This window comes from Panthera onca, chromosome C2 (assembly GCF_046562875.1).
Source record: "Panthera onca isolate mPanOnc1 chromosome C2, mPanOnc1 haplotype 2, whole genome shotgun sequence".
In the NCBI taxonomy this organism is placed as follows: domain Eukaryota; kingdom Metazoa; phylum Chordata; class Mammalia; order Carnivora; family Felidae; genus Panthera; species Panthera onca.
This window is the reverse complement of record NC_138347.1, coordinates 6,327,513-6,615,870: the sequence shown is the minus strand read 5'-3', so window position 1 is coordinate 6,615,870 and position 288,358 is coordinate 6,327,513. Positions and strand designations below refer to the sequence as shown.

The 288,358-nt window shown below is 43.9% G+C and overlaps 3 protein-coding genes and 1 long non-coding RNA gene across 6 annotated transcripts; 1 reads left to right on the top strand and 3 right to left on the bottom strand.

Moving 5' to 3' along the window:
* Nucleotides 1-79,177: 79,177 nt before the first annotated feature.
* Nucleotides 79,178-89,802, bottom strand: PSMG1 (proteasome assembly chaperone 1). 3 transcript variants are annotated; one of them, XM_060640889.2, is made up of 7 exons: nt 89,615-89,801; nt 88,308-88,414; nt 86,922-87,073; nt 85,094-85,156; nt 81,923-82,121; nt 80,915-81,051; nt 79,178-79,391 (listed from the first exon to the last, which is right to left on the bottom strand). In XM_060640889.2, the coding sequence occupies exons 1-7, from the start codon at nt 89,797-89,799 to the stop codon at nt 79,317-79,319; spliced, it is 918 nt and encodes a 305-aa protein (XP_060496872.2). In that variant the 5' UTR covers nt 89,800-89,801; the 3' UTR covers nt 79,178-79,316. The 3 variants fall into 3 exon arrangements, with proteins under 3 accessions (XP_060496872.2, XP_060496873.2, XP_060496874.2); XM_060640890.2 differs by lacking the exon at nt 85,094-85,156 and having other exon boundaries at nt 89,615-89,802; XM_060640891.2 differs by lacking the exon at nt 88,308-88,414 and having other exon boundaries at nt 89,615-89,728.
* Nucleotides 89,803-97,443: 7,641 nt separating this feature from the next.
* BRWD1 (bromodomain and WD repeat domain containing 1) lies at nt 97,444-222,197 on the bottom strand. Its single transcript, XM_060640877.3, has 41 exons — nt 221,834-222,197; nt 221,665-221,723; nt 221,488-221,517; nt 221,244-221,303; nt 198,307-198,457; nt 196,152-196,250; nt 195,632-195,792; nt 194,306-194,527; nt 182,496-182,596; nt 181,078-181,148; nt 179,196-179,296; nt 178,165-178,205; nt 177,225-177,323; nt 173,735-173,885; nt 173,345-173,479; nt 168,259-168,387; nt 167,592-167,817; nt 161,777-161,962; nt 159,398-159,581; nt 155,339-155,432; nt 150,987-151,118; nt 140,864-140,958; nt 138,447-138,636; nt 136,920-137,045; nt 136,717-136,824; nt 134,391-134,515; nt 133,682-133,764; nt 129,962-130,073; nt 129,303-129,364; nt 128,418-128,573; nt 127,854-127,974; nt 126,517-126,642; nt 125,272-125,344; nt 123,684-123,725; nt 121,151-121,297; nt 120,373-120,525; nt 117,142-117,308; nt 111,268-111,494; nt 108,866-109,030; nt 106,168-107,079; nt 97,444-105,189 (listed from the first exon to the last, which is right to left on the bottom strand). Exons 1-41 carry the CDS (start codon nt 221,880-221,882, stop codon nt 104,045-104,047), a joined length of 6,816 nt encoding a protein of 2,271 aa, XP_060496860.3. The 5' UTR covers nt 221,883-222,197; the 3' UTR covers nt 97,444-104,044.
* Nucleotides 222,198-260,393: 38,196 nt separating this feature from the next.
* Nucleotides 260,394-267,316, bottom strand: HMGN1 (high mobility group nucleosome binding domain 1). Its single transcript, XM_060640484.3, has 6 exons — nt 267,186-267,316; nt 266,802-266,834; nt 266,686-266,715; nt 266,552-266,602; nt 263,062-263,190; nt 260,394-261,246 (listed from the first exon to the last, which is right to left on the bottom strand). The coding sequence occupies exons 1-6, from the start codon at nt 267,198-267,200 to the stop codon at nt 261,199-261,201; spliced, it is 306 nt and encodes a 101-aa protein (XP_060496467.1). The 5' UTR covers nt 267,201-267,316; the 3' UTR covers nt 260,394-261,198.
* Nucleotides 267,317-268,496: 1,180 nt separating this feature from the next.
* Nucleotides 268,497-278,708, top strand: LOC132683994 (uncharacterized). The gene is made up of 2 exons (XR_009612507.3): nt 268,497-269,956; nt 278,248-278,708. It is a non-coding gene; the product is annotated as an uncharacterized LOC132683994 (long non-coding RNA).
* Nucleotides 278,709-288,358: the final 9,650 nt, after the last annotated feature.

The window sequence follows — 288,358 nt, the reverse complement described above, 5'->3', positions numbered from 1 at the left end:
TTGAACGGTGTCCCCCCCACCAGAAAATAGGTCCACCTGAATGGGGCCTGAGTGGGAATAAAGGTCTTTGCGGATGTAATTAAGGGAAGGTTCTCCAGATTGAGATCATCCCAGTTAGGGTGGCCTTGAAGCCAGTGGCTAGGGCCGCCTGGGTGGCTCAGTGGGTTGAGCGTCCGACTTCGGCTCAGGTCATGACCTCACAGTTCATGGGTTCGAGCCCCGTGTCAGGCTCTGTGCTGACAGCTCGGAGCCTGGAGTCTGCTTCGGTTTCTGAGTCTCCCTCTCTCTCTAGCCCTCCCCACTTATGCTGTCTCTCAAAATAAATAAACATAAAAAAAAAAAAAAAAGTCCAGTGACTACCGTCCTTATGAGAGACAGACAAGGAGGCACACAGAGACCCGGGGAGAAGGGCATGTGAGGGAGAAGGCGGGAGCCAGGCCTGGAAAAACGTTCTCCCTCAGAGTCCCCACAAGGAACCAGCCCTGCTGACCCCACGGTGTCGGCCCCCGAAATGTGAGAGAATCACTCTCTGTGCTCATTTGTGCTGTTCTGTTACAGCAACCCCAGGGGACGAACCCACCAGGTAACTGTGAGGTGCAGCAAGGACAAGCCGGGGCGGGGAGGGGATCTAGGACACCGGCAGGATCTAGAACACTAGACACACCTCCTGAACCACTGTCCCCCGAGCCTGCTACGCGCTTGAATCCACTTTGTGAAACACTGACATCTGGCCCCTCCCCTGGAGTTTCTGATTCATTGGTCTGTGCAGGGCTCTGTCGTGGGCACTTTTTTAAATGCTCCCAAGGTGATTCTAATGTGCAACCACGACTGCCAAAATCTCAAGGCCTTTTGAAAGCAAAGCTTGGCTGTGTCCATACGGCAGACACCAGAGATCTGGCCCTTAATCAGCCCAACAAACACAGATCACCGCTCCAGGGCCTTTCTTTGCTGAACTTCCTGCAGCTTTGGCTGAGCTGAGCGGCCTCACCAACTGGACAGAGAGCCCCTCTACCGGCCACTTCCCCTGCCGGAACCCGGATCCAGAAGGAGTCGAGCTGTTATTTCTTTGTTTGTTGCTGCTGCTCTGTGGTCGGTCGGTTTCTGTGGGGTTCTCTCTTTGGTTTTTGAGATGCTCCCAGACAAATGATGCCTGGAAGCAAACAGACACGCCGAGAAAGCAGCTCCAATCGGGTTTCCTGGGAGGCCACCCCAGGCAGGTGCCCACAGACTGAGAAGTGTACAGAGAAACTGACTATCTTGGGCTCTGGAGGCCAGAAGCCTGAGCTCAAGATATGGGCAGGGCTGGTTGCTCCCGAAGTCAGGGAAGGAGGCCCCACTACGTCCTCTCCCCCGGCTTCTCGGGGTTGCTGGTGATCTTTGGGGTTCCTCAGCATGGAGAAGCATCACCCCATCTCTGCCTGAATCTCCCCACGTGTCTGTGTCCACATGTCTCCTATTTATAAGGACATAGTCCTACCGGATAAGGGTCACCCTAATGAGCCCATTTGAACTTGATTAGCTCTGTAAAGACCGTATTCCAAATCAAGTCCCCTTTGAGGTCCTGGGGTTGAGATTCCAACAATGCCCCCTGACGGGCCCCGAGCTCATACTCCTGTGCGGACCCCAGAGGCTGGCACTGGTCCTTTGAAGGTGGAGGGGACAGGGCACCCAGACGTCTTCCTGAGATGAACGAAGCCCTCCAGCCTGCAGCCTGCTCCTGAGATCTGCTGGGTCAGCAACATTGTTCACCATGGCAGGTCCCAGTGCCTCGACCTGAGACCCTGGTCCCTGGCTTTGTCTTGGGATCTTTGGCCCAAGGGTAAGGGTGGGTGGAAGAGGAGGGTCCCTGGGGGTCAAAGTGGGTGTGTCACATGTCCTCAGCAGGCATCCAGGGGCAAGGAAACCTCCAGAAGGGGCCTCTTCCAGTGGCAACTCAGGAGGGCAACGTTGTTTGTATTAAGCAACTATGTAGTCACTTACAACAGGGACTAGATTTTAGCTCCCATTAATAACAATAGCACTGCCCTCATTTTATACTGAAATAAGCTGTTCTTAGCATTTTTACCAAAAGTAGCTATTTTGATCCATAAAACGAACCAGACTCAGAGAAAGTAGGTGCTCAGTTATAGGCCATGAGTGGTCACGTTAGACCTAAGGTCTTAGCTCTAACTCGAGACAAAGCCTTGGGTTCTAGAAGTTTCTGCACTCAGCACAACACCCACCGCGCCCCACCTTTTCAGGAAGTTGACTCATGGGTCCATACACAGCCTGGCTCAGACAGATCCACTCTCCCTTCCTCTCCTCCCTCACAGCGCGGCCCGTGGACACTGACCTCCTCCCACTCTGCCCTCCTCCTCTCCCACTCAGTCGGGGGAGGGACCAGGGAAGGCAGTTCCCCTGGCATCCGCTGGTTCCTGGGCCACAGAGGGAGTTGTCAGTGGTGACCGAATTCATTCATGAGTAGGCAACTACCCCAGCTGGTTATTTGAAAGTTTCCATTTTTATTTTAATTTTTATGTCTCATAGTTAGTATTGCCAGTAAAAAACAAAAAGCCTCCTGGCAATGATACTTCAGTAAAAGCAAGAAAAAGAGAGAGGGGAAGGAGAGGAGAGGGGAGGGGGGGAGGGAAGGAGGGAGGAAGGAGACTCCTTTATAGATTAAGTGACAAATCTTCTGAGCTAAATAAAAATTGATTCATGAACATGAGATGGGCATCATTTATAACAGCAGAAGAATCAGTGTAGGAACCCCAGCATGTTGAAGAACTGCATTAGGGATACAAATTAATTCCACACACTGAGAAAGTAGGTCGTATTGAAGAAATAGTGGACCAACACATGTTCTCATGGGAAGTTGCTCATAATAAACTGCTAAGCAAGAGAAGCTGGTTACAAGCAGTCCGTAGACTGAGGTCTTTTCGAGTATCCAAAGATCGACCCCAAATCTTTAGCAGCATATTCCAGCAGCAGAAAGTGGTGTTGAAGTTTTGCCTCTTAATAGATCCATTTTCTACAATCAAAAACGTTAATACTTTCATAACATAATAGCTTTCTTCCAATAAAGTTAAAAAGAAAGAAAACTTCCATGCATCATGGACTCCAGGGTCTCCAGGAACGTCCCCGTGGAGGAGACTTAGGAACCCAACAATCATCAAAAAAATCAGCCCTGTTGGAGTGGTCTGAGCTAAAAGCACAGTGCTTGAGCAGAAACCGAAGAAAAACCAGATCTGGGCTAGACTTTCACCCAGTCCCGGGGCGCCTGGTCCCCATGCTGACCGAGCCTCAGACCCGCTAGGCCACAGGGGTGTTGCCAGCCTGGCCTGGGGGGGCGATGCCCCGACTTAATGCTGATTCCTCAGCATCCCCAGAGTTTCTGTGACAAGAGCAACATGGGTGTTGAGGCCAAAGGAAAGGGGAAGACTGTCTGTGTCCAAGCTCCTGATCTTGTGCAGCCACGTGGGGAAGCTTACGGTTCCCTTCCCAGAACAGTGCTTTCAAATACATGAAATAAAACACATAGGATTGTGGGGCGCCTGGGTGGCTCAGTCGGTTAAGCGTCCAACTTCGGCTCAGGTCATGATCTTGAGGTTAATGGGTTCAACCCCACATGGGGCTCTGTGCTGACAGCTCAGAGCCTGGAGCCTGCTTCCAATTCTGTGTCTCCCTCTCTCTCTGCCCCTCCCCCACTCACTTGCGTACTCTCTCTTTCTCAAAAATAAACATTAAAAAAATTTTTTTAATTAAAAAAGATCACATAGGGTTGCAAAGAAAACCAATGATAGTGGAACATCCTGGGCCATCAAAACAGTTCTTGGTATCAAAGCAGATATGCTCCTTTAACACATTGCATAACAAAGGCCAGCAGGGCGTCCAAGAACGCCGACATTCTGAAGGAGTGAGGAGCCTCAGCTGTGTTTTCTAGAAGTCTGGAACTACTGTAACACAATTCGCAGTTACGTGGGGTCTCTGTGAAGACAATGTGACGGGAAGGACACACTGCTGTGTGTTACTTACCCTGCCCTGGAAGGGGATACTCAATTTGTCTACAGGTAGAGGTCAGCACAAATGAAGATGTGGTTTGTTCCCAGGTAAGTCTTCAAACGTTTCGACTCCGGCGGTGGTCACGAACGGCATATCCCCAGGCACAGAGGAAGGCCCGTGAGTACTTCCTCATGGCCCCCTCCTGCCTCGTTGCCTCACAGTGCCCCTTCGGCACCCACACACAGGCCCAGGCCAAGACTTGCCTGTAGCCGTGACACCATGGTGACAGCAATAGCCCCATGTGAATAGTGTCTTTCACAAAGATTGCCACCGGCCACGTCTCCCACAGTCAATGCCAAATGAGGCGGGACAAGGAGACGGGGCCGCCAGACAAGCGTACCCCACCTGCCAGTGCATTGGCAAATGATTTCACCCACCTTCCTGGTCGCCCTGAGAAAACCCTCAGGAGCTATCAAAGGACAAAGATAGGGCCGAGATCCCTGTCCTCATCTCCCTTTCTCTTCCCCCATGTGTGTGGAAATTGACCAACATGCATTTAGGAAGTGCTGTTTCTGCAGGTAAACAGGGGCCCTGTCCAGGCGAGGAGACCAGTGGGAAGGGCGGGCCCGTTTTGGAAGGAGAAGAGAGCGATAGAAACAGCAGGCTGCCTGTCTTGAACCAAACTGAATAAGCAAAGCCACGACCTCATTTGAAGGCATGTACAAGGCAGACCAGCTCATGAATAAACTTACCTCCACTTCTTCTTAAAGTCAGTTGGCAAAGGGGAAAAAAGAGAGAGAGAAACCCAAAAACAGACTCTTAACTCTAGAGAACACACTGCTGGTCACCAGAGGGGAGGTGGGAGGGGAGCTGGGGGATTAGGGGGTGGGGATTGAGGGGTGCACCTGCCCTGATGAGCACCGGGTGATGTGTGGACGTGTTGAATCACCATATTGTACACCTGAAATGAATATCACACTGTGGGTTAACTAACTGGAATTTTGGTAAAAACTTAAAAATAGAACAAAATAAAACCAAGTCAGTGGGCCAGTGGGCAGCTTTCCAACCATGAGCCACAGGCCTTCTGTGGAGAATCCGTTCAGCAGGGGGTCATCGCCAACACAAAGAGCAAGGCCAACCCTCCACCCAAGGAACCCAGGATGACTCCTCATTTCCTCATCTCATTCTTAAAAAGCCTTCCCAGAGTCCAAACTGCTGAGCACTGTCCTTAATTCAGGGGCCTATTTGCTGGAGGTGCAAGTCATATTTTCTCTAAGTATTTCTGGGGTTTTCTTCTTGAATGGAATTGTTTTGCTCATTTGTTTCACTTCCTCTTTGGGGCTACCAAGGAACATGAGTTCCCCTTTTCCTGGTATTAGAAGTACGTCAGTTCGAGCATGAGTAAATGAATGGGAAGCTGGCTCTATTGTCTGACAAACAGTACTCACAGGGAGATGCAGAAAGCTATGGCTTGTCACTGCTTTCTTTTCCGAAGTGCTCACAGCGTGTGCGCGCGTCTCTAAAAGGATGTCCGCACCAGGTGACGCACGGTGTCGATGGCAGGATGGGGGTCCCGGGGCATGCCTGCCCACGAAGGCCCAGGGCCTCCCACCAAGTTCTACTGAGCAGCAGGGAGCAAGAGAGAGACAAACTCACCAGTTACGGCTCTGTGCCTTCTCTGCCCCCAAGGGATTTTGCACTTCTGAAAGCCTTGGACGTGAACAATAAATCACACATATGAAGATGGCCACTTCTGGCCTGTTCGATTAGAATCTCAACATGATTCAACACTAGAGGAGCAAAATCATATTTACCAAAAAAAAAAAAAAAAAAAAAAGGCAATGTCATCCGATGCAAAGGGCAGCGTGGATTTCTTCCCTTGCCCAAGAGAGGTGGACAGAAGCACTGTAAGGGCAGTACACACAGCCCCAGTGTGACAGCAGGTAAGAACATTACGTCACAGGCGGCCTTAACCAATGTGAGCCATAAACGCCATCAGCACAAGGCCCACGAGGGAACGGACACACGATGCCACACGGAACCACAAAATGGCCCTCCTGATGGCACCTCCAGGTGTCAGCCACCTCCTTCATCAAGTCCTCATGAGCGTAAAGTAATTACATTCTTTAAATCTATCCCCTTTTGAAGGTGTCCTAAGCGCCCCCTCTCTGCCGGGAGACGTTCGTGTGTTATTCCCATGTCCTGGTTAACCTTCTCAATCTGAATTTTTTTAATGTGTATTTATTTTTGAGAGAGAGAGAGAGAGAGAGAGAGAGAGAGAGCGAGCAGGGGAGGGACAGAGAGAGAGAGGGAGACACAGAATCCGAAGCAGGCTCCAGGCTACGAGCCGTCAGCACAGAGCCCGATGCGGGGCTCGAACTCACAAACCGTGAGATCACGACCTGAGCCAGAGTCAGACACCCAGGCGCCCCGTATCCTTTTCAATCTAAAAGCTGAGAGCCTTTTTCGTCAACCAGCAGAGCTTCTCTGGCAGGTGATTTTCCACTGCTTATCTTCGTCCTTGGCATTTATCTCTAAATAAAGCCAGCGGTATATTAACCGAGGGCGCCAGAGTCCTTTGCACCACGGGCACGGCCCCAGCAGGCCCAGCTGTACACCTTCCTGTGTGACCCCATGAAGTTACTCTGCTTTCTCAGATTAAAGGAGATCATTCATATAAAACAATGATGGCTCTTTGCAGCCTGAGTTTGGACTCGGCAAGTGAGCTGTGCCCTGTGCTGAGTATTAACACCAGCCCAGGGAAAGGTTGAAGGTGAGATACCTCCCCAGGCCGGCCCATAGCGTGAGACCCAAGATCACTCCCCACCTGGGTGGGTTTGCAGTTGGAGGGGGTCCCAGAAGTGCGCCTTCAGAGCTCTTACTGGCCAGATCGGAAGGTACTGAGGGTTGAGCCAGCTGCAAAAAAATGACCTCAGACCTCGGTGTCCAGAGAAGTCACTGTCTTTTCCAAGCGGTGGAACCACTTACAAATGCCCTTGGAGCATGTGGAGATCCTTCAAAATCTCACTCTGTGCGAGGCCGCCAACAAAAACGCATCACATCCATTGCAGTATAAACTCCAGGAGTGAAAGGGGAGAGGTAATTTAAAGCACAGGACCACCAGTCGGGGAATGACGGCAGATTAAATGAGAATTCAAGAGACACACGGTGAGAAATGCCCGTGGGGAGACTGTCACATGCAATATTAAATTGCAAAGGATTCGAAGCCCAGATAAACACCGGGAGCTAATATCAGCCAAGGAAAGCTCGATTCGCCCGGTAGAAATAGGCGTGCTCACATTAATGCTTATAAACAGGCCTTTTAATAATTTCTCCCAAAGGAAGAAACTGGAGGGCTGATCCTTCAGTGTGGCCACCGAGGGAGGAGACGCACTTTCCAGTGATCGACTTCAAGCGTTTGGGCTCCAGTCCAGGCTCCCAACAGGGGGCTGCAGAGACCCAGCAATAGAGCCCACCCAGGTTTAATCTGGTTGGAAACAAGACAGAAACATCTGGGAAAAAATTAAAAGACTATGTATATACATGTTTATATGTACATGTGTGCGTATGTACATGTGGGTTTATATGTGTATGTGGGTGTTTAAAATATGTTATTTTACGTATTTGTTTTCTACACACACACACACACGTAATCTTTTTTCCATCACAGAGCGACAGCATAGCTTTCCTGTTATATGAAGCACCCTCTACTGCTATAGATTCAAGTGGTCCAAGAGAGTGTGGACAATGTGGCAGGAAGTCTGTGCAAGCATCCTACTCATTGAGAAGGAACAGTGCAGAGAGAACGGGCTGAGTCCGGAAACCTTGGGTGACATACGGCAGCAGAAAGTGTCACCCATATTCTCCCTGCTAGAGCCACTGTTCACATTGTCTCTATTTCCTTCCAGACTTTTATTCCTCGAATACATTTATTTCAAATGCCATATACACATTTTCACTTCATATTACATCATACTCTCATTTATATTGTGGCCTACCCATAGCAGTCATCATTTTTATGGCAGTATAACATTCCATCCAGGGATACCCTGATTCGCAGGTAGCCATTCTTTACTTTCCAAATTTTGCTTAGAATCGCTTGCTTAATAATCATTCACATGGCCATGATTATCTCTGAAGGAAAAAAAAAAGCTGCTTCTCAAGTCTGGAATTTTGTTTTATTTGTCTTCATATCCCCATCAGTACTTGGGGAAAATAAAGGAAAGCAGCTACATGAGTGGATGGTGGATAGATGGGTGGGTGGAAGGGTAGATGGGTGGATGGATGGTGGATAGATGGGTGGATGGAAGGGTGGATGGGTGGGTAGGATGAGTGGATGGGTGGGTGGGTGGATGGGTGGGTGAGTGGATGGATGGTGGATAGATGGGTGGGTGGAAGGGTGGATGGGTGGGTGGATGGGTGTGTGGGTGGATGGATGGTGGATAGATGGGTGGATGGAAGGGTGGATGGGTGGGTAGATGGGTGGATGGGTGGGTGGGTGGATGGGTGGGTGAGTGGATGGATGGGCGGGTGAGTGAATGGATGGTGGATAGATGGGTGGGTGGAAGGGTGGATGGGTGGGTAGATGAGTGGATGGGTGGGTGGGTGGATGGGTGGGTGAGTGGATGGATGGTGGATAGATGGGTGGATGGAAGGGTGGATGGGTGGGTAGATGAGTGGATGGGTGGGTGGGTGGATGGGTGTGTGGGTGGATGGATGGTGGATAGATGGGTGGATGGAAGGGTGGATGGAAGGGTGGATGGGTGGGTAGATGAGTGGATGGGTGGGTGGATGGGCGGGTGAGTGGATGGATGGGCGGGTGAGTGGATGGATGGTGGATAGATGGGTGGGTGGAAGGGTGGATGGGTGGGTAGATGAGTGGATGGGTGGGTGGGTGGATGGGTGGGTGAGTGGATGGATGGTGGATAGATGGGTGGGTGGAAGGGTGGATGGGTGGGTGGATGGGTGTGTGGGTGGATGGATGGTGGATAGATGGGTGGATGGAAGGGTGGATGGGTGGGTAGATGAGTGGATGGGTGGGTGGATGGGTGGGTGAGTGGATGGATGGGCGGGTGAGTGGATGGATGGGCGGGTGAGTGGATGGATGGTGGATAGATGGGTGGATGGAAGGGTGGATGGGTGGGTAGATGAGTGGATGGGTGGGTGGGTGGATGGGTGGGTGAGTGGATGGATGGTGGATAGATGGGTGGGTGGAAGGGTGGATGGGTGGGTGGATGGGTGTGTGGGTGGATGGATGGTGGATAGATGGGTGGATGGAAGGGTGGATGGGTGGGTAGATGGGTGGATGGGTGGGTGGGTGGATGGGTGGGTGAGTGGATGGATGGGCGGGTGAGTGAATGGATGGTGGATAGATGGGTGGGTGGAAGGGTGGATGGGTGGGTAGATGAGTGGATGGGTGGGTGGGTGGATGGGTGGGTGAGTGGATGGATGGTGGATAGATGGGTGGATGGAAGGGTGGATGGGTGGGTAGATGAGTGGATGGGTGGGTGGGTGGATGGGTGGGTGAGTGGATGGATGGTGGATAGATGGGTGGGTGGAAGGGTGGATGGGTGGGTGGATGGGTGTGTGGGTGGATGGATGGTGGATAGATGGGTGGATGGAAGGGTGGATGGAAGGGTGGATGGGTGGGTAGATGAGTGGATGGGTGGGTGGATGGGCGGGTGAGTGGATGGATGGGCGGGTGAGTGGATGGATGGTGGATAGATGGGTGGGTGGAAGGGTAGATGGGTGGATGGATGGTGGATAGATGGGTGGATGGAAGGGTGGATGGGTGGGTAGATGAGTGGATGGGTGGGTGGGTGGATGGGTGGGTGAGTGGATGGATGGTGGATAGATGGGTGGGTGGAAGGGTGGATGGGTGGGTGGATGGGTGTGTGGGTGGATGGATGGTGGATAGATGGGTGGATGGAAGGGTGGATGGGTGGGTAGATGGGTGGATGGGTGGGTGGGTGGATGGGTGGGTGAGTGGATGGATGGGCGGGTGAGTGAATGGATGGTGGATAGATGGGTGGGTGGAAGGGTGGATGGGTGGGTAGATGAGTGGATGGGTGGGTGGGTGGATGGGTGGGTGAGTGGATGGATGGTGGATAGATGGGTGGGTGGAAGGGTGGATGGGTGGGTAGATGAGTGGATGGGTGGGTGGGTGGATGGGTGGGTGAGTGGATGGATGGTGGATAGATGGGTGGGTGGAAGGGTGGATGGGTGGGTGGATGGGTGTGTGGGTGGATGGATGGTGGATAGATGGGTGGATGGAAGGGTGGATGGAAGGGTGGATGGGTGGGTAGATGAGTGGATGGGTGGGTGGATGGGCGGGTGAGTGGATGGATGGGCGGGTGAGTGGATGGATGGTGGATAGATGGGTGGGTGGAAGGGTGGATGGGTGGGTAGATGAGTGGATGGGTGGGTGGGTGGATGGGTGGGTGAGTGGATGGATGGTGGATAGATGGGTGGGTGGAAGGGTGGATGGGTGGGTGGATGGGTGTGTGGGTGGATGGATGGTGGATAGATGGGTGGATGGAAGGGTGGATGGGTGGGTAGATGAGTGGATGGGTGGGTGGATGGGTGGGTGAGTGGATGGATGGGCGGGTGAGTGGATGGATGGGCGGGTGAGTGGATGGATGGTGGATAGATGGGTGGGTGGAAGGGTGGATGGGTGGGTAGATGAGTGGATGGGTGGGTGGAGAAATGAATAGGTGGATGGATAGATAGATGGATGCATGGTGATGGGTGAATTGAAGGCTTTGATTGTAGGCTTCTTTGGACTCAGAATCCTCAAAACCTCACCTCTTCAGCCAGAATATGGGTCACCTGCTGTTTCTGGTATTACAACTGAACCTCCTAGATATTTCTTTTTTGTCAGTCTTCAGCTACTCTTTTTTGAAGATGAACTCTTGGTTTCTTGAAAATCTGAAAGAGGATCCCACCACAAAACCCATTCATTCTTCCAACTGGCATGTATTAAACACCTGTTGTTTCCACTTGTTTGGAGGGAAGCGAAGAAGGCCCTGCTGATCTCTGGGTGGCTGGGCGTCACCTGAATGCCAGGTAGATGCAAAGATCAAGGCTGGCTCTTAAGTGCTCTCCTGGCAGAAGGGAAGACCATGCTCACTCTGGTGACTGGAGAACTGAGCTATGGCTCCCCCAGCGGGGGATAGGACACTGGTCTTTGGACTGTGCCCAATGAATGTGGTTGGCACTGCAGCGTGAGGAGGGAAGTGAGGGCATTCCCGACAAGGAAGAGGTGGCTACAGGGACAAGACTTATCCGGTACACACCAGGAACCTTATCAGCTGGAGCATGGGAGCCATGGAGGGAGGAGGGAGGAAAGGGGAGGCTGGTAAATCAGGGCAACCGGTGCCTGTGAAGCCGCAGAGACATTTACAAGCTGTGGGGCTGCCCCCATTCTCCCCAGAGAGGCCCTGGCCTGTCCAAGGGAGTTCCTTTAAAAATCAGGTCAAGACATGGTCCCCAAGAGGACCGTGCTCCAAAAAGCAAGAGAAACCCTTGTTATGGGTCAGTTGGCCCACTCACTAGAGCCGTCGGAAGAGACGGGACCCACCACCTTAACCTGATGCCATCATGGTAAACATCGAGACCATCGAAATCTTTCCTGATTTCAGCATCTTCCCTCCCTGGCCCCCCTGCCCCTGCGCCTGTCTCAGACTCTCGGTCGGCTCCGTCTTCCTCTCGGAGAACTCGGGCCCCCTCTGCCTTGTTTACACTCAGGCCTGTCCCTACTCCCAAGCCTGCCTAGTATCTGCTTTCTTCGCCTGAATCGTCCAACTCAAAAGTTCCCTTGGTCCACGCGTTTGTCCGTGGAGCCCGGGAATCCTGGTGCTTTTGAAAGCCAAATGCGCTTTCTCAAAAGATGACCTTTGGCAAGAAACAATTTGTTCCTGTTCCTACGGCCTTGACAAGATATTAGGGAAGTGAGAAAAACAGTCGGGCGAGGAAGTGAACTTTGAGGGGACCCAAAGCAGCCCCGTGAGGCCCAAATTTTAAGCAATAAACATGAATGTGCTGTTTTCCTTTCTTGCAACAGGGTCCTGGGCACGCCCGTGGGCCGGATGCCTTCCAGTACTGTAGATGTGTCCCCCTGCTGGTGTCCGAGGTCCACACGGGGACCCGTGTCCCCATGGGCTTGATAAGGCCCATCATGCCAAGAGCAAAGGCAGGAACCAGCTCTGAGGCGTCCGCTTACTGTGTCGTCCCCTCACTTCCTGAGTGAGGAAGTGTCAAACATGCAAAAGTGGCGGGCGGGATTTCTTGAACAAAAAACTCGAGGCCTTTGTCAGCATCTCAAAGTGCTGATGAGAGTCGTCCCCATTTAAGGACCAAACCCAGATCAAGCCTGCCTTTCCCCCAAGTGCCCTCCTGGGCAGGAGCCCCGTCCTGGGCACGAGATTGCCTGCCGTTACGCGGCCACACTTGCATCTGGTTTTCATCAGAAGCCCAAGAGTCGGCCTGTTTTGCACTGGGGCCAGCTGGTCATTACGCCGGGGAGGAGAGCCGTCAGTGACAGCCCACAATCTCTCCCCTAATTACGGTGTCCGCGCTAACTGCCCGGCCCCCCGTAACTGGGGTGAAAATCTAACACAGCACTGTCTGGAGATTTTCCACATTCACCTAAGCCAGGGCTCAGGAATTAAAGTGTTTCTGACATTACACTGCCAGCGGATCTCCTGCACACCTATTTGCAGAGTGAAAATGATCCGCAGTACAAACCCTGTCTCCGTCTGAAACCTGCAAGGGAGATCAAAGGGGACAGCGTGACAGACGAGGGTTTCGGTTCAACCGTCCGGAGGGAAGAAAGGCCTCTCAGGGAGAGCGCACGGGAGGCCGGCACCGTGCATCGCATGACGCACAGGTTTTAAATCCCACTTTGGCATGCAGGCTCTAGAAAGCTCAGTGGGAGACCCGTGGGGATCATACCCCCACGTTACAGTCCCCAACTTAAGTCTCAGAAATCTGCAAAGTCCTCGTGCCTGGTGGACACCAGAGTCGTTGATTAGAGGCCAACACGGCACACGTCAGCCCAAAAGTGGCCTTGGGTTTTCCAGCAGCAGGGCCCCGCTTCATCATTCTTGGTGGAAACTGACCCAGCAACCACAGAGGAAGGCCCTGTGCATCTGTTGCCCCTAGGAAAGAACGGGGTCAAAAGTCACCCCAAGAGGAAATTTGGCCTCACCACCATCTCTGTCTGCAGGAAACTCGCATCTAACAAATCAGATATTCGCACCATGAACCCTGAGTGCTTCTGCTCACCCCAGGACCTTATCCAGTGACACCAGCACACACGTGGGCTCACTTAGTCCTTGGTTACCCAAGGGTAGCCAAAAAAGCAAGAGAGTGACAGAAGGAATGGCTATGCAGGATCTTGGTGGCCATTTTACAAGGATATATCCTGGTTGGCACCTTCACAGCTTTCCCCCCAAGACAATCATTATGGGAACAGATGGCTTTGCCTTTAGCTGGTCAATAAATAAAAAGGCTTTAAAAAAAATTTTTTTTTAATCTCTTTCAAGCTTCATCTCAATTATCTCAGGAAAAAAGTCTCAATTCCATTGACCGGGTCTTTTAAAATAGATTAATTGGCTGTCATAAAGTTTCCTAAGTTAGACTACAAAAATCATGAAACACATACTCCTAGCCAGAGCAAACGTCGGCTTTCTGAAAAGGAGCCTGACTTTTCCAGAAGGCATTTTACTGGTTTGCCTTTGGAGAGATGGGAACGGCAGTCTCCTACTGCCCATGAGAAATGATTTTCCTTGGTAACCTGGGGACGGACGCCACCTGATGAGGAGGTGGCCCACCCCTGAAGAAGTGCCCCGATTCATCAGAACAAAGTGCCCGTCTTCCTGTGTAGAAGATGACTTAGAATCTTTCCTATGCCTACAGCGCCTAGCAAGTACCAAGCCTTCAATCATTCATTCTTTCATTCATTAATGCCTCGGACAATATTTATCGAGGCTTACTCCAGGCCAGGCACTGTGCTAAGCGCTAAGTCTGTTCAATACAGGGGCAAACAAGACAAGGTCCTGCTCTCTTGGGCCTCCCGTTCTATTGACAGGGACCAAATAACACAGAAGCACACGTCCGATAGTGAAGAAAAAGAACACCATGGAAGCAGAGAGAGGACCATGGGCAGGCGGGCAAGGGATTCTTACAGAAGTCGGAGAAAGCCTCTCTTAAGAGGTGATGCTTGAGCAGAGACTTGGGTGATGTGAGACAAGAAGCCAGACAAATACCTGGGAAGAACTTTCTGGGCAGAGGGAACAGAAGTCCATACTTGGGAAAAACTTGTTGTGTTCAAGGAACATCTACCCGAGAAGGCTAGCATCTCCCACCTGTCAGGATGGCTAGCACCAAAAAGGCAAAAGAAAGCTAGTGTCGGTCAGGATATGGAGAAAAGGGACCTCTCCAAACCACAAGAGACTCTTAAACACTGAGAACAAACTGAGGGTTGAAGGGGGGTGGGGGAGAGGGGAAAGTGGGGGATGGGCATGGAGGAGGGCACCTGTCGGGATGAGCACTGGGAGTTGTATGGAAGCCAATTTGACAATAAATTATATTAAAAAAAAGAAAAAAGAAAAGGGACCCTTCTATATGGTCTAGAAATTCTACTTTTGGTTATGTTTCCAAGTCACCACCTCAAAAAGATATGTGCAGTGTCCAGTGCGGTGTTATTGGGGGTATAGCTCAGCGGTAGAGCATTCGACCCCAGTGAGGTATTATTTACAACGGCCAAGACATGGGAACAGCCTGAGTGTCCACCAATAGGTGAATGGATAAAGAAAATGTGGTGCGTGTGTGTGTGTATAATGGAATTATTATATTATATAATCTATTTATTATATAATAATATATATAATTATATATGTAATTAATCTATAGTATGTATAACATATAATATATATAATGTATTATAATATAATGTATGCAATATAATATATATTAGCTGTTATATAATATCATATAATACATTATGTATAATAATATATTATATATTTAATGATTATTATATAATCATTATATTATATAATAATTATATTATATATTTAATGATTATTATATAATAATTATTATATTATATACATAATGGAATATTCAGCCATAAGAAAGAAGGAAATCTTACCATTTGTGACAACATTAATGAGCATTGAGGGCACATACGACGTGAAATAAGTCAGACAAAGACAAATACTCTAGGTACTCATTTATAATGGAAACTAAATAATCGAAACTCACAGATACAGAGAATGGAATGGTGGCTGTAGTTAATTATACTGTATTATATATTTAAAGTCGCCAACAGAGTAGACCTTAAAAGTTTTCGTACAAGAAAAAGAATTGTGACTATGGGAGGCGATGGGTATTAACTCGACGGATTGCGTTTTGCAATATATGCAAATGTCAGATCTTTATGTTGTGCACCTCGGACTATCACGATGCTGTAGGTCAATTGTATCTCACTGAAAGCGGAGGACAGAATACTAGAATAAACGAGGTGCCGGGTGGTGCAGGATAAGGGGGACCCACCCGTGCAGTCTTGGTTGACTGTTGTAGGGAACTTGGATTTGGTTCTTCTGAGGTTTCCCTTTGTCTCTGGGGGTCAGCAGTTCTCACCATGATGCGCTTAGATGCGGTTTTCTTCCATATTTATCTGGCTTGGCGTTCAGTGTCCCTACGGGACATGTGCTTTCCTACCTGGTTTGGAATTTGTTTTAGTTACTATCTCTTCAACTCTTACTTCTGCTTCATTTTCTTGCTTGTCTCCTTCTGGAACTTCCAGTATTTGAGTGTCAGACGTTTTCTCTACATGCTTCTGTCGCTGCCTCTCTCCTGCTTTCCTCTGTCTGCATTTCCTTCCAGATATTTTCCTTGTCCTACGTCACTAACCTTCTCCTCAGCTGCATCTAATCTGTGGATAAAGCCTTCGGGTCTTAATTTGCTATAGTATTTTTCATTTCCAAGATTCTCTTTTGTTTCTCTTTATAGCTTCTAATTCTCTGCCAAAAGTTTCCACTCATATATATTTCCTTGACTATGTTAAGCATAGTTATTATCTTAAGTCTCTTTTTTTGGATTCCCTGCTGCTATGTTTCTTTCACCTCTTCTCTCTCTCTCTCTCTCTCTCTCCTCTCTGTCTCCTCTCTCTCCTCTCTCCTCTCTTCTCTCTCCTGTCTCCTCTCTCTCCTCTCTCTTCTCTCTCCTGTCTCCTCTCTCTCTTCTCTCCTCTCTTCTCTCTTCTCGCTCCTGTCTCCTCTCTCTCCTCTCTCTCCTCTCTCTGTCTCCTGTCTCTCCTGTCTGTCTCCTCTCTCTCCCCTGTGTCTCTCTGTCTCCTCTGTCTCCTCTCTCCTCTCTTCTTTCTCATCTCTCTCTTCTGTCTCTCTCTCTCTCTCTCTCTAGGTATTGCTGTCTTGCCTCCGCATGTACCAGGAGATTTTGACTGAATGTCACACGTTGGCTATGAAAAACACAGAGATCTAGGGAAGTGTCCTTGTTGCAGAGAGAAAGTGCATTTACTTACGGCAGTCCGCTACGGATGCCGACAATCCCTAATCTCCTTAATCTGATGTGGGATTGAAACGATCCAAAGCTGGGCTTCATTTCTCGGAAGAGCCAGTCTATGCATTGGCACCCCTTCCTCTTAGAGCACAGCCCCGTGTGGTTCTCCCGCACCAAGTACTCTGGGCTTGTGGGCACATCCAGGACATCCAGCTCCAGACGGGCCCTGAAGTCCAATGCTCGTCCACCCCCATCCCATTATCTACCAAGAGCTCTGTCAGCTTCTTTCTGCTTCTGCGAAAAAGACACCTAGTGGTCCCACAAGCCGGCTTGCCTTTCTGTGTTCATCCGTCTCCCACATCTTGGCCCTAGAAGTCTTCAAGCCGTGTTAACTCTCCAGTGCCTTCAAATGCTATTCCTATTTTCTTCATTTCTGGCTGTTCTTTGGGGGAAGGAGTTGGACTTCATTCTACGTGTATGTGATAGACTGCATGCAAAAATAACCCAAATTCTCCAGCTCTCCCTCCATAGATACGTGCACGCACGCAAGCACACAGACACACATTGTTTCTAAACACATTCTGTTTCAGTCGTATATTATGTACATTAGAACATGTACAATACATACTATTGAATAGAACGAAGGATAGGAAACCAGCAAATATAAATAAAAGGTGTAATCGTTTCCTCTCCCCCTCCCCTCCCCTCCCCCCCCCCCCCGGCACTGGAGACCAAGGTCCAGGAGTAGCTGGGGGGGGTGGCGGTTAGCTATGGGGAGCCTCGAGGACTGGTGTGGGGGGTGAGAAGCGGCTGTTGGAAGTTTTGAAGGTAGAGTTGACACTTGCTGATGAATTGGGTGTGGAGTGCAAAGAAGGGTCAAGGACAAATCCTATGTCCTGTCCAAGCAGCTGCTGACTGACACAGGGAGGACCAGGCTGGGGGAGGGGTGGAAAAGTCTGTTGTGCAGAGTGGCACGTTAGAGGTTCTTTTTTTTTTTTTTTTTTTAATTTTTTTTTAATTTTTTTTTTTAACGTTTATTTATTTTTGAGACAGAGAGAGACAGAGCATGAATGGGGGAGGGTCAGAGAGAGGGAGACACAGAATCTGAAACAGGCTCCAGGCTCTGAGCCGTCAGCACAGAGCCCGATGCGGGGCTCGAACCCACGGACCGTGAGATCATGACCTGAGCCGAAGTCGGCCGCTCAACCGACTGAGCCACCCAGGCGCCCCCACGTTAGAGGTTCTAAAGCCTGGTCGGCAACAGCTTTTCCCCCAGAGGATCCTTCCCTCTGAAGTCGAACTCAAGAAAGTGGGGCAGGGGCACCTGGGTGGCTCAGTCAGTTGAGCGTCCAATTCTTGGTTTCTGCTCAGGCCATGATGTCATGATTCGTGAGTTTGGGCCCACGTCAGGCTCCACACTGGACATGGAGATTGCTTGGGATTTTCTCTCTCTCTCTCCCTTTGCTCCTCTCCTGTCACTCACACTCGAAGGAAGGAAGGAAGGAAGGAAGGAAGGAAGGAAGGAAGGAAAGAAAGAAGGAAAGAAAGAAAGAGAGGGAAGGAGGGAGAAAGGAAAGGAAAGGAAAGGAAAGGAAAGGAAAGGAAAGGAAAGAAAGAAAGAGAAAGAAAGAGGGGAGGGAGGGAGGGAGGAAGGAAAGAAAGAAAGAAAGAAAGAAAGAAAGAAAGAAGAGAAAGAGGGGAAGGAGGGAGGGAGGGAGGGAGGGAGGAAGGAAAGAAAGAAAGAAAGAAAGAAAGAAAGAAAGAAAGAAAGAAAGAAAGAGAAAGAAAGAGGGGAAGGAGGGAGGGAGGGAGGGAGGGAGGGAGGGAGGAAGGAAGGAAGGAAGGAAGGAAGGAAGGAAGGAAGGAATTTGGGCAGACTGAAATCCCAGATCTTCCAAAACCTTCCTTAGACTCCTTGCATTGCTTCCAAACTGTGTTCTCAAGAGCTTTTGGACCTCTGGGCCAGCATTTCCCAACTTGGGATCTTCAGAATACCAGTTCTACCAGGAGTGAACACATCTTCTGTGGCAAAGAAGGAGGTCGAGGAAGAGGAGGAGGAGAAAGTTTCCCATGACCAGTTTGGGAAGCACAGCACTAAACAGCATGAACTTGTTGCACACTTTATTTACTGCAGGACTTCTCAGAGCCTTTAACATGCTAATGCGCACTGATCCTCTAAGAAGGATACCAGGTCTGTAGTGGTTCCCAGATGGATTTTCCTGCATGCCCACTAAGAGCCCATGAAGTAACTCTGTTCTACTAAACAGTTCAGGAGACTGCTCCAGACCAGGGGTCGGCGACTATAGCTCACTGTCAAATCCAGCTCGCTGCCTGTTCTTGTGTGGCCAATAAGCTTGTAAGCTTGGTTGCTCCTTTTTTTTTTTAATTGTCCTGTCTCAGCTCAGTGCCTCCTCCTCCAGGAAGACCTCCCTGACACCCTAAACTGGGTCAACTGCTTCTCCCTTCACTCTCAGCACTTCCTGGAGTTGTCACATTTTTAAACAGTTGGGGAAAAAAATTTTAAAAAAACAATGTTGCTATAGTTTTCAGCATACAGATCTTTCGCCTCTTCAGTGACCTTTATTCCTACCCAGGTATTTTATGGGTTTTGATGCAATTGTAAATAATCCAGCGATGAATCCAACTGTAAATAATCCAGCGATGAAATGGGCAGAAAACGTGAATAGACTCTTTTCCAAAGAAGACATCCAGAAGGCTAACAGACACATGAAAAGATGCTCAACATCACCAACCATCAGGGAAATACAAATCAAAAACCACACTGAGATACCACCTCACACCTGCCAGAATGGCTAAAATTAACAACACAGAAAACAAAAGGTGTTGGCAAGGATGCAGAGAAACGGGAACCCTCTTGCGCTGCTGGTGGGAATGCAAACTGGTGCAGCCACTCTGGAGAAGAGTATGGAGGTTCCTCAAAAAGTTAAAAATACAACTATCCTATGACTCAGTAATTGCACTACTAGGTATTTATCCAAAGATACAAAAATGCAGATTCGAAGGGGCACATACACCCCCATGTTTATAGCAGCGCTATCGACAACAGCCAAAGTATGGAGAGAGCCCAATGTCCATCAGCTGATGAATGGATAAAGGAGATGTGGTTTATACATACAGTGGAGTACTACTCAGTGATCAAAAAGAATGAAATCTTGCCATTTGCAACAATGTGGATGGAACTGGAGGGTATTACACTCAGCATAAGTCCATCAGAGAAAGATAAATATCAGGTGATTTCACTATATGTAGAGTTTAAGAAACTCAACAGATGACCATAGGGGAAGGGAAAGAAAAATAAGATGAAAACAGAGAGGGAAGCGAACCATAAGAGACCCTTAAAATACAGAGAAGAAAGTGAGGGTCGCTGGAGGGGAGGTGGGTGGGGGGATGGGCTAGATGGGGGATGCGCATTAAGGAGGGCGCCTGTCGGGATGGGCACTGGGTGTCGTATGTAAGAGATGATTCACCGGGTTCTACTCCTGAAACCACGACTACACTGTATGTGAACTAACTTGAATTGAAATTAGAAAACAAAACAAAACAAACAAACAAAAAGAAAACCAATATTTATGACAGGCTAAAATTTCATCAAATTTGAATTTCAGTGTTCGTAATAAAGTTTTGTTAGAACACACCCGTGCTCATTCGCTTACGCATCGCCTATGGCCGCTTTCTTTCTACAGCTGCAGGGCCAAGCCGCTCTGGCAGAACCCACATGCCCACAAAGCCCAAGCTATTTACCCTCTGGCTTTTTTAGAGTGTGCCAACCCCTGCTGTCAACTTCCCACACAATGTGGCATCAAAATACATGCCCTTTAGAGGAATTTTGGGACAGTGAAACTGTTCTGCAGGTTACTATGCCATGATGGGTTCCTCATTACACGTTTGTCCAAACCCCTAGCACGCACACCCCCAAGAGGGAGCTCACGTAAACTAGGAACTCTGGGCGAGGATGGTGAGCCAGTGGAAGCTCATCGATTGTAACAGACGTACCACAATGGGAGGGGGGATGCCGAGGGTGGGGGGAGGCTGGGAGTGAAGGGGGCAGGGGCCATACGAGAAACCACTAAACCTTCGGCTCCATTTTTGTGTGAACCTGAAACCACTCCAAAAAATAGTCCAGGATTCTTAAAAAGGACTTATTGTGGGGCGCCTGGGTGTCAGTCGGTTGAGCGTCCAACTCTTAATTTCAGTTCAGGTCATGGTCTCATGGTCGTGGGCTGGAACCCCGCGTCGGGCTCTGTACTGACACCTTGGAGCCTGCTTGGGATTCTCTCTCTCTCTGTCTCTCTGCCCCTCCCCCCGGTCTGTCTGTCTCTCCCTCTCTCTCAAAATAAATAAACAAAGTCAAAAAAAAAAAAAAGAAGAAGAAGAAGTGGCCTCGGTGGCTCAGTCAGTTAAGCCTCTGACTCCAGCTCAGGTCATGATCTCACCATCTGTGAGTTCAAGCCCCGCATCAGGCTCTGTGCTGATGGCTCAGAGCCTGGAGCCTGCTTCGGATTCTGTGTCTCCCTCTCGCTCTCTCTGCCCCTCCCCCGCTCACACTCTATCTCAAAAATAAATAAACATTAAAAATTTTTTTAAAAAAGAAAGAGGCTTGGAGGCTAAAAAATAAGAGAGGACATATTGTATTACCACGTATATAAAAGGGAGAGGAAGAAGTGTGTGTGTGTACAATGCACATGTATCCGTATTGAGTTATATTTGCATTAAATATCTCTGGAAGGAGTGAGTGAGACTGATTGCCTCCAGAGCAGGGAGCGGGATGGTTGGAATACGGTAAAACCCTGGAGTAACTTGTTCTGCCAGTCCGCAAGACGAGCAAACATTTCTAATAAATGGTGGCTTGATAAACGAGCGATGTCTCGCAATACGAGTAACACGTGACACCAAAGGTCACATGATCACAACTGAGCCAATGGTTCTCCTTTCTCTCTCTCTCTCTCTCTCTCTCTCTCTCTCTCTCTCTCTCGCTGCAAGATTGCGGGTGACTGTCTCCCAAGCTCAGGTGCTCAATCTCAGGCCTCGGTGTTTGGTAGAAATCGGTGATTTTTCAGAACATTGGAAGGCGCCCCCAACAGGCACTGGTGTATTTTTTTGTCACTTCAAAGCCCCTACGGACAGTCCTTTGCTTTTCCATACAAGAGTGGGCTTAGGAATGCTTTGCTCCATTCTAGCTCATTGGATAATTTCCTTGTTAAAGTTGCACAAAAAGAAAAAGACTCCATTGAGGCAACAGACAGCAGTGATTCCGTTACCGAAAGTGAAAGTCGTCCTACACAATAACCCTCCTCTCTCTTGTCTCCCTCACACCAGCCACAAAGGTTTTCAAATTGCAGATTAATTTATTTTTCTTTATATTTTGTACTTTATCATTTTGCATTATATTACACTATTGTAATCATTTTTATTTTTTTAACATTTATTCATTTTTGAGAGAGAGAGAGACAGAGAGAGAGACAGAGAGCAAGCAGGGGAGGTGCTGAGAGACGGGGAGACACAGAATCTGAAGCAGGTTCCAGGCTCTGAGCGGTCAGCACAGAGCCCGACGTGGGGCTCAAACTCAAGAACCATGAAATCATGACCTGAGCCAAAGTCAGACGCTCAACGGATGGAGCCACCCAGGCGCCCCAGTATTGTAATTATTTTTATACGAATCATTTTATATGAATATTTCCATTATTTCTTATGGGGAAATTCACTTCGATATACAAGTGCTTTGAATAACAAGCATGTGTCCAGAATGAGTTATGCTCGCAAACCAAGGTTTTACTGTACTTGAGTTGAGGGGAAGACATTTGTGGTTTATTGATTTTGAACCAGGTGAATGTATTACCTACCCCATATTTTAATTAAAATTGATGAGAAATACGTTTTGTTTTTTGTGGGGCCTGGAGGAGGTATTTTGGGTTTTGTTTAGAAAGAGGGAGAATACCACCCAGGCGCCCCGAGAAATAACTTTTTTTCAGGCAAGTGCTCTCCCACTGGGTGTTATATGCAAGCCAACTTGACAATAAATTATATTTAAAAAAATTTTTTTTAACGTTTATTTATTTTCGAGACAGAGAGAGACAGAGCATGAACGGGGGAGGGTCAGAGAGAGGGAGATACAGAATCCGAAACAGGCTCCAGGCTCTGAGCTGTCAGCACAGAGCCCCACGCGGGGCTCGAACTCACGGACCGCGAGATCATGACCTGAGCTGAAGTCGGACGCTCAACCGACTGAGCCACCCAGGCACCCTGACAATAAATTATATTTTAAAAATAAATAACGTGAGTGCTCTCCCATTCAGTATTTTTTTTTAATATTTACTGTTGAGAGAGAGAGAGAGAGCAAGCACGAGCGAGGGAGGGGCACAGAAAAGAAGGAGGCACAGAATCCGAAACAGCCTCCAGGCTCTGAGCTGTCAGTGCAGAGCCCGACACGGGGCTCAAACTCGGGAACGGTGAGATCATGACCTGAGCTGAAGTTGGACGCTTAACCGGCTGAGCCACCCAGGCGCCCTTCAATGTTTTTCTTCCTCAGTTCTCCTCACTGCCCTGAGAGCAGGAACCATGCCCTACACTTTTCTGTCGGTGGCAGGACCTGGCACGGCTCCGAGCACAGATATCCCCGTAGCAATTTTCTCCCTGACTGTCCGATATTTGTTAGGAGGGGCGTGTGTCCCAGACCTTTTGGAAACACACGGAGAATGGCAAGTGCAAGAACATATCGGGGGGGGGGGGGGGGGAACAAAGCCACCGTGCTACTTAGGACAGGCAGAGACCGGCGTCCTGCACGGGGGACATGTCAGCGTGGGATGTATCCTGGCCCCGTGTGCACGGTGCCTTGGTCATTTCTCTTCCAGGAGAGAAATTTAAACTGCACGATTGAACTGCATGATGTATTGGCTTTAACACTTGTCAAGTGGGGATCGCAGGAATACCTGGCCTTCGGCTGCTTTGAAAGGCAAACAGGAGTAGTTGAACCGTAAGAATTAAAACCGCTCTGTCGATGGTTAAGGCACCATACCGCCAGCCTAGGAACGCCCTCCCCACCAGGCCTATCCCTAGAGTTGGTGGCACCAAGGGGGGCCTACAAACCACATGTTGCAATATTTTTTAATGTGTTTTTTAAGTTTATTTATTTTGAGAGAGAGAAAGAGAGAGGCAAAGAGGGGCAGAGAGAGAGAGAATCCCAAGCAGGCTCCACACTGTCAGCCCAGAGCCTGACTCAGGGCTCGAACCCACGACCGTGAGATCATGAGCTGAACAGAAACCAAGCGTCGGACCATTAAACGACTGAGCCCCCCAGGCGCCCCACACTTGGAAATACTTTAACGTAATGAACCAAGGTGACAGACCGCTAAGTAGTGTCCCGCCCCTTGCAAGTTGGTAAATAGACCTTATCACAACCCGGAAAACCGGGTTGAATTTGGAAATCTTGGACTCCGGGGAGTTCTGGAATCTGCTGGCCCTTGCCTCCAGCCTGCTGCCCCACCAGAGGCTCTCCACCCTCCCTTTCCCCCCACTCAGCTGTGTCCCGCCCCCTAAGAAGCTCACAGGCACCTGGGATGTCCCTCCACCGCCTCCCCCCCACCCCCCCCCCGGGCTACAGTCACAAACAACCTATCCACAGCCACCCCCTGGGCCTCAGGAGCCACAACTACCACAGCTCAGCCCTCGGGAGGGCAGACCCTGAGAACAGTCTTGGGACGACTGGGGAGGGAATTACAGAGTCCCCAGCATGGGAGGCTGGTCTGGAGGGTCACAGGCTCCAGCCTCAGCCCCCAGACTCCTGGCCCCATGGGAAAGCCGGGGGGAGGGGCTCCGGCAGGACTGATGTGACAGGAGGCTGATATCGGCTACTTCTCCCCGAGGACTCCCTACGTGCCAGGCACCCTTCATGTGCTTTACACACATTATTTCACTTAATAACAAAGTCTTCCCTCAACGCTGACTGCTGAGTGGCATTTTTGTTCGCAGCTCAGCAAGACTGTCCCTTGAAAGCCTAGAAGAAGGACTTTCGAAGTTCTAGGCGGAGAGGAGTCAGATCCTCAAGATGCTTCCCGGGGATGGGAAGACCCCCCTTCCTATCACCTGTGGTGACCACGCCATAGGTAGAAGAACGTGAGGTCAAAAATCACCTGTACCATGTGAGCCGTGTCTCCATGGACAGGGCAAGGGAGAGAACTGACTCTTGTCCAGGACAATAGCTGGAGCCCTAGAACATCCCAGGCACAAAGGAGGGAGGCTGCAAGCCCTTAGCTCAGAAAAGGAGGGGCCATGGAGATGGGAACCCGGACAAGCCTCAGGAATGGCCCCCTGGCCTGTGGATAGCATGCAGGGGACCAAGTACCCCGGTAAGGGGGTATGGACTGGCTGAGTGTGCCCATGGGCTGGAGGAAACCTGGAGTATCTAGAAAACCTTTCCTCTTTGATAAAGTCAACTAAGGAGGAATCAGTCTGCCTCCAAACAGCAGTGTGTTGAGGTGATGGCTGGTACAGCAGCAACCATTTTGTGACCAGGGGAGGACAAGCCTAAGGCGTTCACCCCCAAAGAGGAAAGGGACCCCAGTCCCTGATGACATCCCTGAGCCACTGAACTCCAGAAGTGCTACCTGTGGGCCTGACAATGTGGATTGGAGGGTTTAAGCCCTTTTTACTGAGATTCTTCATGGCCCACCACTCAAAACTTCCTAATGACAGAGAATCCTTTCCTGCTCAGACACAGTTTATTTCCTACCAAGAGACTTAACATGGTTGCTTTTCCTGGAGAAAGTAAAGGGAAGGCAGGCAGGTCACCAATACCACATGCCTTGAGAAGTAATTGTCTGAGCAGGGACGGTTATTTATTTATTTATTAAGTTTACTTATTTATTTTGAGAGAGTGTGCACTTAAGTTGGGGAGGGGCAGAGAACCCCAAGCAGGCTCCACGCTGTCAGCGCAGAGCCCGACAAGGGGCTCGAACTCGCGAACCACCAGATCATGACCCGAAGCAAAGTCAGACGCTTTCACCAACTGAGTCAGCCGGGCGCCCCCAGGGACAGTTCTTGTGAGAGAGAAAACCACTTGGAAGTATTTAATGAGACTAAGGGCGTCTGGTTCAACTGCCCTTTGATGGAGGCAGCGAGGGACATCAAGGAGAGGGGGCTGTCCCGAGTGATCTAGCTCCTGAGCCGAGGCTGGTGAAGACGTCGGTTTTCTTCTGGAATCCTGGCCCCAAGATGCCAAGGGAGGCCGAGAAGATCCAGGGAGCTCTCTGAGCCTCAAGGTTTTCATCTCCGTATCGGGAATAAGGACGGAACCTTATGCGGAAGGCAGGACGTGGTCAAAGCCAAGTGTCCTCAAGGCCCAGGCTCACGGAACCCCATCTGTCATCCCCAAGAGCAATCCCCACCTAGTGAGCCACTGGCCGTGCAGCACTCATGTACCAAACTGCTTTGAGGGGAACAATGAGCTGGATGAGAAAGTTGCTGAAAAACTCTTCCCCGGACACCAGCTTGAGCCACACACGGTCTCAGAGCCCATCCTCCCCAGCTAACCAGAACCCACCCCTGCCTCTGCCCCCCACCCCCCCAGCTCGGGGGCCCCCGGGGGCGCCTCACCCATCATGTGAGCCACCCCCAGTTGCATCCTTACTTTCCTTCCTCAGCTCCTCCTCTGGGCCCAGCTCCAGAACCCACCGTGCCCACCAGGCACCACCCTCCCGACCGGTCTTTCCTTCCAGCGCCGGTCGCGTGCAGCTGCCCGGGGACCCTGGACACGCAGCCCTGAGAAGGCTGAGGAGGGTTGGGTCTGGTCTAAGCTAAGAACTCATCAGTACGCACAGTGATGCACACCAGGGGGAGCGGTTAAACTAAATCCACTTAAAGTACAAACAGGAGTTGGCTGTTCACGCGGCAGTATGTTTACGAATGTTTATATACACAGTTGAGAAAAAAAGTAATCAGACTTCCCAGCCCTTGGCGGTTGAGGTAAACAAGGACACTCTCCGCTGGGTTTTGTTTTTGACTTTGTCATTAGGATGATAGCAATCGGAGGCACGATGGCTAAGCGCGGCTCGTATGCGGAACACTGGTTTATTATATTCCCCAAACTATGACTTCTGTGTCGAATCAGAAATCATCCACTCGGAAAATACCTCTTATTGATACAGAGGAAGAAACGGCATTGCCCACGAGATCAGCCTGGGCAGTGCCGGCCATAAGGATGTCACCCCAGGAAGATGCGGTAACCGGCCGATTGGCCCTTAACCCAAGGGCCGACGGACCATGCGAGCTCCCTGGGGGCACGCAGCGCCTGCAAAAGTTAAAAATAAGTAAGTAAATAACTCAGGCTGGGGACCCTGGGTGGCTCAGTAGGTTCAGCATCCGACTCTTGATTTCGGCTCAGGTCATGATCTCACAGTTCGAGGGTTCAAGCTGTGCATCAGGCTCTGGGCTGATAACACAGAGCTTGTTTGGGATTCTCTCTCTCTCCCTTGCTCTCTCTCTCTCTGCCCCTCCCCCGTTTGTGTTCTCTCCCTCTGTCTCTCAAAATAAATAAATAAACTTTAGGGGCGCCTGGGTGGCGCAGTCGGTTAAGCGTCCGACTTCAGCCAGGTCACGATCTCGCGGTCCGTGAGTTCGAGCCCCGCGTCAGGCTCTGGGCTGATGGCTCGGAGCCTGGAGCCTGTTTCCGATTCTGTGTCTCCCTCTCTCTCTGCCCCTCCCCTGTTCATGCTCTGTCTCTCTCTGTCCCAAAAATAAATAAAAAACGTTGAAAAAAAAAAAATTAAAAAAAAAAAAAATAAATAAATAAATAAATAAACTTTAAAAAATAAAATAAAATAAATCAAGCGAATACATGAGTACAGTCAGCCGATCTTGCCATCCTCTAGCAGACGTTGCAGGAAGACAGATGGGTGGGGGAAGGAACAGTGGAGCTGATTCATTTCATCCTGGGCCTCTCTCGATTTGCCATCCAAAGAACACATTCTGGACTTGCAAGCTGTACAAGCAAGCCTGAAAAGGGAAGGGGAAAAAAAGGAACACCCTTGGACAAAACTTGAACAGCCGAGTTGAGAGGCATGTCTCTGTGTGGGTTGAAATCTATTTTCTCTGGGTTCGATGGGTTATTCTAGCACCCAAAGTTTTCCAAAAAAACGTCAGACGAGTTTACCACAGCAATTAAGCTGTCTGCCATCTGCGAGAGGCTTGGCTTAAGGTTTGCTGAAGTTAAATATATTTTGAAAGAAAAAATTAAGACTTTCATGTTTTGCATATCAGTCGGGCGCAGCAGCGTGAGACATCGGAGGCTCTTCAGGGAGAAAAGTTCTCCCTAAGGAATAGTTTAGCGTTGGCATGCTGTTATTTCAGAACCCAGGAACACACTGAAAATGAGTTATTCCTTAAGAAACACTGGGCCTAATCTTGGGATTGGCAAACTTAAAACTTCATGGGGAAGTTCAGCCAAGCAGCTGAGATTAAGACTTTATACCATCTTCCCAAATGGCAAGTTATTATCAGAAAACCAGACTCAGATATTAACTGAATGTCACATTCCCACCCCACAGTTTCTGGAGAGTAAATAAATGTCTAAAATGATGTTTAAACCTGTGGTTTAACATTCTGAGTGTCTGCAAAGCCTTATACTCTCCCAACAAAAGGTTCTCGATGAACTTCTTTCCCAAGAAAAGGATGTGCTGTCTACAACAAGTTCACATGTGCCTGGGAATGTTACGATTCTTTTCACTCGCCCATCTTTGGCCCAGAGGTATGTTTTATTCTTTCTTGAGAGAAAAAAAAAAAAAAAAACATTCCAGAAAGCAAAAAGGCATAGTTGAATTTTATCCTCTGCATATGGGGGGGAAAAATCAATGTGTCTTCCTCATTTTTTTCCAAGAATGAATGACTGGAACTTTCTCCCATTTTCAAGCAGTGGTGTGCTGGCAAAGCAGCTCTCCAAGAGGAAACTCAAAATCTTTATTGGTAGCACTTGCCGATCTCCATGATGTAAATATCATTTGATATTGATTTAATATTATTATTGTCCACAACATGTATTATTCATCCAAAAATGTAAATAACCTTACCAGCATTGATAAAATTCCAACTAAAAATACAGACAATAGAGCACCTGGGAGGCTCAGTCGGTTGAGCATCTGACTTCAGCTCAGGTCATGATCTCACAGCTCGTGAGTTCAAGCCCGATGTCAGGCTCCTCGCTGACAGCTCAGAACCTGCCTGGGATTCTCTCTCTCCCTTTCTCTCTGTCCCTTCCCCCGCATACTCTCTCTCTCAAAATAAATAAATAAACTGTTAAAAATAATTAGTAACAATAATAATAATAATAAAATACGTTTTAAAAATACAGACAATAGTAAAGACCTCTGCCATTAAGAACCTTACTTAGCATTTGGGGAGCCTGGGTGGTTCAGTCGGTTAAGCGTCTGACTTCAGCTCAGGTCATGATCTCACGGTTCATGAGTTGGAGCGCCACATCAGGCTCTGTGTTGACAGCTCAGAGCCTGGAGCCTGCTTCAGATTCTGTGTCTCCCTTTCTCTCTGCCCCTCCCCTGCTCATGCTCTGTCTCTCTCTCCCTCAAAAATAAATAAACATTTTTTAAAATTTTTTAAAAAGCCTTACTTAGCATTTAACAATAGGAAAAGTATGCAAAGATAAAGATCTCTAAAGACACATCAGTTTGGAATATTCTTTCCCATTCTAGGCACAACTTTTTTCAGGTAGTCATAGCATACAAGACCGTCCAGGCAGTGCAACCAGGATGGTGTGAGGCATTGGAACCACGTGGTTTGGGGATGGTGGAGAGGAACTAAGGAAAAGAGGACATGTGGCTAAACATGAATTGCTTTATAAATCAAGCTCTTCCAAGAGGACTGTCACTTGGAAGAGGAGCTGGGAGTGACGTCCTTCTTTCTAAAGATGCAAACCAGGTCTTTCCCAGGCATTGGATTAGGAATTTGAACTGGAGACAAGAATCCATCCGGAGCTACTTTAAGTTTCTAAGTAAGGGCAAAGTGTGAGCAAAAGAGCGTTGTCCTGGAGATGGTCATAATTTACCCACTTAGACACCTGAGGCAGGGGGAGCTAAGAATCAAAGTCAATGATAAGAGATGGTCCCGGAGCTTCACAGACCACCTTGGACGTGCTACTCCAGGCACCAGAACCAGTGGAGTCTACCAGAGAGGGCTCGGAACAAATTTATCCCACTCCTGGGGAAATGTCCTGGTAAACATTCTATCTGCTGAGCCACCATCCACCAAAATTGAATATGTGCAAAGATTATATTACCATCATCCTAAGGAGAACGATGATTTCTCCTCCGGGCGTTAAGGGTCATCGCAGATGTAAGAAGTTTCCAGAACACGGCAGACATTCCTCTATCTACACTGGTCCATCTACTGCCCACCCAACCATGTGCCTCCCAAGGCTTGCACTCAACCAGGGACACAGACGGTGAGGCCACACACAGACTCTTGAACTTGGATCCGCTGACATTGGATTTTCTGTCACAAACAGCTATCATCTTGCAATCCACAGATTGATCGATCGGTACGACACAGCATAGACCTTGGAATAAAACCTGAAGACCTTTCAGGCAAGGGTTTTTAAGCTCTCAAAGGCACTCTGAGTTGGAATCGTGGCAAGGACACCCAACACTCCTGTGAATTGACCCTGAATTTGAGACACGCCAGGCTGGCTTAGCCATGCAGTTGTTTCCACAGCCCCCCTCGCTCCCCGCACTCTACTCCCCTGTGGGCTGGGAGGTACAGCTCCCCCACGGAGGGCTGACATTCCTGACCAGTGAGGGCTGACAGTCAAGCTTGCCTACAGCGACATAGACCCCAGCAAGGGAACTGACATTCCCAAGGCCAAGCTTTGGGCCCTCTGGTGGCACTTCCCCTGCTGACCCTTCTGCTGTGAGTAGTGTCTCTACTCGGGGGTCAAGTGTTCCGTGAGCATCTTATCTTCTCCAAGACGACAGACGTGCTACCCTAAAGCTGGGGGAGCTCTGGGCCCTTTAGGAAAACAAGGGGGGGGGGAGTGAAAAATGAAACCTCACTATGAAAGTATTGAACGGCCTCCAAGGAACACAGCGGGAACCAACACAGAAAACCAGAATATTTTCTGTGCACACATGGGGGGACCCACAACCAGCCCCTGGGGGAAGATAAACCAGCACCACACTTGGCCCCTGGACAACGTCCCCCATCTCCGGATTTGGGCATCTGTAGATGGTCCCTGATGGTTGCTCAGGAGGACAGTGGTGCAGGAATGAGCCCCCTGCCCAGACAAATGGGCTATCGCTCAAGCAAATATCATTCCTAGCCCGACACCCCACCAGGAATAACGCATGCCAGCCTGAGAGGAAGGAAGAGAACTGTGCAATGCTCACCAGGCTCCGGGGGAGAGCGGGCGGCTTTCCAGCCGCCCTACCCTGGCTTTGTTTCCAGCTGGGGTGTGCTGTATATGTCCCTGAGCATTCTAGAACCTCCGCCCTCAAGTCTCGAGAGCCCAGAGCTGGGGCCGCTACAGATTCTGTGTGCACAGCCCCACTGCACACGAACCCGTGAGCCCTCACTCACAACAGCAAGCCCTGGGGTCTTTCCCACCCGCAACTCCTCGGTGGCCCACGCAGGAGGCACAGGTCGGAAGACAAGACGGAGGCCAGGAGCCTCCTGCAAACCTCATCTGCTCTTCCAGGCATTGCTCCCAGTCCTTGGAGAAACTGAGCCCCTGGGCCCCCGTATACGAGCAGCCCAATCATGCCTTTGTTATATTCGATTTTTTTAAATGGGGTCTGGTTAATTTCATGCGTCAACTTGGCTGGGCCACGGTGCCCAACTGTGTGGTCAAACACCCATCTGGATGTGGCTGTGAAGGTATTTTTTAGTTGTGATTAACGGTTAAATCAGTAGACTTTGAGTAAAGCACATTTCCCGCTGCGATGTGGGTGGGCCTCACCCAATCAGTTGAAGGCCTTAAGCTGAAAAAAGACTGAGGTCCCTGGAGGAAGAGGGAACTGTGCCTCCAGGTTGCCTTTGGACTCTGGCTACAGCATCATTTCGTCCCTGGGTCTCCAGCCTGCCTTCCCAGCAGATTTCAGATGTGCAGATTTTAGATAGAGACAGATGGTAAAAACACATCCTCTGTGTTCTGTCTCGAGAGGACCCTGACACATGTCAGTGGACATATGGGTTTCCCAAGATGCCATCTGGAGAGCAAGTCACAAAGAGGCAGAAGCTGAGTTTCCTCAACCCCTGTGACCCCCAGCAGCATCCAAGCCATGGCCCTGCCACACACAGACCCTCCACAAACACACGTTGGATCGACAGAGCCCACGGCCCGGGCTGGGACATGGGGACGGGCAGGTTGCCAGCCCTGAGAGGGCCCTCCCCGAGCGTTACACCACAGGTGCCTGGCCGGCTTCACAGGGGCTGCAGGGAGAAGTCACCAGGTCCCCATGGACGTGGTGGCCCCACTCACCTCTGGCATCTGCACCCCACAGGGCCAGGGGGTCTGGTTGGCACCATCTGAAAATCTTGAGGCGCTCACTTGGCACAAACGAAGTCTGGGAACCATCTGCAAATTTCAGTTGACCACGCTGTCCCACAAAAACTGGGCTGGGCACCCATCTGCCCGGTGGCCGGTACTCCTTTCCAACAGCCAAGGGCAGCCCCGAGCGGGATGCAGCGGACCAGAGCATCAGGTGCGGGCCACAGCTCAGCCGTCCCAACTTGAGACGCTTCTCCTGGACCAGTAAGGCCTTCCTGCCCTGGGTCCCCCGTATCCCTGGCAGCACTCAACCATTTCTGGCCGATCGGAGAGAGGAAATAGCCGCTCTTGGATTACTGGGCCATAAAGCTTCAAACGTGTAAAGACTCGGGTGTTGATATGAAACCCAGCACCGCCAGGGTGCAACCCAGCGCAGGGCTCGCACCCGGCCCTTGAGGCGCCTCCCTCCTCCGCTCCCTGGCTGCTCTTGGCTTCCGTCTGAAATCCCAGCAGTGGCCCCAGCTCCTTCCTGGGGCCTTGAATGTGGCAACACCCACCCTCCCTGCTGGCAGGACCCAACAGATACAAAAGGAGGTCCCTGGCTGCATCCCCACCCCCGTCAATGCCCCCTCCTCACTGGCGGGGGTCCTGCCTCCTCTCCCCTCCCTCCATCACTGCCACAAAATAGACAAGAGAGGCACAGAAGCCTTCTGCATTGTGGTGTCACACAGGCGGTAGCCAACGATCTAAGTATCTCTCAGGACACAAGAAGCCATGAATGAGAGTCTCGATGTGTTCAAAAGGCTTTGAGCCGTCCACACTAAGTGGAGAACCACAGGGGCCACTGGGCTCCTCCCGGGAACCCGCCCACTGAGATAAATCAGGTGACAGAGAAGCCGGGGGGTCGCAGAATCTCTTTGAGGTTGACAGAGCAGCTGTGGGTGAGCCCCCCGGGGAGGTGGGCCTGGTATGTGCAGCGAGGGGCAAGTAGGAAAACCAGCCAGGTGTCTCAAAGGGGCTGGAAGGTGCTTTGGGCTCATGGCCTGTTCTCTCCCCCAGGAGCCTCAGGGCAGACCCCTCCCGGGGCCCCCAGTGCACCTGGCAACAGCTCAGCTGAGGACCACAGCCTGTGCAGGGAATTCAGGGGACTCAGAATGTTGGAAATAGAGGGAAACAGCCACCGTGCACCCCCATGACCTTGGAGCTCAGAGCCCCAGTATCCCCACCATCCCCGACTCAGGGAGAGGCCTCAGTGCCCGGGGGGAGCCCCTGCGAAGGATCTCCTCCCCAGTTCTCCCCAGGGCCCTTCGTGGGAGGCTGGCTTCCTTAAAAAGGGACGTGCCTGGAAGGAAGTGAGAAGGGGTGGGGAGGAGGGGGTGGGAGGGAGAAGAGGCTGATGAGCCCTGTGCACTAGAAGTTTCTGTGTTCCCAAAACTCACCCCCAAGGACCACAATCAGCGTGGCCTTGCATCCAACCCCAGCCTGATGAGAGTAGTAAGAAGGTAAGAATTAAGAAGAAGATGACCTTTCAAGTCTCCCGAAAGAAAAAGTATTCGTTCACTTGAGATGCCTTACCACAGATTGGATGGCTTAAAACAACAGACATTTCTTCTCTCGTTCTAGAAGCCCAAGACCAGAGGGCAAGCAGGGCCATGGTCCCTCTGGAGGCTCTAGGGGAGAACGTTTCTGACCCTCCCGCGCCCCCAGCTTCGGGTGGCTTGCCAGAATCTTTGGCATTGCTTGGCTTAAGGACACATTGCTCACTCTAGCTGTGCCTCTGTCTTCCCGTGGCATCTCCTCTCTGTGTCTGTGCCTCATCTCCTTTGTTTTTTCTTTTTTTTTTTTTTAACGTTTATTTATTTTTGAGACACAGAGACAGAGCGTGAGCAGGGGAGGGGCAGAGAGAGAGGGACACATAGAATCCAAAGCAGGCTCCAGGCTCCGAGCCATCAGCACAGAGCCCAAAGCAGGGCTCGAACTCACAAACTGAGACATCCTGACCTGAGCCGAAGTTGGACATAACCGACTGAGCCACCCAGGTGCCCCTCGTCTCCTTTTCTGATAAGGACCCCCATCACGTGGGGTTAAAAACCCCTTTTACCCCAGTCTGACCTCATTTAACTAATCACATCTGCATCGATCTATTTCCAAATAAGGTTGCATTTACAGGTACCAGGGGCTAGGAACTAAATGTATCTTTTTAGGGGGACACAATACCTACAAAAAGACAAAAAGAAGGTTTTTATTGGCGCTTTCAATGGTAATGGATTAAAGAAACCAGTGGAGTAACAGCCGAAATATTGTGAAGGGAAAGCGTGTTTAACCTAAAACAGTATACCTAATTAAATGATTGCTTGACATAAGAAAGTAACATTATTCTTGTACAAACACGGTTTCAAAGAATTTATTCCACAAAGCCTTCTTTGACAAAATTCTTGAAGGGTTTACTCTGGCAAGGAGAAAAAAAATGAATCCAGAAGAAAGCAGAAAGATTTAATAAGTAGGGATCAGTATAGAATTCAGCAAGAGAAAAAAAAAATGTTGTCAAAATTAGCAGTGAGTCTAAAATACTAGGTTCTCAGAGCCTCAGGTCAAGTTCCTGGAAGCAGAGCCTGAGACAGGGGTTCTTGTAAAGGGCGTTTACAGGGCAGCTCAGGGGAGGGAGTGTGAGGGAAGAAGACCAGGCAGGCGAGGCTGTGGGCAGCTGGAATCCAGCTCCAACCGGCTCACCAGTGGACCGTCAAAGGCTGCCCAGGAGGGTGACAGATGATGGGGACCAGGGAGCTATGAGCAGGCAGCTGGCTCTTGAGAGACAGAAAGGGAGACAAAGAATCCGAAGCAGGCTCCAGGCTGACCTGTCAGCACAGAGCCCGACGCGGGGCTCAAACTCACGAGCTGTGAGATCATGACCTGAGCTGAAGTCGGACACTTTACTGAGCCACCCAGGCACCCCAGACATGATTGTTTTTTAACTGGAGACTTAAAAATATTCATGCTCTTAGACTCAACAACTGCACTTCCAGAACCAGAGCCGTGCTCAAAGATTTATGTGTACAGAATTCCATCATCACATTATTCAGAACATTAAAATGAAACCAGCCTTGGGGCACCTGGGGGGCTCAGTCGGTTAATCGTCTGACTTGATTTCGGCTCAGGTCACCATCTCGTGGTTCATGAGTTTGAGCCTCGCATTGGGCTCTGCGCTGACAGTGCAGAGCCTGCTTGGAATTCCCCCTCTCCCTCTCTCTCTGCCCCTCCCCTGTGCACACATGATCTCTCTCTCTCTCTCTCAAATAATTTTTTTTAATTTTACAAGACCAGTGCTCTAACCCCTGAGCTATAGGGCCTCTATTTTTTTTTTTTAATTTTAAAAATTTTAAATGTTTTACAAATTTTACAAAATTCGTAAATTTGGTAAATTTTTTTAAAAAATACCAAAAAAGGGCCTTTTACAAGAGCCTTTGTATCCCACAACAGGAGCTTGGTGAGATCAGCAACGGGGGGGGGAGGGGGGGAGACTGGCCTACAAAGTCACGGAGTCCATCCCGGGCTCAGTGTCCAGCAGGCCCCCTCTGACCGCTCTGGGGTGCCCTCATCGCTAAAACGGAGACAAAACCGACACCGTCCAGCTCGAGACTCTCACTCCCAGTAAGTGCGGCCACAGAACCCAGACAGGATTCCGGGCAGCGGGAGGGCTCAGGAAACCAGATGGCAGCGGGTGGGCGGCCGGAGAGAAACGTCCACGTTCAGCGGCCCACCCAACAGGTGCCAAGTGTACCATTTCCCCTGCCCACGAGTGGCCTGAACCCGACGGCCCCAAAGCCAGAAGGGGCCAGCAGTGTGGACAGGGAGAGCTCGGGGAGTGGGGAAGGGGGCCGCTAATACTGGAGAGAGTGGGAGAGAGCTCTGTGGGGATTCTTCCTTCTTCATCCCTACTTGTGGGCGGTCCCCAAACGATTCCTTGTGGTGACTTTGGCGGGGCTGTAGGGGCCTACTGGGGGGGGGGGTGGAGCTGAAAGACACCCCCCCACCTCAGAACTTTGCAGAAGCCATTCCCCTGCCTGCAGCGCCCTTCCCCGATGTCCCATGGAATCCCCCCCAGCTCCCAGCTCCGGGCAGCTTCAGGAGCCAGTGAGCTGTACTGGAGAGGACTTCCCGGCCATCCGGTGCCAAAGCAAAGTCACCACCCCACTCCCGTCCACCCAGACATCCTCTGTCCTGGAGTTGCTCAGAGTCACCTGGGGGCTTTCACTCAGCTGGTCCCAGACTGCCCCCCTCCCCCCCACCCCCCCCACCCCGCTGGGTGTCTCTGAATCTCCTCTGGAGCTTCCCATTCAGGTTGCAAATTCCATCCCCATTCCATCCCCTCCCTGCATGCCTCGGGGCATCTGTCACTGGCTTCCTTAGCTTCTCAGGCTTGGTGCATTATCTGTCCTCTCCTCCCAAACGGGAGGTCCTTGGAGGCAACAAGCCCTGCAGTCCCAGGGCTAGAAGAGGTCTGGGAACTCCCAGAAACAGGCGTTCAACGAACAAATCCAGGGATTGTGGGATTTTTTAAATAAGCATTCATTGCTTTCATGATAAAAAGTGATTCCAAAATAAACATTTTTTAATATTTACTTATTTGGGGGGCGAGCACAAGCGGGGGAGGGGCAGAGAGAGGGGAACGGAGGATCCAAAGCCGGCTCTGTGCTGACGGGCTCACAACAGTGAGCCCGACGTGACACTCAAACTCACGAACTGCAAGATCATGACCTGAGCTGAAGTCGGACGTTCAACTGACTGAGCCACCCAGGCGCCCCCAAAATAAAAAGTTTAATCTCAAGCTCGGAACAATAATTAAAATAATAAAATTCAATACTAAGAGGTACAGGAAACGAACCGAGTTCTGCATTCGAGGTGGTGCTACAAAAGAAACCTGCACGGGGCACCTGGGTGGCTCAGTCACTTAAGCATCTGACTTCCGCTCAGGTCATGATCCCACAGTTCGTGAGTTCGAGCCCCGCATTGGGGCTCTGTGCTGAAAACTCAGAGCCTGGAGCCTGCTTCCGATTCTGTGTCTTCCTCTCTCTCTGCCCCTCCCCGGCTTGCACTCTGTCCCTCTCTGTCTCTCAAAAATAAATAAACGAGGGGCGCCTGGGTGGCGCAGTCGGTTAAGCGTCCGACTTCAGCCAGGTCACGATCTCGCGGTCCGTGAGTTCGAGCCCCGCGTCAGGCTCTGGGCTGATGGCTCGGAGCCTGGAGCCTGTTTCCGATTCTGTGTCTCCCTCTCTCTCTGCCCCTCCCCCGTTCATGCTCTGTCTCTCTCTGTCCCAAAAATAAATAAAAAATGTAAAAAAAAAATAAATAAATAAATAAATAAATAAACGAAGAAAGAAAGAAAGAAAGAAAGAAGAAAGAAAGAAGAAAGAAGAAAGAAAGAAGAAAGAAAGGAAGAAAGAAAGAAAAGAAAAGAAAAGAAAAGAAAAGAAAAGAAAAGAAAAGAAAAGAAACAAACCTGCACGGCAAGCAAACTGGCAACATGTGATGACGGTTTATAAAGGTACTCATACCCTTTGCTAGGACTCCAGTGAATGACCGGTAAGGGGGAAAGAAGGTGGGTGGGAGGCTGGGGCAGCGGCCGGCACTCTGGGGCAGTGAACCATCATGGTGGACACACGACACGACACGACACGCTTTTCAAAACCCACAGAAACTTCACACAAAGAGTGAACCCTGATGCACACTGGGAAGTTGGGCTAATAATCACGTATGAAGGGGCGCCTGGGTGGCTCAGGCTGCTAAGCATCGGACTCTCTCGCTCTCCCCCTCTCAAAATAAATAAAGTTTAGAAAACTAAAACCAGGGGCGCCTGGGTGGCGCAGTCGGTTGAGCGTCCGACTTCAGCCGGGTCACGATCTCGCGGTCCGTGAGTTCGAGCCCCGCGTCAGGCTCTGGGCTGATGGCTCGGAGCCTGGAGCCTGCTTCCGATTCTGTGTCTCCCTCTCTCTCTGCCCCTCCCCCGTTCATGCTCTGCCTCTCTCTGTCCCAAAAATAAATAAAAAACGTTGAAAAAAAAAATTTAAAAAAAAAAAAAAAAAAAAAAAAAAAAAAAAAGAAAACTAAAACCAAAATCATGTATCAATATCAGCTCATCAACTGTAACAGATGCAGCACAGCGCCTGCAAGATGTTGGTAAAGGGGGAACAGTTGGGGGAAGCCAAAAGGCATATGGGAACTGAGTGAGTTCTGCTCACTTGCCTGTAAAGTTAAAACTACTCCAAAAAATAACATCAACGGGGGCACCTGGGCGGCTCAGTCGGTGAAGCATCTGATTTCGGCTCAGGTCATGATTTCAGGGTTCATGAGCTGGAGCCCCACTTTGGGCTCCGTGCTGACAGCTCAGAGCCTGCTTGGGATTCTCTCTCTCCCCCTCTGCCCTTCCCCTACTCTCTTTATCTCTCTCTCTCAAAAAAAATTTTTTTTTAATAATTTCAACTAAGGATAACAAAAACATTGCACCCTACAGCACCCTTGCCAGCTGGCAGCAGCTTGAGGACCAAGCAACAGAGAAACCATGCACAGCACGGAGAGGGAACCGCAATGGTGGCTTTGCAGAATATGTGGCCGGTTTTCTCAATCTGCTGCAGACTGATTAGAGTTTAGCCTCCAAACCCCCGAGGAGGGTGGACGAAGGTGGAGAAAGGGAGGAGCCTTGCTGGTCCCTGAAGCCTCAGGGCTCAGACCAGACCGGGTGTCTGAGTCCGTGAGTTCTGTCCAGCAGAGGTCAATAAATTAGGACTCAAGGAGAAAAATCTAACCAACGCCACAAGAGATTCTGACGTCAGAGAGTGGTTGATAAGAGATGAATGTCTGTGGGCTGGTTGTTTGAGTTTTATGAAAGTGGCTTCATTTATTATGGTCTTTTTTTTAAATTTTTTTTTAACATTTATTTATTTTTGAGAGCGAGAGCACAAGTGGGAGAGGGCTAGAAAGAGGGAGCCAGAGGATCCCAAGGAGAGGTTCCTCGCAGTGATCTCAGAGCCCAACGCGGGGTTGGAACTCACGAACCGTGAGGTCACAACCTGAGCCGAAATCAGGAGTTGGCCGCTTAACTGACTGAGCCACCCAGGCTCCCCAGTCATGGTCTGCTCGTAAAGAGACCCAAAGCTCAGGGTCTTGGAAGGCACTCTGGCTGAAACGCGCTGACTCCCCCAGCGACTTCTCTGCCGAGCGCACCCCGGCCGCCCTGGTCCGCAGATTCAGAGTCAGGATTCGAACGCACGCACACGGGTCCACAGCACCTCCCCTCAGGGCCCTGCACTACTGCCCCTGCCGACTCAGATGAATATTGGATGATGACAGGAGTTTGCCAGTCAGGAGGGCTTGTTAAAAATGACTCAGTACCCAGCGGGAAAGCTGCCTCGTGACTCAGACATGCCTGGCTCTCCCGAGCGGGTCGCCTCGGCAGGCAGCACGGATTTCCTTGGAAAATCCAAAGGAGCTGAGGGTGTGCGGCTCCCGGCACTGGCCATGCGGCTGGGTCTCTCCACTCCCCCGAGCAATCCTCGAGGGTCACCCTCCTCTTCATTTTAAAGACGACATCTCAGCAGCTTGGGGCAGTTCAGTGAGTTCCTCAGGGCCACAGGCTTCTGTGCAGACGCTCAGAGCCCCGCCACACTCTGAGAGGCCACCAGGGGCCATCAGTCCCATCAGAGACTATGACATGAAGCTGAGAAGGGCTGGGGGGGGGGGAGCAGCAGTGGTCTACAAAGAAGTGGGGGGGGGGGGTGCTGGAGGATAGGGATCCTCCTTCCCAGCCTTACTGGCAATGACTGCTTCCCACCACACCACCCATCGTTCCCAGAAAATGGTATCAGACCTTTTAAAACACCCATACACGCACACACACGCGCACACGCACACGCACACGCAGCCTGTGCTCCGTGGAGAGTGTGCCCAGCTTAACGCCCGTTCGTCCACACCCGACGGGGGAGGCCGGACCCCTGCCCTGCGGGCTGGCCCTCCTCGTCCTGCCGGGAAACGACAGAAAATGCTACAATGGAAACTCTAATTAAGGAAATCTGACCTTTTGTTCCTCAAATAATTTAGGGGTAAAAATATGTGCTGATTCTTTTTCTGAGTATAGTTACGATATTTTCCCGTTAAAAAAAAAAAAATCATCGACAAAGGAAAAGGAGACAATAGTGCAAAGGAACAATTCCATTTTCAAGGGAACGGGAATGAGGGCCCCTGCCCATATCTGTAAATAGCCAACTGTGGAATCAATGCCAAGGAAACCAGTGTGTGCTCAGGGCTGGGGGAGGACGAGCCTTCCGGAAACTCCCCCACCCTCGTGTGGCAGCGAGAAACCATCCAAGGTGTGGGGAGCCCACAGCCCCCAAGGGAGCCCCGGAGGCAGACGCTGTTTCTAAGGTGCACACAAGACCCTCTCCAACCACTGCACGCACGTGTACACACACACACACACACACACACACACTCTACATACATTCAGTTTCACTGTGCTTAAAAAATTTCTACTGAAGGGGCGCCTGGGTGGCTCAGTCGGTTAAGCGTCCGACTTCAGCTCAGGTCACGATCTCGCGGTCTGTGAGTTCGAGCCCTGCGTCGGGCTCGGGGCTGATGGCTCAGAGCCTGGAGCCTGCTTCCGATTCTGTGTCTCCCTCTCTCTCTGCCCTGCCCCCGTTCATGCTCTGTCGCTCTCTGTCTCAAAACAAAATAAAAAAAAAACAAACGTTAAAAAAAAAATTTCTACTGAAGGGACAAGCAGAGGCAGGGGACAAAGTGAAAGCAACACTTGCTTTACACAGTGTATCTTTGTGACTTCTGAATTTTATACTTGAAAACGTGTGTGTGTGTGTGTGTGTCATGCAAATGAACTGTCTTCTAAGAGATTTTGACACAACTTTTTTTGATTAAAAAAAACATCTTTTTTATGTTTATTTAAAGAGAGAGAATGTGAGTGGGGGAGGGGCAGAGAGAGGGGGAGACACAGAATCGGAAGCAGGCTCCAGGCTCTGAACTGTCAGCACAGAGCCCGACGCGGAGCTCAAACCCACAAACCATGAGATCATGACCTGAACTGGAAGTCTGACACTTAACCAGCTGAGCCACCCAGGCCCCTGCCATAACTTCTTAATCTTCAGCAGGAACCTGCTCTCCTCGGGTGCACCCCGCGCTCTCCCCATGCACCCACAACACACACACCACGTACAACCCCCACCCCCACACAGCACACCATGCGCCACACACTGCATTTGTCAGGGAGCCGTCTCTCACCACCCCCGCCCACAGAGCCTTCCCGAAGCATTTCTGAACCAGGTGCCGGGCAGGTCTGCATTTGCAAAGCGGGTCAAAGTCTGGTCACCCTGCGCGCAGCTGGGCCTGGAAGGGCGCCACTTTCCTAACCTCTAGGGCTCAGTGCCACCTAGAGGCTCCTTGGTGGCACTATTTCCCGACCTGAAATAAAAAGAGACTGGCGACCCGGGGCCTGGGTGACTCTGTCAGGTGCGCCTCTGACTCATAATATCGGCTCAGATCATGATCTCACCGTCCCTAAGTTCAAGCCCTCACAGTTTGTGAGTTCAAGTCTGCTTAGGACTGTCTCCCTGTCTGCCCCTCCTCTCTCTCTCTCTCTCAAAAACAGATAAATAAACTTTAAAAAAAAAAAAGGGACCGACCAGTGGATGGCATCACGCAGGGCAGAGGGCGGGGATGGGGTGTCCAAGGAAGGCCCATTTCTCACTTGGAGAGTTGGGGCCGCCCTTGGAGCTCTGGCCAGGCCACCAGTCGGCTGGGATTTTGCCACAGAACGCCTCCTTTCACACACGTACACACGCGTACACAGGCATCTATATGTAATGTTCGTCTAATGAGTAAAGCGCTTGAAATCGGTGGTCAGAAAATGTACCCTGAGATCACCCCCACCCAGCAGGTGGTAACACGAGCCCCTGGAGCTGGTGAGCCCTCCGCCCCCCGCGCAGACGCGTGAGCCCATCAGCCACGGGGGGAAAACCAACCGGCATCTGTTACAGCAACGCGTCCGCAGCCCTCCGCGCCGCATCCCTACTGCGCGTGCGGACACGCAGACCCCGCCCCCCGCCAGCCCACGCCCGCTGCACGTGCGGACACGCGGACACGCAGACACCCCCCCCCCCCGCCAGTCCACCCCCACTACGCGTGCGGACGCGCAGACCCCGCCCCTTGCCAGCCCACGCCAGCTGCACGTGCGGACACGCAGACACCCCCCCCCCCCCCCCCGCCAGTCCACCCCCACTACGCGTGCGGACATGCAGACCCCGCCCCCCGCCAGCCCACCCCCGCTGCACGTGCGGACACGCGGACACGCAGACACCCCCCCCCCCCCCCCGGCCAGTCCACCCCCACTACACGTGCGGACACGCAGACCCCGCCCCCCGCCAGCCCACCCCCGCTGCACGTGCGGACACGCGGACACGCAGACACCCCCCCCCCCGCCAGTCCACCCCCACTACACGTGCGGACGCGCCGACCGCGCCCCCTGCACGTGCGGACACGCGGACACGCGGACACGCGGACACGCAGACACCCCTCCCCCCCCCCCCCCCCCCCGCCAGTCCACCCCCACTACGCGTGCGGACGCGCAGACCGCCTGCTCGCCCAGGAGGATGACACTGGAGCCTGGGGCAGGGGCGAGCTCTTTCAGGGGGTCGGAGCCTGTGCGGGGGTTAGAGGGGGGACACCTCCAGCTGGGTGGCGGTGCGCGGTGCCTTCCGCTCTGCCCTCACTCCAGCCTCACCCTCTGAGCGCTGGTTCTCAACGGGGACGATTTGACCCCCAGAGGACATGTGGCAATGTCCGGAGACATTCTGGGGTGGCACACCTGGGGTGGGGGTGCTGCGGGCACCGAGTGGTGGAGGCCCGCCTGTGCTCAACATCCCACCGTACGCAGGGCCACCCCCACCTCCAGCCAGGGATTATGTGGCCGAAACGTCAGTGGCGTGAGGTTGAGAAACCCTGCCTTAAATGCTCGGCTGGGACGCAGTGGTGTAAATTATCACTGCTTTTAGATAAACGGATGTTTTAAGCTAAAAGTTGAGAACAAAAAATTCTAAGAACTCTGTCGAAACGTAAACGCATTTTGCCTGTATTGAAAAGAACAAAGCCGCGTGCCAAATAGGTCAAGGAATGAGATGGTGAGTTTTTCCGGGGCTTAAATGCATCCTTTCACACTTCCTTTATCAACATGTGGGAGCCACTCTGTCCCCAGCCAGCCCATCTCTTCACTTCCTCATACTTCGGATTTGTAAGTGCATCCACATGCAGATCTTTTCATGTGGATCTATTCGAGGAGATGAAGACAGGTTTCTGCGAATTCCTTTTTTCCCTGAGGGTAAGTAATGTCTTGTTCAACATTCCGTTTGCCTAATTGGGTAATTTAATTATTTTTAACTATGAGATTGATGATTATAAGGTCACCATAGTCAAAATGAACTGATCATATGATCTGTTCCAGTCGACATTGACCATGAAAATTGTTTCTGCCCACCGTGGATTGATCAAGCATCTACTTATTGCACAGAATTTGCTGGATCCCACGGGAGGCACAGAAGAGCTACAAGACACAGTGTCCACAAAGGAGGAATCCTGTGTATTTTTTGCCAAACGGCTTCTAGATCGAGGTGTTTTAGGAACCCCACGGGATCTTATGTACTCTGACTGTTCTGCTGTTGAAGAATTAAGGATTATCCTTGGGGGGGGGGGGGGAGGGAGAGTTTTCTAGAAAAAACCAAAACCAAACAGCTTGAAATGTCTCAGCGGAAACCGACATGGGGACACAGTACCAGTCTCAGTGGCGGCCCCGGGAGGAATGTCAGGAGCCAGTGAGGGAGGAAATCCAGTCGGCTTATCAATGATTTAAATTTTAAAATAAGACAAATTAAAATTCCAAACCACACGGGAAGGTGTGCAACGAGAGGAGGGCTCTCCACAGTCAGTTTTCTTTGTGTTCTTTTAGAAATTCTCTACACACACAGGGATGCCTGAGTGGCCCAGTCAGTTAAGCATCTGACTTCAGCTCAGGTCGTGATCTCATTGCTCCTTAGTTCGAGCCCCACGTCAGGCTCTCTGCTGTCCGTGTAGAGCCTGCTTCGGATCCTGTGTCCCCCTCTCTCTCTGTCCCTCCCCTGCTTGTGTTCTCTCTGTCTCAAAAATAAACATTAAAAAAAATTTTTTTAAGTTACTAGAAAGTAATTTTTTTTACTTTTTACTTTTTTTTTTTTTTTTTTAATACACTTTTAGTGCACTGTTCAGGGGCACTAAGTCCATTCACACCGTGTGGCCATCAGCAACATCCGTTTCCAGGACTCTTAATCCTTCAAAACTGAAATGCTGTCCCTGGTAAACACTAACTCCCCCTCCCCCAGCCCTGGCTTCCTCCGTCCTACTTTCTGCCTCTGTGGATCTGACTCCTCTAGGGACCTCACGTAAGTGGAATCGCACAGTATCTGTCCTTTTGTGACTGGCTGATTTTGCACTCGGCAGAATGTCCTCAAGTTTCATCCATGTGGTAGCGGGTGTCAGAATTTCCTTCCTTGGGAAGCAAAAATAATATAAAAACAGGGAGGGGGACAAAACAGAAGAGACTCCTAAATACAGAGAACAAACTGAGGGTTGCCAGAGGGGTTGTGGGGGGGGGGGGGGATGGGCTGAATGGGCCAGGGGGTGTTGAGGAGGACGCTTGCTGGGATGAGCCCTGGGTGTTGTGCGTAGGGAATGAATCACTGCATTCTACCCCTGAAATCATTGTTGCTCTAGATGCTATGCTAACTTGGATGGCAATTTAAAAATTAATTAATTAGTGGGGCGCCTGGGTGGCTCAGTCGGTTGAGTGTCGGACTTCAGCTCAGGTCACGATCTCACGGTCCGTGAGTTCGAGCCCCGCGTCGGGCTCTGGGCTGACGGCTCGGAGCCTGGAGCCTGCTTCCGGTTCTGTGTCTCCCTCTCTCTCTGACCCTCCCCCGTTCATGCTCTGTCTCTCTCTGTCTCAAAAATAAATAAAAAAAATAAAATAAAATAAAAAATTTAAAAAAATATATTAATTAATTAGTTAATTAATTTTAAAAAAAGAATTTTCTTTCTTTTTTAGGCTGAATGATATCCCATCATCTGTGTGTTCTCCATGTTGCTTATCCACTCATCTGCTGGTCCATACTTAGGTTGCTTCCACCTTTTAACTGTTCTGCATCACACTGCTGTGAACGTGGGTCTACGCGTATCTCCTTAACGCCGTCTTTTCAGTTCTTCTGGGTACATACTCGGAGATGGAATTGTTGGATCATATGGTAATTCTGTGTTCAAGTTTTCTGAGGAACCGCTACGCTGTTTTCCACAGCGGCTGCACTATTTTCCGTTCCCCCCAACGGTGCATGAGGGGTCTACTTTCTGCACATCCTCACCAACACTCGTTATTATGGGTTTTTTATAGTAGCCGTGCTCACGGGTCTGAGATGGTGTCTCGTCGTGGGTTCTGGTTTGCAGCTCGCTAATCGCCATTCATACACCTTTTGTTCCCATGCCACGGGTTAGAGCTTGGTCAGATGATGACATCTAAGGAAGACTGAGAGATGAGATGCATTCGCTCACTGTTGGGCCTACCAGTAGCACTACTGACTGAGCAAATTAAAGCCAAATATTTCTGTCCCCACAGTTCCTGTAGGTCGGGGGCTTGGACAAGGCTGAGCCGGGTCCTCTGCAGGTCTGCAAGTAAGGTGTTGCCCAGAGCTGCTTCCTCAGCTGGGCACCAGTGGGGGTAAGAGCTGCCTCCAAACTCACTCTGCTTGCTGGCAGAATTCAGTTGTAGGACTGAAGACCGTGACTTCTTGCTGGCTATCCATCAGAAGCTTCCTTCCACTTCGGTAAGTCTCCCCGAGTCGCCTGTCCCCGATGGGATTTCCTCAAAGCCAACAAAAGAGGGAGAGGGGAAAGTGGGGGATGGGCATTGAGGAGGGCACCTGTTGGGATGAGCACTGGGTGTTGTATGGAAACCAATTTGACAATAAATTATATTTAATTAAAAAATGAAAAACAACAACAACAACAACAAAAGAGAGAGCAAGCCCAGCAAGATGGGTGCTATAATCTCACATACATAATCACATACACACCATCATGGATTGCCCACTACCTTTGCCACACTCTGTCGGTCAGAAGCAAGTCACAAGCCCTGCTCAAACCCTAGGGGAGGAGAGTACATAACAGCAGGAGGCCAAGGACTGGGGCACCACCCAGGGTTCTATGGGGGCCCCCCCTTGAATTCCATGACAGTGAAAGAAAGGACATAGATTTCAGAGGACAACTATTTTTCTTAGCAGTGGGAAATTGCTAGGCTAAAGACTGGCTTCATATTTTCATTGGGTGGTTATTTCGTGGTTGGTATTTTAAATTTGTTTATGGTATTCTTGACACACAGAAGCTTTCAATCTGTGTGAAGTGAAAATTTATCAATATTTTCCTTTACCACTTCTGAATTTTGTCGTGATTTATGCCGTGTCCCGAAAGACCTTCCCCATCCAAGGTTACATAAAATTCCATCCACAGTGTCTCCTAAGATAACTCATATTATTATGGCCAAGCATCCCATTTGGGGGGATGTTTGATTCACTACCATGGTAATTTACTTATATAAACTTGCTGCTGACTTGCTTGAAAAGCTGTTTGTTCACAATTTTGCTAATCAGTGACTTTTTAAGGGGAAGATGTGGGACTTCAGCAAATTATTTTCAACCTTTAATATACGATGCTTAGTATGGCTCTAAGGTAAGCAATAAAATTTCACAGAGAACTCTTTTTGTGGTGCAGAATCAGCATCATTCACGTGTAGTCAATGATACGGTTTGTTCCACTTTGTTTCGGCCTTTCTTGTATAGGGCACAACTTTTTGTAGCTTCGGATGTTTACCTTCAGAGGTCACTTTGTTGCTGTGTGGTTACTTCCAAAGAGAAGATCATGATTGTGTCAGTAGGATCTATCCACTTACAGTCACCTCCCTCTCAGACGGAGGCTAAATCTTGGGAAATCTCAAAGAAACGCAGGGAGTTCTTTTGCTTCAGCAAATCTTCAGTGCACCCCCCACCAGCTCTGGGCCCAGCACCCTCTGCCGAGGGGGTAGCTACTAACAAAAAAGAGGGGCGCCTGGGTGGCTAAGTCGGTTGAGCGGCCGACTTCGGCTCAGGTCATGATCTCGCGGTCCGTGAGTTCGAGCCCCGCGTCGGGCTCTGTGCTGACTGCTCAGGGCCTGGAGCCTGTTTTAGATTCTGTGTCTCCCTCTCTCTGCCCCTCCCCCGTTTACGCTCTGTCTCTCTCTGTCTCAAAAATAAATAAACGTTAAAAATAATAATAAAAAAAATAAAAAAGATACTTTGAAAATTTGCCAGCAGCAAAGGAATGCCTTATTTTGGTTCTAAAGATACTACACTTGTGATAATGTTATTATACACCAGTATTTTTCAGAATGACCAAGTGGCATCGGGGCCTTCAAACGTGGCCTCCTAGGGGCCCGATGTCTGGAGCAGGGAGTAGAAAGCTGGAAAGAAGAGACAGGTGTTTCATGTATCTTTGTACCTGCAACATTTTTTGAACCCGCGATGCCCTGTGTTTTGCCAGGCCCAGAACTGACGTCTGTAAATGCTGGTGTGGCATACACAACACTCCGCTGAGAGATGCAAATGTGGGAGCGATGTGACCGTGCACTTCTCTGCCTGATTTCCACCCAGAGCCCTGCCCCTGTCAGTGGCAGAAATCAGAACTCAGTCAGACTCGGGCCCCCCCACTGTTCTGAGGTGCTGCCGGGTTCCAGGGGACCCGCATAGCTTCGGGGTGTTGGGGAGGGGAGCCTGGGGTCATCTGTCCCTGCTGCTGCATGGGGTGGGGGGCTCACCCCAGCCATCCTGCTGCGAGGGCCCTCTTGGGGCCCCCCCACCCCCACACCTACCCCCGGCCAGATGCCTCCCTCCCACCTGCCTCTCCACACGATGTCCCGCTCAGGAATTCTTTCAGAGCCTCTGAGGTTTCGTTGAGAAAACCAAAAGCCGAGACCTGAGTCTGGCGTTTCTCTTTCTGTTGCCCCATCCCTTCCCAGAGACAAACCAGAAGCCTCCCTCAGGGAAGGGCCTGAGCACTGAAGGAGGGCGTTACCCCGCATCCCGCCCCACCTGCCAGCCGGGCTGACACCTACGGAGATTCAGACTCAAGACACAAGTGACCACCATCCAGTAATAATGCAGAAAACCCCCCTTTTTTTAATGACCTATGGATGATACAGTGTTGTATGTTTTTTTAAGTTTATTTATTTTGAGAGAGAGGGAGAGAGAAGGAGAGTGGGGGAGGGGCAGAGAGAGAGAGAGAGAGAGAAAGAATCCCAAGCAGCTCCGCACTGTCAGCACAGAGCCCGATGTGGGGCCCGAACTCACGAAATCGTGAGATCATGACCCGAGCCCAAACCAAGAGTTGGGCACTTAACCGACTGAGCCACCCAGGCGCCCTGAAACCCCTCCTTTTTAAAAGGAAGCTATAAATAGTTCCTTAAAACGCAAGGCTATGCAAGCATTGATTCAGGTAAGTATGATTAAAGGAGCTTTCAGAAGACACTAAAAACTTATGATTACTCATTATAACCGTGGCTCAGAGCTTTAGCGGAGCTGTTGCCACACAAATACTGGTTTAAACAAGAAAGGCTTTCTTTTCCGGCACGTGACCGTGCAGGTACAGCGGCCGCGGCCACCAAGACGGTCTCTCTCCGGCCCGGGGCCTCCCCACTCCCAGGGTGGCTTCAGCCGTGGGGCCCACAGTGGGTCAGCACCACCCAGGTCACATGCCAGGCACCGGGGAGGGGGCGGAGGGGAGGGGGGCCCCTTCTCTCAGAGGGCACAACCCAGAAGCCACATTTAACGCTTGCCTTCACCTGCCCCTGCCTCACCTCGCGGCAGGGGAAGCCTCACGGAGCCCAAACCTGGGGGGACAGTGGACCCTCGAGGGTCATGTGCAGTCGTGGGTGCTCCACACCCTGCCACGAAAACAGTCTTTTTCTTGAGCTTTGTGGTCACAGACAAACTTCCATCACCTACCCAAGGCCCATTTTAACACGTGCACACACACACAGACGCACACACACACTCATGAGCTCACAGGCTCTCACACACTCACAAGCTCACGCACACTCTCATCACTCAAAGCTCTCTCTCACACACACACACTCACAGGCATCTCTGCTCATGGATCCCTGATGCTTGCCCAAGCGGTGCCGGGTAACCCTGACCTAGTGCTGATGTGACCCCAGATCGGCCTTTCCCCTTTGCCATCCAGAGACGGCCACAGGGCTCAGTTCTGGCCAATGAGATGTACAGGGATGTTCCCTGCAGGACCTTCTAGAAACCCTCCTGCTCTCCTCCTGGCAGCACCCTTCCCTCTGTGCCCCATCCCTCTTTCCCTGCCTCAGGCTGGGGGGCATTTCCTGGGGACGCAGCTGTCCCCACAGTTCCCGGGGGCTGAGGCAAGCGGCCACAGAGGCCCGTGAACCCCTGAAGCCCAGAGCAGCCCCTGTGCCAGACCTTCCAACAAATGTGACTACTCAGGTATCAGCACAAAAGAAATAAGCTATAAGCCATGAAAAGACACAGAAGAAACTGAAATGAGCATTACAAAGGAAAAGAAGCAGATCTGAAAACGTACACGCTGCTTGATTCCAACTGTTTGATATTCTGGAGAAGACAAATGCGTGGACACGAGAAAAACATCAGAGGTTTCTAGGGGGTGGGGAGGGAGGGATGAACAGGCAGGGCACGGAGGATTTTTAGGGCAGTGAGACTCTTCTGAGGACTTGCTGGTGGATGCGTGTCGTTACACATCTGTGCAAACGCTAGAGCGTGCAACACCAACAGTGAGCCCTGATGTCAGCCGGTCAACTTCCGGGCGGTTATGTGTCAGTGCAGATTCTTTCATTGTAACAAAGGCACCACGGTGGTGGGGGTGTCGACAGTGGAGGGTCTGTGGTGTGGGGGTACAGGGGTACATGGGAAGCCTCTGTGTCTCCCACTAAATTTTGCTGTGAAACTAAAACTGTTATTGAAAGTAGTCCATGAACACTATGAACAGTAGCCCAACTATGGAGAGAGCCCAAGTGCTGTCCACCAACTGAAGATAAAGAAGAGGTCGTGTGTACGTACACACACACACACACACACACACACACACACACACACACTGGAATATTCCTTGGTGATGAAAAAGAATGACATCTTGCCATTTGCAACAACATGGATGGAACTAGAATATTTTATGCTAAGTGAAATAAGTAAGTCAAAGACAAATACCCCATGATTTCACTCATATGTGGAATTTAAGAAACAAAACAGATTAACATAGGGGAAGGGAAGGAAAAATAAATTAAGATAAAAACAGAGAAGGAGGCAAACCATAAGAGACTCTGAATCCAGAACAAACTGAGGGCTGCTGGAGGGATGGGGGGATGGGCTAAATGGGTGATGGGCATTAAGGAGGGCACCTGTTGGGATGAGCACTGGGTGTTGCACGTAAGTGATGAATCACTGGGTTCGACTCCTAAAACCAATACGACGCTGCATCTCAACTAACTAGAGGGCACCTGAGGGCGCAGTCAGTTAAGCATCCAATTTCTGACATCAGCTCAGATCATAATCTCATGGTTCGTGAGATCGAGCCCCGCATCAGGCTCTGTGCTAACAACTCAGAGCCTGCTTGGGATTCTCTCTCTCTCTGTCCCTCCCTTGCTAACTCTTTCCCTCTCTTTCTCTCTGTCTCTAAATTAATAAATAAACTTAAAAAAAACTAACTAGAATTTAAATAAAAATTTGGAGGAAAAAAACACCCATTCCTATTTGTTTCCACCTCAGCAACCAGATGCTCTGATACCCAAACTAGACACCCCTCCAACCGCCACGATCCCAGCCTGCCTTCGGCACCTCCCCCTCCCCCCATCGTGAGCTCGCAGAACCCATCCGGTCCCCTTCCCAGGCCGAGGGTCTGGGAGGCGGCCTGCGCTGAGCCCACGAGCTCACCCGGTCCTGTGGCCACGGCACGGCACAGGGCTTCATGGACAGGAGCTGGGAATGGGTTGGCCAGGCTGGCAAACGCAACAGACCTGAGAGGCCACGGCCCTGATCTCCCGTAGCCACGCTAGGCCACGACCCAGGAGTCACTCTGAGGCTGGAATCTGGACTCTCCGGCCAAGTGGGCCGCCCACCCCTTGGATCCACCAGCCAGCCGGTGCCGGGCGCCCAAGCCACGCTGTGCTGGCCTTAGTTACATAATAGGGAGCCCTGGGGACCACAGGCTCCCGGGGGACAGGGTGGCGGCCGCTGTGTCCACCTGTGGGTCCCCAGGGCTTGACACTGTGCCTGGCACTGCAGAGTGTCCACTATTATCCCCCGTTTTCCTTAAACAACGTGAAGTCCTGTTGAAATCCTGCCATGGCCTCAGCCCAAAGAAGAGCTCTCAGCAACGAAATGGAAAACACCAGAGAGAACGGCGGGGCCCGTCACCTTCCTTATCGAGTGTGGATTTGGCTCCCAGAGCCAGCAGAGGCCTTGATGGCTCTCAAGTGTGGCCAAGTGTGAGGGGGAGACGTTGCCTGAAAGGAGGCCCCAATAGACCCAGACAATTTACTGTTCCCGAGAGGACACCTGGGGGGCCAGCGTCCTCAGAGGTGGCCGCCAAGGGCACACGGGGTCACATATGGAAACCATATCAGGGGCGGAGAACCGGGCATCTGGAGACGTGGCCCAGCCGGGGGCTGCGCAGTAAACAAAGGCAGGAAGCCTCGTTAACCGTGCCCGCCCGTCCAAACAGCACATGCAGACCCGGGGATCTGTGGACCCAGCAAAATACCTCACATTCCAGCGACTTTTCAGTAAGATGCCCTTAGAAGGCACAGTGGAAAAATCCATGCACTTTCAGTCTTGATAAATATGTCGTTCATATTAGTCTGAACGAGGAAGTGACAGGGCCCAGAGCACAGAGGTACGTACTTGGAACAAGGGACGGGGGACAAGGGCTGTCGTCGCGTATCTGGGAGAGTCCCCCGCAGCCCCTTTAACTACTGTTTGTCCACTCAGAAGAAATTCTGGAAACAGCTGACACGTTCAAATAACACAATATTGAGTTTCTACATCAACAGGCTTCTGCACAGATCAACTTCTCAAGAATAAAACCTCCCTAACTTAAGAATTTAAATTTTTTTTTAACGTTTATTTATTTTTTGGGAGAGCAAGACAGAGCGCTAGTGGAGGAGGGGCAGAGAGAGAGGGAGACACAGAATCCGAGGCAGGCTCCAGGCTCCGAGCTGTCAGCACAGAGCCTGACACGGGGCTCGAACCCACAAACCCCAAGGTCATGACCTGAGCAGAAGTCGGATGCTTAACCCACTGAGCCACCCAAACGGCCCCCCGAACTTAAGAATATTAATATCTTCAGGGCTGAATGTTCCCACACTGCAGATAAAAATCAGCGTCTTCCAGGAAAGGACCACTTTTTTTAATCTTTAGGAACAGTTAGCTAGGGTCGCATAAAAAACCACAAGAGAAATACAACCCTTAACAAATATATTGTAAAACAGTCAACAGACATTTTAAAGGGTCTGATGCATACAGATTTTCTCTGGTATGTTTTTAATTGCTCACGGGTCCTGGGAGAAGGAAGAACAAACAGTATTACCCATACAGGGGGTATTTACGAAGAGCAGGTTGTAAGCACCGAGGGGTCACTGGCAACAAGGAACCTTTGCGGGGCAATACCGCCCCCTTGCGACCAATTTTCACTGACCTATTCCTGTAAGTTGACCCCTGCATAAGGACACTGCCTGATTGTACACCGTGCAGGTACACCTGCTCTATTTTGCACACCTCCCCATTCCCTTGCCCTCCAGAAGGAAGCATGGAGGTTCAGTGCCCTCTGGGCAAGGAGAAATTTGCTGTGAAAACACTCATCAAACATTCACAGTGAAGGTTCCCAGCGGGTCTTAACGAGTGTATGTGCTAATTCTATTATGAAGAAGCCCTCACTTCTACACTCATTTTTTTAAGTTTATTTACTTCTTTTGAGAGGGAGAGAGAGAGAGAGAGAGTGCGCAGAGGAAGGGCAGAGACAGAGGGAGAGAGAATCCCAAGCTGACAGCACAGAGCCCAACACAGGGCTCAAACTCATGAACCGCAAGATGGTTACCTGAGCCGAAATCAAGAGTCAGCCACTTAACCAACTGAGCCACCCAGGTGTCTCCATGCCCTTTTTTTTTTTTTTTTTTTTTTTTAACATTCCCTGTGCATCAGTGAACTACAAATCCCAAGAGAGGTAACACATAAATTCCTTCCAGCCCACATAACCTACCTGCTGGATTTTTTTTTTGCAGTAACAAGAGACTGCTGTCCAAAAACTTCCGGTGACTTTTAAGACTGTCTATCAAGGCAAGGTCACTGGGAGAATTTCTACCCTGATTACGAGGTGTAATTGCTGGCTCCGTCCTGCTCTTCCTTTCCTCCCCATATTCACCAAATATTTATCCAATTCAAAAGGGTCTTACTGAGCACCTACTATAAGCCAAGCAATTCTTACTGGGACAGTGTGCCCCCCGGTCCTCCCAGGAGCAGAGGCCACATCACCAGGGACTCTGTGAGGGATACAGGGTTGCAGCACGCTCAGACCCACTGAGTCAGCACCTGCGTGTTGCCAAGATCCCCACGTGGTTTGCATTAGGGTCTGAGACGCTCTGCACTGGTTTCCAGACATGAGCGAGCAGGAGCATCATCTGGAGGGTGTGCTAAAACACACACTGCTGGGGCCCCGGCCCGGGGTGGGGGGTGAGGGGGTTCTGACTCAGTGGATCCAGGTGAGCCCGAGGATGTGCTTGTCTAACCAGTTCCCGGCTGATGCAGGCCTGAGGGCCACACTGGCTCTCAAACTAGAACCATCTGCGAGGTGTGAACGACACCGACACCTGGGCCCCACCTCCAGAAAATGGATGAAACGGCGTGGCTTTGGGCTTTGGGCACTGAACATTGGAAAAGCTCCCTGGCTGCTTGGGGAGCGAGAAGCCGCGAAAGGCAGGGAACCGCTTTTGCGGGCGGAGAGAGGACAGAGACTGGGGAGGGGGGAGAATACGGGAAAAGCACCCCTCCCCAAAAGCAGCTGGAGAGAAAGTGGAAAATTGGAAACGGCCACAGGGACTAAACTAAAAAGGGAGAAAGGAGAAAGGAGAGGGTTTAAATTCCATTAAGACTGTAAACAAGGGGAGCGCAAAGGCTGCAACCCCGCAGCTCCCTACCTGGCGGTGCTCTGGTGGGAAGGGCGAATCCCCAGGAGCAGAGTGGAGTCCAGGAGGTTCTCGGGCCACACGGGGAAAAGCGGTTCCACTGCTGGAAGGACATTTGGTGGAGACCGTTGAAGCCACCTAGTCCCAGCAGGCCCCGGAAGGCGGCCACATTCGCTGGTGCTGGAACCATTAAGGGTAATTAAGGGTGAAGCCTGGTGCCAGACGCGTGTTGTGATTTTCCACCATCCCTGAAACGCTGCGGCTACGCTGTCTCGCGAACGTTTTCTGGGACGGGCTGGCACCTGGCCGCAGTCTCGGGGCACCGGCAACAGCAGGGTCCAACAGGCGTTCCTGGCTGCAGCCAACATTCGGCCGTGGCTCGCTTGGCCATGGCTCGGTGAGACCCTCCCGCAGACGGGCGGAGCGGGTCAAAGCCGGGGTCCTTCGGAAGTAAGGGGCCGGGGAAAACAGCCGCATCTGGGACAAAACCCGGGAGAGAGGTACTGCCTGGGGCCTGGTCACGGAGAGTGGAAAAGCGGGGAGTGGACGAGAGCTGAAGACAGAGGACGGGGGCACGATTGCTGATGGGGAGAACAGACCGGGTAGCTGGCTGGCGCCATTTTTACCACTGCTGCGCGGGCGCATACGCACCAATGAGTCCCTCAACACTCCACCCCAGTGAGCTGAGCAGCGCCATCTAGTGGAGAGCAGAGCTGTTGCACGGAGCCCCGCCCAACTGGACCAACCTCCCTCTTCAAGAAGACAAGTCTCACCGCCTCCTTAGTTTATGGGCTATAAAGAGATACATGGACTGACCTCTGGGGGAAAACGAAGCAATTTCAGTCCTACTTCAATCTGTTAGCAGGTTCATCTATTCAATTTTCTTTCTTTTTTCCCCCCTTTTTCCTTTTTCTCTTTTACAATTCTTTTCTTTTTCTTGAATGCAGAAATAGAAAACAATTCATTTTTATTTTCAATTTTTATTAAAAGTCTTTCTTTAATTTTTATTACAATATTTTCTACTTTTGTGTAGATTTTTTCAAATTCTACTTTACTTCCATCATTTTAGTCTACTTCAGTGTACTCACCTTTTCAAATTTTCAAACAATTTCCTTTTTTATTCTTCTTCTTTTTTTCTCTTTCTCATTTCTTTTCTTTTTCTTGAATGCAGAAAGACAAAAACTTCATTTTTACTTTCAATTTCTTTTAAAAATACTTTTATTTAATTTTTATTACGATATTTTTTGCCTTTTTGTAAATTTTTCCAAATTCTAGCTTACTTCCATCATTTTATTTTAGTCTACTACAGTGTATTCACTTTTTCAAATTTTCACAAGATTTTTTTCCTTTTCTTTTTTCTCTTTTTCTCTTCTTTTTTCTTAAATACAGAAAACAAAAAAATTCATATTTATTTTTAACTTTTATTAAAAATATTTTTATTTTTTTCTACTATATTATTTACTTTTGTGTATATTTTTTCAAATTCTATTTTAACCCCATCATCCCATTTTAGTCTACTTCAGTGTATTCATTTTTTCAAATTCTCATATGATTTCCTTTTTTTTTTTCCTGCCCCCCTTTTTTTTCTCTAATCTGTCAAACCAGTCTCAACACCCAGACCAAAACACACCTGGGATCTAGCATCAACTATTCAATTTGTATATGTGTGTGTGTTTAATTTTTAATTTTAATATTTTTTAATTTTAATTTTTTTAATTTCAATTTTTCTACCTCATTAATTCCTTTTCTCCCTTCAAAATGACAAAACAAAGGAATTCACCCCAAAAGAAGGAGCACAAAGAAACGACAGCCAGGGATTTAACCAACACAGATACAAGCAAGATGGCTGAACCAGAATTTAGAATCATGATAATAATACTAGCTGGAGTCAAAAATAGATTAGAATCCCTTTCTGCAGAGATAAAAGAAATAAAAAATAGCCAGAATAAATTTAAAAATGCTCTAACTGAGCTGCAATCACGGATGGATGCAGCGGCAGCAAGGATGGAGGAGGCAGAACAGAGAATCAGCGATATGGAGGACAAACTTATAGAGAATAACGAAGCCGAGAAAAAGAGGGAGATTGAGGCAAAAGAGCACGATTTAAGAATTAGAGAAATCAGTACTCATGAAAAAGGAACAACATGAGAATAATAGGGGTCGCAGAAGAGGAAGGGAGAGAAATAGGGGTAGAAGGGTTATGTGAGCAAATCATAGCAGAAAACTCTCCTAATCTGGGGAAAGACACAGACATCAAAACCTAGGAAGTACAGAGGACCCCCATTAGATTCAACAAACACCAACCATCAACAAGGCATATCATAGTCAAATTCACAAAATACTCAGGCAAGGAGAGAATCATGAAAGCAGCAAGGGAAAAGAAGTCCCTAACCTACAAGGGAAGACAGATCAGGTTTGCAGCAGACCTATCCACAGAAACTTGGCAGGCCAGAAAGGAGTGGCGGGATATATTCAGTGTGCTGAATCAGAAAAATAGGCGGCCAAGAATTCTTTATCCATCAAGGCTGTCATTCAAAATAGAAGGAGAGATAAAAAGTTTCCCAGACAAACAAAAATTAAAGGAGTTTGTGACCACTAAACCAGCCCTGCAAGAAATTTTAAGGGGGACTTTCTGAGGGGAGAAAAGATGAAAAAAAAAAAAAAAAAAATATATATATATATATATATATATATACACACACACACACATACATATATAAAAACCAAAAGCAACAAAGATTAGAAAGGACCAGAGAACACCACCAGAAACTCCAACTCTACAAGCATCATAATGGCAATAAATTCATATCTTTCAGTACTCACTCTAACCATCAATGGACTCAATGCTCCAATCAAAAGACATAGGGTAACAGAATGGATAAGAAAACAAGATCCATCTATATGCTGTTTACAAGAGACCCACTGTAGACCTAAAGACACCTTCAGATCGAAAGTAAGGGGATGGAAAACCATCTACCATGCTAATGGTCAACAAAAGAAAGCCAGAGTAGCCATACTTAGAGCAGACAATCTAGACTTTAAAAAAAGACTGTATCAAGAAATGCAGAAGGGCATTACATCACAATCAAGGGATCTACCCACCAAGAAGACCTAACAATTGTAAACATTTATGCACCAAATGTGGGAACACCCAAATATATAAATCAGTTAATCACAAACATAGAGAAACTCATTGATAGTAATACCATAATAGTAGGAGACTTCCACACCCCACTCACAGCAATGGACAGATCATCTAATCAAAAAAATCAACAAGTAAGCAACGGCTTTGAAGGACACACTGGACCAGATGGACTTAACAGATATATTCAGAACATTTCATCCTAAAGCAGCAGAATATACGTTCTCCTCCAGTGCACATGGAACGTTCTCCAGAATAGACCACATACTGGTACACAAATCAGCCCTAAGTAAGTACAAAAATATCGAGATCATACCATGCATATTTTCAGACCACAACACTATGAAACTTGAAATCAACCACAAGAAAAAATTTGGAAAGGTAACAAATATGTGCAGACTGAAGAACATCCTACTAAAGAATGAATGCACTAACCAAGTAGTTAAAGAGGAAATTAAAAAGTATATGGAAGTCAATGAAAATGATAACACCACAACCCAAAAACTCTGGGATGCAGCAAACGCAGTCATAAGAGGAAAGTATATAGCAATCCAGGCCTTCCTAAAGAAGGAAGAAAGATCTCAGATACACAACCTAACCTTACGCCTTAAGGAACTGGAAAAAGAACAGCAAATAAAACCCCAAACCAGCAGAAGACAGGAAATAATAAAGATTAGAGCAGAAATTAGTGCTATCGAAACCAAAAAAAACAGTAGAATAGATCAATGAAACCAGAAGCTGGTTCTGTGAAAGAATTAACAAAATTGATAAACCACTAGCCAATTTGATCAAGAAGAAAAAGGAAAGGACCCAAATAAATAAAATCAAGAATGAAAGAGGAGAGATCACAACCAACACAACAGAAATAATAATAAGAGAATATTATGAGCAATTATATGCCAATAAAATGGGTAATCTGGAAGAAATGGACAAATTCCTAGAAACATATACACTACCAAAACTGAAACAGGAAGAAATAGAAAACTTGAACAGACCCATAACCAGTAAGGAAATCGAATTAGTAATCAAAAATCTGCCAAATAACAAGAGTCCAGGACCAGATGGCTTTCCAGGGGAATTCTACCAAACATTTAAGGAAGAGTTAACACCTATTCCCTTAAAACTGTTCCAAAAAATAGAAATGGAAGGAAAACTTCCAAACTCTTTCTATGAAGCCAGCATTACCTTGATTCCAAAACCAGACAGAGACCCCACTAAACAGGACAACTATAGACCAATTTCCCTGATGAACATGGATTCAGAAATCCTCAACAAGATATTAGCCAACTGGATCCAACAATACATTAAAAAAATTATTCACGACCAAGTGGGATTTATACCTGGGATGCAGGGCTGGTTCAATATCCCCAAAACAATTAACGTGATTCATCACATCAATGAAAGAAAGGACAAGAACCATATGATCCTCTCAATAGATGCAGAGGAAGCATTTGACAAAATATAGCATCCTTTCTTGACAAAAACCCTCAAGAAAGTAAGAATAGAAGGAGCATACCTCAAGATCATAAAAGCCATATATGAATGACCCAAGGCTCATAACATCCTCAATGGGGAAAAACTGAGAGCTTTCCCCTTAAGGTCAGGAACAAGACAAGGATGTCCACTCTCGCCACTGTTATTCAACATAGTTTTGGAAGTCTTAGCCTTTGCAATCAGACAACACAAAGAAATAAAAGGCATCCAAATCGGCCAAAAGGAGATCAAACTTTCACTCTTTGCAGATGACATGATACTCTATATGGAAAACCCAAAAAATTCCACCAAAAAACTGCTAAAATTGATTCATGAATTCAGCAGTTACAGGATATAAAATCAATGCACAGAATCGGTTGCATTCCTATACACCAACAATGAAGTGACAGAGAAGTCAAGGAATCCATCCCATTTACAGTTGCACAAAAAAACAAAATACCTAAGAAATAAATCTAACCAAAGAGGTGAAAAATTTATACACTGAAAACTATCGAAAGCTTATGAAAGAAACTGAAGAAATCACAAAAAAATGGAAAAAGATTCCATGCTCCTGGATAGGAAGAACAAATATTGTTAAAATGTCGATACTACCCAGAGCAATCTACATATTCAATGCAATCCCTATCAAAGTAACACCAGCATTCTTCACAGAACTAGAACAAATAATCCTAAAATTTGTATGGAACCATAAAAGACCCTGACTAGCCAAAGCAATCTTGAAAAAGAAAACCAAAGCAGGAGGCATCACAATCCCAGACTTCAAGCTATACTACAAAGCTGTAATCATCAAGACAGTATGGTACTGGCACAAGAACAGACACTCAGATCAAATGGAACAGAATAGAGAACCTGGAAATGGACCCAGAAACATATGGCCAACTAATCTTTGACAAAGCAGGAAAGAATATCCAATGGAATAAAGACAGTCTCTTCAGCAAGTGGTGCTGGGAAAACTGGACAGCGACATGCAGAACAATGAACCTGGACCACTTTCTTACACCATACACAAAAAGAAACTCAAAATGGATGAAAGACCTCAATGTAAGACAAGAAGCCATCAAAATCATCGAGGAGAAAGCAGGCAAAAACCTCTTTGATCTTGGCTGCAGCAAATTCTTACTCAACACATCTCCAGAGGTAAGGGAAACAAAAGCAAAAATGAACTATTGGGACCTCATCAAAATAAAAAGCTTCTGCACAGCAAAGGAAACAATCAGCAAAACTAAAAGGCAACCGACAGAGTGGGAGAAGATATTTGCAAATGACATATCAGATAAAGGGTTAGTATCCAAAATCTATAAAGAACTTCTCAAACTCAACACCCAAAAGACAAATAATCCAATGAAGAAATGGGCAAAAGACATGAATAGACACTTCTCCAAGGAAGACATCCAGACGGCCAACTGACACATGAAAAAATGCTCAACATCACTCATCATCAGGGAAATACCAATCAAAACCACAACGAGATACCACCTCACACCTGTCAGAGTGGCTGACATTAACAACTCAGGCAACAACAGATGTTGGCGAGGATGCGGAGAAAGAGGATCTCTTTTGCCTTGTTGGTGGGAAAGCAAGCTGGTGCAGCCACTCTGCAAAACAATATGGAGATTCCTCAAAAAACTAAAAATAGAACTACCCTACGACACAGCAATTGCACTACTAGGCATTTATCTACAGGATACAGGTGTGCTGTTTCGAAGGGACACATGTACCCCCATGTTTAGAGCAGCACTATCAACAATAGCCAAAGTATGGAAAGAGCCCAAATGTCCATTGATGGATGAATGGATAAAGAAGATGTGGTACATATATACAGTGGAGTATTACTCGGCAATCAAAAAGAATGAAATCTTGCCATTTGCGACTATGTGGATGGAACTGGAGGGGATTATGCTAAGCGAAATGAGTCAGTCAGAGAAAGACAAATATCATATGACTTCACTCATGAGGACTTTAAGAGACAAAACAGATGAACATAAGGGAAGGGAAACAAAAATAATATAAAAACAGGGAGGGGGACAAAACAGAAGAGACTCATAAATATGGAGAACAAACTGAGGGCTGCTGGAGGGGTTGTGGAAGGGAAGGATGGGCTAAATGGGTAAGGGGCATTAAGGAATCTACACCTGAAATCATCATTTCACTATATGCCAACTAATTTGGATGTAAATTTTAAAAAATAAAAAAGAAAATAAATTTAAAAAAAAAGAAAAGTTCCCTGGCTGATGCTAACATACAGCGACGATTGGGAACCACTGTTCAAGCAACAAAAGGGGAGAAGTCAGAAGTCCTTTACCACCAAATCTCACAAAGCCATGTGGTCATTTGATGAAAATATTTTGATTCCACGGTAAGGGTTCCCCAAAAGCCTACATATACCCTCTTCGAGAGACAAAATAGAACAAAAGAAGGTGTTGGCACCAGAGGGCAGCATGATGTCTGTCCAGTGGGGCAGGAGGGAGGGACGGGGAGGACAGTCAGGTTCACCTGAGCTTCAGAGAAGTCACGCTGAGGTTGGGATGTTCCAGGTCAGAAAGCAGGCTGTTGTCAGGATGTCTGCAAACCTTCACAGCCATGAGCTAGGGCTGGATTTCATACTGAGAAAAGCCATGTCCATTTCACGGAAACTACCCTTAAAACCTTCCGCTGAGCGTTTTTTTAAAGTTTATTTACCTTGGGGCACCTGCGTGGCTCAGTTGGTTAAGCATCTGACTTTGACTCAGGTCATGGTCTCACAGTTTGTGAGCTGGAGCCCCGCATCCGGCTCTGTGCTGACAGCTCAGAGCCTGGAGCCTGTTTCGGATTCTGTGTCTCCCTCTCTCTCTGCCCCTCCCCCGTTCATGCTCTGTCTCTCTCTGTCTCAAAAATAAATAAACATTAAAAAAAAAAAAAAAAAAAAAAAAAAAAAACCTTTAGACTCTTATAAAGCAAGCAATCCTGATCGGACATGAGCCCAAGCTATAGTAGAGCCTGTTTTTGATTTGCTGGTAAGTTCGCCTAAACCGTTTTTTGTTTCTCTCTTCATGATTTCATAGCTCACATGCCCACTATCCCATGCACATGCACACACACAACCTCACACACTTAGAACTTCTGAAGTTCCAGCCACCACCAGCCACCACCATCTGTCCACCACCATCTGTTCTTCTACTGGTGGCCAGTAGGTTAAGAGTGCAGGAGCTTGGCGCCCACTGAAAACAACCACGCTCATTGTTACGACCTCCGGGGAGAGTCTGCGAGCCCGCCTCCTTCCTCAACCTCAGAGCCTGGGCGGCCTTTCGGGACTGGCCTGGGGCAGGATCTGCTTCTCAGGAACCCAAGTATTTATAAGTTTTCATTTGCTTTAAATTTTTTTTTTTAACGTTTATTTATTTTGAGACAGAGAGAGACAGAGCATGAACAGGGGAGGGTCAGAGAGAGAGGGAGACACAGAACCGGAAGCAGGCTCCAGGCTCTGAGCCATCAGCCTAGAGCCCGACGCGGGGCTCGAACTCACGGAACGTGAGATCGTGACCTGAGCTGAAGTCGGACGCTTAACCGACTGAGCCACCCAGGCGCCCCAGATTTCATTTGCTTTAAAGGAAACTAGGTATTGGCCACAAAGCAACAGGCTCCACTCGCGTTACTGACGCATCTGCAAACCTTTTTTGCGAGCCGAGCACTGGTAGACGCTGTTGTAGGCGGCCACGTCTCCTCCCTTCCTGAACCTTCAGTGCGGGGAGGGAGGCTGGCAACAAACAAGAAAACAGCGATGCAAGGTATTGACGGTGTTATCAGGGAAAAGAAAGTGTGGTCGAGAATGACTGGGTGGGTGTGGGTCTTCCTCTGCTCGGGCTGCCAGTGGCTTGAACAACAGAACAAGGTTTCTCCCAGCTCCGCAGGCAAGATCAGAATTAACAGGGCTGGTTTCTTCCGTGGCGTGCAGACACAGTCTTCTCCCCGTGTCCTCACGTGGTCATCCCTCTGTGCATGTCTGTGCCCTGATCTCGTCTCTTAGGGACACCAGTCAGATTGGATCAGGGCCACCCTGGTGACCTTGTTGTAACTTAACCACTTCTTTATAGACCTTATCGCCAAATGCAGCCCCATTCTGAAGTACTGGCAGTCAAGTCTTCAGCCTGTGAATTTTGAAGGGACAAAGTTCAGTGCATAGCAGGGTTTGAGACGGTATCTCAGGCAGTACGGGAGGGAGAGGGGGTCGGACGAGGGATGCCCGTGGACTTACAGATGCGCCAGACTGACTTCTGAACTTAACCTCTTGGAGGTAACTTCAGAATGGAGGCCGTAGAAGGGGGACATGAAGCAGGTGCTGGGACCCCAGCCTGGTCCCCGAGGTCAATTTCTTCATCAGCCCTGCTCCTGAGGGAGAGGGTGAGTCACTCCCCAGTGCCGCGGATGCCAGCAGTTGCCCTGCCACAGAAAGGTGCTGGAAGGATGCCTCCCGAAGGCGAGGCCGAGGAAGCCTGGCAAAGGGCACACCCACACCCCGGGGCTGGCGGCAGAATTATCCTGCATCTTTGCAGCCTGAGGTCTAAAGAAAGAGGGGTAGCCCCAAGCAATGCTTCTGTTTGCTTCAGTGTCCTTATAAAATAGCTTAATAGTTTTAATACCATCACTAGAAGTTAAAGAGAGCTTCCAGACGACCAGAGAAAGATGCTGGATGTCGCCGTAAGGATCAGAGAAGCACGGGAGGGAGCGCAGACAGGGGATCACCAAGATGCCAAGAACCGCCTGCAGGAGCAGGCACCACAGGGTGGACCCCAACCAGGCCCGTGGGGTCCCCTCCGGCACCAAGAGCTGCAACCCGGAGTAAATGCCGGGAGAGATCTCCCCAACCGAAAGAAAGGGGAGCATCAGACCCGTTGTTTTTACCATTGGGGGAAGAGGTGCCTGTTCGTGTTGCTGGTTGGAGAGGACAATAAGCAATCGAAGGCGGGGTTTCCAAAATCCTGGGGGAACCTAAAGCCGAGCTGCCATCCTCATAGCCTCTCTGGCCCACCACCTGCAGTGGCCAGTGCCGTGTTCACCAGCACCCGTTTCCTCCCCCTCCTGGGCATTTCCCACCTCCTTTACACCGTCTCGGTTCAGCCAAGGAAGTGGGGGCAAAACTGATGACAGTGTGGCCAGGCGTCGGCCGTTGTGCTGGGTGGCAGAATGGGCTGGTGGAATGGTGGTAGAATGGCTCCCATGGTTCCTGTCCCTGTTTCCTTGCCCTTAGGTAGTCTCCTCCCACGACTCCTGGTTTAGCCACAGGATTTATTTGGGCCAATGGCACAATGGCAACCGAGCGACAAGCAGAAATAGAATAAATGCTTGCACCTTGGGCTTGCCTTCTGGAGTCGCTGGGAACCCTTCTCCACCCCGTGACCGAGCCCAGGCTGGCCTTCCGCAGGGTGACACCTCAGGGAGAGAGGCCCAGCCAAGCGCGTCCCAGACCCTGCAGCCCCAGCGGAGTCAGCCCAGACCAGGACAACCACCCAGCAAGTCCACAAAACCATGAAAACCAATACGTGTTTATTGCCTAACCCACGAAGCCCACGGTGGTGTGTCGAGAATTAAAATCCTCCAAGTGGGCTCTTTCTGCTGAAAGGAAGAGACTCTGAGAGGAAGGAGGAGGCAGAAAACGGAAGGAGCTTGGTCCCCAAGTGACCGGGTAGGGGTGAGTATTCCCGCCCCGCCCCCAACCCACATAGGTCGGAACATGAGTGAGCTATAAACTCGTCCTGTGTCAAGACCTTGAGGTAAGATGGCCAGAGAGGTAGACAGGATCTGTTAAACTGTGATAAGTCAGATTGACTATTTCATGACAGCTTGATTAAAGTATCATTTACATACTAAAAAAAAAAAAAGTGTGTATTTCCATGAGTTTTGGTAAGTGTAGATCTTACTGTCAAACAGTCAACACAGTCAAGTCTTAGAACACTTTCATTACCCTCAAAATTTCTGCCGTGTGCCTTTGCCCTCAGTACAGGCTCCTACCCTGCCCTAGGCAACCACTGGTCTCTTTTCTGCCTCTATAGTTTGGCCTTTTCTAGAATTTAATACAAATTGATCTGGACAATGTGTAGTCCTTTATGTATGGCATCTTTCACTCAGCATCATACTTTTTAGATTCACTCACGTCCTTGCATGTAGCCACCATTTATTCTCTTTTGATGGCTAACTATGATTCCATTTAGGGATACGCAACATTTTGTTCATACATCAGTCAAGGGACATTAGGGTTGTTCTTGCTTTTTGGCTATTACAAATAATGCATCTAGAAACATTCATGTGCATGTCTTTTTGTGGCGTGTTTTCACTACTATTGGACAGACACCTAGGACTGGAATTGTGGGGTCATGTGGTAAGTTTAATGCTTAGGGTATGTTTCACTACAGAACAAAGTACAAAACTGTTTATCCAACCATTTTGCATTCCTGCCACCAGTGTTTAAGAGTTTTAATTGCTCTCCATTTCTGCCAACACTTAGTATTTTTATTCTTTTTTTTTTTTTTAATTTTACTTATTGGGACTCAGTTGGTTAGGCGTTCGATCACAGTTCTGCACTGATAGCATGGAGCTTGCTTGGGATTCTCTCCCCCCCTCTCTGCCCCTCCCCTGTCACGTGCTCTCTCTTTTCAAATATGTCTAAAATTATATGTGCATATATGAATTTTACATATGCATTTATACATATTTTACATATATACGGTATATTCATATACACAGATATATACATATATTTATATATAATATATAAATCATATATTTTTTACATCTTGACATGTTTCCATTTAAGGTTTTCTTCTATCCTTCTTATGTATCTGTTACTATCCAAACTACTATCTGATGTCATTTCTCCTTAGCAGCTCTTTTAGCACAGGTCTGCTAGTGACAAATTCCGTTTTGTTTTCCCCTTTAAAAAACAAAATATCAAGGGGCGCCTGGGTGGCTCAGTTGGTTAAGAGTCCAACTTCGGCCCAGGTCACGATCTCACGGTGTGTGGGTTCAAGCCTTGCGTCAGGCTCTGTGCTGACAGTGCAGAGCCTGGAGGCTGCTTCGGATTCTGTGTCTCCCTCTCTCTCTCTCAAAAATAAACATCAAAAGAAATTTCTTTAATAATAAAAAAATAATTTAAAAAATTGAGAAATGGCTTTATTTTTATCTTCGGTTTTGAAAGAGTTCTTCACTGGTTATAGTTTTTTCCAGCACTTTGAATATGTCATTAAATGGAACAGGAAGCCACCGTTCTTTTACAGAAGGTGCAGTAAATTCACACTCTCTTTGGCTCTTCATGTTTCTGTGAAAAGTCAGCAATAAATCCTGTTTTCCATCGTTCCCGGTACATGATGTAACATTTTCATTTTGTTCCTTTAAAAATGTTTCCTTAGGGGCGCCTGAGTGCCTCAGTCAGTTGGGCGTCCGACTTCAGCTCAGGTCGTGATCTCACGGTTCATGACTTCGAGCTCCGTGTCGGGCTCTGGGCTGACCGCTCAGAGCCCAGAGCCCGCTTAGGATTCTGCGTCTCCCTCTGTCTGCCCCTCCACTGCTTGCACTCTGTTTCTCACATTGTCTCAAAAATAAATAAACATATTTTTAAAAAATGTTTCATTTACCTTTGGCTTTCAGCAATTTAACTATAAGGTGTTTTTCTCTTTGTTCTGTAGATAATGGCTGTCATTCCATCAAATTCAATTGTTCTTTCTTCTGACATCTGACTCATGCCATGAGCTTTTTATTTCAGTTAGTGTACTTCAAGCTCCAGAATTTCCATTTGCTTTTTTCCATTTCTGTTGAGATTCCTTGTGATTCATTGTGAGCATATTTTCCTTTAGTTCTTTGAACGCATCTTTAATAGCTGCTCTGAAGTCCTTATCTGCTACATGTCACGTCCGAGCTCTTCAGAGTCAGTTTCCGTTGACTGGTTTCCCCGTCTCCCTTCCCTGAGTTTGCGGAATACTTTAACTTTTCTTTGCAGGTCTGCCCCTTTTTTTATTTAAAACCAGACATTGTAGGCAACATGTGGTAGCCATTCTGGATCCTGCTTTGTTGTGAGTGTTGTTCGTTTTAATAGACAATTAACTTGCCTCAACTTTGCCTGCAAATCTATGTCACTTTCAGTGGATAGCCACTGATAGCTCTGCTTATTATTTTTGTTTAAGTCTGGCTCCTGGGGTTTTCCCCCCACGTGCATAGTTTTGTAGTCAGGCAATGACTTGGGCAGAGATTATGCTAAGACACTTCAGGCCAGTAAGTCTTCCGTCTCCACTGTCTACACTGAGTGTGGACTGAGGGATGTTTTCACAAGGGCGGCAAGTTTACCAGTCTCCCAGCCTTCAACTTTTGCTGGATCTCCTATGGTTCCAGTATGCCTACACAGTTTAGCCACCAGCCAAGAATGTATCTGGGATTTGTCATCCATGGTCTTCTTTGGCTCTCTCGCTTCCAAAACTTCATTCTTAAATTTCTAGTTGCTCTGTCAATCCCCCGATTCAAATCTGTTGTATGTAGTTGGTAAAGTCGCAAGTGTTCACCACCTGAGCTGGGTGAGATGGGAATGCCGGGATGTCTCCAGGCAAGATGGCCACAAACTCACCGCTCTGCCCGAGGTGGTATCAGTTTCCATGGGCACATTCTTCTCAAGTTGTTGCCTATCTTTAGTCGTTTTCCAATGGCCTGAAATGACTATCCTTGAAATCACCTGACTTCCTCACTACATTACCAAAAGCAGTCCCTAGATTTCATCCTAAAGGAAAGAGAAAGCCACTGCAAGGTCGTGAGCTACAAAACAGTATGAACCCAGCTCTATATTCTTAAATACCCACTCTGACTGCTGTGTGGGAAATCAGTTGGTTAGGGAAAGTTCCAGTTAGAGTGCATGTAGTAGCAAGTTAACAAGAAACACAACACAATGAGCTGCAACAACGAAAGAGATTTGTTGTGAAATAACTAAAAGATCCTGAGGTAGGACAGCACGTTGTGAGCCTTGTATTCATGATGTCTTCAGAACTGGAGTTCTATGTCCCTGGGATGCCAGTGGATCTGTCTCAAGCCCTCATGATACTGAGATGCCTCCTCCAGGCTCCATGTACCTCATTTATATCCAAGGAGAGGGATGGTGTCTTTCCCCAACCATTTTACAAAGCTCTGAGCTTCCCTCTGATTGAACCAATATGCGCACTCCTAAATTAATCACCATGACCCAAAGAATTCAACGTGTAGACTGATTTCAACTGATCGGGACAGACCTCTCCCTCCACCCCCCCGCCGCAGCCATCCACCCACCCAAACCCCATAACTGGGCATCTCTGGGACCTGTTAGAAAGGAGGAAGGACTCAGAGGAGACTGAGGAGACAGCCCACGAGGAGTGGCGCTGATTCCATTGTTCATGACCAGTCATATTAGTCAGTCTGGGCTGTCATAACAAAATATCACAGACTGTAGGTCTTATACAACAGACATTTATTTTCCCAGAGTTCTGGAGGTTGGAAGTCCAAGATCAAGGTGTTTTCAGGGTGAGTTTCTGGGGACACCTCCCTCCTTGGCCACCTTCTCCCTGTGTCCTCACATGGCCTTTTCTCTGTGCCCATGTGTGGAGAAAGAGATTTCTGTTGTCTCCTCTTCTTCTTATAAGGACACCAATCTTGGTGGATTAGGGCCCCACCCTTACCTACTCATTTAACCTTAATGATTTTTAAAAGCCCAGTCTCCAAACACAATCACATTGGTGGTTAAGTCTTCAAGGAATGAATTGGGATGGGAGAGGGGCATAACACCAGACAAGGGGCAAGGATCTGGGTCTCCTCCATTCTGGCCAGCATAGCTTCAGATCAACAATGAGCCGGCACTCCAGCCTGGAGATTTTGTACTGGACTCCCTGGCCAGCCTGGTAGGGAAGGGAGGAAGGGAGAGCCATTTAAAAAAAAAAAAAAAAAGAAAAATTAAAGCAATGGCTAAGATTGAAGACAGGAAAATATACCACTCATTATAATGAAGGGGTTAAGGCAGTGGCTGTCGGCTGTGACGCAAATACAGTGGCCACATCCCAAGCACTAGACTTTTAAGTTCCAAACCATCCATAAGTCAGGGGGGGAAATGGTAATTGAAAATGAAAAATAAAACCATATCTAAAAAAAATAAGTAATTTTGAACCCAGGGAAGAATTATAATTAGATCTACCCTCCCGCGGTGTGTTGCTGGCGTGGTGGCCTGAGGACTGCTCTCCACACCATGGAAATATGCCTCCTCAGCTGCCTCCCACCTCCCTCCCTCTGCATTTTCTTCCCATTCTTCCCCCAGGGCTGAGCAGAGTTATCCTTCCCTGACCGCCCAGATCTCTCTCTAATTCCTTACCCAGGCTGCCCCACAGAGCAACTGTTCTCTGATTTTGCTATGGACTGAGTTATTGTCCTTCACGCCATGTCTCCAAATTCATACCTTAAAACCTAACCCCCAGTGTGATGGTATTTGGGGACGGGGTCTTTGAGAGGTGATAAGGTCATGAAGGCGGAGCCCTCACAATGGGATTGGCGTCCTTTATAACAGGAGACATGAGAGAGCTTGCTTCCTTTCTCTTTCCACCAGATGAGGACGCAAGGAGAAAACGGCCATCTGCAAGCCAGAAAGAGTCCTCACCAGAAACTGAATCTGCCAGCATCTTGACTTTGGACTTCCCAGCCCCCAGCACTGTTAAGAGTAAGCTTCTGTTGTTTAAGGTGCCCAGGCTATGGTAGCTTGCTTGTTATAGCAGCCTGAGCCAACGAAGATACTCAACAGCTCTCCTCCTCCTGCCCCACACAGTCTGCCCCAGTCCTCAGGGGACAGAACTGTCACCTGGAGAGACGTCCAGCCGAGAGGAGCCTGTTTGACTGGAGACCTCTAAACCAAACAGAGTTGATTCTTGTTATTCGTGGTAGTTGTAAAGTCTCCATGAACACTGGCTTGGCAAGTACTGAACCACTGCTCCTAGGGGAGATATGAACATGTATACAGTGTCCACCTATTTCAAAGATTACAGTCTTCAATTCTAAAAACAACTCATCCGGGGAGATTCTATTTTCTTTACTTTATGAAAGAGAAACAAGGTTTAGCAGTACTAAGTGACTTGTCTGAGGGTATAACAACCAACAGATGCCAGAGTTGGGGTTCGACACCATCCAAACGACCCCAGAGCCTCTTAGTCTACACTGCACTGTCCACTCCCGCATCCACCCTCCTGCTATCGCTGTATGAGGCAGGGACAAGAGCGCAGGGCGTCCCTTCGTTCAACCTCAGTTGGAAACACGCATCAGGCGACTCATTTCGCTACTCTGTGCATGTCCACATGAATGGCCAAAAAAGTCTTGGGAATATTGACCTGGGGCTTACAAATAAATGTTAATGGAGAGGAGAATTAACAAATATGGAATCCACAAATACTGAGGACTGGCTGCACTTCTCTGCTGCTGTAACATGAATAGGCAGGAGAGAAACCAGCCTTGAGAGGACATCTGTAGATGGGGCTGTTGTGTCTGTCACTCATCTGGGACAGTGGGGACAGATCCAGGCATCCATCAGGTGGGCTCCTCACTGACCACAAAGTCCACAAGAACAGAGGCTGGGTCTACCTTGCCCACCACTCCATCTCCACTCCTTGGAAGGAAGTATGTGCTAAGTGGTGGCCAGAGGGAGACGAATACTGAGGCTGAGAATTGGTGCCTTAACATGGGTCTTTATGAAGACGAAACAAAAGATTTAATGGGCATCCCTGAATACACACTCAGAAATGAGATCTGAACCAGGAGATTTAAAAGAAAAATAGTGTGGGGGCTCCTGGGTGGCTCAGTTCATTGGGCAGCTGACTTCAGCTCAGGTCATGATCTCATGGTTCATGGGTTTCAGCCCCACATCGGGCTCTTTGCTGTCAGCGCAGAGCCTGCTTCAGATTCTCTGTCTCTCTGTCTCTCTCTCTCTGCCTGTCCCACACGTACACTCTTACCCTCTCAAAAAAAAAAAAAAAAAAAAAAAAAAAAAAAAAAAAAAAACCAAAACTTTACAAGTAAAACTATAGAAATCTTATGAAAGAAATCGAAGAAGACACAAAAAAATGGAAAAAGATTCCATGCTCCTGCATAGGAAGAACAAATATTGTTAAAATGTCGATACTACCCAGAGCAATCTACATATTCAATGCAATCCCTATCAAAATAACACCAGCGTTCATCACAGAACTAGAACAAATAATCCTAAAATTTGTATGGAACCAGAAAAGACCCTGAATAGCCAAAGCAATCTTGAAAAAGAAAACCAAAGCAGGAGGCATCACAATCCTAGACTTCAAGCTATACTACAAAGCTGTAATCATCAAGACAGTATGGTACTGGCACAAGAACAGACACTCAGATCAATGGCACAGAACAGAGAACCCAGAAATGGACCCACAAATGTATGGCCAACTAATCTTTGACAAAGCAGGAAAGAATATCCAGTGAAATAAAGACAGTCTCTTCAGCAAATGGTGCTGGGAAAACTGGACAGCGACATGCAGAACAATGAACCTGGACCACTTTCTTACACCATACGCAAAAATAAACTCAAAGTGGATGAAGGACCTAAACATAAGACAGGAAGCTCTCAAAATCCTAGAAGAGAAAATAGGCAACAACCTCTTTGACCTCGGCCACAGCAACTTCTTACTCAACACGTTTCTGGAGGCAAGGGAAACAAAAGCAAAAATGAACTACTGGGACCTTATCAAGATAAAAAGCTTCTGCACAGCAAAGGAAACAATCAGCAAAACTAAAAGGCAACCGACAGAATGGGAGAAGATATTTGCAAATGACATATCAGATAAAGGGTTAGTATCCAAAATCTATAAAGAACTTCTCAAACTCAACACCCAAAAGACAAATAATCCAGTGAAGAAATGGGCAAAAGACATGAATAGACACTTCTCCAAGGAAGACATCCAGATGGCCAACCGACACATGAAAAAATGCTCAACATCACTCATCATCAGGGAAATACCAATCAAAACCACAACGAGATACCACCTCACACCTGTCAGAGTGGCTGACATTAACAACTCAGGCAACAACAGATGTTGGCGAGGATGCGGAGAAAGAGGATCTCTTTTGCCTTGTTGGTGGGAAAGCAAGCTGGTGCAGCCACTCTGCAAAACAGTGTGGAGGTTCCTCAAAAAATTAAAAATAGAACTACCCTACAACACAGCAATTGCACTACTAGGTATTTATCCAAGGGATATAGGTGTGCTGTTTCCAAGGGACACATGCACCCCAATGTTTATAGCATCACTATCAACAATAGCCAAAGTATGGAAAGAGCCCAAATGTCCATTGATGGATGAATGGATAAAGAAGATGTGGTATATATACACAATGGAGTATTACTCAGCAATCAAAAAGAATGAAATCTTGCCATTTGCAACTAGGTGGATGGAACTGGAGGGTATTATGCTAAGTGAAATTAGTCAGAGAAAGACAAATATCATATGACTTCGCTCATATGAGGACTTTAAGAGACAAAATAGATAAACATAAGGGAAGGGAAACAAAAATAATATAAAAACAGGGAGGGGGACAAAACAGAAGAGACTCTGAAATACAGAGAACAAACTGAGGGTGGCTGGAGGGGCTGTGGGTGGGGAGATGGGCTAAATGGGCAAGGGACATTAAGGAGGACACTTGTTGGGATGAGCACTGGGTGTTATACGTAGGGGATGAATCACTGGAATCTACTCCTGAAATCATTATTGCACTATATGCTAACTTGGATGTAAACTAAAGAATAAAAATTAAAAATAACAAAAATAATAAAAACGTAAAACAGCGTGGATATTTTTTATAATTCATCGGTTTGAGGTTATTTTTTTCCCCTAATTATAAAAATAATTCATGTTCATTGTTGGGGGGAAAATTTTTTTTAATTTTTTTTTAACGTTTATTTATTTTTGAGACAGAGAGAGACAGAGCATGAACAGGGGAGGGTCAGAGAGAGGGAGACACAGAATCTGAAACAGGCTCCAGGCTCTGAGCGGTCAGCACAGAGCCCGACGCGGGGCTCGAACTCACGGACCTCGAGATCATGACCTGAGCCGAAGTCAGACGCTTAACCGACCGAGCCACCCAGGCGCCCCGGGAAAAATTTTTTTTAAGTAAAAAGCATAAAAGTACCAACCCTCCACCACCTAAAAACAATTATGACTAAATCTGAGCCAATATTCTTCCAGTGTTTTGTCCAGTGTTTGACTACAGTTTGTTTTCCTCATAGATCCCTGCGCCCCACGCCCCTCTCCAACATCCCGCTTCACACCACAGGGAGGGGACGCCCATGCAGAGCTTAGGGTAGAGGAGCCAAACTCTGGACATCTCCAGTCCCCCAGATGTGAGGGCTTGGCCTAAACCAGAAGGATGGAGATCCAAGACCAGTCTGAGCTGGTCCTTACCGTCCCCAGAGACGAGACTGCACGGAATTGGAGGAGGAGGGTGGGGACAGAGTGTAGATGTTGTTGGGGGGCCCCTACATGCATCTGGCTTCCCAAGCCAGGGCCGGGCAGAGGCCGGCACGACAGAACAGCAGCATCACGGGGCAGAGCCGTCCCTAGGTGGGGCCTGGCAAAATGCCCGACCCCAGAATTTTACCAGAACTACAAGCGACTGAGTCCCCCAGCACAGGAGCAGAAGGCATGCCCCTTGGCAGTGTCAGAGGGTGGCCCTGAAACAGCCTTCCCCATCCCCAGACACCCCAGCAAGCTGGGCGCACTTGACTACACCCCCACGTGGCTGAGCTAACCCCCGGAGAATGGAGAACACAGATCAAGTGGAAGCCCACGTCCCCGGACACTGGCGGGAGAAGCCGGGACAGGCCTTCTCAGTGTGACCCCTGCCCTGAGGCCCAAGTCAGTGCCTCACTGTCCCCCGGGACACCCCGGGGAAAGGGCTCTCTCTGAACTGACATAGATTTAGTTCCTGTCGCTGGTGGAATGTGGGCCCAAAGGAGAAATGATAATCCAGCCACAGGAAACCTGACTTGTGTGGCCAGTCAGGTGTGGGCATGGAATGCACTCGAGATACATAGATCTTTCTTCTCCAACGGGCGTGTTCTGATATTTTGCTCTGATTTCTACTCACAGAGAAACTCATGATAATCCTGAACTGCTGTGGCTAAAATCCCACTTCCCAATTGTGAGAAAGCCCTCACTGTTCTCTCGTCTCTGCTACAATATTGGCTTCTGGCTTCAGGTCCGTAACTCTTACCTGCCGAGAATTCTTACCTGAACATGGTGTATGTTCACGGTCACGTCTTCCAGGGCTGACTCTTCACCCTCTCATCTTTGCTCCTGCCCAGTGAGTTCCCCAAAGTCCTGACAGCGCATCTCCCCCACCCTCGAGCTCGTCCATCCAGACGGCTCAGGTGCTAGGGAGCCAGGAACGCGTGCTGTCCGGCCGTCCAGCTCCATGGACATCCAGAGGCTGAACGGACGGTTACTGGCTGAGCGGGTAGGGGCAGCTTTTGGAAAAGGGAGCACGTAGCTGAGTCTTGAAAAAAGCGGGCAGGTAGGGTGGGAAAGATACATTAATCTGGATGGACCAAGGAGCCTGAACAGGGATCAGCTCTTTGGAGTTGATCTGACAAACAGAAATGGCAGGATTCCCAGATCACAAGGGGACTGTCCTCTGGGGGCATGGTAACAGGGAGCGGAAGGGGGGACACGGGGGCACCGGGGCTGATGAGAAAACCAGTGTGGCACTAAAACAAGCCTTCTGTGGACCTGACAGGCTAGTCTGAGAATGGGCGAGCGAGCCATCTGAGAGCAGTTGGACCCGGTGAGCTAGGGCAGGCACACCGCACCGCATACCAGCACAGACTTGTTCCAGAAGCACTGGAAGCCAGGAGGCCAGAGAAGGGAAGATGGCTCCGGCTCCTTCTTCAGCAGGACCGAAAGAAGGTTCTAGAAGCGAGTTGGTTAAGCATCTGACTCTTGGTTTCGGCTCAGATCATGATCTCGTGGTTCGTGGGTTCAAGCCCCCCATCGGGCTCTATGCTGGCAGCTCAGAGCCTGCTTGGGATTCTCTCTCTCTGCCCCTCCCCCATCTGTGCCGTCTGTCTTTCAAAATAAACTTAAAAAAAAAAAGACAGAGAAGGTTCTAGAACAGGAGAGAAGTAAGCATGTTTGTGAATGGAAATACAACATCCTAGGGAGAGAAAGAAAATGAAGATTCAATCAAAAACCTAAGCAGATCATCAGTCAAAAAGCAGAAGTGCTTTTGTGGTTATAAATAACATCTAAAACTTTCTAAATAAAAAGGACTTCATATCTTAAAAGTCCCAACATTTCTGTGAACTTGCAGTAATTGCATGGCCTTTTATCCTTTCCTCAAGATACCTTTAAAGTTCACTGCAGCTATGAGGATTCAACGTAAATCATTCTGTTTCCTTTGAAATAAATACACTCTGAGCTATTTTGGTGTGGGTCATGTTTAATAACGGTTTCACAATGTGTAGACACGAATACATGAACAACCTCACATTTAATATTATGAGATTGAGCAGACAGCCAAGTTATTAATATGTGGTTTAAATCCAGCACTCTGGCCGTTTAGAACAGGCAGTGGAATTTGTGAGTAATCGCCAGCAATGCTCAGTCTGGCAGCCACATGGCAACCGAAGAGACAGGTTGTTTTGTTACAAACATCAAAGGCCCGCATTTGCCCCAGTGGAGACCCCCACCATTCGGCGCACTCACAGAGCAAAACCATCGCGTGGAACTCAAGAGTCCGGGGGGTGAGAAGGCCTCGGGGGCGCCCACGGACCCCACCGCAGGCCAGCAGCTCAGGGACAGGGTAGGCCAGCGTGCCCGCCGATTCCGGGCCTTGCCCAGGCCCCGCATCTCCTGAAGTTGGAGGCATTCTGGGGTGGACAGAGGAACCCAGCCTCTTCCGGGGTGAGCCTAGAAACCAGCCTGGACGGAGCTCGTCTCGGCCGGGCCGGCTGGCACCTTGCGTCCGCCACCGGGTCTGCGGGCCAGGCCTAGCGGGTAGCGCTGTCTGGATTCTGACTCAGGGCGGCGGGCGGACATGCCCTGGGATGGCCACCCTGGCATTTCAGCAGCTCCTGGCCGGGCCTCACCAGGCTCATCCAGAGGACTTGACATGCCAGGAAGACGCTGCAAAATGCCGTTTTGCGTCTAGGGCGCAGTTCTGCCGCCAGCTCTCGGACTTCTGGTCCGTTACCCTTAACCGAACGCCCGCAAAGATCCCTCGCCTGGCATCTTCCTGCGCCACGGCCCACACGCCCTGTGGCTTCCTTTCCAGCAGGGACTCGGACCCTCAGCTCCCCAACTGGCACAGCAGGAAACAGGTTCCCGCAGAGACTTCTTAACGGACAAGGGGGATGAGCGTCGGGAGAGCCAGGTGGGGGGCCGAGTGCAAGACGCCCCCAGAAGCCCGCGGTGGGAGGGACCCCAGCTGCCGCTCCGTGCCCAGAGCCGCACCTGGGACTTGAGATGTGGGGCTGCTGAGGAGGGGAACCTGGTTCTTTCGGATCAGTTCCATCCCTGGGAGGCTGAGCCATCTCTGGTCACTGGGTTTCCAGTCTTCTGGATGGTTCCAGTGGTGAGGCCCAGGAGCCCTGCATTCCCAGCCTCGGGCGGGCAGTTTTGTAGGAAAAGCCAAGCTGCTTAAGCCCAGCCCTCACCAGGGCCGGACCCCGTGGGGCCCAAACTCCAGGGGCTCTTCCTCGGCCTGTTCCAAGGACGGTATGAAATGACAGCTGTAAACGTGTCCAGGCAGTGTCAGGTGTGGCACGGTCCCCCTCCCTGGGCTCAGTCGCAGGAGCTCCTCTTCCAGGATGCAGTCCGGGTTGAGGGGGACTAACAGCACCCCGAAACGGCAACGCGGACGGAGAAGGGAGAGGGAGGCTTAGTAACTCTTCAGTCCTGTTTCTAAGTAAGCAAAACCGACACTCACACCAGAAACTGCACTGACCTGGCCTCCGTGAAAACCCTCTCCTCTCTCTCCCAGATCTGCTTAATGGACCCAGACGGCACAGGTGAATTCGCAGGGAACCAGGGCTCACCTGTCTCTTGTGAGCCATGTTAACGACACTCAGAATGATGTGCCCTTCGCCTCCCTCCTTTCCTTTCCCAAATCAGTAATGGGGTGACCGTGTCGTGGGCCTTCACTAGGCAAAACGTAACCTGCAGAGAATACCGCGAGGCTCCCGTCTGTGGCCATAAACAGATTTCAGCAGCATCAGAGGGTTCCTTAAACAGGTCACCAGATCGGCGCCACTGGTGCTTTTCACACTCAAAAACGTTTGTGGCGACCGGATTTCACGTGAGGGGTGGCCCGCAGCTCAGACACCCAGCACCCAGACACTCTGAAGTCGGGTAATGACATTAAGACGCTACACCCTGCGGAAGGTATGACAGGCGACAGTGCCTCCTGTTGCTGCAGGCTCCCGAGCAAGCCTCACCTGAGCTTTCCTTGAGGGCGCCTTGCGGGGAGCGCGCCCGTGAGCGATCCGCGTGGACCCTGAACAACCAGGGCTGTGGGCGGCCGGCAGTGCAGACGCTCTCTCCTCATCGTTCTGGCACATCCTCCTCCCTGCCCCGCTCCCCAGCCCAAATTAAAGATCACAGGACTTGAATACGCTTCAGAAAAGAGTGTCCGCTGGCATTAAAAAGAGAGACGTCAGCATCGTAGGTGACCATTTCGGTTCATCCTGATCACTCTTCTCCAGAAACCACCACCATTCACATCAGTGACTTACTCATATGAATAGAACGACAGATTCTAGGTCTCTGAAGAGTTACTGATCTGTTACTCTTAATGAATCTCAGTGCAAAGTAAGGAACGTTTTACAAGCCCCCCGCCCAATAGTGATGAACCCAACCACTCACCGCACACCTCCCCCAACTACACCACTCCTGGCCGTTACATTGCCAAGAATCGTGGTTCTTGAGTTCGGCATGCAGTACTGAGAAGGGACGGTGGGGGGGAGGGGGGGGGCAGTGCCTGTCGCTCTATCCTGGCTGCACCGGGCAGTCGGGACCCTCGGGACAGGCACACAGGCGTGTGCACGCGGAAGTACCATCCTCCTGTTCATCAAAAGCCGTTTTTATATGTTTATATTTACAACCACCCAACCACACAAGCAGATAGATTCTTCCTCACTGAGCAGATGAAAAACGGACACCTGAAGGAAGAAACGCTTACTGCACACTTCCATTAACTCATTAATTTTCCTTTCTGGTTCTATCTGCAGTTTACAGATGAGTAAACTGGGGCTCCCAAGGGCCTTACGGCATCTACCCACAGCCACACAGCCTGTAGGGGGCGGCCTGGGATTTGCTCATTTCTAAGGTCGTTGTGTTCGTGACCACACTAACCTGCAGTGCAAGAAAAGGCTCCAGACGAGACCCCAAAGCCACCATCGGGCTCTGCAAACACACTTCTGAACGGATGCATCCACTTCTGCAACGAGGAGGATACTTCAACGTCCCGCACAAGGGCACATTCACATGCGCCGCACGCAAGGCCAGGGGCAGTGAGGGTGGGGAGCCATGTCCCCACCCCAGCCCATCGGGAAGGTACAAGTACGCGGTCTAAATCTGTAACATACAAACGATTCTGTAACTAAGAAGATGAAAAAGAGATGAGAAGCACTTCTCAACTCCAACATTTGAAAATCTGCGTTCACCGATGCAGTTTGGTGTGTGGTCTTACGTCGTGGCTCAGCTACATGGAGCTCAGGACTCCCCCCACATCCTAACGACGGCAGTCCCCACAGTGCTGGGGCCACGGCACAGCGGGAGCTGTACCAGGCCCGGAAAAGTCTGCGCAGAGGCCACCGTCAGGTGGTACTGAAAAGTGAGGAAATGCACATTTCTTGTTTCATTTTGAGCAAATACAGAACCTTGTTACCCTGTCAATTTTTACCCCCACACACACACAAAAAAAAAAAAAAAAAAAAAAAAAAAAAAAAAAACCGTAAAATACAAACTTTTCACATACTAAGAATCACCAATCAACTTTCAAATGTCACACAGAATTTTTCCACTCAAGTAACTATACCTATATATTAATAAAACCTGTTAGCTGTGGCTTTTTAAAAGTCTAACTATATTACTGTAAAATATTCAAATAAAAAACAACACTCCCACCTAGTGGATACAAGAAAACATCTGGCTCATATCACCAAAGAAAGGAACTAAAACTACAATGAATTTAAAATAAGTTTATTCTGTTCGAACACCCTCAAAAGACCCCCTTGGAAAAAAAGGAACCAACAAAACGGGTCACGCAGCTCCCTTTAAAGGAACGGGTGGGTAATAACACACTGTACAAAACCACCTCTGGAATCACGTGTAAATGTTACTCTGGATCTCATTTGTTGTCATCAACTTCTTCAGTATCTCTGTGCTCTGGGGAATATTCTGGAAGAAGAGAAAAAAATTGTTAATACAGGGAGATGGAGAACTCGGTTACAACGAAGCCACCCACTCCAACCCCACACGCTCAGGACATCGACGGAGCACCTGACCGCGGCAGCGCATCTCCGTGTTCCCGCAGAGGAAACATCTAAGCATGTCCTCCCCCTGCCCCAAACCCGCTGGGGGTGCCACACGGCCTTCACACACACCAGCCCGGCCTCTCTCCCACGGGAGCTCTCTCGCCCCTGCGCCCCCAATTCCAACTCTGCCCCGCCCTCCTCAAAGGCGCCCCGAGCCTGCCCCCTTCTGCACTCCCAGCCGCCCCCCTGCACGCACCCCTCTGCACACGCCCCCCTGCACACGCCACTACCCACGGGGATCCATCCATCTCTCAGATCCAGCCAAAGTGCCAGCCTCGCCCCAAACGAGCCTCGTCCCCTCCTCCTCTCCCTCCCCCCCTCCCCCTCCCCTGCCCTGACTGGCATCACAGTCCCCTGCGCCACCGTCCCCTCCGCCACCTGCAGGCCAAGGCTGGGCACGACAGCAGGGACAGACCAGCCACGGCCCGCACTCACCAGGCAGTGGGAAGAGCCTATTAGGCGTTCACTACAGACACGAACCGACTATTAGCATGTGCTCTGGAAGTGGTGCTAACTAGAGAACCGCTCGTGACTCCCGGTAATTTGAAATTATGCTTGGATTACATTTGTTTTCCGGTTTTATTGCTAACAATTCAACAAACGACCGGGCATCCTCTTACGTGCCAGGTACATGACGGGGCGGGGGGGGGGGGTACCGAAATGGAGAAACGCGGTCCATTCCCACGGAGCTGACCACCTAGCAAGCAAACGAATTTACGAGCTAACCCCAACAGAACGTGCCCAAAAAGGTGTCTTAACGCCAATGGTCATTCTAGAATAAAGCAGGACTTGCACTGCGAACACTGTTGCAGTCTCTTCCCTGTAAGAGAGAAGTTCTTCACCAGGGTCCATGCACTTCCAGCAAGCCCCTCGGGGACAGGAGGGGGGCGGGGTCCTCAACTACCGGCAACCACAGGCAAACTTGTGCACACGTCCCAGCGCGAACCTTCCTGGGGAAAGAGCCCGCGACACACGCACCGAGAACACGCACCGAGGGCAGCCAGCCCCACGCAAAATTAAGTGAATCAACGTTGATAATCTGACCCCTGCTGTGCTCACGACTGCCTTCTTAAACACTGCACCTTCCAAATGAGTCAGTTACAGAAACTTCCTGAACAGTGAAACCATCTTTCTACATAGCCGCCTGGGATTTATATCCACACACTGCAAGGATCTACCATGAGAAAGTGGGAAAACAGTTCTCGAGTGACAGGAGCACATCTAAAAGAGGGTGACGGGCCCACTCAACGTGCCGGACTAGAAAGCTTTGTTCTGAGAAAAAAGGATCTCTAAGCATTGCTTGGGTTTTACATTGGTACCAGAAATTTGCACCTGTTACTAAGTTCGTGGCAACTCAGCTATTAAGTCAGTGAGTGAAAACCTTACCTTAACCAAACCTTTCAAGCTTCTGGAAGAAAGGACAGGCTTAAAAGCTCCAACTGTAATGAGGTCTAACTTCGTCACATCAGTATAGCACAAGTACAGAATCGCAGGGATTTTCCACACTTGGCAGTAACTCAGAACTATGAGTCATACAAGGGAAAAAACCATTGAAGTCTTCTACTATGTGATTTTTTAAACTAAACATCTCTATATAAAAAAGGCTACTTTTAAAAACAGTTGTCTCTGTTGCCTCCCTTAATCAAAGTGTTTACTGCCATATTAAACCCCTTACAATGCATATGTTCTTTCAAAGCTAATTTATCTTCCTAATTTCTTGCATTTATAAACAGTTTATTTTGCATTTCCTGAAAACACGGAGACACATCTTAAGTAGCTTCAAGATTAAAATTTTGCTGAATATAATAAATTAAAAGTAAATAATAAATACATAGTGCACAATGTAAAATACTTAGCCACTTATTCTAGTAAACCTAACATTTAACAGGGGAAAAAACTTTTACTTATTAACAAATAGCAATTATATAATATATCAGCTACTGAAAAGTAACTGACAATCTCATTTTGATACGATGCTAGGGTATAATTAACAGGAGTAAAAAATAAAACATTGACAACACTACTACAATTCAGTTTCTGGAGACTTCTATGTCGACAATTAAAACATACTTTACCAACTTTCCGTGCACCAACAATTTACATCTAACACTGGCCTGCGTGATGAGTTATCACGGACCAAAAAGAAACAGAGCAACTCTGAAGCCTAGCAGTTAATTAAGAACTCTGAGCTGCTCTCGCGTGGGAACTGTGTGTCTGGAAAATGTTAAAACTCACATCAAGCACAACCTACTAGCAACAACAGACATTAAAGACGAACAGCAGAACACTGGTATCAGTCATCATCAAAAACTACTTTAAAAAGACCTCCAACAGTCAAATAACCAATTCAACAATAATAAGCTGTAACGTAAATATTACAAATTTTAATACCACCTGCGGCAGGAAGATCATGCACAATATTTGGTTGTTCTAGCAGTGAGCAGCACGGAGGCTCTTTGAAATTCTCTGTTTTTAGGGCTTTCAGGAAAGGAGAATGGAGGCTGCTGGTAGATTCTGCGGTTTTATAGTCAGTAACATGTCGACACGTGAGCACAGTCACTTGCATGTTCTTCCTTGGACAAGAGCCAAAGACCTAGCAAAAGTGACCCCAAGTTAAAAGACATCTCTAATTTTGTTACGGAATAGAAACATGCCTCTAGCTGTTTACCCAACACCACCCACCGTGCCTTGCGAGGTGGACGCGTCCACTGAAATACAGAGTACGTGCTTTGCTGTCCCGTCCCCTCACCTGGGCGTGATCTCGGTTCTGTCACGGTCTAGCTTGGTGATTTTCTACGTCACTCTCCTCATCTGTGAACTAAGAACGACAGTACTGCCCACCCACCTGAGGGAACTGCAACCTGTAGTAAATGGAAGTCAGGAACACACATGGCCAGAGCAGCTGCAGGGATAACCAGGACTGGCACCGAGAGTGGACCTGCCACTTGACTACGAGATCTCGACTAAGAGAGGTTATGTCTAAACACGGCTTTACTTGCAAGCTACCTTCAGAATAGGAGTCTATCAGCAAAAGGAAGCGATCCCCTTTCTCTAATCCATGTACTGATGTGTTCTAGAACACTTTTTAATGAAGACGTTTCTAAGCTGCAAGTTGTATGAATAGTGCTGTATCAGTGCAAATGATTAAGTTCACTATTTCGATTGTAGGCAAGTTTCAATCACTCTAGACCTTTATTTCCTCCCAAGTTTGTATTTCATGAATTTCCAAGGACCCTTCCAGCTTTTAAAATCTATGGTGATGTAAACCCAAAAAAAGCAGCTATTTTTTAAAGAAAAAAAAAAGGAGACTTTAGGCCACTTTGGAAAATATTTTATGAAAAGAGAATGGCTTTTCAAACAATAACAACAGAACTAAAGATTCTATGTGTCATAAAGGATTTGTAAGCCTAATTTCATCATATCACAGATCTGTAAACAAACAAAAAATAGTTATCACAATAAACATCTGTCAGCAGGTACATCCCATTTAAGATACATTACTGGGGTGCCTGGGTGGCTCAGTTGATTGAGCACCTGACTTCGGCACGGTCACGATCTCACGGTTCATGAGTTCGAGGCCCACATTGGGCTCTGTGCTGACAGCTCAGAGGCTGGAATCTGCTTCAGATTCGGTGTCTCTCTCTGCCCCTCCCCTGCTTGCACTATCTGTCTCTCTCAAAAATAAATTTAAAATTTTTTTAATTAAAAAAAAAAAAACAACATTACTCACAAGGCCTAAGTTATCATCCTCCCTGTAATACCTATAGTCTGAATTCACACTTGAGCACTCTGTTAGACTATGTGTGATTATTAGGATTTTGTGGCTGACATGAACCAAACAGTAGGGGGACCCAAAGAGTGTCCCGCAGGAAAAAAAAAAAAAAAATACTGATTAAAAAGTTTTTTAAGTCTGGAAGAAAAAAGGTGCTCTGTAGTACAAAAATAATAAAATATTTTTGACGTAATAGTCATCCTACTTAAATCAAAAAAACACGAATTAACACAGCAGTTTCCTGCCCTTCTGAGATCTGAGGAAAGCTAGGGACTCTCTCCCTAGAAAAATAAATATTGGTACAAAACACAAAATCACATACAGGATCATGGGAAGGGTCAAAGACCTTCTTAAATAATTCCTCATTTAATAAAATGTATTTAATAACTTTTAATAAATGTCTCTAAGTATGCCAATCTGGTCTGAAACAGGCATACACCAAATTTCTTATTTCTAATGAATTTAATTTTAACAGCTATACAAAAATATATCTAAGGGGCGCCTGGGTGGCGCAGTCGGTTAAGCGTCCGACTTCAGCCAGGTCACGATCTCGCGGTCTGTGAGTTCGAGCCCCGCGTCAGGCTCTGGGCTGATGGCTCGGAGCCTGGAGCCTGTTTCCGATTCTGTGTCTCCCTCTCTCTCTGCCCCTCCCCCGTTCATGCTCTGTCTCTCTCTGTCCCAAAAATAAATAAAAAAAAAAAAAAAATATATATCTAAGATTTAAGCTGAAATGTTACTAAGATATATATGAGACCTACTTCCTTTAAAAATAATATGCAACAGGGGGCACCTGGGTGGCTCAGTTGGTTAAGCATCTGACTCTTGGTTTCGGCTTCAGGTCACAACCTCAGTTTGCAGGTTCGAGCCCTGCATCGGGCTCTGCGCTGACAATGCACAGCCTGGTTGGGATTCTATCTCTCTGCCCGCTCCTCTCTGCTCTCTCTCTTTCAAAAATAAATTAATTATTTAAAAATAATAATAATATGCAACTACCAGAATCATGAGTATTCTCTAAAACTCCTAAATTCTTTGCTGAAAAATGATTTTCTTTTTTAATTCTTTTTAACATTTATTTATTTTTGAGAGACAGAGCATGAACGGGGAGGAGCAGAGAGTGAGGGAGACACAGAATCCCAAGCAGGCTCTAAGCTCTGAGCTGTCACCACAGCGCCCGACGCGGGGCTCGAACCCACGAACCATGAGATCATGACCTGAGCTGAAGTCCGACGCTTAAACGACCGAGCCACCCAGGCGCCCCTGAAAAATATGTTTTATTGGGCACATACCACGTGCACAATTTTCCCACAAAATGAAGCCTCAATTAATTTCTCCTAATGCTAAGAAAAACGGATGTAATGTTTCGGAATCTGGAGCAAGCAGCAGCCGGGCGCCAACCCCCTGAATCCAGCTCACACCCATTTCCTGCCTCCCAACTCGGGGCGTCTCCAGCCAACACTGTCAGCACTGCTGTTTTCTGCCCCTGGCCGTGACCCGGTTCCGTTTCTGGTCAGCAGCCCGCTTCTCTTTCGAAGGTCACAACATGGTGGATGGGAAGAATCACGAGACGCTTTAGGCTTCTATGACCCGCAGTCTTCAGCACATTGCTGATTACATTTGTTAAATGAGTTTTTATTCTTCGAATTTTGTACTAGATTGCTACAGTGTCTTTTAGAAAAACAACAACAAAGACTTCTGTTCCAGCACTTAGCTACGTAGGTTCAAGCATCAAGATAGAGAACGCCTAAGGAACGTCACTCGGTGTGACCACAGGCCAGCCTTCACTTGTCTCTTACCTTGTCCAGCCACTGATACTGCTGGTCTTCAGCAACATAGCAGCTGCACTGACAGAGCAAGACCTGGAAAATCACATTCCAAGTATTCTGTCAGGTCAAATGACTTCTACACACACCCCAAACTATCACCGTTTACATTATCATCTGAATCCCAATATAACCTTTAGACAACACGGGTCTTTCTGCACTGCTATTGGCTTATTCGTTTATCTTTAAAATTTAAGAATCGAGCCACTACTGGCAGTTAGCACGAGAATAAAGTACACAGGGACAGAGTGACCGCAAGAGCTCGCACAGGAGACCCTGAAGATACTACCAGTAAATGGTACCAGCATCTTCTTTATAGCACAGGAATTACCAGTCCTGTTGCCCTTCTGGGGGGTCACACACCACGAAGACCGAGTGCAAAATAAACGTAAACACTATAAAATGTAAGCGTTATGCAAACACTAGGAGCTATCAGAGCGAATGACAGCCTGACAGCACCTCAGCCCAAAGGGCATTCTAGAACGGTACCGGTGCCTGTGAACATGGTATTATTTTAGAAACCAAGTTCCAAACCATATGGTCAAAATGAAGTGATTTGTGACGACCCCATGCCATAAAATGATGGATTCTTGATTATTAATACTCATGGAATGATATTATCCACTGAACTCAACATCCATTAAAATAGTGCCAGAAATGTTGACACTTAATTACCCAAGGGAAGCACAGGAGGGGAAAACGGTGCCTGGCGATAGGGGAAAAGACAAAGACTGGATACATAATGAACTACACACGCAGGTTCTGCATAATCAAGAGAGAGCTGAGTAATAAATGGTACAACCAGACGGAGGGACAGAAATTTCTCCTACCTGACCTTCACAACCCATTCTAAAGTGAAATATTTCCAACTAAAGGTCAAATCGAAAACATGCTTAGTTTCGTTATATCCTATAAATGCTGGATGTGTATAAAAATCCTCAAACTTAAATAGCTTTGGATTACATGTTAAAATAAAAACGGTAAGTATTACAAAATCAAACTTTACATTTTAAAAGGCTAACATGTGGAACCCTTACCTTTTGAAAGAAGCCACATTATAATATTTTGGAATTAGTGACTTCTTCCATTGTTTGGGACCCCTGCCCTGGCCCTTGTTCAAGCGTTCAGCAGCTGTGGAACGGTACTCTGTCAGACAAGCAGGTGGGGACACACGTCACCTGCCTGGCCACCTCATCTGCCTGACTCATCTCTCAAACTGCCCACTGGGCCGTGTCCTCTCAATGGACCCAAGATTAGGACTCAAATGCACAGGACACGAGGAAATTCCTTAGCATCAGCTCCAGAATGACTTTTCGGACTTAACAAATCAGGACAAATCAGGACAGGGGAGAAGCTCGATGTCCAGAGAATTGTGCTGAGAACGCACACAGCTTCCATCTGTTCAGCAAACGTTAACGGAGCTTCCAGCATGAACCAGGCATTTGCTGAACACTGGGTACACGGCAACAAAGGACAAGCCCCTGCTTTCTCAGAGTGAACACGGTTTTGCACACTTAAGAGTTGCACGCTGAAAGAATTTTGTGAATGAGCGCAAGGTCTGAATGTCTACTGTTTATGGTTTTTTCCTACCAAAGCGATCTCCAAATTTCCTAGGAACTTTATCAACACACTGTATATATCCTGTTGCTATTCACGTAAACAAAAGAGTGCTTACTAGCACTGCCTACAGGCAGAATTCCTCAGCCCAACAGGAGAGGTAAAGGAACACGAACTTCAAACGGACACCACATGAACAATGCTAAACAACTACTTCTGAAGCATACGAGCAATCCCCACGTACCGAGGGATTCGATTTTAGATGATAAAACACACAAAAGGCATCCGTCGGGGAAAGATGTACGGTGTCCGTTGTTCTACACCATTCATTCCAGAGTTTGGCACAACCGACTTCTTCCCAGACTCCTGAATTCATAACAAATGACGACAAAAATGCTGTGAAAAACAATTCACATTGAGTTAGTGCTTGGTTCTGCAAGCTGCATTTTCTACAGTAAAAAACAGCTCCAAGTTACCCTAGAATTCTAGCTCTACAAGAGCCATTAAGACCACTGACCTTACACCACCCTTTTGCAGGAAAGGAAACTGAGGCCTCAGGAAGTTAAAGGCTACTGCCCCCAAATACAGATTAGAGGCAGGAACTGAGGACACAGGTTTACTGCCGGACTTTACCGCACACTCACGATGTACCACTTGCGGGAAAATTCCAGGCCAGGAGCATTTTACGTCAATGAGTCCGTAGTTATATACCATGTACTTAACGATGTCCTCCAAGCACTGGGGCTACCTTATAGGGCAAGGGGTCTACTTCACTGGAGACCCTGAAGGCTCTCCCCCCAGCCTGTGAACTGGCTAAAACTACACAGGTTTGTGCACGTGCACGTGTACATTGTTCTGGACGAACTCTGCTCTGTGCTAACATTAACCTATCAGATGCAGGCATCCATGAACAGGCCTTCAAACTTGAGGGCTCAAAAACGTTAGCGACGGAACGCTCAGAATTGTGAGCGATCATAGTTACTTTTAGGGTTCTCACCGTGCTATCAAGAGCCCGTTAATTCAAACACCGTGAAGAACCACTGGTGCAAGGGGGCCACGTACACATGCCACCTCTGTCCCTCCAAGTCGGCCCCACACAGACCCAGGAGTCTCAAGAAATCTGGATACCTCAACACACTATAAACCCAGTTCCCGGAATTTACAACCTCCTGGAGCTAAGAACACTTCCTTTTTCATTTTTTTTTTTAATACTTAAAAAAAATTTTTTTTTTAATGTTTATTTATTTTTGAGACAGAGAGAGACAGAGCATGAACGGGGGAAGGTCAGAGAGAGAGGGAGACACAGAATCCGAAGCAGGCTCCAGGCTCCGAGCTGTCAGCACAGAGCCCGACTCGGGGCTCAAACTCACAGACCATGAGATCATGACCTGAGCCGTAAGTGGGAAGCTCAACCGACTGAGCCACCCAGGTGCCCCAAGAACACTTCCTTTAAGTCTTATTGGTATCACATGAGGAGGCATAGATTTTACTCAGATAAAAAGTTACTCTGCTATGACTTTTTCTAAAAAAGTAACAGACATTTGAAATCCTTTATGATGGAAAGCAATAAGTAACTTTGGATTTTGCTCTTTCAACAAAAGGTTCAGTATCTCCACATATCTCCACTCACCTACTGCATTATTTCCTATAGCAATTATGAACTTGGAGCAAGGATATTTTTCCAGCAGAGAAACTTCCAAAGATGTTTTTGTTTGTCTTCGAAAGAGCCGCACCTCCCTAACACAAGAAACAAAAGACAAAACTGAAACAACTTAAATATACTTAGTACCATATAAGGAGAAAAGGGGTACTATAAATACGTCTTATAATAGGTAACACGCAAACTCTAAACTCATAAGGAATGTAATTACAATTGAAAGGAAACAACAGGTTGAAGCAACAATAACTAACATAAAACCACCTGATGCAAAACTCATGGAGAACTCCACAATGAAGATCAGGCTGTCCACCTGACCCACTGATCAATCAATCAATCTTAGCATCCCTAAAAGTGGGACAACTGGGTCACAGCGGGCAACAAGAAACACCAAGCACCACCGCGGAAGCATTCTTGCCAGCAAAATATTGAACTTGCACCTGACCACGCCTCTAAAAGGAACATCCATTTACAGGAAACGCAGGTAATGGGACACACACGTTAGATCAGACAAAAATCCAGAGTGTGGGACATCCTACAGGACACGTCTCTCGGCACGGGTGAGAAGGGGCTGCTCTAAATGATGGGCATCTCAAGAGACAGAAAAGTGCAAAGGTAATGTGTGGACCTTGTCAGGATTTTGATTTACACAAACACACTGTGAACATCATGTTTGAGATTACTGAACAAATCTGATCATGCACGGACTATTAAATGGTAACAGGAATTATTAATTTTGTTAGGGGTTATAACAGCATATGCAAGAAAGTGCCCATATCGTTTGAGGTGCATTCTGAAAAATGTCGAGGTGAAAGGCTATGGTCACTCGGGGTGGCGGGAGATAAATGCGGCAAAATCTTCATTAACTGCTGAATTTACATGACTGGGTAGGGATGAAGGGTCGCTTTACTACTTTCTCCAACCTGTGTGTGTTTGGAAATAATTCTGTTTTTAAAGAGACAGATCATCCACCTGCTGCCGATACCGATGCTAACGAAGAGTGGGGCGGAGGATAAAGAGGCTTTTGAGAGAGCTGTCTTAAGTCCACGAACCAAACACGCGACGACCGCGGGGCCCAGCGACGGCACCGCAGCCCGGGAACACGTCACGAGTGCCCCCAAGTCCACGCAGAGGGAGGGCCCTGCGAGGCCGCGGGCTGGCTCTGCCGGCCGCGCCGAGGCCCCCCGCTGAACCCCGGGCAGGTTGTGCCGGGCGAGCCCCAGGCAGAGCGGGGCCGCGGACCGGCCGCAAGCCCCAGGGTCCTGCGCCCAGGACCTCACCTCTTCCGCGCCAGCTGCCGCCGCACCTCCCTGTCCTCGGCCGTCTCCCTCCTCTCGTCCTCCTCTTCCTCCTGGTCTTCCGTCCCGGCTCGGCACGGCGCCTTCACCACCTCTCCGAAGAACGTGGCCGCCATACCCACCCCGCCACCTTCCCAGGCTAACCGCGGCGCGCCGGCTCGGCGCATGCGCCCCCGCGCCGCCACGCCCCCTGCACCGCCCCCGCGCCCCTGAACTCCGCCCTCGCGCCACGCCCCCGCGCACGCGCGCCGGGTGCCTGAGGCCGCGCCAATCCCGAGCGTCTTCTCCCGCAGCTTGAGTCCGCAGGGGCAGCGAGAGGCTTGATGACTGCGGGCTAGAGGGGCGAGCCGGCGGCGGGGTTGGGGCCTGCGGCGTGGGGCCTGGGCCGGTGACCGACCCGGGAGGAGCCGGCTCAGCCGCCCTTCCTTCCCTCACCCCGAGTCCGTCCTCCTGGAGGCGCAGCTTTGCTGCATTAAGCACCGGGCTGCGGACCGAGGGCGGGAAGAAATACAGCGCTTCGTGGTGGTATAAAATGCGACTTTTACTCTGGCAATAAGAATTCACACTTCAAAAGCTGATGATTGTCAAGCCGATCTAAAAGAGTTTATGAGAATGCAAAAATAGTTACTTCTTTTTTTAAAACGTGGCCATTTCCAATACAAAATTTATTTTCGCTTTAAGTAGCCTTTCACGAATAAGCAGTGTGTGCAGTTGCTTTCCAGCCGGTTCTCTTTCCTCGGGGCGCGGCGGAGGACCCATCGCCCGACACTGTTCCGGGCGGGCGCGAGGCGCAACCGCGGACACTTTAAGTGACGGGGTCCAGGGTGGCGAGCGACACAGACCCTTCACCTACACGTAGTCGTACTGAAAACACGTGGCACTGCTCACATTTTGGAACGCTGCCGAGAAGCACAGAGTTCAGTACTAGTTTGGGGGCAGGCGGAGCCTCTGGAGGTAATCAAACAAATCTCAGGAAGCTGCTAGAAATACCTTGTTTTAAGACGTGGAGAAATACGATCGACAAAAGCATCTACATTGAATCAGTTTTAGCGGTTTTACACATTCCAGCAAAATAAATGTTTGGGTTTTGAAGCAAAATTTGAACATTTCAGTATAAAGAATGACCAAAGTGCTATCCCGTAAGAGCTTGGGAAAGTTTGGCTGTACTTACGGAGTAAGATTACCAATGTGGTATTTTTTTTTTTAATTTTTTTAAATGTTTATTTATTTTTGAGAGAGACATAGCATGAGCAGGGGAGAGGCAGAGAGAGAAAGGGAGACACAGAATCAGAAGCAGGCTCCAGGCTCTGAGCTGTCAGCACAGAGTCTGATGTGGGGCTTGAACTCACTCACAGCCGTGAGATCAGGACCTGGGCTGAAGTCAGACGCCTAACCGACTGAGCCCCCCGGGTGCCCCACCAATGTGGTATTTTTAAGCTGCATTTATACCGGTGGGTTGTTTTAGAGAAGGACTGAATTGCAGAATAAAAAGAATGTTTGGGTATCACTGTGACTTAATCCTTTTGTCCAATAAAGTAACTTGCCATTTTTAACCAGTAAAATTTAAGCTCGATTTGCTTTTACAATTACATTATGAAGAAATCATTTCTAGAAAGCTGATTAAAATTAGGAGTAGGGTAATAATACATTTGGCCATGGTTTAAATTCTGCATACATTTCAGAGAGTTTTACAATAATGTTAAGTTTTAAACAAATGCTTATTTCATGCAGTTACAATAAATTTAGGCCAAGCACTTTTTAAAAAGGCAAATATATGTTCAATTTAAATACTAATTCAGCAAAGAGATTCCATTTGGAAAGATCGCTGGTGACACCGTCTGAAGTACTGGCGGAAATTAAGCCCATCAGAGAACATCATAAATTCAAAACAAATTCTTTGATTACACTGAAATTGTCAAGAAATTTTGCATAAAATAGTCTTAACTGAGACTTAAATATTTTCATATTATGGTATTTGTTAAGGATAGAACATCCCCAATAAGAAATTTCCACAAAATTAAGGGTAAATATGGGAGCGGAAATAGGTTTAAAAAGTTCATTAGCAATCAAAAATCAAACCCCATGCACCTGAAAATATTAGCAATTTATTAGGAATTCTTCCCTTTCTCACCTGTACTAGTAACAAGATACTGGTATCAGTATTTCTGATGAAAGTACACTATAAACAGAGAGCAAAGGACACAGACTCTGTAGGTTAGAAATATTCTGGCTTATGCTAAGAGAGAGGAAAATAAACGACAAAAAGCCTTTTTCTTAAGGAGACATGCAACCACAAACAAATTTCTCAAGTAATCTAGACACTTGGGTCTGTCTGTATAACCAAAATATATGCATTACATTAGTCTTTTAATGAAGAAGGAATAGAAACCCGTAGGTTTCTATATTTCACTTTTTCAGATTTACACATGCAAATCATATATTAATATTCACAGATATTTTTAAATGGGAAAACAACTTGCTTCTAACAATTCGCTTCTCCAATAGCATGTTACTATGTTAAGATTAACAGTGCGTTCATTTAATCTGGTGATCTTAATTTCAACAAATACCAATTAACAACAAATTAAACCTCATCGCAAAGAAATTCTTCATAGTATCAAGATCAGATTTTCTAATCCTAGCAAAGGCCACAATGAAATAGCCCACATGCTGCCAGTAAAGTTTGTTGTGATGAAACTGTAACCAATTTGCTCAAAGTGTTCACAAAATACTGATTTTTAAGGTGCTGAAAAGAAACCTAAGAGGATGTCACTATCATCCAAAAATATGACTGTTTTGATCTTAATCTATACCTTTTATTATTAACTGGTTAAAACTAAGACCTTGCCTCATAATGAGGTACATTTTGGCATCACTGTAAATGCAGTTATGTGAAAGGAAAAGTGAGGAAAAGAAGTTGTGATAGTCACATTCATAGCCTTCATAGAAAAATATATATTCCCTGAATTAGTCACATCAAGTGGTCGCCATTCAGTACGAGTTCCAAGATTATAAACAAAATAAGACATTGATGGGTTTTTGCTAATTGCCCATTTCCAACACTCCACTTCAGAACTCGATCATCAACCTCCACATCATTCAATCCCCAGGTCCTTCCAGTTTAAGTTGTTTTAGACTTGTGAGGTTGTGAATTGCATGGACTGGATCTTACTTAGGTATTTGGTTCACTCAAAAGTCAAATTGGCTCCATGGCACTTCCTCTTGAAACGTGCATTAATATTTTTTCCCTCTTACTTTAGTAAACACCATAGCTATGGTGGTCTAAATTTTTATTCTCTAATGCAAAAGGCTTAAAATTAGCATCAGGTTGCGATTTTGACATTTTTTTTTTTCCAGTCCCTGAAGGTACAGACCCTGTACACTTTCCATTATGTTCCTCTAAGGAACCAAGAGATTTCTCCAAGACCCTTCCTTTCTAAACAGGAATAATCTTGTGACCGGCCATTTGTCCTTTTCTTTCCACCTCTCCACTACGGGCTCCACAATCTATTATACCCCCCAACCCTCGGATTCTCTGTTATGTGTCTCTGTGCAAGAGCCCACTGCAAGGAAGGTTTCCTCCCACTTTGACCCACTGGAGTATGGCTTTTAGAAAATTCCTCAGTGGGGCGCCTGGGTGGCTCAATCGGTTGCTTAAGCCTCCGACTTCGGCTTAGGTCATGATCTCAGGGCCTTTGAGTTCGAGCCCTGCGTCGGGCTCTGTGCTGACAGCTCTGAGCCTGGAACCTGCTTCGGATTCTGTGTCTCCCTCTCTCTCTGCCCCTCCCCCGTTCACACTCTACCTCTCTCTCAAAAATAAACATTAAAAAGAAAAGAAAAGAAAAGAAAAGAAAATTCCTCAGAAAGTGCCAACAAGGGATTAACTTTAAACTAGGAGCAGAATGCAACTGCCAGTGTATTTGTATCTGATTGTGTCCAATCACATACAATCCCTGATTGAATCCAAATTCAAATCACTCCTACATTTTCCTAGTCGTTATTGTGCTTTTTCTTTCCAGGATCTGAACGCCTTAAGAAAAGCGCTGTGCTATTAATACCTTCTGGTTCTTTTTCACTTCCTGAATTTATGCTTGTATCCTCCTCTTTATAAACATTCGGTAACTTTTCCTTAGCCACAGCAGCCGCACTTCGATGGGGCAGTTTTCTGCTGCTCTTTCTAAGCCAGACATTTTCTGGTCCTGAAAGCTTTTCCTTTAGATTACTCCTACTTTTATTTTATTTGCAGCCACAGTAACACATCTACGGGGAACTTTCTCAGATGCCATTTTTGCTTTCAGAATTTCACGAGGCATTTGCACTGCATCCTGATGATGCTGCATACACGTTCTCACTTTTGTATTGGGTTCTCTGTCTCCGGGAACAGAGTCTGAAAAATGAGTGAAAGTTCACATAAATGCAAACACTTGCAACACAAGACTTTACCGCTGCGTATGTTCCTCAATAACAAATCCCCAGATCAGAAGTTTTAAAACTACTCATTGGGGCGCCTGGGTGACTCAGTCGGTTGGGCGTCCGACTTCAGCTCAGTCATGATCTCGTGGTTCATGAGTTCGAGCCTCGCGTCGGGCTCGGTGCTGACGGCTCAGAGCCTGGAGCCTGCTTCGGATTCTGTGTCTCCCTCTCTCTCTCCCCCTACCCTGCTCGCACGCTGTCTCAAAAATAAATAAACGTTAAAAAAAAATTTTTTAACTATTCACACTGCCAAATAAGGAAAAAACGTAAGTGATTATCATCAGTGATACTACTCCCACCTCCACACCTACAAAAGGAAGTCTTGAGTAGTATGGCACCAGGTATACTGTCCAATCTGGAAAGAGAACAGTCACTTAAAACAGTACCAGACTTCTGAGAAGGTACCCGTGGCATCATAAAGCACTAAAGTTTTGGTATTGTTTCTAAAAGTCTATGTCGAACTAGCTTAGGATATTCAATGAGCTTTGAAATAATTTTCCTGGAACCTAAATGAGAAAGCAATGCCATCACGACTATGACGACGCGGTTATCAGCTCTGCTTCAAGACAGTCCTGAAAGTGTTAATTCCAACACCTTTAGTCAAAAAAACATGAACCGGCAGATAAAAAGGAACTGCCTATTCATTTTAGAGAACGAAAATATGGTTTTAATCCTAGATCTATTTTTTCAACTATTTGAGCATTTCATTTAACTGTAATTCTTAAATCCTGGTTTCGTTTATTATTCAGATATTTTCTCAGCAAGGTATATGCCAGGCATCCAGAGGATCAGGATACGGATGCTAAAGCAAACTAATTCTATACCTGGAACTCTAGTTGCTGTAAGGACTAAAAAGTGTTGGGAGCCATGCGGACACCTTCCAGAAAGGGCAAGGAAAGCTCCCTTTGAGGAGGTGTTGCTGTAGCTGAGAGCTACAAACTGGAGGGGCCCCACTGTCAAGAGGCAAGACTAAACGCTGTGGAGAAGCAACTCGCTCGGAGTGGCTGGGGATCCATCCCAGTTGTACCGAGTCACATGATGTTATGCCCACCGCTCTGCGTTTACCAGCTTAGGTGGGCTCACATCCTTTTTATTTCTGCCCGGGTCTCAGAGCTGCATTTGCAAATTTCAAATCCAGGAATGATCAGTGCACTTCTAGGGCAGAAGTACAGACATTCTCCACTTTTTGGAAGTTTGCGGGATGTCACCTCGCTTTTACAAAAGACCTGCCGGGTTTTGCTAGCCAAAAGGGGCGCCTGGGTGGCTCAGTCATTAAGCGTCTGACTTCGGCTCAGGTCATGATCTCACGGTTCGGTTGGTGAGTTCGGGCCCCACATCGGGCTCTGTGCTGACAGCTCGGAGCCTGGAACCTGCTTCGGATTCTGTCTCCCTCTCTCGCTCTGCCCCTCCCCCGCTCATGCTCTGTCTCTCTCTCAAGAATAAATAAACACTAAGAAAGAAAGAAAGAAAGAAAAAGCCTGGAAAGCACAAACAGCGTTCGGTGTTGGCTCTGACAGCAACATTTTCCAGAGGCACACCGCCCACCAAGCCCCCTCCCCCGCTGCCAGAGCTCTTGGAACTGTCCGAGCACCTGGGCCTGACCTCCACTGACTTTGTGCATGTTAGCGTGTCCTAAGGTATCAGAGAAGCCTGACGGGTCATTTTTCAGGGTCTGCATATGACCCCAGTTTTTTCCCATAGAAGTTAATGGCATAGTTGCATCTCTGCTTCATGCTATTTGGGCTTAGGAAAGATTCCCAGGAGCGCCCTACTTGCCAGTGGTGGGAAAACCTGTATCTCAAACGCACCTAAAGTGCATCAGCCCCTGAATGCTAGGCCTCATCAGCTGGCCATCCGGTCTTGCAGCCATTAAGTCAAACTACCTAAAACCATTGAAAAGGCACACAAGTCTTGCGGGGGGGGAGTTTGCAGGACCGCACCTCAAGTTTCCAGACAGTCAGCAGTCGGTTAGAACAGGCTATAGATCACTGAAATTTCCCCCCTTGACATCCGCATTCTCTCCCACTGGGTCCCTTTCACTACAAAAGCCGAGAAAACGAGGGCTCATTTCATTCTGTCGGCCATCACGCGATGCTATTATTCTATCGCAGTGAACCCTCCCAGCTTTTCCTTTATGAACGGAGAGGTTTGCCCTTCCGTCACCAAGGGCAAAGGAGTTGCAGGTGAAAACGGGCTTCTGTTGACTGACACGTTCATTAGTAGAGAATTGAGGAAAAGTCTTCTGCTCTCGAAAGGAAAGCCCTTCAGATTTGGCCCTAACTCTGTGACACTCATTTCAAAGATGTGCTTTCTCCAAGACCCGTGACAGAGCTCCCCCGGAGCAGGTGAGGAGCTGCTATCCTAAAAGCAACCCCCCGCCCCCCAAGTGCAGCAGGCCCTTTGGCCAATTAGGTGCCGTATATGTGTTTCCAGTGAAATCCTATTTCTAAAGGTTAACACGTTTTGTTCAACGGAAGTCACCAGGCATTGCAAAAATGGCACTTCTTGAACGGCCTGAGCTCATCCCCGCGGCCCGTTGGGCAGCACCGCCTGGCGGGCTCTGGGCCCTCGCTCGCACAAGCGGCCTGAAGGGCAGGGCGTTTGCCCGGAAGGGCCTCTTCTCGGGAATGCTTGGTACGAACTACGGTCTCTGCAAAGCAACCCCCGATCCAAAATGAACCCTCGGCACATTACGTCAATGTTAGGCAAATACTAGAAGGCAGATTAACATGCTACAACAGACAAATGAGGCTTTTCTAAGTGTGTAACAAAATTAAGGTGAAATTCGACTTACAGTGGGGATGAGGACACACACCAGTCACTCAACCACATCCATTTGCGCGTTGAAACATTAAAAGCAGCCAACCAGATCGATCTCGACAACACGTCGATAGTATGGAGAAAACCCTATCGCAACTAAGAATTTCTTTGGGACACAAGGACTTCAGGTGCAGCAATGAATTCCTTTTTGATGTACTGATGGCAGCACCTGTATTGACCGTTTAGGAACCTGGTAAAATACTAACACGAACTCGTTTGAATAAGCGCTTATTTGTAATCCAAAATGAGGGAAAACAGTTAAGATTCTATTGAAGAAACTCTGATCAGGCTTTTAAAAGTACTTTAAGAAAATCTGAACTTCCAATAAGTTAGTGCGTCAAGACGGGGGAGAAGAGAAGAGTCCGTGCTAGTGTAGACGGCCGCTCCAGCTTGATGGAGCCGTAGCTCTAGCCCCAGACCTAAAGCGGAAAGCTCACAGGGTGAAGATAAAAGCAATCTGAGGAACACAGAAGAGTGACAGTGTGGGAAACTGTTAAAAAATAATATGTACACATGAGTCGGGGTCAATTTTATTACTGAGAACTTGGCAAATTATAAAGTGCTTTACTCTCCTTGAGAAAACTACAAATCGTTTTTACAAATATACACAGGATAATTCAGGGTTAGAGAGAAGTCCAATCTAGAGGTCAGGGTACAAGCTTAAGAATTTTGGAGGCCACTACTCTAACAACACAACGGGACAGTGTCACTTAATACTAACCAGTCAGTACGGTCCCCCAAGTCGAACTGTCCTGGGCGGTCTTGGTGGGGCTTGGCGAGTCACGTGTCCTGGAGCAGTGGGAGCCTGAGGCACTGCTGCTTTCCTATAAATGACTCCCTATTGGGGGACGGCAAAAACCTCATTCGTGGAATGAAAACGTGCATGCTACGTAGTAGCACTCCATCACAGTTCACCTGGGGGACCACTTGAATTCTAACGCCCAGATCACTGTATTCTAAGACGCTCTGTGGTGAATAGGAACTTGGATGCAGACATCCGTTTTGAGTCAGAGCAAGCATCTCTAAGCCTCTACGTGTTAAGGACTAATCATATTCCAATTATGATACTTAATACAAAACTGTCTTCCTAAACCCAGAATAAACTTCACATCACTGCTATAGAAGCATGAAAAATTTTAATCTCATCGCATTTTAACTGCGGTATTAAAAACAAATCTGAGAATGGAAGATGATGAAAGACGTCTGAAAATGAAAATGTGCTAGCCTATTTTACATACTTTTGAAGTACTGAGGTCAGTGGCTGCTGTGGCGGGTTATCAATCCACAGAGGAGAAACCTTTTAGTTGCAAAACACAACCACCTCCCTCAAGCAAGGCTTTTGACAGAGTCAGTCTGAGATGCCCTTCCTTCACTGTCTGCCCTTCACTGATAATAAAATGATCAAAACTCAGGAAACAGACAGCATTTGTCACTGATAGTCATCCCTCCAAAAACGTAAGTTTCCAAAAAGATCCCATACACGGGAAAGTCTCTGTAGAGGATGACTGTAGACTAACGTGTTCCCTGTAACTCTCAGTACGGAACACTTCTATCTTCCGGGTGAGTTGGTTAACACCGAGAAGTCAGCCTCTACACTGGGGCCACACGGGATCCTGAGCTTGTCAGAAATAATTCCCTAATCAAGAGTTGTTCTTCGCCAGCTTGGTCACTCTTACGGTTGAATAAATGCAGCACACTCCGTGATGGGCACCACAGAACTTGGTTTTGTTCTGCCTCTACGGCTGAGTAGCTCATCGCTATACAGCTCTCTCTTGTCTTTAGCAAACAGTTAACCGGTGACAGTCATTCTTACGATTCTCAAAAACTCATGATGACTACTGCAAGTTTTTTTCTAAAAATCTGATAAAAGTTCTATCAAGTATGAGTTCAACGACCCTGTTTAGTAAACTTCTTTAGATAGCTCTCAGAGCATTTCGAACTGTTTGGCAGGAGAGGGTATCAGAAATAAACACTGGTGTTCGACTGTATTACTTCACCGAAGAGAAGCAGCAGGGCACAGACAATCCCACGCCAACCCCCTTTCAAGCCCGTCTCTAGTCTCCCTTCAGTCCTCCGGGCCCATCCAACACGGTGTGGCCCCGCGTTCTGCCTGCTTGAGAAACTAGTCACAAATGGACAGTAAGCTGTTTGAGAAACAGTAAAGATAAGTTGCAAGGGAAATTGGCTGCCTCCTGCAGACCTTATGGAATGAATCAGCTAGAAGGCTTGACGTAGTTTAAAAAAGGAAAGAAAAAACCTTTCACTTGTCAGTAGGATAACATTAAGTTTATTATACGCTTTTAGTAACTAAAAAAAATTAAACTGGTTCCTAGATACCAACCGAGAGTCAGGCATGGTAATGAGTTTATTTAGAAAGTTAAAGTTTTGAAAGATCTCGTGTGCGAGTGGAAAATCTTCTAAAGATCTGCCTTTTTGTCTGGCTCCAGTGAAACGGTTAGAGTCTCATAGGTGAGCTGAATGTGTGCGTATGGTCCAAGGACTAAGCGAGGATCAGCACCTAGAAAATTACCTTCAATATATTAAAAATGAAAGATCATTTTCGACATTTAGCCACTGATCAAAAAGGGTAATAACTTCTAAACAACATCCCCGTAGGCCAGGCTGGCCGCTTGTGGTCCAGGCAAACTCTAGCTGGCCGTCTCGTTCCAGCTGGGTCAGTCAGAAGCCTCTTTAGGAGCCCAAATTCCCAACAGAGGTTTTAATAAATGATACAACTTACCTTCAAATTACCTTAAAAACTAAAGTATGACCAGAAAGTATACGGAAACACTGACAATTAAATTCAGTGAAGCTATGAGTCCTGACAGACAGTCTACAGTTACTTACAGGCCGCCAAAGACAGAGAGCCTGCGGATCTGTAAGACCCCGATGTTATAACTGGCCCCGGCCAACCTCCCTACATCAGATCCACACAAGCAATCCTTGAGGAGACACCAAGAAAAGGTCTTCAGATTTTTCTACCAAATTAACAGTGTATTAGGAACCAGCATGGCAGATTATCAGGAAGTGGTAAAAATCTCTCAACTTTGAGAATTCCCACATACCCTTAAGGCAACATCTACAGTTTAAGAAAATAGCTACGAAAAACTCAAAACGTGAGAAAAGACAACACAGCCCTCGCCATTATAGTCTTTACACTTTAATCCTCTCCATTAATTCACAATTTTGAGCTACCAAAGTGGTATTAGCATGTGCTAATCTGGCTGGACTAGATTTTTCCACAACGTTCCATTTTCTCCCTGGCTTTGACAAATTATACTTGGGTTTGGTCTTTGTTCCCAAATACTAGAATCAAGACCGTCTTAAACAGCGAAGCTGCAAATTTCTTACGGTTTCTGCTTTATTATTTGCTGTTATCCACAGCGGGAGTTGAGAGATCGACTTAGGTAATAATGGAAAGTTCTTTCGCAGTGAAGGCGCTCTGGTGCACTCCATCATACCACGAGATAACTGAACTACAAGTTCCATACAGTGTAAGGTGCTGAAGTGTTTGTGGACAACTACAAGGTGCGTGAGAAAGTAAATACGCTGACTTAATATGGATAAAAAGGGTGGAGCTGATAGTTCAGCTATAAAGGGCAAGGCACACCCGACCTGTTCTAGTCATTTAAAAGTTACTCAAAAAAACCAATACGGTAGAGTAGGAAGGAAAACTACAAATACCGTGAGCGCCTTGAACAACACTCTTGCATTCTACTGACACACAAACCTCATTGTTTTCAAGTGGCATGATCAAGTTCAATGTGCACTGACAAAAGAGATTAAAATCCTTTCAATTTGGTTTTTTTAAAGCACTACACTTTAGTTAATACATTCTGTGTTCTGGTTATTTTAAAAGGCTAGGAGAGGGACAGGGGATGTAGTAGGAACCCTTCTAAGTAGGGAGGCTTCTAAGAATGTTTTACCTAAGATGTCATTAACCAATGGAGCGTGAAGATTCAGTGACAGGTCTTATTATTTGGGGACAGTAATACTTTCAAGATGGCATTTCTTTTGGCTTCAGATCTCCTTTTCCATTTGCAATTCCAGGTTCTGAAGTGCCTTTTCCCCGAGCAGAAATTCTTCTCCCCATTTTCATATTATAAAATTAATTTGCTTTTTTAGGTACGACTCTTTACTACTTAGAAGAAACTCTCATGTTGTAACTGAGAAGCTGTGAATAAACGCTTTATCATTCTTTCCAAGCATTTCTAAATTGAGAAAGGATTTAATCAGAGATTTTCCCCTAAAATAAAAAAGGGAGAACGACCACCCTAATAAGTATCTGAAAATGGGATACACTTTCCCTTTTATTCAGAAGTTACTACACATTGTCAGTATACCCTTTTAAAATAAGTATGATACGAAAAAAATGCTTTTTAAACCTCAGCTATTTTTTAAATGTTTGACATCTTTTTTCCTTAATACTTTCGAAGGAATCAAAAATCAAGTCTGATAACCACAGACCTTTTTCCAACCATAAAGGAATAAAATCATAGGGCTTTGGACATACACGACCACAGTAGTTTCGTTCTGGTTTGTTTTCATGTACACCATCAAGTTACTTCAAGTGCAATGGAAAGCCAGATAGCACTTACTTCTGGATCAGTTCACATTCAATTTGCAACCTTTTGTCTTTTTCACAAGAAAATACAAACTGATCCCAAACACATTAAAGTACATCCGTGCATTAAATCCCTGCGCAATTCGCATAAAGTAGAAAAAAAGTCAAACATGTTCTAGTGCTCAATGTAAACATTTTGAACTATTAATTATTTATTAATTTTCCTTAAAGTACTTAGGAGTGTGTGTCACATATTCAAAGTTAACCTTAGGAATAGCACCATGACCAAAAAAACCCATAAAAATGATTCTCACTATAATCCCTTAGTTTTACTTCAGAACTGGAGAAGCTACCACTGTCAACCATGCCTTCAAAGTCACCAGGACAAATTCTTGGTTTTTTTTTTTCCCCAGATGAAACCAAAACACTGCTTTCTATATACAAAGTTCTAACCATTTTGGACAGAAAGAAAAATCAGTAATTGGTTGACCAGCCAATCTATGACCAGTTAACTCAGGCCAAAAGATTAAGAATAGTTCTACCGATGAAGCCTAAATGATCAAAGTATCATCTTACAAAATAATTTATAGATTTAGAATGTATTCTCTATTTTTATTTATGGATTTTTTTGGTACCTTTTTGCAGATGATGGTAAACATGGAGTTATAACCCTGAGAATAGATATAAAACAGAGAAGCTTAAGAAGAGTTTAAATAAATTAATGGAAATGACATCTATCACCATTTCTTAAAACTAGGGAAGTAAAGAACATTCCATTAATTTTTTCAGGTCAATAGTCAAGGACAATTCTCCTGAATCACTCTCTCTGTACTATACCCTCAACACAAGCTTTGAGAAGAAGAGCATCATAGTTTTGAAGCGGCGACAGCTCTCCAAACAACCAAAGGAGAGACAGGCATCCCACCTGTCTCGGTTGGTAATGTCCAAAAACATCCTTCCCCTTACATCAGAATAGAAAGTACCTTCTACCATGTCAAATAGAATAGATGACTAAAAAGTAACAAACTTAAGAACATTCTCTAACACTGATACCAGAGTCTGATGCTTTTCCATATCTGCCACCTTAAGCATACACAGGAGAAGAGGATTAATTTTGTCTGACACCAAACACAGGGCCAATAAATAACAGAGGTAGGAGTACTGCAACATACTCCTCAGCTACGAAATATGTAAACCATTGGAATCAAGTCCATCTTCAGGCACAAACGAGCTAGGAATGGCCACCTACACTCTACGGAGTAGCACAACCTATCAAGCAAAAATATTTGGCTCAAAAATAAGTGTACTATGGTATTTGATGATGTGACAGAAGTTTCACTTTGAATGGATTCCAAAAGTCTTCTCCCACAACACAAGACAGTTTCTTAAACTAGGGGTCACTAACAAAAGATGCACTGAGTTGCCCCCGCAAAGAATGTCGGGATTGCACATGGCAGCAGTAAGCTAAAACGGAGAGGTGGAGAATGACATTGAACTATTTCCCTATATAGATGAGATTTGCGATTGCACTCTTAACAAAACTGAACTCTACAATCTCAATGGAAATGGGGGGGGGGGGGGATCTACGTATAATTTAAATACTCTCTTGGCCCTGTACACTCTATTAAAGAACACACTTTTCCTAAATCTAAGGCACACAAACTCCTCTATTTCACAGAGTAAGACTATGGAAGACCAAGATTTTGGTTAAATCCCTTACACAGAAATCAGGAGATCTTGGAAAGACAAATTATATAGCATTCTGTTAGTGCACAATTTAAAAGAAAATGCCAGGGCTATGCTTGGGGCCTTCGAGGTTTAAAATATACAATCCAAACATCTTAAAAAATAATTTACCAGCACTTTATAAATTCAAGTTTATAAAATAAAAGTGATGACATTTTCCTTAAAAATAAAGAAAAAGAGAGAAAAGACCCAACAGCATTTGGAGAGAAACCATTTGAATGAAAATGACCAAATCTGGTATAATGCATTCTGCTCAAGTAGCCAGGGAAATAAAAGAAAAGGGAAAAAAAAAAAAAAAAAGTGGTAGGTACCTCGCCTACTAATCATGGTCACACCTCCCATGATCGTTCCGTCAGTATGCACATAATATTTATGAAGAATCTGTAAACATAGGCCACGGGTGAAATTGTTCTACGACAACAGAACAGGGGTTAGAAACTACCACCTCTGGACGCACTCAGCAAATGACTGCATGACACTTGCTACCGTGAAAGTAATGCTTCTTGGTTTTGACAACCAGGATGTCTAGTGTTGAACATGTTTCAAATCCTTGCTCTCTGTAGTTCAATACTGTCAAAGTAGATCTGCCCCCAAAATGAAGCATATTTTGGCACCTGTGCTGAACGCTGCTACAAAGGCAAGCAAGTGCAAATAAAAATAACAGTCATGATTTAGTCACATTCATAACTTTTCATAGAAAAATATAAATATATTCCCTGAATTGTAGGACAAAAAAGAATTTCAACAGCCAGCTTTCACCACAAATCCCAGTCCATCTCCTCTTCGAATGAACTGGTTTTCTCTCAAGGTCATAAGGTGCAATCATCAAAATCTATCCCGTTCTCTAAGCTTCTGTCATCATCCCCGTCGTGGTATCTCACGGTCCTTCTGCCCTGATTCCTCGTCTTTATTTTCGAGCGCCGAAGCCCTCTTTTCGACTTTGCATAGTCCAGATCTTCCCAGTCGTTATCGTCCACACTCAACCTGGGCCGTTTGCTCTGTCTCTGCCGCCGCGCGCTTCGGGACGCGGCGGCCGCACAGGCTTTACCTTTTCCGGCGGCCTTCGCTTTTCCCTTCGTTTTCCTCTTTTTGGTGTTGGCGTCGTCGGCACAGTCCCCGTCGGACTCGGTGGCGGAGGCCGGCTCGGACGCGGACCTGGGGCTGGGGGCGCGCGCGCCCCGGGCCGCCCCTCGCGCCGCGGTTCCCGGCGCCTCCCCCGGATCGGGGCGCAGCCTCTTGCGCCCGGCCTCGGCTTCCGCCCCCGCCCCCGCCGCCGCCGCCGCCGCCCCCCGCAGCGGCGCCTTCCCGTAGGTCCGGAGCCGCCGGCCGTTCCACCTGCGCAGCCCGTAACTCAGCTCCTCCTCGAAGCTGGGCTCCGCAGCCGCTTTCTGCTCCGAAGCGGCCTCCGCGGAAACCTTCTTCCTGCCCGTCTCGCCCCCTGGAATATGGCTTTTCGACTCTTCCCCTGAAGACCCGGCGGAGGAATGCCCGGCTTGGGGAGGCGCCCCGTCCGCCCTGGGGCCCCGGGCGCGCCTGCCCCCGCCCCCGCGCTCGGAACTGCGCGCACCTTCCGAGTCGGAGGGGCCCTCCGGGGCCGCAGGGCCGCCTCGCGGCCCCCCTCCGCAAGCACACGGCTCGTCCGGCACTTCACAGCTTGCGGCTCCCTCCGAATCGCTCCCCATCTTCGGGGCCGAAGAGGCACAGGCGGCAGGGACGGGCTTCTTCCTCCCGTGTCGGCTTCTAGTGCACACGCTGCCCGAACTGCCGTCTTCCGCGTCGCTCATGAGCTTGATCTTACCGGCGGCGGTGCTGGCACTTCTTCGAGGAGTCCTGAGGGGTCGCGTTTTGGCTTTTGAGGACTTCTTCTTCACCTTGGAATTGCTGTCTGAGTCACTGGAGCAGACCCTTTTCCTGGAAACCTTTCTGCTTTGTCCATGGTCTTGTGATGGAGAATCTAAAAATTAAAAACGAGAAGTACTCCTTTAATCTCTACAAGTATGTGTAAAGGAAGGAAATGCTCAACATTTTAAACAACTGAAGTCCAGAATTCCTACTAACTCGGAAGGAGGACGGCAGTGAATGCGCAGGGCTCTCACGTTAGAGCAGGGACCTGGGTCCAGCCTCAGCACTGGCACCAGCAGAACACATTGCCATCAGTGACCGCCACCCCGCAATCGACATACACCAACAGCAGACACTAAAATAGTTTCTTTACATGAGCTCAGACTAAACTCTACCAGCGCGCTAAGGTATGCAAACCCATCACGACTCTCAGCCTCTGAAACTTTTTCCACTTCACAAGTTCCAATCACACCAAATACCTTTCATCTTAGCTTTGGCTGCCTCCCGTTCAACGTTTCATCAATCCCCACTTACCAAGAGCACAATTTTACATCAGCTAGTGATTTTCACCTCTCCCGGCTGCAGAGTTGCCCTGAGTAAAATGGGCAACAGCACTACATAGCTCATAAACGACACAGGGACTGAACTAGTTAACAAACGTCCAGCAGAGAGACCAATCTCCTGATCCGAAGAAAGGCCGGGCTGCTGCGGCTGTTCTTACTTCCACATCACTTCCAAACAAATAGCCCGGCCCTCTCTTCTCACCTTCTGAAACGGGCAACGCCACAGCTTGTAAATGTGCTGCCTCTGCTTTTCCGATACCCATGGTCAACACAAGCAGTGAAATCTTTACTCTGAAACAGCTGTGAAGGCCAAGGCCGCCTGCTACGTGAACTAAACGTGCTGGACAAGCAGTTGTGCATGCACACGGGACATAGGGGTGCAGGGAAAAGGCTGCCGGAGAATGCCTGGGGCAGACACAAAACAACTGGCAAAGGGAAGTTTCATGGGAAACAGACACAACGTGTGCTATAGGAGAGAAGGGCAGTGAGGGCACACCAAGGAGCCAAGGCTCCATGTTTTGAATTACCTCTCTCAAAACTGTTGGGTTTTTCTTTTGTTTTGTCATCATCTGAATCCAAATCGGTCTCAGATACATGATCTGAGAAACACTGGGACCCGGCAATTGGTTCACGCTTCAAACCCCCTCTGATCGGGTTCGTGTCCATTTCATGACATCGGCCATCTTCTCGATCTCGCTCTTCGGATTCAGAGTCCTCAGAATCACTGAAGATCTTTGCTTTTTTAAGGAAAGTAAGATTCTTGCGACCTGTGTTGTACTTTCTACCAGCATACTTTCCCGGTTCGGAATCTGCTTCTTCCTCTTCCTCGGAGATGCTTTTTGCCCTAAGTTTCTGCCCAGAGGTTGACGGACCAGCAGTTCTGTTCTGTACATTATCTGAATCGTGACTTTGAGAGTCTTCCTCAGAAGACTCTATCTTAAGAAATTTTGTTTTAGAAGTTGCCAGAGTATGAGACTTGTAACCATTGGCCTGCCAATTTTTTCGGGCTACTCGTAAGTCACTTTCTGACTCTGAATCCCCATTTTCAGATTCATTCACAGTATTCTGGGCAGCATGAGAATTGGACAGTGGTGATGGTCGATTGTGATCTTTTAGCTCCTCTTCTTCAATTTCTGACTTTAAGCTCTGATCATCTTCAGAATTGTGTAATAACTTTTTTCTAGCCACAGCAGAAGCATTACGGTGAGGCAGCCTCCGGCCAGAACAGACACTTTCAGAGCTAGAGTTCTCCTCGACATCGCTCATCAGCTTGATCTTATTGGCAGCCACAGCAGCACACTTTCGTAGCACTTTCCGGTTATTTCCAGCCCTGGCTTTTAGGCTCTCACCAGCCTCCACCGAATTATTATCAGAGTCACTTAAATAGACTCTCTTTCGAGTGGCTTTTCTGCCACATCCATTTTCTAAAGAAACTGGACCTAGAAATAAAGTAGCAATAAGATTAGAAAGGTCTTCCTTATTTCAACATTTTGCAATGAATTTATTATTTTAGAACTGGTGTTCCCTATTTTTTAATGCCAAAACAGGTTTCCTTTCTAAATCTAAAAAGTCCTAAATCTGGAACAGAACAGAGAGCCCAGAAATAAACCCATGCACATATGGCCAATTAATTTACAACAAAAGAGGTAAGAATATACAATGGGGGAAAGGACAGTCTCTTCAACAGTGTTGGGAAAACTGGACAGCCACATGCAAAAGAATAAAGCGACATTACTATGTTACACCATACACAAAAATTAACACAAAATGGATCAAAGACTTCAACGTAAGACCCGAAACATAAACCTCCTGGAAGAAAACACAGGCCTGGTAAATAAGCTCCTTGACATTGATCTTGCCGATGGTTTTTTTGGATCGGACACAAAAATTAGAGGCAACAAAACCAAAAATAAACAAGTGGGACTACATCAAACTAAAAGCTTCCGCAAGGCAAAAGAAATCATCAATAAGATAAAAAGGCAACTTACTGATATGTGCAAATCATGTGATTAGGGGTTAATTATCCAAAATACTTATTTTTTAGATGTTCATATATGTGTGTGTACACACACACACACACATTTTTGAGAGAAAGACAGAGCATGAGCAGAGAGAGAGGGAGACACAGAATCTGAAGCAGGCTCCAGGCTCTGAGTGTGGAGCCCAACAAGGGACCCAAACCCACGAACCTGTGAGATCATGACCTGGAGCCAAAGTCGAATGCCTGACCAACTGAGCCATCCAGGTACCTCAAAATATCCAAACTATTTAAAGAACTCATACAATAGCAAAAAACAATCGATTAAAAAGTGGACAGAGGCTCTGAGTAGACATTTTTTAAAATACAGCATACAAATGGTCAACAGGAACATGGAAAGATGTTCAATATCACCATTCAGGCACTGTCAATGCAGCACCTGATGCAGGGCTTGAACTTACAGACCGTGAGATCATGACCAGAGCTGAAGAGTCGGACGCTTAACAGACTGAGCCACCCAAGCACCCCACTCAAGCACTAATTTAAAAAGATCTATGCACCCCAATTTCACTGCAGTGGTATGTACAAAAGCCAAGACACGGAAACGACCTAAGCACCCATTAATGGATGAACAGAAAAGAAGATGTGGTTTATCTATACAATGGAATGTTATTCAGTCATAAAAAGGAGTGGAATCCTGCCGTCTGTAACAACATACATGGACCTTGAAGGTGTAAACGCTCAGCAAAATAAGTCAACAGAGAAAGATGGATACTGTATGATTTTACTTCTGTGTGTAATCTACAAACCAAAAAACCAAGCTCACTGATACAGAGAACAGACTGGTGGGGGGAAGGGAGGTCAAAAGGTACAAACTTCCAGCTATAAGTCATAGGGATGTAATGTACAACATGATGCCCGTAGTTAATAATATTCTGTTGCATATTTGAAAGTTGCTAAGAGTAAATCTTAAGTCCTCGTTACGAGAAATAAACATTTTTATAACTATGTATAGTGACTGACAGTAACTATACTTATTGTGATCATTTTGTAGTGTATACAAATATTAAATTATCATGTTCTACACCTAAAATACGTTATATGTCAATTATATACCAATTTTCAAAAAATCTAAAGAAGACATTTAATCATATGTAGATGCCTTAAAACAATAAGTCATTCCATGCTTAGCTTATGGATTCTCTTGATAAACATTCCTCCAAAGTACCAACCACTGAGTCTCTTACCAGTTTTTCTTTGAGCAGCTCTGGTTCTGGTCACCCGGAGATTACTGCTTCTGGCCAGCCCACTACGTAAGGAAGATTCCCGAGGTCTTGAACTCTCTTTGCTTTCCTCTGAACTATTTGAAGCTGAAGATGAAGAGGTATCTAAGGAATCTTCCATTTCACTTTCTAAGAAAAATAAAGCATCAACAGTTCATCACATACATTCTATCTTCGCACACACAAGCAGTCCTATTTCATAACAACAAGCTAAAAGCAGATTCTCAAGATACTCAAGAGAGATTATAATTGTAAAAACTGTTTCAAAGAACAGCTCATAGGGACGCCTAGGTGGCTCAGTTGGTTAAGGTCCAACTCTTGATCTCGGCTCAGGTCATGATCTCACAGTTCATGAGTTCAAGCCCTACATCAGGCTTTGTGCTGACATCACAGATCCTGCTTGGGATTCTGTCTCTCCCTCTCTCTGCCCCTTCCCTACAGTCTCACCCCCTCTCTCAAAAGTAAATAAACTAAAAAAAAAAAAAACAGCACATAAATGTTTGGTATTAAAAGGTACATAGACAGCATTCCAAATCGTTTGTTCTATTATTTCTTTTTTTTTGTTTGTTTTTAGTTTTTTTTAATGTTTATTTATTTTTGAGAGAGACAGAGACAGAATGCGAGTGGGTTAGGGGCAGAGAGAGAGGGAGACACAGAAGCAGAAGCAGGCTCCAGGCTCTGAGCTATCAGCACAGAGCCCGATGCGGGGCTCGAACTCACGAACCATGAGATCATGACCTGAGCCGAAGTCGGATGCTCAACTGACTGAGCCACCCAGGCGCCCCTATTATTTCTGAAAGTAACATATTAATCCTGGGTTGGATTCAGAAAATACAGTTTGTATATCTGATAAACAAATTTGCATCTAAGAATGTAATCAGCCCCCCTCCACTTCCTGCTGTCCTACGAAACATGTACTTCCTGTAGGTCCTGTAGGAAGAACGGCCACTTTAAGTCCCGCATGTCAGGGGACAGACTTTCAAGCCTTTCGCAGGTAAGCCCCATAACCGCGTAGCGATACCACATGCTTTCAGCTCAAGAAGGGTCATTTTTACACGTGCCACCATAAAGGGGGGAGGGAGGTAGACGAAACAAGATAAACAATTTAAACAGTACAGGTCATTCCTTCCTACCACTCCACTGAATGACTGCATGCTCCAGTGTGAGGCACCGCACAGGACACCCAAGTGTCCCATTCCTTTGTCCCCTCCGTTCTTACATACATGTCACGGAATGAAAGCTTCATGGAAATGAGTGGGAGCAGGTTGCCAAAAGTCAAAATTTTGCTCCACAATACGACCCAACTCCGCGTTAAAGACGGTGGCTGCGATAGAAGGACGCCAGTCCCCAGGCTGCGTCTCTTCCTCTGAAACCGCTCTGCTGGTTTGCCACAGACTACTCCTGTTCTATTCCACTCCACTCCCCAGCACGCCGACTCACTTTCCAGACTCTCCCTCTTCCCTGCGTACAACTGCCGAATGGACTAACGTTCCTGAAACAATTCATCATGTGATTTCCTTACTCATCGAGAGACCCAACTAGGTAATCCAAACACTTCTGCAAGGCTTGCCAGTCTGTCTAATATGTGGCTGCTTTCTACCCCTTTGATCCTATTATTTTACATTATAGTAGTAATTACCACACTACCATTGCAAGCTGCCAAAACCACTCATGGCAACCGGGAAGCGTTCGCATACCACAGCCTCACTCCCACGATGCTAACAAAGGGTGAGGATCCGCAGTAGTTGTATTACCAAAGAGCAAGAACATAAACGGTATAGAATTTACTAGGCCTTCCATGTAAACACACATGATTACCATGTCTTTTTTTTTTTTAATTTAAAGAAAAACCACCGGAAGTATACTTGGCACACAAAGTATGATATTTGGGGCGTCTGGGTGGCTCAGTCGGTTGAGCATCCGACTTCGGCTTAGGACACGATCTCACGGTTTGCGAGTTCGAGCCCCGCATCGGGCTCTGCGCTAACAGCTCGGAGCCTGGAGCCTGCTTCGGATTCTGTGTCTCCTTTTCTCTCTGCCCCTCCCAAACTTGTGCTCTATGTCTCTCAATAAATAAATGTAAAAAAAAAAAAAAAATTCAAAGTATGGTATTTGTATCCCATTTTTTTACGATTTAGAAGATTCAAATTTGCATAGAATATGGCTGCACCATTTGCAAAGAACAGCACTTATCAAACATATTTTAACCGTTCCCCATTTGTTACTTTTGACTCTTCCACTGAATTGTAGGTTTCGTATATGTCAAGGCCAGTCTTCTTCATTCTCTCCTCTGAACCTGGAGTAACTAGCCGTGCTGCCGTGCTACTTGAGTGCTAAACAATTAAAGAACGATGTTCACGTCTTACCAGATAACGTGGAGCCATTTTTCAGAGTGACAGTCCTAAGTCTTCTCATTCTTTCTGACGATCCTGCCGAATCTGAGGAGTCCCCAGAAGTCACGCCCGAAGAGACACTAGCACCTGTCTTACGGCCTGCAGAATAGGCACCCCTACTGGAGGGAGAGTGGGCAGGAGAACCCACCAATTCAGGAATTACTTTTGTCTGAGATTTTAACCGCTTCTGTTTGATATTTCTGGTCAAAGATATGAACAAAGGAAACAAAATTTAATTAAACAGGGAATGCCTGAATAAAAGTGTATAACTACTTAACCTGAGAAAAATTTTATGATCAAAACATTGAAATATTCATTGTTAACATCTTATTCTGACGTGGATTACTATGGATATCCTTACTCTAAGTTTGACATCATTTTGTTCCAAACTGAAGTAACGAACAAATGACCCAAGTTACAGAGTAGAAAATCATACTGAATATCTTAAATTCTTTGGATTAAATGCTAAGAGGAGCCAACATTTATGTAATACACGCATTCATTCATATTACAAATCTGAGTCTCAATAAGAAACAACTTTCTCTCTGGTCTATTTACATATGTAGACATATACGTGTAACAGTATATAAAAGGAGAAATCAACAAAATCTAACCAGAAAGAACAGAGGCCAAAAAAAAGATCAGAACAAGCTAGTTTTTTCTAAGACCAATCTGTTTACTTCTAAGTACCAGTTCACTGTGTTTGACCCCTGAGCCATGGATTATCAAGAAAAAGAGTGGAAGTTTAGGACAAGACAGGCTTTTGTTTTAAATTACAGATCTGGGTAATATTCATGTTGAGTAATCCTATTTTCCTTTAAAACAAAAAGATAAAAGAGCTTTGTATTTAAGGCACCTGAGCTTAAAGATAACCACAAGGTTCTTTAAAGCAGTAATTGTTTATCATAATCAAGAAATTTCAAGCTTTTTTACAGCAAAATGTTAACTTCTAGAAATAAGTCAGTCCGAAAAAGACAGATGTCATGTTTTCACTCATATGTGGAATTTGAGAAACTTAACAGAAGACCATAGGGGAAGGGAAGGAAAAATAAGTTACAAACAGAGAGGAGGCAAACCATAAGAGACTCTTAAATACAGAGAACAGACTGAGGGTTGCTGAGGTGGGGGGATGGAGGGAGAGCAGGAAAACGGGAGATGGCACTGAGGAGGGCACTTGTTGGGATGAGCACTGGGTGTTGTATGTAAGTGATGAACCACAGGAACCTACTCCCAAAGCTAAGACCATGCTGTATACACTGTAAGTTAGCTAACTTGACAATAGATTAAAACGTAAAAAATAAGAGGCGCCTGGGTGGCTCAGTCAGTCGAGGGTCTGACTTCGGCTCAGGTCATGATCTCGGGGTCTTTGAGTTTGAGCCCCGCATCGGGCTCTGTGCTGACAGCTCAGAGCCGGGAGCCTGCTTCGGATTCTGTGTCTCCCTCTCTCTCTGCCCCTCCCCCGCTCATGCTCTGTCTCTCTCTCTCAAAAATAAACATTAAAAAAAATTTTTTTAATAATAAAAAAATAAAATAAAAAGTAAAGACTAAAACAAAAAACTCAAAATATTAATTTCTATTAATATCAACTGGAAGGCAGACCAATAAATACAAAAGAAAACAATTACATGCTTATACTCATCATAAACTTCCTTTTAAACAGAAGACAAAATGATAAATATCTCAGGAGTAAAACTGTTCCCTTTTTTTATCCTATGTCCTTCTTAACTGTTAAACTCTTTATTGTTCAAAGAGAAAGAGCTTTTTTTTAAATAATTAAACAAAAAAATTAAAAACTCCTAAAATAACAGAAAAACCCAAACTGGGGGACATTTTAGAAAATAAATGACCCATACTCTCCAAAAATGTCAATTAAGAAGACAAAGGTAGAAAATAAAATTCCTGATTAAAACAGACTAAAGAGGAGTGCTTGGGTAGATCAATCAATTAAGTGACCTACTCTTGATTTCAGCTCAGGTCATGATCCCACGGTTTGTGAGTTCAAGCCCCACTGTCAGGCTCTAGGTTCACAGCACAGAGCCTGCTTGGGATTCTCTTCCTCCCTCTCTCTCTCTCTCTGCCCCTCCCCCGCTCAGTTGTCAGTCAATCAATCAATATTAAAAAAAAAAAAAAACAGAGACACCTGGGTGGCTCAGTTGGTTAAGTGCCTAGCTCTGGATTTAGGCTCAGGTCATGATCTCACAGTTCTTGAGTTTGAGCACAGAGCCTGCTTGAGATTCTCTCTCTCCCCCTTTCTCTCTGTCCCTCCCCCACTTGTGCACATGCAAGCACTCTCTTCTCAAAATAAACTTAAAGTATAATAATAATGATGATGATGATGATGATGAAGAAGAAACAGACTAAAAAGGAGTGCTTGGCTGGCTCAGTCAGTAGAGCATGTGACTTGATCTCAGGGTCATGAGTTTGAGCCCTATGCTGGGCACAGAGATTACTTAAAAACTAAATAAAAATAAAAAATAAGATTGGCTGATGATTAAATGAGCTAATGTTTAAAAAAAAAAAAAACCCCAAAAACACAGACTAAAGAGACCATGAACTATACGCAATGCAACACAAGATCCTCACTTGGGTCTAGATTAGAAAAAAAATTTGTCCTAAGGACATTATTAGGTCAACTGTAGAAATACAGTAAGATGTTGTTAGAACCTTATTTTTAGCAAATCCACACCAAATATTTAGGGGTAAAGGAGCAAGGTGTCAGATATATTCTTTTGAATGATTGAGAAGAAAAACACACAACAAAAAGATAAAGCAACAATAAAGCATATGTGACGTACTATGAAAAATTGGTGAGTCCAGGTAAAGTATAAAGGAGTTCTGTGAATTATTCTTCAACTTCTCTGTAATTCTGAAATTATTTCAAAATTAAAAGTTCAAAAAAAAAAAAAAAAAGACGCAGGGAGGACTCACATAGTACCTCGTAACGTATGCCCCCAAATTATGGACTGTAAAGCAGCTGAACGGGCTGAACTCATTTCCCTAAGGCTAAGGAGCACGTCTGCCCGGTTCAGTGCAGTTCTGCTGTTCCAAACACTGGGGCAGGGATGCAAGGAGGACTTTGGCAAATCCTCTCACCCAAAACGCAAAGATAAAACTGGCAAAATCATCCAAAACAATCATTTCGCAACTCTGGAAAGTAATCAAAGGCCTTTATTAAAAAAGGCCTTTATTAAAAAAGCCTTTATTCTAGAAAACCTTCTGAATCTAAGAAAAAACTTTACTGGAGTTTTGGTATTTTAACTCGGGGCTGCTCCCAGTCACACACACCCCAATTCTGTGGCACAGCCTTGAGGACCAGGATGAGGAGGCGGAAAGAGCTGGCCTGACTTGAGAACTTCACCAAACAGCACTAAACTCACTGCTGGAAATCCAGCCAGGCCGACCGCGTAGCAGCCCAAGTCTGTGAAACCGGTCAGAGCAACAGAGTTCAGCCACAAAATTTAAAGGAGAGCTACAGAATGAGACAGTCACAGGAGTCTTTGAAAAGCTCCAAAATCATCCTGGGGATGTGGAAGCTTCCACAAATACTCAAGAAAGACTGGGGAGAGCCCTGTTATCCAGTCGTCCCTGGATTACCTTGAGACTCTCATGCCTGGAAAAATATAGGCAGAAAGTGAACTTGGCCTCACTTCACACAAAGGCCTCCTTCAGAAAAGGGTGGAGGGCTTACTTGATGGGTTTAAGCACAAATTCTGACCACTGCGCTGTGGTAAGTCAGGGAAGACACCCAGGAACACAGGCCCCACAATTTTTTTTTTTTTTTTTTTTTTTTTCATTTTTAAGGGGCACCTGGGTGGCTCAGTTGGTTGAGCATCCGACTCTTGATTTCAGTTCAGGTCATGATCCCAGGGTCTTGGGATCAAGCCCCGTGTCAGGCTCCACAATGAGTGTGGAACCTGCTTAAGATTCTTTGTCTCTCTCTCTCAGAAAAAATAAAATAAAATAAATTTTTAAAAAGCAGATTTCAGCGGCTTACCACTGCGGGAAAGACAAACTACAGAACTGGTCTAAGGTAACTCACTAAACAAAACCAGCAACAAGTATCATCACAGAGGGACAAGAATCAGAGTCTAGAGTTTCTACAATATGTTAACAAACAGTGACAAGAAAACCAGATTACTAAGTTTGTCCCACTTCCAACAAAACAGTACAAGACATACCAAGAATCAAGGAAGTTTGCCCATACACAGGCAAAAATGCACTCAATGGAAACTGTCTCTGAAAGGACCCAGATGCTGAGCTAAATCCACCATTATAAACACATTTGAAGAACCAAATAAAATCATGTTTACAGAATTAAAGAAAAGCACGAGGACAGAAAATATCAGTAGAGACACAGAAATTACAAAAAACCAACCAAAGACTCTGGAGTTGGAAAGCACAGTAACTGACATAAACATTCACAAGATAGGCCCAACAGTAGATGTGAGCTGGTATGAGCTGGTATAAGAATCAGTGAACTTGGTAGGTCAATAAATTATTATCCCATCTGAAGAACAGAAAGAGAAGGGGGAAAAATGAAGAGAGCCTCAGAGGCCTGTGGGAGACCATCCATCATATCAACATATGTATAATGGCAGCCCACAAATGAGAGGAAAGGGGCAGAAAAAAATTGAGTAATGGCTGGAAACCACCCAGATTTTATGAAAAACAGTCTTCTACAAAGCTGGAAAAATTCCTACACACATCAAAGTCAGCTGCAAAATGCAGACAGAGAACTGTGAGAGCAGCAAGAGAAAAACCATTCCACATGGACGAGGGAGGGAACCTCAGCGGCACTGAGAGCTGACTTCTCATCAGAAACAACAGAGTTCGGCAGGCAGTGGGAGAGACGCTGGGAGGAAAACAAAACATGGTCAACTAAGAATTCTATATCCAGCAAAATTAGTCCAAAAGGAAAACTGTCAGAATTAACTGCTAGCACATCTGCCTTACAAGAAACACAAAAGGATCTCAAGCTGACAAGAAAGGACACCAGAGGGTAACTCAAACCCACACAAAGAAATAAGAACCACTGGGAAAGGTAATTTACATAGGTAAATATAAATAACAGTGTCAGTGATGTTTTTATTCTTTCCTTAACCGATTTGAAAGAAAACTAGATAAAGCAAAGATGTAATCTGACGACAAGAGCACAAAATGGAAGGGAGGGAGCTAAACGAGAACAAGCTTATGAGATTTAAATACTATTGATCTGAAGGAGATGGTTCTGAACGGAGATGCAGAGCACAGTCCCCAAAACATGCACGAAGACACCCATCACGGACACGGCGCTTGTTCAAGACAAGCCTGGACACAGACGACACAGGACGGACTCCACTTTCGCGCTGCAACACTGTGAGATGCCTGGAAACCTGACAGTAACATAGGCTACACAAAGATGACAGAATACAAATTAATATCAAATTCCTGACGGAGAATAAGCCCTGCATTTTATATGTCTTCTTCATAACTAATCCTCAGAAACAATAGGGCACATAGTGCCTAATCGCTATTTCTCTTAACACAATCAAATGCTCGACACCCAAAGCAATCACTTTACTCTCTGCATTATAAAAAAAAAAAAAAAAGTTCTTATGTAAATACATAAATGATACTTTAATCCTTAGTAAAATTTTAAAAATCTATAATTTTCCTTAAATGCTTAAAAATTTACCTAATTACAAATTATACAATAGCTCTATATGCACACAGTATTTTCAAGCCATTAAAAAAAAAACAACTTTCGGAATATACTATACTCCTAATCATTGTAGAATAATAAAATTAAAGAAGTATCACAACCTGAAACTTTTTAAATTGCATACAAAGCCTGAAATAACCAATCACCTGATACTTCTGTTAGCCTGACTGACACGGTTACAATTTTGCCGTCTCTTGAACCTCTGGCTTCTTCGAAGTTTTTCATTGAATTTTTGACCAATTTTAAAATCAGAGGAGATTTTCTTCATTTTTTCTTCAAATAAGGCAGACAATCTCAAGGTCATACTGTAAATCTGCAAGAATATGAGAGCAAAACTAGAACTACAAAATATCTTGAAAAATACTTTCACAAAAAAGAGTATAATTGCAACCTATTACATCACTGTTATAGACAACAGCTGTTACTTATTTCATCCATCCCACCCTTCCTTCAATGACATCTGCCAGAAACACGCAGTACCGAACATATAACTCTCAGATGAAAGAAAGTATTAAAGCAATTGTCTAGAATCCAGGACTTACTACAGTCTATAGGTCAATGGCTCTCAACCAGCTGTTCTCATTTTCACATTTACATATACAAATCCTAAAGATGTCCCCTTCTCCTAGTTAGATGTGGAGCTGGCTAGTTTTAGGATTGCCGTCTAGGCAGCAAGAGAGCAGTGTGTCCTCGGGGCAAGGAGACAAAGACACTTCACCCCAGTCTCCAACTTGCAATCTGACCTCCAGTAAGGCCACTTAGATCTAAGCATGGATTACAGACCAAAGCCTATCTTGCCACAGGAGAAGAAAACAGGCCCCAGAACTGTAACAGATATGAAAGATGGTGTTTTAACAGCTTTGATAATTAAATAATATCAAATCTGTCAAAGAACTGCAACATGATATTCAGTGCTCCTATAAATAACTTTGGTACAGCTATGTATTTACAGGAAGTACTCTTTACTCATTCACAATCATTCCTGAAAAGGAAGTATCAAAGTCTAACGTTCAATCACTCTGATGCACCAGGCAGCGGGGTGGAGACACTTTAACATTAGAGAATCTTCAGAAAAAAGTGTGTGAGGAGCGCCTGGGTGGCTGAGTCAGTTAAGCATCCAACTGCGTTTCGGCTCAGTTTATGAGTTCCCCATTCATGAACTTGATCCCTGCATCCAGCTCTGCACTGACACTGCAGGGCCTGCTTGGGAGTCTCTCTCTCAAAATAAATAAATAAACATTTAAAAAAATGTATTTTTTTAGGTATGTGAGTTATAGCAATTTCTTATACGCTTTATAAATATGTATGCACACACACATATATATACACAATACATGTGAAATTCAAAATGTCACTTCATCTGAAACGATCATTGACATTTCCAGTATTTTGTGTATACCTTACTCTTTCCCTTCAAATGTGAATTCTAACATTAGTCACCAATTTTAACAAGTGGCTTTATTTCCTTAATCATATTGTTTGAAATCTGATTCTCTTAAGAATCACTTTCATATTATTTTATGTCTTCTCGTTGGGTTTTATATAAAATTCAGTTAATACACTTGAGTTGAACATAAACATTGAACAAAAATGGGTGCTAAAATTAGCTATTCAAAATGAAAAAAGGCATGTATGAAAAAACCCCACAGTTAACGTCATACACAATGGTGAAATATGGAAAATCTTCCCCCTGTGATCAGGAAAGAGACAAGGTTGCCTGCTTCCACCACTGCTATTCAATACTGTACTTTAAATCCCAGCCAGAACAATTAGACAAAAAAAAAAAAAAAAAAAGACCAAAAGACAGAAAGACAGACAGACAGACAGAAAGAAAGAATATAAAGACAAAGCAAGAAAGATCAGATTGTGAAGTTAGAAGTGAAACCACCGCTATTAGCAGATGGCGTGATCCATATTCATGGCAGCATTATTCGTAAGAGCCAAAAAACAGAAACAATTCAACTGTCCATCAAGACATGAATGGATAAACAAAATATTATATACCCATACAATGCAATATCATTCAGGCATAAAAAGGAATAAAGCTCTCATGCATGTTATAACACGGATGAACCTTTCAGAAATTCTGCTAAGTGAAAGGAGCCAGACACGAAAGGGCAAATGTTGTATGATCCCATGTGTGAAATATCTAGAACAGACAAATGCATCCAGACAAAGTAGATGAGACATTTACCAAGGGCTAAGCGGGGAGCGAATGTAGAGTTACTCCTTCATGTTACAGTTTCTGTTTGGGGGGATGAAAGAGTTTTAGGAAAATCAGTGATTGTTGAGCATTGTGAATATAATTAATGTCAATGAATCATACCCTTAAAAATGGTTAAAATAATAAAGCTTATGTTACATATATTTAACTGCAATTTTGAAACTCTGATAATATATAAAAATCCAATAAGTTGTACAGTTGATGATATATCTATCCTCAAATAGTATGTTACATAAAAGGCGAGGGAAAGCATGAATGAAATTTCTCTCTGGGAAGAAAGTCTCAATAACAGTGAATACGGACAATAGCATCAACTTGAAAAAATGTTGGACCGGATGCTAAACTGATTTAAAGTGATGTGAAATCTGCACATTGAATCCAAGGAAGCAGTTCTCAGATTGAGAAATAATTAACACAGGAGAGTCTGGGGATAATAAAGAGAAAGTGAAATTAAGGCAAAATGGTTACTTAGCAGCGATAGTTGCTGATCATAGACAAAGTGCTATAATATTAAGCAAGTGCGTTCTTTAGAGTCTTCTCAAATCATCCCTCTTTGTTAAACTACCAGCACACTGGCTACAAGGGTTTGTGATTATTCGTGAGAATTCACTGAGAGACTTATGTACACCTTTGTCTGTTCACTGCGCTTCAACAAGTTATGAGAAGTTATCCAACATGTAACATTTTAACACAACTTTAGGGGTATACTCTCCACCTGTGTTCTCCAATAATCAGATGGCTCATGTGTCTCCTCTTTGGGTTGGAAATATTACTATGCTCTCAGGAGTCTTACCCCCACTTCCGATTTTCCTTTTCTTACTTTTAATTATCTTCCAGAATCTATCATTAAATCTCAAGTCCACTCTTCAAGATTCCTACATGTACAAAAACAGATTTTTCCCATCCTATGTATCAAGTTCAAATTTGTTCATTTCTCATTGGTGGCCTCATTGCCTCCGATTCCCATTTGTTTCCACGACATTAGGAAAGGTAAGCATTAACTGTGGTGAGGGGAGAGAGACAGAGCTCTAGCCTTACCAGTGTTCTCGCCCTCCTCACTCATCCTTAATGTTCCAACACGTACCAGCAAGTGGAAAATGATCATCAACACAGACCACGCACTCTTTTCATTGAGAACCACTTTTAAAATTACCTTTGATCTTTTGTTTGGTGTATATGCTTTTGCATTGCTAAATATCAACCGGATGTCTTTGCAAAATTCCAAAGGGCTGTCATAATTTCCTGCTTCTAAAGTTTCCCTTACTGTTCCAAAATCCATTGGAGTATCTATAATATCTCGGTAGTCCTAGGTTTTAAAAACAAGAATTAGTTCAAAGATTTGATTCCTACTTATAGAAATGTTAAGAGCATCAGACCTCCAAAACATTCAAAATGAGAGAAAAGAAAAAGGTTAGAAGGACCTTAAGAATCATCAATAATTTTTAAAAAAGAGGCTCAGACATACAGAAAAAATAAGAAATATACCAAAATGATACATCTGGTAGGATATTAAATGGTTTTCATTTCCTTCTTTATACTCTTAATGTAATTTCTAAGCTTTTACAGTAAATCTGTGCTTTGTAATCTTTTTTTTAAAGGCCATTTTCCATTCTCATATTTGGGGAATGAATACAGAGCTTTTATCCAGTTTATAGTTTTCCTGGGGCTGAGCCTACTAAGAAAACAGATAAACATGTAGGATCCTCCCATTGAGATGTAGCAGTGATTAAGTCTTAGCCAAAGTTACGAGGGGTCTAGAAAATTCAAGAAAAACTGTGTAATACAACTCTTCCACAGCTGCCTTAGCGGTGAGAGACAAAGTTAACACGAAGCTCAGACATCTTACTCGTTAAAGTTTAATTTAAACACCTCCACCCCAATCTCTATACAAAACAAGAAGGCCCAAACATTCAAACAATGGCAAAACTTACTGGATATTCAACCAAATCAACAGGTTGTCTAAATGGTTCAGAATCTTCACACTGAAAAATTAAGTTCACTAGTTCCTTACACTGTTTCTTCCAGTTATTTTCAACATAGTTGGTGGCTTTGATGCTCGTTTTTTTCCAATCACGGACCTATAAATACATTCACAATATTATAAGCTTTTTCAGTCTTGGAAATGTCACACTGCGGTCTGGTATAGTACGGTGGTAAAAATGCACGTGAGCTGTGGCCTTGTGTACTATAACAATGTGGCTACTTTTATTTTCTATCTACTTAGAAGAAATCCACTTTTCTGTAAAGGTCAGTAACATCACATCCATTACTCTGAAAACATTTTTCATTCTACCACTTATCTCCCAAGTTTAGAACTCGTTTTCACAGAAAGTGAAGAATCGCATTAGACAAAGTGGTAGGCTAAAGAATGGCCCCAAAGATACCTGCATCCTAATTGAAGAACTTGTGGCTGTCACTATACATGGCAGATCTGACCACCGGTTTGAATCCTGAGATGGGAAGACTGTCCTGGATTATCAAGATGGGCCCAATGTAATCACAAAGGTGATTTAAAAAAAAATTTTTTTTAAGTTTATTTGAGAGACAGAGCCAGGACAAGAAGGGAAGGGGCAGAGAGAGAGGGAGAGAGAGAAGCCCAAGCAGGCTCTGCACTGTCAGCACAGAGCCCAATGTGGGGCTCAAACCCACGAAGCCACAAGAACATGACCTAAGCCGAAACCAAGAGTCAGACGCTTAAACTGACTGAACCACCCAGGCGCCCCACAAAGGTCCTTTTAAAAGTGACAGACTTCGAGACTTCAAGCTGCTGGCTTGAAGATAAAAGACGAGGGGACAAGAGCCTCTAGAAGCTAAAAAATAACAAGAAGAAGGATTCTACCCTAGGCTTCCAGAAAGGAACACAGCTATGCCACCACCCTGATTTTAGCTCCACTGAGACCCATGTCTGACTTCTAATCTACAGACCTAGAAGACCTTTTTTTTTTTTTTTTTTAATTGTTTAAGCCACTAGATTTGTGATTTGCTATGGCGGCCACAGCAAACAAATACTATACAGATACTAAACACCTGGGATTTTGTTTAAAAATGAAATTATTTTCCCCCCAAAATAAGAAATTATACGAAAATGACAATCAGATGACAATTCTTCAAGTCTAACTTCCCACTGTTATTTGGCGCAAGCATATTAGGAAAATTAGTATGATAAAAAGCTTAAATTTAAGCAGTATTTGGACAAAATTTGAAATGTTAAGCATTTTAGGGGAGCCAGTCTGACTTCGGCTCAGGTTGTGACCTTACAGTTCATGAGTTTGAACCTGACATTGGACTCTGCTGGCAGCACAGCTTCAGCTCCTCTGTCTCCCTCTCTCTGCCCCTCCCCTGCTCATGCTCTCTCTCAAAAATAAACATTAAAAAAAAACTTAAAAATAAAATGTTAAGCATTTTTAAATTAATAACCTTTCCTTAGGGGTGCCTCAGTGACTCAGTCTGTTTAAATGTCCGATTCTTGGTTTTGGCTCAAGTCATGATCTCACAGTTTGTGGGTCCGAGCCGCATGTCATGCTCTGCGTTGACAGTGCGGAGCCTGCTTGGGAGTGTCTCTCTCTCTCTCTCTCTCTCTCTCTCTCTCTTTCTCTCTCTCTGTTTCTCTCTCTGCCCCTCCCCCACTTGCACTGTCTCTGTCTCTCAAAATAAACATTTAAAAAAATTTAATAACCTTTCCTTTAATTACTATGTTACATTATAACCACAAGAGCTGCTGGTGACGCCACAATTCAAACTTAGTATCTAAAACTTATAACCAAACCCAGTATCTAAAAACTCATTCTATCCATACGTCATTCTCCTTAACTGCATCTTCCCAACAGGTGTCATTTAAAACAAAGGTTTATTCAGCAAACCCCAGTGAACATTCCCCTACAAGGGCTCCTCCTCTACCAGCCTTCCCACTGCACACAAGCACAGTCCCTGACGAGGCTCCGCCTTACACTCTACTTCTTGCAACAGGTTCCTCACTTCCTTTAGTACCGATTCTGTCATCCTTCAAAACCTCTGCATCTATTATGGTGGTGAAACGGAGTCTCTCCTTTAAATTTAAATGAAATCCTTGGTTTTCAAGATCACCACCATCCACTCCCAACGTAACAGCCAGACACAGCCCCCCTGCTCACCCCAACACTCAGTCCCTACACTGGGCAGGCCAGTGCTCTACCGCTAGCCTAGTGGCATGCTACACGTGCCTACTTTGTGACACGGGTCCCAAATGCTCCTTATTTTGTGCACGTCCTCTTTCTCCTCCAGCTCATTCTGAAAACAAAGTTCAAGTCCCAACTCTTCCACTAAACCTTCCCTGACTACCCGCCTCTCAGTGATTTCCCATTTCTTTTAACAAATGCTCGATACCCATTATCAAGGTAACTTTTCAGAGTAACACCTGAAATCTGAGGCTGCTTTCAAAATACAGAATAAGCAAACAACAAAGGTCAGTCGAACAGATTAACTTACTCTCCTTCTTCCAGAAGATGTTTTAGGAAGATCACTATCATCCTACGAACAAAAATCAGAGCACCGTTAAGTGTTAATATTCTCATCCGAAACGTAATAACCTAAAAGCGTATCAAACACATTAGGTCTTACAAGGATTTTAACTTGTTCACAAAAATCTCAAAAGGCAGACCCTATCAGGTCTTTGTGGCACCCAGACTCCCATAAACCAACCATTCTTAATAACCCTCTACACTCCCTAGGAAAACTAATTCCTATAGATAGCTATAAAAAGGTGCTTTGTGCAAGACCTAAATAGGACATGCATAAGCAACTTCCAATGTGTGTTTCATCTCTATCCATAAAACCCAAGAAACCATTTCCTACTGTTCTGAATTTCATACTCCACACATTTTCTTATTCCCTAAATCAAGTATTTGCATGGCCATTTTTATTCCGATAGAAATTACCAAGAGAATCAGTGAATCGCAATAAGGGTCTGTGTAGAAATTGACACTATACAGAACTCCTGTAACTTCCTGCTCGATTCTGTATGAAGTGAAATTACCCAGCATCACTGATATTTGCCTTGAACTTTGATACCACCTTGAGTGAAGAACTTGTGGGTACTGTGAGCATGGTCAAGTTCGTTAATTTGTAATTACAATCAAATCCAACTCTTAGAAACTGCAAAAGTAGAGGACACATTCCTCAGCTATGTTATTCACGCAGACATATGCTGTTTATTTGGTATCAATTATTGGTTAAAACAAATTACTTCACTGAATATCTGGATAATTAAAAATATATTTTTATCAAATGGGAACCCTCTTGCACTGTTGGTGGGAATGCAAACTGGTACAGCCACTCTGGAAAACAGTGTGGAAGTTCCTCAAAAAATTAAAAATAGACCTACCCTATGACCCAGCAATAGCACTGCTAGGAATGTACCCAAGGGATACAGGAGGGCTGATGCATAGGGGCACTTGGACCCCAAGGTTTATAGCAGCACTCTCAACAATAGCCAAATTATGGAAAGAGCCTAAATGTCCTTCAACTGATGAATGGATAAAGAAATTGTGGTTTATATACACAATGGAGTACTACGTGACAGTGAGAAAGAATGAAATATGGCCCTATGTAGCAACATGGATGGAACTGGAGAGTGTTATGCTAAGTGAAATAAGCCATACAGAGAAAGACAGATACCATATGTTTTCACTCTTATGTGGATCCTGAGAAACTTAACAGAAACCCATGGGGGAGGGGAAGGAAAAAAAAAAAGAGGTTAGAGTGGGAGAGAGCCAAAGCATAAGAGACTCTTAAAAACTGAGAACAAACTGAGGGTTAATGGCGGGGGGGGGGGGGGGGGAGGTGATGGGTATTGAGGAGGGCACCTTTTGGGATGAGCACTGGGTGTTGTATGGAAACCAATTTGACAATAAATTTCATATATTGAAAAAAACAAAAAATATATGTATTTTTATCAAAATAGTTTCATAGTTCATTGGAATATAGCAAGAATTGTTATTTTTCTACTTCACTCAATATTTTTAAATTACCATTTGAAACGAACAGAAATCATTATAAAATTGACAAACTTCATTACCAAATCCTCGGCATTTTGCTCATCATTTTCGGAAGTGTTAGAAAGTTCTGAGATATGTGTACAGTCTTGATTCCTAAAAAGCAATTTTTCACATGTTTAAGAGTATGCAGTTGTCATGTCTGATGTCAAAGATTCAAACTACAGGTTAAGATAGAAACAGTTCCCCAAGTATGCATACCTAATTTCAAGCAAAGGAATACCCAGTTTTTTAATCTACCCTCTGTGGAAACAACTGACCATCTTAGAATATGGAAAGTAAGTTTTTGTTTCCCCAGCTAAGTATGTATAAAAATTAAGCTGGCAATCCAGAAATAATCCAATTATGGCCTCAACTGGATGAATGTGAAGATGAGTGTTCCTAACATCACTAGGCATATTCGTACAGTAAGTACCAGGAACATGGATTGACTTGAGACAAAATAGAGGGGAGAAGCAGAAATTAAAGCAAATTAGATCTTAACTTCCCTGTACACACAGAAGAAAGAATGCTGAAGTAGGACTATCTAGGCATGAAGAAGATGAAAATGGGTATGTGATTTTCCTGAAGTAGAAAAAAATGAAAGTCCTGGGGAAGAGGAAACAAGTCCAGGTCGTCCAGGCAAGAAGTGGATTCCACCCAGCAAAGCAAGATAGACCAGAACCAGTTACTTCCCAGTTTGTAGCCACATAGTAAAAATGATGGCACAGTTTATAAATTATCTTCTCTGATACATAATTCTTTCAAACAATTTTTATGGCTATGGTAAAAAGGCATTAAGATCACACAGCACAATTCATTAATTTCAAAGGAAACAGGCTGAGCAATTTGTCCAAAGTGACAGACAACGTTCATCAGAACAGATGATGTTAAAACAGATCCCACTTTCCGTCCTCCTCCTAAATGATCTCCCAATGCAAGCAAGCGTGTGCAGCCATTAGTGTTATACCAAGGGTAATTTCTTCATGTTTCATAAGGACACCACAGTCATGAAAAATGACTAAGGGGAACCCGGTGAAGGGTATATATAGGGCAACTTCTGTAGTATAAAATTATTTCAATTTTAAAAAGCAGAAAACATTGGATTGTTCTGTTTTTCATGCCTTTACTAAAAGTAATAATCACAATAAATATGTACAGAAATGTTATTTAACATAGCATATTAATAAAAGGGTGTAATTCAGAGAGCAAAAATTAAGAACTAGATGGCTGCAAGAGGTACAGACATGCAAAGCCACTTTCCACATCTATAATAGGAGGTAACTTACTTGATAAATTTTAAAAGTTGGTCAGTTATCTTCTTAGCTGATCTTGCAATTACACTCTCAGGCTCATTAAATGTCCTGGCATTATGTTCTATGTATCTGACTTCCCAAACTAATGCAGATAGCCTCCTTCAAAACAAAAAAGTAGGCAATTTAGAGCTCAGAAAACAAAAACACAGAAACCAGGTTTAAAAAAAAAAAAAAAAAATTCCCAGCACGTTAAGCCAGCATGTATTAATATATTAAATCCTAAGTGCAAAGTTACAATGAATAACCTTCTAATGCTCTCAACCTGATCATAACCATAAGCAATTATACTGGAAGCTAAACCACAGAGAATACAATTAAAGACCAAAAATCTTAACAGTTCACTTCATCACATCCAGAGCAACCTGGAGCAACCCTCCCTTTCACAGTGTCTACAGGCACAACGGAAGCTACTGAGACTCAAAGAAGAAAAGGTGTTAAATATCATCAATCCTAAGAGAGTAACCTGGCAAAGTGGTTTCTGAACAAATGCACATTCCCATGTCTGGCTACAGAGATAAAGTACACCATCGATGTAAGAAGTCAGTTTTTTGAAATGGTAATTTCTCAAAGTAGATGAATTGTAACAAATAAAATACTATCAATTACTTAAAATTTAAAAAAATCGCTGAGAATCAGGGCACCTGGGTAGCTCAGTCGGTAAAGCGTCCGACTTCCACTCAGGTCATGATCTCACTCACAGTTCATGAGTTCGAGCCCATCGGGCTCTGTGCTGACAGCTCGGAGCCTGGAGCCTGTGTCTCCCTGGATTCTATGTCTCCTCTCTCAGCCCCTTCCCCACAAGCTCTCTGTCTCTCTCTCTGTCTCTCTCTCTCTCTCTCTCACCCAGAAATAAATAAGCAATAAATAAATAAATAAATAAATATTTTTTAAAAAATTTAAAAATCACTAAGAATAGGAAATTTTATAGTTATCAGTGCTCTAGAAGCCAAAGATAAAAAGCTGATGACTCTGGGGAATCAATCTTTCAAAGGCCAATTTTTAAAATTCAACTTTATTTTTAAAATCAAGCTGCTAAATAGGAATAACACGCAAATAAATATGATGTCTAACTACTTAACATAATTTGTAAGAAGCACGTGGAATTTTTTTTAATCCGACGCCTCTCCAACATCGAACAGTGTCTTACCACAGAAGACCACAAGATCACTATAATGAAAGAGAGTGAAACAGAAAATAGCGTGCATCAGCCCCCACTCCACCACTGTCACGATCAACCACCACTTCCATTCACTCCACTCAGGATGACCAAACACCTTTTCAAACTATTGTGAAAGGAGGTTTCTACTAACCTGTAGAATCGATTCACGAGCCTCATTCGAATCGTGTAGAGGTCGGTTGGATAAGCTACTACGGTGCAATACTTCGGGTACGTACACAGATCAACTGGCCCCGCGAAAGCCGCTGCTATGTCTATGAAGGCAGACACAAAACATTTTCATCAATAAATTCATTACCCACAGGAGATTATTTCTCTGCAAATTCCTCAAAACTAGAGCCACGTTTAACAATGCAGGCCCAAACAAAAAGGAGCAATTAGAAACTGTAGTGAAGAATGCCACCGAAGTTTGCTGCGCTTTTAAAATACTTTTGTGGAGGGGCGCCTGGGTGGCTCGGTCGATTGAGTGGCTGACTTCGGCTCAGGTCATGATCTCATGGTCCCTGGGTTCGAGACCCACGTCAGGCTCTGTGCTGACCACTCAGACCCTGGAGACTGGAGCCTGCTTCGGATTCTATGTCTCCCTCTCTCTCTGCTCCTCCCCCACTCCTACTCTCTGTCTCTCAAAATTAAATAAAAAAAATACCTTTGAGGAAAGGAAAACTTGAACATGAAACATTCCACACTAAAAACTTACCAAGATTCAAAAGTTGGTCTATACCACTAATAATTCGTTCACATTCTTCATCTCTCGATTTCTGGCCCCATTCACCATCTTGAGGTTTGTAGAGTAATTTCTCTAGCTCATCGGAAGTGACAGAAATACTAGCTCCTAACTCTTCAGGTGGGTCAACTATAAATTCCATTCCAAAGAACAAGAAAGAAAAATAATTAACCAAATATATATTATACTTAAGTTGTCAAAACTCCTAAACCAGACACTACAAAGGAAAAAGCAGTGGTTTTATAGTGGAGAAACCTGGGACACCACCTAAGTCACATGATGAAAGTTAACACCCCCGGTAATAGGACAAATGGACATCATGTGCCTCATGATATGATGCACTGAGGACCATATACCACGTCTCTAACACTAGCACCAGAAATGTAAACCCTGGATAATGAGTAAATATGAAACAAGCCCAAACGGAGAGAAATGCTACAAAACGACTAGCCAGGATTATGTAAGAAATGATAATGGGCTATTAAAATGCAGTCAGCATCAAACTTGAAGCCTAGGATAAGAATTAATCAGCCAGATTCATATTAATTCTGTGGGGGGTTAGTAAAGCTCACGGTTACTGAAAACAGGTCAAATATTTTCATTATTGAAAAATGATATACCATGGGGCTCCTGGGTAACTCAGTCGGTTAAATATCCGACTCCTGATTTCGAATCAGATCATGATCTCATGGTTCATGAGTCTGAGTTCTGCATCAGGTTCTGCGCTCACAGCATGGAGCCTGCTTGGGATTCTCTCCCTCTCTCTGGCCCTCCCTCTCCCTCTGTCTCTCAAAAATAAGTGTTTAAAAAAATTTTTTTAAATAGTTTCTGCTAAAACTTAAAAAAAGAATCATATACCATTATCAGGAATTGGTTCCATGTCCCATGGGCTAAGTTTTTCAATTTCAGTATTGTCCCACCTATTAAAAAACCAAAAGTCCAGTTAGCCTCTCATAAAAACAACTTGTGGCTAATAACTAGGTATCCACAAAAGAGTAAACAAAAATAAAATGTGAAAACCTCATTGTAGCAATGAAAGTTTAAATATTAACCGTAAGATTTTTTTAGGAGAATACATTATGAGAAAAAGAAAGCATTAAAAATGTTCAAAGACAAAATCAGAAGTCCTGTGTGGCTTGTACCCAGGGTAGGTGGAAAAAACTCAACAACCCTGTGAAGCCTTGAATGCCACACTTCAGAATGTGACTTTATTCCACAGCCAATGGAAAAGCAGCAACGATTTCCTTGAACAGGGAAAATGATGTCATATGTGCTCCTCAACTAGGAACTATTAGGAGGCTACAGAAATGGGACCAGAGAGGCAAGCAGAACCTGTCCCGAGGGGGTTCTGGTGAACGGGAAGCAGCCAGGGCGTGCGAGAGACACTGCATGGGGATGACGGACAGGACTCAATGACAGACTAAATCATGGTCTTTCACCTGAAACATATTATTCATAAAACCACCCACCACAATGAACGAATGTCTGTAGAGAATTCATTTCAACTGCATACAGACCTAACGATGTAGCACTGGAAATGACTATCAGGGTACTGCGGCTGATATGGCTCTTGACTTAGCACTGTTCCAAACCACCAAGCATCATCAATGATAGAACGGAACCTATCACCTATAAAAGATGACCAAGTCTGAGACACATTTTTAATTTATAAAATACCATGATAGAGATAAAAAAAGAAATTACTTTTTTTATCTTAAAATCAGCCATCCTTCCCCACTTTCCAGCAATCTTCAGCAATAAAATAAATGTAAAAAGATACAATGTCACACTGAGTAATTTACTGACGGTGTATAACCATACAGTGCAATAGACTAACATGCTTCCGACTGGATTCTGTTGTTTACTGGATCCAAACATTTCCCCAAAATAGGTTCGACCACATTTTACAACATGGAACAAAGAACAAAGCTTAACAAAACTCAATAATCTTCTACAACGATGTATATGATCAAAATATACTTGCTTAATAAGTATATTAAATACCTCTGAAACATGTACTTCCTGAATAAAACATATTCCAAAAGTATGACTAGAATCCATGATTATTCTAAAGCTCTCCCTATATAAATATTTCCACATAAAACAGAATTTTAATTCTTAAGACTTCACATTAAAAATCAGTTCTAGATATACCCTAGGATATGCTTACATACTTTATTACTTAAAAGAATTAGGGGCGCCTGGGTGGCTCAGTCAGTTAAGCGTCCAACGTCGGCTCAGGTCATGATCTCACAGTTTGTGAGTTCAAGCCCCTCATGGGGCTCTGTGCTGACAGCTCAGAGCCTGGAGACTGCTTTGGATTCTGTGTCTCCCTCTCTCTCTGACCCTCCTCTGCTCACGCTCTCTCGCTCTCTCTCTCTCTCTCTCAAAAATAAAATAAACGTTAAAAAAAATTTTAATAAAAAAAAGAATTAAACACCCACATATCCCTTTATCTCAGGAGGATATATAGAAGCAGGAAGCAGATCTTAGGAGGGCTCCATCCACAAGCCAAAGTAACTGTACAGAATGCTCCAACTGACTCCGGTAATCATCTGTGTACCCTACAACGGCATCCCTTCTAGAGGAACACACTGTAGGTGAGCTCGGTTTCACGTTACAGAAGGAACACAGACTGCTGTCATAACCCCACCTCTTCCCTTCCATCCGTTCCACCTTTCTCAAAACAAAACCAGTAACAAAAAAAGTTGCTTAGCCACCGCTAACAATTCCTTGGTAGATTAACAATTCTGCTTTCAAGGAAGGTTTGACAGAAATGGTATCCATCAAAATTAAAGCTGTATTTCACTCCTCAGAAAGAGAATATTTACGTAATAAAATACCCACAAAGAGTACTAACCAAGTATGCTTCCACGGAATTCTCTAAAACTGAAAACAACAGCAGTATCACTACTGGAGCTGCATGTTTTGAGGTTCTTAAAATATTTTTAAATTCACATAAACATGACTTTTATGCACATTTTATATTTTTCAAAGTCACTAGACACCCAGGACGCCTGGGTGCTCAGTCAGACTCTTGATTTCAGCTCAGGTCATGATCCCAGGGCTGCAGGATCGAGCCCCACGTCCGGCTCCTTGCTGAGCGTGGAACCTGCTTAAGATTCTTCCTCTATCTCTGCTCCTCTCCCACTGGCTCTCTCTCTCTCTCAAAACAAATAGATAGGGGCGCCTGGGTGGCGCAGTCGGTTAAGCGTCCGACTTCAGCCAGGTCACGATCTCGCGGTCCGTGAGTTCGAGCCCCGCGTCAGGCTCTGGGCTGATGGCTCGGAGCCTGGAGCCTGTTTCCGATTCTGTGTCTCCCTCTCTCTCTGCCCCTCCCCTGTTCATGCTCTGTCTCTCTCTGTCCCAAAAATAAATAAAAAAAAAAAAAAAAAAAAAAAAAAAAAAAAAAAAAAATTAAAATAAAAAAAAACAAATAGATAAACTTAAAAAAAAAAAAAAAGCCAGTTTTTGATACCAAGAACCAACCTTATAATACTTTCCTTCCCTATTTATCTAAAACTAGAAGAGGAACACCTGGGTGGGACGCTTGATCTCGGCTCAGGTCATGATCCGGCAGTTTGTGAGGTGGAGCCCCGCGTTGGGCTCTGCGTGAACAGCATGAAGCCTGCTTGGGATCCTCCCTCTCCTCTCTCTCTCTCTGCCCCTCCCCTCGCTCTCTCTCTTTCAAACATAAACTTAAAAATTTTTTTTTTACCGTTTATTTATTTTTGAGAGAGAGAGAGAGACAGAGCATGAACGAGGGAGGGTCAGAGACAGGGAGACACAGAATCTGAAACAGGCTCCGGGCTCTGAGCTGTCAGGACAGAGCCCGACACGGGGCTCGAACTCACGGACCCCAAGATCATGACCTGAGCCGAAGTCAGACGCTTAACCAACTGAGCCACCCAGGCGCCCCTCAAACATAAAACTTAAAAAAAAAAAAAATTCAAAAACAAAACAACTAGAAGATACTTTCGGTTTAGATAAAAGTATTTTTCACTGTAAGATAACACTTTAAATTAAAAGGAGCCTTAAGAAATCACTTTTCTGAAGGTAAAACCTGGCTTTTCCTTAAGAATTAAAAAAAAAAACAAACCTGTTTTTGCCTATTCAAGAGTAGAATAAACATGCTTAGTAAAGTTCTTCACGCAATAAAATCAAGATTAAGCAACTTCCTTTACTAACACTGCTCAAACTTCGAGAGAATCGGTCAGATTTTATGGGGGGGGAATTGAATTAATTAAAAGATCTGGTACATTAATTTCCCAATCACAAAAATAAAACAAAGGCACTAAATTTCAAGAGGCAAGTGGGAATCCATCTCTAGAGCTCAGCTACAGAGAACGGGAGTTTAAAACAATTTCTGGATGCACATGTGGGCGGAACAAAATGAGAGCTTCCAACTTAGACGTCATGGGTGTTGGATAAACAGAACAGATGCGAAGCTTTGAAGTTCTTCAGAATTTGGCTATTGATCTTAACTCCGGCACATTCCGGATGACTGGAGTTTGGTCTTGGTTGTTTCTGTGTATGGCTAGATGTTTTTCTTCAAGAAAAATTTCCTTTAGTCCCAAAACAGTCCTGACTGTGTGGTTATTACCGTTAAAAATAGTCCACTAAGAACAGCCATGTTCTCCAAAATCTTTCATTTCAAATAGGGGTGACTCAGGGAATTTGTCGAAAATTTACCTATTTGTAGTACTTTAGAAAAAAGCAGCAGCAACTAGGAAAATTAATGAGGCCTTAACATCATTTACAAACGTGTACACTAGACGACAGAGCCTAAAACTTACTATTCCTAATAAGAGACCAAAACTGCTCAAAGGCGAATGAATTCTCCTAAGTGGCTGCACTATTTACAATGCAGATTAGAAGTAATTTACATTATTTTTCAATTTCCTGATTGTTTTAGATCATAAGATAACTTTGTGAATTATACCAGTCACAGTAAAGATGGAAAGAAATGCAGACTGTGGACACGTGAAAGGATATAAAAGTTCACCTCTAACATACAGTCAACGCGTAAGAAATAATCCCCACAAGAAATGCTGCTTGGCTAACAGTCCTTACGAAGAAGCAGTAAAGCAAAAAATACTTTCCAGGCACTTCTATTTCTTTCCAGAATTCACATGTTTGCATCCACCATAACAAGCAGCACCACAACAAAAAAATAGGCCAATAAACTGAGAGATCATTTTCTAACAGTGTATAAAACTCAGTAAGAACAGACTTACAAGACTGCCAATTCCTCTGTCTTGCTTCATCATAAAATTGACGCAGTACAAGAAAGTCAATGACATCCGGCATATCATGGTATCTAAACAGAAATAAAAGATTATCAAACTCCCTGAGCAGGTTACAGTCTAAAGCAACAATGTCCAAAAGAAACAGGATGGGAGCTGCATTTCTAATTTTTTTCTGACTAGCCTTATTAAAAAAAGTAGAGAAACTAGTAAAATTAATTTATCCCATGTACCCTAAATACGGTTTCACCATGTTATCAATACAAAATAACGAGATACCTTACATAGTTTTTCTTCATACCAAGTCTTCAAAATTCAGTGTGTACATCACACTCCATTGAAATCGGCCATATTTCAAGAGCTCAAGAGCCGCACGTGGCTAAGGGCCACCATAATGGACAGCACACATTTAGCAAATCATTTATTCTAACATTTTCTCAAAAACAAAGACAGACACAAATTCCCCTACAGGCCAGAGTTCTCCACACATTAGTGGCATGGAAAAAGGTATAAACATGCCAATGCCTAATTGTTGCTACAGCATACTACTTTTAGTCCCAGCTATGAGCACCTCAACTCCCGCCTTAGGCTGTCCATAGTGCTCCACTATTCACCCCGCAGTTATGAGGGACATGCTGATCAGCAAGAAGAAACCTCTAAATTTAAACAATTCCATAAAAAAAAAAAGAGTAACACATACCTAATAGAGAAAGATTTGTCCAAAAGTTTTCCAGTTGCAGGATCTATAAATGCTAGTTTGAGGCAACAGAGCGTAGGGGGCCCAACCTCGTATCGTATTCCAACTATTTTGACCAACTCTTGATCCTTTAACAGATATTTTTTAAAGAATGCAATGTTTAAAATGGTTAAAATAAAGCAATTTCTCAAGACTATAAATCTCCACATATTGCCACATTAAGTCAACTTGTAAGTCAGGTTTCCAATTTAACAGTGATTAAATCACTTTGCTAAAATTAATCTTCACGTCTTTTTCAGGATAGACATTTAATACTGTTTCAAACATAAGGAATATACTCACTTTAGCAAACATACCACAAAGTGTTAAGAAGGAACACGTAAGAGTCACTGATCAGCACAATATCTAAAGACAATTACTGTGAATAATGTGAATTTCTTTCTGGCTCTGTTCTCTTCCTAGAGATACATCATCTTGTTTTATGTGTGTCTCTGTGTAAAGACATCTCATTGAAGATGCTGTTGATTCATTAGCACTGAACTCAATAGCCAAAAGGACTTCTCATTCATGCCTAGACAAAGCTTATCTAACACAGGTGTTCTCTCCAGAAAGCACATCATCACCTTCTTGTACTGAGTAACACAGCAGAGCACTTTAAAGCATCACACTCGGGGGCTATGTTAAACAGTAAGTCACCAACAAAAAGCATAAAAACACTAAAGTTATTTATGTTGCATTCAATAGATCGTGAGAAGGACACTTATTTATGATGTGAGAGCTCAAACAAGAAGGTATCACCTCACTCGACCTCAGGAGGTAACAGGCCGGTCAGGGAAATCAAATTTTTTGCCACTGTGTGTGTGTTTGCAAATGGCCAGAAAGCACCCTGAGCATTGATTTGGGGTTACAAATAACATGCAGCTAGTAGGCAAAATGACAAATATGGAATCTGTGAATAATGAGGATCAACTCAGTGATAAGTGAAACAGACCTAAATAAATCAGAGCATATGGTAAGCCAAATTCAAGACGGAGAGCCACTAAGTTGAAGGAGAGTTAAGAACAGCTATCTTTGGGAATGCCTGGGTGGCTCGGTCCCTTAAATGTCCGACTCCTACTCATGATCTCACTGTTCGTGGGATTGAGCCCCACATCGGGATCTGCGCTGACAGCAGAGAGCCTGCTTGGGCTTCTCTCTCTCTCCCTCTCTCAAAATCAATAAATAAACTTAAAGAAGAAGAAGAAAAAAAAAACGGCTATCTTTGCTAAGATAGTTGTTTTTACCTTCTAATAGTTACTGAAAGTATCAAAAACATATAAAATACAAAGAATTAAAAAAAAAAATCAACGGCAATGCTATTCCATACATAATCACCATTGACATTTTGATGTATTTATTCTGGTTGACTGCATGTCTGCAAGTTTTTATTACCATAACCACAAACAACATTTCACATCCCATTTTTTCTCTTAGTAATAAATTATAAAAATTTAACAGTCATTCACTCAAGTATTTTAAAAGCCTCAATTACGCAGTGGGCTTCATACCATAGTCAACTCTGCAAAATGTACCATGATTTGATCCATTCAGTACTGTAGAGTATATGGACTTTTTCTAACTTTTGTTTTTATTAACAGGGATATGGAACCGTCTTGCTCATAAACTCACATGCACTTCCAGTTGTTTCCTAAATCACCGCAAATAAAGTCATGGATTTAAAACATCTGAATATTTTCCAGTTTCAATTCCAATCGCCAAGATAGCCTCTACAAAGCCCGGGCTGTTTCATATACCCTGTCCTGTCACCAATGTGAGTAACTGGTAACAAACCAAAATCTTTGCTACTTGCTAAAATGTGGGGGTTTTTTTCTTTCACTGATTAAAAAAAATTTTTTTTTTATTTTTTTATTTAACTGGTTAAGTATAGGGGAGCTAAAGCTTTTCCAATAGACTAGTCTACTGTGCATGCGGTTCAACTTCTTTTCCAATTTGTATTTCCTCTTTTGAAAACCTGCCACTTCTTTTGAATATATGTCCCAGATACACACACTTTAACATTAATGATATATACTACCAAGCTGCCTTCCTGAGTGACGAACACATTTATAATTTTATACACCAATCAGCATACATGAAGACCATCCACTGACAAACACGTCTTTCTGCCGGATCCTAAGGCTTAGAAGGTAACAGCAGAAATGTTTTTAAGTAGGCAGTCAAAAAGACAGTAATGAAATATACCTCCAGAAGGTTTATTTTTAATGGATTTATAAATAACTTAACTATACAGTGCTAGATGTTTAATGGCTTAATAATATGATCATCTTACCCTAAGATCCATTTTTCTCCATGGCTCCTTATTAGGGTTCAGTTCATAAATGTTATTTCTTCTGACAGCCTCAATATAAGCTTCGTGACCCTGTCGAAAATAGATTACCTACAAAAAGTATACATTTAAAAATAAATTAAAACCTAAGGGTAAAATACTATCTTGTGGTCCATATTCCCATTTCTAAATTTTACTACTCTCACCTCATCACCCATCTGAGGAACAAAAGGAGACTTTCGAAGTGTGGTGTCCGTTATCCACACGGGAGGGTGAAATTCATATAAATGTTCCATATTTGCAAGCTCCACCGGAGTCATCCTCCGCAAGCTCTGCCAAGGGGATGAGAACAAAGTCCAGCACAACAGAAAGGGCGTGAGGGCGTGGTTTGATTGACAAACAAAAGAAACTTCACCAAGTGAGAAATGCTATGTCAAATGAGAATGGGCACGTCGCCTAATGATCAGTTTTTAAACGGCATACATATTTGGTTCCTTCACACCCACGGGAGCGTGTACATTGTGGGCCACTGGTGAAAGCAGTGCAGGTTCCCCCGGCACTCATCTAGCCTCTCCCGGATTTCTAATAGACTCTTCATAACACTTGACATCCTATGGGAGGGGGCTCCTTTCCAACCTAAATCCTCTTCGACAGCCAGCCTGCTCTGCCGAGAGACCATTCTGAATTTCACCGTGGACTACTCATCACAGGGAGACTCCTCTTGATTTGAGGTTTTAAGACAGGTGACTTTAAAATGTGCCAACAAACTCTCTGATCCTCCTCATCTCTTCCACAGGTGCAGCCCACAACCGCTCCACTCAAACAGAGTAAGACAGAAGTGACAAGAGGCTTCTAAGACAAAGCTGTCACAGGCATTAAGGCTTACCCCTGCTGACACCTCTGGATCACCTAACCTAGGGAATGTCGGCCACCATGTCATACAGATGCCCAAGGAGCTCTTTAGAGGGGCCCATGTGGTGAGTAGCTGGGTCTACAGCCAACTCCTCAACTGAATAGGGTTCAAAGAAGATCAGCCAGCTCCAGTTATACGTTCAGACAGCTGTAGCTCCAACCCGTGTGATAACTGTGACCTTGGGAACCAAAACTCACCTAGCTTTTCAGCCCCCAGATTCTTGACCCACCAAATAGGAATACATGTTTGTTGCTGTAAGGAGCTAAGATTCAGGATGGTCTGTGACACAGCAATACGTGAGGAATACAAAGACGTGGCATCTTTAAATAATGACTGTTACTTGCACGACATGAACACTGAACATATGATAAGAAATAGGAACATCACAAGTACTCCTGCTTGTGAACGTGCCAAATGAAAGAGAACGTGGCAGATGTAGCTGGGAAACAAGGCAAAGACAGAGGAAACAAGAAGAAAGTGCCCTAAAATGCCCTGAAGTATAGTTCTGGTGTTGAAATTAACAGGAGAAAATAAAGAGTTGTGGGATTCCGAGCAAAATAGAGCTCCCTCCCCCTTATCGTGTCAGACTGAGGAAGGAGCTGGTGCCACCGCCAATTTGGGGCAGATTCGATAGAGAAGCCTCCAGAAGAAAGTAGCTTTTCCAAATATAAATCTGCATTTTACATTTGAGTCTTGAAGACTTAACAGTGTCAATAGTATATAAAATCTCCAATCTCCCTAAGACTTTTAATTTCTAAATATGGACAGAAACACTTGATAGAAAGCGTAAATAGATGTTTTAAAGATATACTTCTCTTACCTCTTTTTTAGGCTTATTTTCTTTCTTTCTCTTTCGTCTCCTTTTTGGAGGAGATAAATTCTCAGTAGACATTTCATCCTCTGAACTACTGCAAAAGCGGGTAACTCGTCGACGTGATGACGTTCGTAAAGGAGGCTGCAAATTGATGCCTGCATCAGCTGTCCAGTCAGAGTATCTAGATGACGAGTCACTAGGAAAGAAAAGCAGTATATGTTGTAGGGAACCAGAATCTAAGCCCTAATGGCAATTTAATCACATAATCTTAAGAGATGAAGAGGAGGGAAGGAAGGATCCTGGGAAGATTCAACTTGAACAATCTGCCTTCACCATCAGCAAATACTGAAATGACCAGAGATCATGAGGAAGAGACAGAGACACTGGAAATTAGGAAAGGACGTAAGCCTGAGGAATTTTTTGTTTTAAGTGTAATATAGAGGAAACCTCATGGAAGACAACATTTAGAGCCCACCAACAATTCCCCTTTCAGAAGATGGGAATGTAATTACGGAAACAGTAGAGGTCATGCAGAACCGTAAGAGTAGGCCCCCCTCCCCCAAGTGAAAGGTGACCCGGGAATAGACTAAAATTCTAACTGGAATGAAAAACCATTAGTGAACACACTGAGAATCCCAAGGAAAGTGTAGCCACAGCAGATAGAAAGCTGGAAGTGGTCAGAGTTCCTTGCCAAGAGGGGGACTTTCCTGAACAGGACAAAAGACCCAAGAGAGGAAGTGGTCCCGGCCCAGTCCAGAGCAGCAGCAGAGTCAAACAGGAAACAAGATCTAGAAAATGAGCCCCTGCCACCACCAGCTTCAGCAAATGCAGGAAAGAAAGCAGGACAAAGGGCTCCACTGAGACCACCACTGGCCAACCACACACCTCTCAGGCTCAATAAAACACACTCACGCTCACACGCACGTTTCCAAGAGCAGTTTATTTAAAAAGAGCTATTTAGAAAAACTGTAAGAGCACCTGCTTTGTACAATAAAATTCAAGAGAAGCTGAATTAAAAGACAATGACAGAGCTAGAAAGCAGAACAGAGGTTGCCAGGGGAGGGGCGGGAAGCGGAGAATCCCTGTTTAATGCGTACACACTCTCATTTTGCAACAAGTTCTGGAAACTGGGTGCACAACAGTATGAATGTACTTAATGCTACTGAAATATACAGTTCAAAATGGTTAAGATGGTAAATTCTGTTATGTATATTTCATATTTCACAATTAAATTCATAAAAAAAAATAGACAAGGGTTCTAAAAATCACTCCAGCCCCTCAATCATAACAGAATAAAAAAAGTCACGACAGGAAAAAGAGAGTACTGTATGGTGGTCTAGACCGGCACAGCATCCATGGGAACAGAAATAAGATTGAGTCCTATTTGGAAGGGACGCTTTTCTAGACCTGGTGATGGCTATGCTGTGAAGAGAGAAAGATGTCCAGGTTTCTGGCACGAGCATCTGCCAAGGTGAACTTGGCATTTTATTTACCAAAAGGAGGAACAGATGTTAACATCTGGGTCCCATGAAATCTGGATCCCAAAACTAGAGGTCCATACATGCAATAACGGACAGTAAATAGAACGATGGTCTTACCACATACATTCTGGATACTGCTCTTTATGACTACAGCCCAAGACTACATTGTACACTGTGGGCTCAAATGTGTACAGTCAAACATACCCAAAAAACTTTCTATACACACAGCTGTTAATCCAGTTCTCTTCTTCTTTAATTTTTTTTTTTTTTTTTTTTTTTAAAGAGACAGAGAGAGCACAAGCAGGGGAGGAGAAAGGAGGAGGCGGGTACAAAGGATCCCAAGCAGGCTCTGCAAGGACAGCAGTGAGCCTGACATGGGGCTTGAACTCATGAACCATGACATTGTGACCTGAGCCAGAGTCAGACGCTCAACCAACTGAGCCACCCAGGCGCTCCCAGTTTTCTTCTCCTTTTAACTGTACGAGAAACTCAACTGCCCTTCACTGACTGGTCCATCCAAGCCTAGGACTAGGCTGCTGAGCAGATGAAAACAATGAAAAGCAGGCACCTGGAGGGGTGCCCCAGCCTATGCAGGGGTTGCTGTGTGTGACTCCTGATCCTGGGGTTGTGAGTTCAAGCCCCACGCTGGGTGTGGAGCCTACTTAAAACAAAAAAAAAATTTTTTTTTAAATTTTTTTTTTTTTTTAACGTTTATTTATTTTTGAGACAGAGAGAGACAGAGCATGAATGGGGGAGGGACAGAGAGAGAGGGAGACACAGAATCAGAAGCAGGCTCCAGGCTCTGAGCCATCAGCCCAGAGCCCGACGCGGGGCTCGAACTCACAGACCGCGAGATCGTGACCTGAGCTGAAGTAGGACGCTTAACCGACTGAGCCACCCAGACGCCCCAAAACAAAAATTTTTTTAAGCAGTAGCAAGTACCTTGAACTTTCGCTGTCACTCTGACTCCTCCTGTCACTCCTCCACTCCTCTTCTTCAGAAGAGCAAGAACCTTCACTCTGATCACAGGAAGTCTCCTATGTGTCGGGGAAGAGGGGGGGATAAGATAAAATCCTCATCTTGAAGATTAAATAACACAAGAAAAGCCGCATTCCATTCTTACCATTTCAGGCAATCGGGCAATGAATATAATTAGATGAACTTCAAACAAAAAGTCAGTGTCTTTATTATATTCTTTTTCTTAGCAAGGCACAGGGCGACAGAGACAGAGACTCACCACTGCCGCTGACACAGTGGGCCCTTCTCTGTGTGAAGCTGAGCCAAGTCCATGTACATGTTTCCAGTGCCTGGACCTGGGTCACTGCAATAGGGGCACAGGGGCGTCTCATTCTACTTTCATTCCCTAATGGCCGATGACGCTGCGCATCTTTCCATACGATTACTTGCCATCTATGTATCTTCTCTGATGACGTGTCAGACTGTCTGATTTTTAAACTGGATTTTTTATTTTCTTATGAATACATTTTAAGAATTCATGGTATATTTTAAATAGAAGTCCTTTACCAGATAGGAGCTCTACCAATATTTTCTCCTGGTCTGTGGCTTGCGTTCTCTCCTAACAGTATCTTTCCCAGAGCAGGTTTTAATTGATGAAATCTAGCTTGTCATGTTTTCCTTTAACAGATCATGCTTTTGGTATTCTATCTAAAAAGTCACCGCCATACCCAAGGTCACCTACATTTTATTGCATGTTATCTTCTGGAAATTTTAAGTTTTGTGTTTTCCATTAAGCTTACGATCCATTTTGAGTCAATCTGTGAAAAGTACGTGTCTAGACTTTTTTAACATGTGGATGTCCAGTCATTCCAACACCATTTGTTGAAAAGACTCTGCTTTATCCATTGAGTTGTCTTTTGCTTTTTTGTCAAACACTGGTTGACCACACTTGCATTGGTCTATTTCTGGGTTTCCCTATTCTATTCCATTGATCTACTGTCTATTCTTTCACCAATACCACACTGTCTTGAAAACTACAGACTTGTTACGAACTCTCAATGTCAGGTACTATCAGTCCTCCAACTACGTTCTTCAGTACCCTGTTAGCTATTCTGGACCTTTTTCCTCTCCAAATAAACTTTAGAATCACTTCACCAATATCCACAAAATTAACTTGCTGGGATCTTGATTGGAATTATGTTGAATCTACAGATCAAGTTAGGAAGAACTGACATCTTAACAAAAACACAGAACAAGAGGGACTCTCTCCTTCGTTGTTTATGGAAATGCAAACGTAACACAGCCACTTTGGATGACAGTTTGGAAGTTTCTTACAAAGCTAAACATAGCCTAATCATATCCAATAAACTTGCTCCTTGGTATTTATCCAAATGCGTTAAAAATATCCCCACAAAATCTGCACATGGAAGTTTACACCAGCTTTATTCATAATCGCCAAAACTTTGAGGTGCCTGGGTGGCTCAGTCAGTTAAGTGTCTGACTTCGGCTCAGGTCATGATCTTGAGGTTTGTGAATTCGAGCCTCGCGTAGGGCTCTGTGCTGACAGCTCAGAGCCTGGAGCCTGCTTCAGATTCTGTATTTCCCTCTCTCTCCGTCCCTCCCCTGCTCGTGCTCTGTCTCTTTCTCTCAAAAATAAACAAACAATAAAACAGAAAACAACAACAACAAAATAATTGCCAAAACTTAGAAGCACCCAACATGTCCTTTAGTAAGTAAATGAAATAATCTACGGTAAATTCAGACAATGGAATATTACTCAGTTCTAAAAAGAAATGAAATATCAAGCCACGAAAAGATACAAAGGAAACTTAAACTCATATTACTAGAAAGTAGCCAATCCAGGGGCGCCTGGGTGGCGCAGTCGGTTAAGCGTCCGACTTCAGCCAGGTCACGATCTCACGGTCCGTGAGTTCGAGCCCCGCGTCGGGCTCTGAGCTGATGGCTCGGAGCCTGGAGCCTGTTTCCGATTCTGTGTCTCCCTCTCTCTCTGTCCCTCCCCCGTTCATGCTCTGTCTCTCTCTGTCCCAAAAATAAAAAAATAAACGTTGAAAAAATGAAAAAAAAAAAAAAAAAAAAAGAAAGTAGCCAATCTGAGGAGTATCTGCGTCAGACTTCAGCTCAGGTCATGATCTCATAGTTTGTGGGTTCAAGTCTCACATTGGGCTCTGTGCTGACAGCTCAGAGTCTGGAGCCTGCTTTAGACTGTGTCTCCCTCTCTCTCTGCCCCTCCCCCGCTCATATCTCTCCCTCTCTCTCTCTTCCCCCGCCTCCCACCCTTCAGAAATAAACATTTAAAAAAATTGAAAGTAGCCTATCTGAAAAGGCTACATACTGTATAATCCAACTGTATGGTATTCTGGAAAAGTCTACAGAAACAGCAGAAAAATCAGTGGTGACCTACCAGTGGCTCAGGAGGAGAGAGAAAGGAATGATTAAGTGTAGCAAGGAGGTTTTCGGGCAGTGAAACTGTTATGGTAGAGACATAACATTATGCATTTGTCAAAATCCACACAAATTGTGCAACACACAGAGATCCCTAACGTAAACCAGGAAATTGAGTTCACCAGCGGCAGCAGATGCACCACACTAACCCAGAAGTTACTACCAGGAGCAACTGTGTGCAGGAAAAAGAAGATATGGGAATTCAAGGTACTCACTGTGCGGTTTTTGTGTAAACCTAAAACTGCTCTAGGACAAAATTTTTTTTAAGTCAATAAAGGGAAGAGAGGGGAAGAAACAACTCTGTGATTCCCACAGCCCTAATGGTTGCAATCTACTTTAAGTTCTAATTATGGACACCAGGCAGGTACTTTTATTTTTTAATTTTTTTAAACGTTTATTTCTGAAGGAGAGAGAGACAGAGTGCTAGCGGGGGAGGGGCAGAGAGAGAGAGAGGGAGACACAGAATCGGTCACAGGCTCCAGGCTCTGAGCTGTCACCTGAGTCTGACGCGGGGCTTGAACTCACTCAGGAAAGGCAAGATCGTGACCTGAGCCAAAGTCTGACGCTTAACCGATTTGAGCCACCCAGGCGCCCTAGGCAGGTACTTTTAAACTGAGACGTGACCTTTTACTGTAACAGCATTTACATTAGGAGCATCGAGAATGGATAATGAAAATGTCACTGACAACCAAAACTTAAAAGACAAAATCTAAAGTCAATATCTACTTTTATTTACTTCATTTGAACAGGCAAAATGTAGAATAAGTGTATTCTTTTTTAATGTTTATTTATTTTTGAGAGAGAGAAAGAACACAAGCAGGGTAGGGGGAGAGACAGGGGGACAGAGGATCTAAAGGCAACTCTGAGCTGTTAGCACAGAGCCCGACGTGGGACCTAAACTCACGAACCGTGAGATCATGACCTAATCTGAACTCAGATGCTTAACTGACTGAGCCATCCACGTGCCCCTGAAGTCAACATATTCTCAAAACTGTTTCTCAAAATGTGAGCCTCCTCCTATTCCAGGAGTCTGGCTTTTATGTCAAATGGACTTTTTTTTTTCATGACAGTGATAAAAGAAACTCTTAAACGCTACTACCTAGAAACGATGCATCCTCTGAAATGTCTTACATGTGTTATCCCAGTTCTCAAAACACCTCTGTAAACAGAGGAGGAGTTAACAAAACTAATGACATTAAGTTTCAGAGGCTTCCGATTTAACTTGACTATCAAGGCTGTGTGCATCTGCTTGTAACTCTGAGTTACTTAAAAAAAAAAAAAAAAGTTCCTGATATTACACAAGCTTCAACCCCCACAAAGCCTGGATCTACCCTGCCTGTGTATTACCAGCTCTTCATCTATAGGGACACCCAAGACTAAGAAAAGTAAAATAACATGCCTAGGGTCACAGGAGGGTAAGTGTAGGAAGTAGAATTAGAAATCCAGCTAACTAGAAAGCCCTTACACATTTTCTACCATCAGTGCTTTCCAAACCAAAATGGAATGGAAACAACACGCATATACACAACACACCCCACACATACTCTCCCCATCTCTGCCCAGCCACACCACCACCCACCCCCTCCGCCACACCAGCTCCCCCACTGCAACAACACAGGTGAATGAATTCCTACCACTGGAGGTAAAACCCCCCACCAAGCCACAAGATTATGGTTTATTTTAAAAGGTCAAGTGGATTTAACATTCCACATTATCTGTGTTTGTATTAGTTTAAAGCGTTTCCCCATTACTTGAAAATACACCAAACTAACAGATATAGAGAAAATTCTTAAGATTGATACACCAGTGATGATTTAAAAAGGAAAAAAAAAAAATCTCCCGAATAGCCAAGGCAATCCTGCAAAAGAAAACCAAAGCTGGAGGCATCACAATGCTGGACTTCAAGATGTATTACAAAGCCATAATCATCAAGATAGTATGGTACTGGCACAAAAACTAACCCATATATCAATGGAACAGAATAAAGAATCCAGAAATGGACCCACAAACATATAGCCAACTAATCTTTGACAAAGCAGGAAAGAATATCCAAGGGAAAAAAAGTGTCTTCATCAAATGGTATTGGGAAAACTAGACAGCAACATGCAGAAGAATGAACCTGGACCACTTTCTTAAGTGGTTATTTCAACTCAAAATGGATGAAAAGACCTAAACAGAAGACCGGAAGCCATCAAAATCTTACAAGAGAAAACAGGCAACAATCTCTTTGACCTCGGCCACAGCAACTTCTTACTCAACACATCTTCAGGAGCAAGGGAAACAAAAGCAAAAATGGACTATTGGGACCTCATCAACAATAAAAAGCTTCTGCGTGGCAAAGGAAACAATCAGCAAAACTAAAAGGCAATTGACGGAATGGGAGAGAAGATATTTGCAAATGACATATCAGATAAAGGGTTAGTATCCAAAATCAAACTCAACATCCAAAAAACAATCCAGTGAAGAAATGGGCAAAAGAGATGAATAGACACTTTTCCAAGGAAGACATCCAGATGGCTGACAGACACATGAAAAAATCTCAACATCACTCATCATCAGGGAAAGACAAATCAAAACCACGGTAAGATACCAGGTCACCCGTCAGAATGGCTAAAATGAACAATTCAGGCAACAACAGGTATTGGTGAGGATAGAGAAGGGGGAATCCTTTTGCACTGCTGATGGGAATGCAAACTGGTGCAGCCACTCTGGAAAACAGGATGGAGGTTCTTCAAAACATTAAAAATAGAATTACCATATGATCCAGTAATTCCACTACTGGGTATTTATCCAAAGGATACAGGTGTGCTGTCTCAAAGAGGCACATGTACCCCAATGTTTATAGCAGCGCTATTGATGATAGCCAAAGTATGGAAAGGGCCCAAATGTCCATGAACAGATGAATGGACAAAGAAGATGTGGGGTGTGTGTGTGTGTGTGTACGTATGTATATATATGTGTATATATGAGTATATACGTATATATGTATATGTGTGTGTGTGTGTGTGTATAGACACATATACACATACAACAAAGTATTACTTGCCAATCAGAAAGAATGAAATCTTGCCATTTGCAGCTACGTGGATAGAACTAGAGGATATTATGCTAAGCGAAATTAGACAAAGACAAATATATGACTTCACTCATGTGGAACTTAAGATACAAAACAGACAAACATAAAGGAAGGGAAACAAAAATAAGATAAAAACAGGGAAGGAGACAAACCATAAGAGACTCTTAAACAAAGAGAACAAACTGAGGGTTGCTGGAGGGGTTTGGTGGGCGAATGGGCTAAATGGGTGATGGGCATTAAGGAGGGCACTTGTTGGGTTTAGCACTGGGTGTTATACATAAGTGATGAATCACTTGGTTCTACTCCTGAAATCAATATTCCACTATATGTTAAATAACTGGGATACAAATTTTAAAAATTTATAATAAAAAAAAAGAAAAAGGAAAAAGAATCTATAATCAATCCCGGTATTTCAAAAAGAACACAACAAAATAAGCATTCGTTGATATTTTCTTAGCATAATAACATAGATATGCATACTATAGACACCTAAATTAAGGCATCTCACTTAGTGTGAAAATGGTAGACATGTCTCCACCAAGAGGAATACGGTCCACTATCTCCACCACCATTCAACAATGTGCTGAAAGAACCGAGCAATGCAATTAGATAAGAGAGACCAATGGGAGGTATAAAAATTACCTTAGTAGGAAAACTAGTATTTTTTTAAAAAATTTTTCTAATGTTTATTTATTTTTGAGAGAGAGAGACAGAGAGATATGGAGCATGAGTAGGGAAGGGGCAGAGAGAGAGGGAGACAGAATCTGAAGTGGGCTCCAGGCTCTGAGCTGTCAGCACGGGACTCAAACTCATGAACCGTGAGATTATGACCTGAGCCGAATTAAGACATTTAACCAACTGAGCCACCCAGGCACCCCAAAGGACAACTAAGTACTTGTACAAAGGAGAGGGTACCTAAATAAAAAAACCTCAGATAATTCAATGATAAAATTAACTCAAAAGTTCAGTAACACAGCAAGATGTGTAAAAAAATTCAATCTACCAAAATCAGTAGCCTTCATCTCCACCAAGTCATAACCACTTAGAGGCTCTAATGGCAGAAAAAGAACGCAGCACCATATAAACTACAGATAAAGAACTAACATATCTGGTATACAAAGAACCTTTAGAAATTGCGGTGGGCACGGAGAGGACCAAAAACGTGATAGAGAAATGACCAAAGGACATAAATACATGTGCACAAAGATGAAAAAAAAAGACACTCTAAATATATGAAAAGATGTTCAACAACTTCACACATGACAAAGTCAAAATAAAACTATTCTGTGAAATAAACCAAAGATAAAAGGACAAATATCGTATGATTCCACTTACACGAGGTCCCTATAGTAGGCAAATTTACAGAGCTAGAAAGTAGGAGAGAGGTTACCACGGACGTACAGAAGGGAAAAAGGGAGTCAGTGTTTAATGAGTACAGTGTCTGTCTGGGATGATGAAAGAGTGCTAGAAACGTACAGTGGTAATGGTTGCACATACTTTAGATAGAAGTAACACCTTTGAAGTGTACACAGGAAAATAAAGTAGTAAATTTTATAATTTTTCTCACTAAAAAAAAAGCCAAAACATTAAAAAAATAAAACTACACTAAGACACCATCTCTCACCCATTAAACTGGCAAAGATTATCAAGTATAAAACACTCCGTTGGCTAACGGCTAAGAAAATCCATGTTGCTGGTGGCACCACCAGCAGGAAAGCCAAGTTGGAACCTTCCTTCGGCAGCAACTTTTACCACTACTTCCTACAACTCAGAGGCATGTATCTTTAGACACTGCGATCCTATTCCCAGGATCGTACTCCCAAATGACGTCTCCATCAGCAAAAAACGACACACACGACAAAAAGATTACTCACCGTGGCACTATTTATAATGAAAACACTGGAAACGTCCTAAATGGCCATAGGTAAGAGACTGGTTAAATAAACTGTTACAGTCCCACAATTGTATGATGCAAGTCTTGAAAGAAAGAGAGAAAGAGAGAAAGAGAGAAAGAGAGAAAGAAAGAGAGAAAGAAAGAGAGAAAGAAAGAGAAAAAGAGAGAAAGAGAGAGAGAGAGAGAGAGAAAGAAAGAACGAAAGAACGAACAAACCATGGAGGAGATATTTAAAAACGAACATGGGGGGGCCACCTGGGTGGCTCAGTCGGTTAAGCGTCTGACTTCGGCCAGGTCATGATCTCACAGGCCGTGAGTTCGAGCCCTGCGTCAGGCTCTGTGCTGACAGCTCAGAGCCTGGAGCCTGTTTCAGATTCTGTGTCTCCCTCTCTTTCTGCCCCTCCCCTATTCATGCTCTGTCTCTCTCTGTCTCAAAAATAAATAAACGTTAAAAAAAAATAAAAAAATAAAAATAAAAACGAACATGGGGGCGCCTGGGTGGCTCAGCTGGTTGAGCGTCTGACTTTAGCTCAGATCATGATCTCACAGCTCTGTGAGTTTGAGCCCCGCATCGGGCTCTGTGCTGACAGCTCGGAGCCTGGAGCCTGCTTCAGATTCTGTGTCTCCCTCTCTCTCCGCCCCTAACCCACTCGCATTCTGTCTCTGTCTCTCTCAAAAGTAAACAAACATTAAAAAAAAAAAAAAAAAAAAAAAAAAACAACGGACATGGAGTGAGTTCAAGAATATTTTAAGTGGAAAAAAAAGAATACTTAGTATCAATGTAATAGATGCGTTTAATTATAAGACTTATTAAATGGAAAGCTTTCGTTAAATTTATTGGGTGCACGAAATTAAATGAATTGAAAAGGGCAAAGAACTGGTATTTCTAGTTAACATTTTAAGTGGACTGCTAGCTGATTATAATAAATTACACTAAAATATTAAAAAAGAAAGAAAATTTTAAGTGAAAAAAGCCACGGAGTGAAAAGTGCCAAGAGCATCTATAGTATGCTATATTTTGTGTACAAAAGGAGAAACAATAAAATGTACACATATCTGATTGAACGTATGAAGAAAAACACAGGAAGCATAAACCAGAAACTAGGGAAGATGGGTGGGAACGTTTACCATAATTATCCAAAACTATTAAGAAAGGGTTAAAATGTTCAATTCACTGTAAAAAGAAGAAAATAATGTAAAAAAGTCTCCTTACATAAAACACAATTAGTTACTTTAACAGGCTGATGATAACAGCAGCTAGCATTATTGGATATTAGACACTATCTTAAACACTTTACAATCAATCGAGTTCTTACATCTCTGAGGAATACACGCTACCACTGACTGCTTTTACAGATCTGGCCAGAGACCCAGAAAGGTTAAACAACTTGTCCAAGTGGAAGAATTTAGATTTAACCTCAAACCCTCTGCTCAACTATTACCTCAGTGCTTTACAGAAGAATTAAATCAATTGTTCATCAATACAGAACATTTCAAACCTTCAAACAATAGTGATTAAAAAATGTCAACATTCTATTATTAAATTTTCAACACTCTTTACAAAAACATTGGCTTCTTAAAAAAAGCAAATCAAAGGAAGACCAGTAATTCCATGTGATAATCGAGAAGGGGTTAGAGAGAGGCTTAGATTAGACAGCAGCACAAGCAACAAAGTAAAAACAAATCAACTGGACTTCATCAAAATGTAGAACTCTCCTTCAAAGGAAACCATTGAAGAAGTGAAAAGCCAGTCCCTCAAATGAGAGAAAATAAATGCAAGTCCTACGGCCGACAACAGACTCACATCCAGAAAAAAGAACTTTCACAGCAATAAAAAAAGACAACAAAAGTGATAAATGGACAAGAGATTGGCACAGACATTTCTCCAAAGATAGACAGGAAATAAGCACATGAAAACATGTTCCATTATCATGAATCATTAGGGAAATGTATCAAAAGCAATGAGCTACCCCTTCACACCCACCAGGACTGCTAAAATCTAAAGTACATGTAGACAATGCCAAGTGCTGCCAAGGATGTGGTGAAACTGGAATCCTCCTCCATTACCGATGGGAATATAAAACAATGCAGTTGCTTTGGAAAACACTCCAGCAATTCCTCAAAAGGTTAAACACAGAGTCACCACATGACCCAGCAAACTAACTTGTAGATATACATCCAAATGAAACAAAAGCTTGTGTTCAAACAAAAACCTGTATGTTAGTAAGGTGCATTATTCGTAATAGCCAAAACGAAGTATGGATACATGCTACACGTGGACCAGCCTTGGAAACATTATGCCAACTGCAAAAAGCCCGTCCTCCCACCATCATACTGTAGGGTTCCATTTATATACAACGCACAGAACAGGTCAATCATTCCACAGAGACAGAAAGATTAGTGATTGTCAGGAGCTGAGAGAGGTGGGCTGGGGAGTAACTGCAAATGAGTACAGGATTTCGTTTGAGAGTCCATGAGGATTTTGAAATTAAAAAGTGGTGATGACGGGACAATCCCGCTAACATATCAGAACTGCTGGGTCACACGCTTGTACGGTTCAAGTACCTCAACAGAGCCGTTCCCGATTCATCCTAGTCCCTTGGTAGATTCAAAGGAAGAGACTGAAGACAAATCATTTACCATCATTTTATACATTTTAAAGTTAGGAAACTCACGTGTCTTCCAGAGCTCGAAGATTCATTTCCAGAAGACAGCTCAAGCCGCCCAAGATTTCTTCGACTGTAATTCAGGCGCCTGCGCCTGCACGTCCTCTGCCGGGACTGGGACAGCAGCACCAGCGACTCACACTGAAACAGAAACGCGCACGTGGAACCAGCATCCAGTAAGTGCCATCGCCCGCAACACACATGTCCTTTCACATTCCGAAAAGGATTTAAGGCAAAAATAACGAATAATGATAGTTCAAAAATAGACAAATACGCATGTAGTTAAATTAAACTTGGTGGTTTTACTTTTAAGGTACTTAGAAGACGTGGCTAAATGAGGCACGTTAGATCGGCATTTTCCAAACTAAATTATAAGTTAACTATTTTGCCATTAATAAGATCATAACAACAATAACCCAAGATACCACTTTAAAATATCTAATTTAGGGGCCCTGCGTGGCTCAGTCGGTTAAGCGTCCAACTCTTGGTTTTGGCTCAGGTCATGATCTCCGTTTCGTGGGTTCATGCCCCACATCGGGCTCCGCACTGACAGCATGGAGGCCACTTGGGATTCTCTGTCTCCCTCTCTCTGCTTCTCCCCCACTCGTGCTATTTCTCCCTCTCTCTCTCTCAAAACAAACTTTAACAGAAATAAAATATGTATCTTCGAAGTGAAAAGTATATATTCATGTATCATGATGCTGTCACCAACACTAATGAACATATCCCTGTTGTATACACAGAGAGAAAGATCTGAAATAATCCTCAAATATTAACCCAACTTATTTCCAGATTTTAATTTTTGGAGGATTTGTTGTTGTCAGTACTTTTCAGCTCTGTGTGAATTTTTAAAATACCGTATTTTATCAAAACAAAATACATATTTAAATAATCCTTAAAAATCATCCAAATAAAACAGACGACACTTCTTCTAAAGGGCGGAGGGAGCATGCTATTGCTCAGACCCAGTCGTGTGTGAAAGCATATATTCCTTGAACTGATACACAAGTTAATTTTCACATTAGTACCTTCGGTTAGATAATCAGTGGTGTGTTTTATCATTTCATTATGCCTCTGGCCGATTTTCAAATGAACTGTGCTTTCCTTAATTTGTCCGTATTGATTTTCGTTAAAGAAAAAAACACCTATTAGTGAGTTCCACGACGGAAATTTTTAAACATAGGTGGGCCAAACCTACCATTAAGAAACTCTTGCAAAATATCCATTTTTTAAAATAAGTTTGAGGGCATTATATACTCAAACGAGCCTATAAAGAATTATAGGACCAAGATAGAAAAAGAGTGTAAACAGTAAAAGATAACCCTACAATTTCACTCCAGAAGAGGGAGCTGAAGGGTTCAGCAGGTAAGCAAAAAACCAAGAGACTAAACTCATGAGTTAGGCTAACAAAAAATTGCAATTTAGAGCCTTCTATGTGTAGAACACTGCAGGCTTTGGCTCTTAGATCAAAGGGTACTGCCTAGACTGATCGGTAAACTGCAGATAAACAGTAATCCAAAATAATTACAGCCCCATCCTTGTTGCGATTAAGGCAATACAGGCTTGACAGTGGCCTTAGCAGCTCACCATAAGCAGATGTAAATCCTCTCTGGGGGAAGAAGTATCATCCCAGGCTTCAAATTATCTCTAGCTTTAACATTCAATCAAAACCATAGGCAACAAAGAATATAAACAAAAAAAATGAGAAAAAAATCAACAAGCAATGGAAACAGGGGAACAAGATACTGAAATAATGAAATCAGCAGACATGGATTTTTAAAAATAACCATGGCTGATTTTCAAGAAGTTAAAATAATGAGAACTTCACCAGAAAACTGAAAGCCCCAAAAAAGGGACCAAGTAAAAATTATGAACTGAAAAATACAGTAACAAAACTAGGTTTAACAGCAGATTACACACGGCTAAAAGAACTAATGAACTGCAATATAGGTCAGGAGAAAAAAAAAAAATCAGAATAACAGCTAACAACCTAACAAAAAGAAATCAATAGCAAAAGTCTAACATACATGTAACTGCAGTATCAGGAAGAAGAAGGAAACACATTCCATGCAAACACTAGCCAAAGGAAAGCTAGCATAGCTGTATAAAGAATTTGGAGAAGGGGCACCTGGGCGGCTCAGGCTGTTAAGCATACAACTCTTGACTTTGACTCAGGGCATGATCTCATGGTTCATGGGATCAAGCCATGCATCGGGCTCTGCACTGACAGTGTGGAGCCTGTTTGGGATCCTCTCTCTCTGCCCTTCCTCTGCTTGTGCGAGTGATGCTTGCACTCTCTCACTCTCTCTCTCTCTCTCTCAAAATAAATAAACATTAAAAAAGAGTTTGGAGAGTAAAACATTACAAGAAATAAGGGGTGAAGATTCATACTGAGAAAATGTTCAATTCAACAGGGAAAAAGGAAATTCTACATGTGCACATACCAAACAATATAGCTGCAAACCGTATTAAGAAAAACAAATCAAAACAGAAATTTGTAAAGATAATGAGATTTTAACATATCTCACTATAGGTAGGGCGTGCAATCAGTTTGAAATGGCATGTGGCATTAACTAAGTGGAATATACACATATTCCATGATCTAAAAATTTCACTCCAAGGCATAGATTAAAATATACAAAGAGATACCAAGAGATACGTACAAAATGCTGACAGCAGAATTATTACTAATAGTCAAAATATGAAAACAATCCAAATGTCTTTCAAGAACAGACTGAATAAATGGCAGTATGTTCATCAAGGGAATACTATACAACAAACAATGAAAATAAATGAACTTCAACTACTCACAACAATACGGATAAATCTCACAAGGTCAAATGATTAAGCCAGATACAAAAGAATGCAGAATGTAGGATTCCACTTAGATCAGTGTTTCTCGATGTTTTTGCATTATCATTACCATACAGGAAACTTGGAACAGTTTCCTAATTTGCTCCCCCACAAGATGTAATGCTGCAGATATATGTCATCAGTGTTTACATAGTGTATATATCCAAGCTTTGTACATAAGAAGACTAAGTATAAAGTTTAGCCTTTTTACTCAATACAGGATTAAGAATAATCATAATTTTTGACTTAAAGGTAAAATTGAAAATTTTAAAGAACTTCATACATTTAACTTCATAACTATTTCTTGAGTAATTTTAATATAATTTAATTACATAGATTGTAATATATCAAGTAACATATCCAAATTAGAAAACCGTGACTACATAAGGAACAGCAATGTAATCAGTTTTTAAAATCTTTCAATACTTACTTTTTCTAGCAAAAACAAAACAGTCAAAGAATTTATCAGTTACTTATAACTTATTTTAGTAAATTTAACTTTCAAATTTTTTCATGAGAAAACATCCTAACTCAGGCCAAAGATATTCATTTAGATAGTCAACATTTTTTTCTTTTCAGTACCTGACATGATGAGTTGAATCACTTTTAAATTAAATAAAAAGGTAACAGGCACCTGGGTGGCTCAGTCGCTTAAATATCCAAGTCTTGGTTTCAGCTCAGGTCATGATCTCAGTGAGTTTGAACCTTGCATCGGGCTCTGTGCGATAGCGCGGAGCCTGCTTGGGATCCTCTCTCTCTGCCCCTCCACCACTACTAATTCTCTCTCTCTCTCTCAAAATAAGTAAACTTTCTAAAAATTAATTAGAATCAAGCTTCAATGACAAGGCACATAATGGCAGCCATCAGTGTGTGCACAGGCCATCGGTCGTGACGTTGAACGGTCAACTGCGAGCAAGTCCACAAAGTTTTGCAGCGCTGATCTTGCATACATTTTGTGCACCTTCCATGCATCAGTGTTAACACTGCTCATGTGATGTGCATGAAAATCCAAATAGAGAAACTAAATATTATGGACAAAGATTTTCTTCAGCAGGATGAAGTTTTGGAGGGTCTAAATTTTTTTTACAGATTTTTTGGAACTGCATCATCAGGATAAACTGCAGAAACAGACAAAGCTAACCAGCAGTTTTAGAAGTCAAACGACAGGCTAGCTGTGGATGCAGTGAGTAGGGACGGACCTGCCATGCTTGAGATAAGCCCAGAACATTCCAATTCTTGACCTGAGTGGTCACCATACAGGAATTTTCTGGAATCCTTTACCACTGGTAGCCAGCCATTGGGCTACTTACTCAAGTTTCAGACTACTCTTTCCCAACAGCTGTACAAGTTTATGCCCCTTATTTTAAATCCCAAACAGAAGACCTTGAGCAAGAAATATTCTACTTCAGGCAAAAGGTACTAATATTCTCAAGGATCAAAAAAATAAAAGTACAAATTCAGTTTAATTTCCAATTTGCTTATTCCTCAGAAAACAGAATTTCGGTTACCTTCTGTGTGAGCTGGAGAGTCTTCCTTTTTCTTCCTATTATGTAAAGATTTCTTTCCTCTTCACCCTTCTCTATTCTGAAGTCTTCCAATTTCCTACAAATATAAGTATCCAGTTATACTGGTTAATGAACTGATGGATAAGTAAAGGGTATAAAGAGGAAAAACTAATCATTACGATTTGGGGCACCATCAGCTTATATGCTTTTTAAACTAATACAAAAAATCCCTAAAGTTCTAATAAAACAAGTCAAGCTGTACTTTATGTTAGAAACGTAATATGGGGCGCCTGGGTGGCTCAGTCAGTTGGGCCTCCGACTTGAGCTCAGGTCATGATCTCACAGTTTGTGGGTTCGAGCCCCATATCGGGCTCTGTGCTGACAGCTTGGAGCCTGTTTTGGATTCTGTGTCTCCCACTCTCTGCTTCTCTCCTGCTCATGCTCTGTCTCTCTCTCTCTCTCTCAAAAATAAATAAATATTTTTTTAAAAAATTAAAAAAAAAAAAAAAGAAACATAATATAATCTCAGAGGCAGTTAGCAGGTCTTATTTTTCACACTTAATACAGAGATGTTTGTATTTTCACAGAGCCCAATACAACCAACTCAAATAGAATCTTTCACATTAGCTACTCAATCTTCCTGTAAATTGGGCAAGACTACAATCCTTTTCTCTAAAGAAACAATAAAAACAGAATCCTCCTCCAAACTTATTCAAACTGCATGTTTTGTAATTGGTAGAAAACCAGAATGGCCGTGTTACTACTTCTTCTAATCACCTATATTTCTCTCACATGATACAAAACAAAGATTATGTTCCTGCGACCGATCTCAAAGCAGGGGACCTTCCACCATGAGGAATGTACTGAACACAGTTCAGTTTCCTCCTCCGTGGTGAGAGAATCCAGGTGACTGAATGTCCCTTTTCTCTAACTTGAATGCTGCTGAAAACATATGGCTTTGTGTTTTATGTTCACTTTAAAACCCCTCTTGGGCCAGTTTCAAAACAGACATATGGGCCACGGCCCGAGACACAACTAGACGCTCAAATGAGGCTGCACGCAAATGCCGGTAAGTAAGAACTTGATTCTACAGAAATTGCTTTTTTCTTAGGATCCACCTCTGGCTCACACTCAGATGCCAACAGAACAATGCTGCATCCACAGGGCAGCTCTAAATCAGACTCGGCCCTTCACACGTTCTCAGTTTCACCAACTGTACATATATTTAAGGAACTATGGAATTCCTACCCCATAGCTGTACGCTTCCCTTTGCTTTGAAAACGAACCACCACATACACTTCATTCTCAATCACTAACATGGCTGAGAACATGCTAGGAACATGCTAGGCCTTCGTGAGTACAGTATCATCTTCAACGGTGTGCAACTGCAATCCCACACCTAAATGAGACGTCAGTTAAGAAAAGCGGTATTAGAAAGATCATAGGATGAGCAGAATTAGAATGAATACAACGGACAGAGTCTCCACTATTCCTGAATTAAGACAAACTACATGTCTGAGATCTAGCCCCAACCGGAACTGCGTCTACTAGGAAGCAGGACTGTGTGCTCCTGGTTCTGCATGGGAGGATCACTGATTTTCTCACACTTTCATCTATCACCTAAATTTTTCACAAGGGACACAGAACTACTTTTATAGCTGGGAAACAAAATTTTAATTTTCTCGATCTTCATCAAGTGCCACTCTAATTAATTAATTACAAGTTATGTAAAATTCCCATTGCTTCCACTCGTAAGGACTGTCATCAAGAGCACCGACCGTTGCTAGATCGCTTAGCGCCCATTTAAAATCTCACGTGTATTTTAGAATACAGCACTATGAGGAGCTACGCTCTTCTTCGGGAAATTTTTATTATAGCAGACAGCTAGTTGGTGCAAAAACTGCATTCTCCTTTTCTTCCTTTGAAACAGATCTGTTTTTATCTAGGCTCTTTGCTGCCCTAAATAGAAACCATCACCTAGCCTCCTCTGTAGCTAAGTACAGCCATAGGACGACAACATTCTGGGCAATGAATTATGAGCAGAAGATCTCATGTGCAACCATGATAGCTGCTTAAATCAAGTTTCCTCAACAAATGTCCTTTTTGCCTCAGTCTCTCCCTTCTTCTGACCTAAACCTCGCTCTCCACCACAAAGGCAGACATGATGGCTACCGTAATAAAGACCAGCTATCTTGGACATAACTGTTTCCAGTGTTTCATCTGAAGAGAATAAATAAGAATAGAGGAATTATTTTCGGGGCGCCTGGGTGGTTCACTCAGTTAAGCATCTGACTCCTGGTTTCGGCTCAGGTCATGATCTCACAGTTCGTGAGTTCAAGTCCCACACCAGGAACCGTGCTGACAGCACAGAATCTGCTTGGGATTCTCGGTCTCCCACTCTCTCTGCTTCTCTCTTTCTCACTCTCTCAAAATAAATAAATACTAAAAAAAAAAAAAAAAAAAAAGGAGAAAGAACTATTCTTCAGGTCTTTCACTCTTGATACTGGTCTGCTTCCCTTGGTTCTGACAACAAAAAGTATCCCAAAGTGACACTTTTGGTTCTGATGACCATGCAACTCAGACACAATTTTAAGGATTAATGATAGCATAGTACATACGTGATGGTGATTTTCTGTATTTCTCATCCCAATACCAGATTTTGCTTTCCATTATTTTATGGTGTATTTATAAACATTCTTAAATTCACCATACAGTATGTAAGTACTACATTCCTCCACCAATCACCGAAACTCTTTGGCCTAAACACATGAAGGACGCACTTTTACAAAACCATCTTCAAGGCATTAGTTACTAGGAGATATAAGATAGCGGAATACTGAACATTTCAGTTATCACTGAAAAGCAGTATTTGCTATGTCCATTGCATTAACTCAAAAATCAGTAGGTTATACTCAGTAGCAAGGAAGACCCTACTGCCCAGATTATAATTATGAAATACTTCCCACTAAAAGAAAACAGGGCTACTTAAGAGAAAAGAATGACTCTACATCCAAGACGAGAAATTCACAAGATGAACTCCAACACCTTGCCACGTCTGATAGCAGGGATGGTACAGAAAGATACTACAGTCATTTCAAAAGGACTAAAGAGCCAACTTAAAGAGGCTCCTCCTGGCTAGAGGTGGAAAAACTTAAAAATCAATAAAGATATTAGAAATAAACTAAATCGCAGCAGTGTGATTTATACAGCGAAAACCCCAAAGACAAATTGGTCAACGCTGGAGGATGAAAGGGAGTAAATCTTCGTCTTGAAGGTAAATAAAGCAAAATAAACATCTATCTTGTCTTTTCTATATGAACTTTACTATTAGATAATCAAACAGCACATCCGGGTAAATTTCTCTTTTAGAAGTACCCACTGTAACAAATGAAGACTTCAAAGAGTTGAGTGATCAGTTTTATGACCCCTGATGAATTAATGAACCTAACCAGTGAGTTCCCATGCCTGCCAGTGTCACAAAAAGAGAATACTTATTATGTGCCTTTTGACAAAATTATGCCACTTTAAGAAATAGTCTTGCAAAAAACTAAAAACATTTATGACATGAGACAATTGGAAATTTAAACACTGGACATTTGGTTCTACTGAGGAATTATTTTTCTAAGGTATGACAATAGCACTGTGGTAATAACTGAAAACAATCCCTGATCTTTTATATATATATATATATATATATCTTTATATATATATAGATATATATCTTTATATATATATAGATATATATATATCTTTTAGGCATATTTTTAAACAAAATTATATACCTGGGATTTATTTCAAAATAACACTAAAGGGACAAAAGCAGGTATTTGTAAAGATGGAACAGGAATACGAAAAACAATTTACAAAAAAGTAACCACAGTAAAAACTTCAAGAACAATTTCAACATTTTCCTACCACAAGTAAACCAGATTCCAACCCATTACTAAAATATACTTATGTGATTATTTACACCACTAATGGGGTTAAAAAAAAAAGTGTAAATAACCACATAGATATATTTTTGTAAAAAGAAACAATATTAAGAGATATCCTAAAACAAACCTAAATATGCCTAGTGGTACCTCTGGTACAACCACTCTTCGTTTCCAAGCCTGCAGGTCACGCTCAGTAGCAATCTGACTGCGTGGAGCATTCTGATGCATCTGACGAACACCTTCCACTTGTCCACTACGACGCAGACCAATATTTGGAGGGGACTGGATGTCTAAGCTCAGTCTTCTAAAACCTACAAAAAAGAAACGCCAAAACTGATTCCAAGAGAAATTTCAGTCTAATATGCATTTAACACATAATAAGCATATACACTCCACCCAGTAAGACACAAACCAAAAATAAAGATACAAACCAAAACTACAAATCCAAAACACTTTGTCAGAAAGTATCCTAATGAGACAAGATCAATATACAGAACACAGAACAAACATCTATTCACTTCAATTTCCATTACTAGACTTCCTGGAATTTTTTAATGCATAGATATTTTCTATTATAATGCTATATTTGCATTCGTAAAACCCTTCCTTGCCTTTTTCAGAACCATACACTAAAAACACATCTTTTTGGAAAAATTAGCATTGCAGAGAGCCTCCTCAAACTGTGGTGGCTCTATAACAAGAGCTCGAACAACATTACCTGTGACTTTAAGAGATAATCTGAGCCACTCAGGCAGGCTAGCTGCCAGAGTGGATATCAAAACTTCAACAAAATGCAGAGCAGGGCAATGCTGGCCGCACCTGAATTAGAGCTAAGAGAATGGATGACAAGGCAACACAGACAACAAGGCTTAGTGAGCCCTAAACCTGTGCAGAGCTGATTAGGTGGGCCACAGGAGACAGGGCAACCTCTCACAAGCTGGAAGTCAGCTGGATGGAGGACGGAGACCAGCGTGGTGGCAGGTGTCCCAGGTAAAGTGCTTGTTTTCTTAAAACACTGGAGGAAGGGACTTCTGCTATTAATGCAACAGAGAAACTGGGGGCTGTATCCTTGCCTGCAGGAGGCTATAACATTCTTCTTCACCTCTGCCAGCTCTCCTTGCCCAGGGCAAAATCCACGTGGCTAAACACACCCCTGCCTTCTTCTAGCTACAACATTCTGTTTACCAATCAAAGGTGAACCAATTTGCATTGCTCGACACACCATACTCTGCCTAAAAGGCAAAGTGATAGTGTAAATTCAAACATTTACATTAAAACAAACTGCCATTTAAGAAACATGTTTTGAATTCAGAACCAACAATAAATCCTAAATCTGAATGCTCGAGTAATACTATTATTCTCCAACACTGTGAAGAAAACATATGCACAGGGTCTCCTATCATCACATGAGAACTAACTCAAGTGGTCATAAACACATTCATTACAAAGACTGTTATTCCGCACCGTGGAGTACCATGATGCTACGAAAATGGATGAGGAAGCGCTATGAGTGGATGTGGAGTGATTTCTAGAATATATCATCGAGGAGAAAAAGCAAAGCTGAGAAGAATGCATATGCATCAACTGTGCGGTATTCCTGCCTAAAATATTTAACCTGCCTGTTGGAGAATTTTTCTTTTACGTAGACAGGAAGAAACATTTGGCAAAAATGATACTGAAATTTGTGGCCAAGTAACCCATGCAGGTGTGACACAGCAGGGATGATTTTTGTGGTACTCAAGGCTTCTCTAACATTCCACAGGCATTTATCTTCCCCAGAAGGAGTTTCCATTTGCTGAACAACTGCCTGCTCCTCGACAGGAGTTCCCCCACTGAGGAACTATATTACTACTATATGCCAGTCTCAAGAACTTTGCCCTACAAATTCATTTCAAGCCTTCCGATTCCAGAAGAAACATTTAGTGCTCTACCCAACTAATTTTTTTTTAATTAAAAGTATTATTTATTTTCTGAATATTTATTTTTGGGAGACAGAGAGACAGAGTGTAAGCAGGGGAGGGGCAGAGAGAGGGGAGACCCAGAATCCGAAGCAGGCTCCGGGCTCCGAGCTGTCAGCACAGAGCCTGATGTGGGGCTCCAACCCACGAAGCATAGGATCATGACCTGGGTCGAAGTCGGACGCTTCACCGACTGAGCCACCCAGGCACCCCGTTAATTAAAAGTATTTAAAGGGAAACCTACAACTGTAATTTTCCCTTTAAAAAAAAAAATACTTTGTTCTTTACTCATTTAATATAATTTTGTAAATACTCTTATTTAGGAGCAAAAAAAAAAGTTTCAATAAACTTCGAAGTACTTGAAAATCCAACGTCCATTTGCTGGCACATCAACTTTACAAAAGCCTAGTGAAGTTCCCTCCAGGCTACTGCTACCTAAGCTGTAAAAGCACACTGCTGAAAATTTTTCACTGCATGTACCGGACAGTGACTTCATTTCCTCTTAGATTTCAGTCATGTTAAGACGCAACAGCTCTCATCTATCCTACCTCTTCGGGGTGTTTCTTCCCCACTGGGAAGTCCACTTGGAACGGTATCGTGATCTGCTCCCAGTCTCTGATCCTGCTGCTGCTGTAACTGTCTTATCATCCCATCCAGAACACTGGACTCGGGGCTGCGTTCACCATTATCATTGGTTTGGAGGCTTATAATTTGTTCAATCACCTCTCCATCACCTGTAAATTCAATGAATGAATACAAAATCATAATATACACGAACAGGAAAACAAACTCAGTAGAGTGCAATTAAAGTTATCATTAGCAATTCTCAGATTTCTTTTCAAAAATAAGCAGTTAAAGATATCCTATATATTTATAACTAATTGAGACAGACGAAAGACTCAAAACAAACAAAACCCTTCTTTATACCCAACAGCACAAAAACCTCCATAGAGCCTCTGAAACCCCTGAAGTGAGCAAACAGAAACACGCTTCTGTAGAAGCTTTATTTTGCTGTTTCACACTAAAGCTACCCTACCCTCACCTTATAGAAAATAGGTTTCATTAAACTCTCATTTGCAAGGTCTCTGACAAGACCAGAGCAACAATGTGTGATTTCTCCTCTACTCTCTTAATAAAACAAAAAGAGGGGCGCCTGGGTGGCTCAGTCGGTTAAGCAGCCGACTTCGGCTCAGGTCATGATCTCGTGGTCCGTGAGTTCAAGCTCCACGTCAGGCTCTGTGCTGACAGCTCAGAGCCTGGAGCCTGTTTCCGATTCTTGTGTCTCCCTCTTTCTCTCTCTGACCCTCCCCCGTTCATGCTCTGTCTCTCTCTGTCTCAAAAATCAATAAAGGTTAAAAAAAATTTTTTTTTAACAAAACGAAAAGAGTAATACTATTCAACAAACTGCAGCTATACTACACCTGCCTCTCCCACTAAGCTGAAGGTGCTCCTTTAGGTGCTGTTTTATGCTTTTAGCAGAGCCAGTACACGTGATTCTTCAACTACAAAATCAGATTTTTTTCAGTGTCTTTGCTTCTCTATTTTTTTCTCTTTTTTTATGTTTTTATTTATTTTTGAGAGAGAGAGCACAAGCAGGGGAGGGGCAGAGACAGAGGGAGACACAGAATCCGGAGCAGGCTCCAGTCTCTGAGCTGTCAGCACAGAGCCCAACGAGGGGCTCAAACCCGTGAAACGGGAGATCGTGACCTGAGCCGAGTTGGAGGCTCAACTGACGAGCCACCCGGACGCCCCTTTGCTTGTTTATTTTTCACCTAACAGGTTCAGTTAGTATCAATGGATAAAAAGTGTCAGATGGTTGTGGGATCTGGCAATTTATTTGCATCCTACTACCTGAGTTAGATTCCCTTATATCTCATGGATAACATCTCCATTTACCATGGCAATCAATAAAGAACTTACAAGAGTTAAATATCATAACTAGGACTGTCTTAAAACCACTAACATTTTTTAATAGTTTCAAAACATGAGCTAGAAAGCAAAAAGAGGAGCCCTAATCTAAAAAGATAAAAAGATTTTAATTTGAATTGGGAACAAAGATTCCTAAGACCACAACACGGAACCAAAGGGAAAACAGTAGAAAAGGAGACTTCTAGTCCTCTCCTCCTCCCTGCAAAATCCCATAGTCTATATAACTTTTCTTTCACAGCACAGAATATTTATATATAACTTGGCAAATATCATCAGAATAACTGTTTCTAGCTGGCATAATGCTATTCAAACACTGAAATATTAACATGAAGACTTATGTGCTACAGGAACTGCCCTCCCACCGGAAAGTACAACAACCCTGGAAAAACAAGGGCTTTCAGAAACTGGACAACAGATACACAGGACTGTAATCCCCAAGAGAAGATAAACAATGGAGTCTAGCCTTTTGATTACTCCGGGGAACAGCCTCGAAGCAGCTTCCAGAAGAGGAAACCCAAACAGCATCCAGAGGTCTCACTGAGTGAAGGAGACAGAGATCAGAGCTTGGGAGCAGAGGGAAAGACAACAATACGCAGGGCTGAACACCAGAGAAGAATGAATTCTACAGAAAGCTCAGAGATGTACAGTGAGGTTCAATCGATTATTTGACTAAATAATGATATGTGTACACACTGGGTAAAACTCTACCCTACTAGGGGAAAAAACATGAAAAAGCAGTATCCCAAAAAATTCCCAGAGCTCTCACTGAGCTGGAAATAGTCCATGTTCCCAACAGCCTGAATAAAGAAACTTCAGAATATACAGAATTGTTTAATGCATACTTCCAATTTTAAAACTCAGAATATTTAAACGTGTGTTCAACACAATGAAGAATACAATGACTGCTAGTGCTTTGGTGCCAGAAGTTTTACACACCATTGCCTGGGTATCATCAGTGCAAATGTCAACACTATAAAAAAAGGTAACTGATATTTCCATATTATTATGAAAATAGTTGTGAACTTGAAGACCCCACAAAAAAGGTCATGGATAAAACTACAGGTCTGCAAATCACACACTGGCAATTCTTGTCCTACAGCAACCATTAAAAATAACTAAAACAAACAAGTATTGCCAGTAAGCCATTAATTAGTGAAGATAATATGAAATACTAAAAAGTAATCAATTTCAAACAAGGCAGGAAAAAAAGAATGGCATAAAGAACAGAAAGGATAAAGAGAAAAAAACAGCAAAATGGTAGAGAATTAACCCTGACCATGCTAATAGTTATATTAAACGTAAGTGGTCTACATTTTTCAATTAACAGATAGGTTGTCAGATTGCATTGGTGCCTACAAGAAATCGGTTTTAATATAAAGAAACAAACTGGCTATAAAAACTGAAAAGACACACCATGACAATACTAATCAAAATTGGTTGGATTAGTATACTGATACAAAACAAAGAAATAGGGGCGCCTGGGTGGCTCAGTCAGTTGAGCATCTGACTCTTGATTTCAACTTAGGTCATGATCCCATGATTCATGGGTTTGAGCCCCTATCAGGCTCTGTACTGACAGTGTGGATCCTGCTTGCGATTCTCTCTCTCCCTCTCTCTCTGTCCCTCCCTGGCTCAGGAGTGCACGTGCGCGCGCGCTCTCTCTCTCTCTCTCTCTCTCAAAATAAATAAATAAACATTAAAAACAAAACCAGAAACAAAAAAATAGTCTTCAAAAGAAGAAATACTACCAAGGAAAAAGGAACAATTCATAATGACAAAGGAATTAATTCACCAAGAGGACAATCTGAAATGTGTCTGCACCTAATAAAAGAACTTTAAAATATATATAAAATAGAACCAAACAGAGAAATAAGACAAACCCACACGATAGATATTTTAGCACTCCTTATTAATAACCCCGAATGGAAAAAAGTCACGTCTGTCAAATGTTAGTAAAGGGATAAGTGAGGGTATATGCATACAGTGGTGTACTATCAACAAACAGGAACAAACAACTGATATGTGCAACAGCAAAAATGAATCTCAAAAGCACCATGCTGGGCCGCCTAGGTGGCTCAGTTGGTTGAGCAGTTGAGCATCAGAATCTTGATTTCCACTCAGGTCATGATACCAGGGTTGTGGCATTGAGCCCTGTGTCAGGCTCCATGCTAAGCTTGGAGCCTGCTTAAGATACTCTCTTCCCCCTCTCTCTCTGCCCCTTCCCCACTCACATGCACACATTCTCTCTCCCCACCCCAAAAATATTAATAATAATAATGATAATAAAGATAAAATTTTTAAATTAAAAAATTTTTTTACATTTGTTTATTTTTGAGAGAGAGATCGTGCACAAGTGGGAGAGGGGCAGAGAGAGAAAGAGACAGAGAATCCAAAGCAGGTGCCAGGCTCTGAGCTGTCAGCACAGAGCCTGACGAGGGGCTTGAACTCACAAACCGTGAGATCATGACCTAAGCCGGACACTAGACCGAGGCACCCAGGCACCTCAAATTTTAAAAATTTTTAAAAAGGCACCATGCTGGGGTGCCTGGGTGGCTCAGTCGGTTTCGTGTCCGACTTCGGCTCAGGTCATGATTTCATGAGTTCGAGCTCTGCACTGGGCTCTGTGCTGACAGCTTAGAGCCTGGAGCCTGCTTTGGATTCTGTGTCTGCCTCGCTCTCTGCCCCTACCTCACTCATGCTCTCTCTCTCTCTCTCAAAAATAAACATTAAAAAAAAAAATGGCGGGGTGGGGGTGCCTGGGTGGCTCAGTCGGGCAAGCGTCCAACTTCAGCTCAGGTCATGATCTCACAGTTCCTGAGTTCAAGCTCCGCATCGGGCTCTGGGCTGACAGCTCAGAGCCTGGAGCCTGCTTTGGATTCTGTGTCTCCCTCTCTCTCTGCCCCTCCCCCCTCATGCTCTGTCTCTCTCTCCCTCAAAATAAATATTAAAAAAAATTGTTTTTTTTAATTTTTAAAAAGGCACCATGCTAAATTAAAGAAGCCAGATACAAAAGATTTCATATCACACAATTCCATTTATATAAAATTCCTTAAAAAGACAAAATTAAAGTGACAAAATAGAACAGTCATTACAAAGGACCAGAAGGCTCTAAATAAGTCCAACAGAACTTTTGGGGACCCTGATTGTAGTGGTGGTTACGTGAGTGCTTAACATCTGCCAAAACTCACTTGACTTGTACACTTGAAATTGGTGAATTTTATTGTATGTAAACTATACTTCAATTAAACTAACAAAAAATAAACATTTGAAACAGTAAACATATAGTGATCTACATTAAGTCTTAACCTTAACTATAACTGGTGATTAACTTTTAGTAAATCAATCCTCATCCAAACAAAACATAAGCATTTTTTTCTTTGCTTAATAACATCTGTATGGAGACACTGCTGGGAACAGATACAAAAAAAAAAAAAAAACAAAAACAAAATAAAAACTCTGCCCTTGATGAGGACAGGCAAAGTACAAGATGGGACTCAAACATCTTGTGCCAGAAAGTAAGGAAGTGTTCAAGGGACTCAGAAAGGGAACAACACTCAGCCTGAGACTCTGACACTCAAATCTAAAATTAATACGAACAACAAAATAATGGCCGTTATGGATTATAACCCATTATATAACAACCCCTAAGTCCATATTAAAACTTAACGAACTACGTAAATATATAAAAGGAAGGCTAATAAAAATGTAGATGCAATGACGACAGAGTTAGGAAACAACCATTCTGCAACCTTCATAACAACAACTGATTCAGGCAGAAACCATCCATCAGTGGATCCTAAAACTTACGGGTAAAGTTTAGTACGGACCTGATTATTTGTCTCCTATCTCCCCACACATTTCTTCTTTATAGTGGAGAAAGTGCGCTCGGCAGGCACCACCTTAACCAAGTTTTCAAAGACAACATTACCCCAACATTTGGACAAAACACAATCAGAAGCAAGCATCCTGACATGATGCTCCAGGAAGGCTGCAACATCATTTATTCTATTCTGTATTCTGCCAAAAACTGTACAACCTGGACGTTATCAATGACAAATTTAATGCGCAGTCCCATACTGAAATCCACATCAGGGGAGAACAGGAAAAGCTTTAAGAGATATTAGAATAGCAGACAGAATTGGATTACAGACAACAGATTTGTGTATCAGTGTTAAATATCCTGCTTTTGGTAACTCTCTATGGTTACACACGAGAATACCTGTGTTCTCAGAAAACACATATTGACAATTTAGAGATAAATGAACATGCAGTCCACAACTTAAGTCTCAAATGGTTAAAAACAATTATATGTATCTAGAGATAGAATGATAAAATATTACAAAATAGTAACTTGTGAATCTGAAAGTACATGTGTTCTGTATACTATTTTTTACATTAAAAACAAAAAAAAAAAAAAAAAGACTTTGCACTTACTTGTTGCCACATAGCCTAGCTGTGGAACCAAATGTTCATCTGCGGAATTTTCTCGGCCTGGCACTAATCTCTGATACTTAGTTGGATGAGGATTTCCATCGACATCTACCAAGAACGGTGGAGGCATAAGGTGAGGAGCCTGCTGAGTTTGCTCATCTAAGACATAATTATTAGAATCTCTAATCAGTGGTCGATAGTCGGTATGGAAGAACATCTGATCAGGGATCTGAAAAAAGAAGTTTACAGATTGACATTTTGGGGTTTATATATGTTAAAGAATACAAATATTAAACATTTATAATCTGAAAAACCGATTTATAATTGGAAACCAAATCAATACACCTAACCCATTTTCAAAATATCATAACTACTTATTTTACTACTATAAGAAAGTATTAAGAATGACCTTTTCAAGACACACCAAAAAACGGACTCTTGTTATAGAGAACAAATAGATAATTACCAGAGGGGAGGTGGGCGGGGGATGAGGGAAGTAAGTGAATGGGATTAAGAGTCCACTTCTCTTGAGTACGGAACAGACAGAACTGCTGAGTCACTACTCTGTGTACCTGAAGCTAATGTAGCCGACACTGTATGTTAACTACACTGCAATGAAAACATTTTTTAAGTGGTTAAAAATGCTGCCAAAAAATAAAAAATAAAAGACCTTTTCATATGGCTTGCTGCATCCAAACCCAAATATCAGAAGGTGTCCGTGAGAATCTGTACAGGCAAAATGCTGTCCGTCCTGTGAAAATTTACAGTCAAAAACAGCTCCGTGTCCTTGTCCTTCAATCTAGGAAACAGAGAGAAAAGGTTATAACCAATTCTGTACAAGCGCTTTTGCTTTATCAACTGTTTGCATGCCAATTTCCTGCTACAAACACATCACTTCTCAAAGAAAATCTTTAAAAACAAATTTTGCATTAAGCACATGTATTTTCAGAAAATAAAATTCACTTCTGATTCCACTAGCCTAGAAAAATATCTCAAAAGGTATTCCAAGGAGTTCTCAAAATGACAGAATGAAAGATCATAAGCCAATTCGAAGTAAAGGCTTTAATAGAAGTGAAAATGACAAGCAATTTCATAAACTTCTGTTTCAATACATAGCAAAAGGCTACTAATAACCCACAAGATAAATGATTAAAGATCAATGAAGTACGGTATTCATGAACTAAAATCAGTACTTCTCTAGAGTTTAAACTTTCCCCTAAGATGTCTGACCACTGTATGCAAAAGTGTAATCCTACCAAGTCACAAAGGTGCACATATAAATGCCTAAACCTATTTCATTTCAAACTACCACAAATTTCAGGAAGGATGCTCCAATTACATCATGAATGTTGCCTTAGACTGCCTTTTTTTTTTTTTTTAACGTTTATTTATTTTTGAGACAGAGAGAGACAGAGCATGAACGGGGGAGGGTCACAGAGAGAGGGAGACACAGAATCTGAAACAGGCTCCAGGCTCTAAGCTGTCAGCACAGAGCCCGACGCGGGGCTCGAACGCACAGACCGTGAGATCATGACCTGAGCCGAAGTCGGACGCTTAACCGACCGAGCCACCCAGGTGCCCCAGCCTTAGACTGCTTTTAAATTTTTATTCTTGCTTGGGCTCACAGCCTGGAGCCTGTTTCAGATTCTGTGTCTCCCTCTCTCTGTGACCCTCCCCTGTTCATGCTCTGTCTCTCTCTGTCTCAAAAATAAATAAACGTTAAAAAAAAAAAAATTAAAAAAAAAAAATTAAAAAAAAATAAATTTTTATTCTTGCTCTTCAACTGTAATTATATTAGGTTAGCAATACCAATTTATAGTTAGATGAGTTGTTTCACTGACAGCATATCGCTATTGCATGCATGGTTGTTGTCTGAGCCTGTAACTTTCTAATAAGTAAACTTTATGCCAGGTTTGATCAGTGTTGGAAGATGAACCATCCACCCACTAACTGCCAAAACAAATTTACACCATGCCCAAATACCTGCTTGAAAATCAGAAGCACTTTACAACTGCTATACCACGCACAAATGGGCACCGATTAACAAACTTAAAAATTAAGTTCCTGGGCTATTTAGGGCACTGCCCTATTATGTATCCACATAATACATATACAAATTTGTGTTGTCTCCTAACATAAAAAGGAACAAATGGTATATAAATACTTTTCTATTAATTTTTTGTGAAAACACAGGAATAGAGATTCACCCACACAGTCCTTCGAGGAGACACCTCTACAGCCCAACCCACACCCTGGCACCACTTCCCATCGTGGCCTGGAACCTCCAAGTCTAAGTAGAGGTAGGGACCCCTGACTTATAGGTCAAAGATGTTGGCAGCTACTCTCCTGTCATACACAGAGACCTAAGTGCACCAAAAGTTTTGCTAAGGTACCTGCTGAAAAGGAAGTTTTCCTGAGCAGGCCAACCTATCTAAGCAGAGTAAGCCAGACTTGGGTTTCTACCCGTAGTTGGAAGAATCCTCCAGGGATTCCTGACAAAATGCAACCTGCATTTTGCAATTCAATGCAATTCAATTGCACAGCAATTCAATGTCACATTAAAGATTATTATCTATCTCATGAAATCTTGTAATGTCAGTAATTTACAATCCTAAGTAATCTAACAGAGAATTGGGAGCTCTCAGCTGAGCAGTGAAGGTAAGAAGAACTCTGTATACACAGCAAAGTCTGGGTGTCTCACCAAAAGTAAGATCATTGTTGCGCACTTGAGACTTCTTTGGCTCACAAATTGTTTAGCTTATATTCTGCTTAAAACCTGAATTAATGTAGTTTTCTGTTCTGATGAGTTAAATACAGGGAGTAATGTTTTTTGGGGTTTTTTTTTTTTTAAATCTTTATTTATTTTTGAGAGAGAGACAGCATGTGAGCAGGGGAAGAACAGAGAGAGAGGGAGACACAGAATCTGAAGCAGGCTCCAGGCTCTGAGCTGTCAGCACAGAGCCTGACGTGGGGCTCGAACTCACAAACTGAGATCATGGCCTGAGCCGAAGTCAGACACTCAACCGACTGAGCCACCCAGGTGCCCCTCAGGGAGTAATGTTCTTAATGAGTTTTAAAGAATAATTAAGAAAATAGAGCCACCTATAAATTTTAAGACCACAGAAAAACTGCTGGAAAGACTTATTTTTCCAATAATTCAAACCCACAGAGATGTAATTTTCAGAGATGCCTAGTAACACATGTTCAGTTTGACCATACTATTTGAGTTTTTTAAGTGCATTTTATGGTAATAAATATAATAATGCATATAACTGTTTGTCAAGAGTTATCCAAAATAAACATACTGAAATAAAATTTTAAGGTTAAAAAACACAAAACACATGGACTCAGATGGCCTTCAATCAAAGGTCTAAGAACCACTCATCTATCTACCCTGCTACTAGACTGCCTCAAAAATGAATTACAATTTGAACTGAAACTCAATATGAATTGTACAGTAATTTTATAAAACATCTCACATGTGTATCAGTCAATAGTCTTAACAACACAGAAACTCTTTTACACAATAACTCCCTCAGAATTTACCCTAAGGAAATAATCACGGATCTACATAAGCAGCCATGGACCGAGATATTCAAAAACCACTTAAACACTCAACAACAGTTAAGTTCACTACATATGGAACTTTCTGAGAAAGGCTGAAGTTAGAGTCAAAAATACAACTGCAAATTCTTTAAATACATTTAAGATTTTGGAAAACATTCTATGTAAAATGAAAAAAGACTACAAAACTATGCAAGAATGCCAACTAATAAATATGGAAAGAATAATGCCATTAAAAACCATCACTCGGGGGCGCCAGGGTGGCTCAGTCGGTTGAGCGTCTGACTTCGGCTCAGGTCATGATCTCTCGGTCCATGAGTTCGAGCCCCGCATCGGGCTCTGTGCTGACAGCTCAGAGCCTGGAGCCTACTTCAGATTCTGTGTCTCCCTCTCTCTCTCTCTACCCCTCCCTTGCTCCCACTCTGTCTCTGTCTCTCGAAAATAAATAAATGTAAAAAACAAAACACCATCACTCATGGTGTGGCTATTCCTGCAGGACCCCGGACAGCCTTACTGATCTAAGGGTCCTCACTCACCCTCAACAACTGAACCAGTTTTCACTATTCACAATGAGGAAAGCACAGCCCGTTCATCATCTGTTTACTGACTCGTTTATGCATTTGTTCATGCTAACGTTACTCAGAGTCTGGTAAGAGCAACGGATATTTGGTGAATTAATTATTTCTGTTCAGGGATTCATAATACTTATTTTCATGTTCCAAATCACGTAGTAACTTGCCATGGTTTCTCCTAATCCAATAAATGTTATGTTGGTTATATTAAAAAAAAAAATAGCACTGGATACTAATGTTTGTAAGTGAAAATTTAATGAGGAATAGAATATTTACAGAGTCCCAAAATACCTCCTGAAAAAATAAGTTTAATAGTTACAAAGAGGAAAAACAACTATTTTATAGTGGGGAAACCTGGCAACTACCACCTTACCAAATATTCAAAATTATCACCACCAAGGGGCGCCTGAGCAGCTCAGTCAGTTGAGTGTCTGACTTAGGTTCAGGTCATGATCTCATGGTTTGTGGGTTCGAGCTCAGCATTGGGCTCTGTGCTGACAGCTCAGAGCCTAGAGCCTGCTTTGGATTCTGTATCTTCCTCTCTCTGCCCCTCCCCGACTTGTGTTCTGTCTCTCTCAAAAATAAATGTTAAAAAAAAAAAAAAAACTTTCTTTAATTATCACCACCAAAAAGAAGTATTAACAGAATCAAATCATGAAGAAACATCAGACAAAAAAATAGATGTTCTGTAACATTACTTGCCTGTACTCATCAAAAAAGTTAAAACGTGGGAAATAGAAAAAAAGAAGAATTGTTGAAGAATAAAGAAATCTAGAAATAGGGGCACCTGGGTGGCTCAGTCAGTTGAGCGTCCAACTTTGGCTCAGGTCATGATTTCACAGCTTATGAGTTCCAGCCCCGCACTGGGCTCTGTGCTAACAGCTCAGAGCCTGGAGCCTGCTTTGGATTCTGTGTCTCCCTCTCTCTCTCTGTCCCTCCCCCACTCATGCTCTGTCTCTCAAAAATAAACATTAAAAAAAAAAGTTTAAAAACAAAAAGAAACCTAGAAACATACAGCCACTTAATATAATTCATGATCCTGAACTATTTAAACACTGTTTCAAGGGGCAAAATATAACTAAAAAGACATTACTAGGACAACTGATAAAATTTGAATATGGATTACATAATGCTACTTTATCAATGTTAAATTTGCTGGTTTTGGTAACTATCTTGTGGTTGTAGATGAGAAATTCTAAAAAATATGTAATAGGATCCTAATTTGGTTTTAGAATATTCCATGTGCAAAAAGAAAAAAGGCTGGAAAAACCCAACAATGTTTGTGATTTCCTAGATGACTTTACTATTATTTTTACTACAAAGTATTCAATAAATTTAGTGAAAAAGTTATATACAATGAACGTAACTTTGCCAATTTAAACAAATTCAAACACATTCACACATATAGACAGCTAAATTAATAGCTTTTGAAAATCTTTCCTTCATGTGACCCAGTTACACAGTGTAAATACATATGGCTGTCAGATATTTATTAGTCTTTAAGTATCCTGACTGCTAGAAATATAAACTGCCGAAACACACAGATCAGTTTCTGGCCAACCATCACAATCCAGACACGTGAAAGCAATGTAAGCATACGTGAAGATACACCTCGCTTACCATATTAAAATAATGTTTCATCTTGGTGCCTTTTGTAATATCCCATATAAATATGCTGCCATCGTGTCCTGCAGATAACATAATTCTGGAATCAAAGGGATGCGTCTCCAAGACAAAGACTTCATCAGCATGTCCCTTTATTCAACAAAATCATATAGTTAAGGAGAGTTCGCAAGCTTGAACTTTCAAATTAAAAACCCGTATTGCCGTAGTACGTAAGGGCTTTTAAAAATGTGTTAATGACAGTGATTTATATATTAGTATAAACACAAATTTCTACTCATTTAATAATATCAATGGAACATACTGTGTATTAATTTTAGACTTTCAAAAATCAAATTACAGTTCAAAAAAAATCTTGATTTGTTATATTGTATAAAAACTATTTACCAGTAAGTTATGAAGCAGCTGTCCAGTGTAAGAATTCCACACTTTAAGGACATGATCATTCACGGCTGTGACAACAATGCTATCATTCTGATTCCAAGCTATCATTGTTACTTTGGGTTTCATAAACCTTTCCTCTTCCAAAGATAAGTCCCTATGAAAAAACACACAATGTGTAAATTCATTTGAATGGTACAATCAATACGAAAATAGCAAAAAGTAATCTAGTTCATGTATATACATCATCATATGTCTGATACACATCTGACCCACAGCAGATTATCTATAAACAGATTATGGCAAAAATGGGACAGGGAGGGGATGATTTAGAAACAGTTGAGTCTGAATGAAGGCAGATGTTAGGACACCATCACTGCTCATAAAGGCAAAGCTTTTTCTCTCTCCCCCTTTTCTATTATTCCCTTCCCCTGACATCAAGCCCTATCAGCAATAAAGTTGTTTCTCTCTCCAGAGAAGATGACAACACATTTTAGGAAAACAGAAAGAAGGAAAGCATCTTCACATCCCCAGCACCTAGAAAAATGCCTGACATACAGATATTCAATCTGTTGAACTGTACATAAAACTGTACTCATGCTTTTACAGTGCCCTACAGGCGGTTCCTACAGGCTCTCTTGGCAAGAAAGGCCTGGACACAAACACCTGCAATGATTTGCAGCCTTTATGAACATGACATGCAAAGTCTCTCTGTAAAATATACTCGTAATACACAGAGATAGTGTAAGGCCTAGCTGCGTTTGAAATCAGAGAATACATCCGAAGAAATTATAAACATAACATTTTTTTTAGTTTTTTTTTTTTCATTTACATCCAAATTAGTTAGCATATAGTGCAACAATGATTTCAAGGGTAGACTCCTTAATTCCCCTTACCCATTTAGCCCACCGCCCCTCCCACAACCCCTCCAGCAACCCTCAGTTTGTTCTCCATATTTAAGAGTCTCTTATGTTTTGTACCCCTCTGTCTTTATATTATTTTTGCTTCCGTTCCCTTGTGCTCATCTGTTTTGTCTCTTAAAGTCCTCATGAGTGAAGTCATATGATGTTTATCTTTCTCTAATCTCACTTAGCAGAATACCCTCCAGTTCCATCCACGTAGTTGCAAATGGCAAGGTTTCATCCTTTTTGATTGCCAAGTAATACTCCATTGTATATATACACCACATCTTCTTTATCCATTCATCCATCGATGGACATTTGGGCTCTTTCCATACTTCGGCTACTGTCAATAGTGCTGCTCTAAACATGGGGGTGCATGTGTCCCTTCGAAACAGCACACCTGTATCGCTTGGATAAATGCCTAGTAGTGCAATTGCTGGGTCGTAGGGTGGTTCTATTTTTAGTTTTTTGAGAAACCTCCATACTGTTTTCCAGAGTGGCTGCACCAGCTTGCATTCCCACCAGCAGTGCAAAAGAGATCCTCTTTCTCCACATCCTCGCCAACATCTGTTGTGCCTGAGTTGTTCATGTTAGCCATTCTGACAGGTATAAAGTGGTATCTCATTGTGGTTTTGATTTGTATTTCCCTGATGATGAGTGATGCTGACCATTTTTTCATATGTCGGATGGCCATCTGGATGTCTTCTTTGGAGAAGTGTCTATTCGTGTCGTCTGCCCATTTCTTCACTGGATTATTTGTCTTTTGGGTGTTGAGTTGGAGAAGTTCTTTATAAATTTTAGATACTAGCCCTTTATCTTATATGGCACTTGCAAATATCTTCTCCCATTCTGTCGGTTGCCTTTTAGTTTTGCTGATTGTTTCCTTTGCTGTGCAGAAGCTTTTTACTTTGATGATCCCAGTAGTGCATTTTTGCTTTTGTTTCCCTTGCCTCTGGAGACGAGTAAGAAGTTGCTGCAGCCGAGGTCAAAGAGGTTTTTACCTGCTTTCTCCTCAAGGATTCTGATGGCTTCCTGTCTTACAGTTGGGCCTTTCATCCATTTTGAGTTTCTTTTTGTGTATGGTGTAAGAAAGTGGTCCAGGTTCACTGTTCTGCATGTTGTTATCCAGTTTTCCCAGCACCACTTGCTGAAGAGGCTGTCTTTATTCCATTGGATATTGTTTCCTACTTTGTCAAAGCTTAGTTGGCCATACCTTTGTGGGTCCATTTCTGGGTTCTCTATTCTGTTCCAATGATCTGAGTGTCTGTTCTTGTGCCACAAACATACATTGTAATTAAAGAAAACCACCATAAGAATATGGAAGAAGTATCCCATAGTATCTCTCTATATAAGCACAATGGAACACAGACAAGAGAATAATCCTAACTAGATTGGTTAGGGAAAAGTGTAACATAAGAGGCAAAATGGAGTAAAGGCAAAGACTCCATGCTTCACTTTATTTTTTAAGTTTATTTATTTATTTTAAGGGGGGGAGGGGGGGGAGAGAGGCAGAGAGAGAGGAAAAGAGAGAATCCCAAGCAGGCTCTGCGCTGTCAGCACAGAGCCTGATGCCAAGCTTGATCCCATGAACCATGAGATCAGGACCTGAGCAGAAACCAAGAATGGGACGCTCAACCGAGCCACCCAGGCTCCCCATCCATGCTTCACTTTAAACTAAAAGGCATTCACCTGTTAATAGCTTTGAACCAACAGACATTTTGTCCTTCACCAAGTTGATCACCCAAGATTAGAACACTAAAACGAATATACCCATTAATTCTTACATACAGAAAACTCTGTTTTTCAAGACTGGAAAGAGGTAAAACTTTAAATGAGAAAAGACAATTCCCACCATGGGGGGGGATTTCAGGCAAAGTGCTCTCCAAGGCAACAAGAAAACTGAGCAGTTTTCTGTCTCAGTAAAACTTTCTGTATTGAAGTTTTTACACCGATGTTCGTATTTTGCTTAATAAAATAATTTTTCATAGGTGAGTGTGATTTCAAAGTATCCTCTTAATAGTGAAATAACCTTCACTATTTCAACCAATCAAGGACTAACAGTATTCACTCCCACACTAAGGTGCTTTTGAGTATCCAGACGGATCATTTTTCAATCATGGTAATGGTGTGATTTGTTTGTGAACAAGGATTATCAGATTTCCAGTACATCTTGCTTCCATTCCCTACCACAGATCATTTCACAAAAATGTTAATATCTCATTTATTTTGAAACCAAATTAGAACTGTTTGAGACACAGCAGAGAATGAGTTAATTTCCCCTACAATTCCTAAAAATAAAGCAGACATGAGGATTTCCAAAGGACTAAATGTGAAACATGTCTCAGAAAAACTGATAAAACCTTTGACATGGCTACCCTACAGCAGGCAGTGTACTAGAAACATAAATGTAAGGATCAACTCTTTGGGAAAAATGAGATTTACATATCTTATGTATCTACCAGATATGCAGGAAGTAGCCATTCATTTAGATCACTGCTCTTGCTAACAGGAAGTGGCTCCAATCCCCTGAGCACAGCAGTCAACCACCAGGGAGAGAAGGACCAAGTAATTACAATGCACCTGCTTCCACTTACCCTGAGACTCTGGTCGCCATATCCAGTAAAATGCTTCTCCATTCCAACTGCTCGAATCTCCAAATCCGTGCTGTTCCGTCTCTGCTACCACTTAAGAACCTTAAAATATTCAGAAAAAGATCTTATGCTCACAAACATGCCACTAAGAACTACAGATAAAATCACAAGCCAGAACACTTTTAATGTAGCTATTCTGACTGCAAGTAAATGCAGAGGTGTTATCTCAAAGACAGGGATTCAGAGCTTATCTGAATGGGAAAAATTGGTTTGCTGTAATTTGCCTGGCCCTATGGAGTTAATGCACATCTCAAACTCATTCAATAGCTTGTCAAATAGATGGAGTTTTGAGGAGACAATGTGCAAGAAGTACCTGGACAAGGAAAGATAACTAGGAAGAATTAAAGGTGTGTGTGTGGGAAAATCAGTAAGAGCAAAAGCTCCATTTTAGCATCTTTACACTCAAGCTAATTCACGTTGGCCACTATGTAAAAATACGTCAATCTTTTAACAAGAGGAAGTATTAAAAACTGCAGTTTAGGAAAGGCACCTGAAAGACACTTGGGACCATAAGAGAGTATATAATTTAAGTGACAATTCGGTCACATGACACATCACAGTGGTTGACTAGAAGAGATTTTTTTTAACTACTCAAACATCAGGAATTTTATTATCTTTACATCTAATTTTCCTGCAAATCAAACATTTAGCCAATAGTGAGTTAAGGAAAGCTACTTTTGGTCATAGGAGCTGGTAGAAGCTACAATTCTAAACACTTGCACTTAATGTGTCCCTCCCCGCCCCCCCAAAGACACATTTCATTCAATTCATACAATTACTACTAAGTACCTGCAATTTGCAAGGCAATGTATTAGCTGCACTACCATGCAGCACAGTATGTTTGCCTAAAAACCCACTCACAAACACAAAAACCCTTACTCACCGATCACCATTGTTACAAAATTGGATGCTATCAACTTTATCCTAAAGGGGGGGAGGGGGGCACAAAACAAACAGAAAAGTGATCAACCCTCTCATTTGTAAACAAAGCAAAAAAAAAACCCCTCCATTTTAGAGCTAGAAACACATCTGGTTTAGCACAAGAACGAGAATCTGTGCCGCTTAGCTTCATCACTCAAACACGTATCTTACATTTAGGTGCAAAAACCTAACGTAAATCTAACGAGACTGTTAAAAAAAGAAGACTTCATTCTAAATTTAAAACTGTATTTACAATGAATTACATCTGTGTAAAAATTCACATGTGGAAAGTGATCAAAACATAAAGGTTTTAACAGCTGAAAACAAGTCCTATTCACTTTGATGATTATTTAGGTTCAAAATGTTTTTCCCTTTAAAGTAATCTGGATGTTTATCAAATAACTTCACAGAACTTCCTACAGGGAAAAAAAGATAACCTGACCACTGACCAGTATTCTAGAATCCTGAGAGCTATCTTACTATACATTAATAAAAGAGCATTCTGATTTAATTAGTGTGATTAAGAGGAGTAGTCCCCTTGAAACTAACCCCACCCAAACTGTCACTTAAAGCTGAAATAACCACCACAAAATATTAGCACTGTCACATACTTTTGTCAGTAATATCCTTCACCTTTATACATGCAATCCCTCCTATATCTAAAATTAAAATCAAGAACAATTTCGTTAGCAATATTTGACCATGTACCAACAGGAATATTAACGATTGTGGCGCCTGGGTGGCTCAGTCGGCTAAGCGTCCGACTTCAGCTCACGTCACGATCTCGCAATTTGTGGGTTCAAGCCCCGCGTCAGGCTCTGTGCTGACAGCTCAGAACCTGGAGCCTGTTTCAGATTCTGTGTCTCCCTCTCTCTCTGACCCTCCCCCGTTCATGCTCTCTCTCTGTCTCAAAAATAAATACACGTTAAAAAAATTTTTTTAAAAAGGAATATTAACAATTAATCCACAGAATTTTATAACATGAGCACTTACCGTGTGGCTTTCAAGTTCCGCGATTTTTTCAGGTGCTTCAAAACCCAAAAAATACATTCTGATTACATGATCAGTACTACCTGTGGCTAAAAACATACCACCTGCAATAAAAACATCAAGGTTAAAAAACTTGGGTTTGTAACAAATATCCAAACAAACCAAATCTGTGTATCAAATTAAGCAAAATCTCTTATTCCAAAACTAAGTTTATCTCAATAGATCCATTTTATAACTCATTACATAAAGACTTTAAAATTAATATAATGCAGAGCGATGTTGCAATTTATAATAAAAAATACATACTGGGTCTTCATCCCTATTTCTGGCACAGAGCTCCTAAAACCCTTGGAATTTCCTAAGTGACAGCACTGATAAAAGTATCTTGATATTCGTAACAAATCCATTTCAACCACACCAGAGCTCACATTAACAAAGTTCACGTTAATGGGGGTGCTGACTGCCGGAAGTACCAACCGTGTGATCAGAGGGCTCCCCTGACCTCCGAGAAGTGGGGGGGAGAGGGAGTTGAATCAATCACAAATGATTTAATCAACTGTACCTATGTAATAGAGCCTCCATAAAAACCCAAAAGGAAAGAGTTCAGAAAGCTTCCAGGTTGGTGAACACGTGAAGATTTGGGGACATGTGGCATGCCCAGAGAGTGCCCCATCCCACACACTTTATCCTCTGTGTCTCTTCCATTTGGCTGTTCCTGAATTATATCCTGTTATAATAAGCTGGAAATCTAGTAAGTAAAATGTTTGGGTTCCGTGAGCTGTTCTAGCAGAATAATCAGACCCAAGGAGGGTGTTGTGGGAACCTCCGATCTTTAGCCCATGAGTCTGAGCACAGGTGACAACATGATCTGGGACAGGGGGAGTCTTGTAGGACTGAGCTCTTCACCCGTGGGATCTCACACTATTCTTTAGGTAGATAGTGTCAGAACGGTACTGAACGAACTGTAGGACACCCAGCTAGTGCTAGATACAGAATTGTTTGGTGGTGTTGAAAACAAAACAAAACAAAAAACACATAAATCAGATGGGACTTTAATTTAAAAAGTAATTCAACCCGGAAATATTCACTATCTCCCACTGCCTTACAAACTCTGGGCAATGACCCTATGTGCTACTAGTCTAAAGATGACTGACAAAAGGGGCTCTGCTTTCGAAAGAACCTCACATACCCACACCTCGCTTCAGAATACAAGTTCACTCATTCAAGTTTCCAGACTCATTGGGGGAAGTCTTTGACGTCGCCTAAAAAGAAAAACTACTACCCAAGTTCACTGTGTACGAAAAGAAAATGCGGAAATGATTTAACCAGGATGTGTGGAAAACAAATTCAAACTATCAAAGTACACAGTGCAGCCTGTTAAAGAGAATCAGTTTTGGTGTATCTCACCACGGACACATGGATGCCTTAAGCCTCCTTCTGCCAGCTCGTCTATCACAGACTCTGATGGCCATTAAAAATCAGAGAGTGGCAGGGGCGCCTGGGTGGCTCAGTCGGTTAAGCGGCCGACTTTGGCTCAGGTCACGATCTCACAGACCGTGAGTTCGAGCCCCGCGTCGGGCTCTGTGCTGACAGCTCAGAGCCTGGAGCCTGTTTCAGATTCTGTGTCTCCCTCTCTCTGACCCTCCCCCATTCATGCTCTGTCTCTCTCTGTCTCAAAAATCAATAAACGTTAAAAAAAAAAAAAAAAATCAGAGAGTGGCAGAATGGGACAGTGAAAGACAAGAAAAAAGTTAATTAAATAAACATCATAGATTAAACCTAAGTCATCTACTATCCATCTGAGAAAGGCTCTAAGCAATACTGTGGCCATTCAATAAAGGCTAAAATAAAACTAAGAAAAAAAGAATGACTAAAGTTATCTTACCAACACTAAAAGAAGAACAAAGCATCTGAACACCTGGTCTAGGCTTCTCCGTGAACTTCAAGGGACGTGGACTTGAAAAGAAGAAGATGTCGTTTTAGAACTCATTAGTTTAACACATTAACAGGGTTCAGAATACTGGTTTGAATCTAGCACATTTAAATAGTATGACCTTATTTATGAAGCACCTCACAGTATGTCAAGTATCTCTGCATATAATATTACAGCTGGATGGGTTCTGGAAGACTGTTCAATCCCTATGTTCACAAGAACGCTACCGCACAGCAAGAGCAGACCTACCAGCCCCGGTCTTGTAGCTGAGGGGACTAAAACCCAGAATGCAAGTGAACCCGCCATCAAGGCTGTAGGACGGGGAACACAACCACCAGGGGACAGCGCCACTCGGCAGAAACAGTGCAAGCCCCAGGTGTAACTCTGCATTTTTATCGGAGCCACGTTAAATGTAAAAAGATTAGTTTTCTTTCATTTAACCCAATATATCCAAAATATCACATCGATATTAATAAAAACATTAATGAGAACTTTAGATTCTTTTCATATCACATCTCTGAAATCTTCCAGAACATACGGCACACATACTGTATCTCTTCACCAAAGACACCGGATCTGTATTCAGATTTCATAAAACCTTAATTCACATACTCAAGTTGTTTGAAATATGCTTAAAGGTTTTATAATACCTGAATCAAGTATCAGGTTTTAAACTGAAATTAATAATTCAGCTCCTCGATTGCACCAGACACACGTGAAGTGCTCACCAGTCATATGCGGCTGGCGGGTACTGTCCTGGACAGCACAGATCTACAACCCAGGTCTTCTGACTCTTAAGTAATCCTGCCTAAATTTCTGACTACACGTCCAATTATACACTTCTAACATTTTTCAAGATGTTTCGCATATGATCTCACTTTTTTCCCCCATAGAATGTGCCCTCTAAGATAGAAGAACTTGATTCTTTTATCTATCCAACCATCCAAACAGTACATTGCAAACAGTAAACAGTCAATAAGGCACTAATGCTGTAAATAGTAAAAAGGCAACCACAATACACAACTTCACTTTATAATCAGACTTCATCTCATTAGACTAAACTGTAACATTAGAAAAAGAAAACTTGGGGCGCCTGGGTGGCTCAGTCCGTTGAGCGTCCGACTTCAGCTCAGGTCCTGATCTCACAATTCGTGGGTTCGAGCTCCGCATCAGGCTCTGTGCTGATGGCTCGGAGCCTGCTTCGGAGTGTGTGTGTGTGTGTGTGTGTGTGTGTGTGTGTGTGTGTGTGTGTGTGTGTGTTTCTCTCCCCCGCACTTGCGCACACACGCGCACTCTCTCTCTCAAAAATGAATAAACGTTAAAAAAAAAAAGTTGAAAAGAAAACTTATTACACTATTAGAGCCACCTACCTGAATTTCAGGGATTCTAAATCCCACTGCCAGAAACAAACTGTCCCATCAGCACCAGTAGAGACCATGTATCTTTGGGAGCCTTTGGCCATTGGGCTAAACTGAAAAAGAACAACACATACAATTCAGTTTCCTAAGTGCCTACTAAAGTCATAGTTTAATGGTTTTTCAAAGTTAATTTCAACTCACAAATTTAAGTAAAACATAACCATTGCAAAATACAGGTGACAGTAGAGTGAAAAATCATAACCTACAAAAATAAGGTCTATCTCTCATTTGTAAATGTCATGCAATCTCAATAAAAGATTACTGTCAAAACTAACAAACAAGAATAAAGAGAAAAACTTTTGCAAAGAGAAAGTGAAGAGCGTGAAGAGTTGGTCCTACCAATATGAAAGCTTATCACAAAGCCTCAATAATTAAAACTATGGGGCATGGTAGGTACAGGGTCAGAATGACCAATGGAAAAAGAAATTATCAACTCCAAAATGGCCCTTAATAGAAGAGTTAAGATAAAGGGTTGTCTCAAAACAGTTGGGGAAACGATGGATCAAAGCATAAATGATTTACCAATCGTAGAGCAATCTGGAAGCTATTCTTCAGACTATAGACCAGGATAAATTCCAAGTGGATCAATTATCCAAATATTTAAAAAACAAAACTATGAAAGTATTCTAAGGAAACACAACAATTATACTGGTAACTTCAGAACTGGGCGTTCAACTGTGCCACACAAACAAGCTAGATAACGTAAGATCAATTTGGACCAGAGACCTCCAATAAGGCTTAAAAGATGGAAAGGAAGGTACGAAGAAAACAAGAAAAACACACCAGGCAAAAGAATATGAACCAAAGTACAAAAGTGAGAGGGACTATGGTATACGATAGCAACGGAAATATCTATAGGACTACTGTGTTCGTTTGTGGAAGTGGTGGGGAAATGGGTTAAATGGTAGAGAATCTGGACCCAGTAAGAGCAAGAGGTAAATGCTGTTCTCAAGTAAAATGCAAAAATTTATCAGACAACAGTGTACAGTATTTACTGAAAGGAAACAGATAAGACAAACCACCAAGAATCAACCCAGTTAAATCCAAGAACCTTCACTGCAAGGAAGTAGTCCCTTCCTTCCCCCCAGGGTCGGGGAGGAGAGCCATGCAGAAGGAAACACACCTGCTGACTCACCAGGCATTCAACACAAAGGAGCTTAGCAAACAAAGTACAGACATTAACAGGAAAGAAGAGTTGAGAAGCAATTTTTCTAGGTTATTCACATAATTATTCATCATTATAACATCCCAGAGAGATACGGTTTATTATGTTTTATGATTTTTCCCAAGATTATACACTTTATAAGGGAGGTAGGATTTGAATCTAAGACTTCTTCAAAGAAGCTTTTTCCAAGTTCCTTCTCTTCAAGTATAGAAAAGGAAGGGTTTTTTAAAATGTTGAAAGTGATCATTTACATCTAAGCAGGTATGTTCCAGAAGGCAGACTAAAACTGAGTTTTGGGGAATATCTCATTAAAAGTAATAACTAGGGACGCCTGGGTGGCTCAGTTGGTCGAACACCCGACTTCAGCTCGGGTCATGATCTCGCGGTCTATGAGTTCAAGCCCCGCGTCAAGGCTCTGTGCTGACAACTCAGAGCCTGGAGCCTGCTTCGGAGTCTGTGTCTCCATCCCTCTCTACTTCTCCCCTGCTCATTCTCTGCCTCTCTGTCAAAAATAAATAAACTTTAAAATAAGTAAATAAATAAATAAATAAATAAATATAAAAGTAATAACTAAAGGTATATTAACAGCTGAATATTCTTATAATTAAAATTAAAACGTCACAGTAAAATTTGTAACTTTGCATAGGGTATTTTAAGAATTCCAAACCCGAATGTCTACAGAAAAGTAACTGCACCTGAAGTCTCCTATGTTCTAACTAAATCAAAGTCTTAGGTACACAAGTGGTGTTGCTGTCTAGTTCATCTCACTGACAACTCTGTCCCTAGCTTGACACAATACCGTCCTCTCTGTAACACTTCAAAAATATTTTTAAATACCTAGCATGGCAAAAGTTGCCAGGTTTGTTTGGGTTAGGTTGGAGGCGGGGGCTATTTGCGCTTATCTTCTCTCCTAAATGAACTTGATGGCACGCTAAATTCCATTAAAACAAAGCAACTGGGATTTCAAATATAAACACACTAACCTTATACCATGATCTGGAGAGATATGACATCTTTACAGCACTGAATCTTCTGATTCAGGAGTATACTATACTAGACATTTTCACTAAAACAGACTATTCCCTCGCCACCCAATGCCAAGGCTGTCGTTATTTTTTAAGACCTCTCTTCATGAAGAGTTTTCTAATTTCCTGGTAAAGTTTACTCCTATGTGTATGAAGGCTTTTGTTGCTATTGTGATTTATGTTCTTCTGTTATATTTGCTAATTAGTTATTGATGGTTTATAGCCAAGTTTTGGTTTTAGGACATAGGTTCTGTATTTATCTGGTTTACTAAGCTCTCAACAATTCTGTAAGTTTTAACAGAATTCACCAGCGAGTCCTCTCAGCTTTGGAGTTTTCTTTTTACGAGATTTTTTTTAATGCCCAACAGGCATATTTTTAACCTTTCAAGCTTTCCCTTTTGTAAGAGCAACATTCCTCAAATACAATATACTGACAGCCATGTTTCATTAATCATCCTCAAAGCTACTCATCAATGACCATAATATGTACCTCTGGATATTGAAGAGTCTCATTTTTCCAAGGAAAATCCTTATGCATAAAGGAAACATAAGAAGTATGATTTCTCAAAGTCCCTGGCAGCTTTATGACTCTGTACTACAATCTCGCGTAGCTACTTCCAAAGTCAAAATCGGTTTCCTGAAATCTACACATTTTTTTTTTAATAAAGTCTATTATTTATTTTGAGAGAGAGAGAGAGAGAGAGCAGGGGGAAGGGCAGAGAGAAAGGCAGAGAGAGAGAGAATCCCAAGCAGGCTCTGCACTGTCATCGCAGAGCCCAAGGCAGGGCTCGAACTCACGAACCACGAGATCATGACCCAAGCCAAAAATCAAGAATCCGACACTGAACCAACTGAGCCACCGAGGAGCCCCCAAATCTACAAATTCTGAGTATTCAGTATATAACATATGCCTGGAACACAGCTTCTACAACTTGTCTGGTGGCAAAGTTTAATGTATGCTGGGACTCTCTATGTTCCTTTTATTTTTTTAAAATTTTTTTTTAATGTTTATTTTTGAAGGAGAGAGAGTGATTGAGTGAGTGAGTAGGGGCGGTGGGGAGGGGCAGAGAGAGAGGGAGACACAGAATCTGAAGCAGGCTCCCCCGGCTCTGAGCTGTCAGCACAGAGCCCGACACGGGACTCGAACTCACAAACCGCTAATTCATGACCTGAGCCGAAGTCGGACGCTTAACCGACTGAGCCACCCAGGCGCCCCTATGTTACTTTTAAAGAATGCATTCGTCAAAGGTAGCTAGTGACCCTTATTAAAATACTGCCAAAAATGCAAATCTTTCCTGTGTATTTATTACATGTGCATTTTAGACAGATTTATGGAAAGGGGGAATTTGCACAACATAAAACTCACCATTTGAGCCATTTTAAAATGTGGAACTCAGCAGCACTTACTACTTTCACATGCAGTGCAGCCATTACCACTATCTGGTCCCAGAGCTATCATTTTGTAAGACAAATTGTAACCTGTCAAAGCATTTTCAGTGGATTCTCTTGGTATAGCATACATGTAATATGGTGCCATACTTGTCTCTTGCTGTTAAGTGGATAGACGTGAACCATGTGAACCTGAATCATGACACTACAGCCCAAGATCCTCAGCATGAGTCTCCTAAGAATATTGAATCTCTAATCCTTAAATGCAACAAATGTGTCAACACTCAAGAAATTTACTATCAACATAATACTGTTATGTAATATAGAATTCATACTGAAATTTCTCCTCATTTCTCAAAACTGCTTTATAGATTTTCTTGACTCCTAGAGCCAGGATCCAAATCAAGGCTCACATATCACATTTATACTTGTACTATTTTCTTAGTTTCCTTGTAACTTTATTTACTTATTGACTTAGCCTTTGTTGAAACTAAATGTTTGAAGGATATGGATTTACTTCACAGACTGTTTCTTAATTTGAATTTGATTACTTCCTCATGAGATTCAGGTTAAACTTTTTTTTTAACAGAAATACTAACAGGAAAATAAGGAAATTTCACTGTAGAGTCAATGCATTTATAGTTACAGGTCTATTCAGATTTTCTTCTTCTCTGTGCCAGTCTTCATAAGTGTTTTTCTGAGTATTTACCTGTTGCATCTTTATTTTCAAATTTCTCATATGGTCATTTAAGATAGCCTCTTTTTAATGTCTGAAGAGTCTATAGAGATGCCCCCTTAAAGCTGATAATGGTTACTTGTGACGTTTTTTTTCTTCCTTCCTCAATCTTATACCAACATTTTCAGTCTTTCAAAGAACTTTTGGCTTTGCTGATCCTGTTATGCTTACGTTTTCTATCCTTAATTTTTGTACTTATCTCCCTAACTCATCCTCTATGGTTTCCTGTTATTTTTCTACCTTCCTGAGAAATACAGTGGATCACTGAATTTCACCTTTTTAAAATATATGCATTGAGAGTTATAAATTTCCCTTTCTGCACAGCTTCAGCTGTGTATTAGTAATCCAATGCCATGTAACAAATTACCCCAAAACGTAGCTACCAAAATCAATATATATTATCTCCCAGTCTCTTAAGGGTCAAGAATTCAGAGAAGCTTAGCTAGGTGGTTCCAGCTCAGGGTCTCACGAGGCTGCAGGAGATGTCCGACCAGCTTCCGAAAGGGCAGACTCCCTTGCCTCTGGCAGGAGACTTCAGGTGTTTGCCATGAAGACCTGTCCTTAAGGTTGTGAGTATCCTATCCAAACGACAGCTGACCTCCCTCAAGATAAGTGAGTCAAGAGAGTAAGGTCAACCCAGGGCGCCTGGGTGGCTCAGTCGGTTAAGCATCCAACTCTTGATTTCAGCTCAGGTCATGATCTCATGGTTGTGAGCTCGAGCCTCACGTCAGGTTCTGTGCTGAGTGCAGAGCCTGCTTGGGAGTCTCTCTCTCCCCTTCTCTCTCTGCCCCTCCCCTGCTCACACTCTTCCAGTCTCTCTCAAAATAAATAAACTTAAAAAAAAGAAAAAAGACATGTCCACGCTATTCGACATGGGGACTTATCGAGGGGCATGAGTCCAGGGAGGCAAAAATCACCAAGCACCATCTTGGTGGCTGGCTATCGAATTCTACATTCCATGATAGATAAGAACCTAGTATTTTCATTAATAATTAGTTAAGTATTCCCAAATTCTTATTGTGGTTTCTCCTTTGACACATGGGTTATTTAAAAGTATATTGCTTGGGGCACCTGGGTGGGTGAGTCGGGTAAACATCTGACTTTGGCTCAGGTCATGATCTCACGGTTTGTGGGTTCGAGCCCCACATCAGGCTCTCTGCTGACAGCTCAGAGCCTGGATCCTGCTTCAGATTCTGTGTCTCCCTCTCTCTCTCTGCCCCTCCCCCACTCATGCTCTCTCTCTCTCTCTCTCTCTCAAAAATAAACATTAAAAAAATTTTTTAAATAAAATAAAAGAATATTGCTTAATGTGAGGATTACTCTGCTATTAATTCTAGCTGTTAATAATTTCAGGCTTAATTTCACTACTGTCAGAGAATATATACTTAGGATGATTTCAGTATTTTCAAATTTGCTGAGAACTTGCTTAAAGGGTCAGAATGCGGACAGTAGTTATACAATAAACACCCCACTTACAGTTGTAAAGAAATGATGCTGATATTATACACAATGTTTCGATGTGGCATCCAAGTCATTATTTATGTTGTTCAAAGCTGTGTTTCTTTTTTTATAATTTTTTAAATGTTTATTTGTTTTTGAGAGAGAGAGAGAGAGAGACATAGTACGAGCAGGGGAGGGACAGAGAGAGAGGGAGACACAGAATCCAAAGCAGGCTCCAGGCTGTCAGCACAGAGCCTGAGGTGGGGCTCAAGCTCATCAACCTCAAGATCATGACCTGAGCCAAAGTTGGACACTCAACCAACTGAGCCACCCAGGCGCCTCTATGTTTCTTAAGAGTATAGACTCTTCATTCAATTACTGAGAGAAACAGAGATGTTTTAATCTCCCACTATGATTATGGAGATCTACTTTTCCCCATGAATTCTATTTTTGCTTTATGTATTTTGACTCCATGTTACTAAATTTAGAACTCAATCTTCTGTTTTTATCATTACAAATTGCCCGTTTACCTCTAAAAATAGTAATTTCCTTAAAACCTATTATCTAATATTAGCATACTGTATCAGCATTCTTACAGTTAATGTTTATAAGAGTTTCCCATCCTTTACTTCCAGCCTCCCCTTAGCCTCATAGCGCAGGCGGGGTTTTGTTTCTTAGTTATGTCTGAAGTCTGTCTCTCACTGGAACCACCTAATGCACTTGTACGTGAAGTGCTCGTGAACACACTGCTGTCTGCTGACAGCCTGGTAACATTCCAGCACTTCCCGACTTTCTCTTGCCCTCCTTTCTTGCCCTTTTTTTATTACTCTTATTCCATATTTCCCCCCTATTGCTTGTTCTACACCCTCTTACATTTCTTTTGCTATTTTAGAGATTACTAAATCCACCTTCATCTTATTAAGTCTTATGTAAACTTGTATTTTTCACTTCTCGACGCAAAGATGTCAGAATACTACAGGTACCTCCTGCTGACATACAAGCCCTATTACTATTATTTGCTAGTTCGGCTATCTCTATATTTTTAAATTTTTTTAAATGTTTATTCATTTTTGAGAGAGAGAGAGCACGCGCGCGCGAGAGTGCGCGCACAAGCAGGGGAAGGGCAGAGAGAGAGAGACAGAATCTGAAGCAGGCTCCAGGCTCTGAGCTGTCAGCACAGAGCCCAATGCGGGGCTCGAACCCACGAACTTTGAGATCATGACCTGAGCTCAAGTTGGACGCCCAACCGAGTGAGCCACCCAGGCGCCCCAATTGTTTCTAGATTTTTAAACCCATAAACCCTTAAACCCATATACCTGTTGTATATAGTTGGTGCTTTTTTCCATTTGTCCGCACTTTTTTTTTTTTTAAACTCTTCATTCATCCTTGCATCTCCAAGCCTAGGATCACATTTCCCTCTCAGCCTAAAGAAGACTATTTAGAAATCCCCTGTTCCACTGCTGGGAGACTTCTGAAACTGTGTTTAGAGAGCTTCAGTGACAGATTTGATGGGTTCAGAACGCTTGATAGATAGTCACTGTCAATTACCACTTTATTAATTTTAAATAAACCCAAATATAAGATTATTTTTATGTCTTTATTTCATTAAAGCTCTCCACCCAATGTGGGGCTTGAACGCACGACCCCGAGACGAAGTTGCACACTCTACCAACAGAGCCAGCTTGGCACCCCAACAGCACTTCAGAAAGATCACTTCTTGAGGCACCTGGATGGCTCAGTCGGTTAAGCATCTGATTTCGGCTCAGGTCGTGATCCTGCGGTTTGTGTGTTTGAGCCCCACGTTGGGCTCTGTGCTGACAGCTCAGAGCCCGGAGCCTGCTTCACACTGTGTCTCCCTCTCTCTCTGCACCCCCCTGCTCACGTTCTCTCAAAAATGAATAAACATTAAAAAAAAAAAAAAAAATAGAGCACTTCTTTGGGGTCACCAGAATAGCTCAGTCGGTTGAGCATCCAACTCTTGGTTTCAGCTCAGGTCATGATCCCAGGGTCACGGGATCGAGCCCTGCATCAGGCTCCAGCGCTGAGCACGGAGCCTGCCTGGGATTCCCTCTCTTCCCCCACTGCCACTGGTGTGTTCTCTACCTAAGATAAAAAAAAATAATAATAAAAAATAATAAAGAGCATTTTTTTTTTTGGTCTATCAACTCCCACTGTTCTACTGAGAAGCTAATCATCAGCCTTACTGCTTATTTTTCCTTTTGGTTACCTTAAGATTTCTCTTTGGCTTTAAAAGGTTTATTGTGATGAAAGGGCACCTGGGTGGCTCAGCTGGTTAAGCGAACGACCCTTGGTTTCAGTTCAGGTCATGATCACATGGTTCGTGACTTCGAGCCCCACGGGGTTCCGCACAGACAGTGCAGAGCCTGCTTGGAATTCTGTCTCTCTCCCTCTCTCTCCGCCCTTCCCCTGCTTGCGCTCTCTCTCTCTCCCCCTCAAAAAATAAACTCAGTTAATTAATTAAACCAAACACAAGTTTGCTGGCCACGTTCACTAGCTGCAGTTTTCCGTATGTTTCTTCTGCTCAGGGTCCTTAGTGCTTCTTCAATCCGTGGCTCTATTTCTTCAGCGCATTTTGCAAACTTCGCAGCTCTTACCGCTTCAAGTGCAGCTCTGCTCCACTCTCTCTCGTCCTCTTGTTCAGGAATTCCAAGTACACATGGAATTTCCAGTTGCTGTAAATTTTTTCTATTCTAATTAGTTGCAAACGCAGTTACACATAAATTGTGTAGGGATTTCCAAAATATTTCCTCTCCAATCTTACCAGTGTGTCAAATACTCTACTAGGCTTTTCAGGCACCCCCAGTGGAATCGGCGAATGCCTTACAACTCAAGGCTCCTCTGTCTGCCCTTTCCTTACCTACCATATCTTGACGTTCTAAGCTCTTATTAGTGCCTCACGTATTTCTTCACGAAAGCCACGGGCACCTGGGTGGCCCATTCCGTTGAGTATCCAACTCTTCATTTCAGCTCAGGTCATGATCCCAGGGTTGTGAGACCGAGGCTTGCTTTGGGCCGGGCATGGAACCCACTTAAGATTCTCTCATTCTCCCTCTGCCACGCTTTCCTGCTCACACACTCTCGCTCCCAAATAAAATAATTTTTAAAATAAAAATAAACAGGGGCGCCTGGGTGGCTCAGTTGGTCAGGTGTCCAACTTAAGCTCAGGTCATGATCTCATGGTTTGTGACTTTGAGCCCCGCGTCAGGCTCTGTGCTGACAGCTCAGAGCCTGGAGCCTGCTTCGGATTCTGCGTCTCCCTCTCCTTCTGCCCCTCCCCTGCTCACACTCTGACTCTTTCAGTAATAAATAAACGTTAAAAAAAAATTTTTTTTTAATGAAAATAAGTAAATAAGTAAAAGAAAGCTAATCCAAACGAGCTATACATTATGTCTTTTCACTCCTGCGGAATGTTCATTTACTGTTCTTTCAGACAGACAAAAGGTTCTACCTCTGGTTCTACTAATCTTAATGTTTTTGAGAATGTAAGTTATATCCAATGACACTACATGATGCTACCCTTAAGCGTGTACACCAAAATACTGACAGTGACTACTTCTAGATGGTAAGATCATGGAGGCTTATTTTCTTATGTGCTCATTTTTCTGCAAACGATAGGACTTGTATACATTTTCAATACAAATTGGAAGAAAAAAACCTTTACTAAAATTAAAAATGTTTTCTATATGCCAGTAACAACAGAGCAAAGAACATGAAAAAGATTAATAACTAAAACTGTGTACCTGTTTGACTGTGAACTTTGGTAACCACTGGCAAGCACAGATGACCTCTGATGTATAAAAGCTTACTACCACCCAGACTTCTCAGGTATATTCAGTAGGTGATAACCACACGTGGCCCCATTACCAAAGAATGGGCCTCAGGAAAGACCAGAGCTCCACTTTCACAGTGCGGGACTCCATAATGGTTTTAGGACAGACACCAGCACAGAGTACTAGAAGTTTTCTCATTTGCTGCTATACTGCTTATAAATTCATATGAAATAACAAAACATTAACTGTGAAACACAGTCTTCTAGAAAACAATTACACTCCTTGCCTTAAAATAAATAGGTCCACCAAAATCTCGCTTAAATTTTCAAAATATAACACCATCCCGATTACGGTTGTCTTCATTCAAAAATAAGTTTCTTGTCTCTATCCTTCAAGAAAACTGACCAGAAGAGTTTAGGAAAAAATCTCTCTTGTCACAAGACTTCACACCAAATCTCTTTGGAGACCACTTAGCAAAGAGCCTGGGTGAATTCATACCTGAAAACGGAACCACTCCCCCAGTTTTATCCAAATTCAAATCAGAAGCACCCATGTACCTTAAAAGGCCTCACAAGTCATTATCTCCTAACAAAATGTGATTTTCGAAATAATGATCCAAATGCACCATTTTCAGTTCCGAATGAACTAATGGAGCTAAGGCAGTATCGTCGATGGCTACTACAGAGAGACTCCCAGACATTTCACGCCTAGAAGAGCGTACACCTCAAGGTGATCAAGGCTTTGGATCAATGATCCTGAAAGTGTAGCCTGAGGAGGAGGAGGAGGAGGAGGAGGAGGAGAACCTGGGAACTTATTAGGAATGCCAATTCTCAGGCTCCACCTCCACCATTTCAGTCAGGATCTCTGGCGGTGAGGCCTAGCGATCTGTGCTTGAAACAAGGCCTCCACGTGATCCAGGCCTACATTAAACAGAATTACTGCTCTGGATCCAACATCCAAGTTACAGGAAATACAGGGACATACTGAGCTGCTCTACAAGGATACAAGCAGTAACAGCCAAACTGTGGGAACCCAACTCTTTCAACAGAGACACTTACTGTAAAGGGTTTTAAAAGTTGGGCAAGGGAATGCAATTTGTTTTAAGCTTCTTTTTATCGACAGTAACTGATTGTAAGGTACAGGTTTTGTCCGGTTGCTCAAAGTAACTCTATTTATGAGACAAATGGAAATCTGAACATGAAAAAAGGAAGTATGATGATAATGTTTTGGTTGCTTTTTTTTCTAACATTTATTTATTTTTGAGACAGAGAGAGAGAGAGGGAGAGAAAGCAAGCATGAGTGCAGGAGGAGCAGAGAGAGAGAGAGGGAGACACAGACTCTGAAGCAGGCTCCAGGCTCTGAGCTGTCAGCACAGAGCCCAACACAGGGCTCGAACTCACGAACCATGAGATCATGACCTGAGCTGAAGTCAGATGCTTAACCGACTGAGCCACCCAGATGCCCCTGGTTGTGTTTTTTAAAAAGAAATCCTCATCTTTTAGAAAGACATATTGAACTACTTACAGAAGATATGATATGAAATCTAGGATCTGCTTTAGGTACAAAGTGAAGTGGTTGGGGAACAACTAGCCATGGGCACTTAGGGATTCATATGAGTCTACTTTGTGTATGTGCAAAATTAGCTTCCACAATAAAGTGAAAAAATTGTTTAAATATACTTCAACAAATTTAATCAACTCAGCAAACTCCACAGGTTTTAAAGTAGAAAAATCAGGGTGCCCAGGTGGCTCAGTTGGTTGAGCGTCCAACTCTTGATTTCAGCTCAGGTCATGATCCTAAGGTCATGGGATCGAGCCCCACATCGGGCTCTGCAATGAGCATGGAGCCTGCTTAAGATTCTTTCTCTCTCTACTTTTGTGCCTCTCCCCCACTCACACACTCTCTCTCAAAGAATAAAAAATAAAGTAGAAAAATCATTAATGTAGCCTCAGGTTTGTAAGCGACACTCCCCCAGTTCAACAGTAAGCCTAAAAGAAGCAATACGTCATCCATCATGCCTTCCTGTAAAGCTCTAACTGCATTAGACATTACATCACCCTTCCAAGAGTCATGGAGGTATGATTAATTACATTTCTCTTGGTTACTAAAACAGATCATACAATTGCTAAGCATCTTACTATTTGTCACCTCTGAGGAGAAAGAGTTTCAAAGGAAAAGGAGATCATATACGTATATGCACACTGAACCTAGTTTACCTGTAAAGATGTGATTGACCCCGTGTGTCCTTGGAGCACAGCGACCGGGGCACAAGTTCTCAAGCACCACACTCTGATGATCTTATCACAGCTCCCTGCAGCAATCATCGTATTCTCATAGTTGACCGCCATATCTGAAATTTCTGCAGAATGACCTCTTAATGTGGATAATAGGCGGCCATTGTGTGTTGACCAAATCTTCACCAAACAATCATCTGAACCCTAAGAAAAAACATACCCCAAAATAAATGTTAACACAGCAAGTCCTTTACAGCAGTTTTAAAAATACCATTTATATGTCACTTAAATTAAGTATCTATAACTCCTCTTTCCAACTGTAGAATACTCTATAAATTATGAATCTTACAGTCAGAACACTTACGGAACAATAGTTCTTTTCTTCTTCAAATCACATCTATGTAAAGATACTGTGAAGTTTTCATTTCTGTGGACCAGACCACATTATAAATACTATTTTCCCAAAATTCCCTGCCAAATAATGAGTCCAACCAAAAGTTCACCACTCACATATTTCACTTAACAATGGTTAAATGTCAGTTTAGCTCACATCAAGCTAAATAATTTGATACACGTTAGGACAGATATACGGATCACAGGCTGACTGGAAATTCCAAAAACAACTAAAAAATAATGGGACTAGCACCCTCATTCTAAATAACCAGACAACAGAGTCTCAAATCTGTAGCACCAGCCAACACCCATCTAACTCAGCCCACTTTTGAGTCTCTACTCTGAATCTCGCAACTGAAAAAGGAAACTTAAATTTGTGACCCCTTATAATTTTCCCTTAAAATATTAAAACGGTAAATTAAATTACAAATATTTATGTATAGTTTTATAATAATTGTAAAATAATCTTGCAGTGTTCAAGTAATCAATTTCTCTGTATCAATGAGTAATCGATGTGAGTATGAATCACCTGTAGAGATTTAGATTTTTATGGAAGTTTTTTGGTTTGTTCTGGTTATCAGACATACTAGAAACATCATTAGCAGGTCTAGAATAGGCTGGAGGGGGAAGTATTAGGCGTGTATATTTTTAAGATCCTTGACAATCAGGCCCATGAACCACAGCTCTACATCAATGTCTCACCAACACCTTAAAGGCCTAGCTACCTGCATCTGAGTCACTTGGGCTACTTAATAAAAATGCAAATTCATGGGCCCCGCATCAGACCCATGGAGTCAAAATCCCTGAGAATAGGAAGCATAGAACCTACATGTTTTAGAAGATTGCCTAGATGATTCTAGCCCACACGCAAGTGCTCCAGATTGATACCAAATTGAGTTTAAAACATTAACTCACTGTAAAGATTCTATGTCCTGTCCTATCAAATGCTACACAGTAAACAGCAGACAGATGTCCGAGAATCCTTCTGTGCATTTTGATGTGCTGATACATGGTTCCTGGAAATGCTGTGCTAAAAGTGGAACACCCTGTGAGTTGTTTTCCTCGATGTATCTCCACTAGGAAATAAAAACAATGAAAATGGTTAAGGAAGAGCCAATATGTAAAAAAACGAAAAACTCCACAACAATTTCTAGAGGTCACAGAACCTATGTTCCAGAAATCCTAAGGACACAAGTTTCTCCCCAATTCTGTTTTACTATAATCACTATTACGGGCTTATTGCAACAAGATTGTCTTTCATTAATTTTTATTGCGTTTAGGAATAACTTCAGGAAAACCAATTTGGAAACTGGTACTCATCACTACTGAAACACTACTACCAGTATTTCCTTTTAAATTTTAACAGAGCAGTTACAAAACTGGTCAAGAACGTAAAAAGACTGTTTCACTCATCTGAAAAGGCAAGCTCACTCACCAAGACTTGGTGGGGAACCATAATTCACCGGCATTTCGGGAGGTCTTCCTCTGTGAAGAGCAGCAAAGGCAGAGCCCTTCCAAACTGTGTGCCTGCAGTCTTTAAAACGAATTTTAGATACACATAAAATCTTGAAAGTTAACCCCAAGAAAGATTTTATAGAATACTTACGTATATTGTAATAAACTGTTTATTCAAAGTTGTACCAACTAATATACTTTAACAGAAAAGCCCTAGAGGTTTATTAGACTATTTCTGAAGGGGAAAAAAAATGAAGACATCTCAGATACAACAACAACAACTAACATCAGCGTAGCACTTTACAATTTACAAAGTGCGTTCCACGTACATGATCTCATCGAATCCTCACAACAACCCTGTGAGGTAGGTATGATCGCCAATGTACAAGTGAGGTAACTGAGGCTCAAAGGTTCCAGGACCTTGAAAGAGATCCGCTGCAAGTGGTTAAGTCTACATGGACCATACAACCAGATCACTGGACTTCCGAGTCCTATTCAATGCCAAGTAAGTTTTTATTTTGCCATGCAGAATCATACCACACGGTATTAGTGATACGAGATCTTAATCACAACTGTTCCAACTTTCCAAAAAATGGAAATTTTTGTAAGAAAAATTTGATCTATATGAAAATCCTTAAAACGTTAACGGAGTTTTAAAATTAATTTTGGCCAATATTACCATGACTTTAATCTCCCTAGGAAATACGGACAAAATCAAATGCCTTTCCTCTTGTTTTGGGATCATGGATAATCCTTTACACAAGAGCACGCATGTAGGATCTGGGAGTCTGAACACTCATTCTCAAGTCCCGTCCCTCTTTGACCTATCGGCAAATACATACGAAGAAACATCATCTGCCCCCCCTAGAGGAGAGAGCAGCAGAGCACAGATTACGCTGGGCCAGAAATCAGCTTCTTCACAAGTGGAAGAGGAAGGGAAGGAAGGCATCACAGAAACCTCTACTGAGCCTCGGGTGCCCCAACCTAACACGCATGTTACGTTTTACATGAATGGATTCATCGCCACCATCATGACCAAAGAGCGGTTACAAGGCATCCTCTCGTGACACTAGTACAAAACAGAGAGATACGGACCCTACCCTAGGGCAGCTGGCTCAAGTCTCTTCTAAGGTCTGCCGGTTCTAAAGCAGTGCTCATCACAAAACAACACGGAGCTTGACACAAGTAAAGAAAACAGAGGGAAACAGGCCATTCGGGGCAACTACTACATAACAGCCTAAAATAGAATAATTACAAGGTGAATAGGAACACAGAGAAGGGAGAGTAAGAACAGTTTCCTGAGCCAAGCCACAGTGTGGCAGGGCCACAGAGCACTAAGAAATGACTAAGGGCGACAAAGCGGTCTGGCATGGAACCAAGAAGGAGGGTTGTTCTTTCTCAGTCAAGCTTTGTACTGGTGGCACACCTAAGAGGTGGCATCACATCAGCAACAGATCTTAAAGATAATCACGGGGGACGAACTGGACGGATGCTCAGGATCCGAAGAGCCAACATTCTTGCCCATCAGCAGTTAGGCCACGTTGTATACATAGATCATATCACATACATGTACTTAGTCTAAGTGATTTATACCAAGCTAACAGGAGAAGAACAACAATTCCAAACATTTTGCTACCACATAACTTTGCAAAAAAATTAAATTGGTGAAAAAAGAACCATGCAATTGTACATTTTTGGTGCTTGTTTTCAAACTGCTCCCAAATTTAGAAAATCACTTCCCCTTATAACAAAGGGCTTTCGGAATCTAAATACCAAATAAAATACTTCTAGCATTTAAAGAGTTTATTAGACACATACAATTACATTCAGTAAAGTTATAAGTGAGCTACAAAATAGAAAATTAAGAACTCACATCAAGAAAACCTCAAACACATCTCAGAATAAATTCAAGCTTTTTCGCTTAACATCTATACCTTTGTCATTTTTTTTAATGCAGAAGGACCCATTAAACACTTACGTAGTAAAATTCAATGTCTATGCTAAATGCAGAGAATTTTATAGTCCACAGCATGGTTTATAGTTACATATCGCCTTTCTTCCACAATGCTTACATTACTTCACAATTATAATTATCATTAAGCTACAAAGCAGAACACTTCTTCAAATTAAGGTACCTTTTGCTGTACGTAGCAAAGACTGCCTTCCTGCACCAAGTAAAGAAGTGACTCTTGAAATACTGGGTGGAATTTCTTTATCCAACATGGGACCAATGCGCTGGCAGATTTGCAACAGATGATCAGGAGCCACATGCTTATTGGACAAGACCTAATTGGAGAGCAAGTTTTTTAAACATTATTTACAATAGCATCAAAAAACATTAAACAGCCAGGGGTAAGTGTGACAAAACATGTGAGAAACATGTACAACGAAAACTATAAATCACTGCTGAGAGACATTAAATAAAGAGCAAACTCATCTGTAGGTTCAAAGCCATCCCAATCAAAATCCATGCAGGCTGTCTTGTAGAAACTGATTAATTTTATTCTAAAATTCACATTCAAATGTAAGGCGCCTACAAAAGCCAAAGCAGCTTTAAAAAAATACAAAGTTGAGTTATGAAAATAATATCTGACTTCAGGAATCGTTACATAAGGACAACTGATTTTTGACAAAAGCACAAAGGAGAAAAGATCATCTTCTCAACAAATGGTGCTGGAACCACTGGATATCCATTTGCCAAAAAGGTTTCTCTTTTAATTAACTTTGATCCATACATCACACCATAAACAAAAACTATCTTAAGACAGATCACGTACCTAAATGTATAATCTAAAACTGCAGAACTTATCACAGAAAACCCTGGAGAAAATCATGACCTGAGGTTGGTTAGACAAAGATTTCTCATATGACAACAGTCGTACAATCCACACAGCAACCAGCCCATACACTAGACCTCATCAAAATTAACAGCTTCCGTTTTCGTCAAAAGCGCGTGAACACAACAACCCACAGACTGAAGGAAAATGTTTGCAAAGCATATTATCTGATAAACGACTTGCATCTAGAATCTAAAAAAACTCTCAACACTCAATTATAAAAAAAAAAACAAAACTAACTTTTAAAAACAGGAGAAAGATTTACACAGACCATCAAACACACACACACACACACACTCTAAAGATGCGCAACACCATTCATTGGTAACAAATTGAAACCATAATGAGATATTACTACACACCTGTTAGAATAGCTAAAATCAAAAGGACCAGACCAAGATTGGCAAGAACGTGGAGAAACTGCTGGTGGGAACGTACAATAGCACAACCACTTTGGAAAACAGTTGGCCACTCTTCCCATAGGCAGCCTGGGGTGATCTTTGAAAATGGTTCGCTATTCACTTGACCCAGGAAACCCTACATAATCACACAAATCAAGAGGCTCAAATCCCTGTGTTCACTTCAAGGACCCAGGGGAAACTGCCCAGGCCATCGAGGGTATGCGTATGCAAAGGACACCACCTTAGAGAAGCAATGTGTGCCCTTCCATCACTGCCACGGTAGAGCTGATAGGTGCACCCAGGCCACACAGTGGGGCTGGACACAGAATCGGTGGTCCAAAAAGAGCGCTCAATTTTTAGTGAACATGCTTAAAAATGCGGAGTCATGCTGAACGTAAGGATGTAGATGATCCTCTGGTCATTGAGCACATCCAGGTAAACAAAGCCTGCAGGACGCAGTACAGAGCTTACAGGGCTCATGGTCAGATTAACGCATAGATGAGCTCTCCCTGCCACACTGAGACGATCCTTACTGAAAGGGCAGACTGTTCCTAAGCTGGAAGAGGAAGCTGCAAACACGGAAAAGATAACCCAGAAGAAAATGAAGAAACAAATACAGCCTGGGAGTAAATTCTATATAAAATAAATGCAAATAAAAGTTAAAAAAAAAAAAAAAAAAGAGAGAGAGAGAGAGAAAGAAAACAGTTGGGCAGTTTAATAGCACATATACCTACCGTATTAACCAGCTATTCTATTCCTAGGTATTTACTCAAGAAAACGAAAAGCACATGTTCATACTAGAAGTCTGTACGTGCACATGGCCCTGCTACATCTGGCCGCGGGAACAAAGGGCTGTTCTCTATGAACGTCTAAGAGAGTGCCTCCTGCAATTAACCGGTTCACCCATGCCTGGGATGGGCAAACGGCTACTCAAATGCTTAAACTGGCCCCCAAGTACAGCCCAGAGACAAAGCAAGAGAAGGAGAAGAGACTGTTGGTCCAGGCTGAGAAGAGAGCGATCAGGAAAGGGGATGTCCCCTCCAAGAGGCTGCCTGTCCTTCGAGCTGGGGTTAATACTGTCGCCACCCTGGTGGAAAGCAAGAAGGCTTGGCAGGTAGCGACTGCACACGAGGTGGATCCCAGTGAGTGGGCTGTCTCCCTGCCTGCCCTGTGTCCGAAGACGGGGGTCCCTTACCGCGTTATCAAGAGGAAGGCCAGGCTGGGGTGTCTGGTCCCCAGGAAGACGGGCACCACTGTCACCTTCCCACAGGTTAACTCAGAAGAAAAAGGAGCTCTGGCTAAGCTGCTGGAAGCTATCGGGACCAATGACAATGACAGATACGATGAGACCCGCAGTCACTGGGGAGGCAACATCCCGGGTCCAAAGTCGGTGGCTCGCATCGCCAAGGTGAAAAAGGCGAAGCCTAAAAAAACTGGCCCCCAAACTGGGCTAAGTGGACACCATTATATTTTCTGTACAGAAAAGTAATTAAAAGTTCTTTAAAAAAAAAAAAAAAAAAAAGTTTGCACATGACTGAAACATCTTTCTTGTTAAGATCCCAAAAGTGGACACACCCAAATGGCCACTAACAGGTCACTGGATATACACGTTACGGTACAACTGTAAAATGGAACACTATCCGGTAATAAAAAAAAGAAACATATGTGACACATTAATAACACGTGATGACATGGATGAAATCTCAAAATTATGCTGAAAGAAGCCAGAAAAAGAGTACACGTTGTATGGTTTTATTTACACAAAACTCTAGAAAATGCACATTAATCTACAGTGACATAAAACAGATCAGACGTTGCTGGGGGCAGGGAGCAAAGAAAAGCAGGAGGTATTACAGATGGGTTCTTCAGTGTCACACACATCCAAAGTCATCAACCTGAACCTTTATAAATATGTGCAGTTTAAGTCAATTATACTTCAAAACAATAAAAACACAAAAGCTACCGTGTAAGTTAAACTCATGACACCTGATCCGAATGTATCTGTCCTAAACTTTAACACTGCATTAAGGTTCCTCAATCACGAGATGAGGTTTCTCAACTGTGACATCACCAACGTGTGAGCAAAGACAAAGTGCTGCTCTGGACAGTGCTTATGCACAGAACACACAGTACTCCTGGCTCCCTTCCGTCCGTGCCGACAGCATTCCCCATGCCACACAACACCGGCAATGCCCCATACATTTTCAAACTCCTGAGAAACGCTGCCCCAAAGAAAACCTGAAACGTAGTTCAAGATCTCACTTCTGGTTCTTACGCATTAACTCAAATATAAAACAAGCCTGGATTCGGGGTGCCTGACAGGCTCAGCCAACAGAGCATGTGACTCTTGAGTTCAAGCCCCGCATTGGGTGTAGAAATTACTTACAAATAAATATTTTAAAAAAAAAAGCCCAGATTCAATATAAAGTTTTTGTTCATAAGCACTAGTGACAGAAGAGGCTAAATAAAATATCTTCAACTTTTCAACACGACTTATGTTTCCTACCTTGACAGATACCCCAAGGCAAAACCCCAAAGACCTATCAAAGCTCAGGTAGACATCAAAGTGTTTCATAATACTAATTAGCACTCTTGTGCTTCAAAGTATCAGCATGTAGAAGTTCCAAATCTATTATAATTAGCTCATCATGGGAAGGGAAAGAAAGATAGGAGGAACTAGAAGGTAACTCCAACAGGGCCAAGAAAATCACAGATCTAAGAACCTGTCAGGAATGCAAATCTGAAAACAAAACCCCACCGAAGTACTCCGCACTGATCAACCTAAATAATGTGTCCACGAGGCTTAAGAAAGATAAAAGGACTTGGGCAATGGCAACATGGCTTCTTATACAGTAGGCGATCACTCTAATAGTTTTAAGATTTTGACTATTCAGGTAGATAGAGAACTAACATAATTGGCTTTAAGGTTTTTTCAATATAATTTATTGTCAAATTGGTTAACATACAGCGTGTACAGTACGCTCTTGATTTTGGGGGTAGATTCCCATGGTTCATCGCTTACATACAACACCCTGTGCTCATCCCAACAAGTGCCCTCCTCAATGTCCCTCACCCATTTGCCCCTCCCCCCGAATCAACCCTCAGTTTGTTCTCTGTTATTGAAAAGTTTCTTATGGTTTGCCACCCTCCCTCCACTTGTAACTATTTTTCCCCCTTTCTTTCCTCCATGGTCTTCTGTTAAGTTTCTCAAGTTCCACATATGAGTGAAAGCATTTATCTGTCCTTCTCAATTGGCTTTCAGTTTTGAGGTTACACACCCAAGCCTGTCTCCTGAGTGGACACCTGCTCTTGAAGACAAGCTGTAACACACATAGCCAAAAACAACTTCTCCAGATAGAAAAGACAGAGACAGAAAAGTTTAGACAGAGTGCTTCCCAGTGTGGGATATGATTTTATTCTATCTCTTAAATGATCTAGAAGGGAAACTTTATAGGACTAAACTCACTGCCGAATTGAAGAAGCAGTAAAACTCATCATTAAAATAACAGGAAGTTTCAACATAGGCAAGTAAACTTAGGCCAAGTCCAGGCGTTAATAGGAACATGGATTCCATGCAGCAGCTGTGATTCCCACAAAGGGATTTATAGATTCGTTACATTTCTAAGGATTCCAGCATAACTATCAAAGATGGGGGGAGGAGAGACTGTTACTCTACATTTGTATAAGACAAAGTGTTTCTGGAGAGTAATGTAGTTCTAGTCCCAAAAATAACAAACAGAAAATGGTTCTAGATGATTAAAGATATACTGACCAAATCAATATGATAGATAACGTTCCTTCATTACTTTCAAGTCCTATGCCTGAATGTTAGTAACAATCTCTACCAGCAACTTCAATGAGTAAGCCAGTTATACGATGTCCTTGGAAATCAGGCCAGAACTAAGTCCCTTCCAACAGTCAAACAGCCACTCTCTGTACCATCTAATTTAGTCTCAGGAAGTTTTTCAGCCACAATCACAGGATCACTATATTACCACGACTATTACCAAATAATGCGGTGAGCATGAGCTTCTTCAAGCCCAGGGAAGCAGCTGTAAAGTGGTAGTAGAGTCTAGAGAACGTAACTGCAAAGTTATGGGAGAAAGGAGCTTTTTCTGTCAAGTTTGGGATACGGTCATGTAATGAGGATCTAGAATGAGTATTCAATATATTTTTTTTTTACCGTTTATTTGAGAGAGAGAAGAAGAGAAACACAGAGCGTGCACACGAGTGGGGGAGGGGCAGAGAGAGAGGGAGACAGAATGTGAAGCAGAATGTGAATCTGTCAGCACAGAGCCCAGTGCGGGGTTCGATCTCATGAACAGCGAGTTCATGACCTGAGCCGAAATCAGACACTTTAACCAAGTGAGCCACCCAGGCACCCCAATATTTAATATCTTTAATATATACCTATGTGATCGCTTCTCGGCCTTTTGGCTAAGATCAAATGTAACATATACCCATCTGACCTTTAGTTTTTCCCTGATCATTTTAAACTACATCTAGAAACTTACAAGGGAAAATGCCTAAGTAAACTACCACAGCACATCACAACTCCTATACAATGAACATACAACAATGAAACAAGAAGGGATACGGAGCATGGTCTTTCACAAAAAAAATTAAAAATTGGCGTCTTCCTTAAGTAAGTCCTCTCAGCCTCTGGTTGATACAAGTTCTTGGCCTCTTTTCTAACCTTTATAAAGAAATGCAAGTTTGGGGCGCCTGGGTAGCTTAGTCGGTTAAACATCCGACTCTTGATCTCAGCTCAGGATCGTGAGTTCAAGCCCCCCTGTGGGCTCCACACTACGCATGAGGCATATTTTTAAAAATAAGTGAATTTTTAAAAATTAAAAAAAAAATGCAAGCTTAGTAGCCAATGGCAGGATAAATATTGTTATAGAAATAGGAGGGGAGGGGCGCCTGGGTGGCTCAGTCGGTTGGGTGTCCGACTTTGGCTCAGGCCATGATCTCACAGTTTGTGGGTTCAAGCCCCACGTCGGGCTCTGTACTGACAGCTCAGAGCCTGAAGCCTGTTTCAGATTCTGTGTCTCCCTCTCTCTGACCCTCCCCTGTTCATGCTCTGTCTCTCCCTGTCTCAAAAATAAATAAATAAATAAATAAATAAATAAATAAATAAATAAGAAAGAGGGGAAAAGAGCTTAACCCTCGGTTTATACAAAAGTACCTAGGCAGAGAAACGTTCTAATGTTAGCATGAAAATCCTTCATTTGAAAGCATTTATTCTGGGGCACCTGGCTGGCTCAGTTGGTAGAGTGTGCGACTCTTTTTTTTTTTTTTTTTTTTTTTTAAATTTTTTTTTTCAACATTTTTTATTTATTTTTGGGACAGAGAGAGACAGAGCATGAACGGGGGAGGGGCAGAGAGAGAGGGAGACACAGAATCAGAAACAGGCTCCAGGCTCCGAGCCATCAGCCCAGAGCCTGACGCGGGGCTCGAACTCACGGACCGCGAGATCGTGACCTGGCTGAAGTCGGACGCTTAACCGACTGCGCCACCCAGGCGCCCCTAGAGTGTGCGACTCTTGATCTCAGGACTGTGGGTTCAAGCCCTACATTGGGTGTAGAGATTAAAAATAAAATCTTAAAAGAAAAAAAGGAAAAAAAAGCTTTTATTTTAATTCAGAAAAGAGTTTATTAGCTTCCCAGAGCAGACCATGTTTGCTTATCCAATAGCCACTACCTCCCCAACTTCAGCAGAGCCTCGCTTTTCTAAACTCTTTCCTAACTAGGCAGCCATTGATCTAGTTCTGGCCAATGAAACAGAGAAGAAATCTTCTAGGGCAGGAGAATGTTCCTGAAAAATTCTGCTCCCTAATAAAAGAACCGGGGGGGGGGGGGGGGGGGGGGCGGGGAACCTTCTTTCCCATTATTTCTAGGATATGATGGTAACAATAAAACGAGAAGTTTGAGAAGGAAAAAACCAAACGTCAATCTGCCCTATCCAAGAGACAGAGACTATCTTTAAAGAAACCATTAAATGAAAGAAAGCGTTATGTATCTTTATGATTTAGGCCACTGCTTCTAAGGAAATGAAGTATTTCATGAGGCTGTTATCACATGCAATGCAATCACACAAATCATAACAGCATTGTCCACCAACCTGCAAATCTGAAGCAAAGTCACCTACCAGCCATCCCATAAAGTGAGACTTTCCTGGAAAATACTATTAATGCTTAAGCCAATACTAAACGAAGATATATCCTTAGTTAGCATTTCTATGCAATCTATTCATTTCATTTTCTTCTTCCCTTAGCAAAACAATGACCCCTATTTCTAGACTATAAAAGCTTTTCCAAATTATAAATTATTCAGAAGAAATCTAAGATTTTTTATATTTTTTGATTTCTGATATCCTTCTTAAATGTTTAGAAAGAGACAGAGAAAATGCACAGAGGAGGAGCAGAGAGACAGAGGGGGAGAGAGAGAATCCCAGGCAGGCCCCGTGCTGTCAGTGAAGAGTCCAATGCCAGGGGCTTAATCTCACAACCCTGAGATCATGACCTGAATAAAAATCAAGAGTCGGACCCTTAAATGACTGAGCCATCCAGGTGCACCCGACTTCTAATATTCCTTGACAGGGAGTTCAGACCATCAAATAGAGTAAGATCATCTGAAAAGAACAAAATTCAAAAAGCAAAATACTCAAGGCTTTATCCTTAAATCAACTGAGTTCTGAAAAGAAACCATTACACTTGAGATTATTCTGTTGTACCATGTGAAAATAACTAAATTTTCTAAGCAGAACATAATTAAAATAAGCCTGTGTGAAGACTAATTAAAAGTCTGGATCCTACATGGAACTTAATGAAGAGACAAATACTTCCCAAAAGCCAAACCTTTTTTTTTTTTTTAAATATTGCTTCACAAGATGTATTAAAACAAGAGGCACACTTCAAAATGTATGGATTTTAAACATGCAACAGCCTACAGAAGATATGAAATAGTAAAGTACTGATCAAGTAACAATTCCAGCCACATGAACATAGTAAAGATCACAGATTTCAAGATTAATGCAAAACATCTTCTAATCAGACTTAGTTCATCATTTCATTGAGAAGTCTGTCATATTCCAAACGACCAACAGAAATAAAACCTAGTCAGGGGTGCCTGGGTGGCTCAGTTGGTTAAGCGTCCGACTTTGGCTCAGGTCATGATCTCTCGGTCTGCGAGTTCGAGGTCCACGTCGGTGTCTGTGCTATTCACCTGCTTCAGATTCTGTGTCTCACTCTCTCTCTGCCCCTCCCCTGCTCACACTCTCTCTCCCTCAAATAAATAAACATTTAAAGAATTTTAATATATATATAAAATTTGACCGCTACAATAGAACTGGATATTATAGGAATAGAAAAGTCCAGATGCAAGTCAGCAAGAACGTAGTAAATGATGATGACAGCGCTCCCTGTAGAGGAAGGAGACAAGACTCAAACAGTACTTGCAAACTGACAATTTGCAAAAGGGTAGATTCATACCTCACATCAACCACATGCTCAAATAAACTGAACATGGAGACATTACAGAGAAACTACAAACAGACTAGAAAAAGTATTGAGGAATAAATACATAACACTGCCTTTTAAAATATTAATCTTGGCATACAAAAGGGCTTTAAGGACAACCCTAAAGACAAAATAAAGATTCACAGATATAACAAAAGTAAAAATCTTAAACCTCTGGAAAAACAAAACCTCCCAGCGAAACTAAAAAGCAGCCTGCAAGCTGGGAAAGGAACCTAGAACTCAGCAGACTAAAGAATAACCTAGGGATGAAGAATTCTTACAAAATGGCTTAAGACAGCAGTGGAAAAGCAAGTAAAAGATATAAAAAGGTAATTCAGAAAAGATGAATTGTCAAGTCACAAAACAAACTTCCTTCAAAAACGTCTTAAGCCTGTAACTGGTGGGTCAGAGGTCACGCAGGTTTTTAAGACGGATTGCAACCACTCTTTCCACCCGTCCTCTCTCAGGGCTCCAGATTTCCTTTCCACCCTCCAGGTCAAAGGTTACCCCATCGATAAGCGCTTTTCCTCCCCACCCACCTAAAATATCCTGCCCCCCCTTTCCCGATCCCTAACACCTCTGTGAATCTGTATTACAGTAGCTTGTCTGCTGCTTCAGGTCAGTTTTACCCCGAGGGTGTAAAGCCCCATGAGAACAGAAGCCTTGTCCATCTCATCCACACTGGTCTCCCCAGAACTCTGACTACAGCAGGGATTCATTTACTGAACAAATGCATCAGACGTTCATGAATAAATATCACACAAAGCGGCCTTCAGCTGGACCTGCCCCTTAGGAATAGAACCTCACTGAAGTTACTTGTTCCTTCCCGACTCATCTCCAACTGGGAAATCACAATACATACAAGGTGATAGGATTGCTAAAAGGATACGAGGTTACACAGGTTAAATCTCCTAACTTTTGTGCGGTACTTGGCAAAAAAATGACTCAAACATTAGCTACTGAGGGCCGCCTAACTGGTTCAGTCAGAAGACCATTAGACTTTTGATCCTGGGGTGGTGAGTTTGAGCCTCACTGTGGGTGTAGAGCTTACATAAATAAATAAACAAAGTTAAAAAAAAAAAAAAAAAAAGGTAAACCATTTTACTCAATGATTAAGTTTCTAGAAGTTTATGACAAGTGACAATTATGTATAAATGCAAAGACACATAGATCTTACTTTGATATTCATGGAATCACTAACAGAAAAAAAACTAGAAACCAATCAAATGTACAACAGGCAAATAGTTAGATAAAATTTTCCAGAGAAATTGAAAGAATTCACAAAATAGGATCTTTTTAAAGATCCTATTTTTGTTATAGTCTAGCATGAAAAAAAATAAACACTTCTCACTTTCATGATTTTTTTTCTCACTTTCGCATTTTCTAAATATTCTACAATAAACATTAGAAATTTTTATTTATTTATTTTTTAACGTTTATTCATCTTTGCGAGACAGAGACAGAACACGAGGGGGAAAGGGGCAGAGAGAGGGAGACACAACACAGAATCCGAAGCAGGCCCCAAGCTCCAAGCTGTCAGCACAGAGCCGGATGTGGGGCTCGAACTCACGAACTACGAGATCATGACCTGAGCCAAAGTCGGATGCTCAACCAACTGAACAACCCAGGCGCCCCAGAAATTTTTATTTAATATTAGGACAATTTTTGGTCAGATTACAGAGAAAAGACTAATGAACTAATTACATCACTTTTTAGTTATACCCCTATAGAAAGACCACTATCAACATCTTCGAACATTTACATATAAATAGAAGCTAAATTTAATATAGACAAAACTTAAGACTTTAAATTGAGGCTCTAACGATCTCTTTTGCACTGCTGGTAGGAATGCAAACTGGTGCAGCCACTCTGGAGATTCCCCAAAAAAATTAAAAATAGAACCACCCTACAACCCAGCAATTGCACTACTAGGTATTTATCCAAGGGATACAGGTGTGATGTTTCAAAGGGACACATGCACCCCAATGTTTATAGCAGCGCTATCGACAACAGCCAAAGTATGGAGAGAGCCCAACTGTCCATCGATGGATGAATGGATAAAGAAGATGTGGTACATATATAAAATGGAGTATTACTCGGCAATCAAAAAGAATGAAATCTTGCCACTGGCGACTACGTGGATGGAACTGGAGGGTATTATGCTAAGTGAAATTAGTCAGTCAAAGACAAATATCACATGACTTCACTCATATGAGGAATTTAAGATACAAAACAGATGAACACAAGGGAAGGGGAGCAAAAATAATATAAAAACAAGGAAGGGGGACAAAACATAAGAGACTCTTAAAAACAGAACAAACAGAGGGTTGCTGGAGGGGTTGTAGGTGAGGGGATGGGCTAAATGGGTAAGGGGCATTAAGGAAGACACTTGTTGGGATGAGCAACTCGTATGGGTGTTACACACAGGGGGTGAATCACTGGAATCTACTCCTGAAATTATAGCACTATATATGCTAACTAACTTAGATATAAATTAAAAAATAAACATTAAAAATAATAATAAAAAACAAACTGAGGCTCTACCACAAAGTCTTTCTCAAGCAAAAGTCTCTCAACGTGGAATCCAGCCTCAAACGTACCAATGAGAGTTTAACAAATACTGGAATAAGAAGGGTGCCAGACTCTTCTGACCCTGAGGAAATGTGGCTAACAGCCGTACCTAACTAGTTATGGGACCTGGGACAAGGTACTTTCTAAGCAAAAACAATAGGTAATACTACACACTTGCAACGTACAAGGTACACTTCTAAGTATTTTAAGGTTTTGACTAATTCAGTTCTTCGCTACTGACAATAGTTAACACTTAACACGGTGATTACTACCTGATGCTGTTCTAAGAACTTTATATACGCTAACTTACTATACCTCCAAACTATTCACCTTCATTTTACAGGTGAGAAAACACAAGCACAGACACCAAAGAACCTGCCCAGAACCAAAGAGCTGATAAACGGCAAAGCTAAAAGTAAGAACCCAGGCTGTCTAGGGTCACAACTCCCCGTATCACTGCATCACTGCAATCGGCTATCCTGCATCCTAAGAAAAATGCCAAGTAACAAGATAATTAAGGAGCATCACAAGTCTTAGAGCCAAAGTGGCCTCTGGAAGTTTTTAAAGCCAAATATATGCAAACCGATTAAAATCAACATAGAGAGAGGTGCCCAGGTGGCTCAGTCGGTTAAGTATCCAACTTCAGGTCACGATCTTGTGGTTCAGCGAGTTCGAGCCCACATCAGGCTGTCTGCTTTCAGCACAGAGCCCGCTTCGGATCTTTCTGTCTCCCTCCCTCTCCCCTTCCACCACACGCGCGTGTGATCTCGCTCTCAAAAATAAAAAAAAAATCAACATAGAGAATTTTTTCTAAGTAGCTAGAGTCTAACATCCAAATGTCACTCACCCACCCCATTACCAATAACAAGCAAAGTCAAAGCCTCCGCCAAATTCTGAATACCCCACGCATAATTCATCCTATGCCGCTATGGTTACTACATAACATTAACACAAAAGTTTTGTGCTCAACATGCCACTTTCCCACTTCTACATAATAAAGGAAAGATAGTAAATAATCACTGAATGATTCTATTTTGTACGCTCCTAATGAAATGGTTTAAAGAGTTTTAAAAAAAAAAAAAAGACATATAACTTCCATGTTTCACAGCCATTCTGGTGCCGTAAGTCGCTCTGACCTACAAATGAAGCGCAGACCTGAGAGATTTTAATAAAAGATCGTACCAAAAAAAAAATCATTTAATAACCAAATTAGTGATGATTATTGGTTCTTAGAAAACACACCTTAAGCATTAAGCCACCTTAACTCCTTCAATAAACACTGAGAACCCACTACTGCCAGGAAGGACAGGTGCACCCACAGAAGACTGCAGTTACATGCCCCGAATGTAGTCACATATTCCAACCATTAAAAAGAGATAATGTCTGAAGCTACTGCCCTCACTTGAACAATGAGAACAGGTTGGTTTAGCTTAAAAATAATGTTTTAACCCATCACTGAGCTGAGAAAACACGTCTGCATCAACTCCACCCCAGAAACTGGTGAGCCCATCTGTGACCAGAAAAAGATTCACAGCTGCTTTGATCTGTAGCAGAGACAGGAAAAACTGAATAAGGAAAAACCTGCCAACCTTTTAAACTTCACGGCCACCTGCCGGCTATCATGCCTGATGCCTGAGGAGGAGAATGCTTGGGGCCTCGGGACAGAGTCACCAACTGCACGGGGCGAAAGACGGGATGCGGAACAGCTGGGGGAGCCCCCTGTCCACTCCAAGTGCACTCCAGAGACCCTCTGAACGCTAGGGATGTGACAGCAGAGTAGAAAGAAAGCCGAGGGCAGAACTGGAAAGCAAAGAGACCTCAGCAACCCAAAAAAGTCGGCAACTGGGCTATAAAACAGAGCAAGATCTTACAAAGTTTGGGAAGCTGGCAACTTGGCTATGAAACAGACATCCCAGGAATCTCACCTGTGCCCAAACCCCAAACTCTGCTGGAGAGGCAAGTCCTGGTCCCATCCTTAAACCGTGGATGCCAATGAACTGACTGCAACTACAGCTGCCACAAAGCCCGAGACCACCAAACACGACACAACGTAGATAACTCAGCCCCAGCACTAAGAACTTGAGAGAAAAGGGGGCATCCTTTACTGAGACCGATTACATTACCTAAACCTCTACTGTTTTCACACAAAACAGCCCAGCATACTTCAAAAGAGGAGGAGATACACAACAAAGCAAAACGTGATCCGTAACCAAGAGAGGAAGTAGTCAACAGTGGTCCCAGAGAAGGCCCCAGATGTTAAAAATGCTCAACCATTATCTCTTCAAAATACTTCTTCTGCCTCATTCTTCCATTCTTTTCATTTGGGACTTTTTTTTTTTTTTTTTTAGGCTTATTTATTTTTGAGAGAGAGAAAGAGCGCAAGCAGGCAAGGGACAGAGTAGAAGGGGACAAAGGATCCGAAGCAGGCTCTGTGCTGACAGCAGCGAGCCTGAGACAAGGCTTGAACCACGAACGGTGAGATCACAACCTGAGTTGAAGCCGAACACTCAATCAACTGAGCCACCCAGGTGCCCCCCCCCCCCATTTTGAACTTCACACACGAGACTATTTGATATCCTATAGGTTCAAGAAGTTCGGACAACCTCAAGCAGAGTAAATGCAAAGAAAACCACCTACATGCCTGGAGGAGGCAACTTCTGACGTGGCCTCCAATGACCCCCACTTCCTGGCACTGCCAACCTTATGCAATCCCCTCCCCTTGAGTAGGTTACTTACAACTGACAGAATACAGCTAACACGGAGGGTATCGATACCACTTCCCCTGCAAGGTTACAGAAGACTATGACTTCTGTCTTAACTAGCAGACTATTATTGCCTATTCCGCTTTCACCTTTTGATGAATCAAGCTGCCATTTTGGACAAGTGGCAAGAAGCTGAGAGCGGCCAACAGACAAGGAGGAACTGAGACTTCTCAGTCCAACCCCCTCTAAGAACTGAATCCAGCCAAAAACTATGTGAGCTTGGAAACAGACCCTTCCAGTCAGGTCTTCAGTTGAAACCCAGATCTGGCCAACACCTGGATTACAGCCTTGAGAGGGACTGAGAGGACTCGGTTCAGCTGAGCCTGCAAGTCTGATATACAGAAACCGTGGGATAAAGACAATCTGCGTTGTTTTAAGGCACTGTATTTTGGGGTAGCCAGTTATGCAGCAATAGGTAACAACTACAGCATATCACAGCAAAACTGCTGAAAACCAAAGGCAAAATGAAAATCTTAAAAAGCAACCAGGGGGGGCGCCTGGGTGGCGCAGTCGGTTAAGCGTCCGACTTCAGCCAGGTCACGATCTCGCGGTCTGTGAGTTCGAGCCCCGCGTCAGGCTCTGGGCTGATGGCTCAGAGCCTGGAGCCTGTTTCAGATTCTGTGTCTCCCTCTCTCTGCCCCTCCCCCGTTCATGCTCTGTCTCTCTCTGTCCCAAAAATAAATAAAAAACGTTAAAAAAAAAAAAAAGCAACCAGGAAAAAAAGCATTATCTTGAAAGGGGAAATAGTAAGAATGCCAGTTTTTTAATATGGAGTGCTACAAGGAAAAAAAAACACACCAATCAGAATTTCACCTTTAAAACAAGCTTTAAGGGCCACCATAGGTGGCTCTGTCTGTTAAGCGTTAGGACTCCTGATTTCAGCTCAGGTCTTGAACTCACGGTTCATGAATTCAAGCCCTGCATCTGGCTCCACACTGCAGAGCCTGCTCAGGATTCTTCCTCTCCATCTCTCTCTCTCTCTTTCCCCTGCTTGCGTGCTGTACTCTCTCTCTCTCAAAATAAATAAATAAATCTTAAAAAATAAATAAAACAATCTTTAAAAATAAACACATAACAGAGCACCTGGGTTCAGTTGCTTGAACGTCCCAACTTCAGCTCAGGTCACGATCTCACAGTCTGTGAGTTCGAGCCCCGCGTCAGGCTCTGTGCCGACAGCTCAGAGCCTGGAGCCTGCTTCGGATCCTGTGTCTCCCTCTCTCTCTGCCCCTCCCCCACTCACACTCTGTCTCTCTCTGTCTCTCAAAAATGAATAAATGTTAAAAAAAATTTTTAAATAAAAACAAAAATGTTTTCAGACCAAAAAAATTAAAAGGGAAAATTAAAGGAAAACCAAAGTCATTGCCAACAAAACTTCATTAAAAGAAATGACAGAATAAGTTGTGCAGACTGAAGAAAAATAATCACAGATAAGACAAATGGGAAGACAAGAACGAACTAAAAACACCAGGAAAGGTATACAGGGGGGTAAGCAAATGAATATCAACTTTAAAACTACAGCAATAATATCTGGAAAATTCATAACATACATAAAATACCATAACAGTCCAAAAGACAAAAGGTTATCAACTAACAGTTTTAACTTTCTTGATTTGGGAAGTGGTGAAGTAACTTGTAACCTCTAGAGTAACCACTAAAATAATAAAAAAAGGGTATATAGCCAGAAAGCAATAAAGAACAGTGTAATAATCCAAAAGAGAGCAGTACTAAAGAGATGGAACACATATAAAAACAGGTACCTGGTAGACTTCACACAATTTTAAGTAATTATATAATTAAATTGCAAATAGTTTGAAGACTCTAACTAGAAGACTGAATAATAAAACCCTATGTTTACAGGAACCATACTTAGAAACGAGCACATGGGGAAACGGCTTTACTAAAAGGAGAGAAAACAAAAAATGATGTGCTATACCATCACTAATGGAAAGAAAGCTGGGCAGGCTGTAGTAAAGCAAGGCCAAGTCAGACTTGGGGGTGAGAAGCTTTTATGAGATAAAGAACGTTTCCCAATTAAAAACAAAAAGTCAAATTGTGGAAAACACAAAACTCTGGAAACAGGGACAAGATCAGTGGTTGAGAGGGCGGGAGGGATAATCAGGCAGAGCACAGAGGATTTTTAGGGCAGAATTACTCCGTATGATACTCTATTAGTGGGTACGTGTCTTTTGTCTAAACCTACAAAAGGTACAACACTAAGAGTACCTAATGTAAACATAGGAGAGTCATGATGAAAACTAAGGACTTGGGGGATTAAGATGGGTCAATATAGCTCCATCGACTGCAACAAACATACCATTCTGAGGGATGCGGATAATGAGGGAGACTGCGCTTACAGGGGGAAATCTCTACCTTCTGCTCAATTTTGCTGTGAACCTGAAACTGCTCTAAAAAATGAAGTCTACTTAAAAAAAAAAAAGAGGGGAAGTCAATTCAAGAGAAAGATAACAATTATATATTTGTATATACCTAACAACATACGTAAATAAAAAACTGGAAAAAGAAAAAAGACAACTCTACAGTCACACTTGGAGATTATCCACAGTCTTTCTCAGAAACCAACAGAACTAGCTGGCAACAATCTGTAGTATTTAGAAGATCTGAAAGGAAAAAAGTCATGTGACTTGTCCCTTAGATGCAAATAAATGTTATGATTAGGTGAGCCTCTGAAAACAAAGTAATAACTATTCTTTCAAAGCAGCACAGTTGGAGTGCTTGGCTGGGTCAGTCAGTAGAGCATGCTCTTGATCTCGGGATACTGAGTACAAGCCCCATGTTGGGAGTAGGGCTTAAAATAAAGGAGCACAGTCAAGGCTGGGTGACTCACACGTAGCAACAGCACTACCATTATTCAGCACTGAGCTACAAAGTACCATCAGTGCCCCATCCCACATTGTGTTCATCCATAAAGGGGTAAGTGGCAGGTATCATTCATTTAGACGTAAGAGTTCAGAGAGACTGTATTTTATTATCTCATTAAGATCCTACCAATATAAATTAAGGGAAGGGGCAGGCTACACAATCATGACTTTTGTTCTACCAGCATTACTTGTAAATGCTGATTATTACTGTATGCCGGGCACTGAAGGCCATTTTTTCCCCATGTTTACCAATGCTTTGATACAATTACTATCATCTTTGTTGCACAGCTCAAGAAACTGAGGTAGAGATTAAATAAACTGCCTAATGGTGCAGCCACTCTGGAAAACAGCGTGGAGGTTCCTCAAAAAATTAAGAATAGATCTACCCTATGACCCAGCAATAGCACTGCTAGGAATGTACCCAAGGGATACAGGAGTGCTGATGCAGAGGGGCACTTGTACCCCAATGTTTACAGCAGCACTTTCAACAATAGCCAAATTATGGAAGAGCCTAAGTGTCTATCAACTGACGAATGGATAAAGAAATTGTGGTTTATATACACCATGGAATACTACTTGGCAATGATAAAGAATGAAATCTGGCCTTTTGTAGCAACGTGGATGGAACTGGAGAGTGTGATGCTAAGTGAAATAAGTCATACAGAGAAAGACAGATACCATATGTTTTCACTCTTAGGTGGATCCTGAGAAACTTAACAGAAGACCATGGGGGCGGGGAAGGGAAAAAACAAAAAAGGTTAGAGAGGGAGGGAGCCAAAACATAAGAGACTCTTAAAACCTGAGAACAAACTGAGGGTTGATGGGGGGGTGGGAGGGAGAGGAGGGTGGGTGATGGGTATTGAGGAGGGCACCTGTTGGGATGAGCACTGGGTGTTGTATGGAAACCAATTTGACAATAAATTTCACATTAAAAAATAAATAAAAAATAAGTAAATAATAAACAAACTGCGTAAGATTAAACACCTGCTAGGCAGCACAAATCAGGATTACAGCCCATATACCCGGCACAAAAACCCAAGTTTCTAATGTCTATAATGTTACATTGCTAGGCAGTAACTTGTCATCATATTGCCATGATCATCAAGTGTTCCCAAATTATCAATGAAATGCCTATAGAATAAATCGCTATAGTCAACTACAAAGGAAATGCAGAATCCCCAGAGGAAAGAGGTTAGTGTTAGAATCCCACAATGAAAACAAAATAGTGGAGTCAGTTACAATACAGTTATCCAATAAAGTTGTTTTTGTTTTAAATAGGTAAATAAGGAAGTTTGCCATTAAAAAGGATCAACCTGACACTCGAGTAGAATCTATCTAACTAGGCACCCAAATTCCAAGTCTAGCCTTATGATCTACCTTAAGCCTGATTCCCTAATCCAGTAGGGAGTTCACGACGGCAATACTGCTTCCCCACCCCCGCCTTGATTTGGGGAGTTAATTCATAACCCAAGAAGATCGACAACTAAGAAATGAAAAAAAGAAGTATTGATATGTTGGTGCCAATTAGTTATTCTGATATAGTAACAAGTTTTGTAATGACTGAACTATTTTTAATGTTTGGCAGAGCAAAAAAGAATAATTTACTACAGTAAATTTAAAATATATTTACAGAAGTTAAATTTTAGAAAGATTACACTTAGGGGTACCTGGATGGCTCAGTCAGCTAAGCATACAACTCTTGATTTCATGCCCAGTCAGGGCATGATCTCACAGTTCGGGAGTTCAAGCCCCACACTGCATTCTGCACGGACAATGCAGAGAGCCTGCTTGGGAATCTCTCTCTCAAAATAAATAAATAAACTTAAAAAAAAAAAAAAAGGCAACACATTTGACAAAGTTAGCCATCTTGAGGGGACTGAAATAATCATAGATTTGTAACATAGTGTGAAATGCCCAAGAAAATTTAAGACAATTAAGTGGTGTTAAATATCTTAAGATTAAATTCTCATTACAAATTAAACACTAAAAAATAAAATAAACTTGTTTCTAGAAATATCACTAAATTTATAAGATTTGTAACTTAAAGACTTAAGAAAAATTACTACTTATAACTCTAATAAACTGCATATTTAAATACAAATAACTTTTAAATCTTCATTGTGCTATAGGGCTACTCAAACATTTTTTTTTTTTTTTAACGTTTATTTATTTTTGAGACAGGGAGAGACAAAGCATGAACGGGGGAGGGTCAGAGAGAGAGGGAGACACAGAATCTGAAACAGGCTCCAGGCTGAGCTGTCAGCACAGAGCCCGACGTGGGGCTCGAACCCACGGACCGTGAGATCATGACCTGAGCCGAAGTCGGCCACTTAACCAACTGAGCCACCCAGGCGCCCCTCAAACATTTTTTTTAAAAAAGCATGACAATAAATCCCCTAATGATAAACTCCAATAGAAGGACTTCCAGATTTTATTTACTGGTTAAGGAAGACAGTGGCCTATAAAACTGCACACTACTAAATTACGAAGTCTATGGAATCACATTCGCCTCATTTAAACATGCTCCTCTACAAATCGAGTCCTTCCTCACTCCTGGGCCCCACTCTATAGCTCCATTTCCTTCTTCCTCTCTTGTGTTCACCACCTATAAATCATAAAAATCTGAACTACATTTTATGAATTCACAGGCCCAACTGCTAACGCAGGGCTAGGTATTGAGAGATAAAGAATCTCAATTGTCTTAAGTATCAAAAATACTCTTGCTTCCAAAGTACGGGTTGGAATGATAACATAGTCCCAAGTCTAAGATAAACTATAACTCTGTCAACAGTGACACTGGAATCACCTGAAAGGTTTCAAACTATAGTGATACCCAGCCTCACCACAAAAATTCTGATTTAACTGGTGTGGAACGTGGCCCGGGCATCCAGATTTTGCAAAGCTCCCCAGATGACTCTGATCCAAGAATGAGGACTATTATTGAGAAAAAGGAGTAAATTAAACAACACAAAGAAACAAAAAGCATAAGGAAACTATCAGACAAAACCCGAATGTGGGTTCTACAGGCTATCTCAAATGTCTTCAGAATACCAATGGCACAGGAACAAAAACTATGGAAGATAAAAAAGAGATGGAAAGTAACTTCAGTACAACACGTGGACCTTGCCTGAAACCAATTTGAACTAAATATAAAAAGAAATGCGAGGAGGGGCGCCTGGATGGCTCAGTTGGTTAAGCGTCCAATTCTTTCAGCTCAGGTCATGATCTCATAGTTCATGGATTTGAGCCTTGAGTTGGGTTCTGCACGGAGAGATTCTCGCTCTCAAAATAAATAAATAAACTTAAAAAAAAAAAACAAAAGAAAAGAAATCCAAGGAACAAAAGGAAAATCTGAGTAGGGACTAGATATATAAATGTAATGTCCAGACATATAGATCTAGACACATATAGACATATATATAGATCTACACTTACAGATTAAGTGTAATGTCTACATGCACACATTATCAAAGAACATTATTCTTTGGATTGTGTGTGATGCTGGCACTGCGGTGGTCTAAGAAATAGCCCTTCGATTTTTTCAAGACGCGCTATGCAGAATTTAGAGAAGACATGTAAGATCTGGGATTTACTTTAAAATACTTCAGCATATTAACTAATAAAATAAAGGAATGTCTGGTATTTGCTTTAAAACAATACAGCCCAGGGGAGTGAGGTAACAGATGCAACATTCTTTGCTAATCACAAGGTTGATAAGTAGTATGGTTCATTTCACTATTTTTCTGTGTTTGAAGATTTGCACTGGTAATTTATAAAAAAATACTTCAAGTAGAAGCCAAAGTAAAAATAGCAAAAATGGTTCATGACATTATTATTTGTGTATATCTGAAATACTTCTTAATTAAATGAAAAGCAGGGGCGCCTGGGTGGTTCCACTCAGATCACGATCTCAGAGTTCATGGGGTTCAAGCCCCATACTAGACTCTGCACTGAATGTGTGGAGCCTGCTTGGGATTCTCTCTCTCCCCCTCCCCTGCTCATGCTTTCTCTCTCAAATAAATAAACTTTAAAAAAAAAAAAAAAAAAAAAAAAGAGCAGACTCTGGAGAACTAGCAGCTACTCACTTACTCTGACAAAAGAATAACTCTCCTATACACAAGAAGTTCATCCTTCGTACTTAATGCTAGGAATGGGTGGAGGCGGGAGAAGGTAAAGGACAAAAAGGACATTATCCACCAGACCCTATGAGCCAGGTGATGAGACATGACCCAGGGCATTGCACATCACAGGGAGATACCACAGAGAACTAGGATAATTTTAAACAGAATTTTAAAAGTGGGGTTTTAAGCACCTTTAACAAAGAAGCCAAAAACATACACAAATTTTAAAAGTGCATTTTCCAGTAGTTACAGCATCTCAAGATTTAAGTGATTTTCTCTTATCGATAGAAGTAAAACAATGAATAGTCCTTTAAACATTTCCTAGACTTAAATATCAAAATAAGAAATTCAAGAAAACAAAACCTCTGCCATGATGCTGAATTTTTTAAATCTTCCTTGGAAATATTCAATTTTAAGTGCTTGCTTTTAAAAAATCTAAACCGGGGCGCCTAAGTGGCTCAGTCAGTTAAACATCCAACTTCGGCTGAGGTCATGACCTCGCAGTTGTTGAGTTGGAGACCTGCATCCCACTCTGTGCTGACAGCTCAGAACCTGGAGCCTGCTTCGGATTCTGTGTCTCCCTCTCTCTCTGCCTGTCCCCTGCTCACACACTCTCGCTCTCAAAAAACACAAACATTAAAAAAAAAATTATAAAAAGTCCACACCAGTAAACAAAATTGACAACTGAAACAGAATCCTTTGTTACTCCATACTTTAAGTGTCAATGATACTTAACCGTTCATATGCAGATGATAAATCCCCTCGTTTACTTTTTGTCCTTTTGTTTAATCCAAGAATGGTGACCATATCCTACCAAATTCCGTTACAGATAATATGACTGTCATAAGTAAAAGATCTTTCCAGAGTTTTTGTTTGGTCATCAGTTATATGGCTCATACAAGATGCCGATATTGCTTGGCAACTAAGAAACCCTTTTTCCTAATACACCAATTGGCAAAAATATTTTTCTGAAAAATGTTTTATTTCACTAAGGGCAAATGAGTGGACAAAACCGAACCTAGGGGCGCCTCAATGGTTCAGTCTGTTAAGCGTCCAACTCTTGATTTCGGCTCAGGTCATGATCTCACAGTTCCTGGGATGGAGCCCAAACTGGGCTCTGCGCTGACAGCACAGAGCCTGTTTGGGATTCTCTCTCTCCTTCTCTCTCTCTGCCCCTCCCCACCAACCCCACTCGCAAGCACGCGAGTTCTCGCTCTCTCAACTAAATAACATTTTAAAAAAAGGACTCTATGTTGTGAGCGCAACTAAAAAAGTTGACAAAGTACAATAAAAAGAAAACTGAAATCTATGCCAATGCTGCTCTAAAACGAGAAACTGCATAGAGCCTACATTAAGTACAGCAAGGTCAATATAAAAACTCAAAAGTTTTCTAAGGCATTCAACAAGTGTACAGTTCAGAGAGGCAAAAGTACTGGAGGAGTTGCATACTGTCACAGCAGCAAGATTTTTATTACGCTGCTGAGGGAAAAGAAAAACACGCTAAACAGAAGAACACTTCACCTTTCAGACACCAATGATTCTATTCCTAGGGAACAAGTGGTTAGAAGAGCTGGGCGGGGCAAAGGAGGGAAGACCAATCAGAGGTCGAGTTACAAGTCGGGCACGAAAACAGAAGGATGAGAGCAGCTCACTGAATGGCTGGCGCACCGCCCCCCCACCCCAGCACGCGCGCACGCGCGCCCCCGGCTCTCACCATAGGCAGCCGCACCTGGGGACCCACCCCACCGCAAACCGCCGTACAGGGTCGCCCCCACCTTCCACCCGCCACCCCCCCGGGGCCGTTTCCTGCCAAAATAAACCCACCACCCCAAAACAAAACAAAACCTCCCGAGGGAGTCCTGCTATCCCGGGACGCCCCCCCGAGCACGGCTCGATCGCTTCACCCCAAGAGCCAGAGCCCCGACAAGGGGGCGGGGAGCGGATGTTCGGAAACACGGGGATAGAAATGTCAAAAATCTCACCAATTCCTCGTAGCTCCTGTTGTGCTCGTTGCCCTCCCAGTCCAACCTCTTCGGCAGCAACTGCAAAGACAGCAGACGCACACGAGTGACCACCGCGCGGGGCCGGGCTGGGGGCCGCGGGGCCGGGCGGGGGGCCGCGGGGTGGGCTGGGGTGGGGAGTTGGGCGAGTGGCCCCGGCAGGGTAGGGAGGGAGCACGGAGGGGACGCGGCGGGGCGGGCGCGGCGGGCGCCACGAAGCACAGACCTGGTACTGCTCCAGCTCCTGCACCAGCACCTGCAGCCGACGAGACGCGCAGTTAGGGAGGCGGGGGGCACCCGGGTCCACCCGACGCCCTCCACCCGCGACCCCAGGCGGCGGCAGCGGGGCCGGGGCTGGGACGCGGCCGCCGCCGCCGCCGCCGCCCGCGGGGCCCGCACTCACCTGGGCGGCTCTCCGACACGGGCCGGCCGATAGGTACCGGGCGATGAGGAAGTACAGCTCTGCGGGAAGACGGAGAGTCGGGTCAAGAGCGGGCAGGGCAGCGGGGAGGGGGCCGCGGCCGGGGCCGGGCCGGGGGCGCCGCGGGGAGGGCGCAGGCGGCGCGTCTTACCCGACTCGATGAGGGGCACCGGGCGTCGGGCGGGCGAGGGCTCCGCCATGGCCGGGCGCGGGGCGCGGGGCGCGGGGCGGGAGCGAGCGAGCGAAGCGTGTAGGCCGCGCCGAGGCCTGAGCGGGCCGGCGTCCCTCTACCTCTGGCGCGCCGCCGCCGCCGCCATGCCGTGCGCGCCGCCACGCCGATGCCTCCGCGAAGTAGTCCCTCCGCGAGAGGGAAAGTAGTCCCCGCGCGGCGACCGCCCTGCGCCCCCGTCCGACCGACTATGGGGCCGGGACTAGAGCGGCGAGCCGTGCCTCTTTCTCCTTCATCTCAGGGGCGCCGCGAGGGGAACGTGGAGGGTGGGCGAAGGCCGGGGCCCGGGCGGGCGGCCGGTGGGGGCGGGGAGCGCGCGTGGCTGAGATCCTTGCGCGCGGTGAGGCGGTCCCCGGCCATTGTGAGGCGGCGGCGCGGCGGCCGGGCTCGCGGCGGGGCGGGCGCCGGGGCGGAGGTCGGGCGGCGCGCCGGGGCGGGGGCCGGCCGGGGGCGCGGTGGGGGTGGGGACAGGTTCCCGCGCCCCCGGGCGGAACGAAGCCTCGCCACGCGGATGCCCAGAAGCCCGGGACGCGCAGCGGGATCCGGCGGGGTCGCCCTCTTCGGGCTCACGGAATGGACGTTTCTCGAACGGGGGGCACACGGGCCCCCCACGAAAGATCGCTCTCTTCGAGGATGCGAAACCCTTGAAACTGAGAGTCGCGCCATCCGCAGAGAGGAGAACGTCGGCCAGCCGAAGCTTTCCCAGGGGGGTTGGGGTGGGGGGGAGGACGAATGCGGGGAAGCCACAGGTTGGGGGGGGGGAGGGCGGGGCGCGAGGCCGAGGGTCCTCGGACACGGACCCTCTCCGGCTTGGAGGGCACAGCAAACGTCCACCGAGACGGCAGGTTGGATACATAAGACCGAGCCGCAGCCCTGGGAGGACCCAGCAGACAGAAATGGTTCAGGAAAATGCAGAACATCGCAGAAGATGTAAACCTCGCTAGTCCGGGAAAGCGGCCCGGAGCCGGCGATGACTTAGCCGGATAGGAAAAGGGGTGGGAGGAAGCGGGCAGTACCGACAGGCAGCAGCCCATTCCGAGGAAGAGAAGCAAGAAACTTGGGGCGACACAAAAGGGGAACCTCGTGTAATTAGGATTCGGGGTTAAAGCGGGGGACTAGGGTTTTCGCCTCTTAATTGCCGCCTCTTAATTGCCGGGCTTGGCTTCTGGCCTAACTGGATTCATCAGCATATCCAGGGCATCCTATTCTAAGCCCGAAAGAAACAGCAACGAGCAAAACCAATATCCCTACCCTCAGTGGGGTGTACATTGTCATTCTAATGTCCACTCAGCGTCACACCTGCCCCCTGCGTATGGAGGTTAAATGTAGTGGTTCAGATAAGGTTCAGGTGGTGGGGCTGACCCTGGGTCTTGTGCAGCTGTTAGATGTGTGAGTAAATCACTTAACCTCCGAGCCTGTTTCACACATAAACTGTAAATAATATTTGTGCCTTCTTTGTAGGGTGGTGAGCATTTACGACCCTATGGGTTAGTGTGTGTTCCTAGCGTGTAGTCAGCACTGTGTCCTGCTGGTTTTCGTAATTATTTACACCAAATAGCAAAAGTTTTACATAGGTTTGTAGACGAACAACCCAAACATGTTTAGACGAGTGCATCGGTAGTGTGCTCCGTTAATTCAGCAAACACTATCGAGTGATGGAGACAAACATGATAGAATAAGCCATATCTTTGCCATCAAAGATTTCAGTGTCTTTTAGGAGAAACAGATGTAAGCAAATCATGACAAAATTTAGGGCAGAGATAGGAAACCAACCTGCCTATGGGGGGGGAGGATGGTACAGAGGTTTGAGTCTTCCCAGCCTCTGTGTGGGAAGGGATTCCAGGCATCTGAACAACAAAAGGCCAAGACATAAGAAACATTTCAAGTTTAAGGAACTCAAGTTTAGTAGGACTACTTGGGTTGACTTTGGAGGTGTGGATGGGACCCATGATGTCACAAGTTAACATGGCGAAGGATGTTCACAAGAAAAAACAGTTAAAATTGGGAGCAATTGAGAGGTTCTAAGCCAGGAAGGGTGCTTTTTAATTTTAGGATAGATTTGAGACTAAAGACCAAGAGGCAGGAAAACCACTTAGATAACCCTTTAAATAGGAAAGAAATGAAGATGCATCCGGGCAATGATTATAAGGACCTAGAGGTAAAGACAGGATGAGGAATATGTTGGAGATTAAGTCAGCAAGATGAGGAATCAGAAGTCTCAAGTTTGGGGCTGGGTAGATCAAGGTTGTGCCACAAAGATAGGGCATACAGGCTGTAGCTCGATTGTTAAGGTACAGAATTGCTTTGCACAACTTGATGATTTGAAGTTACAGCACATACATTCCTGTAGGACAGAATGACCAAGACTACCAGTTAGCAAGTGACAAAGACATAAAGAACATTAAGCTTTCAAAGATTGCCCAAGGAGTTGCATATTTCACTTTGGGGGGGTTTTTGTTTGTTTTTGTTTTTGTTTCAAGGATTTTCTTTTTAAGCAATCTCTACACCCAACGTGGGGCTCAAACTCACAACACCGAGATCAAGAGTCCCCCAATCTCTCCACCATCTGAGCCCCAATATATTTCCCTTTGTAACAATGTCATAAAAGTAAGAGTTTTTAAAAAAGGAAAAGATAGCCCCCAAAACGTATAATAAGAATGTATATCCCAAGTACTGGTTATTGTCCAAAACTACAATTCTGGTGTGGGCGGCCTGGTAAACCATTACAAGGCATCAGAGCAAGGACAGTTTTCCTTTGCAAAGGCCCTGCTAGTCCTTTTACAACCTACTCTGATGTCCATGACAAATACCGTTGGTATATTTGAAAGGGAGACACGAAGATTCTGATAACAGGCAGAATATCTCCCCTGTTTAACTCTCAAGTGATAGAGACCCAGATTTGACTCCCACTTCAGCCAGTGATGAAGAGGAAAGGGGGATATACTCTCCATCGTCAGCTCTGCAGTGGGGACCTGCCAGGAGTCTCCAAACAAGGCATGTATGCATCCCTCACCCCCCCCCCCCACACACACACACACACAACTAAACCCAAGCCACTCCCAATGCAAACACTAAGATTTGCTTTTGGGCAAATGGAAATAGCTTGAGTTTCAGCACAGGAAAGCTATATGGAGGGCTAAATTCTAGAAAAGTTGCTAGATAAGCATGGGCTGGAAGATCTGAACAGCCAGTGACATCAGCTATAATGCTGTCACCCATCTCCGCTCTAGGAGAACTGCAACGTTTTAGTCACTGGCAAGCAACCCCTCTCCTGGATGAACATCACTGATCCTTAGGTGCCATTAGTACTCACTTCCCAGCTGAGAAAGCGGAGGCCTAGAGAGACTGAGAAGGTCCCCAGGGCACATAGCCAGGCTGCAATCCCAGCTGGGACAGAACTACCTTAGACTGAAGCCAAGCTCTGCAGAATTCTCTCTCCCCTCGCCACATTTCACTAGGGAGGGATCAGAGCCTGAATAAGAGGGGACTCAACGCAAGATCACACAGGTTTTGCACGAGAGAGCTGGGCTTGGAAATCCGCAAGTACACGCACGATCTCATTCATCACAGGCAGCTCTGAGGTGGATCCTGATCTCATTTTAAGCATGAGGAAACTGAGGCTTAGAAAATTCAACTCTTTGCCTAAGTCTGTAGAATCTTACAAAAGACAAAAAAAAAAAAAAAGAATCCAGCCGGACCTTTCAAGTTACCACTTGGGAGTCGCAAAAGCATTAAGTGTAAAAAGCATATCTGGAAAATGGTGAGCAAACCAGAGTCAGGGCCAACTTTGAAAGAATAAAAAAAGTGAGATCAGTGGACATCGCACAAAGAAAATTGTGTACCTGCTTCAAATTCTAATATCCATAGATTTATGCAAATATACGTTAACAGCGATTGTTTCAACCAGCAGGCACTGTTAACGTATGCACAATAGCATAGCTCTGAGGGACGTAGCAGGGTAGGTGACACTGGACCTACAGAAGAGTGACTCCGCAACACTACATCAGGACCCAGAAGTGAAATCGAGTGCACGCAGAAACTTGTGTCATTTTATTCATTTCACAAAAACGGTGTATTGAAAGGCTTCCCTAAGGCAGGCAGTATCTGGTAATCGTTGGTTCCCGGGCTTCTGTGAGCTACATCCCTCAGAAGTAGGAGAGTTAATATCTTGATAGGTTTCCAGAGGACTTTGGGGGGGGAAAAAAAGAAGAAAGGTATCTGGTTTTTGATAAGCCCCCAGTCACCAGCAGACCTTGCATCTGCTTCCTGACACTCCTCCTCCATTTCTTCCCAGTGTCCACTCTTCCCTCGGGACTATTTCCTCCCTTTAGATCTGAACCAACCAGCTGTCCCCTTAATGCTACTTGTCCCTGCCTCCTTCAGCAAATTGCTTCCACACTTATCCTCCCCTCCCCCGCTTCTGCCTCTCCCTGTCACTGGCTTCTGTCCCTACGTGTTCCCACGTTGCAGGCACTGGCCTGTGTCTGTGCCCAGGTCTTACCAGTTCTTTTGAAATGTCTCTCAGGGTGTTAGAACACGGAGTGATTGGACAAGACCTTGGGAACATGGGAGCCGGAATCAGAATATGTCTGTGTTTGAGCTTAGTAGTTGAGCAAACTCTGTGGCTCAGTGTTCAGTTGGTGTTTTTTCAAACACCACCTTTAAAATGGGGATAACAACAATAGATAACATTAATTGAAGGTTTCTATATCCGGAACACTGCACTAACCCATGCACGTGTATTATTTAATGCTATGGGATAGCGAGAAAACATGAGTAGCTTGTGAGCATTTTAGAAAGAACTGGCTATAAAGCTCTCTAAACAATGCCTAGCTCTCCATGTGATACTATTAACGTAAAAATTATTTTTCTCTCCATTCCCTCAGTCACCAACGAGTCTCCTCAAAGGTCTCCTCCTTGACTCCCTGCCCAATTCATCCTATCACAACTTTTACACTTCCTTAAGTACAACCTAACATATTCTCTCTGCTTTCTACCCTCTTCCCCTCGGTCGTGTCCCCAGGAAAGCTGACTGCACCGCTCGGGGGGGCTCTGCCATCCTCCCAATGGGCCGTCCAGTAGAAGACCCCAGTAGGAGACAGCCGAGCAGGAGGAGGGTGAGGGCGGGCTTCTATCTTCCCAGTGACTTTCCTGCCAAGCCCCAGGTTGGTGGTGGCTGCGGTTTCTGTAACGAAAGCCACAGTACATGTGGGACAGCCCTATCTCCATACAGCCACCTACTCTGGGTTTTGATACCTCTGCCTCCCCCGGGCCTTTAGGACTTGGGCTGCCCTTCCCAGCCAGATAGGAGCCACTGGAGGGGGCCCAGCAAGCTTTAGTGTCCCTTACTAAAGCCCCCTCTACTTCCCTATCTCTTCCTTGTCTCTGTGCATCTTGTCCTATAGCTTGAAAGGATCTACCTAGATCCCTAACTCCTTCCTTCACAAAACCTTTCCAGAGTCATTCTGGTCCTTGTTAATCTCTTTTCAAAAGTCCTAGAATTATCTCTTTTAAAATCACACACGCAGGGGTGCCTGGGTGGCTCAGTCAGTTGAGCGTCTGACTTCAGCTTAGTTCATGAACTCGGGGGTTTGTGAGTTCGAGCCCCGCGTCGGGTTCTCTGCTGTCAGCACAGAGCCCGCTTCAGATCCTCTGTCCCCCTCTCTCCCTGCCCCTCCCTTGCTCATCCTTTCTTTCTCTCTCAAAATGAACAAACATGGAGAAAAAAAAAAAAAAAACATGCACAAGGAATCCATCAGTAACCCTGATGAGCCCACCTTCAAAACCTATCTAGGATGTAAGCACTTCTCACCTAGGTGAGCTCAACAACTTTCTAAGTGTCTTCCTGCTTCTCTGTTTATCCTGTAGCAGCTTAAAACCCAAGGCAGTTATGTCTTCCTTTTTCAAAACCCCAGATGGCTCCCATCTGACCCAGAGGAGAGGCCCAAGACCTACAAGGCCTCCATGATGCGCCCTGTCTGGTGCTTCCGTGACTTCTCGTCTCACTACGGTTCCCTCTTCTCACTCTGCGGCAGCCACACTGGCCTCCCCTTCCCAAGACTTGCCAGGCACGCCCCTGCCCCGGGGCCTTTGAACTTGCTGTTTTTCCGGCCAGGAACATTCTTCCCCTAGAAAACCAGTGGCTCAGTTCCTCACCTCCTCTAAGTCTTAGCTCAAAGTTTACATTTTCTGTGAGCCCTCCCCTGACTACCCTAAATAAAATACAACTTACCCCCACTCTGTACTCCCACTTCCCTTCTGTCCTGCCTGCTTCCTTTGTCTCTGCAGCAGCCCTTTTGACCTTCTACCCTGTTGTAAAAGGTGCTCATCATTGGCGCTGATCACCTGTCTCCTCCCACTTTCTGAAGGCCAGGCAGATTTGCTGTCTGTTTTGCTCTCTGGTGTATCTCTACAGCTACAACGAAGCCTGATGTAGGGTAGGTACACACGAAATTTAAAAAAAATTGCTCAACTAGACAGTCCCTCAAATATGAGATACTTCTGCTGTCAACGTTCCCTCATAAATCTTTTCGGATGGTGTGGTGGTTTGGTCGGTGGAGAGCCCACCAACCACCTGTTGGCTCATGACATTCCTGGAGACGGGGCTCTGAAGTCAAGGCCAGCAGAAATAGAGCTCGCTCAAGACCAGAGACGCTTTCTTCCTCTCTGCAACCTCTCCCCACAGGGGCCCTATGGAACGTGGGCCTCCTGCCTTCTCTCAAAAGCAGAGAGAAGTCATCAGAGCCTGGAGAGAGGAAGGGCGTGTGAAAAGAGCATGTTCAGGAGCAGGAAGGGAGGCTCCTGTAGAGAGACCTCCAGACCACCGATGGGACAATGGGACGTCCCGTCCAGGGAAGCAGCCTGGCCTCCGCCTCCTCCCTGGCCACCCAGTGCCCCCATGCCCTCGGGGGGGGGGGGGGGCTAGCGCGAGCCCCCACCGGAGAGAGCAGAGCACACACCCCTGGCTTTCCCACCTCCCCCTTAAGCAAGCACAACCTGGATCGCAAAGAGGAGGAGACCAGGAAAACTGGCCCCGCCTATGGGGGAGGTGAGCAGGCCCAAGAGGAAATCTACAAGAAAGAACAAAGGATGGAGGGAAATTCCAAGAAGGCAGGGCTGGGTGAGAAGGTAGCACTCCAAGGTCACTGGGCCATCTCACTAGGGAATATTCCCCTGTGACTAGTTATGCAACAGCCAAGTGCCTACCTCAAGGCCTTCCCATTTTCTGTGACGACATTTGACACCTAACTGCAGAAATAACTCCCCTGTTTGCAAGCTGGAGAGAGCTTCCTGGTCCCTGTTTTCTACTGATAGGCAAGTCTGCCCTACGGTAGGATAAAAAATAAAAACAAATAAAAAATAAATAAATAAAAACACAGTTTAACGCAAAATAATCTTCACTTTAAAAATTAGAGCCACCAAAGGTTTAAGATAGGAATATTGGTAATGAGGTGAAATTCAGATGATGTTTCAGTTAAGAACCCAGAATCCCACGGCGCCTGGGTGGCTCAGTGGGATGAGCCTCCGACTTTGGCTTGGGTCATGATCTCATGGTTCGTGAGTTTGAGCCCCACATCGGGCTCTGCGCTGACAGTGTGGAGCCTGCTTGTGATTTTCTCTTTCCCTTTCTCTTTCTGCCCGTCACTTGTGCACTCTCTCTCAAAGAAAGAAAGAAAGAAAGAACCCAGAATCCCAAATCTTGCCTTTAACCAGCCACTTCCACAAGGTCTCCAAGGAGAGGACATTCATTAGCTGTAAGGGTACTGTATTAACCCTGACCTCATCCCCTGGTGATCTAGGCTAAATGGCACGGAGAGTATGTTCAGGCCAGGCAGTCTTGGGAAACTAACACAAAGCCACCCACAAGCCTCTAGGCAGAGCTGCGGGGAAAGGGGTACTAAAAGCGAACATGTGCCCTCAAAGCTCATATAGACCCGCTCCTGCCAAGGCTAGGGCTCCTGCACCCAGCAGATCTTTCCAGCTGCGGGACAGCGAAAGGCGTGACCAACCCCTCTTGTCATAGGACCCAGCCTGTAGTCTGGAAGAACTGGGCTTTGAGTGGGTTGGACATGTGTTGGTTTCCAATTGGCCTTTAAGACAGCAGAGACCAGCACATTGAGCAGGCCAGGTATTCATATTACTTATACAGAAGACATACCACAAAATTAACACAATCACAAGTAGCACGAGAATTATCACGAAGTGGGCACGTTCATTACAGTTTTTTGTGAGTAGCTTCATTTTCCGTAACAACAACGGCTAAAGGATACAATTTCTTGCAACAGGCCCATAGCGGGAGCTATGCCAAAATCTAACCTTGCAAAGGGCACACACTCCACAAAATTTAATTATAAAGGCTTTGCAGAGAGCAGAACATGACAGGAGAACATCTTGCACTTTGCAGTAAATAATCCGGAAACTCAATTTCATGATGACAAGATAAATAAAATATGTAGTTTACCTTGAACCAGATCTTGGTCCCAAGTGGCTAATGCTTTCTAATTAATAACTGTGGAACTGCTGGTATATACATTCTTTAGCTTTCTCTTTTATCTTTACAAAAAAAGAGTAATGACCAGCCTACTACTTTGAATTCTCTCGATACAACTCCCCAAGTGTTCTAATTGCATGGTTGTCTCATTAAGATGGGGACAGTTTGAGGCACCTGGGTGGCTCAGTTGGTTAAGCGTCCAACTCTTAACGTTTATTTTATTTTTGAGACGGGGAGACAGCATGAACGGGGGAGGGTCAGAGAGAGAGGGAGACACAGAATCCGAAACAGGCTCCAGGCTCTGAGCTGTCAGCACAGAGCCCGACGCGGGGCCCGAACTCACGGACCATGAAATCATGACCTGAGCCGAAGTCGGATGCTTAACGGACTGAGCCACCCAGGCGCCCCAAGCGTCCAACTCTTGATCTCAGCTCAGGTCATGATCTCATAGTTCGTGAGTTCGAGTCCTGCATCGGGCTCCACGCTGACAGTGCAGAGCCTGCTTGGGATTCTCTCTCTGTCTCTCTCAAAATAAATAAATAAACTTTAAAAAATTTTTAATTAAAAAAAAAAGATGGGGATGGTTTGACCCATAGGTAAGAAGTTTTCTGGGTGACAAAGTACCCAGAAGTAAACTTTGACAGCTGCAGAAAGCAGGAGACAGATATCTGCTGCTTGATCCCAGTCAAGCATGGCTTTCCAGAACCTTCTACACTCCCCACAAGAACCCATGGCTGCAGACTGTACCATCCACAGCCAGCAAAGATTCCAACAGATGGAAGAAGCTCTTTTTTTGGCCGGTCTCCGGGGATTTTTTTTTTTAAAGCTTCCTGGTCCTCTTTCCCACCTGACTCTTCTAGAGGCTTTATTGTCCTGCCACCAAGTACAAAGCACCCCAATATTTTTCTGAATGCATCCTGCGATACCGCCATTTTGGTACAGCCCTGAATTTAACACCCCATTTTGACCCAAGGGACATTACAAATACATCGTCTTAAAAATCAACCAAGTCACGTATGAGGCAGACATATTCATCGGATCCTTAGCCTCATTCGTACTGAACTTCACCCCATCACCAGCTCCGGCATGGGATGGGCAGAATAACAGGCAGGCCCGGGAGAAGGGACGGGCTCAGGAATGGCTTTAGAATGGGAGGGATCCATGAGGCGCCTGGCCGGTTTAGTCGGTAAAGCATGTGTCTCTGGATCTCGGGTTGTGAGTTTGAGCCCCATGCTGGGTGTAGAGATTACTTTAAAATAAAATCTTCAGGGGAGCCTGGGTGGCTCAGTCGATGAAGCGTCCGACTTCGGCTCAGGTCACAATCTCACGGTTTTTGAGTTTGGAGCCCCACGTCAGGCTCTGTGCTGACAGCTCAGAGCCTGGAGCCTGCCTCACTTTCTGTGTCTCCCTCTTTCTCTGTTCCTTCCCCGCTTTCACTGTCTCTCTGTCTCTGTCTCTGTCTCAAAAATAAACATACATTAAAAAAAAATGTTTTTTAAAGAATAATGGCTCCCCAGAGATGTCCACATCTTAACCTCTAGAATTTGTGAATACATTATGTTGCAAGGCAAAAAGGACTTTGTAGATGTCTATTCAGGTAGGCCCAATGGTATCACACAGGCTCTTATAAGAAGAAAACAACCTGGTACACAATGTCTTTTGTAGCCCACCCTTACTAATGCATACAGGGGGAGAATTCTGGAAAAATGAAGTTCAGTTCACCAAGCTGGCTGGGTTACAAAGCCCACCTCATGACCGTACCCTTACTAGCTGGTGTACCTTTGGGGAATTGTGCTTCACTCCATCCGAGAAATTAAAATGATAATAATTACATATGGATTTGCACAAGAATTAAGTGAAATAGTATATGTCCTAGGCACCGGGCCTAGAGTATGAGACCTCAAATTTTTGGTTGAATTAGTTCATTGATCCCATTACTAACTTAGATGTTTAAAGAATGTGTTTTGGTGTAATTGTGATACTCATAAAGATAATTAGCTCCTTGAAGTGGTAAAAGAATTATTACATACAAACTTCAAATTAGTGATAACGTCATTAGTTTTGTATCCATTTCTGTAGAACAAAGAGCCCTACGCCTTAAATACACATACTGTACTTAAATTTTATCTTCCCTGGGGCGCCTGGGTGGCGCAGTCGGTTAAGCGTCCGACTTCAGCCAGGTCACGATCTCACGGTCCGTGCGTTCGAGCCCCGCGTCAGGCTCTGGGCTGATGGCTCAGAGCCTGGAGCCTGTTTCTGATTCTGTGTCTCCCTCTCTCTCTGTCCCTCCCCCGTTCATGCTCTGTCTCTCTCTGTCCCAAAAATAAATAAACGTTGAAAAAAAAAAAAATTTAAAAAAAATTTTATCTTCCCTTCTATTGGGCTGTTTTTTAAAAAAGCAATTTATAAAAACAATATTCAGTGTGTGTCTCCCTTTTTATCAAACATTTGAAGCATTGTTGTTTTTTTTTAATTTTTTTTTAACGTTTATTTATTTTTGAGACAGAGAGAGACAGAGCATGAATGGGGGAGGGTCAGAGAGAGGGAGACACAGAATCTGAAACAGGCTCCAGGCTCTGAGCTGTCAGCACAGAGCCCGACGCGGGGCTCGAACTCACGGACCGCGAGAGCATGACCCTAGCCGAAATCGGCCGCTTAACCGACTGAGCCACCCAGGCGCCCCAAACATTTGAAGCATTGTATGTAAAATGGCTGCATGGTCCGAGGACACGGACGAGACTCTGGCCCCACCTCCTATCAGTTGTGTGGGCAAGTTAGGTGAACGTGGGGCCGTGTCGTGCATACGAGAGGAGAACAATCCTTCTCACGTTCCCCCAGAGAACTCAGGAGCACCGACCAAGAAAACACGGGTTACTGCTTAAAGCAGTACCTGGCACACAGCAAGCGCATCGTCGTCACCATCATGGTTATTCCTGTGCAGAAAACAGTCTGGAAGTATACAGAGACCTACATGCTAACTGTGCGGCCGGATGCTGGGTCATTAGTTTTCTTCCTTGAGCTCTTCCGTCTTCCGAATCATCGACAATAAACCTACACGTTATTTTTGAAGCCTCCTCGGGGCCAAAAATCCCTTTGTTTTTCTTCCAAGCCCTTTCTTTTGACTCCATTCATCCCGTCCTCATTCTACCTTCTGCTCCTACATCTACAAATAAGTATTTATGAGTTAGATGCTTTCTGTGTCCCCAAGGCCGAGCTTTCATCTCACTGTCTGTAGGACTTCCTGCCATTATTCCTGACCTTTGGCCCCCGCACACTCTTCCATTCCAGAAGAGTGACAGCGTCTGTCCTAACTGCTGTTAGGTAAGCAAGAAAGGCATCTTGAATAGCTGTACTGTAAAATTCAAGCATGGTTAGCATAGGGAAAACATGCTCTTCTGGCCAGTAGCAGGAAAGGTATACCCTGCCAAGCAAAACTCTTACCTTTTCAACGTCTGATTCAAGGGGCAAATGTTTCTCCATGCTACCCCGTCATCTAAATTTAGATGCCTCCGCAAAATTATCCACATTTTAAAAATATCTGTTTCCAGACTCCAAAAAAATGCAGTGCCGAGGTTAGCAAGGCCAGAGCACCAGAATAACAGGGTTTTATTAACTAATGTTCCTCTTCTTTTTCTGTTGTTTTGATTGTTCCCCCTCAACTTTTTATTTTGAACATTCTCAAGCCTATAGGAAAGTTGAAAGAGTGATACCAGAAAAAGCGATGTATCTTTCACATAGTTCATCCATTGCTAACTTTTTGCCACATTTGTTTATTTTTATTTTTGCTTTTTGTTTTTTAAGTTTACTTATTATTTTTGAGACTGAGAGCGAGAGCAGGGGAGGGACAGGGAGAGAGGAAGAGAGAATCCCAAGCAGGCTCCGCACTGTCAGCGCAGAGCCCAACTCAAGATTTGAACCCACGAACCATGAGATCACGACCTGAGCCGAGGTCGGGCGCTCCACCAACTGAGCCACCCAGGCACCCCCGCTTATTTTTATGTATTTATTTTACTGGACCATTTGAGATGAAATCATACACATCATGACTTAACACCACAACTAATTCAATATGTATAGACAAAGGATAAGGACATTGTCCTACATGATCACAATACCATAACCACACCCAGGAAGATAAAAAAATCTTTCAAGGTTATCTACTCTGCAGCATATATATTCAGATTTCTCCAATTGTCTAAAATTGTCAAGTATAGCGTATGTGTGTGTATTTTCCTTTTAAGTAATCTCTCTACCCAACAAGGGGCTAGAACATACAACCCTGAGATCAAGAATCACACACTCCACCAACTGAGCCAGCCAGGTGCCCCAAGTACAGCATGTGTATATATATATATATATATATATATATATATATATATATATATATATATTTTTTTTTTTTTTTTTTTTTTTTTTTTTTTTTTAAATCTGGGATCCAGTCTCGTCTCACATACTCCATTTGGTTTTATCTCTTTGGTCTCTAGAACAAGTCCTCTCAACCCTCTCCCCTTTTTCTTAGACATTGATTTTTGTGTAAGAGTCCTCTTTTATGTTCTTAAACTGTTTTATAATTTGAGGTTGTCCGATTATTCTTCATGACTAGATTCAGTTCAAACATTTGGGACATGGATATCTCACGGGTGACACGACTTAGTTCTCATTGCTTCACGTTAGGACGTGCACAATAATCGGTTCAGATAGTTTGGGGTGATGCCAAGTTTGGTAACTTGGTTTTTCAACATAAATTAAGTGATGTGATAATGTGCTTGTTTCTCTCAACGTATTTTGAAAATCTTCCTGTGTTAGTAGATCCACCACAATTTTCATTTTCAAAATGTCACTCGATATTCCATAGGGTGGTGTATTAAATGCTTGCCAAAAATCCGGGATAACTACAAATATAGACTGAATGTTTGTGTTCCCCCCTCCCCGCCCCGGAATCCATATGTTGAACCCTAATCCCCAATGTGATGTTATTTAGAAATCAGGTCCTTGGGAGGTGATTAGGTCACGAGGGAGGAGCCCTCATGAATGTGATTAGTGCCCTTATAGAAGAAGAAATCTCGGGGAGTTCCCTCACCCTTCCCACCGTGTGAGGATACAGCAAGAAAATGGCTGTCTATGAAGTAAGAAGCAGGTCCTCACCAGGCACCAAATCTGCCAGCACCTAGATCTGGACTTCTCAACTTCCAGAATTGTGGGAAATAAATATTTGTGTGTAAGCCACCCAGTGTATGGTATTTTTCTTATAGCCCCCCAGATGGACTGAGACATCTACCTTCTCACGACTTGGCCCAAATTTTGCTTAGTCAAAATCCCAGTGGGAGAATGGGAGAAAATTTTGAAAATCATAGATCTGATAAGGGGTTAATGTCCAGAATACAGAGAGAGACCTCCTGGAACTCAACAATAAAAAATAAGTGGGCGCCTGGGTGGCTCAGTCGGTTGAGCGTCCGACTTCGGCTCAGGTCACGATCTCGCGGTCCGTGAGTTCGAGCCCCGCGTCGGGCTCTGGGCTGATGGCTCGGAGCCTGGAGCCTGTTTCCGATTCTGTGTCTCCCTCTCTCTCTGCCCCTCCCCCGTTCATGCTGTGTCTCTCTCTGTCCCAAAAATAAATAGACGTTACAAAAAAAAAATTTTTTTAATAAAAAAAAATAAGCAATGCAGGGCACTGGGGTGACTTAGTTAAGCATCCGGCTCTTGATTGCAGCTCTGGGCATGAACTCATGGTCGTGGGATTGAGCCCCATGTGAGGCTCTATGCTGACAGCACGGAGCCTACTTGGGATTATCTCTCTCCCTCTCTGCCCCTCCCCTCTGCACACGCACTTGCTCTCTCTCTCTAAAAAAAATTTCTTTAAACCCCAAAACAACCCAATTCAAAAATAGGCAAAGGACTTGAACAGACATTTTCCCAAAGAAGACACGCAAATGGCCAATGAGCACATGAAAAGATGCTGAACGTCAATGATCGTTAGAGAAAGGCCAACCCAAACTCCAATGAAATTGGGGCGCCTGGCTGGCTCAGTTGGTAGAGCATGGGACTCTTGATCTCAGGGTTGTGAGATCAAGGCCTGTATTGGGTGTGGCGCCTACTTTAAAAAAAAAAGAAAAAACTACAATGAAATAACCACCTCGTATCCATTAGGATGGCTACTATAAGAACAATCAGAAAATAACAAGTGTTGACAAGGATGTAGAGAAATTGGGACCCTTGTGCACTGGGGGTGGGAATGTAAATTGGTGCAGTGGCTATGGAAAACAGTATGGGGGGGGGTTCCTCAAAAAACTAAATGTAGAATTACCGTATGATTCAGCAGTTCCACAGCTGGGTGTCTATCCAAAATAATTGAAAGCGAGGATGTGAAAAGATATTTGTATACTTATGTTCACAGCAGCAGTAGTGAAAACATGAGAGCAACCCAAGTGTCCACGAACAGATGAACGGATAAACCGAATGTATATTCTTACCATGGAATATTATTCACCCCTAGAAATGAAGGACATTTCTGACACCTGCTACGATAAGGATAAACCTTGAAGACATTCTGCTGAGTGAAGTAAGCCAGGTGCAGAAGAATCAACTGTCCTTATGACCCGACTCATGGGAGATCCTTAGAGTAGTCACGGTCATAGAGACAGAAAGAATTGTGGTTGCCAGGGGCTGGGAGTAAGGGCAATGGGAAGTTATTGTTTAATGGGTACAACATTTCAGGGCTTTTTAAAAATTAAGTTTATTTATTTATTTTGAAAGAGAGAGAGCACATGTGCTTGAACGGGAGAGGAGCAGAGAGAGAGAGAGAGAGAGAGAGAGAGAGAGACAGAGAGAGAGAGAATCACAAGCAGGCCCCATGCTCAGTGCAGAGCCTGATGTGGGGCCCTGTCTCATGAACCATGAGATCATGACCCTAGGAGAAACGAAGAGTCGGATGCCTAACCGACTGAGCCACCCAGGTGCCCCCAAAGTTTCAGGGATTTTTTAATGAAAAAAATTATGGAGATTGACTGTGTTGGTGGTTGCACAACATTAGGAAAGTAACACCACCAAGCTGTATACTTAAAATGGCTTAGATGGTAAAATTTATTTTATGTATATTTTGCAATAAAATAATCCAGTGGGATTAAAAAAAATATTTTTTGAATATTTATTTATTTTTGAAGGAGAGAGACACAGAGACTGAGCGGGGGAGGAGCAGAGACAGAGGAAGACACAGAATCCGAAGCAGGTTCCAGGCTCTGAGCTGTCAACACAGAACCTGATGTGGGACTCGAACTCACGAACCGTGAGATCATGACCTGAGCCAAAGTCAGATGCTCAACTGACCGAGACATCCAGGTGCCCAACTCAGTGGGCTTTTTTATAGAAATTGAAAAATTGATTCTAAAATTTTTTTAATGTTCCTTTATTTCTGAGAGAGCGACAGAGACAGACACAGAATGTGAGCGGGGAAGGAGCAGAGAGAGAGGGAGACACAGAATCCGAAGCAGGCTCCAGGCTCTGAGCTGTCAGCACAGAGCCCGACGCGGGGCTGGAACCCATGAACCGTGAGATCATGACCTGAGCTGAAGTTGGATGCTTCACTGAGCCATCCAGGCGCCCCGAAAAATTGAGTCTAAAATGTTTATGTAAAAGCAAAGGAACCAAAATAACCAAAACAATTTTGAAAAAGAATGAAGTTGGGGGATTGATATTACCTGATTTCAAAGCTCTGTGAAATAAATTGTAATAATTGAGACAGTCTGGGACTGGTGAAAGGATAGACACATAGATCAGTGAAACAGAATAGAGTCTAGAAACAGGTGTATGTAAATACAGCCCGCTCGCTTTTGACAAAGATGCATAGGAAATTCAGTGGAGAAAGGACAGTCTTCAAGAACAGTCCGTTAGCAACTAGACATCCCTAGATGAAATACCTCACTCCATATATGAAAACTAACACAGAATGGAGACGAGAGCTAAGTAGAAACCTAAAAGTATAAACATTCTAGGAGGAAATCTTTATATTTTTCAGTTAGGCAAAGATTTCACGAACATAAAACAAAAAGGATTATCCATAAAATAAAAACTTGATGGGGTGCCTGGGTGACTCAGTCAGTTAAGCGTCTGACTCTTGACTGACTGAGCCACTCAGGCGCCCCCAAACTTTTTATTATTTATTTCTGCATAACAAATTATCCCAATACTTAGTGGCCTAAAGCAATGCAGATTTATTATGTCACCAGTGTCTGTAGATCAGAAATCCAGGTCTGGCTTATCTGGATCCTGTCTCAGAGTCTCTCTCTTTCAAGGCGCCAATCAAAGTGTGGGCCAGGGCTGGGGGGCTCATCTGAAGGTGCAACTGGGGAAGAACCCGTTCCAGGCACATGTGCTTTGGGGCAGAATTCAGTTCCCGGAGGGTTTCTTGTCTGAGGGTGTCAGACCCTAGCGGCTATTGGCCAGAGGCTGGCCTCAGTCTCTTCACACATGGGTCTCCAACACAGCTGCTTGCTTCCTCAAATTGTACATGCCAAGAAGGCAATAGAGTCTTCATTAGAGTCTAGCAAGGCAGACATGACAATCTTATGTAACATAATCCCAACGTGCTATCCCATCACCTTTGCTGCCTTCTATTGGTTAGAGGCAAGTAAGAGGTCCTGCCCAGTCTCAAGGACAGAAGATTACACAAGACCATGACTATCAAGAAACCGTGATCACTGGGGCCATCTTAATGTCTGTCCACGCCAGACTTTACCAAATTAAAAAGCTCTGCTCTTTGAAATACACTGTGAACCAAATGAAAAGACAAGCCACAGATTGAGAGGAAATATTTGTGAAACACCTGTCTGATACAGGATTTGTATCCTGACTGTAGAAAGAACACTTGAAACTCAACGATAAATAAACAGCCATTTGTTTTAAACAAAGGGTGAATAGTTACATTACCCAGAGTGAGAGAGCAGTAGATAAAGAGATGTTCAACATCACTGATCATTAAGAAAATTTCAACCACAGGGCACCTGGGTGGCTCAGTTTGTTAAGTGGCTGACTTCAGCTCAGGTCATGATCTCTCAGTTCATGGGTTTGAGCCCCGCGTCAGGCTCTGTGCTGACAGCTCAGAGCCTGGAGCCTTCTTCAGATTCTGTGTGTGTGTGTCTCTCTCTCTCTGCTTCCTCCCTCCATTCCTGTTCTGTCTCTCTATCTCTCTCTCAAAAGTAAATAAACATTTAAAAAATCTTATTTTAGAAATAATTTTTTTTAAAGAGGAAATTTGAACTTTAGTTCCCCCACAAGGGGATATTGCTGCACTCATAGTATAGTATGGCTGAAATTTTTTTTTAAAAAAACAATTATAGAAAATGCCAGCAAGGATGTAGCACAGCTGAAATTCTCACATATTGATGATGGGTATGCAAAATGATGCAGCCGTTTTGAAAAGCAGTTTGGCAATTTATTTTTTTTAAAAGATTTTTTAAGGGGCGCCTGGGTGGCGCAGTCAGTTAAGCGTCCGACTTCAGCCAGGTCACGATCTCGCGGTCCGTGAGTTCGAGCCCCGCGTCGGGCTCTGGGCTGATGGCTCGGAGCCTGGAGCCTGTTTCCGATTCTGTGTCTCCCTCTCTCTCTGCCCCTCCCCCGTTCATGCTCTGTCTCTCTCTGTCCCAAAAATAAATAAAAAACGTTGGAAAAAAAATTAAAAAAAAAAAAGATTTTTTAAAATTCTATTTTGGCGGCGGGGAGAGAGAGAGCTCCCATGAGCAGGGGAGAGGGGCAGAAGGAGAGAGGGAGAATCTTCAGCAGGCTCCATACTCAGCATGGAGTCCAACGTGGGACTCAGTCCCACAACCCTGGGATCATGACCTGAGCTGAAATCAAGAGTCCGATGCTCAACCAACTGAGCCACCCAGGCACCCCTGGAAATTTCTATAAAGTTAAACACAGATTTACATTCTATTCAGGAAAGGGTTAACTCAGCAGGCCTGGGCTGATCAGACCTTTCCTATTTCCAAGGTCTCTGGGACTGGCCCTTGGTCCAGCACTTGGGAGATGACTTCTGAGTCTTTGGAATGTCCTGCTTGATAAGAGTGTATTTTCATGCTGCGGCTGTGGACCACACCAAGTAGTTGACGCTAATAATGTGATTTACGATGAACGCTCATTTTTGTGTGCCTGAGGCTTTGGCCAAATTGTATCAGTTTGACTTCTGGGAGACGGGGGTCTGAGAAGGTGAGGTCAGTCAAATGGGTGCCGCATGTCTACGGGACTGACCCCCAATAAAACTCCTGGACGTCCAGGCTTGGGTGAGCTTCCCTGGTTGGCAACACTTTGTACGTGTTGTCACACAGCATTGCTGCAAGAATTAAGCGCTCTCTGTGCAACACTGCTGGAGAATCCACTGGGAAAGGACCACTGGAAGCTTGAGCCTAGTTCCCCCCAGACTCCACCCTATATCCGTTTTCTGTTGCTGATTTGAATCTATCTTTTGCTGTAATAAAGTCTAACCATGAGTATAAGAGCTTTTCTGAATCCTGTGGGTCCTTCTAGTGACTCATCAAGCCTGAGGGTTGTTTTGGGGGGCACCAAGGTCTCGGGGACCGTGGGATCCAGCTATTTCATACCTAGTTCAAAAACACAAAAATGTATCTTCTCACAAAAACCTATACGTGAGAATTTATAAGGGCCTTGGTGATGAAATTTTTTTAGATGCTTATTCATCTATTTTGAGAGACACAAGAGCAGGGGGAGGGGCAGAAAGAGAGGAAAAAGAGAATCCTGAGTAGGCTCCATGCTGTCAGTGCAGAGCCCCACACGGGGCTCGATCTCGTGAACTGTGAGACCATGACCTGAGCCAAAATCAAGAGTTGAATGCTCAACCGACTGAGCCACCCAGGCGCCCCAGTGATGAAATCTTTAAAAACTGGAAACAACCAATGAAAATGTCCTTCAGCTTGTGAATGGATGAACAAATTATGGTACAGCCATATAATGTAATACTACTCAGTGACAAAGAGGACCAAACTGGTGATCCACTCAACAACCTAGATGAAGTTCAAGAGCATTGTGCTGAGTGAAAGAAAGCAGACTCAACAGGCTACATACTCAGTGATTCCATATACAGTATATGACTTTTTTTGCATAGGCAAAACTATAGGGACAGAGAACGGATCAGTGGTTGCCAGGAACTAAGGGTGGGAGGAGAGCTTGTCTACAAAGTGGCACACGGGGACTTTCTAAAATAGTCTGTCTTCAGTGATTACATGCCTGCATGTGTTTGTCAAAACTCATCAAACCAGAGGTGCTTGGCTGGCTCAGTCAGTAGAGTCTATGACTCGATCTTGGGGTTATAAGTTCAAGTTCCTTATTGGGTGTAGAGATTACTTAAAATATCTTTTTTGGGGCACCTGGGTGGTTCAGTCAGTTAAGCATCTGACTTTGGCTCAGGTCACAATCTGATGGGTTGTGGGTTCAAGCCCGGAATCCGGCTCTGTGCTGACGGCTCAGCCCCTCCCCTGCTTATGCTCTCTCTCTCTCTCTCACTCAAAAATAAATAAAAACATGAAAAAAATTTTTTAAATAAAATCTTGGAGCGTCTGGGTGGCTCAGTTGGCTGAGCATCCAACTTCGGCTCAGGTCATGATCTTACGGCTCGTGAGTTCAAGCCCCACATCAGGCTCTGGGCTGACAGCTCAGAGCCTGGAGTCTGCTTTGGATTCTGTGTGTGCCTCTCTCTTTGCCCTCCCCCACTCACTCTGTCTCTCTCTCAAAAATAAATACACATTAGGGGCGCCTGGGTGGCTCAGTCGGTTGGGCGGCCAACCTCGGCTCAGGTCATGATCTTGCGGTCCGTGAGTTTGAGCCCCGCGTCGGGCTCTGTGCTGACAGCTCAGAGCCTGGAGTCTGTTTCAGATTCTGTGTCTCCCTCTCTCTGACCCTCCCCCGTTCATGCTCTGTCTCTGTCTCAAAAATAAATAAACGTTAAAAAAAAAAATTAAATGGGGCGCCTGGGTGGCGCAGTCGGTTAAGCGTCCGACTTCAGCCAGGTCACGATCTCGCGGTCCGTGAGTTCGAGCCCCGCGTCGGGCTCTGGGCTGATGGCTCGGAGCCTGGAGCCTGTTTCCGATTCTGTATCTCCCTCTCTCTCTGCCCCTCCCCCGTTCATGCTCTGTCTCTCTCTGTCCCAAAAATAAAATAAAAAAAAAAAAAAAAAAAATTAAAAAAAAATAAATACACATTAAAAAGATTAATTAATTAAAAAATAAAATCTTTTTTTAGATGTTTTTATTTATTTTTGAAAGAGAGAGCATTAATTGGGGAGGGACACAGAGAGAGGGACAGAGGATCCGAAGCAGGCTCCGTGCTGACAGCAGTGAGCCCATGTGGGGCTCGAACCCATGAACCATGAGATCATGACCTGAGCTGAAGTCAGACACTCAACCAATGGAGACACCCAGGTGCCCCAATTTTTTTTGAAGCACCTGGGTATATCAGTCGGTTGAGCATCTGACTCTTGATTTCAGCTCAGGTCAAGATCTGTTTGTGGTTTTGAGGCCAACATTGGGCTCTGAGAGGAGCCTGCTTGGGATTCTCTCTCTCTCTCTCTCTCTCTCTCTGCTCCTCCCCTGCTCATGCTCACTGTCTCTCTTTCAACATAATAAACTATTAAAAAGCCCTCATCAAATCAATTGCTAAAAAAGTGAATATTACTGTCTATAAATGATACAATAAACATGATTTTTAAAAAATAGAAAAAATGGAAATTTCAGGAAATCAAATAGCCTAGATATTAGTCAAGGGATTTTCTCCTGGCTCTTGGCTGTAATCAATACCTCGCATAACATTAGCTTATGACATTTATTTCAGTCTGCTTCTGAGACATTTTTCTTTTTCTTATGTTTTAGCAGATCTGCCCCTCTATACTTTTTCGACTTCTAAATTTAATTCACATAAAAGAATATATGTAATATAAATGTAAGTTATGAAGCCCAATATTAAAATCGACTCCCTTGCACATACCTTCCAACTAGAGAATTAGAACATTGGGGTGTCTGGTTAAGCGTCCAACTTCAGCTCAAGTCATGATCTAGCTGTTTGTGGGTTTGAGCCCCACGTCAGGGTCTGTGCTGACAGCTCAGAGCCTGGAGCCTGCTTCAGATTGTGTATCTCCCTCGCTCTCTGCCCCTCCCCTGCTCACACTCTGTCTCTCTGTCTCTCTCTCAAAAATAAATAAAAACATTAAAAATTTTTTTAAATAAAGAATTAGAACATTATCAACTTTGTAGTTGTCCTCCCAGTCTTATCCCAGGTTGGCCCACGGAGGTGCCCATTGGCCTGAACTGTATGCTTATTAGACACTTGCTCTGCTTTTCATAAACAGTTTTACTAGACATGCAGGAGTCCTTCAATAACGTACACTTTAGTTCTCATGGTCTTGAGCTCTGTAAAAATGGCATCGTAACATGTATTGATTATATCAGCTGGGATCTCTCCAGAAAACAAAAGTCTACTCTGTGGTTCCCATGAAGAGCTCGCACTGAAGGAGCTACAAGATGTGGCCAAAATTGAGGGCACCAACAAAGGGTATCGGGGCTCCCAGGAACCAGGAGCAGTGGAGGGCCATTACCCCCTAGGTCTGATGGCGCAAGGAAGCAAGATCCGGGGAGAGCTGGGCCCACGGGATGAGGAGTTGTAGCTGTAGAAGTTATCACAGCCACTTCCAGAACCACTGGAAGAAATACTCCATCTGCCCCGTGATGTCCTCCTGGCATTTCCCACTGGAAGAATCCAGCCGGAACCCCGCTGCCAAAAAAATACCAATGCTACAATCCACAGGTGGAGCCTTTTGGGACACAGGGCAGAGCACAGGACACATGGTGATCTGGGTAGGTGGTTGGAAGCGAATAAAGGAAAACCCAACTATCCTTGTCAATGTTTTTTCACTCAGTACAGGACTGTGTCTCAGGTTCATCCCTGTTGTAAGGGCTGTGGTTCATTCATTTCTTTTTAATGTCTATTTTTCAGAGAGAGAGAGAACTAGGGGGAGGGGTAGAGAGTGAAACAGAGGATGCAAAGTGGGCTCCGTGCTGACAGACGCAGGCCTCGAACTCATGAGCCATGAGATCATGAACTGAGCCAAAGTCGGGCGCTCCACCAACGAAGCCACCCAGGCGCCCCGCAGTTCATTCATGTTTAAGTACTGTTTCATATGTCGCTGGGTGGATAGGTATATCCATTCATTAGTCCATTCTCTCGTGGATGGACGTCTGTTTCTAGTTTTTACTGCTATGAACGAGGAATGTTACTGTAAAGATGTCTGTGATGGGGGGGGGGGGGAGGACTTTGCCCGCAACCAAGAATTTCATCAAAGCGGGAAGTATCATGTGCTTTTTATTAGCTTTCCTGGGGCAGAAGTGACCCCGTCAGGCCACCTCACTTCACTTCAGATGGGTTTCATTATCAGAGCCACTGTTTCTGCTTTTCATTATGGACGAATATACACAACACAAAATTTACCACCTTAACCCTTTGGGGTGTACAACTCAGTGGCATTAAGTGCGTTCACAGGCAACTGTGCGTTTAAAATCGAAGAAGCTGAACGGCTAGTTGCATAATGTTTAAACCGAGGCTTCTCCCGCAAATTTTACATACATGCTATGTTCCTTTTGTTACAATTTCTTTTCTCGGTTATGAGAAAGGCACACAGTTCGTGGCGGAATGTACTTGAGTGTGAGGGTACAAGTTTGGGGGCTAATAAATCTTTCTTAATAGATTTTTAATTTTTTTCTTTTTTTTCAATATACGATTTTAATTTTTTTCAAATATTTTTTAAAATTTATTTTGAGATAGAGAAAGAGAGCATGAGTGGGGGGAGGGCAGAGAGAGAGGGAGAGAGAGAGAATCCCAAGCAGGCTCTGTGTGGTCAGCACAGAGCGCGATGGGGGGCTTGAACTCACGAACCATGAGATCATGACCCAAGCTGAAGTCAGATGCCTAACCGACTGAGCCACCCGGTGCCCCAATAGATTTTAATTTTTGAGAGCAGTTTTCAGTTCACAGCGAAATTAAGAAGAAGTAACGAAGATTTCCCACATCCTCCCTGCCCCCACCTCCCACAAACCTCTCCCGCTATCAGCGTTCTCCACCAGAGTGGTACATGTTACAGTACGTGAATGTACGTGGACACATCATTATCACCCAAAGTCCATAGTTGACATGGAGAGTCTTCCTTGGTGTTATACAATCTGTGGGTTTGGACAAAAACATAATGACATATATTATCCATCAGTATGGCTCATATGGAGTAGTTTCACGGCCCTAAAAAATCCTCTGTGCTCTGCCTGTTCATCCCTCCTTCCTCCACAAGAGTATAAGCTTTTATTCTTATGTTAATATTGAAGGTGTGGTGAATGTAAAAGAGGTCTTAGGTCAATGAAACAGGGTTTGATGAAGTTAATTTTTTTTAGTTTATTTATTTATTTTGAGAGAGAGAGAGAGAGAGAGAGAGCATAGGGGAGGGGCAGAGAGAGAGAAGGAGAGAGAGAACCCCAAGCAGGCTCCGTGCTGTTAGTGCGAGCCTAAGGTGAGGCTTGATCTCATGAACCGTGAGATCATGACCTGAGCCGAAATCAGGAGTCGGACACTTAACCAACTGAGCCTCCCAGGCGCCCCAACGCAGTTGACTTAGCCAGTCCCCTACTGAGAGACACTTGGGCTCTTCCCAATTTCCGCCATTACAAACATTCCTGCCTCCATCATCTCCATCATTCCCTCTTGGTGCTCCCTTGAGTTTCTTTAGGGTAAGTACTAATGATGGCATTGCTAGGACACGGGAAATACTACATTTTAATTTAATCGGTGCTGCTGAATTCCTCAGTCGATTCTTCAAATGTCTAGAATGGATAGGTCAGCAGCACACTATACCATTGCAGTCATTCTCGAGGCCCCTGGAGATCTGAAAGCATGTTTGGGCAGGTGTTCCTAAAATATGTTATTTAGGTCCCGTCTCTCCTAAATCTGCTTGAGTAACCAGCGCACAAATCTTTCACTTATGTCACTTAACACTTATCTGTTGAGTGTCTATTATGTGCTGGTGCTGTTCTAACCTCAGAGGATGAAAGAGGTTGAGAAGCAACGTTCCTTGTAGTCAGGAGTTGGGTATTCTTGCTGCTGTGAGCTTAGAATATTCCGAACAGTGCCTCAACCGTGACAGGGACTCAACACGTGTATGTTCATGCTCGTCTGGCTTTGGACAAGACAACCTTTCTTGGTTTGCTAATTGAAACAAATAGTTTTCAACTATTTCAACTATTTCAAATATATTTTCAAACAAGAGCCCAATTTTTACCTTTCTTATTTTTTTTGTAAGTTTATTTATTTTCAGAGAGAGACAGCACAAGCAGGGGAGGGCCAGCGAGAGAGGGAGAGAATCCCAAACAGGCTCTGTGCTGCCAGCACAGAGCCTGAGGCAGGACTCGAGACCACGAAGCCGTGAGATCACGACCTGAGCCGAAACCAAGAGTCAGATGCTTAACGAACTGAGCCACCCGGGCGCCCCCAGATTTTTACCTTTCTAACAATATACTATCTCCAATTTGGTCCATAATTACAGAAACTCAGAAACTCAAAATTGTATCATGTTTATCCAAAAGAAATGAAAATATGTCCACACACACACACACACACACAAACCTAACAACACCTTTGTATCAGATTGTTCATTGCAGCTTTATTCATAATAGCCAAAAAGTAGGAACATCCCAGCTGCCCATCAACAGGAGAATGGATAAACAAGTCATGGCGTATTCATGCACTGGATTCCTACTCAGTAATAACAATGGGCAACTGACACTTGCAATAGCATGGATGAATCTCAAAAACATTCAGAGTGAAAGAAGCCTGATTCAAGACACTTGCTCTGAATCATCACACAATTCCATTTATATGAAGCTCTAGAATAGGCACAACTAAGCCCCGGGGGGGGAAGGTAAGGCTCCAGGTGGGGGTAAGGACGGGGTGAAAGGGGCATTGCCGAAGGCACCTCCGGGGTGATGACGATTCTCTAAATCGTCACGGAGGTTGGTTTTCACAGGTGTAGCTCATCAAACAGTACACTCCAGATTTGTAAATTTCATCAGATGCAAATTTTACCTCAAAAGGAAACAAATAGAACCGCAAACAAATATTGAGCTCTGACCATTAACGTGCATGCTGAAGTATTGGGGGGAGGGGGGTGTACTGATGTCTGCAGCTTTCTCCGAAATAAATGAAAAAAGTAGGACGAATTGATGGGTGGATGGAAGAGTGGGAAGAGGACAGAATGGACAGAGTGAAGCAAATGTAGTGAAAACATAAATTGTAGGATCTGGGGGGTGGGGGGGTTTCAGTGTTCTCTATAAGATTTTCCAGCTCTTTGTGTATATTTGAAACTCTCATGATAAAATGTTGGGACAAAAACTGTGCCACCAACTGGAGAAACTTGACTGATGGTTCGCCGGAAGGCTGAAATGTAGCCAAGTAACGCCGAGTTCAAATTCTAGCCATGCAGCCTTCTGACTGGTCACTCAGCGTGTGTTTTCGGCAGTTTTCTCAGTATAATGTGGAGAAGATTCTTTACTTTTTGTAAGGTTTTGTGAGAATCGAATTTAGGTAATATACTAAAAGAATGTGAAAGACAAGGCAGGTGGACAATGAACAGGGGCTTTTCTATCGTTATGGGCGACTATAACATACAGACTTCACAAAAGATAGCCCTCAGGCACCTGGCTGGAGCATGAGTTTCTTGATCTTAGGGGTGTGAATTCAAGCCCCCCAGGGGGTGTAGAGATTACTTTAAAAAATAAAATAAAACTGGGGCGCCTGAGTGGCTCAGTCGGTTGAGCGTCCAACTTCGGCTCAGGTCATGATCTCACAGTTTATGGGTTCAGGCCCCGCGTCGGGCTCTGTGCTGACAGCTCAGAGTCTGGGGCCTGCTTGGGATTCTGTGTCTCATTCTCTCTCTGCCCCTCCCCCACGTGTGCTCTGTCTCTCAAAAATAAATTAAAATGTAAATTAAATAAATTAATCAATCAATCAATAAAACTTAAGGAAAAAAAAAAAAAGCCCTCAAGGTAGACTAGAAAAACCTAAGGAGGCTTCCTGGAAGAGGGGTGATTCTAAAAGAGGAGAATTCAGGCAGAGCAAATCTAGGGCATTCCTGAGAAAAGGCAGAGAAACAAGAATGAGCATGTTTGGCAAGATCGGTGAGGAGAGAAGACCTGTGTTTTGTTTTTTCGAGATAAGTTAAAATATCTGCCTATGTGGATCTCCAGACAAGGGAAGACTTGTTGAAAAATCTAACATGGCCCGACGACGCCTTTTAGGGGCAGGATCTTTAAATACCAAAATGAAGACCATTTTCAGTTCTGTTGTTTCAGAGCAGAGTTTTACCGTCTCCTGCTTTGCAACTTTCTTGAAACAAGATTCCATTCTCTTTATCCGCCCAAAGATGCCCTGATAAACCATACCTGGCAGGAGCTGCAGCTTTCAGTGAGTCCTCTCTTTCCTGGGCCCCAGACGCCCCCAGGCCAATCTCACCCTGAAAGTGCAGACTAAAAAAATTCAAGAGGAACGGAGCACTGAGAGGTAGTGCCATTCAAACGCCCCCGGATCCGAGCACCCCGCCTCCACCGCACCCTCCAAGGCACAAATCATGGCGATTCCCGGCATGACTATTGCTATGGCCTCCTGCGGGTGTCTCTCTCTTCCGCTCTTGTCCCGCGGAGTAGGCAGAATAATGGCCCTCCAAAGTGTCCACGCCTGAATCTTCAGAACCTGTGGACATGTTACTTGGCAAAATGGATCTGGCAGATGGGATTCAGTTAAGGACTTTGAAGTGGAGAGAGTATCCTGGAACAGCCGGGTGGGCCCAATGTCCTTATAAGAGGGAGGTGGGTGGGCGTCCAAGGCAGAGAAAGAGGTGTGGGGACAGAAACATAGGACAGGTGACGCAGTTGTTGAAGGGGGTGGTGCACAAACCCAGGAATGCAGATGGCCTCTCCAAGGTGGAAAAGGCAAGGAGATGGGGTGTTTCCTAGAGCCTCCAGAAAACACAAAAGGAAGGCTAGACATTGACTTCAGCCCCATGAGTTCATCTTGGACTTCTGACCTCCAGAATAATGGCCCCCAAATGAAGATAATAAAACTGTGCTGTCCTAAGCCCCCAGAGTTGTGGTAATTTATTCCAGCAGCTAGAGTTAGCTTTTAAAAAGGTAAATTAGAGCACACTGATGCCCTGTTGAAAATCTCCAGTGCCTTCCCATCAAATCCAGGATAAAATCCAAACTCTGTTTATAATCTGGTTCCCACCTACGTCTTCCTCCTTGGTCCCTACTTCTCCCCATAGCCTTGATTACTCTGCCTCCCTTCCTTGACTAAACTCAACTTATTTCTACCACAGGGCCTTTGCACTTGTCATTTCCTCTGATCAGAACGCTCTTCCCAAAGACTTTTGCGTGACTGGTTCCTTTTTCTCTTTTTGTCTGAAATGACATTGCTCCAAAGCAACATTCCCTAAACACCCTATCCGAAACAATACTGCTCCATTTTCTGACTTCTTATCCTTCTTTAGTTTTCTTTGTAACATGACTTTCTGAAATTATATCATATACATATTGTGTCTCTTGCTTGCCTCCACAGTAGAATGGAACCTCCAAGGGAGCATGGAATTTGCCTGTTCACACTTTAGTATTTCTAGCACGTTCAGCCAGGCACATGGGCCATCCTAGTACATACATGTTGAGTGAATGAGTAAACAGACTCTCCCTTCCTGGTCCTACAGCGTTGTCTTACCAGTGACCCTCTCACTGATACATCAGTTTGCGTGCAACATGAGGCAAGAGTTGGTCAAGCATTTTGGATTGCTGATTATTTTATTTCCTGTGCTTCCTAGCAGAGCTGGGAAAAAAATCAGCGAAAAGTCCCGCCAGTCATGAACTAAGTGAAAAAGGACCTCAATTCAAAAGTATCTCCCCCGCAGTACACAGCTGGAGATCTTTTTCTTTTTTCACGATCTTTGGAGAGTCAAATGCCTCCCCTCGCTCTCAACCATGTCAAGCCCTTTCCCTCCTTTAGATCAATCTAAATGGAGGCTGTGGTTTTTTGTGCAAGAGGCTTTTTCTGGGGGGTGGGGGGGGGAATTCAGGCAAGGGTGGAAGAGAGAGGGTGAGCGCAGGACTGTGAGAGATCAGAACGGACTCTTGTCAAGTGGTCCTGCTCCCCTTGAATGCTCCCCAACTCGTCATCTACAACATGTTTACGGACACTTGAAGACACCTTTCTAGACCTTTCATCCAAAAGGAACTGTGACAGAGCTGAGGGTTGATTGTCCAAATGCAAAGGCAGGTGGCCCATTGCGGTTTAATTACAAACCATTTTAAAGGACACCGATCCTCTCACCTGCCAAGGCATGGGTCATCAAGAGTTGCCTGCGAGATCTTTTCCAGAAACTTCCTCAACGTATCAGTAATGAGTGCTACATCACCAGCAACGCAGTCTCCTGTTCTGAGCCGGGTGTCCCGGTCTCCTCAACCTCACTACTCTGATTCTTGGCATTGTAGGGTGGGGTAGGGCTGGAGGGTGATAATACCCCAGAGAAGGCCCAAAGCTCCAGTTTAGGTCAGGACCTCCAGATTCCATGAGCAATGTGTCCAATTTGCCCTCAAACGGAAACCCCAGTCTCTTGACCATTAAAAAAAAAAAAAATGTTTATTTATCTATTTGGAGAGAGAGAGAGAGAGAGAGAGAGAGACAGAGAGAGACAGAGGGAGAGTAGGGGAAGGGATGAACAAAGAAAGAGGGAAAGAGTCCCAAGCAGGCTCTGTACTTACAACATAGAGCCCATCTCGGGGCTCAGAGTCACAAACTATGAGATCATGACCTGAACTGAGATCAAGAGTCGGACGCTTAACTGACTGAGCCACCCAGGTGGCCCATCTTGACCTTTTTTTTGAGAATCTTTAGCTCCGTTCTAAACTGAAAAATCCTGGCCTGGATTTCTTTTTCTCTCTTTGGTTTCAAATTTATTTTACAAGATTATTATATACTTACTTAACACATTCCGATCCAAAGACATGAAAAACTTAAATTCCCTCTCTAACCGTTGCTTCTCTCGTCGCTGGATCTCACTCCCTTGGGAGGGCCACGGCCAACACTTTCCAAGTGCCCTTATCGCATGCTCACCAAATACATCAGGGCAATGCGATTATGTTTTGTGTGGTGTTCTGCAACTGGCATTTATTCCTCACCCTCGTATTCTGGACCGTCTTCCATGTCAACCCATACAAGTCTATTGTCTTTTTAGCTAAGTGCTATTTGCTGTTCTGTGATAAGGATCAAAGCTGATGTACTATAATCTACCATAGGACATGTAGACGCTGTCACAAATTATAATACAAGGAATGTCCTTGTACATGGATGCTTCTGCAATTGTAATTTTCTTATGAGTAGATTCTTACGAAATAAATTATTAGGTCAAAGGAGGTATTTAAAAAAATGTGTTTAATGTTTATTTATTTTTGAGAGAGAGACAGAGACAGTGTGAGCAGGGGAGGGGCAGAGAGGGAGGGAGACACAGAATCCGAAACAGGCTCCAGGCTCTGGGCTGTCAGCACAGAGCCCGACGTGGGGCTCGAACTCATGAGCAGTGAGATCATGACCTGAGCCGAAGTTGGAGGCTCAACTGACGAGCCACCCAGGCGCCACCCCCCCCAAATTTTTCTAATGTTAAGGTCAAAGGAAGTATTGATCAGGGTTCTCCAGGGAAAAAAAGAATAGGATGTGTGTTTTATATATATTTTTGTCTGTTTGTTTTAAGAAATTGACTCACATGATTTATGGAGGCTGGTAAGTCCAAAACCTGCAGTTCAAGTCTGAAAGCCAACTGCTGCAGAATTCCCTCTTGCTCAGGAAAAGTCAGTCTTTTTGTTGTATCCAGGTCTTCAACTGATTGGATGAGGCCCACCCACATTATGGAGGACAAGCTGTTTTACTCCAAGACTACAAATTTAAATGTTCATCTTATCCCAAACACATTCACAGAAACATCTAGAATAAAGTTTGACGATATATCTGATCATCAAGGACCAGCAACATTAGTATACAAAATTAAGCATCACAAAGGATATGTTCGTTTAAGTTTTTGATAAGTACTACCAAATTGCCCTCTAAAAAGGTCATTTCCTTTTTTTTTTTTAAGACTTTATTTTTAAGTAATCTCTACACCCAATGTGGAGCCTGAACTCATAACCCTGAGATCAAGAGTTGCATGCTTGACTGACTGAACCAGCCAGGCGCCCCTAAAAAGGTCATTTCCAATTTACATATCCACCCAGTAAATGTATGGGCAAGCTCTTTAACTCACATCCTTACCAACAGGAAATATTATCATTCCTTTACATTTTTACCAATCCAATAGGCAGAAATGATATCTTTGTTGTTTTTATTTGCACTTCTAATGCATTTAGACCTATTTTTTTTTTAACATTGTTTTTTGAGACACAGAGAGAGACAGAGTGCGAGCAGGGAAGGAGCAGAGAGAGAGAGGGAGACACAGAATCCAAAGCAGGCTCCAGGCTCTGAGCTGTCAGCACAGAGTCTGACGCGGGGCTTGAACTCACTCAGGAAAGGCGAGATCGTGACCTGAGCTGAAGTCGGACGCTTAACCAACTGAGCCACCCAGGTGCCCCTGGAACTATATTTAAGAAAATAACAAATGTTGGTAAAAGTATGGCGAAATTGGAACCCCAGTGCATTGCTGCTGGTGATGTAAAATGGTGCTGCCACGACCATTCCTCAAAAAAGTGGACACGGCATGACCATTCCTCAAAAAAGTAAGCATAAAATGATCCTTATGACCCACCAATGCCACTGTTGGGTATATGCCTAAAAGAATTGAAAGCAGGGACATAAACAGATGTTTTCATACTCGTGTTCAAAGCCGCGCTGTTCACAAAACAGACCAAAGACGGGGGCAACCCAAGTGTCCATCTATACGTGCAATGGAATATTACTGAGCCTTAAAAAAGGAAGGCAATTCAGACACGCCCTACGACATGGATGAAGTCTGGAGACATGCTAAGCACAATCAACCAATCACAAAAGGACAGATACCGTCTGAGTCCACTTAGATGACGTCTCTAGAGGAGCCTGGTCCATAAAGATGACGGGTAGGACCGTGGGAGTCAGGGGCCGAGCAGAGAGCAGAATGCGGGGGGTGTCGCGGATAATGGGGATGGAGTTCCGGTTTAGGAAGATGAATACGTTCTGGAGATGGATGGTGGGGGTGGTTGCACAACAATGGGAATGTACTGAACTCCACTGACCTGGACACTTAAAATGGTTGAAGTGATAAATTTTATGCGTATTTTACCACACACACAAAAAACTGTTTTCAAAATTTGTATTTATTCTGAATTGTCTCTTCATACTATTTCCTCCTATTTCTTTTTTTAAATGTTTATTTATTTTGAGAGAGAGAGAGAGAGAAGCCCAGGTTCGATTTGGGGCTCAAATCCACGAACTGTGAGACCATGACTTGAGCCAAAAATCAAGAGTCAGACACTTAACTGAGCCACTCAGGTGTCCCCAAAGATCTTATTTTTAATAATCTCTACACCCCACATGCGGCTCAAACTCCCAACCCCAAGATCAAGAGTTGCACGCTCTGCTGACTGAGCCAGCCGGGGTCCCCTCTGGTGGTCTTTAAAATCAGCTTTCCAGGGGCGCCTGGGTGGCTCAGTCGGTTAAGCGTCCGACTTCGGCTCAGGTCATGATCTCGCGGTCCATGAGTTCAAGCCCCGCGTTGGGCTCTGTGCTGGCAGCTCAGAGCCTGGAGCCTGTTTCGGATTCTGTGTCTCCCTCTCTCTCTGACCTTCCCCTGTTCATGCTCTGTCTCTCTCTCTGTCTCAAAAATAAATAAACGTTAAAAAAACATTTTTTTTTAAATAAATAAAAAAAATAAAATCAGCTTTCCAATTCCTGATGAAAATCCCGCTGGCATCCTGATTGGAATTGTATTACTTTTTTTAGGTAAAAAGAACCGACCCCCTTACATACTGACTCTTGTCAGGAAGATTGTTTTTTCATTTATTCAGACCTTTTATGTCCTCCAGTCCAGTCTTACATTTTCCTTTGCGGAGAAAAATGCTAATTTTTTTTAATGTTTATTTATTTTTGACAGAGAGACACAGAGACAGGGACAGAGTGTGCATGGGGGAGGGGCAGAGAGAGAGGGAGACTCAGAATCCGAAGCAGGCTCAGGCTCCAATCTCTCAGCACAGAGCCCGAGGCGGGGCTCGAACTCACAAACCGTGAGATCATGACCTGAGCCGAAATCGGATGCTTAGCCAACTGAGCCACCCAAATGCCCCAGAAAAATGCTAATTTTTGAGGCTGACCAGGACCCATTTTGAGTCCCAGAAATTCGGAAGGCCGTGCTGTCTTGCCACATACCCAGGATCCATTTACCCTGATTTCTGGGAACCCACTTTATTCATATGAGCTCAATTAAATTAGTTTAACATTTAGTTTCCTTTGGTTTCAAAGATCAAGGAGATAAGTAGAGTGAAGCAAAAAGTGAGACATTATGTTACAACAGTTCAGACTCCTTCCAATATATATAAATATATATTTATATATATTTATATATTATATATATTTCATATTTTATATATTATATATATTTTATATATAGTATATATATTTACATATACTATATATTTTATATATATATATAGTGTGTGTGTATATATATATATATATATATTTTTTTTTTTTTTTTGCAAAACCCCAAATCAGCACTGGTGGAAGCGATCATCCTGCACATTTGAATATGCAGCCACATCCTTACACAGGTACATCCAAGCATGCAAGCCTCTCAACGTTTCCTCTGAGTCACGCGTAACAAATTAGCGTATTTGAATTTTTTCGTAAATAACTTGAATTTACCATCAGCTTTTATGCGTTGTTCAACTTGTATTTTCCGTGGGCAACATCAAGGGCTTTCAGAGGCAAAATTTAATATTAACACAATTGGGTTATGAATTAAGCCTGTACGGCAGCGGTAGTAGTCCTGGCGGTTCGGGGGGTGAGGAAAGTCTGGTGGAGGTAATGCTGTGTCCTACTAAGGTAACACAGCCGGACGGGCTGAGAAGGAGTTCGCAAGGTTCATGCTCAGCTTGAAGTCAGTTGGGGCACCTGGGGGGCTCAGTCGGCTGGGTGTCCGACTTCGGCTCAGGTCATGATCTAGTAGTCTATGAGTTCGAGCCCCGCGTCGGGCTCTGTGCTGACAGCTCGGAGCCTGGAGCCTGCTTCGGATTCTGTGTCTCCCTCTCTCTCTGACCCTCCCCTGTTCATGCTCTGTCTCTGTCTCAAAATTAAACATTAAAAAATTTTTTAAAAAGTCAGTTAAATCCGAGGTTTTTTTTTTTTTTTTTAATCCCATCTGGTAATTTCTTTTATGTTTTTATTATTTATTTTTGAGAGAGAGAGAATGCAAGTGTGGAAGGGACAGAGACAGAGGGGGACAGAGGATCCAAAGCAGGCTCCGTGCTGAGAACAGAGAGCCTGATGCGGGGCTCGAACCCCTGAACCGTGAGATCATGACCTGGGCCGAAGTCGGACGCCCAACCGAATGAGCCACCCAGGCGCCCCAAATCCGAGGTATTTTCTAAGGTTTTACTCAGCAATCTATATTGTTGGAAAAGGGGGAAAGCGCACCAGGAATTTAGTTACCCTAAGCTGGGACAATCACTGAAAGGAAGAGCATCGGACATTTATTGGACACCGTGCACTGGACGTTGCTTTAGCCCCTCAGGACCCTCTGAGAAAGGCATGATTGGCTCTTCAGTTAAGTCCCTATTCCCTTTCACCCCTTCCGTTGTGGGGCCACATTCCTCCACAGGAAGAACACAGTAAGATGGGAACAGCGGCCACGGTGACCGTCCCTAACGCAGGTCTGTATTCGCACCACATAGGGAGTATGTTTCCTCCCTATGCTGTTTCCCTTCTCCCAGGTGCCCATCATTAATCACATCATTTTACATTTCCGTGCCCTCAGGAAACTTCAAAACACCCACTTGCTTTTTAAAATCAATTTGGAATCAGCGTTTGGAAGGGAATACTTTGATTCCAAAGACAGAACTAGCCACCCTGGATTAAAAAATAGTAGCTTCTTGTTCAAGTAAATCTGCATCCAACCTTGACAAAATGTGTAAAACTTCAAAAATAAATGAACTATTTCTTTTGAACAATTTTTAAAATATTTATTTTTGAGAGAGAGAGAGAGCAAGCAGGGGAGGGAGAGAGAGAGGGAGACAGAGCATCAAAGCAGGCTCCAGGCTCCGAGCTGTGAGCACAGAGCCTGACTCAGGGCTCAAACTCACCAACTCAGCCGTGAGATCATGACCTGAGCTGAGGTGGGACCCTTAACTGAGCCACCAGGCACCCCATTACCTGTGGTTTTTTTTTTTTTTTTTTTAATGTGGCTGCTAGAAAATTAGAAGGGACAGCTTTCCCCCACATTTCCACTGGATTTCCCTTTAAGTTTTTTTTTTTTTTTTTTTTTTTTTTTAAGAGAGAGAGAGAGACACCGTGTGAGCGGAGGGGCAGAGAGGGAGACACAGCATTCGAAGCAGGGTCCAGGCTCTGAGCTGTCAGCACAGAGCCCGATGCGGGGCTCGAACTCAGGAACCATGAGATCATGCCCTGAGCCGAAGTCGGACGCTCAACCGACTCAGCCACCCAGGGCCCCTGAACAATTTTTATTAGAAATGTCGTTATATGCTTTCTGTGCATCTTGTTTTCCTGTTTATAGATAGTATTTATGGACAAGATTGGCAATGGTTTGATGGCTACTGGAAACGGTTAACTGGTGTGTGGGGTTCAGTATACTGTACTGATTTCGAGCACAGGCAAAGTTATCACTAAGGGAAAAAAAACTCCACTTGTAACGACCAAAGTATGGCATAGTCACACGAACTTTTAAGCAAGTGCTACAACATTTTACAAATAAATTCTAACCTATCTAAAATAATTACTTTTGGCTTCTGGGATTAAATGATTTTACTTTACTTTCAAGGTAACTTTTTTTTTAATATCCCAACTTTTCATGATGTAAAACCCAGCTACTTTCCATCATCTATCTGATTCATCATCTACCTAAGCCTAATGTTTTAAAACTTCCAACCGTCTTAAAATTAAATATTTTTGCTGCAAACTCATGTAACAACATTGCCAGGCAGATGTACCTTTAGGATCTGTAAGGATCAAGAGAAATTATCCATATTTTGGTTTCACAATGCTTATTTAATGGGAAAAAAACATCTAAATGTCTGACAAATTATATTCTAGAAATAAAATCCTGTGCAGTGCTTACAAATGCTATGCAAGTGTATTTATTAACATAGGGACAAGTTCACAGTATTAAGAAAGATTACAGAATAGGATGTATAATGACATCATTTAAATCCGAGAAAAATGCATTTTAAAATACTGGTTTAGAGGGGAGCCTGGGTGGCTCAGTCAGTTAAGCGTCTGACTGGCTCAGGTCACCATCTCCAGGTCTGTGGGATCAAGCCCTGCGTCAGGGTCTATGCTGACAGCTCAGAGCCTGGATCCTGCGTCTCCCTCGCTCTCTGCCCGACCCCCACTCATGTTCTCTCTCTCTCAAAAAATGAACATAAAAAAAACCATTAGGGGTGCCTGGGTGGCTCAGTCGGTTAAGCGGCCGACTCTAGCTCCGGTCATGATCTCACGGTTCTTGAGTTCGAGCCCCATCTGCTACTATTAGCACAGAGCCTGCTTGGGATTCTCTCTCCTCTCTCTGCCCCTCCCCTGCTCGAGCGCTCTCTCAAAACTAACACATAAGAAATAAAACAGATGCCTAGTAAATGAATTATGGGTGCTTTTGGCTTTTGTCTGCATTTGAGTTTTCCCCCAGTATGACTCACCTGTGTACTTCAATTACACACATATACACATACCTTCCTCTGTGTACCAGCCTACTCTCCCTAATTTTTGTCCCCATGCCCACATTTTTGCACACTCTCCCCTAACGGTGCTACAACAGACCATCTTTTCTCTGGGGCCTCTATGATTGGCAGGTCGTCATACGAGGCACCAAGTTCTAGGAGTCGGTCTTCTGATTAACCCACATTTGAAAGGTCAAACTGAACCTCTGACAAGCCAAGGGAATGAAGTGTTCTTACTGGTTTTGCTAGTTAACAAATTGAAACCGGATTTGTTTGCATTATTAAAAAGCTATCTTCCCTGTCCTTTCAGGATGTCTGAATTGACATCCAAGCATTCTTATCTTTCAGTTCTTTTTGCTCACAACTACTTGTTTAGAGGAAGAGGTAACTTTTTGTAGGTACCGATTCTAGAAAATATGCCTTGGGTGCCTGCCTTAGTTGGCAGAGGATGTAACTCTTGGTCGTGAGTTCAAGCATCATGTCGGGCTACAGAGAGAACTTAAAAATTTAAGAAGATGCCTCAAAGTATCTTGCTTTTCCATAAAATAAGGTGGGGGTTCATTTTTTCAGAAAAGGATGTGCAAGGCAGGTAGGATCTAGTACTCCCAATCTAACTTTCTACAAGAAGATAATCTTAGATAAATCTTCCTGAAAGAAGTAAAAACAAAACTCTCTTATACTAGTAAATCTCTTTATTAGTAAAGAGTATACTAGTAAATCTCTTATACTAGTAAATCTCTTTATTAGCAGGGAGTCCCGAACCGAGGAAACCTGTGACTGTAAATAATGATCAGTTCCTAGGGGTGGTGAGCGTTAGGTCGTACAAGATGGGTCGTAGGGTTAAAGTTCTAGTTTTCTTCCCATTGGTTTTTAGAGATGTTTATTTTTGAGAGGAAGACTGTGAGCAGGGGAGGGGCAGAGAGAGAGGGAGACACAGAACCTGAAGCAGGCTCCAGGGTCTGAGCTGTAAGCACAGATGCTTAGATGTGGGGCTCGAACTGACAAGTGGGGAGATTGTGACCTGAAGGCAGATGTTTAACCCACAGAGCCACCCAGGCAGGTGCCTGGAGACCACTTTTAACTGCTATGAATAGACAGGTGCTAGTGAAATTCTGGTACAATAAAATTCTATCAAGTATCCCCGCACAGGGAGAGAATGTTTTCAGTTCAGTGCTTAAATTTACATACCCAGACCCTGTGCTATCTATACTTAGAAACTACAGGCAACTCTGTTTATCCTGCCTCCAGGCCCTCCGTGGAGTAAGGACCACGGAGAACTGGGGAACATGGCTCCCAGGCCCTGCCCCCTCCCCAGGGGTTACTACAGCCCTCCTGTGGGCGCCCCTTCAGCCCAGGTCAACATCCTTTTTCCGCTGACGTTCCGTAGTTCCAACAAAGGGGCCGCACTTCCCCACTCCCTATGAAGTTGCTCAAAATAGCCACTCCCGTGGGACAGTCTTAGCAGAGGTGTGAGCCCTTGGGGACTCCTGTTTCCAGCGCATTCTTGCCCCCCAGTATTCACTCCAGGGCAAAATAACATGTCAAGTGTTGAGAGGTTTAAACTGTTTCCAGGTCTCCCCTTGTTCAGTGGTAACCCTGACCTGGTGCTTTCTCTGGCCGTGTTTGCATTTGCCGATTCGGCGCAAGTCTCCAATACTACCTCTTGAAGACCATTTACACGGCAGAGCAGAAACACGATATATAGGAGAACAAATCTCAGAATAATATGCAAACACAAACCACAGTAGATGCAGTTCTAGCTTACTCAGTACTTACAAGCTCACTTCATATGAAGAACAAAGAGTTACGTTTAGTTTGCTTCAGAGGACGCTGGACCATTTGCTCACTATTAAATCAATTTAGGCCAAAGTACCTTCAAAGAACACTGTACATGTTCAAGTATTACAAAAAAAATTAAATACTCCACTTTCAAATTTTAAGAAAACTCTGCAAGAACAAATGTGGAAATTCTTGTAATAAAATATAAGCCAGAACTTAATTTATGTGCTTCAAGAAATTCTTTCATAATTGAGTTTTTATTTGTTGTTCTGAGGATCAGTACAGACAATTCAATTTGTACATAATTCGTAATGTACGTACCGAAAACCTAAAAAAACCATGTAGCTGTGGTTCTTTTCTCAAAGTTATTCCAGTGACCTTCCAGCTTAAAATTTGGAGGCAAATTTCCCTTAACAGTATATCAAGTACCGGTATCTTCAAATGTTGATATGCTGTTACACTGTTAAGTCCCATTAATTCACAATTTAATGTCATATACGCTACATACTCAAATTTTCAATCTCGCACAGCACATTAACAAAGTTACTAGGAAACTGGACTACCACGACCAAGATGTTACAGAATGCACAAAATTCTGACAGGGAGAGCCAAGATCAAGGAGTGGTTTTCTTTAGGAAACAATTCTACCAAACAACATGGGAATAGAAGTAATTTAAAATGTTCAAGACATATTAAATGCACAACTGACTCCAAATTGCCATTTAGTATGCTTGGTATTATAGGATATAAAAACTACCCCATCTATGGAATGTTAAGCTGACACCCAAGACGATCAAAGCCTCCCATATTCAATATCCCACTATTTTCTGGTTGTACCAAAAAATAAACAACCAGCAAATGATTTCACCTCTTAAAAAAAAGCATTTACACTTAAAAAATGGGATGAGGTGGGATTCCCTCCTTCTTAAAAATGTTTCTAGAGCTACTAAAAAACTTGCATTTACAAAATAGTTGATAAAAATATTCCTCTGGATTGTACAAGAAGGGAGACAGGGACCACTGGTAAGACATGGGATATGATACTAATCAGACTTGGCTTCTTTCTCTCCTGCTTCATCAGAGGCTGGACTCTGCAAATCAAAGAAAAAATAATGATCAAATATTTGATTTCTGGGTCACTGTTACGATCTCCAAGATCTTTAAAATTTAATGCAATGTAAGTTTTACTTCTATGTAATTACAGGTGACCCTCGTTATATGTAGATTCTGTATTTGTAAATTTGCCTCTTCACTAAAATTTGCAACCATAAAATCAATACTCATGGCACTTCAATAGACTTAAAACTTTCTTTGCAATGCCAAACATGCACATTCCCAGCTGGGATGGTTGTTTCAGTTCTAAACAGGTGCCTTTTTTGCAGTTTATTTGAAGTGCCATACATTTCACATTTCTTTTTCTGTGCTTCTTGATGTTGACTGGACTAATATAATACCATCTACTATGGCTAAATGCAAGAAGGTTGGGATGTGCCTTGTGGAAAAAATACGTATGCTGGATAGCATCATTTAGGCCTGAGTTCCAGTACCGTTTCTGTCGGCCCAGTTCAAAGCTGATGCATCAACAACACGTATTCAACAGAAACACACAGATTACGCATCAACTGTCTGATGGAAACGTGATCACAGTGCGGCTAAGAATCTAATGTTGTATTTCCTCCATGTGCAATTTTTCAGTATTCACACAACCTTCTAGAACACAACCACCATGAATATTAAGAATCAAGTGTAGTGTGATAACATGTACCGGATGGTCAAACTCTTCCCTAACAGCTAGATTAGTAATCTCAACATAACATCACCGGATATTTGATGTGTGGTCAGAACTACAAATTAAAAGTAAATTGTGGCAACAGATTTCACAAGTTAGAAACAAGTGGTTTGTTGTTTTAAGATTTGATCTATGAATGTTTTTAAAATACCATACACTATTTATCTTCCCAGGTTTAACCAGTAACATTAAAAAAATGCTTGGCTTAAGAAAAACTATTTACTGAAACCTGTAGCCTCTTTGTTTAAGAAAAGGCCTCTTCTCGTGGCTTAAAAACGTAACGATTAGGGATACCAAGTCTTTTTATTTGCTTGATCTAAGTTATTATTTAATCCTAAAACAAGTAGCCACTTTTAAGAAAAATGGACTTATCTGAAAGTGGGAAAAATGTCCCAAATGAGGAATGGGTTCAAAACATTTTTGAAGCAATATCCAAAATAAAAACATGATTTTTAACAGTTCCATAGATGGCAATTTCAAAAATAAGGGCCTAGGTTGTTTGTTTAAACAATATCCCAAAACATGAAAGAAAAAGGAGTGTTACACCATCTGGTATATTAAACCTTTGAAAAATTAACTCACGTCAGTAGTTATTATAACGAATCCTGCGTACAACATACGCTGTACTTGTGTGAACTTGTTACTGGTGAAATTCTGAGCACATTAAAAGTTCTTATTCACGCCTTTAAAAAAAAGCCATCTGGGGCGCCTGGGTGGCTCAGTCGGTTAAGCGGCCGACTTCGGCTCGGGTCATGATCTCACGGTCCATGAGTTCGAGCCCCGCGTCGGGCTCTGGGCTGACAGCTCAGAGCCTGGAGCCTGTTTCGGATTCTGTGTCTCCCTCTCTCTGACCCTCCCCTGTTCCTGCTCTGTCTCTCCCTGTCTCAAAAATAAATAAAACGTTAAAAATAAAAAAATAATTTAAAAAAGCCATCTACCTACTGATTTTAAATATCTAATAAAAGCCATCTGTCTATTCATTTGATGTTACTGTACAAACCTTTGTTAACATTGTAAGAAAAAGACAGTAATAAAGACGGTCTTATCTGCTACATAAAAATATACAACAGATTATCTATGGTTCAGAGTCAAATCAACAACACACGGCACTTCTGACCTCCTCGTTTTTAGTTTCTCCGTTTTCTGCAGGTAAGTCTTCTTTTGTTTCTTGGTTAGCCACTTCAGCCTGTTTTCCCTTTGCTCCCCTTTTCCCCTTTGTTTGCACTTTTTTGTCTGAAGATTTCTCCTAGGATACAGTAAGAGTATATTTTAAGTAAAAACTTGGCACGAACATTTTCTCGGTTGCTATAGGGCTAGTATCCCCACAAGAGTTGCAATGTCAACGCGATGTCACACATCAGCCTGAGATCCAGGACACATCTTTTACGGAAGACACTTTAAGGTCCATCCCCACTAGTCAGGCCAACATCGTTCGCTAAGAACTCTAACCGTGCTGGCATTATCGAGCCTCATTAGACTCCTGTTCTCTAAACCTAAAGCCTGAGCTACAATCCTCCTCTGCCTTCTCAATCACCCACTATTCTCTGAAGTTCCACATGAGCAAACAAAGGAGGAAATCTCTTTCCACTGTAACCCTACCCATCCCCAAACTTCTTTTAAGCCTGAATAATGATCAAATTGTCATATATCCACTGCCCTGACAAGATGTTCACCCTCACAGTAAGACCATTCACCTGAACACAGCACCATGCTGTGTGGTCAGGTTGACTATCCTGCTACAGCTAATCCCTTGATATTATATAATGAGTAGCTAAAAGGATCCATTTTGAGTTTATCGTTTTCATTCAGATGTTTGAAAAATCTGAAAAGCACAGGTATTAGTATGACGATAGAAGAGGTTCAAAAATGTAAACCACTTTTAAGCAATATTAAAGTGCTTCTGGATACCCTCCATCAACGGGGAAGGAGTTTAAATCTTGACATTTATTCCCTGTAAATGAAGAATGCGGCAACAGCTAAATGAAGTTAGGTCACCAGGGAGTTGTATAAAAGAGCCCTAACAGTACTGACCAATATTTGAATTAAACAGCCACAAAGACATGCAAACAGGTCAAACGATTTCAATGCTAAGGGGACGGCGGGGGGACCAGTATAATGTATTCTAAACCAATGATGGCATTCCATATATAAAGACGGCATGACAGCCACTAATAATACACGAATGAACTAGAATTTCTGAGGACTGCCCGGGTGGCTCAGTCAGTTAAGCAACCGACTTCAGCCCATGATCTCGTAGTTCGTGAGTTTGAGCCCCACACTGGGCTCTGTGCTGACAGTGCAGAGCCTGCTTGAGATTCTGCCTCTCCCTCTCTGTAAATAAACTTTAAAGACTAAGCTTCCTTGTTAGGTGTCAACACTCACATGAAGGAAAAAAATAAAATTAAAAAAAAAAACACCTATAAATTATAAATATAAACATTCAGGACAGCACCACTCATACTGGTACCATGAAGTATCACAATCACTTCTGTACTTACAAAACCATTCTCCTGTAATCTGATCTCTTTAGATTTCTCATTAATTTTGTAACCACTAGGGCACTAATGTAGAAACGTAAAAACCTTAAAAATGGAAACGAAACACACAACAATAACCTGGACTAAAACAACACCACTTTTAATTACCTATGGCAAGACAGATGAAACAAATCAATGTTTTCCTAACATACGTGTGTTTCAACCCTTAAAATAATTGAGAATTTTATACAAGTTATAAGTACATACACAGTGGCAAACATATACTTTGAAAACTGCGTCAGGGCACCTGGGTGCCTCAATTAGTTAAGCGTCCGACTTCCATTCCCTCGGGTCATGATCTAACAGTTCACAGGTTTTGAGCCCTACATCGGGCTCAGTGGGGACCGCTCGGAGCCTCCCGCTCTCTGCTCCTCCCCCGCTCACTCTCTCCTCTCTCTCAAAAATAAATAATATTTAATAAAAAAGTGTCTACACTGTAATTAATACATCAAAATATTCACCTTCCACTCCGGCTTTGAATTGGATTGCCTCTGAAAAATGTATTCTAGAAAGTAAAGTACAACCAAGCCCTCCAACCCCGCATTTTTCCTTTGGCAAAGGAAAATTTGTCAACTCAGTTGACAAATTTGTTCCTCAAGGAAGACTTCCTGTTGGCCTCTCATGGACAGAAAGAAAAAAAGTGATTACACCTGATGTCCCAAACCCAACTGAGGATAAAATGTGAGGATAACAGGAGGATAACTTTTTTCACCAAAAAAAATTTGTAGAGTAAATCAAAATATAGGACAAGAAACAGCAAAAAAAACCTAAGAGGGAAACAATCATACTACTTCAGCAAATTGGTTTATTGAAAGAACTCAAAAGCATCAAAGACGGGTAATAATAGTACATAGCTCATTCTATCATCATGCAACAAGATCCACTATTTTTCTTGGCCATTCACGGCAAGTTCCCAGGCTACTTTAACTTCTTATACAAAGATGCACTGCTTTATCCTCCAGTGTGAAAAATACTAAATTAACGTACCACGCTTACACCTTCTGCAAATACTTAAAAAAAAAAAAAATAGAACTTTCTACTGGAAAAGTTAAGATTTTTCTCAGTTCTGTGCAACGTTTAAATAAAGAAACGGAAAAAAAACCTTTGGCCTATGCAGTGCTAAGCTTCCATCTATGCTTTTAGAAAAGGGGCCTAACACCACAAACTCTCACTTAAGCTGCGGTGAACAGTAATCACACCATGAATTTCCCCTGAAGACCACAGGGCTTGGCAAAGGGCGGTTTCGAGGCTCCACCTCAAATCAAACTTATAACGATTTACATAGATTTTGTTTTCCCAACTTTTCAAACATATACTCAAGAACAATTTCATTCCAAAGACCTTCAACGTGAACAACGCCATCTCGAACCTACTCCAGGGAGACAACTATAATGTTGTTGAGGATTAACTCAAAAGTTTCTTCGGGGAAAAAGATGTAGGGTACCCCTCTGAACACAGCTGTTCCCCCTCCAAAACACCACAACAAACCCCTTACCCCTGCACACGGGATTCCCTGCACCTTGGCTTGAGAACTTTATACACCAAAACCTGCGTATCCCCTTTCTCCCGGTGGCGATCCTGGCTTTGATGTTACCGATCCTGGCTTTGATGTTACCGTCACAAAAGTACGCACAAGTATGCATCGAACGGGCAAACGCTGACCGTGACGTACAACGCAAAGACCAGACAGCAAAATTGTTAGTATTTTCACTCGTCTTGAGTCTTGAATTCTGCAGCACAATGAAGGTAATGCGTTACGCTCCCGTGAACCAGTAGGACCAGATCCATTATTGTTTACCCAGGCCAAGGGGTAAAAAAAAAAAAAAAAAAAAAAAAAAAAATTGGTCGCTGCAATTATAAAACTTAAATAGAAAACAGGAGACAATTTCCACTTTTCGGGCAAGTGTAACATCTGATTACTCTGAGACTTTCAAAGTCAAGATCTTAGTCACCAACAATGTCACAAGACCGCAGAGTCGCCGCTGATGACTTTTTGTTAAGAGAAAGTCACGCGTCGAGGGGCGCTGCAGCATTTCGAACACACCGCGGTCCCGTAAGTTTGAAACCTACCTTTCCCGCCGCCTTTTTTGGCTTCGCTTCCACTTTTGCAGGAGCAGGTTTCTGAAAGGCAAAGGTAGCACTGAGTGTCTTCACTGGGCACGACCCCACGGAAAAGACACGCTTACGGGGCTCGCTTTACTTACAGCTGACAACCTCGCCGACCTCCTCTTGGGCTTTAGGAACAAAAAGGAAAAGGAGCAAGGAGTGAGCGGGGCAGTGCGAATGGGCCCCACCCCCGGGCACAGGCGCGGGCTCTTACCTCCTCCTTCGCCGCCCCCTCGGCGGAGCTGACCTGCGGAAGGAAGCACACGGACCCGTGGGCGCAGCCCGCAAACAAAAGTGCCCGCGCGCCCTGCGCCCGCCCGCGAGAACAATGCCCGGCCGCGTGACGTCAGCGGCTTCCCGCCGCCGCGTTCGAATCTCCCACCCGGCTCTTCGGCCGCCGAACGTTCCAGAACATCGCGACCGGGCGGCCGCCGCCGCCGCCGCCGCGCGAGCGCGCGGCCCGCTCGCCCGCCCGCCCGCCGCGGGCGCCGGGCCGCCTGCCGGGCCCTGCGCCGCCGTGGGCGAGGCGGGACCTGAGCCTCGCGGGGCGCCGCGGCGGGCCGGGCGGCGGAGGGCGCGCGTGCGGGCCGCCGCTCACCTTCCTCTTGGGCATCGTGGCGGCGGGGCGGGCGCGTGCCGGGTGCCTGCGGGCCGCCGCGCGCCGAGAGCCTTCGCGAAGCTGGGCTGCCTGGCCGCTACCGCTCCTCCCGCCGCCGGAGCTGCTGCGACCCGCGGCGGGGGCGGTGGGAGAACCGGATGGAACCGGATTGGGAGCCCGCCCCCTCCTCCCCCCGCGTCCCCCCGGCCGCTGGCTCCCCCTCCCCGCCGGCCGGGCCGCCCCCCGCCCCCGCCCCCGCCCATTGGCTGTGAGGCCCACCGCGCCGCGGCCCGCGCCCGGAATAGGTGAGGCGGGCCGTCACTCGACCACTGCGCCCCGCCCCCGCTCCCGGCGCCCCCACCCCCGCCCGGCGTCTCGCGGGGCCCCAGACCCAGGCGAGGGGGGCGGGGCCCCAGAGGCCGCTCTCACCTCACGGTAGTTTGTTTGAAGCCGAGCCGCAAAGTGCGGTCTGCGCGCCGATTGGCGGAGCTCCGCCACGTGATCGCCGAGTGGCCCCACCCACAGCCTCCCTAGTTACCTGGGCTCCCCCGGCGCCCAGAGAGCCTCAGGGATTGAGTCCGTCCCTTCTAGGAGTATTGGGAATGGGGCATTTATAGTTAGTCTAATAAACTGGGAAGGGAGAGACGATGGATTCAAGTACGAGCCAATTCTCCCTTCTTGGTCGGCAAGAAGGGCTATCTGTGGGCCCCAGTTTCACAGGCCTTCGGGAAGCCGGCCTCAGTGCGCAGGCGCCGGAGGGGAGGTCGTGGGAAGGAACGCTGGCGCGCGGGCTCAGCTCCCCGTGCCACTGCGCAGGCGCGGGTCTTTGCGACGTCTCTGGGGCTCGCGGCCCCCGGAGGCCCGTCTCTGCTGCGCGGTTTTTCTAGATCAGCTCTTTCTGTGTCGCTTTCTTTAGATCATCTGTTCCTTGAGAGGCCGGGGTCTCCACGGTCCCCAGGACGTGCCCTCCCTCTCGCAGACTCCTGGGCCGGCCGATCCCTCCTTCCCTGAAGTGAAGCGGGAAGCACGCCCACCCTCTCCAGCCCGTTTTTAACCGGCTGCTCACCTAAGCACCTTTTTAAAGTGGAAAAAGGGCATCACGCTGGGAGGCTGAGCCGGGAACCCCGGAACCAGTGAGCTCACCTTTTACCCCATTTCTTTAATGAAGAAGAAAATTAGGTTTTTTAGAAAATTCTTTTAACGTTTATTTTTGAAAGAGAGGGGGGGGGGGAAGACAGAATCCGAAGCAGGCTCCAGGTTCTAAACTGTCAGCACGGAGACCAACGTGGGGCCGGAACTCGCCAACCGGGAGATAATGAGCTGAAGTCCGAGGCTTAGCCAACTTACGACCCAGGCGCCATAAAAATTACATTTAGAAGAAGGAATTGAGTGAGGTTACAAGTTTCTAATCAGAATTGTCAGCCGGAACTCTTGGAAAGAAGGAAATGTTGGAGGACTCTGCATCCAAAAGATAGGAAACAGATCAAATGTCCCTCATTTGAAGGGCCTGGCTAAACTATGGCCCCTCGCATGGTGTGATAGTGAACTACAACAAAGAATGAGCCAGCTCTTTATAGAGGAAGTGAATTTTGAAAACCACCAGTCAGACCATGTACCTCCTGATCTCAATAACTAGCGTCTTCCTTTCTCATTCAAGAAAGTCTGAGTCCTAGAGTGGCTTATAAAGTCCCCTGCAGTTTGGCCCAGTTCACTGATTTTCACAGATGTTCCTTCTGTTTCGTCTTCCTCTTCTCAAACAGGCTGGGCACCCTCTGCTTCAGGGCCTTGTCACCTGCTGTTCCCTCTGCCTGGAATGCCCTGCCTCAGACTAGTATGGCTCTCTTCTTTTGGGGCTTTGGGGCTTTGCACAGATTTCACCCTATCAATTAGGGCCTGTCCTGACCTTTCAGTTTGAAATTGCAACTCCCCATCTCTGTTCTCTGCCTTTTTTTTTCTACGTGGTGTCTATTGAATATGTAACTATATTGAATATAAAGCTATACATTCATTAGGCAACGCAGAAAGAATTCATGAGAAAATGGTGCCAGCAGTTGCCTCTGTGAAGAACAATTAGCAGCAGGGTGAGATTAAAATTTATCCTTTTCTCTTTTTTCCTCACTCCTATCTGCATTACAAAAAAAACAAAACAAAAAAAAACAACAAAACAAACATCAGCCCCTGAGTTTATGGCACAGACATGTACTGAGCACCTGTGCTGTGCCAGGCATTATGTTAGGCCTTGGGGTAGAGAGACAGCAGACAGGACATGTAGGGTAAAGACTCTGGGTAATAGTTTAGAGGAGAGAAGTCACCCAAATCATCCTGGCGAGGGAAAGGGGAAGCCGCAGGCCGGACAGCACAGTCCAGGGCATGTGGACTTACTAGAATGTGACGGTCCCCCAGGGCTTGCTAAGTGGCAGTGATGGACACATGGAGAATGGCCAATGACAATTAGAGAAAAGAGACAAAATACAAAGAAAGGGCAAACTGCAGGGGATCATTTGATGCCAAGCTGAGTTTGGCCATTATCCAAGGAGACGCTGAAAGGTCTTTCGAAGGGAATGACGGGCTGAGATCTGAACTTAACTTGTGAACTTTCTCCCATGAGAATTAAAGCTGCACGAAGCCAGAGGTGACGAACTGGTGGCCTACAGTTTGCTTTGGACCAGGTTTGTTTGTTTGTTTGTTTTGTTTTGTTTTTAATTGGCCCACATAAGAGCATGGAGGAACAAGAATTCGATAGGAAAACCATTTGGCAGTATCTCTTAAAGGTAAGCAAGCACTCCATGCCTCAGTAATTCCACTCCTAGAAATATGCCCAACAAAATTGCTTACATCCGTTCACCAGAAGACATGATGTAGAATATTCATAGCTGGCTTATTTTCATAGGCCCAGCTGGTAGCAACCAAAATGCCCATGAATTGGCACTGGAATGCCCATGAATTGCATGAATGGATGGAAGTCTTATCAGCAATGACAAAGAGCTACCTACAGTCACACACAACAACACAATAGGGGAATCTCACAAACACAGGTTGACAGATAGATGCGGCTCCAAAAGAATGCATACAGTGTGATTCCATTTACATAATGTCCAAAGGCAGGGAAATGAGTCTAGTCCATTAGGAGTCAGGAAACTAGTTCCTGTGTGCGGGTGGGGTGGCGAGCCAGTGGCTGGATGAGAAAGACTTTAGGGGGCTGGTCATGTTCTATTTCTTGGTCTGGATGTTGGTTTCTTGGTCTGGATGTTGTGTTCACTTTGTGTTAATTGAGCTGTGCTCTTAGTATATACATTTCTGGATACATAACAATAAAGTTTTAAAGATTTTTTTTTTTTAAGCAACATGTCAAAATCAGACGATTTCACATACAGATTCAGCTCTTTACCTTCCCCTGGCCTCCTTTGTGTGCAGTCCATGGGATGCGCTTGGCCTTGTATCTTATAAAGAGGCACTCTGTCCAGTTTGCCAGTGTCCCAGCCCTGCTGATTTTTCTCACCCATATTTTCTGGAGGAGGTCCCAATAATTCATTTTTGCTTTTCTTTCCCTTGCCTCCGGAGACGTGTTGAGTAAGAAGTTGCTGCGGCCAAGATCAAAGAGGCTTTTGCCTGCTTTCTCCTCAAGGATTCCGATGGCTTCCTGTCTTACATTTAGGTCTTTCATCCATTTTGAGTTTATTCTTTGTGTCTGGTGTAAGAAAATGGTCCAGGTTCATTCTTCTGCATGTCACTGTCCAGTTTTCCCAGCACCACTTGCTGAAGAGACTGTCTTTATTCCACTGGATAATCTTTCTTGCTTTGTCAGAGATTAGTTCGTTGACTATATATTTGTGGGTCCATTTCTGGGTTCCCTATTCTGTTCCATTGATCTGAGTGTCTGTTTTTGTGCCAGGACCATACTGTCTTGATCATTACAGCTTTGTAATACAGCTTGAAGTCCGTCTCGCCCGTATTTTCTGCCTGGCCTCTGAAGGTGTTTGTGATGCCTGTGAGTAAACGAGGGTAATTGCAGACACCACTTTTTGTATTTCCATTTATTTTTGAAAGAAATATTTATGTGGTTCAACATTCTAAGGGCTCAGATTTATTTCCAGAGAAGGCTCTGTTCTACTTCTGTGCTCCTAGGTATCTAGTTCTCCCAGGGAGAAACTAATGTTGCTGCTTGTGTGTCCTTCCAGAAATGTTTTGTGCATATACAAGCAAATGAATCTATACTTTTTGTCCCCCCACCCCTTGCTTTTCCATTCTGCTTGGCACCTTGCATTTTTCACTTAATGCAGTCTGTTTCCTATTAGCACATTTTTATTGCTGAATCATATCCTACTGTATGGATGTACCAAACATTTTTAAACCAATTCTCTGTTGACTTTCAAATAGTGCCAGTCTTTTGATCCTTCAAAGGATGCTGCAGTGTATAACCGTGTATGTCTGTGTGCTTTTCCTATAAAATTGGAAAGCTGGTCCCACTTGTTGCTAAACCTAAACACACACCCAACACAGGCACTAGAACCAAGCAGTGCTTGATCAAAAGTGGGAATGGGGCATCTGGGTGGCTCAGTCATCAAGCATCTGACTTCAGGTCATGATCTCACCATTGGTGAGTTCAAGTCCCACGTCGGGTGAGCTCGAGCCCCTCTTCGGGTGAACACAAGCCCCGCTTTGAGTAAAACACGAGTCCCCGGTGAGTCCCGCTTCTCTCTCTCTCTCCCTCTCCCTGTCTCTACCCCTTGCTCACTTGTGCACCCGCCCCCCCCCCCCCCCCCCGCAAAAAAAGTGGGAATCTATACTGGATGATCCAGAATGTTGGATAATCACATGAAAACACGAAATTTTAAAAATTCCTCAAGAACCCTCAGGATCTTTGTATACAAGTATCCTCTCCACTACTCCACCCGGGGGTCCACGTGCCCCACTTTGGAAAATCCTGGATTGATGCTGACTGGTGGATGGTGGGGTGGTGATTGAGGAGTTCTAGTAGGATGGACCTTGGTGTATCTGAAGAGGGGAAACGGGGTTAGAGAAGAAAGCAGCGGCCAGGAAGTGCAAGACAGAAGCAATGACGGGCTATAGTGGGGAACTGACGTCATTGGTCTGGACTCCAAGTAGAGGTGCGGTCAGGCTGAGAGGTCCCATGTCAAGTCAGGTTGTCGCAAGAAGGCACAGCAGGTGAGACGTTGTAAAGCAGTCGAGCCAATGAATGTTGGCTGTGGGGAAGACCAGTGGAAGGAAGGATCTGGGATATATTTTGGTGGGGGGGAACTGACAGGGCTCTTCCCTAAACTGGGTGCAAAGGAGACGAGACAGACTTTTGGCTATGAGTAATAGAAACCCGTATCAGCATAAGCAGTAAGGAAATGGAAGCTCCTCCACTGTAGAATGTTCTGGACTGGGGGATTCAGCAGCTTAATGTGTTATCACAGTCCCAGTTTTTCTCTCCCAGTTGTTGTGCCTCTTTCCAAATTGGCTTCATTCTCAGTTGAAAGGGGAATTCTGCACATCACATCCAAATTTATAACATCCAGAGAAAGAAGCCCCTTTCCCCCAGAATCCCTTACTCGATTGCCTTTACTTGCTGGCCAGAATTCGGTGACATGTGAGGGGAAATGGGCCACCCTTAGATTAAATCAGCTCCCCCCTCCCCCCCCGGAGTTGGGGGTAGAGCCAGGGGTGCAGGGAGTGGATACCTGAACAAAAGAAGTGTTCTGTCAGGAAGGACAAAGAGGGCAATGGGCTGAGAATCAGGTGCGTTTCTTAGGCTGTATGGATGGGGGGCAACCAGCCAGGTAGGGATGAAAGAAGAGGGGTGCAGGGGTGTGGAGAGGGTGTGGGGGGGGGGATTGTAAAGTGCCCACTACATTCACCACTAGGATGTCACCGATTGTCCTGATGGAGCAGGAGAGGTAGGGCAGAAACCAGACTGAAGTTAGAAAGTAGGGGAGGGGAGGAAATGAAACATCTCCAGCCCCCACTGTGTTGTGCTCTACCGTGCTGTGTCTCCAGAAGCCCAGTCTCTGGGCCAGTATGTCCGGGGAGTGAAGACATGATAAACTGGGGTAGGTGTGAGACAAGCCTGTGAGCAAGAGAAGGTTCCCAAGATGGTGGGAACACTGAATGCCTACTGTTCACCACTCTGTTGGATATCCACGCTGCTGCGGAAGGGGGAGGTGCAAGGGTGGCAGAAAAGAGCAAAAACCTAGGCCCCCATACGGAGCTTTTTTTTTTTTAATTTTTTTTTTTTTTTTTTTAACGTTTATTTATTTTGAGACAGAGAGAGACAGAGCACGAACGGGGGAGGGGCAGAGAGACAGGGAGACACAGAATCGGAAACAGGCTCTAGGCTCTGAGCCATCAGCCCAGAGCCCGACGCGGGTCTCGAACTCACGGACCGCGAGATCGTGACCTGAGCCGAAGTCGGACGCTCAACCGACTGAGCCACCCAGGCGCCCCCCCCATACGGAGCTTTTGATGATCACTGTGCTGAATGTGCCCGAAACGCCAGAACAGAGAGAGCCCTAAGATGACAGATAGTTGTAGAAGTCACCATGTAGTTATGTTTCTAGCCTGTTTGCAAACTTTATGGGTGCATGACTACATCATTGTTCTTAGATAATTGGAATTATTGTTATTACAAGGTTGCCTGTTTGACAGTTCATCATACTGATTGTTATTTTATTTCATTTCATTTCTTTTTATTTTATATTTCATGTCATTTCATTTCACTTTTATGGTATCTGGGCATGTGCCCTTTCTTATTCTTTTGTTGTTGTTATTTATATATTTATTATTTTTAAATTTTATTTAAATCCAGGTTAGTTAACATATAGCGTAATAATGGTTTCAGGAGCAGAAGTTAGTGATTCATCATTTACGTAAAACACCCAGTGCTCACCCCCACAAGTGCCCTCCTTAATGCCCATCATCCATTTAGCCCATCCTCCCACCCAACTTCCCCCCACTCCAGCAACCTTCAGTTTGTTCTCTGTATTTAAGAATCTCTTATGGTTTGCCTCTCCCTCTGTCTTTATCTTTTTACTTCCCTCCCCCTATGTTCATCTGTCGTGTTTCTCAAGTTCCATATATGAGTGAAATCATATTTATCTTTTTCTGATGTATTTTGCTTAGCATAATGCATTCTACTTCCAACCACTTTGTTGGAAATGGCAAAAATTTATTCTTTTTATTGCTGAGTAATATTCCATTGCGTGTATATATATATACATATATATATACACACATATATATACATATATGTGTGTATATATATATCTATACACACACATATATATATATATATACCACCTCTTCTTTATTCATGTGGGCTCTTACGATTGTTATTTTAGACAGAACAATAAGCCAGCTAGAAATTGGTCACGTTATTCTTTTCTGCTCACAAGTGAACCTTGCCTTTCTAAATATGGAAAGCAAGCGTCTTAGTCTGTTCTGGCTGCTTTAACAAAGTACCATAGACTAGATGACATGAACAACAGACATTTACTTCTCATAGTTGTGGAGGCTGGGAAGTCCAAGACCAAAGTGCTGGCTGTTTCGATGTGTGACGAAAACCTGCTTCCCTGCTTCCTGGTTCCTAGATGGCTGTCTTCCTGCTGTGTCCTCAACTTGGAAGGAAGGGGAAGGCAGCTCTCTGGGGTCTTTATAAGGGCACCGATCCCATTCACAAGGGCTCCGCCCCCATGACCTAGTCACCTCCCAAAGGCCCCACCTCCAAATACCATCCTAATGGGGATTAGGTTTCAACAATTGAATTCTGGGGGAGCACAGTTCAAGAACATTCCCTGCATCTCTCCCAGATCATTCAGCTTCTGTGGCTTCCAAAGAGAATCACCCCCTCAAATGGGCAGCCACTTCATACTCTTTGAGACTTGAGCAGAAATATTCTACTCCATTGTTAAGAGGCACTTGTTCAACCAGACTCTTGCTATCACACGAAAGGGTTCAAGGTTTCCCTGGCTTGTGTGAACTCTAAAAGCAGAGGCAGCCGTATAGATGTGTTCAGCTGACATGGTTTGAGGGATGCCCATTCATAGCCTACAAGAGAAAGCTGTTTCCTTTGGTTAGATGTCGCCCCACATCTGTGGTTTGGAGTGTTGGCCAGAATAACAACTAAAAGAAGGAAAAAAAAGTTCTCTTAATGCTACTTTTACATTTTTCAAATACATTTGACTCTTGAGCAACATGGGTTTGAACTGTACAGGTCCACTTATACACAATTCTTTTTTCGATATATACAGTAAAGTACTGTAAATGTATTTTTCTCTTCTTTATGATTTTTTAAAAAAATTTTAATGTTTGTTATTTATTTTTGAGAGAGAGACACAGACAGAGCACAAGGGGGAGAGGGGCAGAGAGAGGGGGAGACCCAGAATCTGAAGCAAGCTCAAGGTTTTGAGCTGTCAACACAGAGCCCAACGCGAGGCTCAAACCCCAAGAACTGCGAGATCATGACCTGAGCTGAAGTCGGATGCTTAACCAACTGAGCCACTCAGGTGCCCCCCCCTTATGATTTTCTTAATAACATTTTCTTTTCTCTAGCTTCAGTATAAGATATATGTATATATATACAACATATATATACACAATATTATACATATAATATATATTAGTATATATTATATATGTATTATATAATACAAATTATACATAATACATAAAATATTATACATACAATATGTATTATATATACATATATGCATATGCATATGCATATACATATATACGTACAATATATGTATTATATATAATACATATAACGTACAAAATATGTGTTAGTTGGCTGTTTATGTTACTGGTAAGGCTTCTGCAGCAATAGGCTATTAGTAGTTAAATTTTGGGGGAGTCAAAAGTTATGCATGGATTTTCAGCTGCATCGGAGAAGTTGGCTTCCCTAACTCCTTTGTTGTTCAAAGGTCAACGTAATTTTTAAAAAGTTTTTTCTGAGTCCTTTCTCAGAAGCAATGTAACTGATGAAGATTTCACTTTGGTGTAATTTTTATTAAGGCAAAAAACAGGAGAGGGAACCTAATATGACATTTCATGTAGTCAAATAATATAAAATGTTATTCCCATCTGAATGTCTTCTCATTTTCCTTTGCATTCAGAGAAACCAGATACAACATTATTAGCAGAAATAGACGAGCCTGGCTTTTGACTCCACTTTTAATTTTCTGCAACGTTTCTATAAGTTTGAGATTATTTTAAAATAATTTTTTGAAAGCTAACGAAAAATTTATTTAGAGATACATTTCTTCTGGACATAGTCCAAAGCCTGTGAAAATTTGAGAATTAAATTTCTTACACTAATAAGATTACATTTTAAACTACTGAATTTTGCATATTCAGAAAGGTATACCATAACAAAGAGACCTAAAAACATTTAAAAGTTTATTTGGTTTTAGCGGTGTTTTTCTTTTTTTTTTTTAATTTTTTTTTAAACATTTTATTTATTTTTGAGACAGAGAGAGACAGAGCATGAACGGGGGAGGATCAGAGAGAGAGGGAGACACAGAATCGGAAGCAGGCTCCAGGCTCTGAGCCATCAGCCCAGAGCCCGACGCGGGGCTTGAACTCACGGACCGCGAGATCGTGACCTGAGCCTAAGTCGGACGCTTAACCGACTGAGCCACCCAGGTGCCCCTTAGCGGTGTTTTTCTTAAATTGAGGTAAAATTCACATAACATGTAACTATTTTATTTTACTTTAATTTTTTTAGATATTTGTGTATTTTGAGAGAGAGAGTGCACACGAGCTCCCAACGGGGGTGAGAGGGAGCACAGAGCCTGACGTGGGGTTCAGTCCCAACAACTGTGAGATCATGACCTGAGCCAAAACCAAGAGTCGGGCACTTAAACGGCTGAGCCACCCAGGTGCCCCGAAACTATTTTAAAATGTACGATGCAGTGGCATTAGTACATTCACCATATTGTTCAACTACTATCTAGCAATATTAAATGTGCTGCTTTTAAAGATAACTTCACATTTGCATTAAAACATTTTATGTTTTGTTTTTTTTTAAGAAGTTAAAAAACACAGCCGATGTTATAATAGAAAAAAATAGGACTGGGGCGCCTGGGTGGCTCAGTCGGTTGAACGTCCCACTTTGGCTTGTTTCATGCTCTCCCAGTCCGTGAGTTCAAGCCCCACCTTGGGCTCTGTGCTGGCAGCTCAGAGCCTAGAGCCTGCTTCGGATTCTGTCTGTCTGTCCGTCTGTCTGTCTCTCTCTCTCCCCCTCCCCCACTCACACTCTGTCTCTGTCTCTCTCTCAAAAAAATAAACATTAAAGACATAAAAAAAGAAAAGAAAAAAATAGGATAAAATAGGCTGAGAGGGAAAGGATTAGGACCTGAGGTCCCTGGGTGGGGAAAGACATATTTTGGACAAATGCTGGGAGTATCTGACCTCAGCAACCCCCCCGGGGCATAAAAGTTCCTCTTACGAATGGAACACATCCAGGGTGCCTGGGTGGCTCAGTCCGTTAAGCGTCCAGCTTCGACTCAGGTCATGATCTCACGGTTTGTGAGTTTGAGCCCCCTGTCGGGCTCTGTGCTGACAGCTCAGAGCCTGGAACCTGCTTTGGGCTCTGCGTCTCCCTCTCTCTGTGCCCCACTGCCACTGGTGCTCTGCCTCTCTCTGTCTCAAAAGTAAACAAACATTAAAAAAAAAAAATAAAAAAGAATGGAATAGACCCCACCTACTCCCCCTCGGTTTCCCTCAGGGATGTGACAAAAGACCTAAGCATGGCCATAGCCCACCTGTCATACAATGAAATTGAACCAATCAGGAATGGACCTCCCAGCGCCCAGAGCCGTTAGGCCAATAAGGGTGGGACCTGAGAGGGAACAGGGGGCAGGGGAGAGCCAACCAGAACCTTATAAAACAAGGAGAGAGCTTTCCTACTATTCTCCCTTCCTGACCTTACCTGCCAATAAACTTTTGCCCGCTGCTCGTTTTGTGTCCGCCTCTTCATTCTTCAAAGCGGTGAGACCAGGGATCCCAGGCATTGTGGTAAACGATCCTGCAACTATGTTACCTCCTTCTTTCTCCTTAGGTCCTCACGCACCGGGACACACGCACACTTGTGTGCACACACTCAAGACTGCTTGAAGATTCAGCTTTACTCAAGTGCAGTTTTCCAAGAGATTCTCCTACTTCATTCCTCCTTAGCTCTCTTGGACCCTAAAGCAGGCCGCCAACATACCAGACCCGTGCAGGCCTCTGGCAGCTGACGCTCACCGCGGGGCTGGGAAGTTTGTGCCTTCCAGGTCACTGCCTGTGCTTGGTTTGTGCCAGTCACGGACACAACCGATGCAGGCTTTACTTAATTCACCCAAATGTTGGTGGCCCAGGTGCCCCTAGTATGGTCTTTACAAGTAGGCAGAATAACACCCCACCCCCCACTTATCCACCTCTTAATATCCAGAACCTGTGACGATGCTACCTTATGTGGCAAAAGGGCTTTGTAGATGTGACTAAGTTAAAGATTTTCATTAAAAAAAAATTTTTTTTAAACATCTGTTCATTTTTGAGAGACAGAGCATGAGCGGAGGAGGGGCAGAGAGAGAAGGGGACAGGAATCCGAAGCAGGCTTCAGGCTCCGAGCTGTCAGCACAGAACCGCGAGATCGTGAGCTGAGCCAAAGTCGGACGCTTAACGGACTGAGTCCACCCAGGCGCCCCATTAAGTTAAAGATTTGTAAATGGGGAGGGAGATTATCCCAGTTTACCCGTCTGGATCGACTTCAGTCAAGAGGGCCAGAGGAGTGTCAGGGAGGATGTGACAATGGAAGCAGAGGTTGGAGTGGTGTGATTGTTGGCTTAACCTGAACCAGATAGAAACGGATTGATCCTGAGATGTGCTGGCGTTCGTGCTTTCTTTCCACTTGCTAGTAGAATGATTCAGCTTTCAGCGTTAGTGCTCTTTTTGCGAGCTGTCCAAATGAAGCCGTAGGAGAGATGTTAGTTGTTCAAACTGGGTTGTCTCTGAAGGCCAGGTACTGCCGGTGCTCTTCCACCATGACTGCACAGTCAAGGGCATCCTTCAGTTTTGTTTTGTTTGTTTTTTTTTTTTTTTTTTTTGGTCGAATTCTTGCCTTACCAGGAATTGACAATCCTCCTGGTTGGGGGATGTGGTAGTGTAGTGGGGTATTCTGGTAGGGGTGGGGAATAGCGATGCCTCCTGTTCTGCCTGAAAGGCAGTCACTGGGGAGGGAGGCAGGGGGGCAGGAGCTGCTATCACTTCAGGGGGGTTCTCCCTCCCAGTTCATCTAAGTCTCCAGTGAGTAGAGGAGCCAATAGGACCATCTAGTAGCTTTGGATGGTCCAACTGAAGGCAAAAGAGGTGAGGCGAGCTCCACCCTGTCTTTTGGTTTGGTCAGTTCAGCCTCACCTATGAGCCGAGATGCCATTCCACGGAAAGAGTTTACTTGACCGCTCTCGAGTCGCTTCACTTCACGTTTTTTTTTTTTTTATCATTATTATTATTTAAATGTTTATGTTTATTTTTGAGAGAGAGAGTGTGAGCAGGGAGGAGCAGAGAGAGAGGAGGACAGAGGATCTGAAGTGGGCTCTGTGCTGACAGCAGCAAGCCTGGTGTGGGGCTCCAACTCGTGAACTGTGAGATCGTGACCCGAGCCAGAGATGGACGCTCTACCGACTGGGCCACCCAGGTGCCCCAACTTCACGTTTTCTTGAAGCAGAAACGTGTAGTGACGAGAGAAAAACCCTCTGGAGGCCTGATACACGAAGGATGCCATTTTAGATTTCTTTCTAAGTCAATGTGATTATACATAAATCAAACCCAGAGCCTGATTTGTGGTTCCACCACCCATGTGCTGTGCACCTGCTCTGTGAATGGGCAGCCTAAAGGAAAACCATCTTGTCCCCGAGATATCAATCATACTACTCCCTGCATTCCTTGGTCACAAAACTTGTGATTCCTGCCTATATGCTAATCTATAATTTTTGGAGTTTTTACAAGATGTAAAAAGAGAGTATACAACCCTATAAAAACTTCATTCTCCGGAGTACTTCCTTCCCTGTGAAGAGCGTGTTTCCCCAGGAAGCTGCCCTCACTTGGGCTTGAATGAGACTCTTCTTTTCTCTTTAAAATTTTTAAAAAGTGTTGTTCATTCTTCCTCGGCATTTCTTGGTATAGCAGGCAGGATAGCAGAGCAGCTAGCCTGAGAAACGCGTGGGGTCCACCGGGCCTGGTGCTAGGTATCAGCAGGGGCCCTGTGTGGCCCTCTGACGTCTCAGCACCTCACAGGTGTATCTGGTGACCTCCCCGCAGGAATATCCAGACCTCCTCGATTTAGGTTGGCAGTACTGACTTTTATTCGAGCTGTTGAGAGTTACTGGTAATATTCTCCACGTGGGAATAATCTAGAGGGGTTGGAGTTATGGGTAGGTTGTTTTAGTTTGACATTATACTAATTGGTGTTATTCATATAAGGCTTGAGTAGATTTGCTGGCTAGAAACATGAGAGACTGAATCACTCATCTCCGAAGAGAAGGGACTCTTGCTCCTTCTGGCCTAAAGCCACTTTCAGGTGACTGAAAGTCTAGAGGAAGTGGCTGAGGGTATTCCTCAAGTCCCATAGGAATTTCCATCTCATAAAGTAATTAGCGATTGGCTCATCTGGGGATGCACACATAGGGATTGAGCCCCCCCAGTGGTCTTAGACTTCGCTGGGAGAAACCGAGACCCAGAAGAATGTATTATGGCTGTTTGCAAGTGACTCTCACAAGAAGCACCCTTTGATCCATCACACTCAACATCCTTAGATTTTGCTCAAGCCTTATACCAAAATGGAAACAAAAATGACTAGGGCATTGTGCTTTATTTTTTTTTTTAACGTTTATTTATTTTTGAGACAGAGAGAGACAGAGCATGAACAGGGGAGGGGCAGAGACAGAGGGAGACACAGAATCTGAAACAGGCTCCAGGCTCTGAGCGCTCAGCACAGAGCCTGACGCGGGGCTCGAACTCACAGACCGTGAGATCATGACCTGAGCCGAAGTCAGACGCTTAACCAACCAAGCCACCCAGGCGCCCTGGGCATCGTGCTTTAAAAGTCGAACAGCTAGGGCTCCTGGGTGGCTCAGTCAGTTGAGCTTCCAACTCTTGATTTCGGCTCAGGTCATGATCTCATGGTTCATAGGATCGAGTCCCACGTCAGGCTCTGCACTGGGACTCTCTCCCTCTCTCTCTGCCCTCCCCCTGCTCTCTCTTTCTCTTTCTCTCTCAAAATAAATAAATAAGCACTAAAAAAAAAAAAAAAAAAAAAAAAAAAAAAAAAAAAAGCCGAACAGCTCCCAGAAAACCATCAGGCACCCACAGGAACTCCGGCAGACTATTTGTGGAACACACACAGCACTCTACTTGCAAGTACTTACTTATGTGGGAAAATTTAACAGAATAACCTGAGTCTCAGATAGTGTTCTTTGATATGTCTAAATTAGTTTTCTTTTCTTCTCTCTTTTCTTTTTAAGATTTTATTTAAGGGGCGCCTGGGTGGCTCAGTGGGTTGAACATCCAACTCTCGATTTTGGCTCAGGTCCTGATCCCAGGGTTGTGGGATCGAGCCCCGAGTCAGACTCCATGGTCTCATGGAGCCTGCTAAAGATTTTTTCTCTCCCTCTGCTCCTCTCCCCTGCTTGCACATTCTCTCTAAAAATAATAAAATAAAATAAAATAAAATAAAATAAAATAAAATAAAATAAAATAAAATAAAAGATTTTATTTAATTTGAAATAATCTCTACACCTAAAGTGGGGCTTGAACTTACAACCCTGAGATCAAGAGTTATATGCTCCATCCACTGAGCCAGCCAGTCACCCCTTAAATTTAGTTTTTTTGTGTGTGCATAACCAGCATAGAGAGAGCTGGTTGTAAGACTAAGCAGCCAGAAACTAGGAAGCTATTTGGTTTAGTTGGTGAAGCCCTTGGCTTTGGGGAGCAACCGACACTCAGAGGTATTCTGGGTCTCATGCGGTTTATTTGTTGCTGTAGCTTTTGGCATCTTTGGACAACACCAGCTGTGTTATATTGGAAAGTGGGAAATGACCAATTCACGGATCCATAAATTATAATGCTATTTTGCAATTAGATTTACTTTTTTAAAAAAGAAAAGAGTTGGAAATCAGGCTTTCAATGTCCTCTGCACAAATATTAATGAAATGAAGGTTAGATTTTGTTTGCATCTTGTTTGTGTACATGTGTGTTATAAAAAATGTGAGATATGTTTTCTACCTCCTGGATGGTCTTGCTAAAATTAATTCATAAAAGAGCTCTATTTAATTGGCTTAAAGGCCAAGTGCTTATAAGAATGAATTGGGCGTTCTAAAACTCAGAAAGATGGAGACTAACCCAAATGTTTTTCAAATTTATGCTATCTGGGAAAATATTCAATATTAAAACTAGTTCAAGTTTGTTGGTTTAATTAAAATAGACATGACTTTAGAGTTATCTGCATTGGGGTGTCTGGATGAATCAGTGGGTTAAGCTTCTGAGTTGGTTCAGGTCATGATCTCATGGTTTGTGAGTTTGAGCCCCACATTGGGCTCTGTGCTGACAGCTCAGAGACTGGAGCCTGCTTCGGATTCTGTGTCTCCCTGTCTCTCTGCCTTTCCCTGGCTCTCACTCTGTCTCCCTCTCTCTCTCAAAAATAAATAAAAACATTTTAAAAAGTTCAAAAAAACCACTATTGTTCTGTGAAGGTTTACTAAATGTCAAATAAGCTTGTGTTATCTTTGTTGCAATTTGGCAGCAGAAAAATGACTTAAAATGATGGTTGATTTTGTCTGTCTCATGAAGTTTTCCCGGGTAACTGTCACAAGCAATTAGGTTAAATAAATAAAAAGGTTTATAGCTTTCAAAATCTTTGGTTACCTGAAACTTTGAAGTTTTGCTAAGTTAAACGACAAATTGGGTTGAATTTATTGGATATCTAAGTCTTTGCCAAATAAGATAGAATACTAAAGCATTGATTACTGAATGTAGGTCCCCTTCTGCCTTCTTAGAAACTGGGGATACTTGGGTCTGTTGGTAAACATACTTTGTGTTTTATTGAAAGTTGTACAATTAAAAAAAAAGTTTCCTAGAAATTCTGAAATGTATTCCTACATTTCTGATCTTAAGTATTCTAGTGTGACCGTTCACAATTGGTTACTACTTAATTTTTACCAGAAATTAAGGTTTCTAAGCATTAAGAATTCTGACAAATGTAATTGAGACTGCTAAAAGTGATAAAGAAGGCAACTCTGTATGTAAGGAAAGTAAGCTGTGTTTTTAACAAGAAAGGTATGAGGAACGGGAATACATTTTGGTTGAGGGAAAGAAAACTAATTTTGTCCTAATATGAGACTGGTTACTTAGAGAAGGCTTAGGAAAATCTGAATGAAAAAGAAAGTTGCAGGTTTGTGAAATCTTTGGAAAAAGAATTTTATGCATGGTCAGGACTGATGAAGGTTGGAATGAATGAGTTTTAAAAGTAAATTGATATAAAATAGAAATTTGGCCTTTTTCTTGGTTAAAAAGACAAAGCTTTCTTGGATTATTGATCTGCTCTTGATAAGAAATTGTGAACAAAGTTTTTCTTATCTGCCCTCCCTCCCCTCCCCCTTCCCCTGTGCCCAACCATAGTTGCTTTGTTTTGTCTTTATCAGGTCTTTGATTACTTAACAAATTTGAGATCTCTCAATATTAAAAGGAGCTAAGTTTTGCTAACAACTAGGTAACCTTTTGTATTTGCCTTTGGAATCTCTTATTGCCATCTTGGTTAAATAGATAATTAAATATTAAGTAGTATAATGATCTATGATCTTATTTAGGCAGGCACTTTATTTATTTATTTTTCAATATATGAAATTTATTGTCAGATTGGTTTCCATACAACACCCACTGCTCATCCCAACAGGTGCCCTCCTCAATACCCATCACCCACCCTCTCCTCCCTCCCACCCCCCCATCAACCCTCAGTTTGTTCTCAGTTTTTAAGAGTCTCTTATGCTTTGGCTCTCTCCCACTCTAACCTCTTTTTTTTTTTTTTTCCTTCCTCTCCCCCATGGGTTTCTGTTAAGTTTCTCAGGATCCACATAAGAGTGAAACCATATGGTATCTGTCTTTCTCTGTATGGCTTATTTCACTTAGCATCACACTCTCCAGTTCCACCCACGTTGCTACAAAGGGCCATATTTCGTTCTTTCTCATTGCCATGTAGTACTTCATTGTGTATATAAACCACAATTTCTTTACCCATTCATCAGTTGATGGACATTTAGGCTCTTTCCATAATTTGGCTATTGTTGAGAGTGCTGCTATAAACATTGGGGTACAAGTGCCCCTATGCATCAGCACTCCTGTATCCCTTGGGTAAATTCCTAGCAGTGCTATTGCTGGGTCATAGGGTAGGTCTATTTTTAATTTTCTGAGGAACCTCCACACTGTTTTCCAGAGTGGCTGCACCAATTTGCATTCCCACCAACAGTGCAAGAGGGTTCCCGTGTCTCCACATCCTCGCCAGCATCTATAGTCTCCTGATTTGTTCATTTTGGCCACTCTGATTGGCGTGAGGTGATATCTGAGTGTGATTTTGATTTGTATTTCCCTGATAAGGAGCGACGTTGAGCATCTTTTCATGTAGGCAGGCACTTTAAAACCTACTGAGGTTTTTAACAAAACTTGCCAAGATTCAAATTGTAAATGAAGTCCTTTTGACTAATTAGGCTTGCTTATTTGATATGTTAAGTTACATGGGAAGCATTGTCAAACAAATGACAAACTTTCTTAGATTATATTGCAGGGGTAAATGCTGTAACTGTTTCAGAAATTTTATGAAATTTCTAAAATTTTATTTTTTTTTTATTTTATTTTTTTTTAAATTTTAACGTTTATTTATTTTTGAGACAGAGAGAGACAGAGCATGAACAGGGGAGGGGCAGAGAGAGAGACACACACAGAATCTGAAGCAGGCTCCAGGCTCTGAGCTCTCAACACAAAGCCAGACGCGGGGCTTGAACTCACGAACTATGAGATCACGACCGGAGCTGAAGTCAGAGGCTTAACTGACTGAGTCACCCAGGTGCCCCTCCTATTTTATTCTTTTTGATGCTATTGTAAATGAAGTTTTCTTAATTTCAGGTTCTTAATAATAGTTTTCTTATTTTTTTTTAAATTTTTTTTAACGTTTTATTTTTGAGACAGAGAGAGAGCATGAACAGGGGAGGGTCAGCGAGAGGGAGACACAGAATCTGAAACAGGCTCCAGGCTCTGAGCTGTCAGCACAGAGCCCGACGCGGGGCTTGAACTCACGGACCGCGAGATCATGACCTGAGCCGAAGTCGGACGCTTAACCGACTGAGCCACCCAGGCGCCCCTCTAAAATTTTAGTATGTTCTGGCATATGGTCATCATTTGACATTCTAATTATTGATATGTTGTGAGTCACCAAAACAACTGGATATCCTTGTCAACTGCATTATAATGACCTCTCATCAGATCTTTAACCATGTCCATTTTGAGTCTTTTTTTGCCGTTTACAGTTATTGTTCTGATGCTCTTGAAAATGTGTTTCATCTTCAAGGAGATTCATGAAAAGGACTTTTTGACAAACACCAGGTTTCTGATGTCCTTGAGTTTATAAAACTAAGCTGAGTAAGAATTTCTAGAACTAGTGGGGAAACTCCATTCAAACAGAACAAGAATTAGTAATACGGGACTGAATGAATTGAGGAAGATGATTATGGTTTTTATGGCTCTTCTTTGAAACATTACTGGTTCTCTAATATTTGCTCTTCCAGATTTAAGGAAGCCTTTTCTCTTAAGGTATGTATGACTTACAGAAATATGGTAAAATACACCTTTGTGAACAAATTGAAAACATTTATCGTTTCTCTCTCCCTGAACTCTCCGACATCCAGAAACTCTCAGTGAGTTTTCTTTCTTTCCTGGCAGTTATAATTGTTTGCATAAGTTCAATAAAAATCTGTTCTCCTTGGAACAGGACACCATTAGAAACGTTGGTTATTTTATGAAGACTTTGACTAGAATGTCATATTTCAAAGAGACATGTATAGACTCAGATATGACTGGGCAGCTTTAAGGAACTGAGGTTGACTTTCTGAAGCATGGAGCCATAAAGCCCCTTGGAAATTGGCCTGAGACCTTGCTTACAGAGTCCCCAGCAGCCTTACCAGATGAGTAAAGAAAGTCACTTCCTGGCAGGTGCAGGAACTTCAGAATATTTTGGGGACCTCAAGAGGATGAATTCACCCAAATCTACAGGTATTGCAGGCGAATCTGAGAGCAAGAATTTAGTTTGGCTTCTGGCCTTGAAACGCTATTAAAAGTTCAACCTAAAATTCCTTATAAAAAAGTTCGAACAAAGCAGATTTTAGAAACCTTGTATGGTCAATCACTATTCTTGCTCTGCTTATGTAAGTAATTAGGCCAAGTTTATTAAAACTGGACTTGTTTTGCACACAAATTAGTATTAATTTGGCTATCTTTGGGAAAAACGAGAGTAATTATAGAAAGAAAATATTTCAATAACATATCTTTGTAGATATTGGGTTTTAATACTATTCATTATAAACTGGACTCAATTCTGATTTCTTCTAGTGTCTGCCAATTCCCAGCCAAAACTCTTCAAACTAACATTTTGATTTTTCTCCCATCTTTCTGACGTGGAATCATTTGAGAACTAAAACTGTCCTTTTCCCTGAAGTCCTGCAAACTGAAAATAAATAAATAAATAAATAAATAAATAAATAAACGATGCAAAGAAATCCCTGCAACAGCTCATGAATAGACAAAATCTTTGTGCCTAATTACTCAATGGGTCACTCAAAGATCATCAGAGATATTTGAGCTACAACGAGGATAAAAAGTAGATAAAACATCAGGGTAGATTGCTTTCCCAAGATTTGGGACCAGGCTTGTATTTCTAGGCTTCATTTTTCTAATAATTAAAAAAAAATTTTTTTTAGAGAGGGAGCACATGCACATGAGGAGTGGATGGGCAGAGAGAGAGAGAGAGAGAGAGAGAGAGAGAGAGAGAATCCCAAGCAGGCTCCATGCTCAGCACAGGGTCTGACATGAGGTTCAATCTCACGACTCTGGGATCATAACCTGAGCTGAAATCAAGAGTTGGACACACAATCAACTAAGCCACCCAGGTTCCCCAGCTCTTTTTTTTTTTTAATAAATTGTGATATTAGAAGATAGTAAACCTATTTGTTCGCTTTCACCTCCCCCTTTATTACGTCTTGATAAAACATGATGGTTACCCACTGATTTAACTAACATAACTTCAAATACTACCCTAGTACTTTATTATGATGAGAATTTAGATAAAATGTTCACGACCTCTTGTACATACTCTAGCTTTAGCTTCTGGTGCTTATAAAGTACCTCTTTAGGAAAAGCTTTGCAAGAAGTGCTACCCAACTCAGATTTAACCCACATTATATACAACACTCAACAGATTGACCACTGAATCTCTGTAAAGTTAGATGATAACTTATTAAGAAAGATCCCCAACTACAATGGGAAAAACTTAGCTGCAGCTTGCCCAACATGCCAAAATATCCAATGTACTAAGAAATCATGTTTTTATGGATGGAGAGGCCTAAGACAAAATAATAAAAAACAATGGGCATCTATCAAAAACGCTACTTTGGGAGTGACTTGGTGGGTTCAGTAACCTCCTAAATCTAACTTTGCCATATAACCTAGAAGACTCTGAGGTAACTTTGGGTCAATGGCTTTCTTTTCTTCCTTCCTTCCTTCCTTCCTTCCTTCCTTTTAGTGTTTTATGCACAAGCAGGGGAGGGGCAGAGAGAGAGGGAGACACAGAATCCGAAGCAGGCTCCAGTCTGAGCTGTCAGCACAGAGCCGGATGCGGGACTTGAACCCATAAACACAAGATCATCACCTGAGCTGAAGTCAGACACTTAACCAACTGAGCTACCCAGGCGCCCCAATGGCCTTCTTTATTAACTGCAGAAGCCCACTCAGGGTGCCTGTGTGGCTCAGTTGGTTAAGCATCCAACTTTGGCTCAGATCATGATCTTATGGTTTGTGGGTTCGAGCCCCGCGGGCTCTGTGCTAACAGCTTGGAGCCTAGAGCCTACTTTGGATTCTGTGTTTCCCTCTCTCTC

Excerpts from the sequence above, each read along its gene's own strand:
- HMGN1 (XM_060640484.3), bottom strand. Across the intron at positions 266,716-266,801 it reads AGGGGGCGGCGAAGGAGGAG|CCCAAGAGGAGGTCGGCGAG; the intron begins GTAAGAGCCCGC and ends TTGTTCCTAAAG. Across the intron at positions 266,603-266,685 it reads GGTCGGCGAGGTTGTCAGCT|AAACCTGCTCCTGCAAAAGT; the intron begins GTAAGTAAAGCG and ends TTTGCCTTTCAG.
- PSMG1 (XM_060640889.2), bottom strand. The coding sequence starts at position 89,799 with ATGCGCCGAGCCGGCGCGCCGCGGTTAGCCTGGGAAGGTGGCGGGGTG. Across the intron at positions 82,122-85,093 it reads AGTATCAGTGGCTGGACAAG|GTCTTTGGCTCTTGTCCAAG; the intron begins GTAAGAGACAAG and ends CACTTTTGCTAG. Across the intron at positions 81,052-81,922 it reads GCATGATCTTCCTGCCGCAG|TTCTGAGTTACTGCCAAGTG; the intron begins GTGGTATTAAAA and ends TATGACTCATAG.
- BRWD1 (XM_060640877.3), bottom strand. The coding sequence starts at position 221,882 with ATGGCGGAGCCCTCGCCCGCCCGACGCCCGGTGCCCCTCATCGAGTCG. Across the intron at positions 173,480-173,734 it reads AGCTGCTTCATAACTTACTG|GGACATGCTGATGAAGTCTT; the intron begins GTAAATAGTTTT and ends TGTTGAATAAAG. Across the intron at positions 111,495-117,141 it reads CAGGCTAACAGAAGTATCAG|AAATATCAAACAGAAGCGGT; the intron begins GTGATTGGTTAT and ends ATCTTTGACCAG.